General features: G+C 41.9%; 4 protein-coding genes across 4 annotated transcripts in view; all 4 read left to right on the top strand.

The window, feature by feature from the left end:
- LOC148502844 (cytochrome P450 2F2-like) overlaps positions 1 to 38,634 on the top strand; it is a 47,843-nt gene extending 9,209 nt beyond the window's left edge. The window contains exons 2-9 of the mRNA XM_088449325.1: positions 2,397 to 2,559; positions 10,397 to 10,546; positions 15,741 to 15,901; positions 17,562 to 17,738; positions 25,393 to 25,531; positions 27,887 to 28,074; positions 34,779 to 34,920; positions 38,450 to 38,634. Coding sequence (XP_088305451.1) covers positions 2,397 to 2,559; positions 10,397 to 10,546; positions 15,741 to 15,901; positions 17,562 to 17,738; positions 25,393 to 25,531; positions 27,887 to 28,074; positions 34,779 to 34,920; positions 38,450 to 38,634 — 1,305 coding nt within the window. The remainder of the gene's footprint in view (positions 1 to 2,396; positions 2,560 to 10,396; positions 10,547 to 15,740; positions 15,902 to 17,561; positions 17,739 to 25,392; positions 25,532 to 27,886; positions 28,075 to 34,778; positions 34,921 to 38,449) is intronic.
- A 9,309-nt stretch (positions 38,635 to 47,943) lies between these two features.
- Positions 47,944 to 103,660, top strand: LOC148502843 (cytochrome P450 2A4-like). Its single transcript, XM_088449283.1, has 9 exons — positions 47,944 to 48,181; positions 54,959 to 55,121; positions 60,422 to 60,571; positions 62,428 to 62,588; positions 91,895 to 92,068; positions 93,282 to 93,423; positions 97,006 to 97,193; positions 100,815 to 100,956; positions 103,457 to 103,660. Exons 1-9 carry the CDS (start codon positions 48,002 to 48,004, stop codon positions 103,639 to 103,641), a joined length of 1,485 nt encoding a protein of 494 aa, XP_088305409.1. The 5' UTR covers positions 47,944 to 48,001; the 3' UTR covers positions 103,642 to 103,660.
- A 14,817-nt stretch (positions 103,661 to 118,477) lies between these two features.
- On the top strand, positions 118,478 to 156,554 carry LOC148502842 (cytochrome P450 2C23-like). Its single transcript, XM_088449281.1, has 9 exons — positions 118,478 to 118,741; positions 120,487 to 120,649; positions 121,979 to 122,128; positions 122,628 to 122,788; positions 129,404 to 129,580; positions 134,254 to 134,395; positions 153,587 to 153,774; positions 155,496 to 155,637; positions 155,761 to 156,554. The coding sequence occupies exons 1-9, from the start codon at positions 118,562 to 118,564 to the stop codon at positions 155,943 to 155,945; spliced, it is 1,488 nt and encodes a 495-aa protein (XP_088305407.1). The 5' UTR covers positions 118,478 to 118,561; the 3' UTR covers positions 155,946 to 156,554.
- Positions 156,555 to 168,651: 12,097 nt separating this feature from the next.
- LOC148502841 (cytochrome P450 2A13-like) lies at positions 168,652 to 240,472 on the top strand. The gene is made up of 10 exons (XM_088449296.1): positions 168,652 to 168,730; positions 178,389 to 178,598; positions 181,157 to 181,319; positions 194,873 to 195,022; positions 197,279 to 197,439; positions 210,684 to 210,860; positions 215,442 to 215,583; positions 221,718 to 221,905; positions 233,267 to 233,408; positions 237,031 to 240,472. The coding sequence occupies exons 2-10, from the start codon at positions 178,428 to 178,430 to the stop codon at positions 237,210 to 237,212; spliced, it is 1,476 nt and encodes a 491-aa protein (XP_088305422.1). The 5' UTR covers positions 168,652 to 168,730; positions 178,389 to 178,427; the 3' UTR covers positions 237,213 to 240,472.
- Positions 240,473 to 288,358: the final 47,886 nt, after the last annotated feature.

The raw sequence follows: 288,358 nt of genomic DNA, 5'->3' as shown, positions 1-288,358 counted from the left end.
CTCATCTACTACACTAGGTAATATACCCACCTTATTCACAATGAGAAGTACCATGTACACTTCTAAGTGTTATAAATACATAAGAATCTCACCTTGGTCTTGAAGGGTTCAAGCTTTGAATTATTCTTTATAAGTGTCTTAAGCATTATTTTGCATCAATACTTAAATGGCCTCCATAGCTGGCCTCTTCAAGATTTCTACTGTTGTTTACTGAGGAGTCAAGACATTTCTATTTTACAGAAATCTTAACTGCAGTGACTTCCCAGCTTCATAAGTCATGTCTCTAGTGGGAACAGGCCAAGTTCCTGAAGAAAACTTTAATATACTATAATCCTCTTCATAATGAGTTCTTCCAAATTGTTCTACCATTTTTTAAACAGTGGTCACAAATAATGTACTTAGACTTTCGTGCTTCATAGTTTCAACTTTGGTGGAGAATCTGTTTGGGTAGTGGAATTTTCTGGAAGACCTACTTTGGATACACCATCAGATTTAAGACTTTCTTCATTATTATGCCAAATGATTATCTACATCTTATCAGGAATTCCCAGGGCCAGAAGTATCAAATGATTGAATTCACAATATAATTGGACTTCCATTTATATTAATACTGTACACAAATTTCCAAATTCTCCAGTCTATTTGTCAATTGTTTGAGTTCCAATAACTATATGTTATTTCCAGATGTCACTGGGAATATTTTTATTGGTTGCCTCACTTAGATTCCCACTTAGAGAAAATTAAAAATTAAATGTAAGCCCTTTCTGTTTGCACCACTCATAAATATTGACAGAAGTTAACCATGTCATTATGACAGATACTGTCTGGTAAATAGCTCTGAGTGTTGCTTCTCAATCTCAGCAATGCCTCCCACTACAGATCTGTCTTCATACACCTAGCATTGCGCAAGATGCCTGGTGCAAGTGAGCTCTCAGGTCTCCTGTGACTTTTTTGACCAAATACATGTTATGTATGGTACACACGGTCAGATTTTCTGAAAGCTATGAATGATAATGATTGTAAAAATCATTACATCATTCATATCATTGACATGTTTGGCATGCATCGACCAACGATGCACATGCCCACATGTCAGATAACGATTTCTGAAATCGACTGTGTTTGCAGTCAGATTTTGATGATTTCATTCATTTAAACACTGTCAGAAATCATTCATCGATTATGAAATTGTTGGTAAAATTGTCCAAATTGTTCATCGTTCAAATAATTTATCTAGCAAGTCTGATCGTGTTTATGCACCATAAGTCACAATCAGACATAACAAACCACTGTACTAGATTGCACTGAATAATTTGATATGCAACACTTATATATATGTGTCACATACAGTCTTCCAGTTAAAGGAGGTTCGAGTTTAGACATAGATGTAGAAAAATATATAATGGTGGGGCATTCTTATAAAAAATAGGAATATGGAATTGACTGAAATTTAGTACTAATGACGTTGAAGATTTAACTTCTTATTTTAAAATATCAAATTTTGAATTTCACTTGAATCAATTTCGGGATTAAAAAAATATATGAATCAACCCCACATTCCCCTCAAAAACTCCCTACTATATTAACACTTATCAACACTACCCTTTATTCTGTTTAACAATACCATCTATCTCTTCTATAATATCCAAACTACTGATTAATGCTCACTCTACTACTCAATACCACTTTATGTCCCTAATCCCAACTTCCTTTACTTAAACCATGAACAAACTCTTCAATACTTTTACCAAAATCTCAATTCCAGTCACCCTATCCCATTCACTCAATCACACACACTCCAATTACAGAATAAAAATGTACTAATTCACTAAATATCATACATTTTTAAGTCCACACTATCATTGGCACACTTGCTGGAACAGTTAGACCTGGGTCTTTATATAATGATTATTAGATAGTACCATTCTACAACTGTTTATTTTCAGGTGCCCTAAAGTCTCTCTGGTAAGATTCTTGTGTCGCTTAACCAATGATGTAGTTTCTCCAGCATCTGGGGTAGCAACCAGAAGTTCCTGTCTTGAAGGCACCATGTAGCTTTTCAGAAGCAGCCTGATGTTGCATAAAAATATAGTATTGGTTTGCATTTCTCTGGTAGAACCACTATGGTAGATCAAATAAGTTTGTTACATTATTAGCAATAACTGAATTAATATAGTATGTAGTTTCTTTCTCTGACCACTACAGATCATGATTTTCTAAATTTCCTTTAAAACATTATCTCCTAACTTATTTTGTGCCCCTAATCTGTATATCAAGTGTCAGAAGTATAATTCCTTTACTAGCCATTGACAACCAAGCATTAATTTTGAAAGGTATTTTGAAATGTTTTCAGCTTGTGAAGCTCTAATATAAAGATGTATCTGATACTTTCACAGATGTCTGAAAAGTTTGGCCCCATTTACACTATTTACATGGGCTCTAGGCCCACTGTAGTTCTGACTGGTTACCAGGTCATAAAGGAGGCACTTGTTGACTTGGGAGATGTCTTTATAAACCGAGGAGAAATGCCAGTACTTGATCATATCTTCGATTATGGAGGTGAGTACTTAACATTGATTACACTTAAAAACAACATAATCAGTTGTAAGTCAGCCAAATCAGCATCAAGCATATATGTGATATTCATGATATTTATTAGATTGTTGTTCTTTCCATGTGGTCCATGGAGGTCTTCCATTCTGCTTTTCTTGAAGCACTAATGATACCCTGTAATAAATTATATTAGTCTTCAGGAGAAACTGGTGATGACATTCCTTTATTGTGCCTTTTGTTATTTTTTATTATATTCACCCCTATAATGAAAGTGCTTAATTTAACAAATCTTTATAATAAATCCATGGGTAAAAAAATAACTAAAGTCTAGTTGGATTACATTTTGATTTAGTAATTTGCAGAGGGCAAACATTACATTTAATTTCTTTGGCTCCGGGTTTCATATATTTTTAAAATAAACATACACTGTATGTAATCTTCATTCAGGGCCTTATATAGAGATGGACACTAATGCATGTGTGGTTGCAATTTATTTTGGATACACAGCTATGCTAATGCAAATACTAGTTTCAGCAATCCCGTTATGTATTTACAAACCAGACATTGCAAGCCCTGAGACGCCCACTTCCAATGTTTGTGAACAGTGCAAACCGGCTGGTGGATTCAAACACTCTGCCATTTCCGCACCATCGCAATCACCATCGACACTGAAGATTACCTATGGCTGGTGCAGCATCTTCTTATTTCTAAATATGGCCTCTGTGGCTGCGGCTCTGCTTTTCAGAGCGCAGCTGTGTTCATTGAATCGCCCATGACACTCCCATGAAACACCTATGATATAGCCTTTATTTGCCATCGCTTCAGGCAGCAGCCCAGTCCCCTCCAAGGAATGCCTATGGTTTTATGCTGCCATCTGAAATGGGAGCAATCTCATATGCAGCAGTGATCTCTGCAAACACTCAGTGATACGCATACACCGTAAGGTAGGGGTGTGCACCGGCCACTTTTCGTGTTTTGTGTTTTGGTTTTGGATCTGGATCTTTCTTCGTGTTTTGGATCTGGATTGGTTTTGCCAAAACCACCCTTCCGTGTTTTGGGTTCTGGGTTTTGTGTTTTGGATCTGTATTTTTTTTTAAAAAAGCATAAAAACAGCTAAAATCACAGAATTTGTAGGTTTTTCTGCCCCTATGCTATTATTAACCTCAATAACCTTAATTTCCACTCATTTCCAGTCTATTCTGAACACCTCACACCTCACAATAGTGTTTTTATGTCCAAAAGGTTGCACCGAGGTAGCTGGATGACTATGCTAAGCGACACGAGTGGGCGGCACAAACACGTGACCCATCTAGGCGTGATACTGCAGTGGCAGACAGGATGGCAGTTTGAAAAACTAGGCCCCAAACTGTACATAATGCAAAGAAAATAAAGAGGTGCAAGATGGAATTGTCCTTGGACCCTCCCACCCACCCTTATGTTGTATAAACAGGACATGCACACTTTAACAAACCAATCATTTCAGCGCCAGGGTCTGCCACACAACTGTGGCTGAAATGATTGGTTCGTTTGGGCCCCCACAAAACAAGCTGGCAATTAATCTGTCCCTGCACAAACTGGCTCTACGGAGGCAAGATGTCATCCTCATCCTCCTCATCCACCGATTCCTCACCCTCTTCAGTGTTGTGTACATCCTCATCCTCACAGAGTATTAATTCGTCCCCACTGGAATCCACCACCACAGGTCCCTCTGTATGTTCTGGAGGCTGGACTCCCTGGAAGAGCTGATAATTCATTTTGATGAACATCATCTTCTCCACATTCTGTGGAAGCAACCTCCTACGCCTTTCACTGACAAGGTTCCCGGCTGCACTAAACACTCTTACGGAGTACACACTGGAGGGCGGGCAACTCAGGTAAAATAGAGCCAGTTTGTACAGGGGCCTCCAAATTGCCTCTTTTTCCTGCCAGTACAGGTATGGACTGTCTGACATGCCTACTTGGATGCTGTCACCGATGTAATCCTCCACTATTCTGTCAATGGTGACAGTATCATATGCAGTGACAGTAGACATGTCAGAAATTGTTGCCAGGTCCTTCAGTCCGGACCAGATGTCCAAACTTGGTCCTGCCTGCCCTGCATCACCGCCAGCGGGTTGCTTAGGATACCTAAGTTTTTTCCTGGCAGCCCCAGTTGCGGGAGAAAATGAAGAAGGAGCCGTTGACGTGTCACGTTCCGCTTCAGCTGACAGTGTGTTCACCAGCAGGTCTTTGCACCTCTGCTGGCTTGTGTCGGCCGGAAAGAGAGACACCACATAGGCTTTAAACCTAGGATCGAGCACGGTGGCCAAAATGTAGTGGTCTGATTTCAACAGATTGACCACCCTGGAATCCTGGCAAAGCGAATGAAGGGCTTCATCCACAAGTCCCACATGCCGAGCGGAATCGCTCCGTCTTAGCTCCTCCTTCACTTTCTCCAGCTGCTTCTGCAAAAGCCTGATGAGGGGAATGACCTGACTCAAGCTGGCAGTGTCTGAACTGACTTCACGTGTGGCAAGTTCGAAGGGCTGAAGAACCTTGCACAACACGGAAATCATTCTCCACTGCGCTTGAGTCAGGTGCATACCCCCTCCTTTGCCTATGTCATAGGTGGATGTATAGGCTTGTATGGCCTTTTGCTGCTCCTCCATCCTCTGAAGCATATAGAGGGTTGAGTTCCACCGCGTCACAACCTCTTGCTTCAGGTGATGGCGGGGCAGGTTCAAGAGTGTTTGCTGGCGCTCCAGTCTACGGCACGCAGTCGCTGAATGGCGAAAGTGGCCAGAAATTTTTCGGGCCACCCAAAGCGTCTCCTGCACGCCCCTGTCGCTTTTCAGAAAATTCTGCACCACCAAGTTTATTGTGTGAGCAAAACATGGGACGTGCTGGAATTTGCCCAGATGTAATGCCCGCACAATATTGGTGGCGTTGTCAGATATCACAAATCCCCAGGAGAGTCTAAGTGGGGTAAGCCACTGGGCGATGATTTCCCTCAGTTTCTCTAAGAGGTTGTCGGCGGTGTGCCTCTTACTGAAACCGGTGATACACAGCGTAGCCTGCCTTGTAACGAGCTGGCGTTTCTGAGATGCTGCTACTGGTGACGCTGCTGCTGTTGCTGCGTAAGGTGATACATCTACCCAGTGGGCTGTCACAGTCATATAGTCCTTAGTCTGCCCTGTTCCACTTGTCCACATGTCCGTGGTTAAGTGGACATTGTGTACAACGGCATTTTTCAGGACACTGAGGACACTTTTTCTGACGTTTCTGTACAGTCTCGGTATCGCCTGCCTAGTGAAGTGGAATCTAGACGGGATTTGGAACCGGGGACACACTACCTCCATCAATTGTCTAAATCCCACTGCACTAATGGCGGATACCGGACGCACGTCTAACACCAACATAGCAGTCAAGGCCTCAGTTATACGTTTTGCTTCAGGATGACTGCTGTCGTACTTCATCCTCCTCGCTAAGGACTGTTGGAGGGTCAATTGTTTAGTAAAAGTAGTGGTGTTCCTACTTCCTCTCTGGGATGATGAACGACTCCCAGCAGCAGCAGCAACAGCAGCAGCGGCAGCAGTAGGCGTAGCAATGCAGGATCCTCCGGAGGAATCCCGGATAGGAGAGTCAGTCATGCCAGTGATATGGCCTGCAGGACTACTTCCGATCCTGACTAAGGAGGAAATTGACGAGGAGGGAGTTGACGGTGTGGTTTGCAGGCGCTTGGATACAACAGGACAACGGGATTTAGGTGTCCCTGGACTGCTTACGGTCTGAGCCAAAGTTTCTGAACTTGACAGTAACTTTTTATGAACGCGCTGCAGGTGCCGTATAAGGGAGGATGTTCCTAGGTGGTTGACGTCCCTACCCCTACTTATTTCACCTTTACATATGGTACATATGGCAAGACAGTTGTTGTCCGGATTTGGATAGAAATATTGCCAGACCAAAGAGGTGGAATGTTTGGTCTTCTGCCCAGGCATGACCGTGATGGGCTTTTTCATCCCACGGACAACAACTGTCTCCCCCGGAGCCTGATTTAAACAAACCACATCACCATCAGAATCCTCCTCGCCAACTTCCTCCTCAGCGCCAGCTACACCAGTATCCTCATCCTGTTGTACTTCAACAGTGACATCTTCAATTTGCATATCAGCAAGTGGACTGTAGGTGCTCCTTTCAGCACTTGCAGGGGGCGTGCAAATTGTGGAAAGAGCCACCTCTTCCCGTCCAGTGCTGGGAAGGTCAGGCATCGCAACCACCACCACACTTGGACTCTCCTTGGGGATTTGTGATATCTTCTTAGAAAGCACAGTTCTTCGCTGTGCTTTTGCCAGCTTAACTCTTTTGATTTTTTTAGTGGGAGGAGTGCTTCCATCATCATGTGAAGCTGAACCACTAGTCATGAACATACTAGGGATCGACCTTAGCCGTTCCTTGCCACTCCGTGTCGTAAATGGCATATTGGCAAGTTTACGTTTCTCTTCAGCTGATTTAAATGTCTTTTTCAAGGTCATTTTCCTGAACTTTGCCATTTGGGATTGTATGTGCCCTCTACTATGACATTGGGCATCGGCCTTGGCAGACGACGTTGATGGCATGTTATCGTCTATGTCATGACTAGTGGCAGCAGCTTCAGCACTAGGAGGAAGTGGTTCTTGATCTTTCTCTATTTTATTTTTATCGGAGAAAGTTTGGTCCTCCATTTATGTTATATCGATTTGATATATACGTGCGGCTAAACACAGAAAATAATTTTTTTTTTGGTTTGGACTGGAGTCTACTTTGTGGGTTACAGCACCCTTTAACGGTCAAGCCAGCCGGCCCTTTACTTATGACACAGGCGCACTCTTGGCACTACTTTGTTGATGCACGTGCGGCTACTGCGCACACAATTCACAAACACAGAAAATAATTTTTTTTTGGTTTGGACTGGAGTGTACTTTGGGGGTTACAGCACCCTTTAACGGTCAAGCCAGCCGGCCCTTTACTTATGACACAGGTGCACGCTTGGCACTACTTTGTTGATGCACGTGCGGCTACTGCGCACACAATTCACAAACACAGAAAATATTTTTTTTTTGGTTTGGACTGGAGTGTACTTTCGGGGGTTACAGCACCCTTTAACGGTCAAGCCAGCCGGCCCTTTACTTATGACACAGGCGCACGCTTGGCACTACTTTGTTGATGCACGTGCGGCTACTGCGCACACAATTCACAAACACAGAAAATAATTTTTTTTTTGGTTTGGACTGGAGTGTACTTTCGGGGGTTACAGCACCCTTAACGGTCAAGCCAGCCGGCCCTTTACTTATGACACAGGCGCACGCTTGGCACTACTTTGTTGATGCACGTGCGGCTACTGCGCACACAATTCACAAACACAGAAAATATTTTTTTTTTGGTTTGGACTGGAGTGTACTTTCAGGGGTTACAGCACCCTTTAACGGTCAAGCCAGCCGGCCCTTTACTTATGACACAGGCGCACGCTTGGCACTACTTTGTTGATGCACGTGCGGCTACTGCGCACACAATTCACAAACACAGAAAATAATTTTTTTTTGGTTTGGACTGGAGTGTACTTTCGGGGGTTACAGCACCCTTTAACGGTCAAGCCAGCCGGCCCTTTACTTATGACACAGGCGCACTCTTGGCACTACTTTGTTGATGCACGTGCGGCTACTGCGCACACAATTCACAAACACAGAAAATAATTTTTTTTTAGGTTTGGACTGGAGTGTACTTTCGGGGGTTACAGCACCCTTAACGGTCAAGCCAGCCGGCCCTTTACTTATGACACAGGCGCACGCTTGGCACTACTTTGTTGATGCACGTGGTGCTACTGCGCACACAATTCACAAACACAGAAAATAATTTTTTTTTGGTTTGGACTGGAGTGTACTTTCGGGGGTTACAGCAACCTTTAACGGTCAAGCCAGCCGGCCCTTTACTTATGACACAGGCGCACGCTTGGCACTACTTTGTTGATGCACGTGCGGCTACTGCGCACACAATTCACAAACACAGAAAATAATTTTTTTTTAGGTTTGGACTGGAGTGTACTTTCGGGGGTTACAGCACCCTTAACGGTCAAGCCAGCCGGCCCTTTACTTATGACACAGGCGCACGCTTGGCACTAGTTTGTTGATGCACGTGCGGCTACTGCGCACACAATTCACAAACACAGAAAATAATTTTTTTTTTGGTTTGGACTGGAGTGTACTTTCGGGGGTTACAGCACCCTTAACGGTCAAGCCAGCCGGCCCTTTACTTATGACACAGGCGCACGCTTGGCACTACTTTGTTGATGCACGTGCGGCTACTGCGCACACAATTCACAAACACAGAAAATAATTTTTTTTTGGTTTGGACTGGAGTGTACTTTCGGGGGTTACAGCACCCTTTAACGGTCAAGCCAGCCGGCCCTTTACTTATGACACAGGCGCACGCTTGGCACTACTTTGTTGATGCACGTGCGGCTACTGCGCACACAATTCACAAACACAGAAAATATATTATTTTTTTAGCACTTGGGGGGAGCACCCCTGATGGACAGAGCACCCCCTGGACAACACTACAGCACCCCTTTAGGACTGGGACACTGCACAGGACTTTGGAGTGGACACAGCCCCTATGGAGAACTGACTGCACAACACAGTCCAGCCAGCCCCTATGGACTTTGAAGTAGTGGACACAGCCCCTATTAACAACAGCAGCACAGCACAACACAGCCAGCCCCTATGGACTTTGAAGTAGTGGACAACAGCAGCACTACACTACACTACACTACACAGCACTAACTCCCACCCTCCCTCTTCACTGTCCACAGCCGAGTGAGAAAATGGCGCCGACGCGGGTACCTTATATAGGATCCAAAACCCGCGAGACTCGGAAGGCGGGATGATGACGTTTTGCCTCGATGTCAGATCCGAGTCAGGCGGGAAAAGTCGAGCCTGACTCGGATCGGACTCGGATCGGGGGGGCTCGGGGGGGTTCGGATTTCAGAAATCCGAACCCGCTCACCCCTACCGTAAGGGTTCAAATCACTCAACTGTGCAAACATCGACAATGTGTCTACCTCTGAATTAGCCCCAAGGTGGACTAATCCAATATCCTTGGTTTAATTGTGTCTTCAGACAAGTTTTAGCTTCTCTATATTAAGAATTTATTGAATAAGTTGCAATATAGCTTAATATAGTAGATTACAGCTCTAGAGGACATCATTCTTTTACTTTGTTTTATATTTGCACATTAGGCCTTAGATAAAGTTGGATGCATTTGGATCCAGAACATAGCTATAATATGTGAGTTATGTTGAATTACAATGAAGTTCATTCAGACCCAACATGATGTCTAACTAAAATAAAATAATCAGACTGACTTTCTCATGTTATGACCAATCAGAATGAAGCTGTTCTGGATTACCTAGCTGTGGACAGGCATCCAATTGTGCTGCAATCATGTGATTATGCCCTTACTGTACTTGATCTTGTCTTGTCTACTCCTTCCCTCCCATGAGCCACCTATTTAGATGTAAGAAGTCATAAGGGGAAGATGTGTTCAAATCTGCATATAAACATATGTAGATCTAGATTTGGATCTAAATAGGGTTGTTCCTATCTTATCTAGGGAGCTGAAGATGCAGTAAAGGGACCCAAACCCAACCAAAAACCAGCCATACAATACAAGTGCAAAGACAGGTGCAATTACATAACAACTGGCATTGTTGGTTAATACTTTGGGCTGCAACTTGAAAGATACCATCACTGCCCTAAGGTACCTGGAAAATGATGTGCATTTATGAGCTTCCAAAAACATACTTTAATTTCACATATTTCTATTGTTTTAGGATTAACTATAATGGACGGAGAGCCCTGGAAGCAGTTAAGACAGTTTTCACTCATGACTTTTAAGGATTTTGGAATGGGCAAGAAGAGTTTGGAGGAACCCATACTGGAGGAGGCACAGCATCTGGTGGAATATTTCATAAACTTAAATGGTGGGTATACATTCAAAAAGGCCATTGTTAACATGGAAGTTTAGCCATACCTCCCAACTGTTTGGATTTATGTGGGACAATCCTAATTTTTAAAGTGAATGTAACACCTTCCTGCTGTCCAGAAGATTATTCCAGATTACATTAGAGTTGCGAGATATGTTTTGCAAATTGGTGCTGTGTATTATTGCTTTTGGTGCATGTGCATTTGTTTCTAAGGGTATAGGAAGTGGGTGGAGGTAATTAATCTGCTATTAGGAGCTCATTCAGACCCGATCGCTAAGCAGCGGCTGCTCACTTGCAAAAGGGGCCGGGTATGCAAATCAAGCAATCACACTTTGCGGTGTAAGGATGCCCTCTATGTCCTAGAGAGCGATGGCAGTGAGCATACGCAGAACTATAAAACCTCCCATCTGTCACTCCCTGCACAAGTCATCTCCAGGAAGTGTGTATTTAATCGGGAACATCGAGGGCCATCAGTGCTGCTCACAGCGCTTGTGAAAGACCCTACCCTCCCGTAAGCACTGCAAGCAGTTCTGGCAAAAAAACAACCAAATGACATGTTCAGTGACACTACTTTGCTAAGTATGCACACCCATTAAACTCCATTTTGATGGCCAGACACACCTACGTTCGCACATCCACACCCCCGTCACAAGCACCTTCCCATGTTACCACCCACAAATGGCGCAGTTACTCAAAGTAGCGGCCAGGCTGTGTGCAATGAGCGCTCAATTCCCGATCGCTAGGACTGGCTTGCGCACGTGCATTGCGAACCATATGCACGTGCAGATGTGCGAGCGGCCGCTGCTTAGCGATCGGGTCTGAATGAGGTCCTTAATGTGATATGACCAAACACCATTCTCATGTCCTGATTTTAAAATTCAAAGAGATGAGAGGTACAGTTTGGTTTCACCCTTGCAACTCAATATTTACATAACTTTTTGAATTAGTAGGTACTGTACAATTAAATATTGTAGATTATGCAAGTGATAAGATGCAGGTGTCACTATACCATGTGATTGGTAAGTATCAGAGGGCTGACAGGAATTCAGAACTTTGAATCTAGGCTGGGTGGGTTCCAGTCAAGATGTCCACATGCAGAATGTCAACATCAGAATGTTGACATGTTCTGAATGTCAACATTCAGGATGTCGAATATGTTTTGAATGTTGTCAGATATGTTGAAATCCATAATGTAAACATCAACTTAATGTCAACATTTCAAAATGTCAACATTGTGAATGTCAACACATGCAATTAAGGTTAGGGTTAGGCTACAGTTAAGACGTAATTAAATTTAGTGCTATTTTCAGGCCAAAATAGTACTGTGAACAGTGCTGCCAGTCTGAAAATGTTGATATCATGTCAGTGTAGACAATGTGGTTGTCAACATGTAATCTGTCAATATTCTGAACATGTTAATATGTTGGTGTCAACATTCTACATGGCAATGTATCATTTCTAACCCAGTTGGGTTTTTTACACTAAATAAGCAATTTAGTAATATTCAGGGACAGGCTTGGTACACTTTATAATTAGATGCATTGTCCCGGTCTGGTTATTTGGTAGTTCCAACTCAGGACTCTTGGATATGGTAGGCATAGAAAACAAGGTGGCTTGATAATACTTTAGCTCATGGGTATGAACAGGAGCTTAGATACACTAGTCACATTGTAGGAACCACCGACTTGTCATATGCAAGGATACTGGACTGTAACCAGAGTGAACAAACCAGGTCCACTGGGCAACCCTTTGCCTAGTGACCTGTGAAGGCCAGTAAGAAAAGTAATGTACTCCAGGAACAAGAATGATTCCTGGAACTCAGAACAGCATAGTACTGGTAGATAGTAACTCAGGGCATGAATCAGAGTCTTATGTAAGCAGAGTACAACTTGTGGAAGCTGCAACTCTGGTAATGCTCTGACACAAGGAACTGGAAGACTGAGGAAGTGAGGAACTCAAAGACTGAGAGTCAGGATAAGAAATACAGCTTACTGAACACCTCAGGGTATAGGCCATACTCTACACTTTGAACCCTAACACTGGAACCAGCACCCTTCTCTGAACCAGCCCAAGGCATTAACGCACAGTGCAGGGAACCATTACAAATCAGCACAATAGTATAACCTGTAAACCTGGGCAACCACTAAGCATAAAGCATAACAGGAAAAGTAACGTGCATGCACTGTCCCAGCGGTATGATGGAATGAAGACGGTGGCAGTACTCTCTGGCCATGTAAGGAGAAATAACAAGTTGGTAAGCAGCGTCGAAGCTGTAGAGCAGTTAGGTAATAGTACACAGTGGCAGATGTAAGGCAGTATACTTGCTGACTGAAGTCAAGTGGTTGGAGCAGGTCTGTGTGCAGCGTGAGAGCTGCAGCGCTGATGGTTAACGAAACACATCTGCAAATGGGAGACCGTTCTGTGTGCAGCGTGGGAACTGCGGTGCTGACAGGTGATGTTACACAGCAGCAAATAAAGAGCTGATGGTAGTAGCTCACTAACTGACTGGAGTGAAATTAACAAGTCAGTATTTAGCATGGAAACTGTGATGCCAGTGACAATACTCAGCACAGATGGTAATAGCAAAATCCACTTGTAGTAAATAGAGTCTCAAAAAACACGATCACAGGATACAGGAGTAAGCCTGGAGCCTCGAACTATCCAGAGAAGGTAACACGTTGTTTAGGCAATGGGTTGCTCACAGGAACTGGTTTAAACAGCAGGTGGTCAGCAGCCATTGGTCTAGCTGACCAGGTGAGCACACAGGTGCATTCATTTAATCTCAGGGAGGCATCACTGGGATGTCTTGGAAACAGAAATTAATGAATGTCTTAAGGCCCCCATACATCAGCAATCTGAAAACCACAATTGAACAATTTGAAGATTTATTGCCCGATCTTAGGATTTCCCAATCGAGCAATCTGCGCCCATACACTGCAGATCTTTTTCAGTGATTTGCAGATCGATTGCAGCAAACACAGATCTGGCAATCTTGAAAGGCCCATCATTTTGCTAGAAACGGTCTGAAAATCTGCTGATCATGTCCATACACTAGCAATCTACAGCCCCAATCGATCTGTGAAATCCAACATGTTGGACAATCTGATTAAACAATTCCAATCACTTTTTGGTTACAATCTGCGATCTGTGAAGCCCATACATTGCAGATTTTTATACACAATCGATTGCAAATTGCACGATTGCTGCAATCCATCTCTGATGTATGGGGGCCTTTAGTTTAAAGGTATGCTAAGATCTTTATTTGTGACATGCACAGGATCAGCAGGAATAAATGCAGCAAATTAAACACAATTTCCAAGCAAATTTCTAACAGGAAGCGGTTATTTACAGGACAGTGGAGTAAATTTATCAAATCTTGGAGAGAGATAAAATGTAAACTTTACTCATAGCAACCAATCTGCTTTTAACTGTGATATTTCTAGCACAACCTGTAAAATAATAGTTAGAAGCTGTTTGGTTGGTACTTTATCTCTCAACAAGATTTATAAATCTCCCCGAAATAAAAAGCAGGAACCAAGTAGGATTATTAAAGGTAAGTAAAGGCTACCATACATCAGAGATGGATTGCAGCAATCGTGCAATTTGTGTATAAAAATCTGCAATGTATGGGCTTCACAGATCGCAGATTGCATCCAAAAAGTGATTGGAATTGTTTAATCAGATTGTCCAACATGTTGGATTTCACAGATCGATTGGGGCTGTAGATTGCTAGTGTATGGACATGATCAGCAGATTTGCAGACCGTTTCTAGCAAAATGATGGGCCTTTCAAGATTGCCAGATCTGTGTTTGCTGCAATCGATCTGCAAATCACTGAAAAAGATCTGTAATGTATGGGCGCAGATTGCTCGATTGGGAAATCCTAAGATCGGGCAATAAATCTTCAAATTGTTCAATTGTGGTTTTCAGATTGCTGATGTATGGGGGCCTTTATATTCAGTTATGATACCTGGGATAGGACAAAGCTGTGCAGGTGATTTAGCTCCCCAAATATTTGTTCCACTAACCATATTTATTTGCTTCATTTTTATTCCTGTTGGTTTGCAATGGAATTGTTATAGACAACTATATGGCAAATTATGTAATTATGCTCCAGGAATGCATTGCATTCTCTAAATTATAGAGTATAGATGTTTTCTTTCTTACAATTAATTCAGTCGCGCCAAATTGCCTTTCTCGGTGTGACAGGTCCCGTGCGACTCCACTGTGCCAAGTGTCTTCTTTGCTCAGAATGTGCAGATTATTCACATAGTAAAAGCAAATAGGAGCAACAAAACGACATTGCTAGCATATACTGATCAATTTGATGTGTGACTATGTGCTACTGAGTCTGAATCTGTGTAAATAGGGCTCCGATGTGAGTGGTTACAGCTTTTCCTCAAGTCAAGTTATGATTCACCTGTGACTTTGTATGTGTGTTAAACCAATTCCTATGTGATTAAAGTCACAGCCTAGTGTATCTGATATACTATGACCGGCTTTACGCTGCAACTTCAATGCGGCTAAGATGAAAAATTTTAAGAAAAATATGGTGTGCTTCTCATCAAGGAGCAACTCAGTTCTACTGGGCATCTTACACCATATGGCATGCAGAGTGACTGTTATTGAATCTGTGAGAGAAGAATATTACTATTTTGTTCTCTACTGAAGTGTATAATTTTAAAACCACAACTTGCCTTTGTCACATTTGCTGAACAAACTCATTCAGAATTGGTCAAGAAAGTTTTTCCCGCCTCAGTGAGGTAACTGGTTCCCAGCGTATTGATTGTCTGCATTCTCATGAATAGTGAGCACACTCTAATGGTGAAGCCTTAAGCTGGCCACACATCTAAAGAATATCTGTCCAACCAGCCAACTAGTTGATTGGTTGGAATGAAAATCTGGGAAGGTATGAAAGCAAAAATCACAATCAGCAATTTGCTCTCAAATGCCGGAAAATGGACAAAAAATGTTGTTTGAACAAATGGTTTAGATCAAACATTTAACAAACTTGTCTGAACGACCATTTTCATCTGTTTTCTGGCATTTAGGAGCAAATTGCTGATCATCATTTACTCCCATACGTTATCAGATTTTAATTCCAACCAATCAACTAGTTGGCTGGTTGGACAGATAATATTTAGATGTGTGGCCAGGTTCACAACCCAATCTTTATTACTACATTTCTGTAGGTCAGCCGTATGACCCATGCACCACTCTGACCTGTGCTTCCTCTAATCTTGTGTCAAACATACTGATGGGAAAACGCCATGACTACACCGACAAGAAGTGGAAGAAAATTCTCCAAGATTCACGAAATGCTTTCCATATTGTCTCATCAACCTGGGGTCAGGTGAGGAGGACATTTAGCAATTTACATTGTAATATATTGTATATTCCATTATTGACTTCAAAGAAAATTTCTAACCCCCTCAAAGATCAGAGTAATTGGCAATAATAAAACATTTATTTACATTTTGTGCTACAAACATACATTGGAATAGATCCTCATTCGGCTTCTTTATGGTTTGTCTGCACTGTGCAGTATGATGCAAAATGTCACCAGGAACAGGATAGTAGTTGCCAGGTGCATCTATGCCTTGTCCTTTGAATCTAGCTTATTGCCTCCCCAGGCACCACACAAGCTGGAAAATGGTTCTGTAGGTGCAACAAACATGCCAGTCCCAAACCCTTTATGCCTTGGCTGGTTGCACCAATCACACACCCCTTGTTAAGGACTTTGGGGCAGTTCAAGAACAGTATCTTCTACCATTTTCTGTCTATAATTTGCTATACTGAGTGAATCTTTGTTTTGTTTTTCAAAACACTTCTGCCTCTTCAAATGACGTAGAGCAATTGATTTCATCAATGTTAATAGACAGCTCTTATCTCTTGTGATTTCTAATATACAAATTATTATAAATATATAACAATAATTATCTCTTGGTAAAAAAGTCCATGGTCAGTAATAGTGTAATATCATTATTATTTAATAATCCTTTTTCAAAAACAGCTTAACTCTCTTATTTACTCTTACTCCTACATAGAGCACTCAGGGCCTGATTCAGACCCGCTCTCTAGATGCATTCGCACGCAGCCGTCAGCTGCCAAAGTATGCAAACCTCGCAATCGCATGGCAAGGCATTAGAACACCCACTATGTCTTGGCATGCGATCGCGTTGTGTATTTAGATGCCCACCATCCTGTCTGAAGTCGCCTACTTTCCCTTAGTGGTACACATCATGTCCAGGAAGTGTATGCAACAATCGGTAACATCGAGTACCATTGGAACCGTACGCAGCACTTGTGGCTGACCATACCTTACCACAAGCACTGCGAGTGCTTCAGTGTGTAATTCAACCATGTGACATGTACTATGATGCTGCGTCTTAATTATGCACACCTCTGAAATGGCATTAAGACGCTCAGACGTGCATGCGTTTGCACCACCACTCCCCCGTTTCCATCGACCAAACACTGTCACCACCCACAAACGGCTCGTCCTGTCACTCAAGCTAGCGAGGGGCAATCGCTTCGCATGGACTGGTTCGCACACGCGCACTGCGTTGCATAAGCATGCACACTTTGCAAACATCGGCAGCCTACGTGCGAAAGCAGCCTAGTGAACGGGTCTGAATCAGTTCAATAAATGGCTTGTGAATAATGTACTCTGAAGTAACTGCTGTCCACATTTCTTTTCAATATTACCCTTAAAACTTACTCTAGAGTACTCTAAATAGAGGCACTTTCATTTAAACATCCCTGCATATATGTTGCCCATGGTGAAACTTTGAAATGCATCCAGACTTCAGAATCATGCACATCGATTTGGCTATTCCTATATTTAGTTTCTTCCCTTAATCAGATTCAATCTTCAGTACAAGCACAGACAATTTTTATAAAAAAAAATTGTGAAAGGAAAGCACAGTAATGATGGGTATTTGTACACAATATTATACAAAAACAAATTGCTTAATTCGCTCACATTCTAATAATTTTAATTCCTTCTGCAGCTATATGATATGTTTCCTAAGATCATGCAATATTTACCTGGACCCCACAAAAAAATATTTAGTCTTCTCCAATCGCTTGAAAATGATATAAAGGAGAGCATCAGGACTCACCAGGAGATGCTGGACCCAGCTTGTCCTCGAGATTTTATAGACTGTTTCCTCATCAGAATGAAACAGGTCAGACAATACCTAAATAAGACAAAATAATCTTAGAATTATATTTCAGCCTGTTTTGATAATTAGTATTAGTTTAAAATCTGACTGAGGAGACTAAAGTAACATTAACTCTTGCTCATCTTCATGGACAATTTCAATTGTTATTTACAAAAACAATTTGTCCAGATGGGAGAGATTTATTGAATCTTGGAGAGAGATAATGTGGAGAAATTGTTCATGGCAACCAATGAATGTCTAACTGCTTTTTTTCTAATGATACTGGTAAAATTAGAAGGTGATTGGTTGGGGATGTAGTTAATAGACCAGCGGACGTGATGCCGCCGATCTAAATTCCGACTATACATGCCCGATACGGGACTTAAGATAGGCATCAAAATACTGACAGCTATCTTAATCCTGACGCCGGAAGCCTGACCCCTACCATCCCAATCATCAAGAGCCGGGTATAAATACTACTTAGCCCGGGGATGGGGGTGTTAGATTTAGGGACCACTGAGGGGGTCTTAGGGTTAGGCACCCCCCAGGAGGGTTAGGATTAGGGTGCAGGAAGGGGGGTTAGGTTTAGGCACCCCAAGGGGGACTTAGGGTTAGGCACCCTCCTTGAAGGTTTAGGGTTGGGCACCACTAAGGGAGGGTTAGGGGTGGAGAAAGGAGGGTTAGAGTACTTACCAGCCAGTTTCGGGATGTCCTCTTGTTGGGCTGCCATAGTCGGGATTTGAACCGGCGGCTAAACTGCCGTCGGTATATCAATCCCATTCTGATTGGTTGGTATAGGCAACTCCTGTTTTATCTCTCTCCAAGATTTGATAAACCCTCTCCTACAACTCTGAAAGGTGACAACTGGCCCATTATTTTCTGAGTAGATAATATTTGATATAATTCAAAATCATTGGAATTTCACCAGTTTGATGGCCACTATATGTTAATGTCATAATCACCAATGAACTCTTATTCTAATCTTTGTTTCAAAATGTGCTGCCTGTGTTCTCTGTTCAAGTTCCATATTTATGTTATCTAATACAAAAACCAGCTAATGGTTCCTTCCAGAAACAACCTTTTGCTGCCTTATATCATAAGATAATAATAGCACAACTTACCTTGAAGGTGTATTTATTACTGTATGAAAAGAAATAAGCCCGCGCTTGGATTTACCCATATCATACATGGTACCAGCAGTGTGGCAATATTAATGCCATTTATTAATGGCATTAATATACAAAACAGAAAAACTTTTGCTATCGGCGCTAACAATAATATACTATAAATCTATGTATGTGCAGCAAATATATCATAAGAGAATAATAGCACAACTTGCCTTGAAGGTGTATTTACTACTGTATGTATTATTATTATTATTATTATGTATTAGAGATGAGCAGTTCGGAGTTGGCTTGGACAAAATGTAATTTATCACAGACATCTTGGCACAGATGTCCGTGGAAGATGATGTCTTGCCTCATTCTGAGATCCGAACTCGGGGGAAAGAGCCAAAACCGAACAGCTCATTTCTAGTACAGTATGTACAGTATATGTACTTGAAGGTGGTAATGAAATTTCTAATAAAACTTATTGTACAGTACTAGCTGTATTGTGATACTTAAGAGACTAATCCAGTTGGTATCCAGCCCATTTTATAGTGTTTCAGGTATAAAATTATATCATTAAAACTCTCAGCAGTGAGTGCTCTGTTTACATGGTACCTGTTAATCAAAATTATGTAAATATCACACTATGAGGCAGTAGACATTGGGTCTCATTCAGACCCGGTCGCAATCGCCGATGCACTCACAACCGGGTCGATGGTTAGTCCTGCGCACGCGCAGCGGCTACACTGTGCGTGTGCAAGCCCAGGAGCGAGAGAGGAACTCTCTCGCTCCGGAACTCTCTAAAAAAGGGGCGGCTGTCAATGTTGATCGACAGCTCGCCCCATTTTGTAGGCGGGCTGGGGGGGTGGTTTCCAAAATGGAGGCTTACCTTAAGGAACGCCTACCGTTTTGTGGGCAGCCGCACTGACATCATCAGTGATGTCAGTGGGGATTTTCCTGCTCGATCAGAGCAGGAAGCTCCCTGGGGCTTATGGTTGCCGAGACCCAACCTTAGGGTCTCGTTGCAAGCCCCGATGGTCGCGATGGTGTTCACCATCGCGACCAACAACCTGGTCGGTCGCTAAGCTGCTAAGCTGTGGGTGGTAACCCACAGCTTAGCTAGCGACCAGGAGGCCACACTAAAAAAAAGGAAGCAGCTGCCCTCATTCAGAGAGAGCGATCGCTTCTTGTGACCGCCTCTGAATGAGGGCCATTGTCTCTTATTATTAGTAGTGAGAATTTTACACTATTTTGACAATCACTGCAGGACACCACAAAGGATGGTTATTTGTTTTACATTAGGGTTATACACTGCTGAGACTGTTGAAGATAGCTTTTTTTCAATATTTAAAAATGTGACAAAATATAGTATTTTTGTTTGGATTTTTTACCATATCACCATCTGCTTCATACATACAGTATCCAAGAGGGGAAAAGGGGAATAGGGGAAAACAATTGCACAGGAGAAGAACAACCAAAAATGTATGGTATAAGGGTAATGGATATCTGGTACAGAGGTGCTCACTCAGAGTATTATCAATGTATAAAGGAAAAAAGAAAATAGAAAGAACTCCTACAATATACTGTGCATGCATAAACATAAAGTGCAAGACAAACAATTGGATAATGAAAACATTCAAATGACAGTAATTAAACTGGATCATATATATATATATATATATATATATATATGTGTGTATCATACCCCCCTCTGGAACACTAGAATTAAGTATTTCTATAAATATATCAAGAAACAATCCATACAGAAAATAAATTAATGGTAACAATATTAAATTATCATATCGTCTTTATGTCTATAATTCTATATTGTGTAATTTCTCCTGAGTACAGAATATAGGGGTACCCAAGTAGGATATAATAATAATAATAAAAATAATAATAATACTAATAATTTTATTTATATAGCGCTTTTCTCCCATAGGACTCAAAGACATCAGAAAACATGGTACATTGTACAAGGATTTGGTGTTGCAAAAAAAAAATAAAAAACAGTAGAAATCCACACCGAGATAATTGAAATCAACTGAAATCTAGAGAGCACAATAAGCAAATTGCAGGGTTGGTGCACACATTTTGGGAATTAACTTCTATGGGTTAAATATTCCACCCACAAAACTACCAAATGAGGAAGCCGTTTTGGGCGCACTACGTAGGATGACCCTGTGTGGAATAAGTTACGCCCAGAAGACACAAAATGGGTGGTTGCAGCGCCCTGATGCTAGGAGTACGGTCCCACCATAATAGTCAGGTCCATGTATTTTTCATCCCATCCACGAGTGTACCAGGTGAGGCAGCCATGGTGGGTGCACTGCGAAGGTTGCACAATGGGAGATAAGCCATACAAGAATCCAAGGCATATATGGGAAAACTGATGAGTATGGCAAAATATATGAAACATAGATATAACATAAATAGTGACAAAATTCATAAAAAACTATTAAAAAAGCTAAGCACCATGTTATGCTTGATAAACTTAATCACACTGGATAAATATATGGAGGCATCCCTCCCTTCTACCTGGGAGAATAAAGGTCATATAAACTGGATAGAATATAAATGCAAGAGATAAGTGCACTTATAATTCAGATTCTGCTTTCCCATGTCATACAAATATCAGATGTGGGATGAGTATCACTGACACTTGGCACATTGGACACAGTGCAGATCATAACTATAGAATATTAGGAGAAAAAAACAGGCGTACTTCTCTTTCTCTTGGGTCAGCCCAATCCTACTCCTCAAATCCTGCCCAAATCAAATAACAATAAACAAATAAATGAAGGAGAAGATCTAAGGCGATAAAAGCAAATAATGGATAAAGATAAAAATCAAACCACAAAATGCACAGACAGAACCGAATGTCCATAAATTTTCAAGATATTCTTTTCTTCTTATCAACAAAGGCTCCCAGTAGTAGAATATGTAGAAATAAAAACAAAAATAAAGGAATTTTTGAGAAATAATATCTTCTAGGAAAAAACACTTATCCCCCTGGTGATTTAAGGAAAAAGAGATCTGGTGATGATATTAATCCTGTCCATATGATGAAAGGCGAGACATAAAGAAAAGAACCTCACCACCACTATTTCTTAAAAGTGGGCATACCTATAGACTCACTTAGAGATAGTGTGGGAAATACACATCAAGGTTTCTTGCAACACTGCACCCAGTGATAATGACATAATAAACAATCAGGAGCGTACCCCAACTCACATAGAAAGTGGCTGGGATCCCCACATAAAGATATCTTTTATTTATGCACTGTATATGAAGCTTTAATCACAGAACGACATCCAAAAAATATAGTAAATCCTTTATTCTTAAATTAGTCATAAAATACTGAATGAAAGAGCAGTGGCAGAAAACATACACAAGCAGATTCCAAGGTCAGTATATCGATGGATAACAGGAGGGGTCTAAGTGCAAAAAACCCACTTGCAAGGTGAAAGGTCGGGACTTAAACCAGCATAAGAAAATTTGCATAACTCCAAGATAAAAAGTCTCAGTCTCTGCGGTTGTCTTATAAAATACCCACAAGTCCAGACCCCAACGCCGTTTCAGTCCAATAGGATCTTTATCAAGGTGTGACTAAAGTGGGCTACAGTCTTTATTTATACATTTGGACCGGAAGTGATGTCAGTGCAGCATCCACACTATGTATTCTGGGTAAAAACAATAAAACTTTTTAAAACATTTATATTATTAAACTGAAAAACACAATATCATCTCAAGTGGTGGAATAGAGACTCCCTACTCAGCATCTATCTTGAGACCTGTGACTAAATGTTACAGGAGTTGAAAAGATGTCCAAAATCTGGTAACGCAAACCGGACGTGATGCGTTCCAGTTGCGTTCCATCTCCCGGAAGAGTGCATCATGTGAAGTCCTGTTAAGTGTAAGGACTAGGTTATTAGGTCCGCTTATTAAAGGGAAGGTTTAACAGAAACCACCTCATTAGCATCCACCTAGGGACCTATGGCGCCTTAAAGCGGAAGTTCCGCGTTCCAATTGCGTTCAACATACCGGAAGTGTGGGTCTTCTAGTATCCTACTGAGTATATTGACATAGGATTAAAGGTTCCACTTATTTTATATTTATATATTAAAAAATGCTCTGATTATGTATGTGTCAAGAGACCTTTTTTAATGTCTCTTGACACATACATTATCAGAGCATTTTTTAAAGTTACATGACTGTTCTCTATTAAATATTGTAAAATGTATGGGTATAAAACAGATTAAATCAAATTGGAGAGATCGTGACATAGAGGGGAATCTGGCAAGATGTGAAATGCCTCCATGATTAAGGCACAGCCGAAACGCGTTGGAGACACACACCTACCATCATGTCTTGGAAACCTTCTTTCCTGCTGAAGAACCCCCCTGCTGTCCCAGCGACCGCTGATCACAAGGAGCCGCCAGCACCTCCGGCGAGCGGCACCCCCGCCTTGTGACCGTGACACGCCCGGCTCTCAGCCTCCCCGCCCCCGCCCCACATTGGGTGCCAACAGCCGCAGGAACCACGAGGAGCCGGCGTTCACTGCACACACACGGCATCCCTCATCCGAACAGCCTCACCCGGCCGTCCCACTGCACGACGTGGCACACACGCAGGTACCGGCCCGCATCCCAAACACGGAGACGCCGACCTGCCGCAGCCTGCGCATCCAGCCAGGCTCCATCCACCATGCTGACCCACCCTGCCAGCGCAAACAAGACCAACGGTGCCACCATCACGGGGCACAGCCGCACCAGTAGCTGCAGCACAACAAGAACGGCCATCTAACCTGCCGCTGTATACCATCAGAGACTGCCGACCACCACCCCCAAATCGCAACGCCTACACAGGCACCGACTGGTAGGTAAGTTGTACAAATTGCGGGACGCAGCCACATCATCTATCTGTACCAGACTTCCACCTACACTGTGCCGGGCGTTAAGACTGTCGACCAAAGGTCCAGCAGGGACAACGTGCTGATCCAGAACTGCACGGAAAAGGAGCCCCCTAAAAGGGTCTACCCACCTTCCCCCCCGTGCACCCATCCTGCTCTTCCCCCCACTGCTCCTGGGTCAATTACCCTCTAGTAGCATTGTGCCTACCTACCTTAAACCAATAAAATTACCTTGACCCAACACCACCGTCTACGTCTCTCTGTCATACAGATCACTCTCACCCAAGCACTTTACACACTGCCCCACCATATAGAGAGCGCGCCTTACCCAGCTTTTACAAGATGTGAAATGCAATGGATTTTTTAATTGAAAAGTTTAATACCAGAAGGGCTCAACTCTGATTTCGAGCTAAATGGTTTTTAGATTAATTATTCTTATTCTTAGCTTTATAAATACTCTATCTCCTAAGTTTTATGTAACATTTTTTCCATGATTTAAATTATTTATTTTATACATGTAACATGCACATTGAACATAGGTATGACCAGGTTCCAGAGATGAGTGCAATTTTATTTCCCTTTATTGGAATGCAGGACATTTAGTTTGCTTCACCTTTTTTGAATATAAAATAAGTGGACCCTTTAATCCTATGCCAATATACTCAGTAGGATACTAGAAAACCCACACTTCCGGGATGTGGAACACAGTTGGAACGCGGAACTTCCGGTCCGCTGCATCAGATACCGGACAGCAGTATACTTTTCCCCTTTAAGGCGCCCAGCCATAGGTCCCTAGGTGGACGCTAATGAGGCGATCACGTCATCATGACCCTGCCCTCTCTTCACAATGCTGTTATTTTTGGCACTGTAAAGCAGGGGGCGGAGCCACAATGATGCGATTCAGTACAAATCACGTCACCAATCCCCCCGCTGTGGGGATTTCTACTGTATCCTGGGGGGAAGTCGGGAGGGTTGTGGAATGTTGGGAGGCTTGCCAACCTTTCCAGGGGGCCGGGAGCGGCTCCCGATATTCGGGAGGCTCCCGACCAAATCGGGAGGGTAGGCAAGCCTGGTGCAGATTGCTTCTGCTGTTAGTGTCCATGTGTCCCAGAGTCCCTGTTGCCATAAGGCAGCGCAGGGAGTCAGGGTTAGGGCAACTAATGAGAGAGCAATGAAAAAGATTAAGGCAAGATACCTGTCCCTGTTTCTCCCCAGGTAGGATCGTGGGGCGGAGGTCCAAAGTGTGCACTAATTTTCCCCCCAACTGTAAGATACATATATACATACAGTATCTATTGCTTCGAATCTGCGTCTACAGCTTCTTAATAGGGAAACACAATATTTTCTGTGAGTCAAGATATGACTTTATATTGAGTAGTATTGTGTATTTACATATCCAAAAAATGCTGTAGCGACTCGTGGAAATAATCTTAAATAGGACAGTATGATGCACTGCTATGACAGAAATGCTGAAGTTCTTATACATATTACGCTTGTGTACTTACCCTGGCAGTTATATCAATGAATCTGTAGTGTCCAATAAATATCAAAAAAATCTCCAAAAAATTACAAAGAACGCTGGAAACAAATGTCTTATTTTCCTTAACGAGCTTATTAACCAAAAAATTAATATGTTGGTCTTTATTTTTCTTCACAGGAAGAGAAAAATCATAATGTTTTTAATATTAAAAACCTCCTACCAACAGTATATGACATGTTTTTAGGTGGATCAGAGACCAGTACAGTTACAGTAAACTTTGGTTTCTTGATACTTGCAAAGTATCCGGAGCTACAAGGTAAGTCATTAAGTTGAATTATCTCATAGTTAGATATACAGATATGTCATCTTGCATCTTTGCTGCATATGCAGCAAACCATGCCACACATGGCGCAAGGTGTGCGCCCTCGAGCATATACACACTCTGCATTTACACCTGCTATTCCATAGGATTGCATGGTGCGTTCACAGTACGTGACATAGCATACCATAGCATATGCTGTTGCAGGTAGTCGCATTGAAACACACAAAAAATAAATGGGGGCACTGGCCTATTGCCTGTAATTATTTGAGGCCTAATGCCAAGTATAACAACACTGTGGGTCTAGCGCCAAAAGTAATCTGAGGCATAGCTTAATGCCGAGCAATACAACAACCAATGGTTTAGAGCTTGACATTATCTGAGGCAAGGCCTAATGCCAAATTTTACTGTGCCCAAGGGCCAAACACTCAAACTCCTGGGTAGTCTAAGGGTTTATAAGTAAGTGAAGAGGGCCCAAGAGCATCTCAGTCTGGAGGAAGTTTATACCATGGATAACTTTGTATAGTTCTTTTGATTCAAACTACTGGCTTGCCACAATTGCTCTGGATTGGCTGCTGCCCAGCAAGCCATGATTGGCTCATTGTGTGTGCCAATTTCAAATAGTCGAACGCTGATAGGCTAAACTTGAATCCCATTGGATTCAATATTGCTAGAGCAGGAATCTACAGGACTGGCGCAACCACTATACAATACCACAACAATTGTCTCTGGATCCCAAGCCTGCTGCAATGGTGTCACACTTGATTTTGCCTTTTGATTTATTTTTATTCCTCACATCCAGAATCTTCTACTCCAGTCACCTACCTTTTTGACATATTGCCAGACTCTGCCGGTCTACTCTGCAAATCCCTACATTGGCTCCATATATATTCAAGAATCCCATTAACATTTTACATCCATGCCTACAAATCAATCAACAACACCATGCCCTCATACTGTGGCCCCAATTTACTAACAAGTTTTATCACCAAAAGGAGTGATACATTTCACTGTGTATGATAAATGGTGCCAATCACCTCCCAACAGTTTACAGTTGGGAGGTGATTGGCTGGAGCACGATTTATCATACACAGTGAAATTTATCACTTGTTTTGGTGATAAAACTCATAGTAAATGAGGCCCTTTATATGAAATATCTTATAGATCTACGTCTGACCTGCTTCTTGTCTTGCATATGGTAACCACCTCTCACCCCTGCCTACAAGACTTTTCCCATGCCACAAAACACTTATGAAGTTCAATACCAATCATATTCTCCTACAACCTTCACATCTTTAAAGTTTCTCTGAAATACTATCTTATCATTTTATATTAAACACTCCTGTCTTCCAATAGTATTATAAACTCCCTCATGAAAAATCCCCCCCCTGCACTTTGATTTCATGTCTGCATTATTTTATTAACATTGTATGTATCTATTGTATGTATGTCTTGTAGTCCTCACTGTCCAGTGCTGTGCAACACTCTGGCAACTTTAAAAATAATAATAATAATAATAATAATAATAATAATAATAATAATAATAATAATAATAATAATAATAACTATAATGCGTGATGCATGTATGCATTACAATTAGTGTTGGTTCCTGTGGTGGGAATGCAGCACAGTCCAAAATTCAAATAGGGGAGCCATGCTAACTGCCAGTGAGTCCTGGCGGGTGATGTTGGGCAGCGTTTGGGGTAGCAGTTGGTGTGGCCTCCCCTATTTGAATTTTGGACTGCGCTGCAACTCCACCTCTGGAGCCGCCACTGATTACAATAATTAAAGGCCTATATACAACTTTTATTTGACTGATCACATGACCACTACTTCCTCCCTCATATAAAAGATCCAAAGTTGATAATAAACCATGACCTCTTTGTATAACCCTCGCAATTATCCCTCTACAAACTGATCATATATCTTCAGTCCTACATCTCCAGCCATAAAAATTTGCATACTGTACCTCCTCTCTGTAATTCTGTCTCTCAATTATATTATAATTAGAGATAAGAGGTTCGGTTTTGGCTCTGATCTTCTGTAAAGTTTGGATTCCAGAATAAGGTAAAACATCATCTTTTATGGACATCTTGGCAGAGAACTGTGAAAGATGTAATTTTGCCTCGTTCTGAGATCTGAACTTGGTGGGAAGATCTGAGCCAAAACTGAACTGCTCTTCTCTAATTATAAGACCTCCATTTAACTGTTTATTCAAAGATAATTCTTTATAGATCACATATTTGTTGTAGATTAGGTTAATTAAAAATAAGCATAATTTTTATAATTACGATAAAAAACACAAAATTAACAAAATGTTAATTTTTTTTGTCTAATGTGAATGAAACCAAGATAAACTGCATGAGGAGATTGATCGGGTGATTGGCCAAATGCGCCAACCTAGGGTGGAAGACAGGAACCAGATGCCATATACGAATGCACTTTTACATGAGATTCAAAGATTTAGTGATGTTTTGCCAATGGGTGTTACTCGATCCACCACCAGAGACATAACCTTTCGTGGGTACTTCATTCCCAAGGTAAGTTCCAGCAACTATTAAACTTTAGAATTTCAAAAATTAATGTTACCGAAAATTCAATTGTGGCTGCGCCTCGAATTACACTGGTTACACTGGTTCTGTAAGATATTTTCAACAATTTTATGCATTGTTATGTATCCACTTAACAGCATTTAAACTCATGGCATACTAAAGCAGTCAGCATTATCAGACACTTTATGCAGTCCAGCCCAAACAAGGATGTTGTATGTTAGGTCAACAGTTATCATGTCAGTATGAATCTGGTTGACATAATTAGCATTCGACAGTGTCCATGTCAACATTTATCATGTCTACCAGGTGACACACTGTCATGATAGTCACTGTACGTCCCTGGTGGCCCAGTATTCACTTACATGGTTAAGTGAGACATCTGGGTCCTGGCGGTCATGTGGGCATCACTTCTGGCACAGACACTTTTTCTAATGCTAATCCCTATCCATAAACCTAACCCTCCTCCTAGTGCCTGACTCTAACCTCCCCCAAAGGCCTAACACTAACCCTCCCAAAAGTGCCTAGCCCTAACCTTTGGCATTTTGAGAATGTAAAAATTTCACATGTAGACAATTCAGATGTCGACATCATGAACATGTTGACATTCTGATTATGTCAACATATTGAATCATGTCGACTTTCTAAAGTCAACAATGGTCATGTAGACATCACTTCTGGTACAGACCTTTTTCGTAATGCTAATCCCTACCCATAAACCTAACCCTGAACCTAGTGCCTAACCGAAAATTCTCACATGCAGCCTACCACTAACCCTCCCAAAAGCGCCTACCCTAACCTTTGGAATTCTGAGACTGTCAAAATGTCACATGTCGACAATTCAGATATCGACATTATTAACATGTTGACATTCTGTTTGTGTCAACATGGTGCCTGTCGACATGTTGGACCATGTCAACATTACATTATAAATGTCCATACGGTTACTATTGTCCATGTCACCAGACAATACCACTTACACAGAATCAGCACACATGATTCAGGTAAAGAAAAACAGGAAAAATCCCTTTGAAACTTACTTAGATATGTAATCTGTGATGAACAGGAAACCCAGGGTCAAGATAAATGTACTGTAGTAGTGGGGCCTGTCAACTCTCTAGCTTTCTACAAAAAAAAGGCTTCCCATAGGAATGACCCTGCAAGCAAAATTACGCAAGCATTTTTCACAGTGAATCCCTCTGGGAGATACTTAAAAAAGAAACAAGACCCCTCAATCTAATCACTTTGTATGGGACAAACATCAACAACATTCTACAGTTTTAATTCAGTACCAAATTACGTCATCCTTTTGGTGTGACTTTGTCCTGTGAAATCGAAAACACATCAACTTAATCCTTCACGGGGCATCAACTGGGTTCACCATTAAAAAATCATCAAGATAATGGATCATGCTGCATTTCCTCTTCCGTGTCATGATGAACAAATGCAGGAAAGCTACTGACACACTCAATGATCACACAGGATGCTAACATACCATGGGGAGGCATCTATGAACATAAAGCATCATCAAGTTTGAATGCCATGAGTTAACAGGAATCGCGATGTAGAGGCTCAAAGAAAAAGGCCAATTGTATTACTATTTTCCACAAAAAAGTCCCCACCCAGCAAATGTTGAATTAACCACTTGCCTGGCATGGAAGAATTTTTCCAACCACACCAAGCAGTGCTCTATCTGATCTGGGCAGCACAGACGGTGTAATGGTTAGCGTTACTGCCTCACAGCACTGAGGTCATGGGTTCAATTCCCACCATGGCCCTAACTGTGTGGAGTTTGTATATTCTCCCTGTGCTTGCGTGGGTTTCCTCCGGGTACTCCGGTTTCCTCCCACACTCCAAAAATATACTGGTAGGTTAATTGGCTCCCAGCAAAAAATTAACCCTAGTGCATATGTGTGTGAGCGATTGTTAGGGAATATAGATTGTAAGCTCCACTGGGGCAGGGACTGATGTGAATGGCCAAATATTCACTGTAAAGCGCTGCGGAATATGTGTGCGCTATATAAATAACTGGTAATAAATAAAATAAATAAATAAATCTGGTCACAATATTTCTACCAGTCAGATAAACAGTCTGGGCAGCTGCAGGAAAAGAATCTTCCTGCAGCTGCTGCTCTCAGAGGGACCTTCCAGTCCCTCTGCTTGTCTGAGAATTTTACTGGAGAAGGGGCGGAACACAGGGGAGAAGGTAAGTATGTGTGAGTGTGTTTAGTATATAATAAAACTTTACTATCTACGGTGTGAGTACTGTCATTATTTTACTATTATTTTTTTCAGTGGGCGTAAAGGTTTAGTTCCACAAGTGCCAAAGGACAGGCACACTGACACCTATAGTCCCACTGTAAAAAACATTAGTATACATTAAATATCCCTCTATTACCCCAGCTCCCACCAGCCAGGGGTGCAAGGAGGAGCCCTAGGCTTCAGCCTAAGCCTGGGGTGCTCAGGAGAGGGGGAATCCTTTATTGGTGGAGTCCCCATTTCTCCAGAGATCCCTGGCGCGGGCTAACTAGCTTGGGTTGCTGATGCTTTTCGCCCGGGTGACCCATTGAAAGGGTTCCCTGGCTGTGGCATTACACCTCAGCTTGTTTGAGTCTGTGCTGGTTTTAAAAATATGGGGACCCCTACACCAATTTTCCCTGTATTTTTAAAATCAGTGAACAAACAAGATAGGTAAAGATAGGTATAGATTCACCCAGGGAGAGCAATTAATACATTTATTAAAATATACAAATTAACATATAACACAGGTCTGCGATGAAAACCTTTTTTAACAAATGTATGTGATGTTTATAGATTTTTGGCTTCTGAACAAGATAATGACTGCCAATTCTGCATATCACATCATGTTTTTTCTGCAAAATGTGTATTTATGAATAAGTCATTTTTTTCATATTCTTTAAAGTAATAAATGTATTCTGCCTACATTTATTATAAAACATTGTCTTAAATGAATTCAGTCGGTAGTATAGAACGTTGTAATTCAGTTCTCATCATAAAACTTCCCCCCGCCCAGTGCCAGATTAAGGTCCACATGGGCCTGGAGCTGAAATTTACCCAGGGCCTAAACCCTATACTGTCTAAAGGAACATTGCACATATACAACAATATGAGCTGGCGAAGGTGGAACCAAATACAACAGATGCAACACAGTTTTGCCCTGTGCCAGCTCATTTTAATCCCTGCCTACCACCACATACACACATACAGTACACACTACACTACACTACAGTGAAGAACAGGATTAACGGTTCAATCACAATGTTAAAAATGTAGAAAGAAGATTCCAGGGTCGTTGGGACATCAGCATGATGTCTGACTACTGCTGGATGATGCTCAGAGATGACACAGAAAAAGCTTATAAGCAAAAAGCGACAAAACAAATTTAATGCTTTGTTGCAAATCCTTTGCAGGCAATTACAGCCTGAAGTCTAGAATGCATAGACATCACCAGACGCTGGGTTTCATCCCTGGTGATGCTCTGCCAGGCCTCTACTGCAAATGTCTTCAGTTCCTGCTTGTTCTTGGGGCATTTTCCCTTCGGTTTTGTCCTCATCAAGTGAAATGCATGCTCAATTGGATTCAGGTCAGGGGATTGACTTGGCCATTGCATAACATTCCACTTTTAAGCCTTAAAAAACTCTTTGGTTGCTTTTGCAGTATGCTTCGGGTCATTGTCCATCTGCACTGTGAAGCGCCGTCCAATGAGTTCTGAAGCATTTGACTGAATATGAGCATATAATATTGCCCGAAACACTTCAGAATTCATTCTGCTGCTTTTGTCAGCAGTCACATCATCAATAAATACAAGGGAACCCGTTCCATTGGCAGCCATACTTGCCCACGCCATGAAACTACCACCACCAAGCTTCACTGATGAGGTGGTATGTTTTGGATCATGAGCAGTTCCTTTCCTTCTCCATACTCTTCTCTTCCAATCACTCTGGTACAAGTTGATCTTTGTCTCATCTGTCCATAGGATGTTGTTCCAGAACTGTAATGGCTTTTTTAGTTGTTGTTTGGCAAACTCTAATCTGGTCATCCTGTTTTTGTGGCTCACCAATGGTTTACATCTTGTGGTGAACCCACTATATTCACTATTGTGAAGTCTTCTCTTGATTGTTGACTTTGACACATATACACTTACCTTCTGGAGAGTGTTCTTGATTTGGTCAACTGTTGTGAAGGGGTTTTTCTTCACCAGGGAAATAATTCTTCTGTCATCCACCACAGTTGTTTTCCATGGTCTTCCGGGTCTTTTGGTGTTGCTGAGCTCTCCGGTGCATTCTTTCTTTTTAAGAATGTTCAAAACAGTTGATTTGGCCACACCTAATGTTTTTGCTATCTCTGATGGGTTTGATTTGATTTTACAGCCTAATGATGGCTTGCTTCACTGATAGTGATAGCTCTTTGGATCTCATATTGAGAGTCGACAGCAACTGATTCCAAATGCAAATGTCACACCTAGAATCAACTCCAGACCTTTTACCTACTTAATTGATAATGAAATATCGAGGGAATAACCCACACCTGTCCATGAAATAGCTTTTGAGTTGATAGTCCCATTACTTTTGGCCCCTTAAAAAGTGGGAGGCACATATAGAAACCATTGTAATTCCTTCACCGTTCACCTGATTTGGATGTAATTACCATCAAATTAAATCTAAAAGTCTGCAGTTAAAGCACATCTTGTTTGTTTCATTTCAAAGTCATTGTGGTGGTGAATAGAGGCCAAAATATGAAAATTATGTCAATGTCCCAATATTTATGCACCTGACTGTATATATATATTATATATATAAAAAACATAAGTCCATAAAGTGAACATTGAGTAAAGCAACTATATCCTTAATTACACTCCGCTGTCGGGAACAAGAAATTTGTCATACTGCCAACGAAAGTTCAAACTCACCAGTGCAAGGTGCAAAGTGCTGTATTGTAAACAAACTTGTTAATATGTCCTGTAGCACTTGTCGGAAAGTAGGGGAGGGAGCTTGACTTAACTGTAATTATTAGTATCTATGCTATGCTCGACGTCCAAATTATAGGCTGTCAGTACGGGGAGGGAGAGTGGCGAACCACATACATAATGGACCCAGCACTATTCTCAACCTCAAGCAGTCTTGTATAATGCAATCAGCCGGAAAGAGGGGAGGGGTGATGAATTGGTCTATGAAATGGATCTCCCGCAAGGATGATGAGATAAGCGGTAAAAAAAATAGTCAAATAATCCAGAATGCGCACACAGTACATGATATTATGACATTATGGCCTCCATAAATCAGAAATTTTGAGCGATTGGATAATCGGAGCTGAGTATTTCTAGCCTATTTACTCTGTTTCTGCAAATCAATCATGACTACACACAACACAAAAATCAGATCGATTTCCCGATAATTGGGTGATCGGCCCAATAATTGTATAGTGTGTACCTAGCTTTTCTAGTAAGAATCGTACAAGTTGTAATCCAAAAATGATTACATAGTTATGGTTGTATCAAACACAGTCAAGGATACAGATGTGCAAATAGTAAATGATGACACACTGTCCCAAGAGCAGCTGGTATAGGGGTTAATCAATTGCAATGGTACAGGCAAAAAACCATGAAAATAAAGAAACCAGCGCTAATGAATGATTAAATTAAATATAAATAAATACTGATGGATGGTTGATATAAAAAGTACCAATCAATGATATATTTAATTGATTAAATTGGCAATAGAGTGCATGCAAACATGACTTTTTTTAAAAAACATGCAAAAATAGACAATGCATAGACAAACATTTAAAACACAATGTACACAACTGAGTTAATGTAAATATACACGTTTTTTTTAAAAAAAGTAATGTTTGCATGCACTCTATTGCCAATTTAATCAATTAAATATATCATTGATTGGTACTTTTTATATCAACCATCCATCAGTATTTATTTATATTTAATTTAATCATTCATTAGCGCTGGTTTCTTTATTTTCAAGTCATGGATACAGGTCAACCAAAATGTCCTACATAAAACTTGAAGAGACACAGCAGCTTTTAATGGGAAATAATACAAGAAAATAGAAAATAAAGGAGTGATGATAAAATAATTGACTACATCAGATATTAAAAAGAAAATGTATTTGCTTAATCCAATAGACATAACAATTTTGACATTAATACATAAGAAAACTGTATATATATAAAATTGCATACGATTATTGCAAAACCACAATATTGAATACAGTATTAGCAATTTTCAGCCTGATAGTATACGTCAAAATCATTAACTTTTATACTTTCATGTTATATCCTATGTATCTATTTAAAATATTGAAGAACTGCACAACAAATTATACTTGCAGCATATTCAATGAGGATCCATCTCAGCTTGATTTTAAATGGCCGGATAATTAGTGGTCATCTGCTCATTTCCTTTTTTCCTTGTTTACCCTGGTCATTGCATTAGACAGTATTGTACACAGTGATACCTTGCTGAAAGCTATATATAAGTCCACAATTTATACACAGGAGTGTGTTATTTGAGCCATATATCAAAGTAATCAAGCAATTGCTGTCTTTTCTGTTGGGGCTGACAATCAATAATGTATTAAGAATATCACATGGCACTCCTATATTTTCTATTTTCCAGTTACAGTTGTGCATTAATTCACAGTTGGTTGTTATATTTTCAGGGTACAGATGTGATTACCATGCTGACCACTGTATTAAGAGACCCAACACAGTTTGAAACCCCTGGAGAATTCAATATCAAACATTTCCTGGATGAGAGTGGAAGGTTTAAAAAAAACAATGGATTTATGCCGTTTTCTGCAGGTTTGATAAATCTCTAGTATATATTTATGTGACCAGAACCACAATGTAACTCTAGTCACAGGCAAATTGCCCCTCTCAGCAAGACAGGTCCCTGGCATCTTTATCGCTCATAATGTGTGTTCTATTCAGAGCAGTAACTAGACATTTTGGTGGGATCTGGTCTATAGATCTACAGTAACAAGATCAACAATGCCTAAATAGACACCAGATGTTAGACAGTCAACAGATACACAGGGACAAAAGGTTGACATGCTACGACGGTTGAAAGGTACAAATGGTTGCCAGGGTCGAAATGTCCACAAAAAAAATGGTAGACACTTTGTTTTACGGTAAAGGTTAGGTACTTACCGAATGGTTAGGGTTAGGCACTTACCCTTACAGTTAGGGTTAGGCAGCAGGAGGGAGGGTTAGAGACTTAACGGAGGGTTAGGTTTAGGCACTAAGAAGGGACAGCGAAGGTTAGACACCTACCCCAATAATTAGGGTTAGGCACCAGGAGGGAGGGGTAAGGGTTTGGCACCAAGTGGAGGTTTAGGGTGAAGATCAGGGTTAGAAAACAAAAATATATGTTGATCGTTTATGTATCGACATTTTGACCCTGTAGACCATTTGTACCTGTCGGCCTTCTTACACGTCGACCTTTTGTCCCTGTCGACCTTTTGTCCCTGTTGACCTATTGAATGTCTGGTATCTATCTAGTCATTGTCGACCTTTTTACTGTAGATCTTTCAATCCACATCCCATTTTGGTGTCCTGTGCAAGAAAGAGCATCGGAACCCCACTCTCCCACAGAATGCATTGGGGTTATGCTCTATACTCCGGGCATAGGCATAGGCACTCTATGGCTCTATGCCTTGTAGGTCTCTATACACACCATTGCAGTGTCTGTATGCGTTGATAGTGGTGCAGTCTCTGATATTCACCTCTGGCAGGCACCAAGTGTGATAGAAAGATACTATAGATTAGATATATGGATAGAAAGATAGATAAATAGATAGAAAGATAGCCAAATAAATTAGGAACAAACATCTGGGTTAATAAATATAACCATATGAGTTCCATCAACCATCATTCTAAGTCATTATGGCCTATCATAACCACAGTTAAAGATTTAAAACCTTTACAAAACTCTTCATTGATGTCCTACTATCGCAGAGACAAAAATTTGAGAGATTACCTTATCCATAATTACATTTCCCTGATGGGCAAAAGCAAAAATACCTCATTCATAGATACACCTAAATTGGGTTGTTTTAAGTCCCCTAACTGCACTACGTGCAGATTTCAACAAACTGGCTCTGTTTTCTTTCACCCTTATTCAGGAGTTTCATATAATATACAGCATAATTTGACATGTACCAGTAAATTCATCGTATACTCCATTGCCTGCCCATGTTCAAAGGTATACATAGGCAAAACTGAATGTACCCTGTGGGAACGCATGGCCCAACACAGCTCAGCCATCTGGGTGGCCCTAGCTACTGGCAATAGTGAACAGCCATTAGCTAGGCATTTTGCTATGGCCATACATAACATTTTGTCCCTTAGGTATAGAATCATTGACCATATACCCCCCCTAGCAAGGGGAGGCAGTAGAGCACATAAATTGTTACAATGTGAGACCAACTGGATTATTAAGCTTGACACATTGTCTCCCCATGGCCTTAATGAGACATTAGGGCTTCAATGTTTTATTTAGTTACCAAGGTATTATAACTTCAGTCCCTGGTTTGCAGTGTCGTGTGCCAATTTAATATTTCCAGTATGTTTTTCTTATCATTTAAGACGTGTTTTGTAACAGGGTGTGTTTTGGGGCTCAGGAGTTCCATACCAACTGGTTATGACCATATATGTCTCTATTCACATAATGATTGTGATTGTGGGTATCATGCGTCTCCGGCGATGTTCGTCATTGGCTAGCACAAAGATTTTTCTGGTTTGATGTATTTCTTTGACTATGTATTGTATGTTTGATGTAATAGTGTCATACAGTATATGTATTGTAAGTATTGTTGTCTTTGTATTGTGGACATTCAATATCTATGGTAACTGGGTGTTTGACATCTCACCATGGTAACGGTAGGGGGGGGGTGACATCATTTCCGTTGAGACAGCCTTTGGGCGCCGGGCAGGGGGAGGGCATCCATCATGAATGAGGGGTTTTGCGATTTAATTTGCTAAGGTATGTATGTTTATTCTGGCTTGATAAAAGCGCTAATAATGCCGCTGAAACGTTGCACTATATAGCTATGTGATTGTGCATTCATTATTCATCTGGAGTACTGCCTGTGGATTGTTTGATATAAAAACATGCCCCCTTAGAGTCTATATGTTCAGAAGTCGCTAGGAGAGCTGCATCTCTTTGTCTAGTATTATTGAAATCTTAGTGTGGGCACCCGGCACAGCAAAGAATAAATTCAGTGCCTAACAATGCCTAAATAATAATAGAAAAACGAAGATAAAATGTATATATCCAAATGTTGTCTGTATTTTTTGTTTCTCAAGATGGATTTTAAGGAAACTCATCTCACAAGTCCAGTATGCAACGCATACTTGCCGACAGTTTGGCTGTCTCCTCCACATAGATGCAGCCAGATCGGCACAGCAACAGGGCATGATGTGAATTTGGGGACGGGGCGGGCTGTGTAACTTTGCAATCACATCATCACAGCCACACCCCTGCCACACAATGCTGAGATTACCATCATTGTGCAGCTGGGCTGGGGCCATGATGACACGATTCAGCGCAAATCGCGTCATCAGCTCCCCCGAACCACCCACTTACAAGAGGGAGCGGACGCTGGCTGGGGGAAAAGCAGCAATTGACTGAGGGTGTGGTCGGCTGGCACTGGCTGGGAGACTTGCCCACTTTTCCGGGGTGCCAAAAGTACCACCCAATTTTTAGGAGGCTCCCGGACGTCCCAGGACAGTTGGCAAGTATGATGCAACAACAAAAAGAAAATAAAGCAACTTAGTGTGCACTGTTAAAAAACATAAATTGTATATAAATAAACTGTGTTGGTGGTGATTTGATCTAACTTGGCTATAGTAGGAACCATTCATACCAACATTGTACCGAATATATATAATGTTTTATTAAATACAAAAAAAAAATAAGTAGCATGAAATATATGAGTGCTTATCTCTCCTTTAAGGAGTCCAGAGATCCCAATGAGGTGGCCTGAACAATGAAATGTGTTGGAATGTGACATTACACATGGACAGCCCCTCTGTCTACTGCAGCAGTACAAGCCTCAGAATATTTTAAGTGTGTTCACCTGCCAATTGCACAGGAGTATACTGTTGCAATGCACTTATCTGTGTACTGCAGAAGAGTATGACTTACTTTGCATTGTAGTTGAGAGTATCTACAGTATGTGTTGTAGAAGTGCATATTCATCAGAATGTCTAACTTATCTACTGTATCCGGGAGAGATTCATGTAATATATAATTATTTTATTTTGTCATTTGATTCATTATCCTCTTTTATTATTATACTGACTTTTTTATGCAATCTCATTATCACAGGAAAAAGATCATGTGTTGCTGAAAGTCTGGTGCGTCTGCAACTCTTCATTTTCTTCACCGTGATCCTGCAAAAATTCACTCTGAAAGCTACAGTGAACCCCAAGGATCTTGATATCTCTCCTTCAGAAAGAGGCTTGTTAAACCTTGCTCCAGCCCACAAAATTATTTTTATTTCTCGTGCTTAAGAAAGGCATTTGAACAGTAGCAATTTGGAGATAATAATGCAATTCAGTATGCACAACTGTAGTAATAATGTCAGGTGCATGAATAGAAATAGGCCACAGCTATTGCAGTTTTGTATCTAGAATTTTGAAGAATTTGCTTCACATGGAATATTTTGAGAATCGGTTCCAAGATACTCCAATGTCTAAGTGCTGCCCGTTAACTTGACAAGTTCAGCACTCAGAAGAATCTATGTGTCGTTGGTCTTCCAAAGAGTTAATAAAAAAAAACAACTACCTGATTTGTTTATAGAAATTATTACACTACCCAGTATCTCTCCCACTCACTTTTGATTTGTCTGCCACCACTTAAAGTTACTCATTACAATAGGAAGCATTTACCCAAAAAATAAACTATAGTATAAATATGTATCATGAATATGCCGAATTGACAGTCAAAATGGATCTGATAAGAATCACAGAGACCAATCTTACTAAATTAAGTTTAATATGAGAAAAATACAATGCTTAAAGTTTATACAAAAACAATAAGAATGACATTCAAAGATAGTCTTAGATAAAACACTCTATTATATACAAAAATAAAAAAAATAACATTTTCACTTACAATAATCTGTTTGTAGCAAGAAACAAGATGTTTGAGCAAATCCCAATGTCAAACTGGCTCCAAAGAATTGTGGAAAGTTGTGCATGTGGTATATTGTATTTATCCCTATATCAGTGTTTTGACCACACACACACTGACATACACACACACACACACACATTTTCCTTGACTTTTCTATATCAGTGTAAATTAGCAAAGATCCTGCTTGTCAACAAAACATTCTTTATGGCAGTGGTGGTGGTGATGGTGGTAGGGGTGAAACTTTGCAGGCCATCCTCAGGTTGGTGAGATGGGCAAACACACACCTTGCATGGGGTTTGTGCAAGTTTCAATGGTGCATATGTTGGTTACATCTAAAGATGCACCAAGCTGGATTGTAATGTCTAAAGATGCACAAAGCGGGTTTCCCATTCCTTTAACATTCAGATGCACTGATTTTTTTCATAAGGGAAGGGCTTATACTAGTATTAGCATAATTTTGCAGATGCAACTGGGGCAAAAAAGACGCAAACATGGATGTCTCCAAATCAAGCCCATTCTGTGCTGAACTTTTCATTCAATATCTGCAATTCGCAGAATATCCAACGTGTTACAGAGTTTTTAGCATTGTGGCATTAATTCAGTTAGAGATTTAGCTATTTGAAGCAAACACTTTGCTGGACGGCATCAATGTACAAATTGTTAGTTGTAGAAACAATTTATACAAGTAGTAAAGCCCTTCTTAAAGTTCAAGGTGCTGTAAAAATAACAACCGAGATCTTTTATGATGAGCAAAACTTCTGCTTCAAAACATCACTAATAACCACCAGGACAATTTTCCTTGATTATGCCAAAGTGTATTTAAAGTTCCACCAAATCACATTGTGGAGGTGCAGAATTTTGCAAAGCACAGGGGATCAGGGGATCCCCACAAAGTAAGGAGCAGAAGGTGCATCAGTACTGTGATGCAGTGAAGAAACTATATAGTTATTTGTAACCAGATAATGAGATTAATGAGGGGAATTTATTTGGGTGATCCTGAGAGGTGCTCATTTTTTTCCACACTTCAAAAGGACTTCACTTTTTTACCATCTAAATATATAATTAAGATACAGCTAGTCCAGAAATTTTTAAAATTACCCAGTTTATGCCACCATGTTACATTTCAGCCAAGAAGCACAACTATAGGTGCACACAAAATAATGCAATAAAGAGCTTTATACACACTCCATATTACCATGTGTATTCAACAGCTCCAATGTCCCATGATTCAATTCATAAAACAGGCTAAACTGAGCAGTATTCAAGGATAGAAATGAAAATGTTTTAGGTGGTTCTAAAATGGTACGAGGTTGGATTGTTAATGTGATGTTTACATTTTGTACAGTGTGCCTCCTCGCATTGTTCTGCCTCCTGTATAACTGTGGGCAGTTCTAGTTCAGAGAGAAAACTACTGAGAGAGGAGGGTACAGGGGGAGATTTACCAGTCTTCTAAAGAGGACAAGTGAAGAAGTGGAGAGTGGAGAAGTTACCAATAGCAAACAAAGTGTAGCTATTATGTGTCTAGTACATTCTTTAAACTGATAGCTAGAATCTGACCATTTTCCCTCTGTGGAAGGTTTGCTAAATATCAACCTAGGAGTCCACCTCAATATGTGCAGATGAACCATCTAGATGCGTAATTGTTAATCTTACTATGAAGTTCACATCATAAATAAGATCTGTTGTGTCATAATTGTATAAAATAAATGAAACACATTATTGGGTCAATCCTATATTGTGCGAAGGGTTGCAAGTTGCTGTTGCAACGGCATTAAAATGCCGGCAATGGACCGGCACCTCGCACCCTTCGTGGCCCGCTCCAAACCCGAATTAGCTAAATTTTACTCTGAGCCTTAGGGGGCTGTGAGCAATATTCAGAGAATCCAAGGCCATTGCCACAATAACTCGCATCGGCGAGATCATCGCAGCTAATAGGATTGACGCCTTAAACTGTTACATAAACAGTTTAGGAAACATGGGGCAATTTTAAACATATCAATGGCAAAAACAAAATCAATACAAGAGTATATAAATAAATTAACATTCTTATTTTTTGTTTAAATGTTATATATGTGTCAGAACTGAGCATTTGTAGAAACCAAGTCCTGATGTATGGAAGGTATGGCTTAATACTATAGCTACAATATATATTTGTTTCACCACTCCGTTTAGGAGTTGCATCTATATTACCCAGTAGCCTGTCACCATCTACGGAATCAGGTCATAGATCCAAAACTTGATTTAGTTACAATTGTGTAGTCTCTGTGATGTATCGATAACTCAATTAACCAGTCTCATAATAACTGTATAGTTTTATAGTAGCCTAAGTGGTTATTAACAGCTACTTCAAAGAATAATATAAACACTTTTTTTGCAAACATGTACAATGCTTAGTTATAAAAATGATGTTAATCAAAAGGTTACAATAAAATAGACAGTACATGTATAACTAAAAAAAAAAGGAAAACTCATGGGAAATATAACACAAATGGTTGTGTCTGTTGGCTGAAGGAACAGCAAGAGAATCGGTGCAGCCTCTCAAGTTCAATTGATATACAAAGTATGACATTGGACAAAAGGCTTCAAGTGCTTTAAAATCCCCCACCACACCTCCACAGATGTCATTTCTATCTCTCCTGTGATTCGTTGTCTGATTTCTGACCCTGTATTATGATGCCTGGGACAGCCAATCTGGTTTCTGTCGTAAACCTTGAGGAGATAATTGGAAAATGTATGATCAAGTTATTTCTCATGAATCCATCACAGAAGGATACCAACATTACAGCATAAAGACAGGCAAGTGTCCAGAAACAGAATTCCTCATGTCTCTTAATAATATGGTCCTCTAGCTTATGGCAGTTATACTTCCATAGCATTTTTCATGATTTTAGACATTTTTAGCTACATGAGAAGTAGTATTTTATTGAAATACAGATTACATATTGAGCTGTCTTTGATCCCTCCATATAGTTTGTCACATAGTTTCGCACAGACACCTGCCTGTGGGTGTCATGGTGTGTCCTGAAGACAAACGCAACCATAAGATGCGTATCCACTAGCCAATAGAGGAACAACAGTATGATTACAACATTGTAATCGTACAGTCATTCCTCATAAAGTGGAGTGCCTACCAGGGCCGTAGCTAGGGTAGTGCGGCTGGTGCCAACGCACAGGGCACCTCAGGTCAAGGGGCGCTGTTTGGGCCTGTCAAATTTCTGTTTATTATCATTCTTGCTTGTAGCTTCCTCTTATTTCATCCCCAGCAGCTCCTGGCCTCTCCTATCTCTTCCCTGGCCCTTCCCTATGAGGCCATGGCCCTTTTTGGGTGCATTATGTCCCTTTGAAAAATGAGTGGGGCACCAATGCTCTTTCTGGCACAGGGCACCCAAAAAATCTCTAGTTACGGCTCTGGTGCCTACACTGAAGGATATGTCGTTCAGTGTAGGAACATGCCCAATCTGTGGTTATTGGCAGATTGACCGGCATGTTCAGGCGATGATTGATGTCGAAAACAACCAGTGGGAGCGCGCATCGCTGGTCATTTCCGACATTGTAGTGCATGATTAATGAACAATTATGATGTCATAATTGTTCATTTGCTCATTTAAATCACCTAGTGAATACATGGTATTAGGTGTTCAAATGTATCTATATGCAAACCCGTGGCAGATGGCTCCAGGAAGAGCATATTTGTTGTGGTATTAAGCATGTTTACAATGTATTTATATTTCCTTTACCTTGTGTAAGAGACTGCATATCTTAATTACTCCCCTATTTCCTGTAACACAGGATACCACAATTCATTTACATTCAAATCCAATAAATGTCTTCCCTGTTTGAACTCAAGGTTCCAGCCTCTGCAATTTCTGCTGATAGCAGAATACTAATCACTGCAACCCCCTGTCCTTGTTCTATATACATCTAAAGGTACGTACACACTGGGCGTTCAGGAATCATAATCGTACCATCGTTCCTGATCACCTGTAGTGTCTGCACTGAACGATCAGTCATTCAATGCAGGCACAGTCCATCATTCCTGAACATGCCAATCTGTCATTATCGGCAGATTGGCCTGCATGTTCAGGGAGCGTGCATTGCTGGTCGTTTCTGACATAAAAGTGCACGATTTGTGTATGATTACTGAGCAATTGCACAATTACTGAGCGTTTGCTTGATTACGATGTCGCAATCATGCAATCGCTCAGTAATATCGCCCAGTGTGTACGCACCTTAAGAGTCCTCTTGTAAATAAAATTTTCTTTCCAGCACAAGGTTACTGGATTTTACACAACACTTATTATTCAAGACCTCATACTCAACATACAGTGAATGAGTGAATCCAGGGGGTAGATTTACTAAAGAGCAGGTTGTCAAAGCTGCCGATCAATGGCATGTCTGGCCTATTTGATTTAAAATTGCAATAGAAATAAATGCTACCTCAGGATTGTTTAGTATTTATCTCTATTGGTATTTAAAAATTACAGAATCTGACTCATGTGTTTTATAATTTCATTCTAAAACTTGTCAACATGTTGCTTTTTAACTGGTTTTAATGGGGACTGAAAGGTATTTTTAGCTAAAATGCCATCATATCCCCAACTAGCAGGGGCGTTTCTAGAGAGGAGGGGGCCCGTGTACAGTCTCCGATACAGGCACCCTCCTCTCCGCCTGGCGGGCCAGCAGCGCACTGGGCTGTGCGCAGCCAGTGCCGGAGTTAAGTTTTAGACTCTGGGCACTAGAGTGTGCCCAGAGTCTATAATGAATGCACAGGTCACCGGGAAAATGGCCGTGGTGGTCATTTTCCCTGTACTGCGCATGCGCAAATGATGGGAAAATGGCCGCTGTGGGACTCCGGAGAGGTAAGTAATATTATGGGTGCAAGGTGTGTGGTGCAGGGCCCCCCTGGACTCAGGGGCCCATGTTCCCTGCACACTCTGTACACATTATAGATACGCCCCTGCCAACTAGTTATATTATGGGACTTCCACTGTTCTGTTATTTGAAGGAGTGGAGGCTAATAGCTACTTATAGACAGAAATATACATAAATTGTAAGAAAAATAAACAATTCCTTCTGCTATCCTGCTGAGCACAGTGCTTCCTATATTACTGGGGTGTATTTTTAAGTATTTTCTTCACTACCCTTGAAAGAACAATTTCTATTTTCTTTAAACCTGTTATGCACAAAAATACATATTTACAACATCGTATCTCGGAGACCTGGTTTAGAAGCTACATCAATGCCTGACCTAATGTGGATTAATATAATTTACACTAACAGAAATTGCTATGCAGCCTTTAGACTGTCTGTCCTTCCTCCTCCCACTTCACAATCTATTTTGTGATATCTTCTATGAAACATGATCCAGTCTATAATTTCTCCAGTTATGGTTGCAGGCAGTTTGGAGATAATGGGCCTGTTTCTGAGTATTATGCAGCTCCGTATGCGGCTGCATCTAATGAGCAATGTATGCCCTAGGCAAGATTTTGGATGGTGCCCCCTAGCAGATAATCTCACCACACTACACTCTGCAGACTCTCTCCACCACCTCTTCATGCCTACTCTTCCTTCCTTTAGGAGTCTGGCAGAGGACATAAAATTGTGATTAATTTGCCCCCATTTTATGTATCCATTACATCTCTCTCTCTCTCTCCCTCCATATATAGCTACATATACACACATACAGCACACACACTGATCCAGTTGCTGCCCATCTCACAGCACCCCTGGCCTCATCTAGTACCACTTTCTAAGCACAGCACCCCTGGCCTTATTATGCACCCATTATCCAGCTGTCGGCACCCCTCATTCATTATGCACCCCTTTCCCAGCACAGCACCCTTCATCCATATAATGCAGAGTGCATCACAGTGAGGGCCATATAATGTAGAGTGCATCACAGTTAGGGCCATATAATGCAGAGCGCGTCACAGTGAGGACATATAATGCAGAGTGCGTCACAGTGAGCGCCATATAATGCAGAGAGCGCAGCAGTGAGGACATATAATGCAGAGTGCGTAGCAGTGAGGACATATAATGCAGAGTGCGTCACAGTGAAGGCCATATAATGCAGAGCACGTCACAGTGAAGGCCATATAATGCAGAGTGTGTCACAGTGAGGGCCATATAATGTGAGAGAGCGCAGCAGTGGGCCATATAATGCAGAGTGTGTCACAGTGAGGGCCATATAATGCAGAGTGCATCAAAGTGAGGGCCATATAATGTAGAGTGCATCACAGTGAGGGCCATATAATGCAGAGCGCGTCACAGTGAGGACATATAATGCAGAGTGCGTCACAATGAGCGCCATATAATGCAGAGAGCGCAGCAGTGAGGACATATAATGCAGAGTGCGTCACAGTGAAGGCCATATAATGCAGAGCGCGTCACAGTGAGGGCCATATAATGCAGAGTGTGTCACAGTGAGGGCCATATAATGTGAGAGAGCGCAGCAGTGGGCCATATAATGCAGAGTGTGTCACAGTGAGGGCCATATAATGCAGAGTGCATCAAAGTGAGGGCCATATAATGCAGAGTGCATCACAGTGAAGGCCATACAATGCAGAGAGTGCAACAGTGAGGACATATAATGCAGAGTGTGTCACAGTGAGGGCCATATAATGCAGAGTGCATCACAGTGAAGGCCATATAGTGCAGAGAGCGCAGCAGTGAGGGCCATATAATGCAGAGTGTGTCACAGTGAGGGCCATATAATGCAGAGAGCGCAGCAGTGAGGATATATAATGCAGAGTGCATCACAGTGAAGGCCATTTAATGCAGAGAGCGCAACAGTGAGGACATATAATGCAGAGTGCGTCACAGTGAGGGCCATATAATGCAGAGAGCGCAGCAGTGAGAGCCATATAAGCAGAGTGCATCACAGTGAGAGCCATATAATGCAGAGTGCATCACAGTGAAGGCCATATAATGCAGAATGCGTTACAATGAGGGCCATATAATGCAGAATGCGTTGCAGTGAGAGACATATAGTGCAGAGTGCATCAAGTGAGGGACATATAATGCAGAGAGTGTCACAGTGAGGGCTATATAATGCAGAGTGTGTCGCAATGAGGACCATATAGTGCAGAGAGTGCAGCAGTGAGGGCCATAAAACACAGAACAGTGATCAGTGACCCACATATAACTTATAACACAGATAATATAAACACACCCCTTACACACATACACATAACATGAAAACACTCCCCCCCACACACACACACACACACACTACATTAATACACCATGACCACCCCACCACAGAAAGCAAAACACACTCCAACTCCCCCCTTCCCAGAAAAAAAAACAAATACACCCCTTCCCATTGCATACCTGATACCACCCCCCCTAGATGACACTGGCACTTACCTGTCCTAGAAGAGGATGAGTGGTCCCTGCTGGGGCTGGGCTCCATGGCACAGGATAGGAGAGGAAGAGCCTGTGAGATGTTGGTAGAGAAGAGTCTGGAGAGGAAGGGGCGGGGACCCGGGGTTAGGAGGCAGGGTCTCCGGCAGGGAAAGCAAAGTGCATGTAGAATAGACAGGGGGCGGAGACCCGAGATTAGGGGCGTGGTCTCAGGCAGGGAAACGGGTGGGCATGTAGTAAAGACAGGAAAGGATGGGGACTCGGGGGGAGGGGATGGTCTCAGGGATAGTGACAGCCTGGTCAGAGCCCCCTCCTCCTCCTCCAGCCACAGTCAGACTGCCCGAGGCCAGCCGCAGCACACAGTAATATGTATCTTTTTGTGATTCTTAGTTGGACAGATTCCTGGGGTGTGGGATGAAAATTAAACATTCTGAATGTCCATAGTCAGAATGTTGAATATAGTTAAAAGCAATATGTTGATATACTTAAAATGTCGACATGTCCATACTGTTAACATTTAACATGTCAGCAACAAAATGTCGATATACAGTTGTTTTGCATGTTGTAGCCTAACTCTAAACCTAACCCCAACTCTAAACATAACCCCAAATCTATATCTTACACTAACCCTAACCTTAAACCTACCCCTAAACCTCATCCTAACCATAAACATAACCCTAAACCTAACTCTTACCCTAACTAACCATAAATCTGACAATAAACCTTACCCTAACCATAAAATTAACCCAAACCTAACTCTTACCCTAACCATAAACCTTAACCTAACCATAAACCTTTGCAGTGGGTGAGGGTATAGTTTCATGTCGAAAAGCAATGTACTATGCATAGATTCAATACCATTATTTAGATATAAAGGCTGAGTCCACCTTTATTAGCTAACATTTTTTTCAACAAGAAAGAGTTTGGGACTGTAGATGGCTTAGATAGTATCCCTTGGCTGCTATTGAAGTGTACAACTTTTACATTCAACTGGTTCTATGTGACGTTTGTGAATTTCAAAAAATAAACAGTGTAGACACATGGATTACAGATGTCAGTTAGGTACTGAATGCATTTTTTTAAACACAATGCAAACAACCACAGTACATTGCTAAATAAATTATAAAGAAGTAATAACATTCTATGTTTTCAAAACTGCTTTTAGTGTTAACAGGGCATATGTTCATGTAAGTTCTTTTATTTTTTACTCAATCTCAGTCATATGACATACAAGGACAATGCCAACACATCCATGGCAACAACAGCTGTCCGGACAGATCCAGTTACACCCTGCTAACGCCCACATTCGAATCCAGCAAGAGAAGGGAAACACATTACAGATTATCCTCAGATGCAGCTCCATTGAATTGCATCAACATGATTGATATTCAGAGTGTCACAGTTGTATTGGTGGCTTTTGTAAGTTCTATGTTAGTTCTCTCCTATGGGAAATATGTGTGGCAAAGAAGGAAGATGCCTCCTGGCCCATTACCCTTGCCCATTTTTGGGAACTATCTACAGATTCAGTCTGAGGGACTCGTGTCAGGCTTAATAAAGGTGAGTGTTGGGTTAATGGACCTTTATTGTCTATATTGAGTTGTGTTTACTGTAGTTATGTTTTCTCTGAATGGGCTTGATAGTTTGCTTGGTTTGTCCCTCCTAAATAGAAGAAGGTATAAATCAATTACATAACAGAGAAAGTATAAAATATTGAAATTAGATGTGTAATATATTAATGGTTACAAGTAAATTTATAATAGTTGTTACCAAAGTAGATTTTAATTTCATTTTAGTATCAGAAAAAAATCACAATAACTGGATCTCTACCAACCACTATTTTTTTTATGAATCTCTTTTATTGTGCACTCCATTGCGCACATTCTGCATTTCTACTGACCATCACTTAACCTCTGCTCTAGCCATCAAGTCACTACCTCACTCTTTCAGACTTTCTAACAATTTCCACACCTTTAAACAAGCCTGTAAGACTCACTTCTTCATAAAGCCTATCAGTCCTCATAATTCTCTATTCAGCTTCTCTGATCAACCACTGACCTTCTATCCCACTTCACCCTCCTTGTTTCACCCCACTCTTTAAGACTGTTGACCTTCATGGGCAGGACCATATTACTTCATTATCTCTTCCTAGCATGCTCACCAGTGTGTATTTGTTTCCCTGTCTCCATTTTTAACATAGGTGACTTTAATCCAGTCAGTCCATCCAGGCTCATTGAGTGCTGGTTGTTCCCTCCTCCCCCCCCCCCCCCCGTACAACCCATCATTAGTCTCATAGTTAGTATCACTATCCTACTCTCTACTCCTCCTACCTTTTCTCTGTCTTTGGATTTCTCATTTGAGTTTATGTTGATTTTATGTGTTTATATAATGTTTACGCAATTGTGCTCTTTTCACTGTATGGCACTGTGGACAAACTTTGTGACTATCTATAAATTGAAGCAGTGGAGGAGGGGGGAAAGGAGTGAGGGAGGAAGGGCCATCATCAATATACATTTTCAAGAATATACAAAGGACATGATTCATAACTGTATGCTAATGTGATCTGTTACATAGTGGATGTGCAAAAATAGGCAAATGTAGCAGATGCCAGGATATACATAGAGACGGCCACCGATGTCATCGCAAATCCAAGCCACTGCATACAAATACGCAGCCGCCATCGCAGATCATTTTATAGTTGGCTATGTGAGTAGCCCTATGGTGGCGCAGAATGGCCAGCTGAACAGAGACATGATACCCTCTTTATCTATGTATGGGATCACAGCTGCAGGCTGACACAGTTAGGAAATGTCTGTGTTTTTTTGCAGCCACTCCCAGTTACCTCCCCCACATGGACCCTGTCATTCTCTTTCCCAATGGAAAGTTACTGCAAGTGACTACGGGAATGTACCTTGATACATGCGCAGTGATACTCAGACGCATGCGCAGATGGCCTACAATTGCTCAACTAAGCAAACATCGGAAGAGCGTACATCTCTGCATCAGGCCCAAAGAGCCCACCGCATTACAGTATACCAACGTTGTCTCAATATGAACCATTCAGTGGATTTAACACCTTCATTATGGTATATATGGTGATGTCTAGTAAGTGGTGGGTTTCCAAAGCTGCCAATTTTTGGCTATTTTTCAGCAATAACTAATATTAAATGGATTTTTGGAATCCCACTGCTTAGTTGAAATACCAGAGATTAAATTTAAGTACCCATTTGGCATAAACAGTTTAACTAATTTCCCAATATAGGGGAAGTCTGCACATTTGTCAAAATAAATTGGGGCCAGATTCTGAGTACGATGAATTATGATGTTCAAGGAGTTGAGCGATTTTTTCCTATTGTGCATGTGTGAAAGTCCCTAAAAACTCCTTTGGCGCCTGCGTTATACAGTGTGTATGCACAGAGGCACAGTTGCGATTGAGACGAACATTATCAGAAATGTCTTGGGTGCTCCTGAGTGTTGACTGCAAGGTGGATAAACAGACAGACGGAGATGGTTTCTCTTTGGAGCAAGATATGGATGGGTTGGAGGTGTATCACTAATGTTTATGCATACACAGACGCTCTCTCCATCCTTTACTTTGGAGGCGATACTTGAATAGAAAAGCTGCACCGGCCATAGGGTTGGTAAAAAATTTGATTGTAACATCTAAAGATGCACCAGGCAATATTACAGCATCGACAGATGTTCAAAGTGGGTGTCTCGGTCCTTAAACATTCATATGAAGGGAGGGGCATTGTAGCGCATTTGTACAGTATAAAGTCTCAGATGGACATTCGCCAAAAGATGCATCTGAATCAGGACAATTATATCTCAGCTATGACTGCTCCCAGGGAAGGAGGGTAAGAGGAAGTCCAATAATTTTCTTTTGCGCACAGACATATGGGTCTGTGTTTCTCATTGCTTTTGCATGGCACAAGCTGTCCTTAACATCTTAGTAATAAGTACGTAATGACAGTATCTGTGCAGCCATGTCTACATTTTGATGTATATGATCTTATATATACACAGGTATCTAAACATGTTAATACATTTATTTCTAAATTATGATATAATTTGATTTATTCTACATCCAGGGCTGGCTCCAGGGCTAATATCATCCTGTGCCGGCCGAGTGCACAGCGCTCCATATCGCGCATGGCGCAGCGGTGCGTGACCGAAATTGGGGGCGTGGCCTAATTATCATAGGCCACACCTCCTTCTGGGATGTTATCTGAGGGGTGTGCCCACATGGCATGCCTCAAATAACATCAGGCTGGGGGGAGCCTCACTAGCTGGGCTTCCCCCAGCCCTCTCACGACACTGAATGGATGCGCGCAGTATCCATTCAGACTCTGGGGTCCTAGCACTGCTGCACAGCTGATTTGACCACCCACAGACCACCTCGGCCCACGGATGGACCAGTGGGACACTACTGTCCCGCTGAAATTGGGATGCTGGAGAAGGGAGTGCCCTCTACGGGAGGCACCCCTGTTCGACAGCTCAGGTCGAACACCCCTAGAGCCGGCCCTGTCTACATCGAAGAGATGTACAGTTCAGTTTTCCTGAAATATGACCACACCCAAAATTAGGGGTTCTGAGTCAAATCGAGTCCAAGTCTGGAATCACTTTGGGGTTCCATGTTGAACTGAATCCCGGCTCGAGTCTGCTGTCAGTTCAGAACTTGGGCCCTCATTCAGAGCCGCTCGTTAGCGGCAGTACGCTCGTTCCGAGCGATGTTTGCACATCTGCGCATGCGTACGCTTTTTAGTACGCATGCGCGAACCAGTCAGTGCGGCCGAAAATCGTTTGTACGCTATATAGCGAGTGCCTGCTATTTTGAGTGACAGAATGAGGCGTATGTGGGTGGTAACAGGGGAAGGTGCTTGAAAATGGGGAGTGGAGATCCGAACGCAGGCGTGCTTAAAGGTCAAAACGGGCGTTTTATGGGTGTGTATATTTAAAACAGCAGCGTCATTGACCACGTCACTGGGTTATTTTAGAGCCAGAACTGCTCGCAAATTTGTGGTAGCAAACACCAACCACAAGAATAGCGAGCAGTTCATACGCTGGTCGATGTACTCGATTAATCTAATAAATAGCGGACATGACGTATGGTGCGAGCGGCCAGGGGGCGTTTTTAACAAATAAACGAGCGTATGTTTTGCTCGTTCGTTCAGACTTAGAGGTGTGAACAGACTGCAATGTGCGTACGGATCATTTGAATAGCCACCCCTTGTTTTTAAACGAACGACCGCAAATAGCGAACGGCTCTGAATGAGGGCCTTGGACTTAAAAACCGAACTCTGGTGTTGGATCGCTGTAAACAGGTCCAAAGTACAAGATTTTAGCTGGTTTTTTTTTTATAATTTTCTTCAAAAATCCAGATACAATATCAAAACAAAACACTTTAGGCAAAACAATATCCAAAACGCAAAGATTAATTAGAACACAAAATCAAAATATAGGGGTTTGTGTGGAATGGGATTGAAATGCCGGTGGCTGGTTCAAATCCGAACAAGGTGAGCCCAAAAGGATGAAATACTGACAGCGGAAGTAAAGCTAACCCTCCCCCCTCCCCTCTCCCCCCTAACCCTCCCTTAGGGATGTCTAACCCTAACTTCCCCCCTAGTGCCTAACCCTAACCTCCCCCCAGGGGTGCCTAAACCTAGACCCCCTCCCCGCTCCCTAAACCTAACACTGCCAGCGGGTGCCTACCCCTAACCTCCCCCTGGGGGTGCCTAACGCCCCCTTCCCCTAGCCTAATGCAACCCTCTCGGGGGGGTGCCTAACCCTAAGTCCCCCCGGGAGCCCCTTAACCTAACCCTCCCCCACATGGCTAAGAAGATGCGCACCCCGGACTTACGTAGTTTCAGCCTGCAGCCCTCTGGATTCTGGGGTCGGGTTTACGATATCTCAATGCCTATCATACATCCCTAGCCAGCATTCTGCTCTTAACTACATCCTGTTTGCATACATCTCTACTACAAAGTTTAAAGCACATTTATTAGCAACTACTAATGTTATGGATGTATGGGCTGGAAATTATTTCTGTTGCACATACTGCAGGCAATATAAAATAAACCAGCACTCCCTATTTCTCAAAAAGACTATTTCATTAATATATATATTGTTGCAAGCTTAGGTTAGGGGTGTTGTCTCCTGGGGTAAATGGCAGCAATTCTCATGCAACAGCCAATCAATAGGTCACCATTCCAGTGCTTCAGTACAAGTAGCCACAGCTAGTTTTAGTTAGCAGCATAAAATAAGCAACAAATAAAAATAAATCCTAGCCTGTCCGGCTCTAATTCCAACGTTTTTTCTCTCTGGGTGTAATGGTTTTTAGAAGTGAAGATGTTGCCCATAGCACCCAATGAGTTTCACCTGTAGCTATTATCTTCTAGAAGGTGTTAGATAAATGATAAGTAGAATCTGATTGGTTAATATGGGCAACACCACCACTTTTAAAAACCTGCACTTTAGAGAATATACCTGATAGTGTCCAACTCACAACAAAAGAGCAATTTTAGTACAGCACTTATAATCACAAGCAATGCTCTCTCTCTGCAGGCCTCAACCCACTCCCCAGTCAGTTAGAGACAGACTAGATAAACTGCTCCACATTTTGTTAGCCTCTCACAGGTGGTCTGGCAATCAAGGTTGCTAATCAGCTAACTGTCTACCAGACATTAGCTAGGAACCTGGGGCCTGATTCATCAGAGGATGCAGCTGTTAACATGGTATTAGCTGTGATAGCTCTATTATGGTAATTCAGCAGGAGGCATCATACCTCCTGAATGCATTACTGATCAGAGCTGCATCCTTGGACACAGCATCAAATCATCTGCGTGTCCATCTGTCGGCTGAGTGACCCATGGAGTAATGCAAGCTGACTACTGCAGATGAGTCCTGCCCTCTCCACTCTCCCCCAATGTCAGTGGCAAGCCTCCATTTTTGGAAACAAAGCCCGTTGTCGCCCCCTCCCCATCCCAAAATTGCAGCAGACTGTTAATTACTGACAGTCTGCTGTCAAACTCCATTTGACATTGCAGACCCATCCTGTACATGTGCAAGTAGCGGTCCGGCGCATACACAGATTACGAACTTCGGGTATCTGTGTGAATTATTCTCCTGCACCCCCTGCTGAATCAGGCCCCCAGGTCATATGCATATCCCCTTCACAACTTCCCCAGTGTATTTTTTATGTTGACATAAACAAGTCAAATCATTTGCTAAGTTTGCTGTCAGCCCTGGAGTCAGCAAGCCAAACTAGTTTTGTGCCTCAATCTTCCTGACAATTTTTAGCAGTATAATTTCTTTAAAATACTTAGCAGCTGATGTCAGCTACACTTCCCAGACAGTTAACAAACATAAACTCATCTAAAATAATGACACAGAGGCAAGTATTGTCAGCGAAAAAAGGGTCAACTTTATTTATTTAAATACTACTGGGGCAGTATTATGGAGATGAAAGAATGGTCCTACTATGTGCAATAACCAAACCCATCCATCAAAATACATCAGGCCTAGATGGAGGGGACCCTCTGCCCATGGATCATACTCAGCTTGAGGTATTTAAATCCCCTACCAATAACACAAATTGCAAAGGCCCACCAGGACAGTGGTGCCATTGACCCAAGTAGGGTAGAATCAGCATAACCAGTGCATTGGAGGAATAGCACCTCAAGATCTAATGATGAGACAGTCACTGCAGCCGTTCTCTCCAGCAGACTTCAAAAAGTCAACAACTAGAGAGGGCGAGATGCCAAACAATCAAAGTGGAACCTGAATGTTCCAGTGAGCATGAAGTAATAATAAAACACATTCCTAACTCCACCAACAATTAGACTAATCAATGAACTAACATGAGCTAATCAACTGACTTAAAATGAAATCCTATATTTCCAGTGTTAGCTGACTCAAGGGCCAAATGTAATTGGGTGAGAGTTTAGAAAATGTGAGAGAAAACTCGCACATTTTTAAACTCAGCCAATGTAATAAAGTCACAGAACATTCAAACTTTCAGACTCAAAAAACTCTCACGATTTAAACTCTCATCCAGGTGATTCCTGTTTTGAAAATACAAAATGTATTAGTGTGAGAGTTTTACTGCTAAACTCTTACATTTTCTAAACTCTCACCCTATTACATTTGGCCCCAAGAGTTTAAATGCCTGCCAAGCAATTAAATGCCCTCTGTCACTCTTCTAACCACGCACATGCAAGGGTATTGCCATACATTATGTAGTCTCTCTTCATGGAAATCCATTTTATTTTTTAAACTGATTGTTACATTTTTTCAGCTTGTGAAGCGCTCACAAACATTTATCTGATACTTTCACAGATGTCTGAAAAGTATGGGCACATTTTCACTTTTTACATGGGCTCCAGACCAACTGTAGTCCTGACTGGGTACCAAATCATAAAGGAGGCACTAGTCGACTTGGGAGATGTCTTTCTGGATCGAGGATATGCTCCTGTAATTGATCATATCTTCAATTATGGAGGTGAGTACTAAACATTGAGCAAATCAGTGTCATGAATATACATGCTACTCAGGGCTGTTATTAGACTGTTGCACATTCTTTTTCTCATGTAGCGTTGGACACAATTTACGCAAAAAAAATGTGTAAATGGCATCCATAAAAGTAATGCAATTTGCCTAATATGCAAAGTCACAGGTATCTTAGGATACATGTGACTGGGCGCATTACATAAAATGCATATTTTTCATAACTTATGCTAATAGCATAAGATACACTTACACTGTAAAATATGCCATTAATGTATCTTACACTAGTGGCGTATAACTTCACAGTATTGCAGTGGAGTTTTCCCATGATCTGATCATGGGAAACCACTGTATAATATAAACAGATGTGATCCAAAACGTATAAGTCATTGGCATTTAGACCATTAAAGAGCTACAGTAGTCCTCATTGTTATTGTTTGTAATATTGCCAAGCCATAGATGCCTTGATAAAATGAAAAGCATCCAATCAAACCAATAAATTGGAGAGCAAGGTTTCTGTGTGGGTGTGTGTTTATTTATATTAAAACAATTTTTAAATATGTATGTGTTATTTTTACTTAATTTGTCCTTGGTACACTAGATGTACCAATATGTTGCAGATGAGAGGGCATGCTGGCAGTTGTAGTTCCTCAATTACCATCATGCCCTGGCAGCCATGTTATGATTGAGTGCTAGTTACCAGAATACCAAACAACTTAACTGCAAATGACAAGTCAGACTCATCGTTCACATATATTTTAAAACTGTAGATAATGAGCCTCACTCATCAACCATAGCAAGGTGGTCATGGAATAACCAAAACAAAATGACCTTTTCACCACCTATCCAAACAACTGGTAGGGAATTCAATGCAGATGGATGATAAAAATATCTTTGTGAAAGACAAATCTAAAGAATGGGGGGATTCACTCCATATATCTACCCCTTAATTGTACCTTGAAAGATGGGTTTATTCTCATTTAAAGTCAATTCAAAATATAGGCATAGATTTTAAATCTGCAGCAAAATCATATAAGGGGATATGATTTTTCTACAGATTTAAAATCTATGCCTATATTTTCAAATGACTTTCCTCACTATCACCGTCATTTCTATGCAAACAACTAACGGAGTTATTGACATTAGACATATAGGCCCTCATTCAGAGCCGTTCGCTATTTGTGGTCGCTCGTTTAAAAACAAGGGGTGGCTATTCAAATGATCCGTACGCACATTGCAGTCTGTTCACACCTCTAAGTCTGAACGAGCGAGCAAAACATACGCTCGTTTATTTGTTAAAAACGCCCCCTGGCCGCTCGCATCCTACGTCATGTCCGCTATTTATTAGATTAATCGAGTACATCGACCAGCGTATGAACTGCTCGCTATTCTTGTGGTTGGTGTTTGCTACCACAAATTTGCGAGCAGTTCTGGCTATAAAATAACCCAGTGACGTGGTCACTGACGCTGCTGTTTTAAATATGCACACCCATAAAACGCCCGTTTTGACCTTTAAGCACGCCTGCGTTCGGATCTCCACTCCCCATTTTCAAGCACCTTCCCCTGTTACCACCCACATACGCCTCATTCTGTCACTCAAAATAGCAGGCACTCGCTATATTGCGTACCAACGATTTTCGGCCGCACTGACTGGTTCGCGCATGCGTACTAAAAACCGTACGCATGCGCAGATGTGCAAACATCGCTCGGAACGAGCGTACTGCCGCTAACGAGCGGCTCTGAATGAGGGCCATAGGGCCTTATTCACTGCGGATCGCAACTGCGATCGTGGCTGCGATTACACATGCAGTTCAATGCAGTCTTAGCAAAACATAAGGACACCCAATTCCCTTTACTCACATCCGTAATACTTAGCACGTCTGCGTGAGCATCGGTAACATTGAGTAACATCGGAGCCTCACGCACACTTGCACAAGGTCTGACCTTACTCAGAAATTGCTAAGCTGATTGCATGCTGTTGTAGCTCAAGCTGCATATGGCATCGTAGTGGCTAATTTATGTACGCCCCTGCAACGGCGTTCAAACGAACTGACACGCCTGCGTTTTGCCGACCACCCTCCATCACCACCCACAAATGGCACATCCTGTCAATCACTCTGCAATGGGTCTGCATAGTCTCTACGATCACAGTCCTGATCACAGTGGCTAGTTCACGCATGCGCATTGCAATGCATACGCATCAGCAGGATGCAACGATAAGCTGATTGCGTGAATCAAACAGACCTACACTAATCATAAAAAGATCATAAAAGATGATTTTAATAACAATGTACAAAAACATATATACACATAAAAATTATAGCACAGAGTTACAATTTCATCAAATATGGATCTATATCAACCAAAAGTGACCTTATGCCAGAGGTTCCCACACGCGGTCCTCAAGGATCCCCAACAGTTCAGGTTTTAGAGATTTCAGGTGAGCTAAATCAAACATAAAATCGAATGCAAAATCAATATACCCCCTACTGTGTATGCCTTGACCAATGGACTTCCTAAAAATTATTTTGATGCTTTGGTCAATGGGGCACATTGTCTGGAAAGTTATGCTTTCCAGAGTTTGCTGAATATGGCCACATCACATCCCCATACAGTTCTATAGGGACTGCTGTGATATCAGCTGCTGACTTTTTAATGTTGAATGAGGAGAACTCTTGCACTGCCTTCATCCTTAGCGCAACCTGGTAACTGAGCCGGTGGTCTCTAGAATCTGCCGGAGCTCAGCAGGGGGACTGACTTCTGATTTGCACTACTGCACATGCGTATCTTGATTGCATGTCTTTCCTCCTAGTGAATGGGCGCACCTCTGAGACACCTGAAGATATACCAGCCCTGTAGAACCCATAGAGTACCGCAAGTACACTATAATACCACTGATACATTAGAGGGGCATAGTTCTACTATCCTCCAGTGTTTTTACCACTCTGACAGCTGGCGCACTACAACACCAAGCAATACCTAATGCTCCAGGTTGCATCAATACTACTATTTATAAACTTGTTATATCCCTGTGTCTTATTCTACTTGTTTTTCCACCTGGTTCAATAAACCAACAGTATAACCACATGTAAACTAACCACCAACAGCTCCAAACAACTGTGTGATACTGTACATTTAGCACCATATACACTCTAACCCTGTGTTCTGGCTGTTATCTAGTGGGACTATTTACATTTTCATTTACACCTTAATTCCACCCAGTGTCATTCTACTGCAAATCTTTATTACCACTACTCTGCAAATGAGACCAGCAGCCTCAAGTAAATAGGTACTGGTGCCCACACACTGACAGTTGTGATAAATGGGTGTTTTTGAAGGTTGTACAGCATTTTTAGGAATGATGCAGAACATCCAGCCCACAGTATGATCAATAAAAGTGAAGCCACTCCTGATTGGTTAGTTGTGTACACGCCTTTTTCCTTGTGATTTACGTCTCAGCTCCACAAGGAGTAGTTCATCGTCGTTCATGTTTTTGTTTCTTTTCTTTGGTTTTTAAGGGCAAAAGAAAAAGATCCCTTTGGAATTAGGCAATTAAGAAAGAGGTCATTGAGAGTTTAGGGTTGTGCATTTTTTCTTTAACAGTCATTTATATGTAGCAGTCCCCCATGGGGGCCTTAATGCCAGTACCATCATAACAAAGCAACTTATGGCCACAAGGTTTGGCTGGGATCATTTAGTACCACATATAAAATTGGATTATAATTTTTACTTCTAGCCTTTATCATCTCAACACCAGAGGCCAGAGCCAGAGGTGATAGGACAAGCTCATGTGCTTTTAGTACTGACATATTTTTCTATGGGCTTTCCAGCTATTGTGAAACTACAAGTAGCAGCATGCCCTACCACATTTTTAGCATTCCGTAATAGCAAAACTGTGGCAGGGCATGCTGGGACTTGTAGCTTCACAATAACTGGAGAACCACAGGTTGGCCAGGCCTACCCTAGGGAATACAACCCTATTCTGAAGAATCTGGGGCTGTTTCTCAGTAATCATGGATTGCTTCCCTGTTATGGATCGGTATGTTTGACCGCCGGACCTAAGTCCAGGGGTGCAAATCCTGACAACGGAAGACCGGCATGACAAGGTCCCGACAGGTAAGTATTTTTTACTCTACAACCCCCCTAACCCTCCTTTAGGGGTGCCTAACCCTAACCTCCCCCCTAGTGCCTAACCTTAACCTTCCGTCCTAGTGCTTAACCCTAACCTCCACCCATAATTGCCTAACCCTAACCTCTCCCCCTAGTGCCTAACCTTAACCTTCCCCCCTAGTGTCTAACCTTAACCTTCCCCCCTAGTGCTTAACCCTAACCTCCACCCATAAGTGCCTAAACCTAACCCCTCCTCCCTGCACCCTTAACCTAACCCTTCCAGGGGGGTGCCTAACCCTAACCTCCCCCCGGGGGTGCCTAACCCTAACCCCTCCTTTCCCTAGCCTGTCTTTAACCCTCCCAAGTTGGTGCCTAACCCTAAGTCCCGCCGGGAGCCCCTAACCTATCCCTTCCCCTCACGGCTGTCCGCTCCCGCCGCCCGGCTTACCTTCCTTTGGTATGCCGGGTGTCGGGACCCCGTCATATGGATAATGAAAGCCGTCAGGATTTCGACGCCTATCATTAGTCCCCTGCTGGGATTTGACAGTTGGGAAGCCGGCGGTCAACATTTCAACTGCCAGCTTCCTGACTTCATCCCCTAGTTACAGTGTGACCAGACCAGCCTCATGCTATGTGTTACCTTTCTGACTAATAAGCCCAGGCTATGAGCTCAGGTGACTGGATCATTTTTTGTAAGTAGGGTTAGGCTTCTTTTAAATATTTTGTTTTTATTCTGAAATATGCTTGGTGATGATAATATGTACCAGAGATACACTTGTGATCAATCCACCTCTAATTGTGCCCAAAATGATGGGAACATGCCCTTCTACAGTATTATTGGTCTACACTTGCCCACCCCTTCCCTCCCCATTCCACATTGCAAATTTCTGCAAATACAAATACTTACAGTATTTCCACAACTACATACACTAAAGCTCATGATATTTATGAGAATCTACTGTATAGTATGATTTTGTGTGCCTTGTTTATGTGTTGAGCTGAAGGTACAATTTAGGGTAACTTAATCAGTCACATGAGTTAAAAGATAGGTGCATTTAGATTAAACACATTCAATGTTGGTTTATATACTGTGTTGTACCTTTTATGACAATTTTCATACACTTACATAAAATATATTGAAAAACAAAATGTACACTTTATTTTCACACATTTACGCTGTTTTAGGATTAGCTCTCCTCAATGGAGAGTCCTGGAAGCAGTTAAGGCAGTTTTCTCTCATGACGCTTAAGGATTTTGGAATGGGTAAGAAGAGCTTAGAAGAACCCATACTGGAGGAAGCACAGCATCTTGTGGAACATTTCATAAGCTTAAAAGGTGGGTATACATCCAAAGAGGCATTGTGCCACACTGAAGTATAACCATACCTCCCAAACATTTGGATATATTGTGGAACAATCCTAATTTTGATGGGAATATGTCATTGTCCTGTTGATCAAAACGTGTGTCCCTATTAGATCATTACATCAGAGTTGTGAGATTGATCCTGTGCACACCTGCTTTTGATGCATGTGTAATTGTTTTTAGGGGAGAGGAAGGGGTTGCATGTGACCCAGCTTTTCAGAATTAGGGGCATATTGAATTAGGTGTGAAAAGTCCCGTAATTTTCAAATGCCGGACTTTTCGCTGACTTCAAGTGTTTTAGCCAAGGAAACTAATCGTGCGCGCCCCCATTATTAGCCATATTCAATTCCAAAGGATGCAAAAAAGCGTCCCGGCGAAACTCAAACAGGCGAAAAGTGCTGTCAGTTTTGGGTAAATTAGCCTGACACCCCCCAAAAGATGCACTAACATTGGGAATCAGTATAGATGTTCCCGATTAGCCCCACTGGAGCTATTTGGGGTACTTAAGTGCTTTCAATTGCCTCTATATATCATCTTTGCACAAGTGGTGAAGAATAGCATTTAGCAGTTTTTTTTGGGAGAAAATAACTAGTCCCAGCAAATTTGGGTTACATGAAAATGGGTGTAAGCATGGTTAAAAATCGCAAAAGTGAAAACATAAAATACACACCTTCAGCAAGGACCTGCAATCAAAAAAACACCTCCCACATACTTGCAGACCCCCCAAAAGCTTATATCTCTAGTTTTTAAAGTTTGTACCCCAACTTTGTAGTTATTCACCTCCTTTTTCAAAGTCACTTTTTGCTGTGTTTTTTTTTTTGATGCAGCTAACCTTTGGGGGGCTGTCCCAAGGGTGCAGGGTGGTTTCTCCACCTTTGCACCCCAAAACTGCAATTCCGCACTTTTTTTTTACACCTATTCATAGGCGAATCTTTTTTACCTATTACATTGCATTGCGTTTTCGTGCACGCGAAAACTCTTTGGAATTGAATACGGAGGAAACTTTCAGACTGGCAAAAAGTCGCAATCGTCGATACTATTTCACAGATCTCGTTTTTTTGCTGCTAATTGAATATGGCCCTTAGATGGGTCAGTAGCAATTTTTAAGACATCCATTCTGGACTTTTGATTCCATCAGAGATGATAGATGTGTCCTACTTTTATGTTCTGTCTTTGTTATCAGCAATATGTAGTTGAAGTAGTTTTTGCTTTTGTTTACTGAGGTTGCTAGGCAATCATATTTCACTTTGCCTTCCATTACTGATAGAAATTCCTCTGCAGTTGATTCATTACAAAGAGGTGTTGTGCACAACTGCTGTTGATGCATTTGGCATTGTTTTCAGAAGGGAGTTGGTGGTGACATTGCTTTTGAAGCACTGGAATGCAACCAGTGAGCTGTTACATACCCCAAAGTGATGAGATCGTCCGTCACTCTTGTGTCTTGAATCAAAGGGTCAAAATATACAGAAGTAAGGTTTAAACCATTGCAAATTATTTATTTATTTTACAAAACTGTGTATATTACAACTATTTAAAGGGTGCAGATAATGCTGGTGTCAAGATGTGGTGTGTTTGCTTGAAGTCTGGAAACTGACAGGGCCTGATTCAGAGCTGGACTTAAGTTGAGGCAGAGCAACCAATCAGATTCTACTTAACATTTAACTAGCACCTTCTAGAAGATACTATCTAGAATCTGATTGGTTGCTACGGACAACATCACTTTTAAAACTCACTTCTAAAAACTCTCACTTTAGTAAATTTACCCCTAAGTCTTTTTAATGCTGAGAATTAATCACTCATTCTATGTGACACTTTTTTCATTTATTTAGAACAGCCTTATGACCCCAGCACCACTCTGACCTGTGCTTCCTCTAATATTATGTCAAACATACTGATGGGAAAACGCTATGACTACACTGACAAGAAGTGGATAAAAATTCTCGAAGACTCAAAATCTGCATTTCATATCCTCTCAGCAAAGCTGGGTGAGGTAAGGAGGACATTTTGAAGCTTCCGTTTTAATACAATATATGTAATTAACTTATAGAATATATACAACCAAAAAACAAATTTAAGATAATATATTATTGGGGATGTAGTCATTGTTGTCAACATTTCATCAGTGTTGACATGATGAATATCAATGTGTTCAATGTAGGGATGAGCGGGTTCGGTTCCCTAAGAACCGAACCCACCCGAACTTCGGGGATCCGGGGCGATCCGAGCCCAAGCTCGGATCTCCCTGTCAGCCCCGGATCCCTCTCCCGAGGCAAAACCTCGAGATCTGCTGTCGGATCTCGAGGTTTTGCCTCGAGCGGCCATTTTAAAAAAAATGCCTTTGCCTTTAATGGGCAAAGTGCTGATTGGCTGACAGAGCCGTCTGTCACGGCTCTCAGCCAATCAGCATTATGGTGCTCATTTGCATGTAGCACGGACTCGTGAGATCCGTACTACATGCATCTGTGTGACTGACAGTGACACAGAGCACAGATGGGTCAGTGAGACCCGTCTGTGCTGCTGTGTATTTCAATGACACAGATGCACGCACGGACCAGGAGATCCGTGCTACTTGCATCTGTGTCATTGACACAGAGCACTGACGGGTCCGTGAGACCCGTCTGTGCTGCTGTGGTAAAAAAAAAAAAAAAAAACCTGTGTAAAAAAAGAAAAATATGGCGTGCCCCCCCCCAAAAAAAGAGCAACCAGCCCCGGGCATTAGTGACCCAGTGCTGGGTGTGCTTAAATACAGGGGACAAACGACGTAGGGGTCCCCTGTACTTAAGCACAACCAGCACCGGGCTAGTCAGAACCAGCGCTGGTTGCCAAAATACGGGGGACAAACGACGTAGGGGTCCCCCGTATTCTGCGCAACCAGCTCTGGGCTCTGATCCGGTCCTGGTTCTGGAAATACAGGGGAAAAAAATTAGTAGGGTTCCCCTGTATGTTCCAGAACCAGCACTGGACTTTTTCTAGCGGGGGGCTGATGCCACAGCCAGGGGAGCCCTTTCACCGGGCCCCCCAGCCGCAGCATCAGCCATGACCGCTAGTCAGCCCAGGCCGGGGTTCCCTGGAGAGCTGGGGACCCCCCCAATAAAGGGGTCACCCTCTCCAGGGCACCCCAGGCCCAGGCTGATAGCCCGGGGCTATCCCCGCCACCCCTGGTGGCGGTGGGTGGCGGGTTGATTGTGTGGTGTGGTGTAAATAAAGAATATAAAACATTGTCTTTACAAGTAGAACTGCAAGTCCCAGCTAGCCTGCCCCGCATGCTGGTACTTGGAGAACCACAAGTACCAGCATGCAGGGCATTAAGGGCCCACTAGTACCTGTAGTTCACCTGTAAAAAAAATGTTTAAAAAAACACAGGACACACACACCGTGACAGTATAAGTTTATTAAACATACATACACACACACACACACACATGTACACATACTCACCTATGTAACATCGTCCACTTGTCCGGTAAAGTATCCATAGGGGACCTGTGAAAAAAAAACATACTCACCATCTCCTATGCGAGGTTCTGTCCTCTTCGTTCCAAAGTAGGCATCCCCGGACTTGGCAAAAAAACAAAACGAAAACGCGATCCACGAACTTAGTACCGTTCTATAGAATGGTACTTCCCGAATGAGAGCTTAGCGGCGGGGTATCACCATGGAAACCCCGCTGCTAAGCGTTCATTGGCTGAGAGAGGTCATCTCCTGTCTCTCAGCCAATGAACGGCTCCCTCCATTGTTGTCAATGGTGGGAACCGCAGGGTAAACTTTAATAACCTTGCGGCTCCCACCATTGACTACAATGGAGGGAGCCGTTCATTGGCTGAGAGACGGGAGATGACCTCTCTCAGCCAACGAACGCTTATCAGCGGGGTTTCCATGGTGATACCCCGCCGCTAAGCTCTCATTCGGGAAGTACCGTTCTATAGAACGGTACTAAGTTCGTGGATCGCGTTTTCGTTTTGTTTTTTTGCCAAGTCCGGGGATGCCTACTTTGGAACGAAGAGGACAGAACCTCGCATAGGAGATGGTGAGTATGTTTTTTTTCACAGGTCCCCTATGGATACTTTACCGGACATGTGGACGATGTTACATAGGTGAGTATGTGTACATGTGTGTGTGTGTGTGTATGTTTAATAAACTTATACTGTCACGGTGTGTGTGTCCTGTGTTTTTTTAAACATTTTTTTTACAGGTGAACTACAGGTACTAGTGGGCCCTTAATGCCCTGCATGCTGGTACTTGTGGTTCTCCAAGTACCAGCATGCGGGGCAGGCTAGCTGGGACTTGCAGTTCTACTTGTAAAGACATAGGCCCTCATTCAGAGCCGCACGTTAACAACAGTACGCTCGTTGCGTTCCGATGTTGACTAACCGCGCATGCGTCGGTGTTACACCGCGCATGTGCGTACGGCAGATTGCGAGCTTTTTTTCTCTCGTTCCTAAAATAGCGTACAGGAAGTGACATGTCAAATGTGATTGACAGAACAGGGCGTTTTTGGGTGTTGACGGGGGTGGAGATGAAAAAACGCAGGCGTGGCGAGGCGTTTTTGGGGCGTACATACATTAGCAGATGCGAACGTCAAATGTGTTCGGACCGTTTCATACGTCACTGAAACAACCGCTTTCCCTTCAAAATGCTCGCACAGCTTAGGGTCAGGATTACTCGACCACATTGGCGATGGCCTTCTCCTCCGTCCCGGGACTCCACGATGGTGCAGCGATTAATCGTGGCTGGTCAGTAAAGTAATTAGTGTTGGATTGAAATCCGGCTTGGTATGTGTTTGGAAAGCAGTTTATTGGGATAGCACAAAAGCGTACGCAGGTGGAAATCAGAGCTGCTAATGTCATGATTACATAATCAATTAGCGTACATTTTTGGGCTTTTATTTTGGCCACAATTTGGTGGTTATGGCCTATTGTAACAATAATGTCATCATCTTTTAATTAGCTCCCCTTTTTTTGGTTTACTGTGGAATTTGCATCGCTATGTGTTTTTTTAAACGTTCCTTAAAGAGGCCTTTTTTTTAAAAAAAGAGGGTCAGTTTTTGCGTTTAAGGCCAGGATTAAATGTAACCCATTTGTACAATAATGTCACAATACAATGTCAGTGTTTTGTTTTTAATTTATTGTTTACACACAAACAAATTGGCATAATATTGTATTGCCTTTTTTTGTGGCCAAGATATTTGATCAAAAAAAAAAAAAAACATAACTACTAACATAAGCGTAAATACAAAATTTAAAAACATTTCACAAGAAAGGAGAGGGAAGTTTTGACCAGAAAGGAATATGAGCCAAGCACAGAAGGAAAGTGGGAAAAGTCGCCATTGCTGTCACCGTTTTCTCGCCCGTTTGGCTGGGTGAGGGTGGGCGCCAGACCGGGTCCGGGATGCCATCGGGCTGGCCTGTCCAGAGGCAGATGTTGTGGCCTCTGGACTAGGCACAGGGCTAGGCACATTTGGAGGATTGCCTGATGTTGTGCCAGAGGTAGAGGATCTGGATGTTCCGGCAGGAAGGGAGGTCGGCTCCACCATGTGCTGGCGAACGAGCTGCTCCAGGGCATCGGCGATGCGGATGTTGGCCCTGGTATTTTCCGCCAGGGCCTGAGCAATGGTCACGTTGGCCGCAGCATTTTGCTCCAGGGCCTCAGCCACCCGTATCAGACTGGCATCCATCCTCTGCAGAATCTCCGTATGGCAATCCGATTTAAAATTGAGTTCTGTGAGGAGGCCCACTGCCTGCGAGGGGGCACGCCCTGGACTGGCTTCTGCAGGGTCCTCAGCCGGATGTACTGGTTCCTCCCCTGCAGAGTCAGCAGAAATTCTGCGGCCAAGGCTCCCCTCTGGAGCAGACTCATCCGCCTCTGTCTCTGTTAGGAAATTGGAGAAAAGACTCACATTAGAATCTACATATTGGCACAATAGCATTTCTGAGTTGGTGACATCACAAGACTTACCTTGGCCAACATGAGGAGCCGCAAAGTCTGGCATGTCCGTATCCATGTTGGACACGCCAAACACCTCCACAGCCTGCACACACCCCTGTGCCATCTCTTCTAAGTCTGTCAACTCCAATGACACAGGGGTGGGACCCCCACCTGTCCCCCTTGCATGCCTAGCCCTGTCGGCAAGTTTTTGTTTTAGACGATATTTGAAGTCTGCCCATCTGTGGAATGAATTTGGAACCATTATCCTTTTTTTTACAATGGGGTTTGTTTATAGGATGGGAAAGTGTTTACTTACCGCCGTTTGACATCCCGGGCTAGACGGACATAATCACCCACCCTATTGACAGCAACGGCGACCTCCTCCCACATTCTCCACTTCTGGCTTTGGCTCATATTCCTGGCTGCCTGGGGCAGGATGTCAACGCACTTCTGGATCAAAACCTCCATCTCCTTGCTTGTGAAATGTGGCTGCCTTTTTTTTTTTGCAGCTTTGGCGGGTTGACTGGGGCCAGCAGTCTCTTCCATGTCATCCTCCTCACCTATTTGGGTAAATATGCAGATTTAGCCACTTCACAACTTGCACAATATTATGTTTTAAAATACTCATTGACACAAAATGCATGAAGGCCTTACCGCCGCAATTTTGACCATTGTTTCCCTGGTTTGAAGCCATGTCTCTGCTTCCAGCATGAAATCATCCAGAAATTCTATGTGATTTCGTGACGTATTTATACATGCGTCGTTAGTTTGCGGCCGCATCATTGATTGTGCGTCTCTATGATTCATCCTTAATTTGTGCGGGAAAATAAACACTATTTATGGCTTGGTGTGTGTGGATTCGAGGTGGGGTTGTTGGAGTGTTGTCGGTTAAGTGGTTTGGATTTGGTTGGTTGGTTGCGTTTGGAGGATTTTGGAGAGTTGTTTTTTTGTTTGTTTTTGCTACATTTCTTTGGTTTTTCCGTTCGCATTTTTTTCATTTTTTCAACATCCTTTCCTGATTTGGTAAGTTTTGTGCATTCAAATTTGTGGCCAATTGGTGTATTCTTCTGTTTTGTGGTTAGTTAATTTGTTTAACACTCATTTCATCTTTTTTAGTTTTTTTTTGTTTTCGGACCCAAAGAAGTTTTTTGAGGACATCTTATATATTCGAGTTGGGTAAGTCCATTTTTTGTCTTGCATTTGCGAATGAATTACGGCATTTTTGACTGTTGGTGTAGCGCCTTGCATTTGCGAATGAATTACTGCATTTTTGACTGTTGGTGTAGTGACTTGCATTTGCGAATAATTTCCCGCATTTTTGACTGTTGGTGTAGTGACTTGCATTTGCGAATAATTTACCGCATTTTTGACTGTTGGTGTAGCGCCTTGCATTTGCGAATGAATTACTGCATTTTTGACTGTTGGTGTAGTGACTTGCATTTGCGAATAATTTACCGCATTTTTGACTGTTGGTGTAGTGACTTGCATTTGCGAATAATTTACCGCATTTTTGACTGTTGGTGTAGTGACTTGCATTTGCGAATAATTTCCCGCATTTTTGACTGTTGGTGTAGTGACTTGCATTTGCGAATAATTTACCGCATTTTTGACTGTTGGTGTAGTGACTTGCATTTGCGAATAATTTACCGCATTTTTGACTGTTGGTGTAGTGACTTGCATTTGCGAATAATTTACCGCATTTTTGACGGCTTATTCATCATATAATCCAGTTTTGCTTTTCCCTTTTCCATTTTTTGGGTCCATTTGAACCCTATTTGACGTACGGTGTGCAATGTAGTTTTCATCGATGGCCAAATGTGTTTTTCCGCTATTTTCTGTGTTGGCTTGCAACAATTTTTAAACAAAAAAAACACCCTCTAAATTTTTGAAGTCTCATTGTTGCCTTTTTTACAGTTTATACGTATCATGACAATACCCCGGCATGTAAGCAGCTATGGATGGTATCAGAAAGCTAAGTTGTTTTTTCTTACTTTTGGGGTGGGTCAAAAGCCTTACATTGTAAACTTTGAATTTCAGGTAGATCTGGGGCGAATTGTTCTGGCCCTGCTCCCGGAAGACGACCAACCTCAAACTCGTCCCAGGCGTAGGCATCGTAGGCATGCAAGGCCCCAGATATTTCGAACACGTGTCACCCTTTTTGGAATGCCCGATGATGAGGTTTTAAGACGCTACCGTCTACCTCCCAAAATCATCATAGACACTCTCTCATTAATAGAAAGTGATCTTGAGCGGCAAATTGACAGTCCAACAGCAATACCACCACTGACGCAATTTATGGCGGTGTTACATTTCTGTGCCTCAGGATCGTTTCAAACAACGGTGGGAATAGTGGCGGGCATCTCCCAATCCTCCTTTTCCCGGATCCTGAGGGCAGTGATGGAGGCACTTTTCAAGCACCTCCATCATTTTATTAAAATGCCTTTGGATATGGGTGCCCTTAGTGTGGCCAAGGCCAATTTTTACCAAATAGCTGGCTTCCCACACATCATAGGGGTTGTGGATGGTACTCACATACCACTTCAGCCTCCAGCACGGCTGGAGGCAATATTTAGAAACAGGAAACACTATCACTCCCTGAATGTAATGGTGGTATGTGATGCCTCCCTCCAGATCCTGTCCCTGAATGCTAAATTACCAGGAAGTGCACATGACTCCTTCGTCATCCGGCAATCAGGGATATGGCAGAAATTAACCAACCTACAAGCTGGTGATGCGTGGCTTCTGGGTAAGTGGAGACCTTTAGTACATAACAATGTTAAGCTTGATACACAGTGTTCCTGATGTGGTCTATTTTTGTTCACAGGAGACAGTGGATACCCTTGCATGTCCTGGCTGCTCACTCCTTATTTGGCTCCCACACCAGGGCCACAAAGTGCGTATAATTCCGCACTTACAGCCACCAGGCAAGTGGTGGAGCGCTGTATCGCCCTTTTAAAAGGCCGATTCAGATGCCTCCACCGCTCTGGTGGCGAGCTCATGTATGTGCCGGATATGGTGTCTAAAATTGTGGTCCTGTGTGGGATATTTCACAACATTGCCATAAGGAGTGGTGTCCCAATGCAGCCAGAGGATGCCTTACCTGAGGATGGCCCCCCCGAGGTTGGTCGAAGGTCAGTATGTGGGGGGGCCATACGCGATGATGTGGTGGCCAGATTTTTTAGGTAAGTTTGTTCAAAACTCCAGTGTTTATACCTAATGTGTTTGTTTTTTTTGGCAAACATCTAATTTATTTTTAATTTTCTCACCATCTTCTGTTTGTTCACATAATCTTTGGCACTCCAACGCTCACTACTTCCTGCTACCCTTACCAAACCTGGATCTGGTCCTTTTGGGCATATATTCTGGAACCCATATCGCAACGCCATGTTTGTGGAATCATGTTGGCATGGTCCTTCGTCAACCAGTTCTTGATTTTGTGTTTTTATTTTTTTTTTTCTTGGTATGTGTTGTATTTGAATTTATCACTGTGTATTTTTTTTGGGAGTGACCACTTTGTTTTCTCTGTTATGTGGTGAATAAATGTTTGAAGAGTGAAATGGTCTTCCTTTTTTGGGACGTTAACAGCAAGTGTAACCAGGTTAACACAAGTTACATTTGACTAAGGGGTAAACCAGTACTGACGCCAGTTGAGCAAAACTGAAATATGTTTTCAGCTTTCCAATCCACACCAAAAGGAAGCCTGGCCCAACCTTGGGATTTGTAAGATTGGCCTAAGCAGCTTGCGCACCAAGTAGGAACCTGGAAAATGTAGAAATCTGAAATTGACACTACACCCAAAAAGGGAAATTACATTGTTACTGTTATGTGTTTCTGGTGTCTGTTTGACATACAAAGACAAAACACAATCTAACTTTTAAAAAAGGGAAATCCTTGCAGGAACTTATGTCAGGCTAAACTATCTTGGTTTTGGTTTTTAAAAATGAGCCACAACGTATATTTGTCTTTAAAAATTTATTTGGCAAATACAACAAAAAAAAAAAAACTAATGCCGAAGGAGGCCAGACAGCCGGTCGAGGGCCACCAGAAGGCCGATTACATGGTGGCGCATCTGCCCCACAACATCCGCCACCTCTTGCCGACGCCTCTGTTCCTCTGTGGGTGAGAAAAGTGTGTGGGTTAATACAACAATAGGGACTCCACAGAAAAACATAAAAAAAAAAACAAATCACTCCTAAACCCAAAAACATAAATAAAAAGGGTGGGCTGGCAAAAATACAAGGCCTAGGTACAAATTCCCACAGGTATGATATGTGTATGCTTAAATCACCAGGAAGAGGTAAAGGCAAACCTTCACAATCAACAAAAGTCAAGCCACAAAAACACGAAGAAAGGCACGACACATGATTACATACAAACAGTTTGTGCTTTAAAAAAAAAAAAAAAAAAACATACCGGGAAACAAATCGGGAGCTCCGGCAAAACCTCCATGATCCTCCTCGGAGGATCCGTCATTCCCCAAAGAATGGGGCGGAGTTATGCTGGACTCCGGGGAGGGGGTAATTGGAAGAGGGGTGGGTGGAGGAGAGGGGGAAGTGGGACGGAGGGGAAGGAGGCCCGACATTTCCGGGAGAGGGTCTGGGAAGGATGGGGAGGAGTGGGGAATAGGCGAAAGATTTGGGGTGGAGTGTTGGCTGGGGGTTGGGGAGAGTGGGCGGGAACGCCGACGTTGACGGCGGAGTCTTGGCTGTCCCCCTAAAATATGTCAAATAAATTGCGTTTAGTTTATGGACAAATCCGGGCAAACAAACAAAAAAAAAAAAAGAAAAAAGAAATAAAACCAAAAAAAATAGCAGTAGAATTAAAAATTCATAAAAAGAGGGAAAACATGCACACGCAGATATGAGTACAAATAATAAATAGAACAGACAGGAAAACATGCACACGCAGATATGAGTACAAATAATAAATAGAACAGACAGGAAAACATGCACACGCAGTTTGCCCCACAAACACAAACATTAAAACCACAATACATAACACTTACTTGCCAGGATCTGCATGCGAAAGCATGCCAGCAAGCGGAGCGTTCGCCGTTGCAGGTCGGACCACCTGCGCTCCAGCTGCCCGATGTTGCGGCGTGATCCGAAGGACCGCAGGCGGGACCGTACCTCCGCATACGCGGAGCGCTTCTGCCGGTTGGTCATGGGTTCTGGCTGGCTGGTGATCCGGCGATCCATGACCTCCGTAAGCACCAGCAGCTCACGCCTGGTGAATGCGGAGGCTCTCATGATGGCAATGGTGTTTTTCTTAAAAATCAATTTTGATAAAGTGTGTAAAAATTTTCTGATTGGCTAATGTATTTTGGAAATTAACAGGAGCAATTTTATTGGTTAGTGTATGAGTCATGTGTTCGACAGGGCCAGAAATCTCTGGAGAGTTAGGATAGGCTTGATGCAGTGACATGCGTAAGCAAATTTAAATAAAGAAATGAACCCAGGGAAATATGCGGGGATACACAGCAATAGTACAATTGTTTAATTGTGGTTCACATGTTTTTTAAACAATAAAAGCGAATGTTTCATCCGTACGTATTCTGCGGGTAAACACAAACACAGACAAGAGTAAAGTTTCTTGCATTGTGTTGAAAAAAAACAAACAATTAAGCTAATTGATACATTGATTGGCATGATACGATTGATGGAGGTAGGCAGAATAAAGGAGCAGGTAATCGACATCTGACAAGGCCACTTCCTGTTTATACTTGTGCGTGCGTTCCTTTCAAGCCATTTCGGGGATGTACGCTCGCTATTTCGTACGCTCGTTAGTTAGAGGAGGGGTCGTCAGAGTTTAGGGAGGAATTTTAGATGCGAACGAAAATACGAGCGAGCCATTGAATTTAAATATTTTTGTACGTACGCCTAACGTACGTGCGCCCGCTTGCGTGCGGCTCTGAATGAGGGCCATAGTTTGATATTCTTTATTTACACCACACCACACAATCAACCCGCCACCCACCGCCACCAGGGGTGGCGGGGATAGCCCCGGGCTATCAGCCTGGGCCTGGGGTGCCCTGGAGAGGGTGACCCCTTTATTGGGGGGGTCCCCAGCTCTCCAGGGATCCCCGGCCTGGGCTGACTAGCGGTCATGGCTGATACTGCGGCTGGGGGGCCCGGTGATAGGGCTCCCCTGGCTGTGGCATCAGCCCCCCGCTAGAAAAAGTCCAGTGCTGGTTCTGGAACATACAGGGGAACCCTACAAATTTTTTCCCCTGTATTTCCAGAACCAGGCCCTGATCAGAGCCCAGAGCTGGTTGCGCAGAATACGGGGGACCCCTACGTCGTTTGTCCCCCGTATTATGGCAACCAGCGCTGGTTCTGACTAGCCCGGTGCTGGTTGTGCTTAAGTACAGGGGACCCCTACGTCATTTGTCCCCTGTATTTAAGCACACCCAGCACTGGGTTACTAATGCCCGGGCTGGTTGCTCTTTTTTGGGGGGGTGCACGCCATTTTTTTCTTTTTTTACACAGGTTTTTTTTTTTTTTTTACCACAGCAGCACAGACGGGTCTCACGGACCTGTCATTGCTCTGTGCCAATCACACAGATGCATGTAGCACGGATCTCCCGGGTTCGTACTACATGCAAATGGGCACCATAACGCTGATTGGCTTCCTGTCTGCCACTGCAGTGCCACTCCTAGATGGGCCACGTGTTTGTGCCGCCCACTTGTGTCGCTTAGCATAGTTATCCAGCTACCTCGGTGCAACCTTTTGGCCTAAAAACAATATTGTGAGGTGTGAGGTGTTCAGAATAGAGTGGAAATGAGTGGAAATTAATGTTATTGGGGTTATTAATATCGTAGGAACAAAAAAAGGCCAATTTTATGTGATTTTAGCGTTTTATTTAATTTTTTATGAAAAAATCCAGATCCAAAACACAAAACCCAGAACCCAAAACACGGAAGGGTGGTTTTGGCAAAACCAATCCAGATCCAAAACACGAAGAAAGATCCAGATCCAAAACCAAAACACAAAACACGAAAAGTGGCCGGTGCACACCCCTAGTTCAATGTCAATATGCTAAGCATGTTGACAAATTACCAAACCCATTTATTTGCATTTTGTGCTACATTTATTCATTGGTGCAAAGCAACATTTTTTTTATTGATGGTTTGAATAACCAGATGGTTTGGTGTAAAATATCACTTTCAGATTTGTACTGACTGTTTAGTACATTTTTGCTTTTAGAATACTGTTTTTAGACCTTCTTTTGTGTATTTATTAATCATGAGCATTACGAACATTGGCCCTCATTCAGAGCCGTACGCTCTGAGCAGAGCGCACGCTTTGAATGAGGGCCGGCCTCCATGAAAATGGAGCGTCCTTCTGGACGCTCATATAGCTGTGGGTCACCACCCACAGGCTATACGAGCGTGCATTTTGATGGCCGCGATGGTCGAGACCATCGCGACCATCGAAATTGCGAGCCGGAGCCTGCGGTTGAGGTTTTCAACCACAAGCTCCGGAGTGATTTTGGCTCTATCAGAGCCAAAATCACTCCCACTGACATCACTAGTGATGTCAGTGGGCCGGCTTCTGACGGGAGGCGTTCCCGTGGGAACGCCCCCGTCAGGGAGGCACGCCCCCGGCACGCCTACCAAAGGGGGCGTGCTGTCAATCAACATCGACAGCACGCCCCCTTTGATCAGACACAACGAGCGAAGGACTTTCCTTCACTCGTCTCGTCTGGCGCATGCGCACGACGGAGCTCCCTCTGTCGTGCGCATGCTCAGTCCATAACATCGACCCACTTGCGAGCGGACAGCCGCTCGCGAGTTTGTCTGAATCAGGCCCATAATTCGTTACATTTTCATTTTTTTAAATACGTGTTCATTTATTAAATAACTATCCTAACAGTGCACAACAATCATCCTTTGCAGTTCATACAGATAACTTGAACCATGAAATAAAATTTCCTATAGGCATTTGTGTGTAGGTTCAAGAGAATTACTAAGGATAGCCCTCTTTCTATATAGAAATGGAATACCCTGATAATGTATGGACAGCTGTGGCCATCATAATAAGAGAAATGTTTCTCTTAAAGCAATCAATTCCATATTTTCATGTGTATCTGTCAGTTTATAAATCAGATTCAATGGTCCGGAAAGCAATATCGTGACATCATAAAGACGGACTTTTAGCCTTAGCTATGGAACCACTGTCTGATAAAGCAGACCATATACTTTATTATTATTATTATTATTATTATTATTATTATTATTATTATTATTTATTTATATGGCACCACAAGTGTTCCGCAGTGCCTTACAAAGTACATAAACAAATTGTAGACAAGCGACTAACAGAACAATACAATACAGGACCAGGACATAAATAATATACATTGCTACATTAGCGACCATAACACCCAGATAGGCAATATAGCATAAGCAACCAAGTGTTAGGTGCCCTAGTGGTGAGTAAGAAGTAGATGAAACTAAAGTAGGGAGAAGCACAAGAGGGTAGAGGGCCCTGCTAGTAAAAGCTTACATTCTAAAATATAGGCCTTCACATTGGTACTGATTATCATAAAATCTGTGTATTTGCTGATGATGTTTTGTTGTTTGTTATCAACCCTATTTACCTATGCTTCATAGTATATTGCAAGACTACTTCATATTGGAAGCATTAGCATTTGATGTTGAACAGAATTTATTACTGTCTCTTCAATCTCGATATCGATATACTGTAGCTGGCAAACTTCCTGCTTGAAATATTTAGGAATTCAAATCCCGGCAAATCTGCAAGATACTATAACTTGTACCAATCAACCATTGCTTAATCCACTTGTTAACAATACTAAAACATGTGCAAGCTATGAGATCTCATGGTTGGGGAATTTGGTCACAGACCACAGTTAAAATGATGTTACTACTCATAATACTATACCATTCTGAACTATCCCCTATACAACACCTACAGTATGACTCTGTTAAACAAATGTTATTCTACCACCCCAGGTTTTGCTTCGAAAGGGAAAACTTTCTAGACTTTCCAGGGAGTGTTTGTTTAGATCTGAAAATAAGGGTGGACTGACTGCTCCTAAATGAAAAATATATCAACATGCCTACTTGTTAGATCAAATAAAAGATTGGTTTTCCCCTCCCCTGTCAAAACCCTGGGTTGAGACAGAAAGACATATGTGCAATCCTTATCTTTTAAAGGATATTTAATGGATCAACTCCAAGCCTAGAACTTACCCTATGTCTGGCCTCAAAAGTATATTAGATTCAATAATCATATGGGATGAAATGTTTACATTATGTGGTGTATTTCCGCTCCCTAAAAAATGTCCAAGAAATAGGGAAGATTTATCATTGGTAAGGTGGACCTCATCAGGGCATTACAGAATGTATGAGGGGGTGACAATATCTTCTTTGCACAACACACTGTACTGTAGAGTAAATCTAGAGATGGCAGAGTTGACCTCTTTATAGGCCTCATTGATAGTTGACCTACCTTGATAACTGCACCACTGCCAGGATGGACAATGGCAAAGCAGAATATTCTACAGTCTGGCCTTATCCTCATAAGGAGAACCAGGTCCCTTATTATGGCATTGCAAGTTAAGAAAATTCCTGCTTCTGAAGCAATTCCCTCCAGGATGGATTATGAGGACACTGGAAAGGCACAAGGTTTAGGTGGCCACCCAGAGATTGTCTCATAAACCATTCCAGGACAGGCCCCTAAAAGCCAACCATCTGACAGTATGGGCCACATGAAAAAAGGAATGTTTGAGACCAAAGGAAACTTAACTGCCCATTACACTTGGAAATGCTCAATTACCCAAATGGTCAGGGGATCCCATCTTCCTCCTATAAAATGGGACAGCTGAAAGGCAGTAAGTTATATATCAATAATAAATACATCCCTCTAAAACTAGCCAAGCCACTAAACCTCAAATAAACATCTCAGGAAGGGAGGGGAGTATGAAAACAGGCAACTTGGCTGGAGGTAAAAAATACTCTGAAAAAATCTCCTGAGATGCCAACAGCCAATTAATCAGATCTCATGTCAAACTAATAAGGTAAAGAAGGGCTCCCACTTTCTCTCATAAAAAGACAGCAAGCATTCAATGTCTCAAGATGTCTCACATAAAGAGCCAATGAATAAATGCCCTTGTCAGATATAGCATTTATATGTTTCAAACTGCCAGCAGCCCAGGGCCAAAAAGCTGGATGAGGCTGCATACATGGTCACCCCAAATAAATGTTTTTGGCAAGCAAACAGCAAGATATGACTCCATACTAATCGAAATACCTGTCAAATATAAGAAGGGTCGTATCACTCATCTGAAAAGCGTTAGGAGTCAGTTGCCAAAACTTAACCAAACTAAAGTGCATTCACAATTGAGTTATGCACCCCATGACCATATCTAGCATTTAAAAGTATATTACCCACCAAAAACATGGTACCTACTAACTGAATATGAGAATGATTGGTACCCACCGAAAACACAATTGTTTGGTACCCACCAAAAACCATATCATGCAAAGGCAACTGGACAATGCCCAAATGATTGTGCAAACATTTGCCTCAATGTTCATCTGAGACAACAAGTGGAAAGACCTTGAGAAATAGTAAGTTTTTTTATCAAGCCTTTCTGGACTCACTCAGCCGGCCACAGTGCAACACACCATGCACGCCAAAGTAAGTTCAAAAGCCTATGGAGCCAGTGGCATCTGTAAACAGCTGTATGTGGGTGCTGCTGGCCACAGGAGTTGACCAAAGACAGATATCCATAAATCTGTAGAGAAAAGCATCCCAGACTGCCAGATCATGTTTATCCTCAGCAGACAAACAGCTGAAATGGGGAGCCTGGGTTGCCACCACAACGCCGCATACTACTGTAGCTTCCTGCAAAAACACTTGACCAATGGGATTGATCCTTTACACAAATGTAAGCTGGAGCCCTAGCTAATGCTATAGCCAAGTGGAATTGACCCATTTTATTAATGAGGAGCTCGCAATAGCAGTTGAGGATATATGTAATACTGAACTTTAGTCTTACCCTGTGTGAAATAAATCCTGAAGGTATCTGAAAAGATTATACTGATAAAAAAATAGGTTATCACAATGGAGGGACACTACAGGCCCTATAAGAAGTTACAGTAGTTGTCAAGTTAGTGATCTACCTCAGCCTCCCCTGTCTTTCATGCTAGGCCTGGCAGTAGCAACATTGCCTCCAAAACTGGTATCCTTCAAGACACCACAGACAAAAGTAGTTGAATAGAAAAATTGACATTTACCATAGGTGAGTAGGGCTGAAAGAACTAATTGGGCAACAAAGACACACCAGAAAGGTAACCTCAACGTGTCTTGCAAATGAAGTATACAAAGCAGTCTATAACAAAGATTTATCCACAAACATTTAGTCCTGGACAATTCAGGATGAATTACTGTCCAAGGCACTCAGCAAAATTCCAGGAAGTTCCTGCTACAGTGTAAAGCTACAGAAACATTCATTTTGTCATGACCAGGGTTTCCTGGCATAGGGGACGACAGGTATTACCTGTGAGGGTGCTGTGGCGTGGTCCTTCCAGTGGAGGGGCTGGTGTCTGGTGGCAGGAGTTGGCTGTGTTCCACAGGCACTGTGTGATTCTGGCTGGGGAAAGGCTGGTGGTGTTTCCATTCTGTTCTGGTATGGGTGCCACCATCTTGCTTCTGGTCATGTGACTTAGTTGCTCCAATCCTGGTGTGTCACATGCTCTCTCCAACCATTGACAATCCTGCACTGAGTACTTAAGGGAGTTCAGAACTCCCCATAGTTGCCAGTGCAATGTGTTTCACAGCACATGCTGTGAGAGAGTTCCTGTGCTCCTGAGACCTGTATGTTCCGTGCTCGCCAGTGCTCTTGCTGAATCCCAACTTCCAAGCAGCCTGCATCACTCTGCCTGCTCCCAGTCTCCTGCAGGAACCACCCTGCACCTTCTATTAACCCTCTCCCTGCCAAAAATCCAGAGTGTGCAGTTAACCCTTTACCTACACTGCCTCCACTTACCTAGCTCTCTGCAGCTAATACAGTTACTTCACTGAGCCATCTCAGCACTACTCATCAGTTAACCAACTGCTCCTACTATTCAACTACTCCATTACCTCTGTGGATTTCATCTCACCAGTATCAATTTGTAACCTGATATCCTGTCTGCTGCCTCACAGTAACCATTTGGATTACAAATACTTTTTATTATTTCTGTCACTACCTGGACATTAACCACTCTTACTTCACTTCAGTTTCTAGTCATCACCTCCCCTTCTATACTCAGGACTTTATAGTATCCGTGTACATGTCTTCAAGTTCACCCATTAAAAAAAAACACTTTTCAGTTTGTCTGTTCAGGTGTCTGCTCCTGTTACTACCCCGGGTCCACAACAAACACAGGGCCTGATTCATACCCATTCACTATATGCGTGCGCTCGCAAGTGGCCCGATGTTCTGCATACACGCATGCACATGCCTCGTTCTATGCGCGCCCGAACTACTCACTGTCATCGCATACTGCTCGCCCGCCTTAAAAGACAGCCCAGTGTAATGAGTGACAGGAGAAGCCATTTGTGGGTGGTAACAGGAGTAGGCCAGTAAAAACGGGGGGGGGGGGTGTTGGGGATGCGAACACATGCGTGCCTGAGTGTTTAAATTCCATTGCAGAGGCATGCATAATTAACATGCAGCATCATAGTACACATCACTTTCCATTTTTTTACACTGAAATGCTCGCAGAGCTTGCGTTTGGGTAAGGCTACCACATGCACTGCGTTTGCATCCAATGGTCCTCAATGTACCAATGTTTCCAAACACTTCCTGGAGATGACGTGTGCCAGTGGGCTTCTCTACATATGCTAAGGGGTGTCTACATACACAGAACGATCGCTTGCACAGCCAAAGTGGGTGTGCTTATGCCTTGGTGAGCGATCGCATCCCATGACGTCAACTTGGAAAATTTGCATACGCTCAGTGCGTGCGTACGCTTCTAGCGACCGGGTCTGAATCAGGCCCTCAGATCCTAACAGTTTGCCCTGGCCCAATGGACTCAGCCATGGGACAGGAGTCCGGAACGGATTTAATTTGGTGCCTAGCAACCCGTTTGGAAAACCTGTAAGCTATGCAGCACCAAATGGCCCAGTTTTTACAAGAAATTACTAAATGTCAAGATATTCTGCAAACTACTTTGACTACTTCAAATGTAACAATGGTTACACCTGCTCCTCCTTCTGATAACACAGGTTACAGAGCATATCCTCAGTTGTACTTACCTACGCCAAGTAAATTTGATGGCAGTCCCAAGCTATGTCGCGGATTTCTTAATCAGTGTGATGTTCATTTTACCTTGAAGCCAGATAATTTCCCTTCTGCTAAAACTAAGGTGGCCTATATCATTTCCCTAATGACTTGCTCAGTTTTGGATTGGGCTTCTTCACTCTGGGAGCATTCAGACTCCCTTCTGTACAATTATTCTGTATTTCTAACGTCATTCAGGAGGATTTTTGATGAGCCAGGATGAACCGTTTTGGCCTCATCCAGTATTATGACTCTAAAACAAGGAACCCATCCTGTCAGCCAGTACGATATACAGTTTCAGATTTTGGTATCAGAGCTCAAATGGAATGAAGAAGCCCTTACCTCAGCTTTTTGGCATGGTCTTTATGATCGATTAAAGGATGATCTGGTCACCCGCAAATTTCCAACTAACTTTAATGATATGATTTATCTCTGCATTAAAGTAGACGTACGCTTTAGCGAACACTAAGCAGAGAAGCATAGAACTATCTGTGCCAAGCCACTCCCACTATCTACCCCTACCCATCTACCTCCTTCTCCTACAGATGAAGAGCCCATGCACGTGAATCATACCCGTCTCTCAAAAGAGGAATGACAGAAGAATATTAATAAATCTCTGCCTATATTGTGGGGATTTGGGACACCTGGTAGCCTCCTGTTCCTGTAAGTCAGGAAATGCCCATTCCTAACTGGTCCCGGGGACATCAAGTTAGGAGTAATAAGTCTGTCCCGAAAATTTAAAGATTCAGTCTTAACCATAGCTTTAAAAATTACGCCTAAACCTGTTTTCGTCGCTGCTCTGTTAGATTCTGGAGCAGCAGGGCACTTCATGACCTCTAGTTTTGTGGACAAGTTACAAATTCCTTGTACATCTCTATCTCTCTGACCTCTGTAGATGGGCAACCCCTCTTAAATGGAACCGTCTCTAAGGAAACCCAGTGTCACAGCGCGCCAGACACTGGCTGTCACTTACCAGGTCCGGCGGCGCTGGAGTGCGGGCAGCGGGTCCCTGGTGCCTGCTGTCCACTGCCATCTCTCCCCCAGCAACTCACTGCTGTCTCTCCCCTGGCGGCTCGCCACTGTCTCTCCCCCAGTGGCTCTGTGTGCAGGCAGATGTGGCTCCCATAGGGATGCGTGTGCTGTTCTGCTGTAGATTTATATGGACAGGCGCAGGAAGTAGGTGGTGCTGATTGAGGCTGGTTGGATCCTGACCTACTTAAGGAATTTCCTGGGATTGCTCCAGTGCCAGAGTATAGGCTCCATTACCTTACTCCAGCATTCCCGACCTTTTACTTACCTGTGACTCTGATTTTGCCTGATCATTGGTACTGTGTTTATATCTGGTTCTGACCATGGCTATTCCCTGTGACCTGCTTTTCATCTGCTCCCTGGTACTATATTGTCTGTTTGGTCCTGACCCGCCTCAGGTATAGGTCATGTCAATTCCCTAAATATGGGTTGCATCCATAATCAACCAGAGAGTTGTGACAGAATACTCTGGCCAAAACATGGATGCTGCTTGTAGTCCGTCACCACGAGACCTGCTCGAGTACCTTCTTGCTAGGGTCGAGAAACAAGAACAATACCAGGCTCAGATTATGCAGTGCCTGCAGACCCTAATGCAGCAAGTCAGAACTGCTCAGCTGCCTCCAGTGAAGTTAACCACCGCTCCTAAAGTGACTGTACAAGCTGTGGGTGCTACCGGCCCATTACGCATACCGAATCCTACGAAGTATGATGGGGACCCCAAAGGCTGTCAAGATTTTCTGAACCAATGCTCAATTCAATTTGAGGTCCAAGCAGCAATTTCTCTTCAGAGAGAATGAAGGTGACTTACATGATCTCACTACTGACCTGTCAGACATTAGCTTGGGCTTCAGCATTGTGGGAATGGAATGATCCCTTGGTCAATAACAGTGCTGAGTTTTTGAAAGTTTTTCGGAGGGTCTTTGATGAGCCTGGATGAGTATCCTCTGCAGGATCAGCTATCTTACAGCTGAAACAAGGCAGCCCATCTGCAGGACAGTATGCTGTGCACTTCCGCACACTTGCTTCAGAATTAGGGTGGAATAATGAAGCATAGATTGCTGCATTTATGCAAGGGCTGTCTGAACAGATCAAAGATGTACTCGCATCCAGGGAATTGCCAACCACATTGGATGATTTAATTTGATTATGCATCTGTGTAGTTCTTTGCCACAGGGAGAGAGCAAGAGAGAAGGAACAGTCCCGTCGCTTCACCTTCAAACTCGCTCCACATTTCACGGCACCAGTGGAATCTCCTGAGGAGCCCCATGCAGGTTATGAAGTCTCACCTTCCTGCCACAGAGAGGTAGAGGAGGTTCAAAAACAAACTCTTTCTGTACTGTGGTGAGCTGGGACACCTTCCTACTGGCTGCTCAAAACATTTGGGAAATGAGAAAGCCTAATGGATCGAGAGGTGGTCAGATTAGGTACGTTTGAAGACACCCCAAAAGACTGTACTCAGTCAACCATTGACGTAACTCTGGTCCATGGAAATTCCTCTGAAGTCACTAAAGCTTTTTTAGATTCAGGTGCAGATGGTAATTTTATATCGGCATAAAAGGTCAAGGAACTAGGAATTTCAAGTCTGCCTCTACAAACTTCCCTTTGTATCATTGGAGTGGTTGGAGATAAACTCCCCATAGCTACCATCCACTCTCGCATGACAGAGATTCTATGCAAGTAAGGGCACTCCATCGGGAACAGATTGCGTTTTATATACTCCCGTCAGCAGAGAATCCGGTCATCCTGGGTCTACCTTGGCTCCACAAGCATGCCCCCTGTTCTGGACTGGAAGGAACCTCAAATATTGTCATGAGGTTCTCAATGCCACCGATCCTGTCTGTTGTCTGTCAGACCTCCACACCGAGTTATGCGGAGTTCAGTCGTCTCTCTCTGGGAACAGCTTCTGGCCCCATATCTATCCTTCAGTGATGAATTTAGTAAAAAGGCTGCTGAGATGCTTCCTGCCCACAGAGAATGGGGTTGCGCAATAGATTTGTTACTTGAGAAAGTGCCTCCTCATGAAAAAAGTTTTCCTCTCTCGCTTCCCGAGTCCCAGGCAGTGACAGAATATATTAAGGAGAATCTGGAACGTGGTTTCATCAGGGAATCCAAATCCCCCACTGGGGCTGGCCTGTTTTTCATTAAAAAGAAGGATGGAGGTTTGCGACCTTGCATTAATTACCGGGGTCTCAATGTGATTACTATCAAAGAACGGTGTCCTTTACCTCTGATTTCTGAGCTGTTTGATCGGATAAAAGGAGCAAAGATTTTCACGAAGTTGGACCTTCGTGGGCTTATAATCTAATCAGGATCCGGTCAGGGGTCGAATGTAAAATGTCCTTTAATACTCCGGATGGCCACTACAAATACCTAGTTATGAAATTTGGTTTGAGCAACGCTCCCGCAGTCTTTCAAAAATATATGAATCATATATTTTGGGACCTGTTATACAAGTACGTGGTGGTATACCTGGATGACATCCTGATTTTCTCTGAAGAAATAGTGAGTTATCATCAGCATGTATGCAAAGTGTTATCACGACTTAGGGCTAACCAGCTTTTCTGCAAGCTTGAAAAATGATCCTTCGAACAGGAAGAATTGACGTTTCTGTGATACATCATTTCAGGGTCTTGCCTTTGGATGGACCCAGAGAAGCTTTCCGCCATCGTCAACTGGCCTCGTCCAGTTGGATTTAAAGCCATTCAATGTTTCCAGGGGTTTTGTAATTTCTATCATCAATTCATCAGGAACTACTCATCCATCGCAGCTCCCATCACAGTTCTTACCAAGAAGGGCCAGAATACTAGAGTATGGCCTTCTGAGGCAGAAGAAGCTTTCACTCTGCTAAAACACTGTTTCCTGTCAGCACCCATTCTAAGGCAACCAAATTGTGACCAGCCAATTTTCCTGGTGGTGGATGCCTCTACGGTCGGAGTGGGAGTGGTGCTATCCCAAAGAGATGAAGAAGGCAAGTGGTATTCTTGTGGATACTTCTCCCATAATTTCTCGGCTCCTGAGAACAATTATGCTGTCGGGGATAAATAACTACTAGCCATCAAGGTGGCTCTTCAGGAATGGTGGTATTTGTTGGAAGGAGCTAAGGGCCTGATTCAGAGCCGCTCGCTTGCGCTGAGCATTCGCAAGCGGCCCAATTTTCTGCATATGTGCATGCTTTGTTTGCGCATGCGTGAACTACACACTGCATTCACAACCCTCTCTCTCGCCCAGCAAAGGCAGCCCAGGGTAATGAGTGACAGGAGAGACTGTTTGTAGTTGGTAATAGGGGCAGTACACTAATAAATGGGAGTTGGAGATGTGAACGCAGGCATGCCTGGGTGTTTTAATGCCATTTTAGAGGCATGCATAATTAACAGGCAGCGTCATAGTACACGTCACTTGCCATCTTTTTACACTGATTTCCTCACAGTGCTTGCGGTAGGGTAAAGTTACCTCAAGCACTGCGTTCGCATCCAATGATGCTCAATGTACCAATGTTTTAATACACTTCCTGGAGATGATGTGTTGCTGGTGGGTGGCTTTGCCTGTGCGATCGGGCATACGCAAAGTGGCCGCTCGCTAAGACATGGTGGGCGTGCTTATGCCTTGGCGAGTGATCGCTTCCCGTGGCGTCACTTTGAAAAATTTGCATACGCATCTAGCGAGCATATACGCAGATAGCGAACAGGTCTGAATCTGACCCTAAGTTTCCAGTGACAGTCTATACTGATCATAAGAACTTAACGTACCTAAAGACAACGAATTGTTTGCATTATCATCAGTCCAGGTGGTCATTGTTTTTTGACCAATTTCATTTGGTGATTACCTATCGACCGGGTAATAAAAACATCAAAGCTGATGCTCTGTCCCGGGCATTTAGGACTGCTGAAATGGAGGAAGTAAAGGAAGATAAGCCCATTCTGAACCCTGCTTGCTTTGTAGCTGTCACCAGCAAGGTCAAGATTCTGCAGGGGAAAAACATTTATAGCTTCTGAATTTTGCTCCAAATTACTGCAGTGGGCATATTCATCACGTTTCAGTGGGCATGCAGGAGTCTAAAAAACCTTGGAGCTAATCCTCAGGAGATACTGGTGGCCAATGGTTTGGCAAGATGTTAGGGACTTCATGGCAGTTTGTCATACATGTGCGTAGCACAAAGTTCCATTGCACCCTCCAACTGGTCCTCTCATTCCAGTATCAGTACCTGATTGTCCCTGGACTCACATTTCTATGGACTTTGTGACAGATCTCCCTTTGTAAAAAGAGTACAACACTATCCTGGGGGTGGTGGATAGATTCTCCAAGACCGCACACTTTATTCCTCTAAAGGTTCTACCTTCAGCACTGAAGTTGGCAGAGGTGTTTATTAGAGAAACTTTTAGATTGCACGGATTTCCAAAAGACATTGGGCCTGATTCAGAGCCGTTCGCTATTTGTGGTCGTTCGTTCAAAAACAAGGGGTGGCTATTCAAATGATCCGTTCGCAAATTGCAGTCTGTTCCCACCTCTAAGTCTGAACGAGCGAGCAAAACATACGCTCATTTTTTTGATAAAAACGCCCCCTGGCCGCACGCACCATACGTCATGTCCGCTATTTATTAGATTAATCGAGTACATCGTACAGCGTATGAACTGCTCGCTATTCTTGTGGTTGGTGTTTTCAACCGCTATTTTGCGAGCAGTTCTGAGTTAAAAAAAACCAAGTGACGTGGTCAATGACGCTGCTGTATTAAATATGCACTCCCTTAAAACGCCCGTTTTGACCTTTAAGCACGCCTGCGTTCGGATCTCCACTCCCCGTTTTCAAGCACCTTCCCCTGTTACCACCCACATACGCCTCATTCTGTCACTCAAAATAGCAGGCCCTCGCTATATTGCGTACCAACGATTTTCGGCCGCATTGACTGGTTCGCGCATGCGTACTAAAAACCGTACGCATGCGCAGATGTGCGAACATCGCTCGGAACGAGCGTACTGCTGCTAGCGAGTGGCTCTGAATGAGGGCCATTGTTTCTGACCGAGAGGTACAATTTACTTCCAGATTCTGGAGAGCATTATGCAGATTCTTTGGCATTAAGTTGAGCTTCTCCTCAGCCTACCATCCCCAGAGTAATGACCAGACAGAGCGAATAAACCAGGATTTGGAGAAGTTCATTCGGATGTATGTTTCAGCCAATTAAGATGACTGGGTCTCTCTGTTACCATGGGATGAATTTGCCCACAATAATTTGTATAATGAAGCATTGGGGCACTCTCCATTTTTGTTATATATGGCTTGCATCCTATGTTACCAGAGCTACCAGGTCTTCTATCAGCATCATAACCAGCTGTGCATGGTACAGTAAGCCGCTTCCTTAAAGTCTGGAAGGAGGTAATGAAGAATCTGTGCAAGGCCTCTTCAAGGTATAAAATGTTTACAGATAGAAAAAGGAGGAAGGGTCCAGTGTTGAGGCCTGGTGATAAAGTCTGGCTGTCAACCAAACATCTGAGATTGAGAGTTCCTACGATGAAATACATTCCAGATTCTTTAGGTGATTATTCCAGTGGCATTCCACTTGAAACTTCCTAATACACTTAGGATTCCCAATGTATTTCATGTGTCCCTTCTAAAACCCCTGTTTCTTAATCATTTCTCAGCACCTGGCAGTCTTACTCCTGTGATTGCAGTGGACCAGCAGGAGGAGTATGAAGTGAAACAGATCCTGAATTCCAGGGTTTCTAGAGGAGCTGTTCAGTTCTTGGTGGACTGGAAGGGGTATGGACCTGAGGAGCGCTACTGTGTCAAGGCCTCAGATATCCATGCACCCCATCTTCTTCAGAAGTTCCACCAAAGCTTTCCCAACAAATCATTTCAAGTGTTCGGCACCCGCCCCTACAGGAGGGGTAATGTCACAGTACGCTGGACACCAACTGTCACTTACTGGGTCCGGCAGTGCTGGAGTGTGGGCAGTGGGCAGTGTGTCCCCAGCGCCTGCTGTCCGCTGCTATCTCTTCCCCAGTGACTCACTGCTGTCTCTCCCCTGGTGCCTCTCCACTGTCTCTCCCCTGGTGGTTCTGTGTGCAGGCAGATGCGGCTCCCATGTGGATGCGCATGCTGTTCTGCTGTAGATTTATATGGACAGGCTCAGGAAGTAGGTGGTGCTGCTTGAGGCTGGTTGGATCCTGACCTATTTAAGGAAGTTTCTGGGATTGCTCCAGTGCCAGAGTATAGGTTCCATTTTCTTTCTCCAGCATTCCAGTGTATATCCTCTAAACATTCCCGACCTTTGGCTTACCTGTGACTCCGATTTTGCCTGATCCTTGGTACTGATTTATATCTGGTACTGACCTCGGCTATTCCCTGTGACCTGCTTTTCGTCTGCTCCCTGGTACCATATTGTCTGTTTGGTCTTGACCCAGCTTGTCGACTGCACTGAATATTCTCTATTCTCCATCCAGAGTTTCCCAGCACCTGTATAGGGGAACCTATCCTGGGGGCTGTGACCTGTGTGTCGGATGCAGCCAAGTCCATACCTTCTTGCGAGGTTCCCTGGTGAAAACTGCTGGCACATTAGACTCTGCGCCTCAGGTATAGGACACGTCAATTCCCTAAATACGGGTTGCATCTATAATCTACCCGAGATTTGTGACACCCAGCCAGTCTTGGTTCATATTGGAGCACTCCATTCTGAGCTTCTTAAGATCCTAGTTATACCCAAGGCTTCCCATGAAGTTATTCTAGGATTTCCATGGTTACGACAGTACAACCCCATGATTGACTGGTGCACAATGCCTTCCCAAAGTACAACCTGTGAGGAAAATAGCATCGATAGTATCTCCAGCAATACCTAAAGAATATCAATCCTATGCTGAAGTATTTTCTGAAAAACAGGCTAATGTCTTACCGCCTCACAGAAAATGGGATTGTCTAGTCAATCTACTACCTGACAAGATGCCTCCTCATGGCCAAACTTATCCTTTGTCCCTGCCAGAGACCAAAGCCATGTCGGAGTATATGTGGGAGAATCTGGAGAAAGGTTTCATTTGACCTTCCACTTCTCCTGCTGGAGCAGGTTTCTTTTTTGTTGCTAAGAAGGATGGTGGGCTAAGACCGTGTATAGACCACAGAGGCCTTAATGATATTATGGTTAACAACAAATATCCACTCCCATTGATTACAGATTTATTTGATAGAGTCAAGGGATCTACCACATTCTCCAAGTTAGACCTACACTGGGCTTATAATCTTATTCGTATCCACACTGGAGATGAGTGGAAGACGACATTCAATACAAGGGATGGACATTTAGAATAGCTTGTCACGCCCTTTGGGTTGTGCAATGCACCTGCTGTTTTTAAAGGTTTTTATCAGTGAGATCTTCAGAGATCTGTTATATGTCTCCATTGTTGTCTGTCTAGATGACATTCTGATTTTTTCTTCATCCCTAGAGGACCATCACAAACATGTAAAAGAAGTCCTGCCTCGCCTGAGGGAGAGCCATCTCTACTGTAAATTGGAAAAATGTGTCTTCAGCATTTCAAGTGTACCATTCCTTGGATATATCATCTCCGGTTCCAGCTTGGAAATAGGTCCTAAAGAAGTTCAAGCGATTTTGGACTGGTTTCGACCTCAGACATTGAAGGCTGTTCAGAAACTGCTCAAATTCGGCAATTATTATAGACATTTCATCAAGGGATTCTCATCTTTAATGGTTCCCATTACAGCATTAACTCACAAAAATGCCAATTCTGCTCTGAGGCCTCCTGAGGCAGAAACCGCCTTCCAACATCTGAAGCAGGCTTTCATAACAGCTCCAGTCTTAAAACAACCTGACTTGGATAGACTCTTCCTATTAGAAGTGGATGCATCTTCAGAGGCAGTGGGAGCTATCCTCTCTCAATGATTTGAGGATAATCGAATCCATCCATGCAGGTTCTTTTCTAAGAAGTTCTCTCTAGCCAAGAGGAACTACACCATAGGTGAACAAGAACTGTTAGCCATTAAGTTGGCATTATAAGAATGATGATACCTTTTGGAAGGGGCTAAATTCCCCTTTACCATCTTCACTGATCATAAGAATCTTCTTTTCTTACAAAATATGAAGTGCGTGAGTCCTCATCTGACCCACTGGCCAATATTTTTTGCTCATTTTCAATTTGCTTTGTCTTTCCACTCAGGAGCTCTCAAACAAAAGGCTGATGCCTTGTCAAGGTCCCTATCCTGTGATAAAAATTCCAAGATTTTACGTAGTACCCCGGTGCTACAGTCAAAAGTATTTGCTACAATTCAACTACAACTTCCTGTAGGAAAAGCTATGTGGCCCTGGAATTAAAGAAGCAGTTACTTACATGGGCTCATTCTTCACAATTTGCAGGATACTCTGGCATTCAGAAAACTCTGGAGTTCCTAAAATGGTCTTACTGGTGGCCTTCAATGAAAATTGACATAATGGAGTTCGTTTCTTCCTGTACTTCATGTGCTCAGCACAAGTCTCCTCATCAATCTCCAGCTGGTGAACTATTACCTCTACCCATACCATCCCGCCCGTGGACACATAACTCCATGGATTTTGTAACAGATTTGCCAAATTCTAATTGCTATACCACCATCTGGGTTGTGTTAGACCAGTTTTCAAAAATGGTTCACTATGTTCCTCTGAAGAAATTACCTTCTGCATCGGATCTGGCTCATCTTTTTGTTTATCACATATTTTGTCGCCATGGACTTGCTGCCGAGATTGTCTTGGATTGTGGTGTTCAGTTTGTAGCGAAGTTTTGGAGAGCTCTCTGTTCTGTCTTAAAAGTGAAGTTGAATTTCTCTATGGCCTATCATGCGCAAAGTAATGGATCTACTGAGAGAGTAAATCAGGATCTCGAGACCTGTTTAAGAATTTTCATGTCCTCCTCTCAAGATAATTGGCCCAAATTTCTTCCCTGGGCTGAGTTTGCACACAATGCTTCTTATCATTCCTCCACAAATCAAACTCCATTTTTTATTGTGTATGGCCTCCATCCTCGAATCCCTGAATTTCAGAGTCTACCTGTCTTTGATGTACAAGCTGTGGATAACACTGTATGGAAGTTTGCCTCAATGTGGGCTCAAGTGCACACAGATTTGGAGAAGGTGTCCCTATGTTACAAAATTCAGGCAGACAGGAAGCAAAGGAAAGTGCCTCAAATGCAAGTCGGGAATCAAGTTTCGCTTTCCACCTATAATTTGCATCTCGGAGTTCCATCAATGAAGGTTTCCCCACAATTTATTGGACCCTTTTCCATTACTGAAATAATTAATCCAGTTTTTTACTATCTCCAACTTCCCTCCTACCTAAGAATCCCTAATTCTTTCCACATTTCCCTGCTCAAGCCGTTAATTGGATTCCCATGTACGACAAGGCCAGTTACAGTATCTTCTGGATTGGAGAGGTTATCGCCTGGAAGAATGCTGCTGGACTAATGCCCAAGACATCCATGCTCCTACGCTCATCAAGAAGTTTCACTCTGCCCATCCGGAGAAGCCTGGTAAGTGTCCTGAGGCCACTTGTAAGGAGGGGGGTACTGTCACCACCAGGGATTCCTGGCATAGGGGACGACAGGTATTACCTGTGAGGGCACTGTGGCATGGTCCTTCAGGCGGAGGGGCTGGTGTCTGGCAGCAGGCGTTGGCTGTCCGAGGTGTTCCGCAGGCACTGTGTCATTCTGGCTGGGGTAAGCCTGGTGGCAGGGCAGTAGCTAGGGTAGTGTGGCTGGTGCCATCGCACAGGGCACCACAGGTCAGGGGGCACTGTTTGGGAATGTCAAATTTCTGTTTATTATCATTCTTGCTTGTAGCTTCCTCTTATTTTATCCCCAGCATCTCCTGGCCTCTCCTATCTCTTCTCTGGCCCTTCCCCATAAAGCCATGGCCCTTTTTTGGGTGCATTATGTCCCTTTGAAAAATGAGGGGGATGCCAATGATCTTTCTGGCACAGGGCACCAAAAAGTCTAGTTATGGCTCTGCCTGGTGGTGTTTCTATTGCATTCTGGTATGGGTGCCGCCATCTTGCTTCTGGTCATGTGACTTAGTTGCTCCAATCCTGGTGTGTCACATACTCTCTCCAACCATTGACAATCCTGCACTGAGTACTTAAGGGAGTTCCGAGCTCCCCATAGTTGCCAGTGCAACATGTTTCACAGCACATGCTGTGAGAGAGTTCCTGTGCTCCTGAGACCTGTCTATTCCATGCTCGCCTGTGCTCTTGCTGGATCCCAGCTTCCAAGCAGCCTGCATCACTCTGCCTGCTCCCAGTCTCCTGCAGGAACCACCCTGCACCTTCTGTTAACCCTCTCCTTGCCAAAAGTCCTGAGTGTGCAGTTAACCCTGTACCTACACTGCCTCCACTTACCTAACTCTCTGCAGCTAATCCAGTTTCTTTACTGAGTCATCTCAGCACTACTCATCAGTTAACCAACTGCTTCTACTATTCAACTACTCCATTACCTCTCTGGATTTCATCTCACCAGTATTAATTTGTAACCTGATATCCTGTCTGCAGCCTCACAGTAACCATTTGGATTACAAATACTTTTTATTATTTCTGTCACTACCTGGACATTAACCACTCTTATTTCTCTTCAGTTTCTAGTCATCACCTCCCCATCTATATTCAGGACTTTATATTATCCATGTACATGTCTTCAAGTTCACCCATTAACCATTAAAAACCCCTCTTTTCAGTTTAAGTGTGTTCAGGTGTCTGCACCTGTTACTAGCCCGGGTCCACCACAAACTCAGATCCTAACATATTTATTATATTGAGTCGACAATGGTAAATCTTTAAAATGGGTTAAAAAATTCAGAATCAGTATGCCAATTTATCCATTTCTACTTTTAATGTCATAATTTAATCTCAACCATTTGATGTAATCTACAGTTCTAACAAAGCCATCTTGTATACAAACAGAGCAAATGGAAAACACAGTAATATTGTGTACTTGCATGAATACATGTACAAATAAATGTAATATATTTTTTGTATGTTTTTTCCTATTGCTTTATGGGCTCATATTAAAAATTGTAATTCCTTCTGTAGCTGTATATGTTTTCTGACATCATGCAATATTTACCGGGATCCCAAAAAAAAATGTATAAGCTTCTCATACCACTTGAAAATGTTGTGAAGGAGAACATCATGAGTCATCAGGAGACACTGGACCCAGCCTGTCCACGAGATTATACTGATTGTTTCCTAATCAGAATGAAACAGGTAAAAAGATACATAAAGCAAAGCAAATGAAGTTCATCATTCATATTCCAGGCTCCTCTTGTAGACATTTTAAAAACCAATAGAAGAGACAACTCTACAGAAAAAAATCAAATGTTATCTGCACAAAAATTTTATCCAGGCTATAATTCTGCAAGGGGGAGACTGGTAAATATTTGCTGAACAGAGATACTTAAAATATTTGAACCAGTTTTAAATTGAATTTTACTGGATTAATGGCCTCAAAAATCAGCAGTAGTCACCAATTAACTCTGATTCAAATTTGTGGTTCAAAATTAGCCTCTTACGTTGTCTGTTCATGTTCACCATTTTTGTTAAAATGCGTGTTTTTAAATAATTGAAACTATTTAAATACATTTTCAGATAATAAAGTACTTTCAAACATATTACATTTTAACTGTGAACACTACAGTATGCAAACAGTTACAAATGTAGCCAATTGTTGTTTTTTTGAGTTTTTTCTTTGGTAATCAATTTTTTTTAACAAATTATGATGAATTTTTGCATATTTGTACCAGCATGTCAGTTGATTCAAGCATATGCATTGCTGACAATTTAAGTAAACTGTATGGCGTTTTAATTGGGAAATACAGAAAAGCATTGAGAAATGTGAATTTAGAATTTTCAATATGGCATAATTTTCTGTGGGTCAAGATAGATGGGGCAAAATTTACAAAGTGGTTTGGTGGCAATTTGGCAGCGGTTTTGCTATCTGCTGATTTACTAAGGCCAAAAACGCTGCAAAACCGCCATCAAAACACATTTTAGAATAGAATAGAACAGAACTAGGGATAAAATTACTAAGCAGCGGTTTTGTTGTCATTTAGAAACCGCCATCAAACCGCTGGGGATTAGAACATGCTGCTTAGTAAATTTTGCACATAGTGTTATATTTACGTGTTCTGTATTGTTGGGATAAAAAAATGCAAGTGCAGATGCAAAAAAATGCTGTAGTTTGAATTGATAATAATTTGCATAAATGGGACTGTTTAACACAGTGTAGTTTTTATACAATTTACTTTTATAAACCCAATCATTTGTTATAATAACAAATTTTCACAGTTTCCAATAAAAATCCCAAATAAATATTTTCAAAAACTAAAATGGTTACTGGAACTAATTTCAGCTTTTACTTTAAGAGCTTGTTAGCCAAATAGTACTCAAGGAAAATTCATGTTGGTCTTTGTATTCACAGGAAGAGAAGATTCTCAATACTCCATTTAATATGACAAATCTCACTGGAACAGTATTTGACATGTTTTTAGGGGGATCAGAGAGCAGTTCACATACAGTGAACTTTGGTTTCTTGATACTGATAAAGTATCCTGAGATACAAGGTAAATAATTAATCTGTAAAGGCACAGTTAAAATATTATTGAAGAACATGTGTCCACACTGTTACTCTGTTTTCACTTCTCCATCTTAAAATTGCTGTTACTGTATTTATTGCCCATGAGGTTAAAATTCCCAGATCCTCCTGGATCAGTTATTTGCTGTCCTGACCAGTCTACTCTCATAATAAGTGATTTCAACATTCCCATTAACAACCCACTGGCTCTGCTGCCACAAAAAAATCTAAAACTTAGCAGGTTGCCTTAATCTACAACAAAACATATGTCACATACAATCTACAATGAGCCAAATTGAACCATGACAAACCAAACACTGATAAGAGTGTCTGAAGAAATGCTATCTCCAAAGCTGACTTCCTCTTTTTTTTGCGAGTCATTTCCTTTTACAATACTGATCTTTCATGTGCCTAGCAAACATACTTCACTTATTTAAACCCTGTTCATTTTTCTGACCCAGATACCCATTTGGTAACTATAATTTAATTTTCTGTCCACTTCCTCCCCTTTCTTCCCTTACGATCCATGATTTTCCTACCTACTTTACAGATAAAAAGTAAAGCATTTTACAAGATGTTTTGTAATTTCAAATATCCCCCCTACTCCACCTTCTCTTACACTCCCATATCCACTCTAACAGGTATATATACTAAAGTGCTGGTTTTTAGAAGTGAAGATGTTGCACCCAGTAACCACTCAGATTCTAGCTATTATCTTCTAGAAAGTGCTAGATAAGTGTTAAATAGAATCTGATTGGGTGCTATGGACAACATCTCTACTTCTAAAAATCCACACTTTAGTAAGTAAACCCCTAAATTTACTCTCTATAATCATTTCAAATGAAAGATGCAGATAACACCCATGTCTACCTCACTTGACCTTACTCCTGTTCTTTAAATTGTAACTGTCACTCTGCTACTTCACATGGATGTTTAAACACTACCTAATGTAAAAAGCAACATATCCAAAACATAGCTTATCATTTTCCCACCAGCCAGAGTCACCACTTTCCTTCATATCTCCATTGCCATCAATAACATCATGCTTTCCTCAGCGTCCCAAGCCTGCTGCCATGCTGTTACACTTGACTATGCCATGTCTTTCTTCCAATTCTATTGCATACTCTTTGCCAGAATATGCACTTCTATTTCCCAGGATGCTATCAAAGCTCTCATCCATTCTCTCATCATCTCTAACCTTGGCTAGTGCAACATCCTCCTGAGGTTAGCATCATCCATCTAACTGCACCTAAATCCTTATCTGCAGCAAGGCTAATCTTCCTCCGTCACTTCTTCACATTACCTACATCACTCTGCAGATCCATATTTTGGCTCCCCATGTTTTCCAGAATCCAGTTCAAGTTATTCACATATTGTACAGAGCTCTCAATGACATCACCACTAAATGGACATCTCAAGTCTCTTCTCAAAACTCTCTGCCTTGGACAATTAGAGCTACCAATCAGATCTGTATTAAAGTGATGGCCCACTGGCATTGCTAGTTTTACTTCTTCACATTACCTACATCACTCTGCAGATCCATATTTTGGCTCCCCATGTTTTCCAGAATCCGATTAAAGTTACTCACATACTGTACAGACCCCTCAATGACATCACCACTAAATGAACATCTCAAGTCTCATCTCAAAACTCTCTCTTTCTCTCTCTCTCTCTTACATGCTTAGTGCTACCACTCAGATCTGTATAAAAGTGATGGCCCACTGGCACTGTTTTAGTTTTACCTCGCACCCTATAGAAGTGCAAGAATAAACCTGTGATATTTTCACTAAATGGCAAGTATGTGTGCATCCAGGCATCACCATTATACTTGGTGGGATATCACTTTGAGGGAAAACTTGTGATGTCGGCACTACCATAAATGGCCAATATGTGCACAGCCGAGCATCACCATTATGCCTCGAGGAACATCACTTTGAACTGAATTCTCCCCATGGAGTGCCATTGTACTCTCCCATAGACTTCAAATCTATAAACACCCTCTGAAAACCCATCTCTTTATCATAGCCTACCTTACTCATATCTATACTACTCCCACTAATGCACCCAATGCACTGGGGCCCCTATGAACCCAATCACGAGAATACAAATGTAAACAGTCAATAAAATGAAACCTTTAGATTTATTGGTACTTTCAACAAAATCAATGTTTAAACATATAAAGAATGATGTAAAGTGAGGATTACAGATTCTACTCCCCTCTTCTCCAGCTTGCAGTGCAGTTCCATGTACATGATCCCCGGCCTGCACCTGTTCAAAGGCCTCTAGAATCATGGGGCCTTGGGTACCTGCCCAGTGTGCCTATACATTAAGATGGCCCTGTTCTAATACCTTCTCTTCATGTTTCAACTGTGCGCTATCCAAATTATGTTGTGTGATTACTCAAGCAGGGCCCTCACTACTCTTTGTTTTCATGTCTTCATTGATTTATTTACTTTCTATGTAACTGCTTATTTTTGTCCTTTTTTTACAAATTAAATAAAACTAAACTAATAATAATAATAATAGTAATAATAATGATGATGATAATAATGATGATGATAATAATAATAATAATAATAATAATAATAATAATAATAACAATAAAATGTCAATATATGATGTATGTATGCCAATTTTATTTAACACCTCCTCAATCTGATTACATGTCCACTACTTATATTTCCTCCCTCTTATAAAATTTTTCTATAAAATCTTCCCTATTGATGATATGACCTCTCCATAAAACCCTCCTTAATGTACCCACTTTCCTAACAGTTTACATAACCCCTCATTTAGCATAAGCGCTCTCTGTAAATTTGGGCCTGATTCAGAGATGGATACAATGCTGTATTTTAAGCAGTTTAGCAATTATCAGTAATCTGTGTATGCATCTAAGTTGCACGGCACCTGTATTAAGTTTCACTTAATACAGGTCACAGAAAGTATTTGCAGAAAGTATTTGCCCGCAGCATGATTGACAGATGTAATAAGCTCTGAATAGTGATAAACTGGAGAGTGATAAAGTCCCAACCAATCAGCTCCTAACTGTCAATTTTCAAACACAGCCTGTACCATGACAGTTAGGAGCTGAGTGGCTGGTTGTTTATCACTGTCCACTTTATCACTTTCCAAAGCTTAGTACATCTAAGGGAGGGAGGTAATGAGGGAGTACTGGCAAAAATGCAGGAGTGTCATATGACCCTTTTGGGGGCATGTCGCAGACTGGGATTGTGATACCGTATGTAGTAAAAAATGGCTCCGATATCCATTTTCCCACAGTCCATTCTGCAGGACCATAGGATTCCGTTTATCCACTGATCTGTGACCGATACAGCATCTTTGTACAGATAGGCTTGATTTGTGAAGCTGCCAGTGGGCATCTCCTGGTGGCTACATCACTCGCATATTTTCACACAGTCACTCTGTACAAACTTGCAGCATTAGCTTATAACTGTGAATTAGGCCCTCTGTCTCTAACATAAATTATAAGCCCTACCTTTAACATTTTATTCAAAGATAATTCTGTATAGATCATAGAATATAAACTTGGTAACATGTGAATGATATACAGATAAATTACATGAGGAAATTGATCGGGTGATTGGCCAAATGCGACAGCCTAACGTGGAAGACAGGAACCAGATGCCATACATGAATGCTGTTTTATATGAGATTCAGAGGATTAGCGATGTCTTTCCATTGGGTATTGCTCGATCTACCACCAGGGATATTAACTTTCATGGCTACTGCATTCCCAAGGTAAACTCCAGCAGCTGTTTGACTAATACTAAATCTTATTTTACATTTTGTGTCTATATCTACATTAGCACTGCTTCTGAAATATCATATTAACTAGAGATGAGCAGTGCAGTTTTGCTGAAAACCGAACACACCCTCACTTAAGGATTCTGAGTAGAACCGAGTCCCGGCAGGGGTCTCCTTGCCAAACTCGGAACTCTGATCTAAAAACCGGATCTTGCGTGATTTGGATTGCATTTAAGTCCCTCAGGTACTGTGAGGTGGTCAAAACTGACTGGAAATGACTGGAACTGCTAATATACTATAGCACCAAAATCAGGTCAAAGTTACATGATTTTAACTATTTTTATAATTTTTTAAATAGATTCAAAACCGAACCAAAACAGGACGATGATTTAGAACCAAAACACATGGGTCTGCACACATCTTTAATATCAACATGAATATGCAATGTTAAATATTTCACATACCTAATATAGAAATATACATATTACACGAGACAGCCAATTGCATATTGCATTGAAGCACTCTTTAAATACAATACACTCAAAACATAATCTACTGTATGCATACATCACAACTACATGATGTACTACATATAATGTAACGTGACCTGGGGATCAGACCCGGCTAGCTTGCAGGGTTGAGCAGGAGTCGTTTCCGTGTCACCCTGCAGTGTAAATGGCGCGAACCGGGTCACAATGACCCGGGTCACGCCACATGCTAGCGTCCATTGCAATGCCGGAAGACCCAGGTCACTACAGACCTGGGTACGGTGTGAATGGTGCTGACCCAGGCATAACCCAGGTTGCCACCGCAGTGGGAAAGGGCTCTGTCCCAGGTCTGATCCGGGTTGAAAATGAGATCCAAATCCTGGGTCAGACCCGGGATTTGTAGTATAAAAGGGGTATTACTGTTGCAAAGCTTGTGTTACCAAACGGGACTGAGAGCATGTATGAAAAGCACAAATGCAGTATGGGTTTTATGTTTCAGTACTGTATGTTTTACTGCTGTTGATATCTATGTTTAGTTACATGCTTAATGTGACAATGCTGCATCATCCCTGGCATCATCCCATATGATATCCAGCACATCATATGGAACGATACGACCACCATAATTCATCAAACGATGAATTGGGTAGATTTGGGGGTACACACTATACGATGGTCGGGCAATATAGTGTATAGTGTGTACTCACCTTTAGAAGCTGATTAGATGCTTTGGACATCTTTTCCATATTATCTCTCTTAAAGGGAGATATATCAAATCTTGGAGAGGGATAAGTGGAGAAGTAGCTCCTAGCAACTAATGAGCTTCTAACTGTCATTTTTCAAACACATGACTGGAGCTGATTGGTTGGAGCACCATTTAAGATTAGTAACAATTGATAACAAGAATATCACTTATTGATATATCTAGGCCTAAGGCTTGATACTTTTCCCCTACAGTCCCTGCCACATCCTACGGACTTTTTTATCATATTTCCTAGCATTTGCAATAGAAAAAAAAATGTACTGTTGGTTTGTTTCTCATCACACCCACATAAAAAAATCCTAGGGCTCGATTCAATTGAGCGCAATGTAAATAGCGCCGGGAGATAGTTCCCGGAGCTATTCAATCCATCGCGATGTTAGGTTGGGGAAGGCTCGTTCTCGCGCCTTAAACAGGGTTTTGAGGCGCGAGAACAGGCATTCCCCGACCTAACTTCCCGGCGCGATGCTGTTTTCCAGGCGCGAAGGGCAGAAAACAGCCTCGCGCCGGGACTTTTGTCGGATTTCTGGAGGGATGCGAAAAGAAATCCTTAGTCGGGGTTAGCTGCGCTGTGTATTGAATAGCTCCGGGAGATGATTCCCGGCACTATTCACATTGCGTAGAATAGAATCGTGCCCCTAGGGTATTCCAGTAATTCAGCAAAGCCGACCACAGAGAAACAGGCAGTGGCCTTAATCCTATTAGAGATACAAATAAATTTGTGATGAACATTAGGATAAATACTTTGCTTTTACCCTGCTTCCTGCTTCAGAGAGAAACATATAATCTGCAGTACATATGATCAATGTATCAGTGACATGTATGATCTTCGCTGAGCAGATGATACCGATACGTCTGTAATATGAATGAAAAATCACCAAAGGCTTGTCCTCCCTCTCTCCATTCATTTGAGAGTGTATTTCCACTGATGTAATCATAGATTTCATTCTGTGTTCTGGATCGCTCCTCCATCCATAATATAGTGACAAATGAGAAAATGAGCACAAAGGTTTTTGATGGCTCATTTGAACTGGGAGTGATGTCTAATTGCAACATTATAACTATATTGATATGTTCCTTGATGGTGCTAATTAGGAGATCCTTTTGGAGTGTCAGCATACAGTTGTGCTAGCTGTAAAAAGTATACAGGAGACTTAACTGCAGGGGAGGTAGTTGAAATGCCAGCTGTTGGAATACCTGCATTTAGAATGCTGTTGCCGGAATCCTGACACCAGTCGGAATCCCGGTGCCGGCATCCTGATGGTAAGTAGTGGGGTTAGGGGAAGGGTTAGGTTTAGGCACTAGGGGTGGAGGTTAGGTTTAGGGTGTGGGGAGGGAGGATTAGGTATAGGGGTAGGGAAAGGGGAGGGTTAGGGGTTACCGTTAGGCATTAGGAGGAAGATTAGGATTAGACATTAGGGAGGAAGGGTTAGGGTTAGGCACTATGGGGGAGGTAAGGTTTAGGGTGTGGGGAGGGAGGATTATTATATGGGGAGGGAGAGGGAGAGGGTTAGGGGTTATGGTTAGGCATTAGGAGGATGGCTATGGTTAGGCATTAGGGAGGAAGGGTTAGGGTTAGGCATTAGGGGGAGGGTTAGGTTTAGGCACTAGGGGGGAAGTAAGGTTTAGGGTGTAGTGAGTGTGGAATAGGGGTAGGGAGAGGGGGAGGGTTAGGATACCTACTGACATGTGTCAGTTTCCTAAGCCAGTCCGGATGCCGTTGTTGAGATTCTGACCACTGGGATCCTGAAAGCTGACATATCATACCCAATCCAACTTGAGGATATCACATTAGTAAGAGAGCTGGAATGGGAGGAATTGTAATAGTTGGGCATGCACAGCAGCTTAATTGTCCCCATTTTGGTATTCAGTGCAATAGGAAGTATTCACAGTGCTTCTCTCTGTGGTAGGGAAGAAAGGGACTGGGGTTATTTCAGGCTGCTAAGAATGTTTGTAAGACACTGGAGGAAGGTGTTATGGGCATTTGGAAACCCCACCAAAGTGCACCCCTGCATGGCTTCCTTCATTAAACTTTTGCTCAGGTATCACCACTGCCACCAATAGCATTCAGCATACTTATCCTAATCAGGTTAAAGTACTGTTATTATGCTTAATATATATTGAATTTTAGCATGTGACAAATAACTGGATACAATTGAATTAAAAATATGACACAATGCTGTAGAGTGCAGTTGGTTTCAAGTGATTAATTACAGATATACAAGAACAAACCGCATGAATAATCAAATTTATGACTGTGTAATTGGGCATGTATTGATGTAGCAACCGGGCATATAGTGGTTATGCCTGAGATGTATGCCAGATAGGTATAGTTGTAAATCACTGTTGTATGTTATTTTTTTTCAGGGTACAGATGTTCTTCCCTTGCTGACCACTGTTTTACAGGACCCATCACAGTTTGAAACTCCCAAAGAGTTCAATATTAAACATTTCTTGGATGAGAGTGGCAAAATTAAGAAAAATAATGGATTTCTACCATTTTCTGCAGGTCTGAAATTTTTTTTACATATATTTACTGTACATGTCATATGGTTTTAACATTTTTCTGAAACTACTACACTACAAGCTCCCTCTTAACCCTGCGTCAAGAGCATCTCTGGGACTCCCAGGTTCAGGCGGAGTGTGCCTGACAAGCGCCTGTTATAAAATCGTCATTAGCTCCAAATTAACTCAATTCTAACCTTCTTAAAGTGATCAGTGACCTTCATTAGGCTGTACAAAGAGAGAATATATGGAAATCTGATTCACAAAACCACATTTATTAACCTTAAAGCAAATAAAACTAAAAATACTAAATTTTAAGAGGTGCAGTGTTCCTAAGAGGCCACCCTGGACAAATCTACATATTTCCGCAAAATACCCACAACCTTTGTAATTTTCATTCATACAATGAGCAAAATACATAAAATTGTGAGAAAATAAAAAGAAATACGTACCTTCAAAAGTCAGACGAGTTCGGGCGCAATGAGCCTGAGAGGCCAGGAATGTCACTACTGCACTCCACACAGGTGGTGGGAAAACTGACTAGGGGGGTTACAAACAGCATCTAGAGATAGGAAGGTACTAGGAGGGGCAGGCCCCTGCGCCACCTTGCGTCGGAGAGGTGAGCGAGAACAGCTTTGTGGCACCTGTCAGACCAGCTGCGCCTAACGCAGGGTTAATGTATATTTTAAAATTATTTCCAAAGAATATGCAAATTATTTTCTTAACACCACAAAACAACTGTTTTGTACTTAGTTTTCCTATTATCTATTCTGTTTGTAAGTTTACAACAACTCGTGGCCACGAAGTTAAGAAGGGTAAGGCTTTATACTGATATAGGCTTACTTACTAAAAACATTAGACAAAAACTGTCCTGCTGCAAATAATAACCCATGCTCTGACTATTAAACAGTGGAACATGTATTTGACATAGAGGCCCATTTATCATTTTAGATTTGCAGCTATATTCCTGAACACACCCGTTTTCAGGCATTAACTACAAATATTAAGTTACACCCGGATGTATTAAGGAGAGGTCGCAGCAGGTATCTCCAATACCTGCTGTGATCCCTCCATTCCCACGGGCATCTACTTTCCCCATAGGTTTCTGTGGGGGATGTGTGATGCTGAAAATTTACCAACATCCGAAATGCCTACATAATTAGCTGGGAAAGGGCTCCTCCGGAACCCTCCCCCGGCAATGGCGGTCATGCATGTGCAGTCAGTGGGATTGCCCTTGCGCAGTAGCCCTGGCATCTCTCTGGGCACATTGCGGGGATGGACTCTTTTTGAAGTCCCTGTATCTATATGTGCTGAATGATACAGTCAGGCACTATGATTGCATCTTGCAATGCGATCATGGGTGGTGATGTCATGCCCAGATTGCTTTGCAAGTGCGATCATTAATAAATGGGGGCCTTTGTGACCAATCAGCACTCACTTGTGTGTGCTTGACATGGGTGTGACAAATGGTTAATTAAAAACAACTGCTTGGTCTGTCTAAAAATGATTAAAATCCCCAGATCTCATTCTAACTTGCTACTACATGCTCCTTACTCTCTGTCTTCCCTGTCTGTTTCACGCCTTTTTTTTCTGCCCCTCCTCATTAGAATGTAAGCTCTCATGACCAGGGCTCTCTACCCGCTTGTGCTTCTCCTTACTTATACTTTCATCTACTCCTTACCCACTAGGGAACCTAACACTTAGAGTATGCCCTGTTGCTTATTTAAGTGTTATGATCGCTAATACAGCAATGTATATAAACCATGTCTTACATTGTATTGTATTGTACTGTAAGTCACTGGTTTCTTGTTCACTTATTTGTTTATGTACTATGTAAGGCGCTGCGGAACACTTGTGGCTCCATAGAAATTAAGGATAATAATAATATCATGCGCTCACAATTATTTTCCATATTTCCAAAACTATCAATCCTACAGAGAGCCCTCTGTATTTCTCATCTCCCTTCCATAAAACATTTGCTCAACTCCACAAACATTAAGGCATTCAAGCGATGCGTGTAAATTCTTTCCGATAAACTTCTAAGCCTGAGATTCCTAATGAGAACATGTTATAGAATTGAATTTGTGGTGAATTAAAAGTCACTGTAAATCGAGATTGTTATACACAGCGATTTGGAGACAGAGACCCCAGGTGACAAGCCCCTGCTCCACCCACCCACCCCACCGCTAAAACGCTGCAGTATAACAACCATGCTGTAGATTGTCTGCAGGCGAAATCTGTTCTGCATATGTACAGACCACTCACCACGGGAGATGTACGCTAGCCATAAGGTTAGCGTACATCTTTGAATCGTATTGCTGCAGTGTTTATTTTTGCTTTGTAGCAGACAGGAAAAGAAGAAATTGATAGTTTGGTTGTTGGCACAATTTCAGATTACATTGCAGTGAATGACTCAGATCAAATATCACCTTTGCACTTTTGTACTTTGCTTCATGAGCTTCTGATTATTTTATTAACATTTTATGTAACCTCATTTCTTGCAGGGAAAAGATCATGTGTTGCTGAAAGTCTGGTGCGTCTGCAGCTTTTCATTTTCTTCACTGTGATCCTGCAAAAATTCACCCTGAAATCTATAAAGGACCCCAAAGACCTTGATATATCTCCTGCAGCAAGTGGCTTAGAAAGTCTTCCTCCTTGCCACAAAATCATTTTCATTTCTCGTGTGTAATAAAGGCACTTGAATCGTTGCAATTCGATAATATTGATATATCAAACAATGCAAATGGGTGTAGCATGGACAGCTGTAGCAATAATATCAGGTGCCCAGAAAGAAGTAGTTCTCAGCTATTCCAATTATAGTATACAATAAGAATATTAAGAATCACATAGAATATCTTGACCGCATGAGTCAGACCGAAAGCAGCTGCAAATACGTACAGATCGGGCAGATATATTGACTACATAACTTACACGAATGAAACTATCCACACGGCTCCATGCGTATAGTTGTACAGCCCAGTGTTTTTTGCATTCATTAACCATCATCATTAGTATTGACCCAAATATAGAAAAACAAGTAGAGCAAATCAATACCCAAAAAATAAAAGCTGTGTGGGAAAACATTAATAAAAAATGTTTATTAACACAAACAAATACAAACTGATGAAAAAACTGAAAAAAATCTATATCATATGTCACCATGAATAAGGTGATACTGAAGGTCAATTTTAATTGATTTTGATCAATTTAAAATCAATTAAAATTGATCAACATCAATGTTGCATTTCTGTGGCTAAATCACACATTTCCTAACAGATTTGGTTTATTAAGGATTAGTAAATTTTGCTTTAGTTCCAGAAACACAACAATGATATTGTTTGATTTTAAAGCTATTCAAATATATTAAAATTGACCTTTTGTAAATATACCCCAAGCGGTATATAAATATAAAAACATTTTGAGAAAGTTCAAAGAGCTGAGTAACTGTATATTAATCACAATATAAAATTCTTTAAAGTGACACTAGCGCTTAAGGTTAAAAAATATATTTAATGAATATAGAATAAATAAGACAAAATTTCCCAAATTGCTTAAGGGAAAATGAATAAAAAACAAATAGCAGCAGAGTATACAGTGAATGTACAGTGCATGTAGATAAAGCAGCAGATTAAGCAATGAATGTTAGGAACGAAGTAGTCCATAAACTTAAGTCCCATATGTGATACAATGCATACCATAAAGAGCTTCCAGCTCGAAACGCATCGGCGCTAGTCTGCAGAATCACATCCTTTAAGCCTGTGAGTGTCTGGACCAGGGTGCTATCCGGATCCCCTGTTTCCCCACCTAAATAGACACTCACCTACATCACATGGTATGCATTGTATATAAACATTTGAAGATGGTCAATTACCAATTCCATGTCTCTAGTCCATACAAATGGAGATTGTCAAATGCCGAAAGAATAGGCATCCCTGCAGCTATGAGCAATCCCATGTGGGTGTTGGAAAATTCCCAAATAGATTAGAGATAGAAATTACAATAATTCAAGCTATCAGGAGGGTGTCACATCCAGGGTAGAATGTACATCAACGCTTAGTGAAACACAAACTAACGCGTTTCACTGTACCAAACAGTTTCTTCAGAGGCACTTTTTAATCAATAGTATTGGCACTTACAAATGTGTCCTTACACAACTTCACTGCAATCGCACCGAAAAGTCCCTCTCGGCACATCAGGACATATTTTTTCATCTTTTTTGCCTAATATACAACTAAGTCGCAATGCGATGCAACTAGGACACATCAGAAGACTGTGCTGATTAATTTAATATGTGACACTTGTATATCTGTGTGCAAATGAGTCTCTGAATCTGTATATAATTGCTACAATTTAGCAGCCACAGCTTCCTCTACTCATTCCACGTTCCGTTGTGCTTCATATGCAGACTCAGGTGCACACAGATATACAAGTGTCACTTATCAAATTAATCAGCACAGTCTGCTGGTGCATGATAGTTGCAGCCCAACACTAGCAGAGTTACATGGGACCTGGTAGCTCACTCACACCAGGCAAGTCATGCTGCATGGCTGCAAAAGATCATTCAGAAAGAGGTTTCTATCAGACTCACATGTAGCATGGAAGTCTGACTACATGCCCATGACATGCCCATGAAATGGATTCTCAGTTGACACCCAGAAATACACTTTTTATGGCCACACATAGAGCCTACATCAAGGTGCATATGCTGGTTCAGCACATGCACAACATGCTAAAATGTGTTAGATGCATCTGCACTTGCATCTGGCTCAGTATCAGGCTCGCCTCTATATATTTATATTTAAAATACCTCACAGACCTTTGTGTCAGGATAAATGAAAATATGTATCAAGTCTATTCTATTGAATGAGTTTATTACTCCAACATATTAGTGTAGTGTATTTATAATAATATATTTGTACTTCCCAGAATATACAGTAATGATGAATATACAGTGCAATCAGATTCTCCATATTTGTTATATTAATTTAGTAAGATTGTTGAAATTCAGTTATATGAATTAAACATTTTGCTGGAGAGGAAACCTCAATAGATGTAAACTGTTAGTTGTGGATTAATTTGTAAACCTAGGTATTGCCATCTTAAAGCAGAAAATGCTATAAAATGAGCTTTTGAGGTCATTTACTGCAAACATCTGCTGCTTAGAGTAAAATCAGTTACATCAGCAAAAGCTAGTCTCAATAATTTACCAAAGTGCACCTACAGTAGTGCTCCACCAAACTGTATTGTGGAGGATCAGAAGTGCGTTAGTCTTGCAATACAAAAACTAGATTTCCATTTGTGAAACAAGATTAAGGTTAATGGGGTATCGAATTAGGCGCGATCAGCGAAAAACTGGGATTTTTTTCTCATCCCTGTTTTCTGCAGATGTTTTTTTTCACCCTATCTTTTTATTTCATCCAAAAAAATAGGATATTTCTCCCAAAAATACATAGGATCCGCCATGAGCTTGGGTACCTATGTGTTTTTGCCATTTCAGGGGTGAAAAACTGGAATTTATTGTGGATTAAAAAAGCCCTGATTAATGCTGGCGTCGGTGGGATTTGGGGCTAATTGGATAGCCCCAGGGGATCCATTAGCACCCAAACAATGTTGGGGGCTAATTGGATACCCCCTAAGAAGGTACATTTATTTAGGAATGCCTATTGCATGGGAATTGGTATGATTTACCGCCGGACCCTTGGCCGGCGGTTCAAATCCCGACAGCGGCAGCCCGACAAGGATGAAAATCCCGATTGTCCCCAGGTAAGTATTCATAACCTATTCTACACCATAACCCTCCCTTAGGGGTGCCTAACCCTAACCTTCCCCCCAGTGCCTAACCCTAATCCAACCTCTAAGTGCCTAAACATAACCCCCCCTTCCCCGCCGCCTAAACCGAAGTCCCCCAGGGGGGTGCCTAACCCTAAATTCCCCCCCGAGGGTGCGTAACAATAACCCTCCCTCCCCCTAGCCTAACTGTAACCTCCCAGGGGGTGCCTAACCCTAAGTCCCCTCCAGGAACTCCTAACCTAACCCTACCCCCCGCCGCTGTGCACGCTCGGCGCCCCAGCATCACTTCGATTGGGATGCCGGGCGCCGGTCTCCTGGCGTCAGTAAAATGACAGGCGTCTAGATTTAGATGTCTGTCATTTAACCCTCGTTGCGATTAAGCAGTCGGGAAGCCGGCAGTCGGGATTAGGTCCGCCGGCTTCCCGAATGCATACCGTTGTATGGGGAGGCACTCATCCTTTTCCAATGCAATTCAACTTGAATTATACACCATCTTAAGTGTTTGTGAAGACCCAACATGCCCTAAATTTAAAATATATGACCCTTTTTTCACTGCTGGCCAGAGCAGATCCAGGTTGCAAAAGTTCCAATTTAACTTTTTTAATACGTTTCTCTGGTACTTCCAGGTTTCATCAGAAATATGTGTTTGGAGGGTGTTTTAAATTCCCCTACTACACCTTATTTGAATTATCATGAATAATGAATGATCATTTGCATACCAGCTTTCCATATGAAATAAGGTTCAAGTTGCATATAAAAACTTCAGTATAACACATGAAATAGATAGTTTCAGTTTGGAATACATTATAACATATTCCTGTTGAAACTAATGTATGTAAGTAAATGCAATCGAAGTTGAATTTAATGTTTAATGTAGGAGATTGCTAGTCCTCATTTATTTATATACCGTATATACTCGAGTATAAGCCGAGTTTTTCAGCACATTTTTTTGTGCTGAAAAAGCCCCCCCTCGGCTTATACTCGAGTGATGCTCCAGGACCAGGGCCGGTTCTCCCATTACACAGCTGAGTAGGGCGCCACATATTGGAGGGTGCCTCACTCAGCTGCGTACCATGCGGGCCGCGGTGCAGACTGTGTCTCTGTGACACAGTTGCACCGCGTGTGTAGCGCTGACCAGACGGAATTCGGTCAGCACTACACAGTGCCAAACACACAGCCGCTGATGCTGGCAGCTGTGTGTTTGTTGTAATTAGCAACCTATGAGAGTCTGTCAGACTCTCATCGGCCGCTGCTCCGACTGCGGGAGCCATCTTCCGGCTCCCGCAGTGGGTAATGGGAGAGACGTCATGATGTCATGATGTCTCTCCCATAATGCAAAGAGGCCAGAGGAGCCGGTAGCAGCGTCGGGACCAGGAGCGGGGTTTCAGGTAAGTGGTTTTTTTTTTAATTATTATTATTACCGGTACGTCTCTCTCTACTGGGGGGGGTTCTACTGGGGGCACTGCCAGGGGGGGATTACTACTGGGGGCACTACCAGGGGGGGATTACTACTGGGGACACTACTAGGGGGGGATATTACTACTGGGGGCACTACCAGGGGGGGTTACTACTGGGGGCAGTACCAGGGGGGGATTACTACCAGTAGCTGCTGCATTTCCCACCCTAGGCTTATACTCGAGTCAATAACTTTTCCCAGTTTTATTGTGGTAAAATTAGGTACCTCGGCTTATATTCGGGTCGACTTATACTCGAGTATATATGGTATATAATTCTACAAGAAACATATACTAACTCCTTTCTTAATACATATATAAAAATATAATTTTTTTAACAAGAATACTGTTATAGAATCCAATGCACATGGTTTCCATATAAATAAAGAAAAAGTCAGGGATAGTACATAAAAATTAAAAACATTCACACACAAAGTATTTAGATAATCAGACAAAAAACTTTTATGGAAACATTAGGTTTCCTTTCTCATTTCCTACTTTTTGTGAACTGTTTTCATCTCACCTTTGTAAGAAGTTAGCCTAGTTGAATCAGAATCAGACTTTATTCACCAAGTATATAACCATATACATGGAATGTGACTCCGGTAACCACTGGCCAAGTACTCAGTTTACACAACAAATTACAAATCACCATACGTACTCAATGAGTCTAAACCTAAAAGTTATAATACAATAAAACTACATATAGGACTTATAAACAAGCAGTTGTTAATTAATGATTTAACTGCATAATTGCCTGCGGGAAGAAACAATTAGCATGTCTTGAGGTCCTAACCAGACAAGATCTATATCGTCTACCGGACGGCAGTAATTGGAACAGATCATGGCCAGGATGGGCCACATCTGCCACAATATTCTTGGACCGTTTCTCAACCCTAGCCAAATAAATGTCATGAATTGAAAGTAGGGCAACTCCGATAATCTTTTGCTGTGATGGCTCTAAAGAAAGTGGATTTCCTGTGTGGCTGAACGTATAAATCTTTGTTTTGTATTTAGCATTAATGCCACTTCCATTGGCTAAAACTACTGTAAAGACATTGGACCTCATTTAGACCCACTCGCAAGCGGGTCAATGGTGAGGGCCTGCACACGTGCAGCGCTCGCACTGCGCGTGCGCAAGTCCCGGAGCGAATGACAAATGCACTCGCTCCGGGGCTCACTACAAAAGGGGCGGCTGTCGATGTTGATCGACAGCTCGCCCTGTTTTGTAGGCGGGGTGGGGGGGTGGCCAGACAAACAGAGGCGTTCCTGAAGGAACGCCTGCCGTTTGTAGGCCGCCCTACTGACATCACCAGTGATGTCAGTAGGGTGCTTCCTACTCTGTTAGCCCCAGGAAGCAACCTGGGGCTTGCGGTAGATGAGACTCTACCGCAAGGGTCTCGTCGCAAGCCCCGATGGTCTCGACCATCGTGACCATCACCTAGTCACTCGATAAAGCTGTGGGTGACAACCCACAGCTTAGAGAGGGGCCAGGAGGCCGCCTTTCAAATGAAAAGCGGCCGCCCTCATTCTGAGCGAGTGCTCGCATTTTGCGAGCGGCGCTGAATGAGGTCCATTGTGCTTATGAAAAGTGCCACTTAGTAAATTCACTCTTAGGAATCTACTGTGATGTGCAAACTGCAAATCATTAATACACACCAGTATATATTTCACTATGTTAAGGGCCCAATACATCAGGAGGCTATTTCACTAATTCCTCAATCTGACCAGCATGCTCTACCACTCGGAAATCCCAACCGGTTGCCTTCATTGATGCATAAATATCATTGGTGGACAATAGATTACTTGTTGTAAAATCAATCAACTCAATTCTAAAAAGGCCTCTTAGCCATGGCCAGTATTCTCAACATGCTCTTGATGATGGTGCATTTTGGTCTGTTACAAGTAAAAACCTTTATATTATAAGATCCCAATTTGAAATAGAGGTAATTCATTACATCAGAAGATCACAACCTATTACATTTAGCCCTTCATCTTGATGCATTACATATAAATATTTTTTTTAATACTTAAACATTTAATTTTATTCGGTTTTATTTGTGACATGGAATTTTCTTTTTGAGTTGAATGCAGCACTCAGTACATGCATTTCCTATGGAGTGCACATGTTTTTTTTTTAAATATTAATAACATATTACCATCTGCTGTATATTATGTTTTATTCTATTTCCAGATCAATGTCAACAAAGTGTAAGCAATGAACAATCCACAGTGTCACATTGCAAGGACCTCCTATGCCATGCTGCGTTGTGAATGCAAAAATAATAGATATAAAGTCTATTAGATAAGGAATGTATTAAAAACCAAACAATTGAAGGAAGCTGATTAAATCAGCTTTGTGTTTCACAGTATACTCTTCCCATGTTGAGAATTGTATCACAGGATCCTCACAGTTTGAAACGTCTGGAGAATTCCATATGAAACATTTCTGGGATGGGAATTGCAAATGTAATAAGGGATTTCTGGTCTTTTCTATTGGCATCCAGTTACTTACTGCAAATATCATTACATTGTTGTTAACTTTTAAATGTAAACTTTCCTTCTAAGCACACTTCAGTCTGTATAACTGTAATAGTAATTTCTGTATCATATAGTTTTTTTATGTCTCTTTCACCCTACAGTAGAATAGCCCATACTAAATAAGCTTCCCTCAGAATATATCAACATGCAATGTGTCAGACAGAGTCCATGTCTCATGGCTTTCTTCTGTGTACAGTAGATCATGGCAGCACACTTGGTATAAAACAAATTTAATGCAAACTTCTGCCTATACCATCTTCAAGACCTTCTTTTCTCTCCAATTCTCCATGTACAGCGTCTTGTAATGACAATAAATAAATAAAAAAACAGGAGCCCTGCCCTCTCAAATATTTAACCAGCTCCAGCGTTCAACATCTTGAACTAGTTTTCACTATAGTAAGAGATCATGGCTATCATGAACACCTGTTCTAGACTGAACAGCATAGGAAAGTTTCCTGTCCCCTCCCTCACCTGTGTAGTAACACATCTCCCTCCCTCACCTCTATAGTAACACACTCTCCTCCCTCACCTGTGTAGTATGACATTAACTTCTCATACCTGTGTAAAAACACATTACCTTCCCTCACAAAACAGGGGAGCCACACCAACTGCCAATGATTTTCAGCTCCACTTTAAGTGAAATTTGGTGCTTAAATATTCAACTGTGCTGCAGCCACTATGAGTCACTGAATCAGGACATTGCCAGGTGGAGGAAACTTTCCAGCCCTTTTCATACCCTTACAAGTCAAATTTAGAAAAATCCCTGCTTATTGGGTACCTACGTCATTGAAGGCATATACTCCCTGATTTACTTGTTTCTAGGTCCAAGGGCATGGGCTGGGCATCAGTGAGTCAGTGAGTCAGTGAGTCAGGACAATTGATTTATATATATATATATATATATATATATATATAGATATATAAAACATAAATTAGTTGAAGGAAATTGTATGTAACCTAAAATAATTTTTACTGTTTGAAATAATTTTTTTTCTGGTGGTGTGGTGGTGGTTTACTGTACATTCCATATTAACCTAAAGGCTCCCATGGGGCAATATAGCAGCCGATCAGACGGATTGGAACGATATCGCTGCTATATCATGTGTGACTATGATATCGGCCAGTGAACGCTCCCGTGGGATCATACATCGTTCTTCCAGATCTTACATGCTGCACAAGAGATCTGAGATCTGATGCGATGTACGATCCCATGCAGCACTATGCAGGGGAGAGGACAGGGGGGCCGGCATACCAGGCGGCCAGCCAGGGGATCTATCCATGTGTGGGGACCACACCCATATGTCGGCCGTCGGATCGGCCATCACATCGCAAGTGCATATCGCACCGCCCTTATGAATGCTGCAAAATTATTGATTTTGAATAGATTTAACAGCAGTTTAAAAAAATACAGCTGGACACAGATTCCCCTTTTTGGGCCTCACAGCTTCTACATTTGAATACCGTTCAGTGGGAAACTGTGTATGGTTTGGATCACCGCCAATATAAACTGCAGTGAGATAGGGATAATATAGCTGCCTTGAATAAGGAATTGTTAGTAACTCAGGGCAGCTGATAACAAAGGACATTTATAACAACAATTCATAGATTGTGAACAACCCCTCTGCTAGCGAAACAAACAGCACTGAAATACAGTATAGTAGTTGATGAGCCACAAACAACTGTATTTTAAACTAGGGGTGTGCACCGGCCACTTTTCGTGTTTTGTGTTTTGGTTTTGGATCTGGATCTTTCTTCGTGTTTTGGATCTGGATTGGTTTTGCCAAAACCACCCTTCCGTGTTTTGGGTTCTGTGTTTTGTGTTTTGGATCTGTATTTTTTTTTTAAAAAGCATAAAAGCAGCTAAAATCACAGAATGTGTTGGTTTTTCTGCTCCTATGCTATTATTAACCTCAATAACCTTAATTTCCACTAATTTCCAGTCTATTCTGAACACCTCACGCCTCACAATAGTGTTTTTATGTCCAAAAGGTTGCACCAAGGTAGCTGGATGACTATGCTAAGCGACACGAGTGGGCGGCACAAACACGTGACCCATCTAGGAGTGACACTGCAGTGGAAGACAGGATGGCAGTTTGAAAACTAGGCCCCAAACTGTACATAATGCAAATAAAAAAAAGAGGTGCAAGATGGAATTGTCCTTGGGCCCTCCCACCCACCCTTATGTTGTATAAACAGGACATGCACACTTTAACAAAGCAATCATTTCAGCGCCAGGGTCTGCCACACAACTGTGGCTGAAATGATTGGTTCGTTTGTGCCCCCACAAAACAAGCTGGCAATTAATCTGTCCCTGCACAAACTGGCTCTACGGAGGCAAGATGTCGTCCTCATTTTCCTCATCCACCGATTCCTCACCCTCTTCAGTGTTGTGTACATCCTCATCCTCACAGAGTATTAACCCGTCCCCACTGGAATCCACCACCACAGGTCCCTCTGTACGTTCTGGAGGCTGGTCTCCCTGGAAGAGTTGATAATTAATTTTTATGAACATCATCTTCTCCACATTTTGTGGAAGCAACCTCCTATGCCTTTCGCTGACAAGGTTCCCGGCTGCACTAAACACTCTTTCAGAGTACACACTGGAGGGGGGGCAACTCAGGTAAAATAGAGCCAGTTTGTGCAGGGGCCTCCAAATTGCCTCTTTTTCCTGCCAGTACAGGTATGGACTGTCTGACATGCCTACTTGGATGCTGTCACCGATGTAATCCTCCACCATTCTGTAAATGTGACAGTATCATATGTAGTGACAGTAGACATGTCAGAAATTGTTGTCAGGTCCTTCAGTCCGGACCAGATGTCCAAACTTGGTCCTGCCTGCCCTGCATCACCGCCAGCGGGTTGCTTAGGATAGCTAAGTTTATTCCTAGCATCCCCAGTTGCGGGAGAAAATGAAGAAGGAGCTGTTGACGTGTCACATTCCGCTTCAGCTGACAGTGTGTTCACCAGCAGGTCTTTGCACCTCTGCAGGCTTGTGTCAGCCGGAAAGAGAGACACCACATAGGCTTTAAACCTAGGATCGAGCACGGTTCCCAAAATGTAGTGGTCTGATTTCAACAGATTGACCACCCTGGAATCCTGGCAAAGCGAATGAAGGGCTTCATCCACAAGTCCTACATGCCGAGCGGAATCGCTCCATCTTAGCTCCTCCTTCACTTTCTCCAGCTGCTTCTGCAAAAGCCTGATGAGGGGAATGACCTGACTCAAGCTGGCAGTGTCTGAACTGACTTCACGTGTGGCAAGTTCGAAGGGCTGGAGAACCTTGCACAACATGGAAATCATTCTCCACTGCGCTTGAGTCAGGTGCATACCCCCTCCTTTGCCTATGTCATAGGTGGATGTATAGGCTTGAATGGCCTTTTGCTGCTCCTCCATCCTCTGAAGCATATAGAGGGTTAAGTTCCACCGTGTCACAACCTCTTGCTTCAGGTGATGGCGGGGCAGGTTCAAGAGTGTTTGCTGGCGCTCCAGTCATCGTCACGCAGTCGCTGAATGGCGAAAGTGGCCAGAAATGTTTTGGGCCACCCAAAGCGTCTCCTGCACGCCACTGTCACTTTTCAGAAAATTCTGCACCACCAAGTTTATTGTGTGAGCAAAACATGGGACGTGCTGGAATTTGCCCAGATGTAATGCCCGCACAATATTGGTGGCGTTGTCAGATATCACAAATCCCCAGGAGAGTCTAAGTGGGGTAAGCCACTGGGCGATGATTTCCCTCAGTTTCTCTAAGAGGTTGTCGGCGGTGTGCCTCTTACTGAAACCAGTGATACACAGCGTAGCCTGCCTTGGAACGAGCTGGCGTTTCTGAGATGCTGCTACTGGTGACGCTGCTGCTGTTGCTGCGTAAGGTGATACATCTACCCAGTGGGCTGTCACAGTCATATAGTCCTTAGTCTGCCCTGTTCCACTTGTCCACATGTCCGTGGTTAAGTGGACATTGGGTACAACGGCATTTTTCAGGACACTGAGGACACTTTTTCTGACCTTTCTGTACAGTCTCGGTATTGCCTGCCTAGTGAAGTGGAATCTAGACGGGATTTGGAACCGGGGACACACTACCTCCATCAATTGTCTAAATCCCACTGCAGTAATGGCAGATACCGGACGCACGTCTAACACCAACATAGCAGTCAAGGCCTCAGTTATATATTTTGCTTCAGGATGACTGCTGTCGTACTTCATCCTCTTCGCTAAGGACTGTTGGAGGGTCAATTGTTTAGTAAAAGTAGTGGTGTTCCTACTTCCTCTCTGGGATGATGAACGACTCCCAGCAGCAGCAACAGCAGCAGCGGCAGCAGTCATGCCAGTGACATGGCCTGCAGGACTACTTCCAATCCTGACTAAGGAGGAAATTGACGAGGAGGGAGTTGACGGTGTGGTTTGCAGGTGCTTGGATTCAACAGGACAACAGGATTTAGGTGTCCCTGGACTGCTTACGGTCTTAGCCAAAGTTTCTGAACTTGACAGTAACTTATTATGAACGCACTGCAGGTGCCGTATAAGGGAGGATGTTCCTAGGTGGTTAACGTCCCTACCCCTACTTATTCCACCTTTACATATGGTACATATGGAAGACAGTTGTCCGGATTTGGATAGAAATATTGCCAGACCAAAGAGGTGGAATGTTTGGTCTTCTGCCCAGGCATGACCGTGATGGGCTTTTTCATCCCACGGACAACAACTGTCTCCCCCGGAGCCTGATTTAAACAAACCACATCACCATCAGAATCCTCCTCGCCAACTTCCTCCTCAGAGCCAGCTACACCAGTATCCTCATCCAGTTGTACTTCAACAGTGACATCTTCAATTTGCATATCAGCAAGTGGACTGTGGGTGCTCCTTTCAGCACTTGCAGGGGGCGTGCAAATGGTGGAAAGAGCCACCTCTTCCCGTCCAGTGCTGGGAAGGTCAGGCATCGCGACCGCCACCACACTTGGACTCTCCTGGACTCTCCTTGGGATTTGTGATATCTTCTTAGAACGCACAGTTCTTTTGCTGTGCTTTTGCCAGCTTAACTCGTTTGATATTTTTAGCGGGAGGAGGGCTTCCATCGTCATGTGAAGCTGAACCACTAGTCATGAACATACTAGTCATACTAGTATGACACACACTAGTCATAGGGAAAGACCTTAGCCGTTCCTAGCCACTCCGTGTCATAAATGGCATATTGGCAAGTTTACGTTTCTCTTCAGATGATTTAAATATTTTTTTTAAGGTCATTTTCCTGAACTTTGTCACTTGGGATTGTATGTGGCTTCAACTATGACATTGGGCATCAGCCTTGGCAGACGACGTTGATGGCATGTTATCGTCTATGTCATGACTAGTGGCAGCAGCTTCAGCACTAGGAGGAAGTGGTTCATGATCTTTCTCTATTTTATTTTTATTGGAGAAAGTTTGGTCCTCCATTTATGTTATATCGATTTGATATATACGTGCGTCTAAGGCGTACACAAACACAGAAAATATTTTTTTATTTTTGCTGGAGAGTAGTGCACTTTGTGGGTTACACCACCCTTTAAGAAATGAGCCAGCCGGCTCTTTACTTATGGGACACAGGTGCACGCTTGGCGCTGCTCCTTTGATGATGAACGTGCGGCTACTGCGCACACAATTCACAAACACAGAAAATATTTTTTTATTTTGTTTGGAGTGTATGTTGGGGGTTACAGCACCCTTTAATGGTCAAGCCAGCCGGCCCTTTACTTATGACACAGGCGCACGCTTGGCGCTGCTCCTTTGTTGATGCACGTGCGGCTACTGCGCACACAATTCACAAACACAGAAAATATTTTTTAATTTGGTTTGGAGTGTACTTTGGGGGTTACAGCACCCTTTAACGGTCAAGCCAGCTGGCCCTTTACTTATGACACAGGCGCACGTTGGCACTACTTTGTTGATGCACATGCGGCTACTGCGCACACTATTCACAAACACAGAAAAAAATTATTTTTTTTTAGCACTTGGGGGGAGCACCCCTGACGGACAGAGCACCCCCTGGACAACACTACAGCACCCCTTTAGGATTGGGACACTGCACAGGACTTTGGAGTGGACACAGCCCCTATGGACAACTGACTGCACAACACAGTCCAGCCAGCCCCTATGGACTTTGAAGTAGTGGACACAGCCCCTATGGACAGCAGCAGCACAGCACAGCACAACACAGCCAGCCCCTATGGACTTTGAAGTAGTGGACACAGCCCCTATGGACAACAGCAGCACAGCGCAGCACAGCACAGCACAACACTACTCTGCACTACACTACACTACACAGCCCAGCCAGCCCTAACTCCCACCCTCCCTCTTCACTGTCCACAGCCGAGTGAGAAAATGGCGCCGATGCGGGTACCTTATATAGGATCCAAAACCCGCGAGACCCGGAAGGCGGGATGATGACGTTTTGCCTCGATTTCAGATCCGAGTCAGTCGGGAAAAGTCGAGCCTGACTCGGATCGGCCTCGGATCGGGGGGCTCGGGGGGGTTCGGATTTCAGAAATCCGAACCCGCTCACCCCTATTTTAAACATGCAAAATGTTCTGACATTCGTAGCTTTTTTCATCTAGTAATGAAGCCGGTGCAATGTTCAGAACAGTTTATTCACTTTGGGGTTCATTTAGAGTTGCCGGTACATCATACATTTTACAGATCTACTAGTCGGAGCACAGGGTTATTCTTTACTGGCTGTCACATTTTAAAAGATCCACATGTGGAGCTAATTATTTCAATTATAATATTGAGGAGATCTGTAAAACATGAACTGCTGTATTAGTGTTTGCTGATAACTGGAGTTGGGAAACATTGCAATAAGATGTAAACACATCAGCCGGTAGGCCTTTTAGTAACTGTGGGGTCTACTGTATGTAATACACCTTGGGAAGAGATAACAAGGATGGAGATAAAGCCCAACTAATCAGCTCCTAAATGTCACTTTACAGGATTTGTTTGAAAAATCACAGGAGCTATCTTTCTCCAAGGCTTATGCCGGGTACACACTAGGTAATATGTCATCTGATCCGGCCGATTAGTCGACATATCATGCACATCGTCTAGTGTGTACCCGCTATATCACTGACGACGCTCGCTCCTGTGCGTCGCCAGCGACATCGCCCGTCAGGCTTGCATGCAGGTCCGACAAGGTCAGCGAGGGCCATGCTGCCAAATTGACCACAACAATTATGGGCCCTAAATATTTTTGACCTCTAACCCACAGATGAGTGTGAAAAATGTAATACAGTATCCCAACATCTAAGTGATAAAGTCACATTTCAAACGGTTTTAAACAATATTATGTTTCAGGGGGATAAAGTCAACAACAGGTGAGTTTGATTGTATTAAATTATTTAAATGTATTAAGTCAGAAATATCCACTGTGTTAATAAATATATACAAATGTAGGTAAACTGTTATCTTTGCAATTTTTATTTATATATTCTCTATGCAAATGTCTCTTTTAAATTGGCAGTAGTAAGTGCAACACAGTGGATAACAGAACGTTTTCTGTAGGTGCAACATGTAAAATCTAAATACTGTATAACAATATTTCTTCCAGACACTATAAGTAAATACTAGAATTTTAAACTTTATACATGCATTATCTGGCTCTTAGAAACCATGGGGAGAGCTGCAGGAATGTATAGAATTCTGTACAATAGAGCCGCTTTCAGTGCCAGATTTCCTCTTGAGAGATCAGACAGATCTAAAATAAAAAGGCACCAGCAATCATCCACTGTACAATTTAAGTTTTTATGGTTACTATACTTGCAGGGGAACCTGAGATCTAGAGTAGCTCCATTTGGCGGAGACATGGTTGAACTGACGTGTGTTACGGTTGGCTTGGTGGGTTTTGCCACCATAATCGTAGTGCTTTTTTATGTGAAATATGTGTGGAGGAGAAGGAAGATGCCCCCTGGCCCAATCCCTCTGCCAGTTTTGGGAAACGTTTTCCAGCTTCTGTCTGAGGGTCCGGTGCCAAGCTTAATTAAGGTGAGATAATATTATGTTACTATCAGTATTTATCTATTTAGATGTTGGGGAGGGGGGGGTAACATTAAAATTGTGGTGATGACAGTATACATGGAACATGTTCTTTAAATTGCAGTGATTTGCTTTAATTGTGCATATAAATGAACTAATGCATTTTTTAAGTGATGTGTGCACTCCACACAACTCCATTGCTACAGTGTATTCTTTTCTTTTCTGTTTATTATGCGTTCTTCATTTTAGCTCAATAAATTCATGAATATGTTATTGGTTTAGAGACAAATATGTTTAAAAATATACAATTATAAATGTCAATGATCATTTATCCAACTGCGTGCTAGTGTTTACCTTCATTAAAAAAATAGTTCAAAGTTTTCTCCAAATTTGGTAAACAAAAACTGTACCGGCCATTTTTGTAACCACAAAGCACTGAAACATATAGAAACTTAAAATTTACCCAAGAGTTTCACTTATCTCCTTGCGAAGAAGTAGGCAAGACCCATAAACATATGCATCATAAAATTCTCCTATATCGCATTCATTTTAAATATAATATTTAGTTTCCATTGTCTGTGTAAATTGTTTTGGTACTATTAATCATTGCGCACAGTTACAATCTTTGTGCATTGCATGTATATGGAGACCTCCAATCAGTTAGATTGTTGACGGGTAATCATAACAGGTCTAATGCAGAATGGGAGATATGCCAGTTTGCAGAGATAATCATAGTGGACATGCTCAGGAAGTTGGTGCACACACAGACGCCAATGCAGACTTGCACAATTTTAATTACTGTATGTACTCCTATGAAGGAGAAAAAAATAAGAGGGAGGGTAGAAGTGTTCTAATGTATGCAAAGTACTGTAAATACATGTTTATGTAAGTTCAGCTCATGCAGACCTGCAAAAACATACATACAGTATATGCCTGCTCAGAGGTGTTTTGTACCTGCTTTCCAACAGTTGGAAAAACATGCAGATAACAATTATGACTGGCAGTTGGAAAATATGCTGTTGACAGGATGATGACTGGTCACAAACAAGGTGCAAGAGCTGACAGTGTGGAGTTGTTGCATCTTCAGATGTTCGTGGATCTTCATATGTGTGCAGAAATTAACTTTGTCCATGTCTGCACATCCACCTCCTGTGAATGCATGCTCATTCTCTACCCCATCCCAGTGTCCTACTCATACATAGTCCCACGGCATGTTTATAACTGAAAAGACGCACATATGCACAAAAATAATAGTGGAAGTTGCTGCAGAATAAAGCCACAAATCAAGTTTATGACCAACTCTAAATAAAGCTCTTAGGCTGCATTTAGTAATGGATATTTTAATTTCCCAAGCTTATCTATAGGAGTAAATTATTTTTGTCCCCCACCATAATCGATACCATTTTGATATACTACTGTAGTTCAATGGATTTCCCATACAAATGGGTTCAATCACACAGTAACAAAATGGCAATTACTCTGCAGGGCTGTATTTTTGCAGGTTGAAAAATGACCCTGAATGCGTGCTGGTCACTAAGGGTCCAATGATGTTGCTATTTTTGACAATCATTTTTTAGTCTTGGCTTGTTCAAATACACCATGTACAGAAATGTACTTTTCTAAGAAATTTTGGATGCTTAAGTGACAGTTTCAGCCAACCATAATCTTTCTATCAGTTTTGAATCTAAGCTCTTGTGAATCAAAGAGTTAGTTAAACATTGGAACTTATGTACATGTGCCTGACATTCTAACAGATGGCGAAAACCTTTGGCCCTGTTTACACCATACACTTTGGCTCCAGACCCACTGTCATTATTGTTGGATACAAAGCAGTTAAAGAGGTGTTGGTGGACCTTGGAGATATTTTCCTAGGTCGAGGAACTATTCCAGTATTTGAACGTGTGTATAACAAGAGTGGTAAGTGAAAACACAATCTACTACTAGAGAATTCAAAATGGTAACAGACTTTTTGTTGCTGATGCCGTACTTCGAGCTGATGCTGCACAGGGCATTGTGGGTGACTGACCAATGTAATAATTTTATACTCCATGTGCTCAGAATCTCTCTCTTACTCCATTACTCTTACTGGGAAAAATAGGTTGTTAGCAAATAAAAGCAAATACCAATAACATAAAACCATTTGCTGTCTGTTGAATGTTGTCACCCTACTTGTGTGTCTAGTTGGTCTATATGTTAAGTATAGACTTTTTGCCGACTAACTGCTACAACACCATGGATAAGATCACCAGCGGCTCAGATGGTGTCTTCTGGGTCCTGTGTTCACATGATGGTAAATTCCATCTGTATTCCATAATCCTTAGCCCTAACCCTCACTCTAGTGCCTTAACCTAATCCTCCACTCCTGCACCCTAACCCTATTGTCAGCATTATTGTACAATTCACATGTCAACATTTCAGATGTTGACAGTGTGAACATTCTGCAGATGTTGACATGTTCCATGTCGCCATATCAACAATGTCTACATCATAACTGCTGACATTGTGGTGTCAACATTATGACTATGGACATTGTGATTGTTGACATTTTTACTCCATCTCTCCAGAACAAAATGATGGTCAATAATGAGCAAACTCTTTCTTGGAGGTCCATTCAAATCGTTGCAAGCAGTTGTATTGGATAGAAGATTCCAAGAGCAATTTGCCATTACTCCAGTGGAGAGACAGCTTATCTGAAGAATCTCCATTCATAATCCTGACACTTTAATGTCTTCACTTGTTTGGTATTTTACTTTATGGGTTTCTACCTTCCCATTTTTCTCCTGTACAGTCCACCCTCCCTTCAGTCATTACTTCATACATCTCACCACTTACATCTTTATATTTACTAGGAATCTCCTCAAAACACAGTTATTGTACCATTCACTCTCCCTGGTTCCTTACATCTGAAACTTTACTATATCATGTTTTACAACTCTAGTCATGTCCTTTGTGACACTCAGTTGTCTTCACAATAAAATCCTGTATCCTTGATTGTTACCACTGTTGTGAAGAACAATCATGACCTCACTTCTTGTACTGTTCCTCCACATGTTAGCAGTTCCTGTGCTTCTTAAAGTACCTAGCTATCTTCTTAAATCTTCAACTACCTCTTGTATTTTAATGACTGGACAAGCTGTAGAAGCCAATATGTGTGTCATGTATTCTGCAAGATGATAATTTTTTTTGTTTATGGTTTTTAAGTGTTTTGTTCACAAGAATCTATTTGCTTAAATGTTTTATTGGTAGGGTTGACACTAATCAATGGAGATGCCTGGAAGCAGCTGAGACAATTCTCGTTCCTGACCCTTAAGGGTTTTGGCATGGGCAAAAAGAGTATAGAGGAACCCCTCCAGGATGAAGCAAAACACCTTGTGGAGTACTTCACAAGCTCTAATAGTAAGTATACCCATAAGACTCCATAGGCTATTACTATAGAATACTGCATGTGGGTATAGAACTATTGAGTCTGACATTATAAAGGACTGTCGTTTAAGAAGAATGGCTAAATTATTGAACATAATGTAAATAAGCATAGTTACTTTAACAGTTCTCCATCATATATAAATAGTTATTTTTATTAAATAACTGGTGCCTTGCGGCACATGTAGATTCTAAGGAACAACTATGAGGTCTTAGGAATCCTTGTAGAGGTACAGTAACTTGCTTGGCCACTAAGAAAAAGGTAATTTATTAATAGTGCATTGAGGTGTACAATTTACTCTACACCCTACAATCAATCAATCAGATACTTACTTCCATTGCATAACCTGGAGTAGACAGATGGCAGTTAATTTCTGATTGATTTGTTTGGTTCAGTGCAATTTAAAAAGCTGAGTGCAATATGAATAACTAATGTTAAGTGTCCTAGTTCATAATTCTTATCCGAACTTCACAGGGCAGCCAACAGATCCAAGTACTACACTGAGCTGTGCGTCATCTAATATCATTGCTTCTGTGCTGGTGGGGAAACGCTTTGAATACACTGATGAGAAGTGGATGAAAATCCTCCAAGACTTGCGAGATTCATTTAAAATCTTGTCTTCAACCTGGGGCCAGGTGATTGCAAAATAATTAACTGTAAATACTGTAACTACAATTTTTTAGCAATGCCTCACAGTATTATAACTGCTTCATTTCTGATTTTTCTTATAACTGCCTATAAAACCTGTAGTATTTTATAATTTATTTTTTATAAATCCCTATAGCTCTACTGCTCATTACATAACACGACCTTGACATTTATGTTTTGCCTAGCTCCTCCTTTTATTTTCTATACATTCTTTATATAGCTTATTTTATTACGCAATATAACATATTCTATACACTACTGGTATTATCTTACATAACTCTTTGTATACGGTAACTCAGCATATTCTTCACTATGACCTCTCTAAATAGCCCTCCTAATTCTTTATAATAGCTCCTCCCTGCAAATGACCTTTTACATAGTATACCAAAGGCATGGACACATAATTAGTCTTGGATTCAGATTCATTACCCATAATGCTGTAATAATGTATTTTTTTAATTACTTTATTTAATTTAATTTTTTTCAAATATAATAAAAAAAATTACATGTAAGAAAAGAAGAGATGTGTTTTGTTTTCCGGTTTTGGTTTTGGATCTGGATTTTTTCTTAAAAAATCATAAAAACAGCAAAAATCAGATAAAATGGGCATTTTTTTGTTCCTACAGTATTATTAACCTCCATTACATTTATTTCCACTCGTTTCCAGTCAATTTTGACCACATCACAGCTCACAATATTGATTTTTTTCATCTAGCTAAAGGGTCAAAAGGTTGTATCCAGCTAGCTGGCTCAAAGCTGAGTGATAAATAGAGTTGAGGACTGTGCAAATATGATAGTTGGCACAGCCCCTAGCTGAAGTAAGAAGAGTTGATACTTGATAATTGGTGCAGCCCCTGGCTGAAGAATTGATAATTGGTGCAGCCCCTGGCCGAAGTAAGAAGAGTTTATACTTGATAAATTGGCACAGCCCCTGGCTGAACAATTGATAATTGGTACAGCCCCTGGCTGAAGAGCTGATAATTGGTGCAGCCACTGACCAAAGTAAGAAGAGTTTTACTTGATAAATTTGGCACAGTCCCTGGCTGAAAAATTGATAATTGGCGTAGCCCCTGGCTGAAGAATTGATAATTGGTGCAGCCACTGCCTGAAGTAAGAAGAGTTGATATTGATAATTGACGCAGCTCCTGGCTGAAGAATTGATAATTAGTGCAGCCCCTGGCTGAAGAATTCCTAATTGGTGTAGCCACTGGCTGAAGAATTAATAATTGGTGTAGCCACTGGCTGAAGAATTGATAGTTGATAGTTAATTGTTGATGCAGCCTCTGGGCTGAGTAGTAGTGCAATACAGAGCTATGATTAGTCCTGCAACAGCCTTGAGGCTTGAAACTGTTGGCAAGTTGCAGCCATTACAGCCTTGAGGGCTGGTGAGGAGTGACAATAGGTGGCCTTTGGGCTGTGAAGCAGGATGTGGCCTTTGGGCTGTTGAGCAGCCTTAAGGGCTGAGAACCCTTGGCTGAATGTCACTGATGTGCGACTTGTGCTGTCGGGTTGACACAACAAGCAGCAATTGGGGCCTGATTCAGACCCGCTTGCAAGTTGGTCGATGGTGTACCAGTGCGCACGGGCGGCGTGCACAACTCACATGCACTAGCCCCGTAGCGAGTGAGAAATCACTTGCTCCGGGGCTTGCAACAAAATGGGGTGGCTGTTGATGTTGATTGACAGCTCGCCCTATTTTGTAGGCAGGGAGGGGGGTGGCTGAACAAACGGAGGTATTCCCGAAGGAATGCCTGCTATTTGTGGGAACAGTAGTGCACTTCCTGCTCTATTACAGCAGGAAGTCCACTCGGGCTTGCAAGAGACCTGAGACCCTACCACAGGGTCTCCTCGCAAGCTTGATGGTCACGATAGTCAAAACCATCTCCTGCCCACTTGCACTAGCTGTGGGTGGGCACCCACAGCTTTGCAGGCAGACAGAAAAAAAAAAAATTCCTCCCCACCTTGATTCAGAGCGTGCACTTGCAATTAGCAGGTGCCTCTGAATCAAGCCCTTGGTTTGGAATTTTCTATAAAAAAAATGAGAGGGACATGCAGGAGATGCAGTCTGTGGCCATTACAATTTCTGGACATTCTTAAACCATAACATTAAAAAAGTCAGACAGCAATGCCCCAACCAGCACATAATGTTGTGTATATGAAACAGGACATTCACAGTTTAACAAACCAATCACTTCAGCGACAGGGACTGCCACTTGTGGCTGAAATTATTGATTTGTTTGGATCCCCCACAAAACAAGCTTCCAATGCACAATGGACATTATTGGCAATGATCCCATACACAAGCTGTCTTTACAATACAATTTTAGATGTCATCATCATCATCCCCATCAGTGTATGCATCCTTCTTTTCTTCACACAATATGAATTTGTCCCCATTGGAATCCACCATTACATAGGCTTCCTTAATTTTTGGACTTAAGTGCTGGTAAAGGTCTTCCTCGTGGAAATTGTAATTCATTTTGATGAACATCATATTTTCCACATTTTGAGGGAGTAACCTCGTATGATGATCACTGACAAGGTTCCCGGCTGCAGTGAAAACTCTTTCAGAGTACAGACTGGAGGGTGGGCAACTTAAGTACAGCAAAGCCAGTTTGTGTAATGGACTCCAAATTGCCTATTTTTTCTGCCAGTAGCGAAACAGACTGTCTGACATGCCTATTTGGATACTATCCCTAAAATAGCCATCCACCATTCTCTGAATGGTGACCATATCAGACAAAGTCACAGTAGACATGTCACTCATTGTAGGCAGTTTTTTCATACCCAACTAGATGTAATTAGATTTTGCTGACAGATCTGCATTACCAGCAGCAGTGGGTCATTTTGGAAAATTGATTTTTTTCCTGGCAGCTGTAGAAACTGAAGGAATAGATGCTGACGTGTCACGTTCCACTTGAGCTGACAATTTTTCCACAACCAGCTCTTTGCATCTTTCAGATTTATGTCCATCAGAAAGAAAGACACAAGGTGTGACTTAATCCTAGGATCAAGTATGGTCGCCAAAATATAGTGATCTGATTTCAAGATATTGAAGACCCTTGGATTCTGTCGAAGCGAATGAAGGTCTTCATCTACAAGTCCCACATACTTAGCAGAATCACTCTGTTTCAGCTCCTCCTTCAGTTTCTACAGCTGCTTTTGCAAAAGTCTGATTAGGGGAATGACCTGACTCAAGCTGACCGTGAATGAACTAACTTCACATGTGGCAAGTTCAAAGGGTTTGAGAACCTTGCACAACATGGAAATTATTCTCCACTGCACATGACTAAGGTGCATTCCTGCTCCTTTCCCTATGTCATAGGCCATAGTGTAGCCTTGGATGGCCTTTTTCTGCTCCTCCATCTGCTGAAGCATATAGAGGGTAGAATTCCACCTAGTTACTACCTCTTGCTTCAGCTGATGGCAGGGCAAATTCAACAGTTCTTGCTGGTGCTGCAATGTTTGACACTCAGTTGCCGAATGTTGAAAATGTCCAGAAATATTTCGGTCCACCAAGAGCATCTCCTGCACGCCCCTGTCATATTTTTTTTAAATGTTGCACCACCAAATTCATTGTGTGAGCAAAGCATGGGATGTGTTCAAATTCACCCACATGTAATGCTTGCACAATATTGCTGGCATTGTCAGAAATCACAAATCCCGAGGAGAGTCCAAGTGGGGTAATCCATTTTGCAATGATTTCCTGGAGTTTCTCTGAGAGGTTCTCAGTGGTATGCTTCTTACTGAAACTGGTGATACACAGAGTAGCCTGCCTCTGAATGAGCTGGCATTTGTCATCTGCTGCTGCTGCTGTTTGCACTGTTGGAGGCAATACACCTACCCTGTGGACTGTCACAGTCATGTAATGTTTAGTTTGCCCTGTCCCACTTGTCCACCCTATCTGTGGTTAAGTGGACAGTGGGCACAATGGCATTTCAGAGGACATTAATAAGATTTTTTTTAATGTCCTTGTTCAGATTGGGAATTGCTATTCTAGAGAAGTGGAATCAAGAAGGGACATTGTAGCGGGGACATGCGACCTCCATTAACTGTGTAAAACCCACTGCATTAATGGCGGATAATGGATGCACATCTAATACCAGCATAGCTGTTATGGCGTCATTCATTCGCTGTGCAACTAGGTGTTTGTCATCATACTTTTCACCAAATCAAAGAAATGTGTGATAGTCAATTGTTTGGTTGAACTTCTTGAACTACTAAAAGTAGTCTTCTTCCTGTTCCCCTTCTGGGATGAAGATCCACTCATAGCAACAGCAGCAGCAGGCATAAAATTCAAGGATCCTTCTGAGGAACAACGGAAAGAAGAGGAGTCAGTCCTTATGATATTGGATGCAGGACTACTTCTGATCATGAATGAGGATGTTGATGATGATGCAGGTGTTGGTGGTGGATATTGCAGGCACTTGGATCAAGATAAAAGGAAGCATCTTGGTGAAACTGGACTGATTGTTGTTTGCTTTTTTGTCCCCAAAGTTTCAATACTCTTTCCAAATTGATGAATGCGCTGCAAGTGACGTAACAGGAAAGAGGTTCAAAGATGGTTAAGGTCCTTACCTATACTCACTGCTACATGGCAACGGTTACAAATGGCTTGGCAAAGGTTGTCCGGATTTGGGTAGAAATGATTCCACACATGAGAAGTGGATTTTTTAGTCCTTTGCCCAGGCATGCCAACAATGGGATTTTTCCCACAATGGGCAAAAACTGTTGCCTGATTGTGATTTACAGTTTTTGCACAAACATTCTCGGCATCAACATGATCATCCTCATCAACATCCTCATCATCCTTGCTGTTGTTATTGGCAACTACATAAATATCCTCCTCATGCAATTCCAAAGAAGCATCCACGATTTCTATGTCAGCATGTTGACCTGTGCTACTCATCCCCACATTTGCAGAGGGCACACAAATGGTGAAAGTATGATCCCCTTCAAGTACAGTATTAGTAAGGTCAGGCTCAGACATGGCAACCGCGGACACACTTGGACTGTCCTCGGGGATCTGTAACTTTTCGGAGACAATGAAAACATTTTTGTACCTATTCTACAAGCAGAAGGGATTAAATCATTATGAGTCATAAATAAAGACCAAGGAGTTATCCTTTCCTTGCCACTTCATGTAGTGAATGGCATATTGCCAATTTTTTGTTTCTTTAAAGCTGACTTAGCTTTAGATTTTTTTTGCTGTAACAGGGTAAAAGTTGATTTTTTTTAGCCTGACTTTTTGGCCTGACTTAAGCCCTGGTACATCAGCCTTCATAGATGACGTTGACGGCCTTGCATCGTCATCATGATGACTGCTGCCGGCAGCTACAAGACTTGTATGTGGATCCTGCTCTCCGGTCATGTGACTGTCCTATATTCTCACTGCGGTCTTACAGCAGTGTCACCATGCAATTATAGTGCTGCTAAGTTGGGGCTAATGCACACTACCACACACATACATTTTTATTTATTTTTTCCACACTGGGGGTGAAGAGCATACCTGAAAGAGGCAGCAGCCCCTTGACAGACAGCAGCACAGCATACCTGCACACCTATGTTACTAACAAGTGTGGCTAACATGCACAGAAAAAAAACATTTTGTTTAGTTTTTTCACACTGGGGGTGGGTGAAGAGCACCCCTGAAAGAGACAGCAGTTCCCTGACAGACAGCAGCACAGCACCCTTGCGTACCTACATTGATGACAGGTGTGGATAACATGCACAGAAAAAAAATTAGTTTTTTTTCACACTGGGGGTGAAGAGCACACTGGGGGTGAAGGAGGCATCAGCCTCTTGACAGACAGCAACACAGCACTCCTATGCACCTACGTTGCTGACAAGTATGGCTAACACACACAGAATGTATTTATTTTTTCAAACTGGGGGTGAAGAGCACCCCTTATGGTCAGAGCACCCCCTGGACAACACAGCAGAACAGCCAGCCCCTTTGGACAACAGCCAGCCAGACCCTGTGGTCTAAAGCCAGCCAGCCCCTATGAACAGAACAACAGTCAGCCGGCCCCTATATATGAACAACAGACAGACAGCCCCTATGGATGGACATGACAACCTCAGTCACAGCAATAACCACCCTTATGCACAGCAGAACAGCCCAGCTCCCTCCCTCTTCACTCTACACAGCTGGAATGAAAAATGTCGGCTATCGCGGGACCTTTATAGAATCCAAAACCCAGGAGAATCCAACAGCGGAATTATGACATTTTGCCTCGTTTTCAGATGCAAGTCAGGCAGCAAAACCCGTGCCGACTTGGATCTGACTCGGATCCCCAAAGTTTGGGTGGGTTCGGTTCTCAGGGAACCGAACCTGCTCATCCTAAAGAAAATTAACATTTATGGCAGGAGTTGAGTTTGTTTTTTTCATTAGTTTGTTTGTGTGTAGCATGTGATCATTTTAGATAAAGAGGACACTGGTCACTTGCTCTAAACAGGCTGGTGGACCTTTTTTAGCACTGATATAATCCCTCAATTTAATGCCTAACACTTGGTACTTTGTATAACCCTTTTACTTTCCTTTAGATAGACATATCCCTTTTTTGATGTGAAGAAATATTCTACATTTCTGTCTTGAGCAGATCTATGACATGTTTCCAAAAATCATGATATATTTACCTGGACCACATCAAAGAATTTTTCAACTTTTGCAAGGACTAAAGGAAGTTGTGAAGGAGAGTGTCAGAAGTCACCAGGAGACTCTGGATCCTGCTAATCCTCGAGATTTCATTGACTGTTTCCTCATCAGGATGAAACAGGTACATAGTTTTACTTATATGTTATATTGACTGAACTTCCCTTGATGCTATCTGCTTATAAAACCTGCTGACACAGTGACATAACCACCATGGTCTTTTAGGTCCCGAGAACATCATGATCCTTCATAAATATTTTGATGGGAACATCATGATCCTTCATAAATATTTTTGGTTCAACATAGATGGTGGTCGCATTGCATGCTTGAAAATAGCTGAAGAATTCAACCTTTATTAATATATATAATTTTATTTACTTTTTTTACACCTTTTCTCATATTGCACCACAATATGTCTGCAGTGCCTTTCAAAATACATACAGTAAACAGGAACGATATGAACAAAATATTGCAGAACATGGACAAGGTTTATAAATAATGTTGCATCAGCAGTCATAAGACATAAATAAACAGTGGGACAGTGAACCCAAAGGTTTTATGCCACTGTTGGAAGTGGAAAGATGATGGTATAAGTGAGGGAAGGAAAAACTCTAGAAGGAAGAGGGTCCTGCTTGTGAAATCTTGCAATCTAAAGGGGAGTGGCAGGCAGACATGGGTGACACAGAGAGGAGAGACAATAAGCAAGGAACATGGAGATTTGCATTAGGATCAGATGTCATCATTATTAGTGTGGATTTACACCAGCCCTATCCAGAAATTGCTGGAACTGTGCATTTTTGTTTGTGGGCTATTCAGGTGCAACAGCGCAAAATTGAGGTAATTTGTGGTGCACATCAAGGAAGCTTTGTAAGTGAGTAAGCAGTGAATGTAAGGCATTCTTAGAATTAAATAAGTTTTAAAATCACATAATCACTTGTTTCCTTATATTAAAAGTGGTATAGTTTCCATTTCATATGGAAAACATCATTAAGGAATAACTAATCCGAATATACTATGTAATACTGAAATGTTATCAGTTTCAGTAGTAACTAATACTATAGATGTGCGTTTCAGTTTTCCTGAAATGCGAACACACCCGAATTTAGGAGTGAGTTGAATCAAGTCCTAGTTCGGAATCACTTTGGGGTTCTGAGTTGAATCAAGTCCTAGTTCGGAATCACTTTGGGGTTCCGAGTCGAACCGAGTCCCGGTTCCGTTCTGTAGTCAGTTCGAAACTCAGATTTCAAGAACTGAACTTTGGTTTTGGATTGCATGCAAACAAGTCCAAATGACATGATTTATTAATTGTTTTAATACATTTTCATTGATTTTTATGTAATTCAAAAGTGAACCAGAACTAAATCAGAACCAAAACACATGAGGTAGGCTTGCCAAAACCAAAACACAGGGCTTCACACACATCTCTAGTAAATACACTTTATTTCATAGAAAGGATCAACAAAACATTTTCATTCAATAATCTCTCCTAATCCCCGTAATATGCATGATACAGTTTTTGCTATATTTAGTCCAAAACTTTTTATGATATCTTGAAACCTTCAAAATTTGTAAAACAGAAAAGCCAAGGTAATACAATTTGTGTTACAATAACAATAGTGGGGTGTTGCGCTGGGAAGGAGCAGCTCAGGATTCTATCCAGTGTTTTCAAGCCTGGACTGGTATAATGCACAAAAAAATAAGTAATAGAAACCTAGTGCTCCACAAATTTTGTGCTAGTGTATTACCCAAATCTTTTTCCGCCAATTAGCCTTTACTCTCTTAATACCTATCACCAACGAGATGGAATTTATAGAGCATTGATGTTTATCTTTGAAATGGGCACCAAATTTGCACCAGCGTACACAAATATTTTTCATGGTTTTATGGGAAGATAACCATGTTTGGCAAGACAATACCTATGTGTCTAAAGTCAAGCTATGGAAAAGATACATAGACGATATTATTTTTATCTGGCATGGTGATGAGGACGAATTGAATTCATTTTGTAATATTTTAAACGAGAATACTTTTAATATCACCCTTACTTTTAATATCAGTAAAGTGGAAGTTCAATTTTTAGATTTAAGTATATATATGAAAGATAGATCCATTGAAACAAAAAAAATTATTAAACCGATGGATAATAATACCTATATCCCCATAACAAGCAATCATCACCCAACATGCCTGAAAAGTATTCCACGCAGTCAAATTCAAAGAATTAGGAGAAAGTGCTCTGAGTTACAGATTTTTGACAAACAAGTGGGGAATATGAAACAACATTTTTTGGAGAAAGGCTATAATAAAAAAGAAATTGATGAAACAGTGGAGCAAATAAGAAATATAGATAGAAATAGTCTTTTGAAATACAAGGAAAAAAAAATGGAGACAAACACAAGATACCATTCATCTCAACATTTAATAGTCAATTTAAAGAGGTTGAGAAAACCATTAAAAAATATTGGCATATTCTAACCAAAGACCCCATTTTGAAAGAGATTATTCTGAATAGACCTTCTTTTGTATATAGAAGAGCAAGGAACTTAAAAAATCATTTAGTTAAAAGTGCCATCCCAGAAAAACGTATTGGACGCATTAAAAAAGTGGGCTTTCACAGATGTGGGGATTGTATTATGTGTAGAACACATAAAGGGACTCCTAGTAAGGTCTTGGAATTCTTTTCCACTATAAAATAAATGTTGTTTTAAAATTGAGGAATTCATCACATGCAATAGCAATAACTGCATATATTTGACTCAATGTGAATGCGGTTTGCAATATATTGGGAGAACTTCCCGAACATTAGGAGTTCGATGGAATGAGCATGTTAGAAATATTAAAAAAGGCTTTGACAAACATAACCTATCTAATAATTTCAAAGATGAACATCAATACTCTATAAATTCCATCTCGTTGGTGATAGGTATTAAGAGAGTAAAGGCTAATTGGCGGAAAAAGATTTGGGTAATACACTAGCACAAAATGAGATGAAATACATTTATGATGTGAATACGCTAGTCCCTTCAGGCCTTAACGCAGAATTCAAAATCAAATGGTTCTTGTGAATTTTAGTTGTTCATTTTTTATTATTATCATCATGTATTTTAAGATTACATTTTATGTTTATATTATGCACATTTTTTGGGATGTTTTTTAAGATATGAAAATGAATAAGGACTGTGTATTTAGTTCCTATAATATAGTTCACCTCCTATAATGAGATGTTATTCCTACCCAAAATGGTGGCCAATTAAAATAAAAAAGAATGAGATGTAATTCTGTCCAAAATGGTGGCTGACTGAAATGTAGAGGCCGCATTGTAGCGGCCTGGTGGTGTATTAAATGTGGGCGGGTGCTTTTGTTCTCCTGGACACGTGGACTCTGCATCGGCAGTTCGGGAGAGCCTGCATCCGTACACATGAGGTTCGCGTTTTTGATAGGTGGGGGAATGTTTGGCAGTGTGGCGCTTCCGATTTCCACTTTGTGCGGACTGGAGGCGCGTCGCCGCGATAAACCCACAGGGTGGGAGGTAATTGATCTTAGCGCACTTCCGGTGGGTATGTGCATACAACCAGAAGTGCATTGTTATGTTCACTAGAGACCAAATAAAAGACGCCCTAGTGTTAAGAAAATGGGCTAATATGATTGGCTGCTTAATTTGGTAACCATGGTTACAGCTGTAACTAATCCTTTGTTTTAAGGTTTAACTATGAATTTACGAGTTGTTTATTATATATGCAGTAAGCATTTTAATTATACATGATTATTTATTGGGTATCCATTGTTTCTAACTATTTTATATTGAGTTTGAAGAATATTAGATGTCGCCCTATCAACACTCAGTTCCCAAGTGAGGCGGGATTTCATAAGGTATATATACCATATCAGAACACAGTAGCATCATCACCTTGAAAAAGACGGTTTATGTTGAAACGCGTTGGTGGTATGGTGCTACAGGGATAGATCTATCATCTACCAGTATACTTCCTCCCATGGTAGGAACCAGATTGGGGCCCCTTTGTTGGTTTCATACTGATTTGGAGCAAGTATTTGTTTAACAGCATCCTGGTACAGAGAGATGATCCTTTTTTCATTTTTGTATATTTGTTTTTTTACGTTTAAATAAACATTCTTACACACAATTGTGAAGTGAGAGTGGCATCAGTGATTGGAAGAATTCCGTAAAGAAACCTCTATATGAACATACAGTGTTTTCTATATGTAAGCTTCTGTTTTACACACAAAAATGGATACATGATAATTGTGATACTTATATCGTGAAGGAAAAAAGATACCTTTCTAGGATTGCAATATACCTTTTGATGTAAGCTTTGGATGTAAGCAGTGTTCATTGTGAAACTTCACCCCGGGTGTTCTTTCCATCTTTGTATTTTGACACGTGGTTGTGAAATTGGTTCCGGGAATTTCGTCTGGGACTTTTTGCCCTGTTTTCTCCTTAAAGTGAAGAATATTTGTTTTGAAAAACAGGGAACACTATTGTGTATTTTCTTTCTTTTATATACGGATCATTGGCTGAAGAGAAATTTTTGGACTACAGGACAATCTAAAGATTTGGAGAAACATAAGTACCCCATTTTTGTTCTGTAATATTTCCTGTACATGATCATGATGTTATTTTGAGCTGTACCCTACAGTGGAGCGCTAGGTTTCTATTACTTATTTTTTTGTGCAATATAATTTGTGTTGCTGCATGCACTGCTAATTTCGAGTGAGTGTGTATGCTGAATAGAAAAATGCTCCATTATGTTGAATCTGATTTCACTTGTGTCTTGGCAGGAAAAGATGGTTTCTGAAAATCCTTTTGATATGATAAACTTGACAACGACAGTATTTGACATGTTTATCGCAGGAGCAGAGAGCACCTCAGTTACACTTCATTTTGGTGTTTTGCATCTTATAAAGTATCCTGAGATCCAAGGTAATAATAACCCATGTTTTTACTGCTTTGGTAATATTGGCTACTGAGCAGGGCTTACACGATGCAGTAAGATGGCCCTGTGCAACTGGGGGATCCCAGGCTGGAGAGGTGCTGCCGTAGCCTTCTCCATTTGCCAGACAGCCAGCGGTTCATCTGCTGGAGCCAGAGGCTTCCATCTCCCGCAGTGTGCGTAGGGAGAGACGTCATCATATCTCTACAATAATGCAATGTGAGAGGAGCTATCAGGCAGTGGTGTGTGCAGTAGGGCTTCAGGTACGTACAGTGCTGAGTCTCATTATGTGTAAGGGGCATGACTACTGTGGGCATTATGTGTATACTGTAAGGGTCACTATTACTAAGGGCATTATGTGTATGAGGCGCACTACTACTGTGTATCGTACACTTAATTTTGGTGTTTTGCATCTTATAAAGTTTCCTGAGATCCAAGGTAATAACCCAAGTTTTTACTGCTATTGCTAATATTGGCTACTGAACAGGGCTTACACGATGCAGTAAGATGGCCCTGTTCAACTGGGAGGTGCCAGGCTGGAGAGGTGCTGCCATACCCTTCTCCATTTTCCAGGCACCCAGAGGTTCTTTCCAGGGTTGTCTTAACAGCAGTGTGGGGCCTGGGCAAATTAATGCACTGGGGCCCCTACCCACCCATTCATGGGAAAAAAATGTAAATGGTCAATAAAATTAAACCCTCCTGCATGCCCATCAGACCTCCCACACATGCAGAGAGACTCTGTCTGACTGGTCTGAAGCCGGCAGATGAAGTGAAACTGGGACTGAGGTGAGTAGGCCCTACCCATCCCCATTCACGGGACAAAAATGTAAATGGTCAATTAAATGAAACCCTCCTGCATGCCCATCAGACCTCCCACACATGCAGAGAGACTCTGTCTGACTGGTCTGAAGCCAGCAGATGAAGTGAAACTGAGGTGAGTACTCGCGGCTGTAAGGGGGCAGGTTGGTGGGCCCCTACAAGCTTTGGGCCCTTGGGCAACTGCCCAACAAGCCCAATGGAAGAGATGGCACTGGTTCCTTCCCTGCAGCCGGAGACTGCCAGCTCCCGCATTGTGTGTAAGGAGAGATGTCATCATGTCTCTTCCATAATGCCATGCAAGAGGAGCTATCAGGCAGTGGTCGGTGCAGTAGGCCTTCAGGTAAGTACAGTGCTGTTTGTCATTATGTGTAAGAGGCATGATTACTATGGGCATTCTGTGTAAGGGGCACTACTACTGTGGGTATTATGTGTATAAGAGGCACTATTATTTTGGGCATTATGTGTAAGGAGCACTACTGCTGTGGGCATTAGGTGTATAAGGGCCACTATTACTATGGGCATTATGTGTATAAGGGGCACTACTACTGTGTGTCATAACATGAATAAAGGGCACTACTGTGTGATGTAAAGTGAATAAGTTGCACTACTGTGTGTCATAGCATGAACAAGTGATGCTAGTATGTGTTGTACTGTGAATCTTGGGCACTACATGTGGTGTAATGTGAATAAGATTGTGCTAATGTGATGTGTAATTTGAATTGAGGGTATTATCGTGTGACCACGCTCCTTCCTTGTGAGACTACAGTATACCCCCTTTTGCGCACTGTCCCTATAGAAAAAATAGGAGGGTGCAAATTTATAGTTTGTAGGGTGCTGCTGAATACCCTTACACTGACCCTGCTACTGTGTCTTGTTAGTATTTGAGGAAAGTTTTGGTAATTAACCAAATACTTTTATTTTGCTGGCTAAAGTGTGTGCACGCATTCTGATTTTGGGAACTGCTCCTGTAAAAAATGTGCTTATTTTGATGTGTTGCTTATATTATTCACTGCTAATATTTGTTTTCATGAATTGTATGCCAGGAATCTGTTCTTGGATATTCTTTTGTCTATAGTTTTAACTTTCTCATATACTTTCTGATAAACTTGTGAGTAGCTTGTAAAGCTTGCCTTCTAGTGGTGTTCCGAATTCATTACAGGTTGTTACATTATTTTCTGCTATATTTCACCTAACCTGTATTTGATTTGATATGATGTTGCTGTGACATTACTATTTATCTGTCCAGAGGTGGTACTGAGTTCCTAGCCAAATACTTCTCCATATTATGGAAACAATCTTAGATAAAACACACACAAACACCATGGACAAATCCAAACAATAACCACGAAGCCCTCATTGGTTAGGGAAACAAGGATTTCTACTCAATCCTCACAGTTGCCCTTATCAGAGTCTCCAAAGTTGTCTTGATTCCCCTTGTCACCTTTGAATCTTCATTGAATAAAGAAATTGACTGCAATCCAATCACCTATTAATGATATTCTCACTCATTTACAATCCCAAAGGAACCGTTTTGTTGATGTGGAACAGTGCACCAGTGATAACGAAGATAATATCTTGACTTTAAAAAATAGTGTTAAATCTGAGGCCCAACAAATTCCGTTTGTAACTTCAAAAATAGACAATCTTAAGAATAGGGATAAATGTTGTAATCTTAGGTTTATTGGAATACCTGAGAGTACTCGTGAATGAATCTTCTTGATCTAATCAGCATATACCTTGTTTAAACTGTTAACGTTCCCACCACCTAGGAGGTAGTTTTGATTGAACCAGCATACTGAATACAGTAGGTCCTGATCACAGTCCTCATACTATCCAATCTCACCCACATTTAGTGATTGCTACATTTCTTAACTTCCATTAAAACATGCTAATGGCATATAGAAAACAAAGGGCCTGATTCAGACCCACTCGCGAGCGGCTGTCCACTCGCAAGTGGGTCGATGTTATGGACTGAGCATGCGCCCGACAGAGGGAGCTCCGTCGTGCGCATGCGCCAGACGCGACGAGCGAAGGAAAGTCCTTCGCTTGTTGTGTCCGATCAAAGGGGGCATGCTGTCAATGTTGATTGACAGCACGCCCCCTTTGGTGGGCGTGCCTCCCTGACGGGGGCGTTCCCACGGGAACGCCTCCCGTCAGAAGCCGGCCCACTGACATCACTAGTGATGTCAGTGGGAGTGATTTTGGCTCTGATAGAGCCAAAATCACTCCGGAGCTTGCGGTTGAAAACCTCAACCGCAGGCTCCGGCTCGCAATTTCGATGGTCGCGATGGTCTCGACCATCGCGGCCATCACAAAGCACGCTCGTATAGCCTGTGGGTGGTGACCCACAGCTATACGAGCATCCAGGAGGACGCTCCATGAAAATGGAGCCCAGCCCTCATTCAGAGCGTGCGCTCTGCTCAGAGCGTACGGCTCTGAATGAGGGCCAAAGTACTCTTGAAAATATAAACATAACGGTAATGCTCTCCTGCGCCAATCTTGTCCAACTGTGATGTAGAAGTTTTCTTGTACTTATGCCTTCTTTCCAACAGGGAAATTTCTCAATAGTATGGAACAAGGAAACAAAAATAAAGGTGGTATAAGTATGATGATCAAAACTATAAACACAACCAAATGGGGCCATGTATATGTCTCCAGTGTCTTAAATGGGGACACCGTGAAACCACTGCCAGTGTTCTCATGCAAAAGGAGACAAAATTCTGCTCACATTATATTCTTACATATGTGAGTAGGATAATCTTCATATAAAGGTATCTTTAACTCATAAGGATGATTTGGGAAGACTCTTTATTAAGTACTGAATTTAAATCTAGGTGCTTACATAATATTTTATATCTGTAAGTATAGTTTTCCTCATATAAAGGTATCTTTAAACTCTCAAATACGTGGAAATAAATATAATGAGCTGTAGAATGGATGCTCACACTGATTCTTACATCAACAGAACTATTCACACTCTCATCAGGGTTTCTTTTGGGACTTAGGATTTATCCAAGTCCACAGATGAATCATGAAAATAAAAATAAGACACTCCTCATGGTGCAGTAAAATCACAAAAGAAGTTTAATTATAACAAAAAGATATAAAATGAAGGGTTTACTTCATATCAGATAGATATTTTTTGCAGATCAAACAGAAACAGCAGCAGCTAACAGAGCCCGGGTACTTCCAAAGCTGCAGAGGTCCTGGATCAAGGTTCTGGATGAAATAAAGATCCCCTTAACATTCCTCCAACATGTTTCAACACAAATGTGTCTTTTTCAAGGTGGAGTGTAACTGAAAGGAGCAGGGGTTTAAATGCCTCCCAACTGGAAGTGAAAAACCAGAAGTTAGCCGGTGCTATGTGGGACAATAAACTATAACAATCCTTGTGTATAAAGCAAGGCTGAACATCCTCACCACAAGAATACTTGTGCTGGGAGACATGCAATAAGACAGGGAGCCAGTCACTTTCAGCGCATCCTCCGTGAGATGTAAACAAATGGGTACCACCTTGTCAGCTTGTTCACATCTGGATAAAGTTATTCAGATCACATGATCAACTCCTGTTTGTATACAGAAGTGATCAGCGCCGAGTGTTTAACAAATGGTGGTCTCCATGGTAACTAAACGGAACCTCTGTTCGTCCATACCCAGCTTCTGTTTTAAACAATGCATGGACATAGTGCATAAATAATGAACTCAAACATTAATTTCACATATACAATGAAGAAAAGTAAGTAGCTTTCATGGGTGCACTGGGACCCATGTTGGTAATTTAAAATGTAATATTTTTTATAGGTATGCATTAAAATCTCACTATATTAAATTTGCTAAGATGGTGAAATATAAAAAGATAGTATTGTGCAAAAGAGATGAAAATTAATGTGTACAATAAAATATGCAAAACAAAACCATTGTCAATTTGTCATTATTTCAATATAATCAGTGTTTAGTAGCACAGTGGTTCTCACTTATTATAGTTTATTCTGTTATTTATGTTGCAAATAATTATTTCTTAAGGTTAAATGCCTTCATCATCTCCTAGAAGGAAGTAGTAAATTGTATCAAACAATGCAGTGACTAATATTGTATATAGGCAGTATTCCAAACTGATACAATGTCTTCTCTTCCTATACTTAGATGCCTTATCCTTATGTATTGCCATACAATGCTTATAGTGAATCTTTGTTAGCTATGCAGTATACACAAATATATGTTATAGTTCTGAGTCGCTTAGCTGTAAGGTTAAATCCCACACAGCAGGTATATGTTAGTATGTAACTGGTCAACACACTTAGTATTAATGGGTCTCCACTACATATGATATATAATAGTAGTAGTTCCCATTATATCATGTGTGTGTGAATCACATACCATAAAAAATAGGTTTTATAGGTAAAAATGTTAACCTTTGCAGCTCATATAATACATTTATCATTTTATACATCAGTAGCTGGAGCATAGGCCTCATATATTTAGCATAGCTTTCACTAATTGTAGACAATAACAATTAGTCTCAGCACTATGTATAGTGCATATATCATTTTACTTTGACATCACTGGCTGGGATTTATATCCATTTAGCAACATATTTAACATTGAATTTTAGTAACATGACATTGACAATCGGTCACATATAGCCTACGGCCGTTTCACCAGTCTGGCTTTCTCAAGGCATCACCTGTCATGTCATTTCCTTTTCCTTAAATCCCCTTCCCTAATTCTGATTGGTTGTCAGCAAATCAATCATGTTTAACATTATAATGGTAGTATAGTCTTAATAGTAATCCACCAACATCCACTTCTTAAAACATAAATATGGACAATGTGTTTCATTATATTAAGTATAATGTTAAAACGCATCCTCTGATGTTTTTATTTATGATTTCCTATACAGATATACTTTGATTTTGAGTTTATCCATTAAATTATTCCTTATGTCAGATCTTCTATATCTTTCCATTTGATGTCTAATTAAATTTTTATATATCTCTCTCATAGGGGGTGATGATATTTCTATCATGATGGAAAGAAAATAACCAATTTGCTGCCTTTCTCTGATCCCTTTAAATAAATGGATTATCCCCACAATGATACAAACTTGAGGACAGAGGGCCTAATTCAGACCCGCTCGCGAGCGCTGAGTGCTCACAAGTGGGTCGATGTTGCCCAAGTCCGCATGAGCACGACGGAGGCTGCTCCATCATGCGCATGCACGAGACCCGGTTTGCAATGGGGAAGCCGTCACTCTGGGTCTCGCACCAAAGGTCAGTCACCATCGACAGCACGCCCCGTTTGGTGGGCGTGCCGGGGGCGTGGCTGCCCAGATGGAGGCATTCCCATGGGAACGCCTACCGTCTGGGTCTGGCCCCACTGACATCACTAGTGAAGTTAGTGGGAGTGTTTTTGGCTCTGATAGAGCCAAAAGCACTCCGGGCTTGCGGCCAACGAGACCGCAAGGGTCGCGATCACAAGCCTGATGGTCCCGACCATCTTTTTGGCCACTTGCATAAGCTGTGGGTGGTCACCCACAGCTATACGAGCGGCCAGGTGGCCGCTCCAATTTTAGTTAGGATGGCCCTGATTCAGAGCGAGCACTCTTGTCAGAGCGTCCGGCTCTGAATCATGCCCAGAGTCCGTGTAAACTGATATCAAATAACTGGAGAGTATAGAGAATATACAAATCCCCTAAAAATAAGGGGGAAACAACACATCAATAAGGACCATTATTAGATCTAAGATAGGATATGATTAAGGGATTAGAGGAAGAGAGTGATATAGACAATACATCATCTGTCACACCTTGTACTTACCAAATATTACAGTATGATCACTTACATACTTATAGGAGATTATAAAAGTGACAACTGTATTCACTCAATCACTTCACTTTCATAAGAGAATTATTAAATATTCACATTAATATACTTATTATATATTTTAGTACATATGTGTATTAGAACTGCACAAACATGTTGCATTAGAATTTTTTGAGATAGTAACACATTTGCAGTGCACGGTATTTAATAGAAATGATCACTATCACTTTTATCAATAGTAGGGTTCATTTGGTGGTTTAAGCACATTGTTTAATCCTTTTATATGAGAACAAAATAACAGGCTAAGATACCCCCTATTAGAAAACTTTATTAGAACCATTTTGAATTAGTTAGGACTATACAACCATTCAAACCATGTTAAACATGATTAAGATGATCACATCACCTGAAATGGTAATAATACTGAAATGAAACGATCTAAAATCTGATTATAATTAATCTAAATCACTGTTACTATATCTACTATGATAATTGGTAACATTAGATGGATAAAGATGGATTGTGATACACCTTATACCAGTGGTAGCCAACCCTGGTCCTCCAGAGCTACCAACGGTGCATGTTTTGTAGGTCTCCTCACAGAATTACAAGTGATATAATTAGCTCCACCTGTGGATCTTTTCAAATGTGTTAGTTAGTAATGAATACACCTGTGCACCTGCTAGGTGGTCTGGAAAACGTGAACTGTTGGTAGCTCACGAGGACCGAGGTTGGCTACCCCTGCCTTATACACATGTGAAATGTATGTCACATATGCTATTACTTTTTCTCATAAGATATATCACCACTCCCTGTGATATTAATTAATAAAAGATAAATGATTGGATATTATATTAGACATCAAATGGAAAAGATATAGAAGATCTGGTAAAAAGCATTTATTCTTATAGATATAATGGATAACTTAAAAACAAATTTTATAAAGGACATCGGGCCATTAAACAACAAATAAAAACATCAAAGGATGTGTTTTAATGTTACTTCCAATTTTATTAAGTAAATTTACTATATTTATGTTTTAGGAAGTAGATGTTAGTGGATTGCTATTAAGTTTATACCACCATTCTAATAATGTGATCACTACCTAAAAGATAATAATACTGAAATGAAGTGATCTAAAAGTTGAACACAATGAATGTTGAACATTGTTATAAAATGGACCATGATAATGCTAGATGGATGGAGATGGATTGTGATATACCTTGGATATATATTGGTATATGTGTCTTATATATCACTGTCCCTATGTATATTTCTTTTCATCATGATAGAAATATCATTACCCCTATGAGAGATATGTATAAATATAAAAATAATGTCTGATTAAATTGGACATTAAATGGAAAGATACAGAAGATCTGAAATAAAGGAATAATTTATATCTTTATAATGGATAAACTCAAAATCAAATTTTATATAGGATATCTGTCTGAGATATCATAAATAAAAACATCAGAGGATGTGTTTTAACATTATCCTTAATATTATGAAGTAAATTGTTCATATTTATGTTTTAAGAAGTGGATGTTGATGGATTACTATCAAGATTATACTACCATTCAAATAATATTAAACATGATTGATTTGTTGACAACCAATCAGCATTTAGAGAACATAAATCACTGCCACTATGCATACTTCTTTCCATCATGATAGAAGTATCATCACCCCCTATGAGAGAGATATATAAAAGTATCTAATTAAATTGGACATCAAATGGAAAGATAAAGAAGATCTGACATAAAGGAATAATTTAATGGATAAATTCAAAATCAAATTTTATATAGTATATCTGTATAGGAAATCACAAATAAAAACATCAGAGGATGTGTTTTAACATTATACATAATATAATGAAACACATTGTTCATATTTATGTTCTAAGAAGTGGATGTTGTTGGATTACTATTAAGACTATACTATCATTCTAATAATGTTAAACATGATTGATTTGCTGACAACCAATCAGAACTTAGGGAAGGGGATTTAAGGAAAAGGAAATGACATGACAGGTGATGCCTTGAGAAAGCCTGACTGGTGAAACGGCCATAGGCTATCTGTGGCCGATTGTCAATGTCATGTTACTAAAATCCAATGTTAAATATGTTGTTAAATGGATATAAATCCCAGCCATTGATGTCAAAGTAAAATGATATATGCACTATACCTAGTGCTGAGACTAATTGCTATTGCCTACAATTAGTGAAAGCTATGCTAAATATGAGGCCTATGCTCCAGCTACTGATGTATAAAGTGATACATGTATTATACACAGTGCTGGCAATGATTGCAATTGCCTAAAGGTTCAGTTGCACTATTGTATACATGAATACCCAGAGCTGCAAAGGTTAACATTTTTACCTATAAAATCTTTTTTTTTATGATATGTGATTCACGCACACATGATATAATGGGAACTACTACCATTATATATCATACAGTATTTAGTGGAGACCCATTAATACTAAGTGTGTTGACCAATTACATACTAACATATACCTGCTGTGTGGGATTTGACCTTACAGCTAAGAGACTCAGAACTACAACATATATTTGTGTATACTGCATAGCTAACAAAGATTCACTATAAGCATTGTATGGCAATACATAATGGTAAGGCATCTAAGTATAGGAAGAGAAGACATTGTATCAGTTTGGAAAACTGACTATATACAATAGTAGTCACTGCATTGTTTGATACAATTTGCTACTTCCTTCTAGAAGATGATGAAGGCATTTAACCTTAAGAAATAATTATTTGCAACATAAATAACAGAATAAACTATAATAAGTAATGAACCACTGTGCTACTAAACACTGATTATATTGAAATAATGACAAATTGACAATGGTTTTGTTTTGCATATTTTATTGTACAAATTAATTTTCATCTCTTTTGCACAATTCTATCATTTATATTTCACCATCTTAGCAAATTTAATATAGTGAGATTTTAATGCATACCTATTAAAAATATTACATTTTAAATTACCAACGTGGGTCCCAGTGCACCCATTAAAGTTACTTACTTTTCTTCTTTGTATATGTGATTTGTATAATGTTTAAGTAGTGGGTAGCACCTCAGCAAGCTTTACTTATTCTATTGATACATATTACTTGATTAACAGCTAATTGGAGAGAGGACAAACAAAACTGTAAACTATTAATTACAAAATAAATGGCTGGTGCAGGATTGGTGCTCTATTTGAAACATCAATTTCAGCCTGGATGGCTACATAAATACCACATATAAAATATATATACAATACAATGATATATACAAATCGTATATAATATATAACATAGATGGTTATATGAACAATGAAAATAAGAAAAACACATTTGTATATATAAAACAAGATACAAAAAATTAAATAACATATAAAAAATGGAAAAAGGAGAGAGAGCAATGAATATATTTTTCAGAGGTTCCACTTCAGCCTTCCAGGCTGAAATTAATGTTTGATTTAATTATTTATGCACTATGTCCGTGCATTGTTTAAAACAGAAGCTGAGTATGGACAAACAGAGGTTCAATTTAGTTACCATGGAGACCACCATTTGTTAAACACTTGGTGCTGATCACTTCTGTATACAAACAGGTGTTGATCATGTGATCTGAATAACTTTATTCAGATGTGAACAAGCGGACAAGATGGCGCCCGTTTGTTTACATCTCACGGAGGATGCGCCAGCAGTGACTGGTTCCCTGTCTTATTGCATGTCTCCCATCACAAGTATTCTTGTGGTGAGGATTTTCAGCCTTGCTTTATACACAAGGATTGTTATAGTTTATTGTCCCACGTAGCGCCGGCTAACTTCTGGTCTTTCACTTCCGGTTGGGAGGTATTTAAACCCCTGCTCCTTTCAGTTACACTCCACCTTGAAAAAGACACATTTGTGTTGAAACATGTTGGAGGAATGTTAAGGGGATCTTTATTTCATCCAGAACCTTGATCCAGGACCTCTGCAGCTTTGGAAGTACCCGGGCTCTGTTAGCTGCTGCTGTTTCTGTTTGATCTGCAAAAAATTTCTATCTGGTATGAAGTAAAACCCTTCATTTTATATCTTTTTGTTATAATTAAACTTCTTTTGTGATTTTACTGCACCATGAGGAGTGTCTTATTTTTATTTTCATGATTCATCTGTGGACTTGGATAAATCCTAAGTCCCAAAAGAAACCCTGATGAGAGTGTGAATAGTTCTGTTGATGTAAGAATCAGTGTGAGCATCCATTCTACAGCTCATTATATTTATTTCCACGTATTTGAGAGTATAAAGATACCTTTATATGAGGAGAACTATACTTACTGATGTAAGATATTATGTAAGCACCTAGATTTAAACTCAGTACTTAATAAAGAGTCTTGCCAAATCATCCTTATGAGTTATAGATACCTTTTGTATGAAGATTATCCTACTCACATATGTAAGAATATAATGTGAGCAGAATTTGTCTCCTTTTGCATGAGAACACTGGGAGTGGTTTCACGGTGTCCCCATTTAAGACACTGGTGACATATACATGGCCCCATTTAGTTGTGTTTATAGTTTTGATCATCATACTTATACCACCTTTATTTGTGTTTCCTTGTTCCATACTATTGAGAAATTTCCCTGTTGGAAAGAAGGCGTAAGGACAAGAAAACTTCTACATCACAGTTGGACAAGATTGGCACAGGAGAGCATTACCTTTATGTTTATATTTATGCTGTTGCGAGATTAGATGACTTGTTTATAAGGTATTTCTTATGCTGAAAATTGGTAGCGCCTGAAACTGGTCTTATCTTGTATCTTTAAAGTACTCTTGAAGTACACAATTTTAAAATTCTCATATTTTGAGACTTTTCCACTTCTTTGGCTCAGAAATCGAAATAATTGATTTGTCAATACTTATTTGCACAAAATTTGCCCTTCTTTATCCAGCAAAATTAAGAGCATTCATTGATGGTAAACCATCTATTTTTGAGAATTCTGACCTGGCTAGATCTTACTTATATTCCTGCTTCAAATCCCTCTGCTAATCCACCTCCAAATTGATGAGTTGTCATACAATAATTGGTTCTCCTTTTCCCTTCTATAAGGGGGCTAACTGTCTTCACTACTCCTCCATTCGAGGTTTAGACAGCCCCTAGTTCTTCTAAAATTGTGTTTTGTAAGTTTCTTCATGATATACTGTAGTTGTCTTACTCGATAGGATGAGAAAAGAAACTGCTTGACATGCATACTATAAGTGTTGTTGTTTTTCTAGATTGGGATTAGGATGATGATTCCTTCTTCTTTTCCAACCTAAGCCTGCCAACTGATATCTTCCGCCCTTAGGCATCTATCCTTGAATGTGGAACAGATTAACTCTGCTATTAAGAGACATTGAGTTTTGCCAGACCTTTTTGCCCCTATTAGAGGAAACAGAGGTTACAGGACCCTCAAGCCACCATTAGAAGCCCCTGGATTCAGTAGTACATTACTGCCTCCTTTGATAAAAAGAAGAAGGATTTTACCATTCTCTTTTATTAAAATCTCCAATATACAAATACTGATGTGGTGTCAGACAACCTGTAAGTGCAGCTTCTATTCAATGGTGAGAAATGTATGCCCTTAATACAATACATTTTGCCTTTTAAAAATATGTCTAATTTACTTGTGAAATATGATACCCCTAACTTAATTGTGGGAGGTGAGTTTATTTCACTTAGTGACCCTAACTTAGACCATTCAGCACAGTCTATATCTTGTCTCATAGTTTCGCAGAAACGGTATAACCTTCTTGTGCTATAATCATGACATTGCTGACCACTGGAAGCTGCACAATTATCATTATCCTTAATTTATATGGCACCACAAGTGTTCCGCAGCGCCTTACAGGGTACAAAAACTAATACGTGAACAAGAAATGAGTAACTTACAGTACATAACAGTGCAAAACAACAACATGGTTTATGTACTTTACTGCAATAGCAATTTAACACACTCACAATAAGCAGCAGGGAGTTAGCAGTCACGTGTTAGGTGCCCTTGTGGGGAGTAAGGAGAAGAAGAAAGTGTAAATACTAGCACTGAGGACCGATTGTAGTGGAGAGAGGTGGGAGACTGGGAGGCTAGCTAGGAGAAGGTTACAGTAGTGCAATATGGAGATGACCAGAGAGTGGATGAGTGTTTTAGTAGCATCCAGGGTGAGGAAGGGTGTAATCCTGGAAATATTTTTGCAATGGAAACTGCAAGACTGCAAGAGGTGCTGCATGGGAGGTTTGAAGGAGAGGGAGGTGTCTAGGATAACCCCAAGACAGCACACTTTGGGACTAGAGGAAATAGTTGTGCCATCAATAGATAATTAAATTGTGGGAAGTGAGGTAATGGAAGAGGGTGGGAAGATGATCAGCTCAGCCTTAGGCATGTTAAGTTTAAGAAAGCGCTGGGACATCCAGGAAGAGAGCAGGGAGACAGTTGGAGATACTGGTGAGGAGAGAGGGGGAGATGTCAGGGGTGGAAAGGTAGATTTAAGCATCATAAGCATAGAGATTAGATTCAAGGTCAAAAGAGTTGATGAGTTCACCTAAAGAGGACGTATATAGGGAGAATAGGAGAAGTCCAAGAACAGAACCTTGGGCAATGCCTGGTGTAAGTGGAGTGGAAGAGGAGTCATGAGAGGAGATAGAGAAGAAGCAATCAGAGAGGTAGGAGGACAGCCAGGAGAGGGACCAAAAGAGTGAAGGATTTGGAGGAGGAGAGGGTTGTCTACAGTGTGTAATTCAGCAGAGAGTTCAAGGAGAATGAGCAGAGAGTAGATCTCTGGCAGTAGACTTGGATCTGGCAGCAAGGAGGACATTGCAAACTTTCATGAGGGCAATTTCAGTGGAGTGGAGAGAGAGGAAGCCAGATTGTACTGAGTCAAGGACGGAGTGGGAGGAAAGAAAGGTGGTAAGGCGGTTGTAAACAATATGCTCAAGGTGTTTGGAAGCAAAAGAAATGAGATAAATGGGTCGGTAGTTGGAGAGTATGTTAGGATCAAGGGTAGGTTTTTTAATAATTGGGGAGACAAGGGCATGTTTGAATGAAAAAGGGACAGTTCCAGATGACAGGGAGAGATTGAGGGATTGAGGAGGTGGGCAAGATGGAAACAGGCAGAAGGAGACAGGTAACAGAGCAGATGGGAAGGGATGGGGTCAAGGGGTGAGGTGGAAGGAGAGGAGGACCAGATGAGGGCCATGACTACCTCTCCAGAAATGGGAGAGAAGGATGGCAAAGTTGGTGAGACAGATGGGGAATGGTGGTCAGGGAGAGGAGGGGCAGGAGTGCTGAGGGTCTGATGGGATATGATGTCCTCATATATGAAGTCAATTTTAGATGAAATGTAACATAGGTGGCAAAATCAAGGGTAGAAAGTGAGGATGGGAGGTGAGGATGAGGAGGGCAGAGGAAGGAGATGAAAGTGACAAAGAGATGCTGGGGCTTTGAGGACTGGAAGGAGATGAGGTTCTTGGAATATGATTGTTTGGAGAGGGACAGGGCAGCACTGTAGGATGAGAAAATACATTTGAAATGGAGGAAGTCAACCTTAGAGCGTGATTACCTCCACTGACACTCGGCAATTCATGTACACTTTTGCAGATATCTGGTGCATTTGGAATGCCAGGGTTGTGGTGTGGATCTGCAAGGGCGAGTAGTCATTCCTGGTGCAGCACAGACAAGAGTAGAAGTAAGGGAGGCATTGTACAGGGAAGTGGCTTGTTCAGGGCAGGAGAGAGAAAGGAAAAGGGAAAGAAGCGAGTCCAGCAGGGAGGAAAAAGAAAAAGTGTCAATAGCATCCATTTTATGCTTAGTAATGGTAGCCTTAGGAGGTAGAGGAGGGAGATAAGTTGAGAGGAGGCGATGGTCAGAGAGGGGAAGTGGGGAATCGGAGTAATCAGAAATATCACAACGGTGAGTAAAGACCAGGTCAAGTGAGTGCCCATTCACATGAGAGGGTGAGGAGGTCCATTGGGAGAGACCAAATGAAGAGGTGAGGGTAAGGAGCTAAAAGACAGAGGATTCTGTGGGAATGTCAATTGGAAAATTAAAATCACCTAGGATAATGGAGGGAAGATCAGAGGAGAGAAAGTGAGGGAGACAGGAAGCAAAGTTGTCAAGGAATTTTGAGGGAGGGCAAGGGGGATGGTAGATGACAGCTACTCTGAGGTGTAATGGTTGGAAGAGGCATATAGCATGAACCTCAATTGTGGAGAATGCAAGGGATGGCTCAGATTGTATTAGCTGGTAGGAATAACTGGCAGAAAGAAGAACCCCAAAACCACCACCATGGCGACCCCCAGGATGAGGGGTATGAGAGAAGGTGAGGCCCCCAGAAGAGGGAGCAGCAGGAGAAGTGTTGTCAGAGGGTGAAATCAAGGTTTCATTAATGGCTAGGAGATGTAGTGAGTTGGAGATGAAAAGGTCATGGGTGGGGACCAGTTTATTACAAACTGACCATAGGGCACAGGATAGAGGGACAGCATTTGTGGGGGAGATGTGAATAAGATTATCAGGGTTGCTGTAGCATGGAGGTGAGATTAATTTGGGGGACCAATATGAGTAGAGTGTAGCAATGGTGCGGGCACCTGAGCTAGAAAGGGAACCTATAGGAGGTGAGCAGCTAGTGAGATGTGGATCGCAGTGAGGTGAAGTAACAAAGAGAGGAGTGTAGGAGGAGGGATTAGCGGTGGGGTAGTAGGAGAAAGGGGGGATAGAACAGGATAAAAGGGGAGTAATGGTAGAGGAGGGGGGAGAAGGAGAAGAGACAAGGGGGAAAGGATAAAGGTGGGAGCAGGGGGCAGAACAGAGGATTAGGTAGAGACTGAGTGAAGGGGTTAAGAAAACATTGTCATGGTGTGGATAAGTACAATAGAGGGACGAAAATTGGAAATATACATGAAATATGAATGCAGGAAAAAGTGCAAAAGATTTGCAGAAATGCAAGTGAAAGAACAGTGTTGGTAAATATGTATGCACATTAACACAAATTTATTATTGAGTGCAATAAAAGTGGGGATATAATGCATGAAGAAACAGAAAATTAAAATAGACTGTAAGCAGATAAAGGATGTGAGGCTAGGCAGGAGAGCTATGATAAGAGACAGTATTTACTAGTGATAAAGAGGCAAAGTGACATTGGCACAAGTACAGTATGCGACGCATTTTGCTCCTCTCAGTTTTTCAAGCTCCCAGAGAGGAGCGAAAAATGTGTCGAAGGGGTTTTATCTGCAGTGACTGAGCGCTATCACCATCTGGAATTGACCTTTTTCCCACCGCCAATTCCACCCATTGTGCAGAGAGGCATTGTCTCACCCAGAGCTCAATCAGCTGGGAGCCAGGACGGTAAAGAGAGCAGCAGCAATCACATCATCAGCAGGACCACGAGACCGTTACCAGACTGCACCATCGGTCAGGTGCATGCCCTGCTCACAGCCGCTACCCTGCCCTGCTATTACACAAGCCAAATCAGCTATTACTCTGGTCGTGAGTACAAGCAGTATCATCGGCATCTCCAGTGAGGTCACAAGACCACTGCCAGACCACAGTGACGGTCAGGTACGTGCCCTACACACAGCCGCCACTCTGCCTTGCTATCTAGAGGTGAGCATTACCAAACAAGTTGTCACTACGTGGACACCATTTCAGTGATTGTCTATCAAATCAAGTGCTACATATCTACTCATTCAATAACAGCACTGGCGCACTACAGATCCCAGCCAGACACAGATATACATGTGTAACCGGACATTCCAAAGAAGGGAGATTGGTATTGTATATTCCATTGCGGGAAGAGTCGCCTCAGTGGATTTTTGGTGACACTATTCAAAAGTTTTTATTCAATAAAAAGAGCTTTTTATTATTGCAAATATCAGCCTACATGCTGTTCTTTCAATGAACTCATTGGATACTCAACACAGTTGAAACACTGAGCGGTGAGCAATTGAATTAAACTGTATCCTAACATTGATACATACATTCCAGTTATATTAAGCTGTCACAGTATTTGCAACTAATTTGTTGGAATATATTCTCTACAGAGATATTATATTTGTCAATACAGGTTGAGTCTCCCATATCCAAAATGCTTGGGACCAGGGGTATTTTGGATATCGGAATATTCAGTATTTTGGAATATTTGCATATTATCATGAAATGTCTTGGGAATGGGACCCAAAAATACACACAGAATGTATTTATGTGTTATATACACCTTATACACACAGCCTGCAGGTAATTTTATACAATATTTTTTATAATTTTGTGCATCAAAAGAAGATTGTGTACATACATGAAATTCATTTATGTTTCATATACACCTTATACACACAGCCTGAATGTTATTTTATACAATATTTTTAATAATTTGTGCCTTAGACAAAGTTTATGTACGTTAAACCATCAAAAATCAAAGGTTTCATTATCTCAGTCATGCTGAAAATATTCCGTATTTCCGAATTTTTGGATATGGGAGGCTCAACCTGTATGTCTATTTTGTTATGCGTAATAAATGTTTTGTGATTCAGAGAAGTTTGTCACGTGGATCAATCAAGCAAATTATCTAGCAGCAGCAGCGCAACCTATTCTTCTATTTTTAGAAGAATCAATTTATCACAAAATAATTCAGTTTTAGTTTGGTTTTGGATTCTTTAAAAATCAATAAAAATAGCTAAAATCGTGTAATTTGGACCTGTTTACATGCAATCCAAAACTCAAGCTTGGTTTTTAAATCCGTGTTCTGAAGTGACAGCAGACCCAAGCCAGGACTCTGTTCTACTCGTAACCCCAAAGTTCAGGGGTGTTTGAATTTCAGGAAAACCAAACTGCACATCTCTAATTATTAGAAAATACTACAGGATGATTTAATTACCCCTCTCATATATATTTTTCAACAAATCCATTAAGGCAACCTTGCTCATACCTCTTTCAATGATGCTTATACCATTCTGCCTTTAAAACCTAATAAGGACTCAGAATCCCATACTCGCCCTAGGTACTCACCTAACCCAGCCCTGTTCCTCCAGAACTAGATGGCACTAGCTATTGTTATTGGATTAGAGTCATACATATCATCATACTTTTCCTTCTGCAATCACAGTATGAGGAGTCTTATAACTGATTATGGGAATAAAGAATATCATTTGGATTGAGAACACTTAATCATTCTCCCACACAGATATAAAATGGAGAAGTTGCAAATAGCAACCAATCAGCTCCTAACCGTCATTTTATAGACTGTGTAATATAAATTATAGCTACAAGCTGATTGGTTGCTTAGTCTGCCTATCACAATAATGAATTAAAACTACCATAGTTTTAGATGGCGGTGGTGCTGATACTATACTTTTTTGTGGCTGATTATTCAGCGATTCAATAACTGTTATTTTACTTTAGAAAAATTTTATTTGATAACTTTATAACACACAATTATTCCACCACCCAAAGTGTTTAATATCTGCAACAAACCAATTAATTTCATCTTCTTTTGACCTCAACACATTTTTTATAAAGGACATGCTTGATACACTGAAGTTAAATTGGAAAAGACGCTTCCATTTTACAGATATGGGACCACAGCTACTATCAAACAGGCCCCTGTTGAAAGGTTGAGAAATAATAGAGGTACAGAAGCAGGAAAAGAGCAAAAAGAGAGCTATAAGGAGTTTGATAGAGAACACAAATACTACTGCTGACTATAATTACTTTACAAAGCCTAAACATTATGACCACCTGCTTAATATACTATTGCTCTTCCATATACCACCTAAACATCTCTGAGCCATGGAGGTGTGATATCCACAAGACCTCTGAAGATGTGTTTTGTTTTTTGGGTACCAGAACATTACCAGCAGATTTCTTAACTCCTGTAAGTTAAGAGGACCGGATTTGTTCTTCCTGCACAAACCTTCTGCCTTCAGGTTGATTATGAATACTTAATGTTGACTTACCTGGCCTTGACATACTCTGTTGTTAAGAGATAGTTAATGTTATTAGCTTTATATGGACGTGGTCATAAAGTTTTGGCTTATATGTGTATGAGCCTCCTGATAAAACACAGAGGAGGTGGCCATTCTGGGTTTAAGTCATAAGATAGCCCAATTAGGTAGAAAAATCTGACAGTTTATGTTTGCAGACATTTTGTGAGCTGAAGAGAGATGAATAAAAATGAAGTGCTAAAGTGATGCTACATGCCTTGAAATGGCTGTCTTCAATGTTTGTGAGCAACAGCTGGACATTAACATGAGTAATCTTCCATACTAATGCCATGCTTAAGTAAAAAAAGGGTCATCCATAGAATCCAATGGAATTAGAGCAAAGTATCTTATCATATTCAGTGGTGTACTTATTGTGTATCAATTTCTAATGTGATTAAACCAAATAACATATTTTAAAAATAATTACATACTGTCTGTCCATCAATCCTTAATAAAAAAAAGCATACAGAAAAGATTTTATTGGTACCTCAGCTGTCTCACACCAAATATGTACAGTATCTATTTTTTTAAAATATAGGTAAACTGCATGAGGAGATTGATCAGGTGATTGGCCGGGAACGAGAACCCAGTGTGGATAACAGGAACCAGATGCCATATATGAATGCAGTTATACATGAAATCCAGAGAATAAGTGATATCCTTCCCATGGGGTGTATCCGTTGTACCACCAAAGACGTGAACCTCCATGGATACAGCATTCCTAAAGTAATGGTTTCTGGTGTACTACTAACATTATCTTAGCAGTTAACAAGATTACAATACAATTAATTGTTTCACTTATTTTGAGGAAAGCTATCTACATGTTGCAATCATGGTTTATTCAAATTTATATATATTTTTGTTAAATGGAAATAAGAAGGATGAGGATGCATCAGAACTATTTTCTTTACTTCATTACCACTAGTAATAACATTGCTTCTTTATTGTGTAATATAATTATCAATGGGGTTTATGTAAGCACATTTGCAATATTTTGCCTATACCAAATGTAGGAACCAATTTAAAAATATGCACATTTTTCCCCTGATACTTTTCATTTCTTATTGCTGCACATTGTGGCAATAAGATATATTTTATCAGGGCAATTTATCAAATAGCCTTGAAGCATCTGTTTCAAAAAGGGCCTATTCTAGTGAAGGCCAAAAGGTTAATCACAGCAGTGCCCCAACTAGGGCTGTGTGAGTGGTGCCAATGCCCAGGACTCAATGTCGAGGGGTTGCTTGCATCACTGCCCCCTATCACTTATATTTGGCTTGAAGGGTGTCTGCACCCTGGAAAGCTGCACTTAGGATGTGCCAGATGCTCAGGTTCATGGTCCCAACCCTCTCTGTGACATTACATATGCTGGTGGGCAAGCCTCCTTTTTCTGCACTGTTTAGTGTTCTCTTCGACAACAACCAATTTTGACTTAGGAGACAGAGACAATGTGAAGAGATCGACAAAGGGAATGTAGAAAAGAAACTGAAAGACAGGAAAAGGTTATAGGCAAAGATGCCCAAGGCGAGACCTTTATCCAGGGCCCATAGAGCCAGGATAACTAAATGAACTGTGGTGATATGTTTATTATTATTTATTACCAGTTATTTATATAGTGGAATTAGGGTCCATTTTTTTGGGGGGACCCAATTAATCTACCTGTGTATTTTTGGAGTGTGGGAGGAAATCGGAGCACCCGGAGGAAACCCACACAAGCATAGGGAGAATACACAAACTCCACACAGTTAGGGCCAAAGTGGGAATTGATCCCATGACATCAGTGCTCCCATGATATCAGTGCTTTGAGACAGTAATGCTAACAATTACACTGTCTGTGCTGCTCTATGTTCAATAATTGTAGTTGAAACAATCCACATTTCCCACCTTGTTATACCCTGGTCAAAGAACTTTTCAGGCTTATAAATTGCATTTGTTAAATTTGGGACATTTCAACTATACATTATATTTTCGAAGAGTACTGAATTCAGATTTGTTAACAGCCATATTATAGCAGATTGCAGTGTAATAATTGTGAGCTACAGAGATAGCAGTGAACATTTTTATTTTCCATGGTAGGCTAAATGAAATAGTATTGCTAGGAAAAATATGATAAATGCTCGTAAAATAATAGAACATTAAAAAAGTATAGGTATTCGATTAGAGTTTATGATACAAGATGTCAGTTGATCAACAAAGTACCTAAAGGCATTTTTGGGACTTTGTGAAATTAATAGATAATTCATTTGTTTATTATGTGTTATGGATGTTTAACAAATTTCACATGTTTGTAGCATATGAAATTATAAAAAAAAAATCACAAAACACACAATTATTTATTTTTATATACATTTACAGTGCATTTCCATTGTGCTTTACAAATGGGAACAAAAAAGTGTAAAACAAGACTGAGTACATTAGATTAGAAGTTGACTAACTTTTCTATTTTTCAGGGTACAGATGTTTTGCCTGTGTTGACCACTGTCTTACGAGACCCCTCACTGTTCGAGACTCCTGATGAATTCAATTTCAAACACTTTTTGGATGAAAATGGAAAGTTTAAGAAAAATAATGGCTTTATGCCATTTGCTGCAGGTATATAAAAGTTTGCCTACTGCAATCCATGACTTACACATTTAGAAATATATCTTGTGTTCCATTTTGTATCCACTTTCTGGTCTTTTAACTGATAGACTTTAATTTGTTCAATTATTCCAGGAAAGAGAGCATGTATTGGTGAAAGCTTGGTCCGCATGCAACTATTCATTTTTTTCACCACAATTCTACAAAAATTCACCCTGAAGTCACTTGTGGACCCCAAGGATCTTGATATCTCTCCAGCTGAACGTGGTTTAGAAAATGTCCCACAAGCCCAAAAAATGATCTTCATCCCTAGAGAATAAAATAAGGGGATGAAAGATAAAGAATGTACAACAACATCTCCCCTTTCAGTTGGCCTCACTGGTATGTTTGTTTTAACGAAACATAGGAAACATTTTAAATGCACCTCATGTTTTCAGTACTGCTACCTAGTGCTATGCTTCTACAGTATTTAATTTTCTATTATTTTTTTAGATTATTAAGTACAGTATGTGCTACTCTAAAATAGAAAAAAAATAGGTAAAATGTAATCTCATGATATACAGGACCCTACTAAAGTAATTTTAAACTGTGTGAATGTATATGTATTTAAGATACAAAGGTAAAAGTACATCTGCACACATTGTATATTGTTTAACCCAGTGTCCCCATATTTAATATCAGGGAAATTGATATGTCCAGAATGGGGGTGCTGCCATCAGACAAAAAGTACTGCAATATTCGTAGGAAGATAGAAAGAAAAGTTTGTCTTTCTATATGGCGTACATAATAAAAAAAAATATGTATTTCTTTATTGGGTATACATTAAAAGGTTCCAAAAGGAACACAATCCAGCGAAATAGAGGTTAAAAATTAAAGCAACAAAATGATAATTGTGTGACTATTTGTAATAAACAAAGTGAAATTAAATAAAAAAGAAACCCTGCCGTGTGTGTTTTTTATTTCTTATTTATAATATTAATAGATATCCATGCTCAGTAATTGAAAATGTGATTATTGCAAATCCCTGTAATTAACACTTGGGAGAGATATTAATTATATTAAAGATAAACAGTTCAATTATTGAATAAATCCATACATCTCCATTCCTCACATGTGATCAATACTAATAGGATAGATGCAGTTGTTATATTCGATACGGTGGGAGAATTAATTTCTCATACGTAAGATGTGCTAGTATAACTGATGTACTCATTATAAAATAGTCCACGAGTACACAAACGATAAGTGCCAGTAACGGTACACGGCCTTATCAACCTATCTTTTAATAATTATATATTGTTAGTATTTTGCTGTATATTAGTGTCTGTTAGTGAATAAGGAGATATCTTTATAATCCAGTGTGCTTATGTCTTTATTTATTTGGCATATTCCGGTGGCTCCTTAATAATATATTACTATCATGATATTGGCCACAGATCTCATGATGTGAATATATGGTTTTAATATTCACAATTAATTAACAGGTAGGAATTTCTCTGTATGTATTTTGTTCTCACCGTAGTAAGAGTGTTGCAAACATAAATGCTGAAACACTGTTACCAGTTGTTGCTGGTTCAGTGAGATATGATACATAGGGGCCTAATTACTAAGCAGTGTTAAGGCCCCCATACACCTAAGCGATTTCTGGACAATTACACGATTTTCACACAATCATAAGATGGAACTACGATATTGATTATTATATGTTTGTTTTATATAATCCTATATACATTAGATTTCACCAACTCCCCATGTGCTGGCAGTATTTCGTTAAGACACCCCAGCTCACTCCTGAAGCCACAGGGTTTTAGCGCTCGTTTTCCAACACAAAATTTATATACACACTGGGTTTAACCTATACATATTATTAGGTGCTTATAACGTGTATGGCATTCAATTGTGCCTCTGACCGGCGGCAGCGTTGATCCATGCTGCCGCCGGTCAGAGGCACAATATCGTAGTACCTAAAACTGAGATTGGTAAATGAATACTGACTAGGTAGAAACTTTACCACTTAATAACAGAGTATCTGCAATGTATCTTTATTGAGGGATGTTACAGGTTTGTTGCAATTACAAAAATAAGCAACACATGCCAGCAGTATAAGATTACTACTATTTGGAATCCACATTACATGTATATACATATAACAATTATCAACTGCTGGAGGAAAGCTAATTAATACTGGGACTATTCATAATATCGATATTACATCGCAGAACCTGTGAGAAAAATTTACCAACAGCAATATACGAACTACTTCTCCTGTATACTCCCCATTTAACAAAAACCTAATTAACATATGCTGATGTTACTATCTTTCTTACACATTACCTATCTTATAATTTTTATGTAGGTACTAATATATGTTATATAAATGTTCTGCAGCAATATTAAAATCGCAAGTATTTTCTGACGAACCACACATTAAAAATACTGGGTATCACATTGAATACGTGTGAATGACCGACGACAGGTGGGATTTTAAACCACTTAATATTTTTCTTACATATGTTTACAAATCTTCTTTATACCTCTTCATTTTAATTATATTTCGCCTTTATTTTTGGACACAGCTATTATTTTAATAAATCCTAATAAAAGTTATATTTTATATGTATTCTGAGTTACGATAAAATATCAGGATAATTTGTATCCCATCAGTGCACCAGACAAAATCTTATCTTTTCTTGTGTTGTTTCTAATCGTTTCAATGACTGTTTCCCTGATGAGCCTGTGAGACAAAGGATCGATCTTACGACTGATCCTATGCTAGAAAAACAACAAACATGCTGCAGGGACTGCCAGGGAGCTCTGGGAGAATCGTAGGGAAAACGTAAGATTGATCTGATCTTATACTGGCCGTATAGGTGTATGGGCCCTATTAGGAGACAGAGTGAAAAGTGATAAGGTGCCAGACAATCAGCTCCTAACTGCCATCTCACAAGCTGTGTTTGAAAAATGACAGTTGGGAGCTGATTGGCTGGCACCTTATCACTTTTCACTCTGTCTCCTAACACTGCTTAGTAAATAGACCCCATAGACTTGTACACATTGGAACATTCTTAAAACGCTCTGTCACTCGAGAAATACCATGGTGAGAATCATATGTTGTTATTTAAACTTGATATATGATAAATTTGTCTCTGTGTTTTATAACCAGACCAAAATGTGAGTGTCCCAGACGCTTGACATTGAATACTATTACCAGTTTGATGACTGGTTAACTATATAGTGAATATGCAGACTCAAACACAATATAACGTCCTGTAACTGGACGAATATTACAGTCACATTCTATTATATCTAGTTATTACTGAGTGTAAATTACACCCAGTGAACAAACTGCCCGTACTGTGTGGCCAGATCACTATATAAATGTCACACACACTGAATATAAAACACTGTTGCCAGTTTAACGACTGGTTAAATAGACACTGAATAAGTAAACTCTCATGAACTATCTAGCGTCCTGTAACTGGACAAATACTATTGTCAGAATTAATTGTATCTGATTATTATTGAGCATGGTTTTGCACATGACGGGCATACTGCCTCATATATTGTTATTTAAACTTAATATATGACAAATTTATTCTGTTTTATAACCAGGCCACAATGTGAGTGCGTTGCTGTTACTAGTTTGGTGACTAATTAACTATATAGTGGGTATGTAGACTCAAATGTCTACATACTCACTATTGGGTAAGCGCTCAGGGGGAGGGAAGGGGTTTGGCTGTGCAGCACAGGACAACGCTGGGCGCAGAGAAGCCTAGAGCCGGTCCTGAATAAATGTGTGGCGCTGACCGCACTCACTGCGGTTTGCACTACACTGGCTAACTAGGACAGGCCGTACCGTGGCCGGCAACTACCCCTGCACCACCGATCCCATGGCACCCAGGGCCAGTAGTGTAACTAGGGTATTTGGAGAACAGGGCAAATTTGAAAACGGAGCCCCCCCCTAACACGCCGAAATGCGCGCGGGGGGGAAATGGGCGTGGTCACTTAAAAATGGGGCGTGTCAACATGACACACCCCTTTATTTTCACGCTGAACATTCCTATCCATATGCACCTTAACCCCAGTAGTACCCCTTATACAGTACCCCCAGTATGCAGTTGAGGTCCCTCTTATGCAGGCCCATAGTAGTGCCCCTTATACAGTACCCCCAGTAGAGGCCCCCCCAAATGCAGTGCCCCACATAGTGTTCCCCTTATGCAGTGCCCCCAATAGCAGTCCCCACAATGCAGTGCGCCCAGTAGCAGTATCCCCTTATGCAGTGCCCTTTATATGGCACCCCCAGTAGTAGTCCCCCAACTATGCAGTGCCCTTTATATAGTGCCCCCAGCAGTAGTCCCCCCCATGCAGTTTTCCCAGTAGTGGTCCCCTTATGCAGGCACCCTGTAGTGATCCCCCCTATCCAGTGCCCCCTGTAGTGGCCCTTCCTATTATTGCCCCCAGTAGTGGTCCCCCGAGTGCAGTGCCTCTAGTAGGTCCCTTTCATAATGCCCCCAGTGGTAGTTCCCCCCCAAGTAGTAGTCCCCAGTAGAGTAGGTGCTCCCAATGGTGCCCCCAGTAGTAGCCACCCCTCCCCCAGTAGTAGTCACCCCTCCCCCAGTAGAGGTCCCCCCGGTAGTAGCCACCCCCCTCCCCCATTGTGCAGATAGGTTACAAAAAAAAATATATATATATCTATAAAAATATACTTACCTGAATCTCTGCTCCTGTTCGGATCGTGACGCCGCTCCCGCCCGGGCGGGCACGCTCAGCATTATGGGACAGACGTCATGATGTCAGTACCATTACCCACTGCAGGAGCCAGACGGAAGTCCGGCTCTTGCAGTGGGTGCTGCAGCAGTCAATGAGAGTCTATCTGACTCTCTTTGGCTGCTGTTTAACACACGCATCGCCGCCAGCACTGGCGGTGATGCATGTGTTATGCACAGCCTGATCCCGCCTCCTGGGGGAGGGAACGGGCTCAGGCGTGCAGCACAGGACCGGCGGTGGAAGCCTAGCGCCGGTCCTGTGTAAATGTGTAGCGCTGACCGCACTCATTGCGGTCGGCGCTACACTGGCTAACTAGGGCGGGCGGGCCGGTACCGTGGCCAGCGGCGCCCCCCGCGCCGCCGGTCCAACGGCGCCCAGGGCACGAACCCCGCCCTGCCCTAGTTACGCCACTGCCCAGGGCATGAGCCCCCGCGGCCCTAACCTAGTTACACCACTAATATTGCTATTTACATCATCTAGAATACTTGAAATATCATTGCACAGTACTGGTTACTATAACATCACCCTTTAGTCTTAACTTTCATTTTTTATCCTAAAATACTACTTGTTTCACCTTATTAAACCCATGAAAGTAAGTGGTAATGGATTTTTTATTTTATGTGGCAAATACATAAACATTAAATACTGGAAAGCATTAGTATAATTATTAGTGATGTGCACATATCCCCGTGTTTTGGTTTTGGATCTGGATCTCCCCTGGTTTTGGATCTGAATCTGGTTTTGGATTTTTTTCCTTGGTGTTTTGTGTTTCGGTTTTGGTTTTGGATCTGGATTTTTTTTCAAAAAATTATAAAACAGCTAAAATCACACAATTTGGGCCTTTTTTGTCCCTACAGTATTATTAACCTCAATAACATTTGTTTCCAGTCATTTCCAGTCAATTTTGACCACCTCACACAATATTATTTACCAACATAGACATAGGCCACACCAACTCACAAGTACGTTCAATAGAAAGTAACAATGCAACACAGAAATTTACTAAAAATCGACATTGTGAATGGAATGAATATCCTTGCTCAAAACAATTAGTTGCCCCCAGCACATGCCTATTCTCACTGCCCAATCTATATTTTCCTCATGGGGTGCTGACCCTTGTAAAGCACCGATCAATCAGACTTTTTCTTGAACAGTTCCCCAAAATCTCCCTGAAGATTCAAAACAGTGCTCCGTACCTTCCGTACCTGTGAGTCAGAAACAGTGCATGTCAGATACAGTGTGGATTACAGTGCAGGTCTAATATATTACGGGATACGGTGTGAGTTGGAGACAGTGCGGGTCTGAAATAGTGCGGGATACAGTGTGAGTTGGATACAGTGGATTCTGTCTGCAGTGTGGGTTGAATACAGTGCGGGATTCATAGTGGGTTGGATGCAATGCAGGTTGGAAACAGTGTGGGTTAGATACACCAAAAGCACACTAACTGTGACATCATTGTCGGCAGTGTGGGGTTGCTGACAGTGTTCTCAGTACATGGTATGGCAGTGCTGCGGAGCTGGCAGTGTCCTCAGTGAAGGGCACTGGCAGTGTCGGCAATATGGGGGTACCAAAGGTGTCTTCAGTGCAGGTTTGCTGGCTGTGTTGGCAGTGCATGGGTTGCTGACTGTGTCCTCAGGACATGGAATGGAAGTGCTGTGGTGCTGGCAGTGTCCTCAGTGAAGGGTACCAGTGGTGTCTGCAATGTGAGGGTGCCAGCGGTGTCTTCAGAGCAGGTTTGCTGGCTGTGTCGGCAGTGTGGGGGTTGCTGACAACCTCCTCAGTACATTGAATGGCAGTGCTGCGGTGCTGGCAGTGTCCTCAGTGAAGGCTACCAGCAGTGTCGGCAGTGCGGGGGTGCCAGCACTGTCGGCAGTGCAGGTTTGCTGCCTGTGTTGGCAATGCAGGGTTTGCTGATGGTGCAATCTATGGAGGGACCCTAGATTGCACACCCTGAGCACAATATGAGGTGCTACCTGCTGAGACTTGTAGTGCTGCAAGCAGAAAAAGAGACAGATGCAAGTGCACACTCTAACCATGCTGAACCTAATAATAATATTGCTAAATAGCATCCAAGAGCTTCTTAGAATAATAATGGCCATAATTATAGGCCTGCCCACCGCATCCAGGTGACCTCTATCAGGCAGGTCCCTAACACTCCTATTGACCAAAACAGGGCAGGGACCCCCCAGGCCAACCCAGCAGAACCACCCCATGGCATCACACTAGTGTGAGATTTAAAGTGAGGGTTAAAGAATAATAAAGAAGAAAGCCTATGTGTTAAGTCCTACATAAGTAGGAGATTATAATAAACAGTATATAAAGTGCTACATATATAAAAAACAGATTTTGAGACTCTCACGGGAAATTCTCAAACTCACTCCAAAATAGACTCTTCAAATAGACGACCTCCTGAGGTGAGTGTTTGCGTGAGTTTGGATGTGTTTCCAACTGTTCACATGTGTTTCAGCTTGCAATCACTGGCCACACATTGATGATGCATATAAAAAACTCCAAAATTGCTGACTTTCTTTGTGTGCAGCAGAAATGGCAGAGTATAGTTCCACTGCTTGCAACTTCATGTGGCTGGGATTTCAGAGGCTCTACCAGCAGGCTGAAAACAACCAGGAGCAAGAAACTGAGCAGGCTCAGGAGGTAATACAGGTACCAGAAAGGCTGCGCAGGTCACGTTTTTTAGGAGGCGTTTGAACCTGAACGCATTGGCCGATGTCGAGGTCATACAGATGTTCCGGCTGAATCGTAACAACATATTCCATCTGTATGACTGAGTCAAACAGGACCTAGACCCTGACACAGCACATTCACACTCTGTCTCAGGCCAGCATAAGCTTCTGGCTGTGCTGCACTTTTTAGCTACTGGGAATTTTCAGTCTGTCACTGGTAGAGTTCTCGGTATAGCCCAGTCCACATTTTCAAGATTCCTTAAACAGGTACTGGTGGCATTTCAACCACTAATTGATTCCTGAATCTGTTTCCGTAGCCACGAGGCACAGTGGCATGCAGTCAGGGTAGCTATTTATAACATGGCAGGCATGCCAAATGTCTTGGGTGCTATTGACTGCACACATATTGAGCTGAGGGCCTGATTCAGACCCGCTCGCGAGCGCTGAGCGCTCGCAAGCGGGTCGATGGTGCCCTAGTGCGCATGCGCAAGACGGAGGGAGCTCCATCGTGCGCATGCGTGAGACCCGAATAACAATGGGGTAGCCGTCGTTATGGGTCTCGCACCAAAGGGGGCGTGCTGTCGATGTTGATTCACAGCACGCCCCCTTTGGTGGGCGTGCTGGGGGCGTGGCTGCCAGAGGGAGGTGTTCCCATCTGGATCCGGCCCCACTGACATCACAAGTGATGTCAGTGGGAGTGATTTTGACTCTGATAGAGCCAAAATCACTCCAGGGCTTGCGGTCGCCGAGACCCTACCGCAGGGTCTCGTCGCAAGCCCGATGGTCGCGATGGTCTTGACCATCTCGACCATCTTTTTGGCCGCTCGCATATGCTGTGGGTGGTCACCCACAGCTATGCGAGCGGCCAGGAGGCCGCTCCAAGTTTAGGTAGGAGGACCCTGATTCAGAGCCAGCGCTCTGGTCAGAGCGTCTGGCTCTGAATCAAGGCCTGAGACCACCTAGAGGGCGTGCACACATTTATATCATTAGGCTTCACGCACAATCCACAAATGTGCAGGTGGTTTGTGAGCAAAAATGAAAATCATGAGTGTTGTAGTCGGCTACCCTGGCTCATGTCATGATGCCTTCATCCTTAGGCAATCATCCCTTCATGCATGTTTTGAAGCCGGACAAATGCCGGAGGGATAGTTGCTGGGTCAGTACCTTTGTCAGTGTCACTTTTCTGTTGATGTCTGTTTTTTTTTTGTTTGTTTGTTTTTTTTCACTCTGTTTTACTTTGAGGTGATGCTGGGTGTGGGTGTTTTAGTTGGTTTCTGACTCCATTAGCAATTCTGGATTCTCCTGCTGAGCATAATTATAATTTTGCACATAAGTCCACTCGATCTGTGATAGAGCGTACATTTGGGCTGCTAAAATGTCCTTTCAGATGTCTTGATAAATTGGGTGGCCTTTTGTTATGTTCTTTTTTAAAAGTGTCAGATATTGTGCTCAGCTGATGTCTTCTGCATAATTTGTGTTTGCAGCAGCCGCTTCCTGCTGATTATGGTTTAGACAGTGAGCAAGCATGGGACTATGGGCCTGATTCAGAGTTGGGAATAGAGAGAGAGATAGCACTTAACTGTGTACCTGGCCAAACCATGTTGCAATTCAAGGGGTGTAAATACAAAATTATTTTTTGCATGTAGAGTAAATACTGGCTGCTTTTACATGTAGCCAACAAATACTGCACAGCTTTATTATTACACTGCACTTTAGATGTCAGTTTGGACACCTTCCTCCCAAATCTAAATCTCTCTGCACATTTTAAATCTGCCCCACCTGCAGTGCAGCATGGTTTCACCAAGATGATCAGTTGAGAGAGAGATCTCTCTCTGGGCCTGATTCAGAGCCAGACGCTCTGAACGAGTGCCTGCTCTGAATCAGGGCGTTTTTTGTTTTTTTTATTGTTGCAGCGTCTTGGGCACTCGCATAGCTTTGGGTTACCACCCACAGCTTATGCGAGCGGCCATGATGAAGGTCGCGATAGTCAAAACCATCGCGACCATCGGGCTTGCGACGAGACCCTTGTGGTAGGGTCTTGTTGCCGCAAGCCCAAGAGAGCTGAAAGCATGAGAGCCTAAAGCACTCCCACTGACATCACTTGTGATGTCAGTGGGGCCGTCCCCAGACGGTAGGTGTTCCCATGGGAACACCTCCGTCTGGGCAGCCATGCCCCCGGCCCACCCACCAAAGGGGGCGTGCTGTCACTCAGCATCGACAGCAAGCCCCCTTTGGTACGAGACCCGGAGCGATGGCTTGTGCGTCGCTATCCGGGTTTCGCGCATGCGCACGATGGAGCCGGCTCTGTCATGCGCATGCATACTGGGCCACCATCGACCCGCTTGCGAGCGCATAGTGCTCGCGAGCGGGTCTGAATCAGGCCCTCTATTCCCAAGTCTGAATCAGGCCCTGTGTTGTATCTGGTGACAATTTGAGCACAGAGAGTGGGAGGCAGGTCAGTCTCCAGCTCATCAATCAGCATTTCCAGGGTAAGCTTTACACTTTAATTGTGTGTAGTTACCTACCCCTGTTTTAGCCTTGAAAAGATCAGATCACCTTTGTAATTTGCCAGTAGTGTATACATGTTTTTAAGGTAAAGTTCAACATCTCAAATGTTATGTATAAACCAGGTAATGTGTTACCATAATTTGTTTGTGGCTTGCTTAGTTGTGTAGGACTTCTCCATTTCAAGCAACTTCATTTGATCTATCAGCATTGTAATATCCTTCTGCTAATGTGCAATAGGTTTGCTACCAACATTTTTAGAGGTAATGTTAATTTTAGGGTGGTCATTTGAAACTAACCTAGACCAATTTATAAGTATTACGCTACAAATATTTTATGTTAAAATAAATTAAGGAAAACACAAGCAACACTTTGTTCATTTCTCTTTATTGGAAATGTTTTTTGGTTATGTATTATCCATTGTTAAAATGCTCACATTCAATACAATCAAGTTTATTATTAGTCAAGTGGTGGCAATTTTTTATTTATATTAACCCTTCATTTGTTTTCTTCTAATCCTCAGCAATCTGATTGTGCCAAAAAGGTAAGTTGTTATGAGTTGTTTCCTTTTTTTTTTTGGTCCCAAAATTTTTTTGTGGGAGAAAAGTTAACTCCAAAAATATAAAACAGTGTGTATTGATTTCCAAGGCAACATGCACAATCCCCTTTGTGGCAGAAATGCGTTTACCAAACAACATTGTGTATAATCACTATAATGTTTTGCACATGTACACATAAGTATATTTGTTGTTTGGTCTAAAAAAGTGTAAATTCTTCAAAACATACATGACAAAAACACTTGCTTGCTCCATTAAGGTATGTGAAACACATACATATACCCACACAAACTTTACTTTCCATAATGTTTTAAAAATTTGTATATTTAAAGTGAAATGGTGGTCTATAAAAGTATAAAGCATATAAAAAATTGCACAACACAATTTACACGGTATTCATATGTTTGGTTTTGAACAAAAATTGGTGTAAACTTGTAAGACCACCACAACTGTACATTTACATATTTGTTTATTTTTTAACTTTGAAAGCATCATGCCAAACTTTCACATACGATGAATGCTTTGTGTTTGTGCCTAACATTTTTAATTTAAAACCTACCCCTAGGTGGGACTTTACCACCCCATGCTACTTGCATTCCACCTCTAGTGCATAGTGTCCATCTTGGTGGTGTGCTTGCAGGTGTATTTGTCGGGTAAGCGCCCTAAGATTTGTGTGCCAAAATTAACCATTGTGGCATTTATGTCACGTAGAGTAGTTTCTGGTTCTCAAGTAGATGCAAGAAAGTTGCATGAAAGCAGTTATTAGCTTCCTGATATCTTTCTTGATTTTCCTGCATCAATAAAAGTGTGTTTTCGAACCTACTATTGCCCTCTCTAATTTGCTGAATGCAGTTGGCCAATCGAGTGTGTTGTACTGTTTGACCCGACATGGGTTTGGAACACACATATTTTGATAATATACAGAAGGCTTTTAGACATCAGATCCCAACATAATTACATGTTTCAAGTCATGTAAACCATCAATATGCTACAAATGTTCTGATCTACCTTGCTTTAATGCTATATTTCCACATCCACCAAAATGTACGGGGTGTGCATTAATTAGTCAAACACAGTCAATGATATAACACAAGTTTAAAACTGTTTCCACACTTTGGGGTTTAGGTGTAAAAGTGTATGTGCTTTCTGAACTTTGAAAAAGGCTAGTAATATTTTTGTCCTTGTTTGTCATACTTATACAAAGTAAGAGCAACATCTCCACTTCAGAGGCCATGGACAAACATCTCGTTGTTTCTGCTATTTGTTTTGGTAAATGTATCAAGCAAGTTTAAACAAGTGCATCTAAATGTATTTATCAATCTTGCGTGTTCCTAATGCTTTAAACAATTAATACCCCCTCATTATGTCATCTGAACATTTACAAATGGCCTTCAGAGTAGGAGGTTTTGGGGTAATGTAACCAGGCCAGATGTTGTTTTTTAATGATAATTTGCATTAGTGTTTCTGAAGGATATTATACTAACATCTAAGTTACCTTTGTTTCTTTTATAGGGTCAACAGCTGTGTCTATTGTCATTTCCTAAATTTACATTTGAGTCTGAAATGGGATTTGCAACTTGGAACTTGGAAACTTAATCTACTTTGAAATGGTAATCCTAACCCTAATGTATTATATGTGGTATGTTAACTTGATACCTGAGGAAAATAATGAATATGGAGATTTAAATGTATGTTGCTTAGTTTTGAAATGTATCATGCACTTTTAAGGTAATCAAATTAATGTATGTTTAATGTCTGAAATTCTCAAAACAAGATGGTGTGTACCCATGCTGGTGTGTGTCCCCTCACCTATAAACAGTACCTTATTTGGCCATAACAGTACCCCTAAAAAAAAACCCAATACATTATAAAAATGCTAACTTTCTGATCCCTGGAAGCACTCAATTACAACACATTTCAAGATAAATATAAGTATGGGTAGACATAACTTTGGGGGACAACTACAAATGTTGGAGTGTGCAGTGTAATTGTTTCTTTACTGTAATCACAGACTCACCTTCCAGAAGTGGGGATTCTGGGCCAGAAGTCAGTTTCAGTGAGGACATTGTTGGACCGGTGCCTTGCTGTAGGTGTGTTGAGAAGGGTCATTTGTGCTTGAGGTATGGATTACAATAATTTACAAAGGCATGATTTCTCAAAGGCAGCTTAATATGTTGATGTGACAGTACAGTATTCTAATCTGGCAGATAATAATATAGTCACTTAATGTAGATTGTTACAATAGAATATATCACATTTGTTAATAAGCAGCTTAGCTGCAGATATGTTAATAAAAGCTTGAAAAAAATTCTACTTCATATCCAAAATATTTTTTTACAATGTGAATGTTTAAAAGATGGTTGTGGTTGTAAACATCTGCCATTAGTTACATTGTAGATTGCCTAACCCTCTAGTTTGGTCCGATGCCAGACTTTGAGCTCAGACCTGTTACTGGTGCATGCTGGGAGGTCTCAACAAGGGTAAACAAACACATAGCTTTAATTATGCCTGTACTTCAGATACCCGCAGCCTTGAGACAAAGAAGCTGAGTCGTCCTGAACTGTTGACTTCATAGGGACTAGCAGGCAGAGAGATGTAAGTTCTGCATGGGAATACTATTTTGATATTATTGCACTTGACACATTGCTTTTGTGCATGCATTTGGAATCTTTAAGATGTTCAACCTTACCTTGTTGTGACTTTCAATGCTGGAACAATGTTTTCATGATTTGATGTGATACCATCTTTAAAACTGGCTACTATGAAAATAGTACTACTCTGTTTCACTGTATTTCTGCAAGCAACTTGGAATGTCATTATACAGGTACGTATTGTTTGTGTGCCGAGATCCATGCACACGCAGTGAACAGAGGGCCGGGGAACGACCAAGCCATGGCTCTGCTTCAGAAGTCAGTGCATGCAGTGGCCCATGCTGTGCCCGAGAGTTCACAAGTGCAGCGGCAGCAGGTGGGAGTGATAGAGACATGAATGGGCAGTGACATATGTATGGAAGGAACAAAGAGAGCTATGAAAGTGGATTGAGGGATACAGGGCCCCATTTATTAATGATCGCTTTTGCATTGCGATCAGGACATGTCAGTACCGCTCATGATCACATTGCAAAATGCGATCATAACGGCCGGATGTATTAACTGGCAGATGCAGGGAGACGGGCTCCAAAAGGATCCCGTCCCAGCAATGTCTCCGGATTGCTCTCTGATCTGCTGCGCATGCGCAGTCCCATGGATTACACATGAGCAGCGCCCATTACTGGGGGAGGGTTCCAGAGGATCCCTCCGCCGGCTAGTTATGCGGTGTGTAGCCATAGGCTAGAGCAGCTAACGCCATCTTCAGATGGCATTAGCTGCTGGGGCCAATATCAGGAATGCATCACATTCCGGATATTTGTACATCTGGCAGCAACGCTTCCCCCATAGAAATCTATGGGGGAGGCGGCTGCCAGCAGGACTGGAGGGATCACAGCAGGTATCGGAGATATCTGCTGTGGTCCCTCCTTAATACTTCTGGGGAATACTTAATATTTGAGGTACTGTAAACCCCCGAAAATGTGTGTTTTCGGAAAATTTACCTCAAATATTCAATGATAAATGGGCCTCACAGTATGAAGGGGGCAATAACAACGTTATAGAGAGGTCAATTACAGACATTGATGGGCGGTGAGAGAGAAATAGAGGGGCAATGAGATATTAAGGGATTATGAAGTGTCACAGTATTATTACATGTCTATTAGGGTATGTTCAGCTTCAGTTGTTGACTTATTCAAAAACCATATAACTAGAGATGTGCAGTATAGTTTTACTGAAAATCAAACATATCCAAACTTAGGGGTTCCGAGTCGAATTGAGTTCCGGCCCGGATCACTTTTGTGGTTCTCAGTAGAACCTTTTTCTAGCTCAGGCCAGCTGTAAGTGCGGAACTCGGTTTTAAATACCAAATCTCGGTTTTGGATTGCATGTGAACAAATCCAAATTACATGATTTAGCAGATTTAATAGATTTTTTAAATAGATTTTAAAGAAATCAAAGACCAATCCAAATCCAACTCAAAATGCTTGAGGGTACATTTGCCAAAACTAGAACACTGGGGTCTATGCCAGTGCTCAAAGTGGGAATTTAGAGGTGGGGTTATGGAGATTGAATTCCCCCCCCTTGGGCCCCTGCTTCCATATCAACCCATTGTACATCTCACCCCACCCCCACACTTCTCCCTGCCTGCTCCCCTCTATCACACCCTGCCCTTCTCACTGATTCCCTATCTTCCCTCACCCCCTACAATACTAACTGCCTGCCTCCTTCTGTCTGCCCCTCTCTATATTCCCTCTCCCATCCTCCCCTTTCTCTACTTCCCTCTTACCTGCGTTGCTGGAATGGGGCTGCCAGGAGCCAGGAGTCTTTGTTTCTTCTGCAGTAGTGCGAGCCAATGAGAAGCTGCCACTGGGCAGCTTCTCATTGGCTGGCGGATGAGGAGCCCCGTGATTGGCTGGTGGCCACGAGCCCTGCGATTGGCTGGCGGCCGTAAGCCCCATGATTGGCTGGCAGCCAGTGTGCGCTGCTTACAATGCACCCGGGATCGGATGGCTGCTTTGTTCCAGCTACATGCCAGCCGCCGCTCGAGATGTGTCCCCTGCGGGACACATCTCTACACATTGCTGCCGCTGTTCCAGTGCTGGGATGCCATACTGCATCCCAGCGCTGGTGCATTCTCTTCTGCGGGTAAAATGAAGTGGGGCCGGGAAGTGGCGGTATGTCATACCGCCGTATTACGCCCCACTTCGACCATTGGTCTATACACATTTCTAAATATGACAAATATTTTGTAGATGTCAAAAGTTATTCAAAGCTACCAGTATCAGTAACTCTGGTATCTAACTGGAGCCTGATTTCCAACTTTTTCAGACTTTTTTTGTCTAAAAATTAAAAGAATATATATATATATATATATATATATATATATACACACACTTACTTCTCAGAAGCTGGTGGCAGTTTAAAGTCACAGGATAATGCAAGAGACAAGCCTAGGTAAACAGAGCAAAATTGATTCACTAATAATTAACAAATGGAAGTACACAGATTAATCAAAGTTTAAACCAGCAGACAGAGGGTTAGACAAAGCAGGAGCCAATAATCAGCATAGATCAAGTAAGCAAGGTTTACATTGTTCCCAGGAATGGAATGCAATCACCTAGTACTTACTGGCAGGTAAATTTCCAAATTATTGGAAGAGGCTTTAATTACTTGTACATGCATGTATTGGCAATCATAATGTAAGAAACTGCTTCTCTATCTATAGCCTCAGGCATGGATATCAAATGCCCAAAACTAGTGACTTAACCAGAGCCAAAACGTTATCGAAAGACTTGTATTTGACACAACACAATTCCTTTTTTTTTCACCCAGACTCACATTGTTAATGTAAGAACCAGCAGGATAAGAAAGATGTTGAATCAGCCTAATCTTATCTGATGCCTTCTTACTGGGGTGGCATTGATTGGGGAAAGCACTAGGTCCAACAGAAAAGGAAAGGCGAAGGGCCAAATTATGCTTCCCAGTCTTTTTTATTTCATCAATTTCTCCTTCACTCTATGGGACAACTGAAAAGCTGAGTGCCATGGTCCTCACGTGCACAGGTGATGGCACCTCACTTAGTACTGCCATTCAAAGCTATACGGCAGGCATGTGCACCACAAGCACCACGAGTGCACATGTTTGAGGGGCAAAGTCCTCAGTCAGTAATACAAGTAGACGTGTCAAAAATTACATAGTGCCCTGCTAGGGCACTGTCCACTCTTTAAGGCATAACACCAGCCCTGGGGTGAGCGGAGAGAGGCAATTTGTGCAAGCCTCAGAAAACTGCACTGTGTAGGTACTGTACATCTGGCAGCACACTAGCAGGATGTGTGACAGTAAGTCACACCATGACATCCTTACAACCAAAGGTAATAATGTGCCTTCTTATTTCTACCTAAAATCAATACAAAAAGAGTGTATCCGAACAGAGGGCCTGATTCAGAGCCAGACGCTCTGACCAGAGCGCTCGCTCTGAATCAGGGCCCTCCTACCTAAACTTGGAGCGGCCTCCTGGCCGCTCGCATAGCTGTGGGTGATGACCCACAGCATATGCGAGCGGCCAAAATGATGGTCAAGACCAATGCGACCATCGGGCTTGCGACGAGACCCTGCGGTAGGGTCTCGGTGACCACCCCCGGGGTTTAGTACAAAATAGAGCCCGCCGTCAAACCGCCACCAAACCACCGGGGTTTAGAACAGAATAGAACCCACCACCAAACCACCGGGGTTTAGAACAGAATAGAGCCCGCTGTCAAACCGCCACCAAACCACCGGTGTTTAGAACAGAATAGAACCCTCCATCAAACCGCCGGGGTTTAGAACCAGCCGCTTAGTAAATTTTGCCCTTGGAGTCTTAACCAGTGGTTGAAGTGGGAATTTTGAAGTGGTGGTATGGAAACGTACTGGCATGAGCAAAAAAATGGGCATGGCTATGTGTCATGAGGGAGTGGCTACTAAAAATGGGGGGGTCATGCATAGATCTCTCATTCCTTCCTTTCTTCTCTCACCCTTTTCCACTCTCAATCCTCTTAAACACATACTGTAGGCATCCTCTGCAGAAAATAAATAGGAGGCTGCAGCTGTCCTGCAAGTTACTGTGGCCCATGGGGGGTTGCATCTGTTACTGGCCAGCGGCCGGGGGTCATGGCTGTTACCGGCCACAATTCATGCTACAGGGGCCCGGGGAACGTGTTGGCTGATACTGGCTAGCAGCTGGGGATCGTGGCTGTTACCAGCTGCAGCAGCAGTGCACTTTTCGTGAGCCGGGAGAGGTGGCAGCTCTTACTGGCAGCACCAGCAAGCCACCTTCAAGCCTATACAAACTGACGGCACCGGCGGGAGAATGGGCACTGGTAGGAGAACAGGCACTGGTGGGTGCGTGGGTGGGTGGCAGTACACTGCCAGTTCCAAACTCCTGTGGCTGGCTTTAGGTTTAGGGGCTGTCCTCCTGTAACAGCCTGTGAGCACTAGTGATGGGTAGTACACGAATGATCAGTTCAAAATGAACTAGTTAACTCCATTCACAGCTCTGGCAAAGATCAGTTCATCAAGAGCTAAAACAAGTGGGAGAAGTTAGCCACAGTGACAGCTCCATTAGGCATGAGCCAGTACTGCTTAATGACCAGAGATGGCACTGCTATGCTCAGACTTTGTGAGGGCTATGTGTGTGCAGCTCAGTGAACTAGATTGTCATGACAGATGAGTCATTCTTCTGGCAACTAGTTCGATTAGATCAGTGACTCATGTGGAGCTGATTGAAATAGATTGTCATGATGACTCATTAAGTCATTCTCCTGGCATATAGGTCAGTAGTTCAAAAGTCACATGATACATTCCCCTTCAGCTCTCTCACATGCAGTCATTATGAATCAGTACTGCTAAACTAACACAGGGGGCACTGCTGTGATCAGACATATGCATTGTTTGGATCTGAAGTATATTGTCAGGATTAATTCTCCTAGTATATTAATTCACAATATACACTCCTAATCTTCATAAGACACAGTGCTGAGTGCTGCATGCTATATAGTGTAGTTCTTTTTACTCCACAAGACATAGGGGGAGATATATCAAACCTTCAAGAGAGATAAAGTGGAACCTGTCAGCTTCTGTCATTTTATAGACTATGCTTGAGACCATCCCCATATTTTTATGTGGAGGCTGTAATCCCTCCTGCCCTATTGTTAATCTACAGTAGCTCTGGTGTGCATTAAGTGACATTAATGAGTGCAATTAAAAAATGAGTCAGAGGTGTTTTCCTTCTAATTACTGTATTTTAAAAGAAAAAAAAGTGACACATTACAATACTCTGAATTTGGGTCTCTCTCACTTGTATATTATGGAAATAAAAATGATAACAACAATGAAATTAACATTGCAGAGATAAACATGTCACTACTACTAGTAGTTTGTTATATATTGCTTTTTTAAAATATTAAAAGTTCAGACATATTAAACACAGCTAATCACTTGAACAAGACTATGAGGGGTATTCAATATGAAACGTTAACTTCACTGCCGAAGTTAATGTTTCATATAGGAGTTTTTACCTGCGTTAAAGTATCGGGCCCGCTCCCGCTTATCCCCGTATTCAATATAAAATTAACGAAAACGGGAACCTCCGAAGTTGGATTTGCGTAAAGTTACGAATTTTTCCTTAAAAAAAATGTAAGACCCCCTAAAGTTGTAAAAACATGGGGATCACTATGGGTACCCCCGTTTTAGCCTTTAATTGAAAGTCGGGGATTTAAATAGCCGCAGCAGGCGTTTTTTTCCCGACATTGAAGAAGTGTTGCAGAAGAGCACTTAGGTTATTTTTTTCGTTGTTTTAAGTGGTCCCATCAAATTTGGGGTACATGAAAATGGGTACTAGCATATTTTTAAGTCCCTAAAGTAAGTTTTTAAAAATTCTGCATTTGTGCACCTGCCGCTATAAATCTATTCTTCAAAACACCTGCTGCATACATGCAGAATAGCCATGAACCTATTTCCCTATTGTTAATCAATTTTTTCCCATTTTTTTTTTCACCCCAATTTTAAAATTAATTTTTTGGGGTGTCCCTATTTTTTTTTTTTTACTTTTTTTGACACAGTTCTTTTTTAAATGTCATTCCCAGGGGTGCAGGCTATTTTTTTTAAGCCTGCACCCCTAAACCCCAATTCTGCACTTTTTTTCGACACCTATTAAAAAACGGGGATAACTTTTCACCATTTATCAAAGACTTTTCAAAACTGCGAAAAGTCTTTGAAATTGAATATGGTGTAAAAGTAAAACCTCCGATAATGACGTCATACCTCCGATATTAACGCAAAAATGGACTTATCGCTCCCATATTGAATACCCCTGCAAGACTCACCTAATGAGCTAATAGTTGAAATCCCTACTGTTTGTGTAATACACTAGTTCTATGTTCCCAAACACTTCTCTCACCAGTGTTTCAGAGCCAGTGAAAAAATTACCTAAATGTACTACATGAACTGATCATTTGAACTATTCTTTTCTGTGAACTAGATCATAATGAACTGATCACTAATATGAACTAGATTCCCATCTCTAGTGAGCACTGTAGTGTATCAGTCACTGACAGATGGGCAGAGGTATGTAGCTTCCCCGCACAGCACTGAAGCCACACCTCCGCCCTCTGTCCCTGCATCATGGCATACCGGCACACTTCAAGCACTGGTCTTAACCCTATGTATGAATTTGCAGTCACAGACACGCCCCCAAATGGTAATGAGATGCCTACATTTAACTCGCTACCCCCCGGATGCTGCCCACAAATGCTCCTTGTCTGTCAATAACACTGTGCAGTCGTTAATTAAACTTGGTGCATCCGCTCTGTGACTCATACAGGTTCGGTAGGGGATGCCAGCACTCGGGATCCCAGCTGTCAGAATCCCTATGCTGGCATCCCAACAGGGCTAGCATACCGACACTTGTTGTTTGGTATGCTAACCCTCCCTCTCTCCCGACCCTAACCCTAATACAGATTCAAATGCAAAATCAAAACATGAAGATGAATCTGACCCAAAACCAATACACGGGGGTCGGCACATATCTCTATTTATAGTAGGAATGAGCAGGTTCGGAATTCTGAAATCCGAACCCCCCCAAGCCCCCCGATCCTAGCCAGGAATCGAGTCTGGCTCAGGTTTTCCCACCAGACTTGGTTCCCGAAATGAGGCAAAACGTCATCATCCCGCTGTCGGATTCTTGTGGGTTTTGGATTCTATAAAGGTCTTGTGATTGCCGCCATTTTTCATTCCGGCTGTGGAGTGTGCAGAGTTACAGAGCTGGGAGCTCAGTGTTGTGTCTGTGTTAGTTATAAAAATAAAAAATAATAAAGTACTGCTGGTTACTGTGCAGAGGGAGGGAGGGAGCTGACGCTGACCATAGGGGCTGGCTGGCTACTGTTGTCCATATACAATACTGTACATAGGGGCTGGCTACTGTTGTCATTGTCCATATAGGGGATGGCTGTTGTCTTGACCATAGAGGCTGGCTGGCTGTAGTGCTCTGTTGTCCAGGGGGTGTTCTGTCCTTCGGGGGTGCTCTCTTCACCCACCCCAGTGTGAAAAGGTGGGCTGGCTGGCTACTGTTGTCCACATACATAGGGGCTGGTTGGCTACTGTTGTCCTTGTCCATATATTGGCTGGCTGTTGTCCTGTCCATAGGGGTTGGCTGGCTGTAGTGCTGTGTTGTCCAGGGGGTGCCCTGTCTGCTGTAGGGGTGCGCTCATACAAATAATTTTTACAGTGGCTGCCTTGTCTGCAGTAGGGGGTACACTCATACAAATAATTTTTACAGGGGCTGTCCTGTGGGTTGTATGCTGCCCTTCATCAAAATACTTTTTACAGGGGCTGTCCTCGACAAAAGTCCAAGAAAGATGACAGTTTGCCTCTTTCTGAGACCTGGTTTTTGGCGGGAAAAATCTGAACTTGGTGGGAAAATCCGAACTAATCCGAGCCTGCACATTCCTAGTCTCTGCTACTGTGGTATCTCTCCTTTTGATAAGGATGAGGGCTATGGCTTATACTGGATCGGTGGCTGGAAGAGGAATCATATCTGTGTGGGGGAGAATGATTGGATCCGTCACTGTACCAACTTTGGTGAGGCGGATAATGTGAAGGCGAGAAACTGTGTTGGGCCATCATTGCTGTGCTGGATCCATGAGGGGTTTCCGACCTATAGAAGTTATTCGTCATTGCTTCTTTTTGAAGATTGTCTGGAGAAGAGTAAGATATCTGATAGTTTGGAACAGGAGGTGAAGTTCAGAGTATTTCGTGAACTTCCCATTGCCATCATGCCCGCGGTCATGTGTTGATGGACTGATTCCAGTAAAACTGCTATTTCCTTGTGGTGAGTAGGCTGTGCCATTTGCTTCTGCGGAGCCATGGCTGCTTCCTGATCTAAATTGAATTTTCAGCGGCCTCCCAAAGAGTTTGATTCCATTTAACAAACTCATTCCATAGGGAACAGACTCATGTTTGAAATTGACAAATGCAAATTGTTTCGACTTTCCATCCTTGTCATTTGGAATTTTAATCTTAATTGCAGGACCAGCCTGCCGAAACAGCTCGAAAAGTATCTCCTTGGTGGCCCTGGGATCTAAGTTCCCCACGAACAGCGTCTTATCAGCCTTGGCAGTGCCCATCTCTCTCCTGAGTCCTGTCCTGTGTGCCCAGCAGCAGCAGTCGATGGGTGACGTAATAAGTCGCCACGCAGTGCCTTTTGGGGACAAGTTTTTCAAACTGCCATCCTGTCTGCTACTGCAGTGACACTCCTAGATGGGCCACGTGTTTGTGCCACCCACTTGTGTCGTTTGGCATAGTCATCCAGCTACGTCGGTGCAAACTTTCGGCCTAAAAAAATATTGTGAGGTATTCAGAATGGACTGGAAATGAGTGGAAATTAATGTTATTGAGGTTAATAATAGCGTAGGAGGAAAAAAAAAATTCTGTGATTTTAGCTGTTTTTAAGCTTTTTTCCAAAAAAATACAGATCCAAAACACAAAACCCGGAAGGGTGATTTTGGCAAAACCAATCCAGATCTAAAACCCGAAGAAAGATCCAGATCCAAAACCAAAACACAAAATACAAAAAGTGGCTGGTGCACACCCATAATTTATAGTACAATTGCTATATTTCTGCTGCTAGTCTTTTCAATTAATAATTAATCCAGTTGGCTGCGCTCAGTGAACTTGGCTTCCAAAATTTAGTGCTGGACAACAGTGACTGACAGCAGTTCTGATATGCTGCAAACCCAATAATTCATTTTATGGTTCTCCTGATCCTAAAGAAGGCCTGAAGATTTTGTGAAAAGTAAAGAGGTAAGGTGCAGACTTTAATGTTTTTAAACCTAACAACTTAGAGCTTACAGTAAGTTTCCTAAAAAGGTGTGTCAATCAAAAACTTTGACTGTGCTTGTTTGTTCATGCTTGGGTGTATATTACTAATCTGTGCAGCAATACTATAAAAGCAAAACACCTGAACATCCCTGGAAATCCTTCTGTTTTTCATATGGTCCATTTTAAATAAGCTTCGCTGCCAGTCAGGAATTTCATTATCATTTCATATTAACACTTTCTCTGAAAAATGTTAGCAGGAAAATGAATATCTACTAAAGGTCTAATAACAAAAACTCCAAACATTTCCATTCCAGTAAAGAAATCACAATACTGTACCCCGGCATTAGATCAGCATGGAGCCCCTGACTCTGGTCCTGGTATTTCTGCTCTCCTGTGTCCTCTGTCTCTACACCTGGGGCCACATAAACAAAAAACAGAACCTGCCTCCTGGGCCGACCCCACTGCCTATTATCGGCAATCTTCACCAGCTGAAGTCAGGGCAAATGTTGGAGTCTTTAAAAAAGGTTAGTATTACGTTTTAGTAACCATATTTTGTAGGTACAAGATATAATGTTACATTTACATTTTGGGTTCAAACTAATTATAATTTAGCAAAACTAATTTTGTAATTTGATTTTTCTGACAATGTACAGATGTATTTTACAATTACTACTGTATGTGTGAATAAAACTGACACTGAAATGAATAGCCTGTACGGTAGGAGAATGGAGCTTGTATTGAATACTGTGATGGAAATTAGTACTTGCTTTATACATTGTGGGGTAGGGGTCAAAGACCTAGGGGTAAATTTACTAAGAATCAAGTCTGGCAGAGTTTGCTTTTTTTCAACTCGATTAGCTACGCAGAAACTCGGGTAATTTGAGGCTCCTGAGACTCTCACATTTACCAAGAAGTGAGCTTAGCTGAGAGGGAAATGTCCACTGGTGAAGCAGAACAAGATTTCTCCCCCGAGTAGCAGTTTTTGCAGTGTCTTCTCTCTGCAAAACTCTCCCGGGCATGCTGCTTGCACATATAAGTGAGATATGTGAAGGCTGCTTGTGTTCTAGCCTGAAAAAAAACGGTTAAAAGTTTTTAAAAAAAATTCATAGGGCCCCCCTAAAAGCTTAACCAGCCCGGACTTGACAGGCAGTCCTGGTTTCTAAAATTACAGGGAACAAAATGTGTAGGGTTTCACCATAATTTTGAAATCAATACCAGGGCCTGTCCTGGTTTTAAATATAGTGGGAAAAAATTAATAGGGTACCCCCTATATTTAAAACCAGCACCTGACCCAAAACAGCCAGGCTGTAATGTTACAGCCCGGAGACCCTTTCCCTGGGGCTCTGGGACCAAAGCATTATCAGCCCAAGCTGGTCAGTTCAAGCTGAGGATCTCAGGGGAGGTGGGGACCCCCCTAGAAGGGGTCCCCCCTGAAACCCCAGGCTTGGACTGAAGTCCAGGGCTCTTCCCCACACCCCTGGAACGTATGTGGGGAAAATGTATGTGTAAATTTGTGAGTGGGTAGGGGTATGCAATAAACTTTTACTAGTCACGGTGTGTGTGTTTTGTATTTATATAACTATTTATATTACAGTGGGGGTACAGGTGGCGGCTGCTTGCTGGCACTTGAAGTTCCACAAGTGCCAAAGGGCAGGCATGCTGGCACCTGTAGTCCCACTGTAAAATACAATAGTTTATTTCTATTGTTTACATTATTACCCCAGTACCCAATGCTCCAGGGGTGCAGGGAAGAGCCCCGGGCTTCAGTCCAAGCCTGGGGTTTCAGGGAGGGACCCCTTCTTGGGGGGGTCCCCACCTCCCCTGAGATCCCCAGCTTGGCCTGGCATGGGCTGATAAAGCTTTGGCCCCAGAGCCCCAGTGAATGGGTCTCTGAGCAGTGGCATTACAGCCCGGCCATTTTGGGTCCAGTGCTGGTTTTAAATATGGGGGGTACCCAACGCATTTTTTCCCCCCCTATATTTAAAAACAGGACCGGCCATGCAGCCTGGTGTTGGTTTCTAAATTACAGTGGAACCCTACACATTTTGTTCCCCATAATTTTAGAAACCAGGACTGGCTGGCAAGTCCGGTGCTGGTTAAGCTTTTGGGGGCGGGGGGCCCTATGCCATTTTTTTTTTACTTTTTAACCTTTTCTTTCTTATTTATGTGTATGTTTCTGCAAAACTTAAAGATCACAGGCAGGTGTATTTATTTCACAAGTTTTTACAGGAGAGTTTTCCCATTTCATGAGAGTTTAGAAAGTCTCTGCTTGGCAAATTCCTGAATCCTATCTTCACTAGTGAAAAGGTTCTCGAGTTTTTCCAATGGTGAATTGAAGAGAGTTTGCTAACTCTCCAGTACTTTCCCATAGCAAAGGAGATCTCTCTCCCAAGTCTGACATTAGTAAATTTGAAAGTGGGAAAAAAATGGCCAAACTCTCCAGAGTTTGCAAACTCTATTCTTAGTAAATTTGCCCCCTAGTATTGTACAGTTGCGGGAGGCAGGGTGAGAGGAGAGCAGGCTCTGTATTATACAACAGGTGGAAGGAGGAGGACATTCCATGGGGACAGTGCTGTTTTGATTGATGTGTGACAGGTGCCACCATACAGGACACAAAACAGAGGTAGTGGAAGGTCACTGCCCTGATGATACCCTTTCCAAACTTTTAGCGTGCCAAGAGAGAGAACTTGCTTCATAGAAGGGTGCAGGGTACATCCTTAGGACACACCCAGCACCCCTCTTCCTGCTTCATTTCTCACCCAGACTTGTGCTGTGATGTCATGACATTATGTAAACCAGGGATGGGGGCTTGCTGGCCCTGGTTGTATTGGCTATGGCACTGTGAGGTGGAGAATTCAGGTTTGTATTGTTTAGTGTGGGGGAGGATATGCCATGTATTATACAGTAGATAAAGATCTGCATAGGAGAGTATGGGGGAGATTCAGGCTTTGCACTTTAATTGATAGGGCATGCGCTTAGGATATTATTTTCAGTCTATATAATACATTAATATTTGTATATTAAACAAGTTCATGCATCACTGTATAACATGTACTGCAATATAATTGCCTCCCATATATAGATGAGAGAGATATATGGAGATGTGTACACACTATATCTAGGACTGAGGCGAGTGGTTGTTCTCTGTGGATATGATCTTGTTAAGGAAGCTCTGGTGGATCATGGAGAGGTTTTTGGAATGAGAGGTCTACTACCATCTGTGCAATCATATTTTAAAGGGAAAGGTAGGTAAACCCCATCTGCCTTGTTCTGAGCAATGCCTGATTCTACTACACCAGTGATTCCCAACCTCGGTCCTCAAGGCACACCAATAGTCCTAGTTTTAGTGATATCCATGCTTAAGCACAGATTGTTAAATCAAAGTAACTGAGGCACTAATTAAGTCACCTGTGCTCCACTATGGCTATCCTTAAAACCTGGACTGTTAATGTGCCTTGAGGACCGTGGTTGGGAACCCCTGTACTACACAATGCTGACAGACCATATCAGCAATATGGTATCCTATGTGATCTCCCTGAAAATGCCAGTTGGTAGACAGCAACAAACAGTACTATAGTATCTAAACGGTTACAGTTCCCTACTTAGATAGCTCCAGTCTATATGCAAAAAAATGAAGTCTTCCTTGGAAACCCAATACGTAGATTCATAATTTTGAAAAAGTAAGTAGGGGGAGATGTACTAAGCTCTAGAAACTGATAAATTGGAGAGGGATAAATAGCCAGACACTCAGCTCCTAACTGGCATGTTACAGGCTGAGTTTTAAAAATTACAGGAGCTGATTGGTTGTTAGGTTATCACTTTCCAATTTGTCACTTTCCACGGCTTAGTACATCTGCTCCTAGTATGATGATTCAGTTATGGAAAAACAATGATGTATATAGTACTTCCTGGAAAATGGCTGTAACTATGGAGTCTGAAATAGATGATAAATGAGTTCAGTGGCATAGGTAGTAAGAGTATGTACGTATACATACAAATATTTTGTTATATTTATTACTATTATTAGTTGCCTGCTAGCAAAATAGTTTGAGTTCCTTTAGTGTGGATACGTATCTTTTTAAACAGCAATTTTGCAATCACTGTCAAAGGAACTTAGGGCCTGATTCAGCTTCAGACAGAATAGCTAAGCTGCTCGCAAGCTATGCTAATGCAGCAGGAGACATCACTCCTGCTGCATTACATATCCAAGCTGCATTGTCCAATGCAGCATCAGATACTCTGCGGACCATCGTCCGGCTAAGTTGACCCATAGGGTCAAAACAGCTGGCCATTGTAGCTGCGAGGAAGAGGCCAGGAAATCTCCGTCAGCTGACTGAGATCCTGGCTTCTTCCCTCCACCCCAACAGGGGTGCCTAGCCTCCGTTTCGGGTAACAGAGGCTGTCACCACCCCCTTCCTGCTCCCAAACAGCAGCAGACTGTCAATCACTGACAGTCTGATGCCAGGTAACATGCAGGCTCGCAGACCCGTTCTGCTCATGTGCAGAATGGGTCTGGTGCCTACGCAGATTCCCAGTCATTGGGAATCAACATTAACAGTGCAAGTGTCTTACCTTATAAACCACAACCATGCTGCAACTCTCCTCCCCGCAGTGCTGTCACCGGAGAGGAAGGCTGGACATCCGTCAGCCCGGACACCGGAAATGACGGGAAGGATGACTTGGGAGGTTGCCTAGCAACCTCTGAAGCCAAGTGCCTCTCCAACAGGCAGCATGGCGCTGAAGGGAGAAGTGATACAAAGATTAAGAATTGCATATCAGATCATGGGACTTGCCCATGGATATATTACAATGAAAAAACATACATATACAAAGTGCTAGTGCATAAAATATTCACTTAAAAAAGGGAAAAAGTAATTGGTTTGTAATACTCATAGATTCAGACAACTAAACTATGCATTAGAAATAACATTACTTATCATAGCCATAATTTGCAACAATATACGGTAGCTTACCAGAAATCAGAAGCACTGACCTGGCCTCAACACACATAAAAGTCATTAACATATATAAAAAACAGGGACATCCAAATACTCCACAGCAGACAAAGGACAAGGAATACATAAACATTCTAATCCTAATGCCCTATAGATCTTATTCACCCCCAATGTTAGCTTTAAGCCATAGCTCACTCATATTGCACTTAAATAGGGACCATACCCTGTAAGGATCAAATGAGCAAATCAACTGACCATTATAGAAAAACATAGAGTGCTATCATTTCATTGAGTCCTCTAGGTGCAATGGTGTCAAGTTTGTGTATCCAACGTGACATTGGCTCAGTTTTTTACAACGATCACCCCCCCCCAATATCTTTAGGGATGTGATCGATAATCTTATATTTTAAGGATGCCAAAGGATGCTGATGGCAGAACGATGGAACGCCATCCATTCTCTAAAAGTACATATTGTCTGACCCACATAATACAACCCACACGGGCACATGATGATATACTGTAGATGACAGATTGCATTTGACAATTGTAAAACATGCCTAATGTAAAATTTGTGACCCATATGGGGATGTTTAAAATAATTCCCGGGTTCAAGGTATCTACAAGTAGTGCAAGATGCACACTTATAGCATCCAAGTTTTTTCTTTTGGACCAAAAAATGAGGAGTTGGTTCTTTGGGCATTGATGTTATTTTAGATTTTTCAAGAATATCTCGAAGCTTACGCCCTCTTTTATAACACGGATTAATCTCTTTATCTTTAAAGATTGGTAGGTCCCAGTCTCCTGACACAATTTGCCACAAAGCTCGGGAGGCTCAAGGTAATACCTGGCTAGTCAAAGTGTATTCAGATACTAAAGGTATTTTATTATTTTTAGACTCCACCTTTTTCTGACTGAGTAAATCAGTGTGTGGGATCTGTAAAACTTGTTCCTTAGCATTTTTCTAAATATTCTTAGGGTAACCCCGTTCCAAGAACGATAAGGTAACTTGATTTAAAGCAGCTGGAACTTTCAATGGGTCCGAAGTTATCCTTGCTGATCTATACATCTGAGACTTTGGTAAGGCTTTTTTTAAAGATGGAGGATGGCAACTAATATAATGTAACAAAGTGTTGTGATCTGTTTTTTTAATGAAAAACCTCTGTACAGATCTTTTTATCAAAAATTTTGACCTTAACATCGAGATAATTAATTTTGTACGTATATAGGAAAATTTTACTGGATGATCACGGACGTTGATGGCATCTATGATCTCAATTAGCTCACTCTCGGAAACCATCCAAAGAAGAAAAAAAATAATCTACAGTATGTACCTGGTATATAGCATTATGTTCCTGGAGATGTTGGAATCAGAAAAGAAAAACTGGTGTTCCTGTTCAAACATAAAAACATTAGCGTACGGTGGGGTCACATTGGACCCCATTGCACATCCAGTACACTGTAGAAAAAATTGGTTATTATGAAGAAAAAAATTTTTTGTTAAAGTAAATTCCAACAACTCCAGGAACAAAGCTACATCCAGGTCAACAAAATCATTACGCTGCAAAAACCTATGCATGGAATTTAAACCCAGGTCATGGGGAATGATGGTGTATAACATTTTTTCCATTGAAAGTGCACAGGATGGCACCCAAAGGAATGTTAACCAAACTATTCAATTTTAACAAAAACTGAGATGTGTCCTTCAGAAAGGCGGGCTGTCTCATAACAAATGGCTATAACAAAAAATTAAAAATTTGTGGAATGGGTTGCAATAGGGATCCCTGGGCAGAGATAATGGGTCTGTCAGGAGGGTCCCGAGCATCCTTTTGCACCTTCAGTATAATACATAACAGGTACTAAAGGGTAAGCTATAGTAAGGATATCAAACAATTTTTTGTTAATTAGTTTATTCTGTAATGCCATGGTCAGAATGGAGTCCAAGGCATTCTTGTACTCCAAAGAAGGAAACTGCGACAAATGCTTGTAAGTGCTTGCATCTGCAAGCTGTCTATCTATATCTGTGAGATATTTATTAGTGTTCATGATGATAATGCCACCACCCTTGTCCGCAGGGCGGATTACTATTTCCTCACACTTCGCAAGATTAAATAAAGCTGATCTTTGTTCCCGAGTTAGATTAAAATAATGCTTCATTGGAGCCTTGTTGAATTTAGTAATGGATTCATCAAGTAGACGCGTAAATATTCTTAAAGAGGTGTTGGATGATGGAGGGTCAAAGGAAGAATGTGGATGTATTCTGAAAAAGTAATCAAAAGGGTCAGGTTATACTGCAGGTTTGTGCAGATAAAACTCTTTGATTCTCAAACAATGGCTACATTTATGTAAGTCCATCCTCCAGGGTAGATCTTGATGGGGATTGCTCGGCATAAAGGATAGACCCCAATCCAACACGGAAATTTCTGTATTGCTTAACTTTCAAGAAGAAAGTATGAATATTAATTATTTTCCCGATTCCCCCCCCTTCCCCCGTCTAGTGGGCTTGGTCCGGGATTGTCATTTTTTGACCTCGTGATGTGGGACGTACGGATATTAGGTGTAGGATTAGATTCATCTGAATCATTAATTACAAAGTCACTGTCACTATTAGACTTGTGTAATTCTCATCGTTGTTGTTGTTTATTGTGCCAAGATGGACGCATACGTTCCTGGGCATCGTGCCCGAAAGCCATCGGTATACTCTTTGGTCTTCATAGTCGGCTTGAACTTTACGAGGTTTGTTCTTTTTAAATTTATTCATTTCGAGCCTGTACTGTTTGCAATGAGCTTCCAACTTAATGCTTTGTTTCCTCTCCTCCAGGAGGGTTTTATGCTGTACATGCAAATTAGTTATTTTCAATTTAGAGGTTTGCAACTCCTTGCCCGCTTTCTGGATTTCTAGTAGCATCAAATCAAAGCTGCATTTATTTAAAATGCTAATCCACTGGCGGCAAAATTCTGCAATATTATGGCCAATCATTGGAGTATTACGAATGCGGAAGCCGCGAGGTTTGAGCTTGGCACGAAAGTAGTCCAACAATGAAGTACCATGTTGGAGGAAATCCTTCTCCTTTTTCTTCCATTTGAGCAATTGCTGATATCTGGTCTGCCGTACAAGTCACACTCTCACTCTATGTGGATGCTTGAAACAGGATGGCAGAAGCCTGTTCTTTTGTAAAGCTAAGGGTTTCACCTATGTGTTGCTGAATTCCAATGAAGGAAATAGGGTCAGGCAGTGCTCCTGGTAATTCCATGCTGCATATATAGATAAATGGTCCTGGCAGACGATAGTAGTACCAAAAACAAGTCCCCCCATATGGGTAGGCAGACAAGCTGCGTGGTTAAATTGATATAAAACAGTCAATAGATAAATAGAGCAGATGATTCCGGTGCCCTGGCATACGTGGGGTTAACAACTCACCACATACATATACGCCAATAGGTCTGGCACTCCTGACAATACAGACATCTGAGGGGTGCCTTCCTGCCAGTGGCGCTTCATTTCAGGGGTGCTCAGCACCCTTTGGTATCCTTAAAATATAAGATCATCGATCACATCCCTAAATACATTAGGGGGGTGATCATTGTAAAAAACTGAGCCAATGTGAGTCACGTTGGATACACCATTGCGCCTAGAGGACTCAATGAAATAATAGCCCTCAATGTTTTTCTATAAAGGTCAGTTGATTTGCTCATTTGATCCTTACAGGGTATGGTCCCTATTTAACTGCAATAGGAGTGAGCTATGGCTTAAAGCTAACATTGGGGTTGAATAAGACAGTCAACATTGAGGGTTGTTAGGCAACCTCCCGAGTCATCATTCCTGTCATTTCCGGTGTCCAGGCTGACGGATGTCTCGCCTTCCTCTCCGGAGACAGCGCTGCGGGGAGGGAGTTGCAGCATGGTTGGGGTTTATAAGGTAAGACCAGGGTCGGACTGGCCCACAGGGGTACAGGGGAAACCCCTGGTGGGCCCCACTGCCTGAGGGCCCACCCCCTCCCCTAGGGATCAGGTTACAGACTGTGCACTTGAATTATACATTATACATATGTTACATTTTACTGCACAGGACTATGGTGTATTTTCTACAATGCATTGCTGTTATTAATCTGGCACATTATCATGCATGCACCAGCAGTATTTACTATATATATATATATATATATATATATAAATCCGAATAAGGCAGCACTCAGAGTCCATATGCTGATATAAATAGGTGGTGTTTATTCACACATTCATCGATGTTTTTGGGCCATCTGCCACTTCTTCAGGATGACAAAAAGAATATGACATACATATCGATTTAAGTAACTTACCCCACTGGACATGTAACACCTCCTCCGCGCCGTTCTGGATCCCGGAACTCCAGTACTCCCCCGTGATGAAAGACGCACGTGACTGGTGCTTCTGTGACGCTGTCCGGTGCATCGGATGATGCACCTAGCACGTATGCTAGCATGTTGCCGTGGTAACATCATCTAGTGTGTAAACAAAAAATCACAGGTGAAGACAAAACAAACAACATTGGCTAAATGTGGTATGCATATACAGCGACATACTAAAAATAATTAAAGAACCACTGTTATAAAACTTGTATACTTTCATTAAGAAACCTAATAATATTAAAAAATGCAGGGCTAAACACTCCGATCAAACTACATGTTCCCAAAAAGAAAAACCCACTGTGTGAAAACGTACCTGTGAGCATCATTTAAAAAAGTATCAATATGATACAAACCTAATATCTCTATCGATATGATAAAAAATGTGACAATAAACAACTTGCCACATGTGTGAGTACTGGAGTTCCGGGATCCAGAGCGGCGCGGAGGAGGTGTTACATGTCCGGTGGGGTAAGTTACTTAAATCGATATGTATGTCATATTCTTTTTGCCATCCTGAAGAAGGGGCAGATGGCCCTGAAACGTCGATGAATGTGTGAATAAACACCAAATATTTATATCAGCATATGGACTCTGGGTCTCATTCAGACCTGCTCGCGAGCGCAGGACGCTCGCAAGCGGGTCGATGGTACCCAAATGCACATGCGCACGACGGAGGGAGCTCTGTCGTGCGCATGCGTGAGATCTGGCGAGCAACAGGGTAGCCGTCGCTCGGGGTCTCGCACCAAAGGGGGCGTGCTGTCGATGGTGAGTGACAGCACGCCCCCTTTGGTGGGCATGCCGAGGGCGTGGCTGCCAGATGGAGGCATTCCCATGGGAACGCCTACTGTCTGGGTCCAGCCCCACTGACATCACTAGTGATGTCAGTGGGAGTGATTTTGGCTCTGATAAAGCCAAAATCACCCCAGGGCTTGCGGCAGCGAGACCCTACCGCAGGGTCTCGTCGCAAGCCCGATGGTCGTGATGGTCTTGACCATCGCGACCATCATCATGGATGCTCGCATAAGCTGTGGGTGGTAACCCACAGCTATGCGAGCGTCCAAGAGGCCGCTCCAAGTTTAGGTAGGAGGGCCCTGATTCAGAGCGAGCGCTCTGGTCAGAGCGTCCGGCTCTGAATCAGGCCCACTGAGTGCCGCCTTATTCGGATTTGTATTGTGGGGACGCTGTTCCCTATAAAGGAGGGCACATGAGCAAGTTTTCTGGATTACAGTCATGTGAGTGCTGGAGCACCAATGGCTTCTATATACAGTCAGGTCCATAAATATTGGGACATTGACAGAATTTTCATATTTTGACCTCTATTCACCACCACAATGGCTTTGAAATGAAACAAACAAGATGTGATTTAACTGCAGACTTTCACATTTAATTTGAGGCTAATTACATTCAAAGCAGGTGAACGGTGTAGGAATTACAATGGTTTCTATATGTGTCTCCCACTTTTTAAGGGGCCAAAAGTAATGGGACAAACTAAACAATCCTAAATCTAACTTTCACTTTTTAATACTTTGTTGCAAATCCTTTGCAGGCAATTACAGCCTGAAGTATGGAACGCATAGACATCACCAGACGCTGGGTTTCATCCCTGGTGATGCTCTGCCAGGCCTCTACTGCAAATGTCTTCAGTTCCTGCTTGTTCTTGGGGCATTTTCCCTACAGTTTTGTCTTCATCAAGTGAAATGCATGCTCAATCGGATTCAGGTCAGGGGATTGACTTGGCCATTGCATAACATTCCACTTTTTAGCCTTAAAAAACTCTTTGGTTGCTTTTGCAGTATGCTTCGGGTCATTGTCCATCTGCACTGTGAAGCGCCGTCCAATGAGTTCTGAAGCATTTCACTGATTATGAGCATATAATATTGCCCGAAACACTTCAGAATTCATTCTGCTGCTTTTGTCAGCAGTCACATCATCAATAAATACAAGGCAACCAGTTCCATTGGCAGCCATACATGCCCACGCCATGACACTACCACCACCATGCTTCACTGATGAGGTGGTATGTTTTGGATCATGAGCAGTTCCTTTCCTTCTCTTCTCTTCCCATCACTCTGGTACAAGTTGATCTTTGTCTCAGCTGTCAATATAATGTTGTTCCAGAACTGTAATGACTTTTTTAGATGTTGTTTGGCAAACTCTAATCTGGTCTTCCTGTTTTTGAGGCTCACCAATGGTTTGCATCTTGTGGTGAACCCTCTATATTCACTCTTGTGAAGTCTTCTCTTGATTGTTGACTTTGACACATATACATCTACCTCCTGGAGAGTGTTCTTGATTTGGCCAACTGTTGTGAAGGGGTTTTTCTTCACCAGGGAAATAATTCTTTTGTCATCCACCACAGTTGTTTTCCGTGGTCTTCCGGGTCTTTTGGTGTTGCTGAGCTCTCCGGTGCGTTCTTTCTTTTTAAGAATGTTCCAAACAGTTGATTTGGCCACACCTAATGTTTTTGCTATCTCTCTGATGGGTTTGTTTTGATTTTTCAGCCTAATGATGGCTTGCTTCACTGATAGTGACAGCTCTTTGGATCTCATATTGAGAGTTGACAGCAACTGATTCCAAATGCAAATGTCACTCCAGACCTTTTACCTGCTTAATTGATAATGAAATAATGAGGGAATAGCCCACACCTGTCCATGAAATAGCTTTTGAGTTGATAGTCCCATTACTTTTGGCCCCTTAAAAAGTGGGAGGCACATATTGAAACTGTTGTAATTCCTACACCGTTCACCCAATTTGGATGTAATTACCCTCAAATTAAATCTGAAAGTCTGCAGTTAAAGCACATCTTGTTTGTTTCATTTCAAAACCATTGTGGTGGTGAATAGAGGCCAAAATCTGAAAATTCTGTCAATGTCCCAATACTTATGGACCTGACTGTGTATGTATATATATATATATATATATATATATATATATATATATTTTAAAGGGGCCCAGAGCATGAACTCTCTAATGGTTAGCCAAGCCTTTGTGGAGGTAGCCACACCCCCTCTGATGGCTGGCCACTCCCCTAAGTATGGGCCCCTATAACTGCATTTCCCCGGTAGGTACCTCATTCACCAGTCCAACACTGGGTAAGACACTTGCACTGTTAATGTTGATTGCTTTGCTTCACTTCTTGTGACTCATCCTGATGAAAAAGCCTAAGGGCTTTGAAACGTCGATGCTACAGATGTCACATTAATGATTTTAATACAGTTTGATTTCACAAACGAATGGTAGTGCCACCTTGTTCTATAGGGAACTCTGGGTATTGTATTTTTTTGAGGAAGGCACCCCTCAGATGTCGGTATTGTCCAGAGTGCCAAACCTATTGGAGAATAATATATATGTCCTGTGCAGTTGGTTATACACACACTTGTAACTGGACCACTCTAGAACTCTTTTGTGGTGAATCACTCCAATGTGGCTTTTGCCGTATGCTTTGGATCATTGGCCTGCTGGAATAGATATATTTTCAAAGTCCTAGATCCTAGAGTGCATTAAGGTTTAATCCAAGATTTGTCTATATTTTGCTTCATAAATTTTGGGTTGGGTATGAAATACTGGCAGTCGGGATGCCTGCTGTCAAAATGCAAACAGCAACATCCAGAAGCTCGGTAACCCGACAGGGGTCGAGTAAGTATACTAACCCTCCCCCCCTTCTGCCCCTAACCCTCCCTTCTTGCACCCTAACCCTCTCCACTCCGCACCTTAACCCTAACCCTCCCTGTTAGTGCCTAAACCTAACCATGCCCCCTTGGTACCTAAACATAACCATCCCACCTAGTGCCTAACCCTAACCCCCCCAGTGGTACCTAACCCTAACCCCATCTGTGGAGCCTAACCCTATCCAGCCCCCCAAATCCTAACCCTAACACCACCGCGGTTCCTAAACCTAAGCGGCTAACAGCTAAGACGCCCCAATGTACCTTCTTCAGGATGGAGGCTGTCAAGATTCCAGTGTCGGGATCTAGAATGGCATTAGGATTTCAATGCCTAATTTTATCCCAGTTTGGGCTTACAATGCCGGGATTTCAATAGCCGGCATCCTAACTACATCCCCAAATGTTACCCTTGAAATTACAACTTTGTGGGATTATATTGCTATGGAAATATGTTTATGTTTCAAGGGACTAGCAGAACAATTAAACAGCTTTAGGCAGCTGCCTAAGAGCGCCGACACCTGGAGGGTGCCAGTGAGTCTGCCAATAAAGAGAGTGCCATTTGCTAGATGACACTAGCGGCAGCCATGGTGGGTCTTATCAGCTACAGCTCTCCCCACTATGACCTATGGCGGGCATAGGCAAAACTGTGGGGTAAGCCAGTTATGAACAGGACCACCCCTTTCCAGTGCATACGCAAACTACAACAAAGTTCACACACAGGGAGCGCCACTACCAGACTCTGAGCACATCATTTGGTCAGGACATTATGGTGACAGGATGGAGTTGCCCTCCCCTTCCCAATGGCCCCCGAGATCTACCAGAACACAATATGCCTCCACATGTGACAGGCCACAAGGGGCCATGGCAGAGAGGGTGGCTGCGGCATAAGTCAGTGACCAAAGTCATGCTGACAACCTGATCCAGAGGCCTTCATTGGTGGAAAAATTGCAGTTTGGGACATAGTGCTTCAGTCCCAGAGCTCTGCAAGAAAATGTAAGCAGTCTGTGGGTTCCAAGGGTAACTAGAAAGTTGTCTGTGCCTATTCAGATATGGTGGAACTACAAGTCCCAGCACACCTTGCTACTCTGTCAACTCTCATGACATGGTAATTATATCTATCTATTATATATGGGGGGGTATGGTTAAAATCCCGACAGTTCAGATGCAGGTGATGGAATCCTGACACCTGTCAGAATCTATATATATACTGTATATATATTGTAAAGCCTGTGGAGTGGTACCTCATCCTTGTTTATACAGGGATACTACCGAAGAGCAAATTACTCCAGGAAGGCATCCCGGCAATGTCTAACATTATTGTGAGTGCTCATCACCGCTTGTGAGTAATGTCCAGATATAATATAATGGTGCCGGGCCATGGGAGTTTGATGGATTTTCTGTATAGCAGAGCCTACAAGTCTGCAAGTCCATAATTGTAGAATAAACCAGAAGGAGCAAACAAATCCACAATCCCAAGAAATACTTATAATCCATTAGCTACAATACTCCGAGCCACAATCCTTAGTACACTTGCAGAAGCCGACTCCAAGACAAGTAGCTTTAAGAAGCAAACACACACGTACACGTATACGTAAACACACACACACACCTGGAACTCTCTTGCATCCTCTTTTTTAAAAAGGGTTCCAATTTCCACCACTAAAATCTATCCAGCAAAGGGTATTCTTAGGAATAAGTCTCCCCTTATTGGTAGAGTTCAATGAGGGGCTGTAAAATAAATTTGTTGTGATGAATTCCCACTTGCTGTTTTCATGCCCCAGTGTTTTACTCAGTCCTAGGGGAGAACAATGGAATCTTGATGTAATTAATCCCTTTTTAATGATGGATGATAGCCAGTCACTCCCTGTTCTAACCCTTTGTAGTAATTTGAGACATCAGAGGGGCTCTAGCTGCTCCCATCTTCCTGTCTTTAATGTATTTACAGGAAGTGACTTGCTCAGCATAAAGCATGACACCTGCCCTTGTTTAAGAAAAATAGCTGACTGTTCAATTCTGTACTAAAACATTGTCAGAATAGGCCTGTGACAGTCAATTATGTCACTTGTCTGATAATAAATGTTATTGAAAATTAAATGCACTATAAATTCTCCTTCCTGTCACCATGGGGTTTGATAAAAAATATAGACAGGAATTAGATAGACAATGTCTAGATAACAGATGTTTCCAACCCCATCACGACCAGGGTTTCTCGGCATGGTGGTCAGTGGGTGATACCTGTGAGGACGCTATGGCGAGGGGCGTCTGGCGGTGGTGATGGTGTCTGGGGGAGAATTGGCTGTGCATGGTCCTGTGCGGGCATGTTGTCATTCTGGGCTGGTTAGGCCTGTCTGTGTTCCCGTTCCGCTCCGGAATGGGTGCTGCCATCTTGCCTCTGACCATGTGACCTAGTCGCCCTATCCTGGTGTGTCACATGCTCTCTCTCTGGCCTGTCACGGCAGAGCACTGGGTATTTAAGGGAGTTCAGAGCTCCCTTTCATTGCCAGTGCAACGTGTTTCTCAGCGGAAGCTGAGAGAGAGTTCCTGTGCTCGTACACCAGTCGTTGGAATCCCTGTCTAGCCTGCTTCACCTTGCCTGCTCCAACTCCGCTGGATTCCCCTGCCTCCTCCATTTACCTCTCCCTTGCCTGAGTACCTGAGTCTCCTGTACCCTGCACCTTGCCTCCACTTGCATGCTACTGGATCTTGTTTTCTTCAGCCTGCACTTCAGTTCAGCCTCACAAAACCTGGAATACTGGACTGTCTCCTGTCTGTCACTACCTGGACTTTTTCCCATTGCCTCACTACAGTTCCAAGTGCACCTTACTACTACACGGACTTTTATGTTGCCATATTCATGTCTACTAAACCACTCCTTAAAAGTACCACATTCTCTTAAGTCTGCTTCAGTGTCTGCTCCTAATACCACTCAGGGTTCACAACAAAACCAGAACCACACAAACCCTCCCTTTGGTGCCTAACCCTTCCTCATACTGCCTAACCCTAACCAGTGTGGTAAGTGCCTAACCCTAATGGTCCCTTATAGTGCCTAACCTTAACCCTCTGGTAAGTGCCAAACACTATTCCTAGGAAAATCAAAAAGCATGTGTCAACCGTTTTTTGTGTCTTTTTTTTGACCACGTCAACCTTTTGTCCCTGTCAGCCTGTAGTCCATGTCAACCTATTGCCTGTCTAACATCTGTTGTCTATCTACACATTGTTTATCTCTTTACTGTCTATCTTTTTTAACTGAAACCTGTCACCATACCCTGTTATTAATCATCTATTTGGAGTGTTTTCTCACTTGGACTTGCTTTTCGCTTTAATGTAACTACCTAATTCTGTGTGGAGAAACCAATTAGGCAATCAGAAAAACTATTTTAATTATCTGAAATTATTACCTGTTTTTTAGAAGAATATCCTGTACTACACTATGTTTTTGCTTTAATTCTATGGGCATACTCGCCAGAATCATGCCTATAACATAGGTGTTACTTACAATGCTTTTTCATCAGAATTTGCTCGTTTTTATGTGAATAATTTTAATACAACATTATAACTTAAGATCATGAGTGCTTTTCTTCTTTAGGATATACAGTACATACATATTGAATATATAAAAGAAAAACCAGAGGACACATCTTTGTTCAATATTTGCTCAAACCCCCGCCTCTACCTAGAAAAGCCACATGCAGTAGCTGCTGTACTCTCAGCTTATACATGATGATCTCACCAAGGGTTGGTGTTTACAATGGATTTTTGTTACTGTAAAAATGTTGTGTGTTATCTTCCTCAGGAGTGATACTTGGCAATGGAGAAAACTGGAAACAGATGCGTCGTTTCTCTGTTTTCAATCTCAAAACTTTTGGAATGGGAAAAAGGAGCATAGAAGAAAAAATACAAGAGGAGGCACATTTTTTGGTGGAGGCATTAAGGGAAACCAATGGTAGGTTGCACCTAATTATTGATAACTACACAAAGATTATGGGAATGTCAGTATAGGTAAGGGCTATACTTGAGACTGTGTATAACATATGATCACATATATTGTATTTGCGAATAGGCTCTTAGGGGGAGATTTACAAAGTGGCCGTTATTGTTGATGTTTAGAAACCAAGACATGTCAGATGCTGTTTTCAGAACCAAACCACAGAATTTACTATCCTGCAGGTTGGGGTAGAAAATGAAAACCTCATCCAATGTGAAAGGCATGGCAAAATCGAATAGGCATAGGCCCTCATTCAGAGCCGTACGCTCTGAGCAGAGCACACGCTCTGAATGAGGGCCGCCCTCCATAATTATGGAGCGTCCTCCTGGACACTCGTATAGCTGTGGGTCACCACCCACAGCCTATACGAGCGTGCAGTTTGATGGCTGCGATGGTCTTGACCATCGCGACCATCGCCACTGCGAGCCGGAGTCTGCGGTTGAGGTTTTCAACTGCAAGGCCCGGAGTGATTTTGGCTCTATCAGAGCCAAAATCACTCCCACTGACATCACTAGTGATGTCAGTGGGCCGGCTTCTGATGGTAGGCGTTCCCTTGGGAACGCCTCCGTCAGGGAGGCACGCCCCCGGTACGCCCACCAAAGGGGGCGTGCTGTCAATCAACATCGACAGCACGCCCCCTTTGATCAGACACAACGAGCGAAGGAAAGTCCTTCGCTCGTCACGTCTGGCGCATGCGCACGACGGAGCTCCCGTCGTCGTGCGCATGCGCAGTGCACAACATCGACCCACTTGCGAGCGGACAGCCGCTTGCGAGTGGGTCTGAATCAGGCCCATAGTTCCAAGTGTATCAAGCTCCAAAACGTTATCTTTTCAGAGCTTGACTCCCATTAGCTAACACCATCTTTTGATGGTATTAGCTTTTATAGCCTACAGGCTATAAGAAGAAACATTTTCATCTGGCTGCTTCCCAGACATGGATGTGATTCTGGGGTCCGCTTTTCAGAAAACAAACAACAATCAAACTTAGAAGTTCCGAGTCAAGCCAAGTCTCATGTCAAAGCACTTTTGGAGATCCAAGTTGAACCATGACTCATTTCCACGGTCAGCTTAGAACTCTGTTTTGAAAAGCGGATGCGGGTTTTGTATTATTATTATTTTGGAGAATTATTTTAAGATGTGTATTGTACAACACAAAGTTATGTAATGCAGCAATATGAGTAACTACATTGACAAAACGATGTCGTTCAATTCCATAAACAGCGGCATATCGTACAACTCTGAATCGGGCATATTGTCTTGCTAAGGCTTGAAATTACTGTTCGAATAATTCAAATAATTGTGGCAGTCAACTGCTTTCATGTAGGTGGATGTGAGGATCTTATCACCATGTCTTGATAGCGAAACATTTATAAAGGCTAAGCTAAAAGTGCTAATAAAGTGTAACCCAAAACAGTTGTGAGTAAGGTGATCAATGAATCAAGTGATAGAGCGATCGTCCCCATCACAAAGGGAAAACATCACAAAGGGAAAACAAATTATCTATCTGTCATGCCCCAAAACCAACCCTCATGCATACAAAGTGTCAATGTAGAGGTTGGTAAAACTCTAGATAAATCTGCTCCCATGGCAACCGTAATGAAAATTAAAAAGGAAGTAAAAGAAAAATAATTGTGCTCAAGAATGCACTTTATACTATTAAGCCTAATGTCATGTGTCATCCCTTCTACATGAGGATCATTCCTCAAGACATTATCACAGTAAGCAGCCCTTGTTCATGTGGTATGTTTGTATAAAGTTATTAAACATCACATGTCTGAAAAGGTAGCATATACGCCTGCTTTACTCCTGGAGACTACTTACTGCAGGAGGTGTGACCTCACAGTGATAAACTAAATGCTCAAAGTATGCCTATGAAGAGCCTAAGCACAATTCAGATGCAATAGAGTACATGGCTGGACAGTGTTATTAATAACTAATAAAGTCACATTCATCATGTAAAAATAGGTTGTAAAGATACAAATGAAGATTTTATTACAATCAAATCAATACACACATCAGTGGCTTCTCCTGTAATAGAGTAAATAAAATATACTTTAATGCTATATTTTTAGATTTTAATTTTGCTTTATTTTGGTACAGTTTGTGTACAGAACATGTTTTGGGAGGACCAAAACTATTACATCTCAAATTCTAGGTAACTTGACAAGAAATCTTGGCAGGCAACATCTACAAGTTCTTTTCTTTTCCATTTAGGGACTCCCTTCAACACCAATTGTCTCCTCAGGCAGGTGAGTGGCAACATCATCAGCTCCATCATATTTGGGAACAGGTACGCCTATGAAGATCCTGTGTTCCTGAGGCTCATGTACATCATGGATGAATTATATCTATCTGTTAATTCTTTCTGGGGCCAGGTATTTAAGAAACCTTTTCACATATTTTCACATAATGTAAATTCTAGCCAATCTTAAAATTGTTTTCTTTTTATTGGTAATGGAGCATATTTATCAATGGCTTTTTATGGTACAAAATATGCTTAAAGAATGTTTTTAAAATTTATAGACTTAGGGCCTGATTCAGCACAGATCGCATTGCTGCATTCGCACGCACCTGCTAGCTGCAAAAATATGCTAATAAATTCAATCGTATGGCAACCACAGGGCTATAACAAGACGCCCATCAATGTATAAAGCCGCCCACTTCCCATGACATGCATCCGCAAGTCAGCAAAAACATCGGTAACATCAATTAACATCGGAACCATTCACACAGTTGTGGTTGACCTGACCCTAACTCACAATCTGCTAAACTTCCTGTCGCCATCTAGACCTCTGCCAGCGTATAGAACCGCAGGGGCTTAATTATGCACGCCCCTGTAACTGCGTTCAAACGCACAGGCATGCCTCCTTTCCGCCGACCAATACCCTCTCCACCCCTAAACGGTCACTTCATGTCAATCATTATGAAATGGGACTGCGTGCTTGCTGCAATCTCTTCCCAACCGCAGTGGCCTGTTCGCGCATTCGCACTGCGATGCATATGCATGCACAGAGTGCAGACATCGACCGTCTGTGTGCGAACGCAGCCTTGCGAACAAACCTGAATTAGACCCTTAGGGCCTTATTTAGCAGTGCACGCTAATGCACTGCTGAACACAGATTCCCGATCGTTAGGAATCTGTGCAGGTGCTGGACCCGTACTGTGCGGTAGTTGCAGGAAGACATTGACTCTATATACAGTATACATAATATATTTGTTTTGTGAAAAATAACTTTTTTTCCCTGAGCACTCTACTTCCCCCTTCCTTTTATTGTTTTTAATTTATTTTGTGTCATTTCCATTTTCCAGCCTCCCCTAAATCTCTGAACACACCAACTGACAAAAGTACAAACATAACAAAAGCTATGTAATAAACCAGTGATTCCCAACCACAGTCCTCAAGGCACTCTAACAGTCCTGGTTCTAGTGAAATCCATGCTTAAGCACAGATAGTTAAATCAAAATAACTGAGGTACTAATTAAGTCACCTGTGCCCAGCTATGGCTAGCCTTAAAACCTGGACTGTTAGTGTGCCTTGAGGACCGTGGTTGGGAACCCCTGTAATAAACAATCGGGCAAACTGCACTCTCTAACTTGTAAAGGATTTACTCAGTGGTTGCATACCCTAACAGAGAGGTCGAGCTTTAAGGATTAGTTACTGTAGAGGACTTTGGGGTGGGGATGTGCTCAACTGGGTGATTGAATAATGTATGGAGTGTGAGAGAAATTAATGTACTGGATGCAATTGTATAATGAACGGGTATTAATTATTATTATTTAAAATTGCATATAGATTCAATATACTGTAACAATTGTAAATGTCCAGTTATATTGTATATAGGAGTACTGGTGTATGTTGTGTATACCAATTACCTTCTCAATGTGGTAGATAAGACTCTCTTTGAGAGATTGTCATTCTGTAAGATATTGATGTGGTCATTAACTATTCATTACCCTACTAACTCGTATGTTATGCACACCTACAGTGAGGAATATGTACTTGGGGGTGAGTAGTATGTTTTGAGTGGCATCCTGCATGTATATTCACCATTTTCTGGGGTAATGGGTGATGCTCTGATAGTGCAGGTCAGTGCAACAAATGTGCTCTGTTATACATGGGAAGACATCACCAAATGACAAGTAAACAACATTGCAGATAGTAGGCCTGATTCAGACCCCATTGCTAGATGCGTACTCTCGAACAGAGCATATGCAAATATGACCTAGCGATGGCATGGGAAGCACTGCAAGGATTTCAGTGTAAAAAAAAGGCTGGTGACCTGTTCTTTGACGCTGCCTGTTAATTATGTATGCCTCTGAAACGGCGTTGAAATACTCAGTCACACCTGCGTTCGCATGTCTACTCCCCCGTTTTTACTGCACTGCCCCTGTTACCACCCACAAACGGCCTCTCCTGTCACTCATTATACTGGGCTGTCTTTGCAGGGCGAGTGAACGCATACCAATCACTATGAGTAGTTTGCGCATGCTCACTGTGATGCATACGCATGCGCAGATTAGCAAACATCGGCAATAGCGAGAGGACGGCTGCTAGCGACCAGAGTACCAAGATGGAGGTCTAATGAGAATTATTTAAAAATATGTATTGTACAATACAAAGTTACATAATGCAGAAATATGAGTGACTACATTGACAAAATGATGTCAGTTTCTCAGCAGTTAATGTTGTTGGAGTGCAAGCAGACAATGAAGAGATTGCTACAGTAATGTTACAGAATTTAACACCTGAGTTTGACTTCCTGGTTGTGGTGTTGGAAACAAACAGAGCATAGTAAACTAAAGACACAAAGTTATTACAGTTTCAAGAACATGTCCACTACAGTGACGAGCGGTGAGGACAATGGCTGGGGAGGCACTGGCTGATGAACCCCCTTGTATATATTAAAAAACAACATAGTGTCCCCCTTATTTAACAGTAACCAGCACGAGGCTGAACCAGCCAGGAGGATAATTCCATAGCAGTGGGGTACATTCAGTGTGGGCACATTACCCACCCCCAAGGTAGTCTTCTCAGTGCTTGAATTCCTCAGTAAGTGGGAATCTCAAAAAGATTAATATTGGGTTCCCACCTTCCAAGCAACATCCAGCACTAGGATTGAAAGCCCAGTGCTATGCCCCGTACCCCTGAGTGTGGGGTTCATGGCATAATAATATTATTCTTTACAAGTGGCCTATAGGTCCCTGCAAGCCTACTCCAGCATGCTGGTACTTGGAAACTTGATTGTTTAATAAAAGTTTAACCTGATACAGTCACTGTTAGTGCTGGATCTGATGCTGCTCTGTGCCCAATCACATCTGCTTCAGTGACAGCGGAATGCTTTGATGTGGGCTGAAAGCACATCCCTGTCACTGAGGCATTTCTATAGGTGTGCAGCATCTCCTGCTATTTTTCAATGGTCTCTTACTGCCCGCGGCTTGGCCCCACCCCCTGCTTCCTATCTTTTACTATACTCAGCAGGAGGCATTGCTCTCTGTGCCTCCTAAACACATTTTACACTGTAGAATGATTAGAATAATATAAAGCAGATACTTACAGAATATGTGTCATAAGTATCTTTTTTGTATTATATTAATCATTAATGACAGGGGAGGCTCTGCCTCCCCTGACTGCACATCCCTGGTCCACTATGATTCAAATGCTGCGACCACTGCATTACACACAAAAAGTGAATATATTAGAAAGTTCATGTGCTAAGATTGTTATAAGATAGGTCACAAAGCATTTGAAAGTTGAGACAAGACTTAAAGTTGCAGTAATCTAAGACATGCTTTATGTACCAGAAATCTGAACAAATCTGTCCTTGAACAGGTCACACAGTTCACTTTGATTAAGGAAAATTCTTTGTGTGAAACAAAAGAGGGACAGTAATAGTTACAGACACAATGTGACATCAATTGCATGTCCTTAAATCACAGTCACTACAAGTTGTAAAAGAGCTGAATGTTGACATGCAGAACATGAGCAGTCTGTGTCACTGTCAGCAGCTGGATATGTATCTGAACTAGAGATGTGTACCGACCCCCGTGTTTTGATTTTGGATCTGGATCTCCCCTGGTTTTGGATCTGGATTGGTTTTGCCAAAACCTCACCTCCGTGTTTTGTTTTTCGGTTTTGGTTTTCGATCTGGATTTTATCTTTAAAAAAAATCATAAAAACAGCTAAAATCACATAAAATGGGCCTGTTTTTGTTCCTACAGTATTTTTAACCTCAACAACATTTATTTCCACTCGTTTACAGTCAATTTTGATCACCTCACAGCTCACAATATTGATTTTTTCATCTAGTTAAGGGCCAAAAGGTTGCATCCAGCTAGCTGGCTCAAAACTGAGTGATAAATAGATTTGAGGACTGTGCAAAGATGATGGTTGAGGTACCCCTTGAGGATTGAAGAATTAATAGTTGATAGTTGGCACAGCCACTGGCTGAAGTAAGAGTTGATACTTGATAATTGGTGCAGCCACTGGCTGAAGAATTGATATTTGGCGCAGCCACTGGCTGAAGTAAGAAGAGTTGATACTTGATAATTGGTGCAGCCACTCACCGGCTGAAGTAAGAATTGATAGTTGATAGTTGGCGCAGCCACTGGCTGAAGTAAGAAGAGTTGATACTTGATAATTGGTGCAGCCACTCACTGGCTGAAGTAAGAATTGATAGTTGATAGTTGGCGCAGCCACTGGCTGAAGTAAGAAGAGTTGATACTTGATAATTGGTGCAGCCACTGGCTGAACAATTGATAGTTGGCGCAGCCACTGGCTGAAGTAAGAAGAGTTGATACTTGATAATTGGTGCAGCCACTGGCTGAGGTAAGAAGAGTTGATACTTGTGGAAGCTTAGTTTATAAGAAACATTACATTTGACATAATTCCATATTTATATATGCTTTATAGTGAATACAGCTCATGCAAATCAATATGGCCTTTGTACAGCATTGCTGTTTAGTAAAACTTAGCAATACTAAGTAAAATGAGTTGAGATGTCTTTAAGGCTGCTCCCAAGGGAAGTTGTTTATCTGAAAAAATGTACAAGAACTTGACCATTTACGTATACTTCTGGGCTAGAGACAGATATAAACCAAATACAGTGATATAGAGCACAATGAGCATCTCATGAAGGTATCTATTTCTATTGCCAGAGAGGCTAACAAGAATAAACTATGTCTAACCTGATGAATGTTATATTTGAATATGCCAAATGTTGTTATATGCTTGCATAATGTGGAATAATGTAGGATGTTCTAGAAGTATGATGTAAGGGGGCATATTACCTGAATAGAGTTAATAGAAAGATATAAAAACCTCTGTACTGAAATCAATCATTGTTATTGTTGCATTAATCCTGGGGGATATGAACTCCCAGTTAAGGGCTAGATCTATTAATTTAATTAATTAATAAATTACATTCTTAAGTGTATTGTATTGGAGTCTATTACTTTATGCAACAATGGAATACCTGATAAAAATTAGGATTAGACAATCTTGATAATAAGAAGAGTTGATACTTGACAATTGGTGCAGCTACTGGCTGAAAACTTGGTAGCTGGCGCAGCCACTGGCTGAAGTATGAAGAGTTGATACTTGACAATTGGTGCAGCTACTGGCTGAAAACTTGGTAGGTGGCGCAGCCACTGGCTGAAGTAAGAAGAATTGGTACTCAATAATTGGTGCAGCCACTGGCTGAAGTAAGAATTGATAGTTGATAGTTGGCGCAGCCACTGGCTGAAGTAAGAAGCATTGATACTTGATAATTGGTGCAGCCACTGGCTGAAGTAAGAATTGATAGTTGGCGCAGCCACTGGCTGAAGTAAGAAGAGTTGATACTTGATAATTGGTGCAGCCACTGGCTGAAGTAAGAAGAGTTGATATTTGATAATTTGTGCAGCCACTAGCTGAAATAAGAAGAGTTGATACTTGATAATTGCTGCAGCCAGTGGCTGAAGTAAGAAGATTTGATACTTGATAATTGGTGCAGCAACTGGTTAAATAATTGATAGTTGATAGTTAATTGTTGTTGCAGCCTCCGGGCTGAGTAGTACTGGAATACAGAGCTATGATTAGGAAGGAACCAGTCCTGCAACAGCCTTGAGTGCTGGAACTCTTGGCAAGTTGTGGCCATTACAGCCTTGAGGGATGGTTAGGAGTGGACGACAGGTGGCCTTGGGCCGTGAAGCAGGATGCAGCCTCTGGGCCATTTAGCAGCCTTGATGACTGAGAACCATTGGCTGAATGTCACTGTTTTGCGACTTGTGTCATCGGGTTGATACAACAAGCAGCAGTTGGTTCAAAACTTTCCTTAAAAAAAATGATGGCGGCATGCAGGAGATGCTGTCTGTGGCCAATACAATTTCTGGACATTCACAAACAATAACATTAAAAATGTCAGGCAACAATGCCCCAAACAGCACATAATGGAAAGGAAAAGAGTGCAAGATGGAATTGTCCTTGGGCCCTCCAACCCAACCTTATGTTGTATATATGAAACAGGACATTCACAGTTTAACAAACCAATCACTTCAGCGACAGGGACTGTTACTTGTGGCTGAAATGATTGGTTTGTTTGAACCAAACACAAAACTAATGCCAATGCGCAGTGAACATTGGTGGCAATGATCCCATACACAAACTGGCTTTACAATAAATTAGATTAGATGTCATCATCATCCCCATCAGTGTGTGCATCCTCCTCTTCTTCACACAATATTAGTTCATCACCGCTATCCTTAAAATAATCATCCACCATTCTCTGAATGGTGACCAATGAGTGACAAAGTCTCAGTAGACATATCACTCATTGTAGCCAGTTTTTTCAGGCTCAACCAGATGTCATTAGGTTTTGCTGACTGATCTGCATTACCACCATTAGTGGGTCTCAAAGGAAAATTTAGTTTTTTCCTGGCAGCTGTAGAAAATGAAGGAGGAGATGCTGCCGTGTTATGTTCCACTTGAGCTGACAATTTTTTCATCACCAGCTCTTTGCATCTCTTCAGATTTATGTCCATCAGAAAGAAAAACACAAGGTATGACTTAAACCTAGGATCAAGTATGGTCGCCAAAATATAGTAATCTGATTTCAAGAGATTGATGACCCTTGGATCCAGTAGAAGCAAATGAAAGGCTTGATCTATAAGTCTGACATACTTAGTGGAATCACTCTGTTTCAGCTCCTCCTTTAGTTTCTCCAGCTGCTTTTGCAAAAGTCTGATTAGGGGAATGACCTGACTCAAGCTGGAAGTGTCTAAAGTAACTTCATATTTGGCAAGTTCTAAGGGTTTGAAAACCTTGCAAAGCATGCAAATTATTCTCCACTGCGCTTGGCTAAAGTGCATTCCCGCTCCTCTCCATATGATATAGGCCATAGTGTAGCCTTAGATGGCCTTTTTCTGCTCCTCCATCCACTGAAGCATATAGAGGGTAGAATTCCAGCTAGTTACTACCTCTTGCTTCAGCTTATGGCAGAACAAATGTAACAGTTCTTGCTGGTGCTGCAATCTTCGACACGCAGTTGCTGAAAAAAATGTTGCACCACCAAATTAATTGTGTGAGCAAAACATGGGATGTGTTCAAATTCGCCCAGATGTAATGCTCACACAATATTGCTGGCATTGTCAGAAATCCCAAATCCCGAGGAAAGTCCATGTTGGGTAAACCATTTTACAATGATTTCCCTGAGTTTTTCTAAGAGGTTCTCAGTGGTATGCCTCTTAGTGAAACCGGTGATGCACAGAGTAGCCTGCCTCTTAATGAGCTGGCATTTGTTAGATGCTGCTGCTGCTGTTTGCACTGTTGGAGGCAATACACCTACCCAGTGGGCTGTCACAGTCATGTAATCTTTAGTTTGCCTTGTCCCACTTGTCCACATATCTGTGGTTAAGTGGACAGTGGGCACAACAGCATTTTGGATGACATTAAAAAGGTTTTTTTTTTAATGGCCTTGTACAATTTGGGAATTGCTATTCTAGAGAAGTGGAATCTAGAAAAGACATGGTAGCAGGGACACAGGACCTCCATTAATGGTCTAAAACCCACTGCATTAATGGTGAATACTGGACGCACATCTAATACCAGCATAGCTATTATGGCATCAGTAATATGCTGTGCAACTGGGTGTTTGCTGTCATACTTGTTCGCCAATGCAAAGGATTGTGTGACAGTCAATTGTTTGATTGAACTTGAACTACTAAAAGTAGTCTTCTTCCTGGTCTCCTTCTGGGTTAAAGATCCACTCATACAGTAGCAGCAGCAGACGTAACACTCAAGGATCCTTCTAAGGAACAAAAGATAGGAGAGGAGTCAGTCCTTATGGTATTGGATGCAGGACTACTTCCAATCACGAATGAGGATATTGATGATTATGCAGGTGTTGGTGGTGGATATTACAGGCACTTGGATCCAGATAGAAGGGAGCAGCTAGGTGACACTGGACTGATTGTTGTTTGGTTTTTTGTCCCCAAAGTTTTTATACCCTTTCCAATTTGATGAATGCGCTGCAAGTGATGTAACAGGGAGGAGGTTCCAAGATGGTTAAGTTCCTTACCTCTTCTCACTGTTACATGGCAATGGTTACAAATGGCTTGGCAAAGGTTGTCCGGATTTGGGAGGAAATGTGGATTTTTTGGTCCTTTGCCCAGGCATGGCAACAATGGGATTTTTCCCTCCATGAGCATCAACTGTTGCCTGATTTACAGTTTTTACACAAACATCCTCATCAACAACATCCTAATCATCCTTTTTGGTAACGCCAACTACATATCCTCCTCATCTTCCTCATGCAATTCCACAGAAGCATCCTCGATTTCTACATCAGCATGTTGACTTGTGCTGCTCATCCCCACATTTGCAGAGGGCACACAAATGGTGGAAGGAGGATCCTCTACAAGTACAGTATTAGAAAGGTCAGGCTCACACATGGCAACTGCAGACACACTTTTGACTCTCCACAGGGATTCGTGATTTTTTTGGAGCACACAGTTGGTTCCGATGTCTTTAATTTTTTTTACCTCTCCTACAAGCAGAGGGGATTAAATCATCACTAGAACCACCAGTCATAAATAAAGGCCAAGGCCTTATTCTTTCCTTGCCATTTCGTGTAGTGAATGGCATATTGCCAATTTTTGTTTCTCTAAAGCTGACTTAGCTATAGATTTTTTTTTGCTTTAACAGGGTAAAAGTTGATTTTTTTAGCCTGACGTTGGCCCTGGTACATCAGCCTTCATAAATGACGTTGACGGCCTTGCATCGTCATCATTACTGCTACCGGCAGCTACTGTACAAGACTGGTATGTGGATCCTGCTCTCCTGTAATGTCCTCCATACTCACTGCTGTCTTACAGCAGTGTCACCAAGCAATTATAGCACAGTTGACTAGTGGCTAACGCACACAACCAACCACACGCACAAAAAATTTGTTTTTATTTTTACACATGGCAGGTGTGGCTAAGACGCATCCATACAAAAAGTTGGTTTTATTTTTACATACAGCAGATGTGGCTAGCAGCCCCTTGATAAATGAAACACAGGCAGAACAATACATTGCTGCTAATAATAAGTGTGGCTAACGCACACACAGAAATAAAAAAAATACATTTTAATTTTATTCACACTGGGGGTGAAGAGCATCCCTGATGGACAGAGCACCCCCTGGACAACACAACAGAACAGCAAGCAAGGCCAACCCCTATAGAGAACAACAGCTAGCCAGCCCCTATGGACTGGACAACAGCCAACCAGCCACTATGGACTACACCCAGCCAGCCCCTATGGACAGGACAACAGACAGCCCCTATATGGACTATGTTATGGACAACAGCCAGCCCCTATGGACAGGACAACCTCACACAACAGCCAGTCAGCCCCTATGGACAGGACAACCTCACACAACAGCCAGCCAGCCCCTATATGGACAAAAGCCAGCCCCTATGGACACTAAGCAGCCAGCCCCTGAGTGAATGACAATGACAAGTTCAACACAACTGTAGCCAGCCTCCCTATGCACAGCAGTGCAAAACTGCTGCCAGCCCTCCCTTTTCACTCTCAATAGCCAAAATGAAAAATGGCGGTGATCGCTGGAACTTTAATACAATCCAAAACCTGCGAGAATCCAACAGCGGGATGATGACATTTTGCCTTGTTTGAGATCTGAGTCAGGTGGGAAAACCCAAGCCGACTCGGATCCTCTAAGTTCGGGTGGGTTCGGATCTCTGAAATCCGAACCAACTCATCTCTAATCTGAACCACACGCTACCAGCATGGAAGTTCACTCACAGAAAAGATGCAATATCTGCAGACCACCTAAGAGATATTATGATGAATTTGCAAATATTGCTTTTTAGTAAGCCTCATGATATCCTGAAGCCACAGTTAAGATCTAATTGGTGTAAGTGGAAATCCAATATCGCAAAAGAGACTTTGCAATATCTAGTAGTCACAGAATAAAGGGATTTTCACTCCAGCACACTGTAGCAAATTCAAAAATACTTAAATCCTACATGATAATAGAGTTCAGAGGTATTAGTTACATACATTTGCAAATATATGAATAAGCGCCAGGCCAATCATCAAGGCTCCTCTATACTGGCATCCCTAACATTAAGGGGTTCATGTCCGAGAGGCAAGGCACCCCAAAAGATTCCAGCCAAGGACCATCCCCAGGGCATCACACGAAAAGGGGAAAAAAGGTGATAGTGAAGTGTAAAGTATAGATGTGTAAAGATAAATCAATAAATGTTAATGAAATGTAAAAGAATTAAAATGACATAAATAATATATAAACGATTAAAGAAGTGATAAAAATATTCTATGTGAATTAAGTGGTGATGCCATGAGAAAGGTCCAGCCTGAACAAACTCGGGGGCCCCACTCCCAAACACTCACCCCAAAATAATTATTGCTACATAATAGTAGCACCCACTCTGGGTCATATAATTACAAATTGGTGTACTGCATGATAACAGCACATGTATGAGCTGAGAGATAACTTACCTTGGAGGTACCCCAAAAAACCTCCACATGGCACTATAAGGATCAGCACCTCCTCCTGATGCTGACTCCCTTCATGCCTCCAGACTGCAAACAAAAATTATGGTAGTTGCTCAAATCAGCTTAATGACATACCAGAGGTACTTGTAAAGGGCGGGATTTACACTAAACACAGAAAAAAGGGATTTTCCCTCCAGCACACTGTAGCAAATTCAAAATTACTTAAATCCTGCATGATAATAGAGATTCAGAGGTATTAGTTACATACATTTGCAAATATATGAATAAGCGCCAGGCCAATCGTCAAGGTTCCTCTATACTATCATTTTAATATTTTTACATTTCATTAACATTTATTGATTTATCTTTACACATCTATCTTTTACACTTCACTATCACCTTTTTTCCCCTTTTTGTGTGATGCACTGGGGATGGTCCTTGGCTGGAATCTTTTGGGGTGCCTTGCTTCTCGGACGTGAACCCCTTAATGTTAGGGATGCCAGTATAGAGGAGCCTTGATGATTGGCCTGGCACTTATTCATATATTTGCAAATGTATGTAACTAATACCTCTGAATCTCTATAATCATTTAGGATTTAAGTATTTTTGAATTTGCTACAGTGTGCTGGAGGGAAAATCCCTTTTTCTGTGTTTAGTGTAAACCCCACCCTTTACAAGCACCTCTGGTGTGTCATTAAGTTTATTTGAGCAACTACCATATTTTTTGTTTGCAATCTGGAGGCATGAAGGGAGTCAGCATTAGGAGGAGGTGCTGACCCTTTTAGTGCCATGTGGAGGTTTTTTGGGGTACCTCCAAGGTAAATTAGCTCTCAGCTCATACATGTGCTGTTATCATGCAGTACACCAATTTGTAATTATATGACCCAGAGTGGGTGCTACTATTATGTAGCAATAATAATTTTGGGGTGAGCGTTTGGGAGTGGGGCCCCTGGGGTTGTTCAGGCTTGGACCTTTCTCATGGCATCACCACTTATTTCACATAGAATATTTTTATCACTTCTCTAATTGTTTGTATATTATTTATGTCATTTTAATTATTTTACATTTCATTAACACTTATTGATTTATCTTTACACATCTATCCTTTACACTTCACTATCACCTTTTTTCCCCTTTTCGTGTGATGCCCTGGGGATGGTCCTTGGCTGGAATCTTTTGGGATGCCTTGCTTCTCGGACGTGAACCCCTTAATGTTAGGGATGCCAGTATAGAGGAGCCTTGATGATTAGCCTTTTGCTTATTCATATATTTGCAAATGTATGTAACTAATACCTCTGAATCTCTATTATCATGTAGGATTGAAGTATTTTTGAATTTGCTACAGTGTGCTGGAGGGAAAATCCCTTTTTTCTGTGTTTAGTGTAAACCCCGCCCTTTACAAGCACCTGTGGTATGTCATTAAGCTGATTTGAGCAACTACCATATTTTTTGTTTAATATCTAGTAGTCACAAGAGCTGTCAGTGTGGGGACTCTTGCTGATAAATTTATGAAGAAGGCCAAACTAAAAAATGTGATGAGATTTTTTTTATGTATTTAACCCAGTTTATTTTTAAGGTTGCTACAGAAAAGCTGAAAGTGAATGTTTGTTTAACACTGAGAAGCTTATAGAGAGGAAGGTGTTGATAAGAGAGCACATTACTGTGCAGACTCCATGCTAAAAGTGGCTATAGGGAGGCTTGATTCCTTGATCAAAGATAACTGCCGAGGGCAGTACTGTGCATGCATGGTGCCATCTTGTTATTGTGAGAGCGTGTCACAGTGGGTTCAGTTGTCTCCTACTCAGGCCCTGCAACAGGGGGGACAAAGGGAACACATGTACCGGTTCCAAGATTGCAAGAGGCAATGGCCCCTCAGGAATCTCAGGAGTCCAGTTCATGTGTCCCCCTTGACCCTGCTGTATTCAGCAGGAGACAAAGGAGAGGGAGGCCGGCTGCCTGCAGTCTGCAACAATAAGGTTCAGTTTTGAACCGGCACAGCTTGCGTGACATCATAATGTTATACCGCTGGGTCAGAGAGGAGCAAGTCCCGAGCCGCAAGAGCAGGCTGCAGGTAAGTCATAGTTGTCTACCTTTCAGTAGCTCTTCCAGGGAGAAGCCCAGGTAAGAGAAGCAGCAGGGGGGTTACAGGGGGCGGGGCCTGATGATTTGCATCATTAAGCCCCGCCCCCTCACTGTAAAATTGCCACGATTAGTTAGAATTTACATAGGGGGCGGAGCCAAACAACGTAAATCATGTAGAATCACGTCTTAAGCCCCGCCCCCTACACGGAGACCCACGATCGCCACCAGAATTCTCCTCATTCTGCCCACTTCACTAGGAAGTGGGCAGAATGCGGGAGAAATGCCTACCCTTCCGGGGGTGCGGGGGGTTACCCGAAAAATCAGGAGCCTCCCACGAAAACCGGGAGAGTAGGCATGTATGAGGTAAGTATAGTTGTCTCTTATGAATAATTTTGTGTATTCATATCTTACTATTTACACTTGGTGATAATAATTATCTTCTTCTTTATTTAATTATTATTATTATTATTATTATTATTATTATTATTATTATTATTATCTTAGTTTTCATCATGTTAATAATTTTTGTTTCCTGCCATGTAGCTGTATGATATGTTTGACTTGCTGTTGAGATATATACCAGGGCCTCATCACAGAACATCTAAGTATCTTTTACAACTAGATGAGTTTATTAAGGAGAGGATGGATATCGGTAAAGAGACATTGGATCCAAAAAGACCACGGCACATTATTGACAGTTTCCTTATCAGGATGGAAGAGGTACGGTATGTCCATTTTTCTGCAACACACTAATTGAACATGTTTCAACAATCTGCCATGTTATACTGTATAAATAGTATTTATTTATGTAATACTTGTTAAAACATATAAATACTTTTTTTTAACCTTTTATAGTTGTATTTTTGCTCCACAAGTATCAGCTCAGTATTCCCATGTCTTACAGTGTGCATCAATTTCAGAGACAACCATTAGTAAATGAGATGAGCCTTATTATTATAGTATACTGGAATAATTGATTTCTGTGTGAGGCGTTAATAGATAAAAGTACAGATAAAGGGGCTGATAAAAAGTTGCTCCCAATATGTGAATAATTATAAAAAAATGCACTGAAAAATAGGGTACAGTATTTGCACTCTTATGTTGATATGAGATGAGATATCTTGAGATGTGTACTACTCAAAAACAGCAGTGCATGCATGCATACATACATACTATAAAATAAATACATACTATACATAATACTCAAGTTTAAATTAAACCATCTGTTTTGCTTGTGAATAGAGATGTGCGTGTCCGGTTCCCAGAAAGCAGACAACAACTGAATTTAAGGGTTTTGAGTCGAACCGCATTCGAGTTCGGAATCACTTTGGGGTACTGAGTCAAATTGAGCCCAGGTTCGGTTTTGCAGTCAGTTCAGAACTCGGATTGAAAAACCGAACCTGGGTTTGGAAGGCATGTAAACCTGTCCAAACATGTCCAATTTGCATGAATTTAGCTGTATTTAAAAAAAAAAAAATGTTTTAAAATATACAGATCAAAAACCAAAACATGGGGGTCTGAGCACATCTCAACTCATCAAATATTCATTCTCTATTAGGCATCAATAAAACCTAAAATACCTATATGATACAACAGAATCGGTATGTAATGCTGGCGGCTGAATAGAGCTGAATCATATATCGACACCAGAAGACAGAAGGAGACAAATCCTTACTGGGGCTGGTAAGAACACTTACCCTACCCTACCCTAACCCTACACAGGGCGGAAGACCTGTGTAACTCATTTCCACTGAGCCTTAGCAGGGTTTTCCCAAGTCCACGGAAGAAATGCCGGGTCAATCAACACAGGATTTTTTCCTAGGACCCTTTTCTACTAAGCCGCTACCTGGGTTAATACGGCAATAACCTGGCCAATGGAAAAGGGGTATTAGTGTGCATATCAGAACTGCAATCCTGTTATAATTACATTTCTATTTAGTTTTGTACAGTATGAAAAGGACACAACCAGCAACATACAAATGATGTAAGGAAACAGTAACTTAAAAGTTTACAGTGCAGGGAGAGATTCAACAAAGCTTTAATAGGTTCAATTAATCAGCAAGTATTAATGACAGGGAGATGAGGCAGTCTAAAGGAATCCAGTTACTATGCAGACATTTGTATTAAGGAGCCAGGCAAACAGTAGCACTGGCTGTGGTGAGTGATATTTTACAATGATATCATGTAAAATGTTAACAGACAGAAGATCTGGTAAACATATAATGCCTGTGGTTGTAGAGGAGAGAACTTGTTTTCACTTGTAGAGATGAATAGTAGCTGAAGGGAGATCTGGTAAACATGCAGTGGTCTGTGGTTGTAGATGAGAGAGACTGTATTCACTTGCAGAAATGAATGGTAGCATTCAGGAGATCCAGTAAATATGCAATGGTCTGTAAATAACTGAAGCCAATGAAATCCAAATGGCAGACTAGGTAAAATAGAAGACTGATGACTAAGACACAGCATAAGTCCTGGAGTTGCAGATGTATGACAAGTAGGGTCAGACTATCACCAGCACAGAGGAGTCAGTGAGAACAGGCTATAAAGGGTCTTGATTGACTCACCTGGCTCACTACCATGACTCTCTCCACAAAATTAAATGCACAGAGGGTTGCACAGCATGTAAACATGAAGACTATCTTTGGGCCACAGTGTACTTATTACTGTGGCCCCTCCCAATATGCAGGAAGATACACAAGAGTGGAATTGCAGTTGTATATTTTCAGGGAGAAACTAGCATTGCAGTTGCTGTTTTGCCAGGTACATCGAGGTTCTGTGGTATATTTGCTTACTAAAATGAAAGTTCACCGTAGACTCGGTGGACTCTGTGTATGTACCACTTGGATGGGGATCCGGGTCTCTACCACTAGGTTAGAGGATAGGGCCATCTTAGCAGAATTGTGGGCCTTGAACACAGCATTGCTATGGTGTCCCTACCAACCCATTCAAGGGAATTAATATGTACTGTAATTGGTCAATAAAATGAAACCTTTAGATTTAGTGAACCTTTCAATACAATCAATATTTAAACATAAATAATTATGTAAATTGAGAATTACAGACTTCACCTTAATCTTTTCTTTTCCAGCTCACAGTGCATTTGCTGCTCTGCACTGCAGCTGTGACTAAAGTATGAGGGTCCCGGGGGGATGTGCTCCCCCCTTAATACAGCTCCTTGGCTGCAGGATGTGTAGCAAGTAGTACATGCTTCCCGGCCACTCTGGTGTGTGTAATTCATGATCAAAATAACCAGGGAGCATTTTCTCTCTCAGCACAGAGCGAGCAGCCACATACTCAATGTAAATGCCCCCTGACCCAGCCCTCCCCTGAATTGTGGGGCCATAGGCACCTGCCCAGTGTGCCTATATGTTAAGATGACTCTTTTAAAAAACAAGCAGACTAATGAGCAGCAATTGAGCCACTCCAAGAGGAATAGCCTACAATTTTTCTTTTATTTTTGCTTATTTGCATTGCAGATGCAACAAAACATTACTCAATGTATAGTAGAGAAGCTAGGCTGTGACTTTAAGCAAAAATACATTTGTTTTATACACATACAAAGCTGCACATGAAGCACAACAGAATTTGCCATAAGAGAAAGTTGCGGCCACTCCATCTAGCACTATGTACACAGATTCAGTGTATGAGGACATATCTGTATAGTGTGTATATATTGTATTTAGGTGCTGTTTCTACATTGTGCATTGTGTGCTTTGTAAAATAAAGGTATCATTGAGACTTTGCAATTCTGTCTTTCCTGTGGGACCTGGTACTGACAGAGTACTGGGGAATAGTCCTAGCTATAACCAGCCACTTGCAGACCCTCCCTTGGCCACAGCATAAGAGACATATTGCAGCACTTGGAGGGAAGAGGGGTGTGGTGGTGACTGACACCATTCTCTAAAATGGAGGCATGATGCCCCTGTTTTGGAGGTATGTTGAGCCCAGGGTCTGCATCATCTCAGCTTAAGCAGCCTGGCAAATGTCACAATGGTTGCAATGGCAAACAGAGGCAGCGCATTCAGATCACAGATGCATGCACCTTCTGATGCATTTGCATTTATTTGGATGATGCTACACCATAGTTGCCGACATTCAGCTCACTCCTTCCGGGAGGGAGCTGAATGTCTGCACAAAGCGGGGGCGTGGCCGGGCACTGACTATGCATGGGGGCCAGGGGCGTGTCCGCATGATTGTGTCATCGTGGCCCCGCCCCCTCTTCACAATGCCTAAAATAAAGGTATAGTGAAGCAGGGGGCGGAGCCACGATGACCCCACTGCGGGGGGTTTCTAGCTGTTGCCGGGGGCGTCAGGCGGGAGCCGGGAGGCTTACCTACCTTTCTGGGGGGTCGAGAGCGGCACCAGATATTCGGGAGGCTCCCGACCAGGGTAGGCAAGCCTGTATTACACAGTCCCTTCCCTATGGCTATACAATAACACCCATCTCTAACTGAGGCCCATTATGTGTGCAATAAAACCCACCCCTCCTTACACCTGATAGGTGAGCATACAGCCTTACAACCTGTCAATCTTAAGAATATCATAACATTACTCATATTGCCTTAAAGCTGTACCCCTGCCCCAAAATACATGTACAGTACTTATGTGCTTTTGACCACAATTTAAAAGTGGGCAACTAGGAACTAAGGCCCTGATTCAGACCCACTCGCAAGCGGCTGTCCGCTCGCAAGTGGGTCGATGTTGTGCTCTGCGCATGCGCACGACGGCGGGAGCTCTGTCGTGCACATGCGCGACGAGCGAAGGACTTTCCTTCGCTCGTTGTGTCTGATCAAAGGGGGCATGCTGTCGATGTTGATTGACAGCACGCCCCCTTTGGTGGGCGTGCCGGGGGCGTGCCTCCCTGATGGGGGCGTTCCCACGGGAACGCCTCCCGTCAGAAGCCGGCCCACTGACATCACTAGTGATGTCAGTGGGAGTGATTTTGGCTCTGATAGAGCCAAAATCACTCCGGGGCTTGCGGTTGAAAACCTCAACCGCAGGCTCCGGCTCGCAGTTTCGATGGTCGCAATGGTCAAGACCATCGCGGCCATCAAACTGCACGCTCGTATAGGCTGTGGGTGGTGACCCACAGCTATATGAGCGTCCAGGAGGACGCTCCATTTTTATGGAGGGCGGCCCTCATTCAGAACGTGCGCTCTGCTCAGAGCGTACGGCTCTGAATGAGGGCCTAACTGTGCTATGCAACTATTGGTCATATTATACCTTATCTTCTATATATTGGCTGTACAATAGATTGTGACAGGCACTGATCTCTCTGTTTCTCATTTTATGTTCTTGCAGGAAAAGAATAATCCAGCCTCACAGTTTGATATGGAGAACTTTTATATAAACACTACATCCTTATTTGTTGCTGGGACAGAAACAGTGAGCACAACACTGAGACATGCATTTCTGCTGCTAGTGAAACACCCCAACGTCACACGTAAGAAACAAAGTCTGTGCATATCAGGTTTGATAGACAATGACAATTTCAATATATTGCTTTGAGAGTAAGTAAAGATATTCCTACATGTCTATATCTTAGTGCTATAAAGAAGATGTATTATTATTATTATTATTATTATTATTATTATCCTTTATTTATATAGCACCAAAAGTGTTCCTTACAAAGTACATCACCTTACAAAGTACATCACCAAAAAAGTGACGAACAGTACAGTACAATACAATGCAGGACAAGGACATGGATAATAATCATTGATACATTGATAGCCATAACACCCAATTAAGCAACAGATCATAAGCAACTAAGGGCTCTATTTACTACAATCCGCATTTGTAATGCAGATTGTAGTGTGATATTAACGACTGAATTCGCATTGCGAATTCAGGCAATATCACAGGGATTTACTACCAATCCCTTGCAGGGACAGAGCTTGCGATAAAGCTCTGTCCCTGCAAATCCCCTACGGAGCCTTATCACGGTATTTTCGCAAAAAATACCGTGATTAAGTGCCCGCGCATGCGCTGACCGGTCACCGCTGCTACCCCACCTCCGGCGCTTAGCACCTCCTCCCCGCGACCCTCCTCTCCCTTACTTACACTTACCTGCATGCTCCAGGCCTCCGGTGATGTTCTCCATGCCTCCGGTCAGGTGATCTCCCATACTGCACTGGGACCCGATCACCTGATGACCGAGCAGCTGTGCACTATGGGAGACCAGCTGACCAGAGGGGAGTCATTACCAGAGGCCCGATCACCGGTCCCTGGAGTCAGGTAAGTATTTTTTTTTTACTATTTTGTTTTTCTTTTTTTTACAGTAATCAGCTTGCGGTCTGTTTAGACCACACAGCTGATTACAGGAACTGACTCCCGGCTCTGCTCTCCCCGTTAGAGCAGGCCAGGAGTCCGGTAACCGGGGGAGACCCTGGATAACGCCACCTCCAGGTGGCGTTATTATCACAGGACTTTCCCCGGTATTTTTTTCACATTTATTTTTAGTAACTATGGTCGGATCATATTTCCCATTACAGTTATGGGAAATGTGATCTGCTTTACTAAAAATAAGTGATACTTAGGGGTTGGAGTAGAATTTTACGAATTCTACTCCAATTGCCCTGTAATAACTATAGGTGACACTAAAATAATGTGAAAAGGGTGTGAAAATCCCTGAGCGATATCGTCTAGTGTGTCCCCGGCAGGCTGTGCTCAATGTCGTTCATGACATTGAGCACAGCCGCTGAACGATATCATTAACAATATCGTTCAGCACCGGGCTCTCTCCCCCATTCCCCAACATGCAGCAACCTGACAAGATCGGCAGGTTGGCCTGCATGTTAACCCGATAAACGATGACGACAAATGACCCGCGGGAACACGCGTCGTCGTTATCGTTCATCTTTTTTTGTAAAAAATGGACGATAAAGTGGACGACTGAACGATAACGATATCATTATCGTTCAGTCGTCCACTTTAATCGCCCAGTGTGTCCGCACCTTAAGTGTGTAATAGTGTCTGCAGATCACTGCTGAAGATGCTTACCAAATAGAAATAAACTATAGATAATCAGATATGTGTGTGTTCGGTTTTCTTGAAAACGAAACACACACGAACTTAGGGGTTCCAAGTTGAATTGAGGCCCAGTTTGGAATCACTTTGAGGTTCTGAGTAGAGCCGTGTCCCAATAGGGAGAAACGTGGGGACCAGATGCTGCGCACAACCTATTTCCTGAACTCTGTATATTCTAAATATATTCTAAAGTAGTAGAACCCAAAATGATGAGAGGGTACCAACTAAGAAACAAATGTTGCTTTTACTGATAAAAGTTTCACAATAATAGTCACTACAATTGTAATGCAATATAATATGGTGCCTGTAAACCATTGGTTATACACCAACAGATTAAACAAACAAATAAACACAATGGACAATGCTGCAATATGTCAAAATTGTCAGAAGGAAAAGTAAACAAATATAAACAAAAATAAACAAAATATAGACAAATGTAGACAAAATATAAATAGCAAATGTGCCGATCTATTTGTGAATAGGCACTGGTACTGGTCTCAACCTTAGATTAATAACAACTCGAACAATCTAAGCTTTACAGCCAACTACAGTAAGACTGACGTCGTTTTCCTGGATCTCAATATATTCATACAGGATGGACAGATACACACCAATACTCACAAAAAGCTTGTAGATGTCAATAGCTTTATTCTTTCAACAAGCTGGCACCATCCAAACTGGCTTAAAGCCATACCCAAAGGACAGTTCCTACGTCTAAAAAGAAACTGCTCCAGACAAGTAAATGGAAAATGGAATGGCAACCAAACTGCAGCGGCTGCAGGTCCAATTGTCTTATGACCAGACCAGATTTGAAATAACGGTGGCACTGTTTTTTCATGGATGCAGCTACATGTTGGTTCACTGGCAGCCTGTCACTATATTCACCTGCTGCAGCTGATAGCACACAAGGAGAGGACAGTAGTTGCTGGATGGACACAGGGCAAGTGGATGTAAGAGGCTGCTGGAGGGACACTGGTAGGGTGGCATAATGTGTAAGTGTAATGTGTATAAGGGGCATTACTGTGTAAAATAATAAGGGGCATTACTCTGTGTGGCATAATGTGTTATAAAGGGCATTACTGCATGGCATAATGTGTTATAAAGAGCATTACAGTGTGCAGCATAATGTCTTATAAGGAGCATTACTGTATTACATAATGTGTTATAAGGGGTATTACAGTATGGGCATAATGTCTTATAAGGTGCATTACTGTGTGTACATTGTGTAAGGGGCATTACTGTATAGCACAATATGTTATAAGGGGCATTACTGTGTGTGCCATAATGTGTATGGGGCATTACTGTTGTCATAATGTCTTATAAGGGTCATTACTATGTGTGACATAATGTGTAAGGGGCATTACTGTGTGGTGTAATGTATAAGAAGCACTAAGACTGTGTAGCATAATGTTTCTAAGTAGTACTGTGTGGCATAATGTGAATAGGCTCTGTGTATCATAATGTGAATGAGCTCTGTGTGGCATAACATAAATGTGAGATACTACTCTGTGGTGTAATGTAACAAAGGGACACTACTGTAGGAGCACTATAATATGGTGTAATGTGATGAAGGGGCACTACTGTGTGGCATAATTTGAATTGGGGGTACTATTGTGTGGTTACACCCCTTCCCAAAAAGACAACAGCTGTTTTTTTGGAATGCAGTCTCCCTGCTTCAGTTGTGGTATGGCGGCACCAATGCTCTTTATGTACACAGGGCACCAAAATGTGTAGTTACAGCTCTGCTTTGGTGTGCACAGATGTGTTGCCCTCTATGTTTAGAACACAGGCCCTAAAAAATGTAGACGGTGTATAATCTAATGCTCTACAACTGCTAAGCTAAGGCTTGTTCAATTGGGAAAATGCCTTCCCTTTTCTTTGTGCGTGGCCTACACCAATGAAGTGCCAGCTTTACCTAAAAGAACTAACCAAATACCAAACGTCTGACTATGACACATTTAAATCCCCTGCAGGATGTTCACTGTTGTGTGTATTTTAATACAGAGAATGATGTACACTTGTTTGTTTGTTCTAATAATTATTATATTTGTAAGAACATAGACTAAGAAGTGGGAGGAGTCAGAAATAGTAAGGGGGGAGGAGTCTATGCCAGGAGCCAGATTCTGATGAGAAGTGGGCCTGTGTTCTTTAAATGCCAGGACCTATTTTTAGTCCCACTCCAGCCCTGCTAAAGGAACAAAAACTATGTCCAAATGAAATGATTTTAGCTGTTTATATATTTTTTTAAAGATATCCAAAATCCAAACCAAATCCGTACTAAAACATTTGAGGGTGACTTTGCCAAAACATGATGATGAATTAGAAGCAAAACCAAAACACTGGGGTGTGCTTATACTTTTGTATGTCGCCAAACCACCGCTTTTTAATTAGGGGTTATTCAAACAGTACACCAAGATCTGCATGAGTCAACTGCAACAGTAACCTATTCAACCCCAGTCGCAAATAACCCATCAGTGTGTGCATCCGGTAACATGAGTGCTTGTACTTTTCCATCTAGTCTTCTCCACCAAACAAGCAATAACCCCCCTCAATATGAGATTCCTCCCTCCTCCTTCAAGGCAAACAGGCTGTCAGACTAGCCTCCAAAGCATCATTACCCTATCTGGCTGCAGGATATATTGTTAGGATATGCGTGTTTTGAAGAAAACTGACATTTGAAACATTGGCAGCATTTGGACAGTTGTGTTTATAATCTGTATAAATACTATCTATCAAATGTGTAACCTCGCCTTCTCCAGCCATTTCTTCTTGTGCTCATCCCAACCTTTTATTTATTTGTTTCCCCTTTGATATTTTTTAATAATTATTCAAGCATCCAAAAAAATCCTAATCTGAAAAATAAATCATTCTCTCCCAACATTTCATCTCTCGCCTTCAATGTCCATCAAAGCTTCTCTAGAGCCTTACCTTCACTAACCCCATGACTACTTTCCTCACAGATTAATTTATTGTGCCCATTTCAGTACTGTAGTCTTTCATTCCCAACACTCAACAGAGACTACACTGAAAAAAGGTGATCAGTAATTTGGTAATTTCTAAATCTAAAGGTAGTTTTATCATTTCTAATTCTTTTAAACTCTCTGTTGCATTTGTCACAGTTGACCACTCTCTTATCATACAAACACTGGATTTTATAGGTATTCAAGAAACTGTCCTTTCCCGGTTATTAACCTACAGTATATCTTAAACCACTGGTCAGGTATAAATCTACTAAGATATGTTTTTGCTTGTTTTGGAAAATTTTCTGCAATTTGGATGAGATTTTCCAGATCGGAGATGCACTAAATGCCAACTCATCAACTCGCAGGAAAAACAAGACTTAAAACACCAGTTCGGCACAATACTCCATCGGAGCAAATATTGAATCATAAACATGGACTCAAATACAAATGACAGATTTACTAAGAATTGTGTTTGTCAAATTGATCAAATTTGCTACAAAAACAGGAATCAATGCACAAATCAAAAGTCGACCAAAACAGTGGCGTGTTTGAATGTAAAAAGCTTTTCTATTCACCCAGGCTAAATTGCGATGCCTATAAATGAAGCCCAAAGCAGTTGTAGCACTGTGGGAGGCCTTCATATCCTCTGCAGATATTCTACCTACTGTTGAATCTGTTCTGTTTCTTGCTCCTGGGCCCTTTCAGCCAGATGGTAGAATGCAAAAGACAGCATACTTTGGGATAACACAGCATCAAAGCTGGTTTCACCCATGTTGAAATCTCCAACAGTCACACATCTGCATTAGGCTCCTTTTATAAGCTTCTACTTGGTCCTAACACTTGCTGGCCCTGCACACAACCTTACATTTACTCTCCTTTTATACACAAAAATATTCTGATGGCTGACTGAATCACATAACCCAAAAAAGCACTCTTCATTATTGTGACCTGGGTGCAACTAATGGGTGCTTAATCTAACTGTATGTTCCTAACTCGCTATAGAATGTAAGCTTGCACACAGGGCCCTTTTTATGGCTTTGTCTGTCTGTTTTAATATATTGTTGTGTTTATCACATATTGTAAATGTGAATAACACTATCACTTAGTAAATAATAATAATAATAATAATAATAATAAAAAGCCTAGGCAAATTCTCAATTAGAGATGTGCACAAACCCCCGTGTTTTGGTTCTACTTCATCATGTTTTGGTGGGTTTTGGAAAACCAATCTTAAGTGTTTTGGTTTAGATTGAGTTTTGGTTTCCTTTAAAACTGATAAAAATGGATTTTAAAAAAATGATAAAATAGTGTAATATTGACCTGTTCAAATGCAAGCCAAAACCAGAGTTCAGTTTTTAAATCCGAGTTCTAAACTGAAAGCAGAGTAGTGCCAGGACTCTGTTACACTCAGAACCCCATAGTTATTCCCTACTGGGACTCAATTTGACTCAGAACCAGTAAATTCAGGTGTGTTCATTTTTCAGGAAAACTGAACCGCACATTTCTATTCTCAATCAAGATTCTTGTTATATTATTTGAAAGATAAAATATTCAAAATATTGATGACCATGATTCTTCATGACAGATAAAGTACAAAATGAAATTGACCGAGTGATTGGCAGGCAGCGTGCCCCTGAGCCAGAAGATCGAGACTATATGCCATACACAGATGCCGTCATTCATGAGATCCACCGGTTTGCCAATGCAATTCCCATGAATGTTCCACATGCAGTTTCTAAGGACACAGTGTTCCATGGATTTATGATTCCTAAGGTACTACACTTACATCAGTGCTAAGCATATCATTAATCTTATTTTAACAATGTAATGATTCTATAAAAATAGTAAGCAATATACATGAGTTTACAAATGTAATCAGAAGTACTTTAATATACTCTTATATTTGGGTTTTGCAAGGTGTGGTGTCTTGAATTAGAAGTAGAAAAAACATTTAACTTGAATTTGTTTGTTTTATTATTTTACATTTTATCTTTAAAACCCATAATCACAGATAATGACTGTGAGATATCAATAAGACTCCAATACTCTTAAGCATATTATACAGAAGCAGGCTGGACCTTTTGCATTTGAAATTCAGGCCTGATCTTGACATTGCCTTGCGCCTGCATCTCACTAGCCAGTTAGTATTAATTGCTGTCTAAATGGCTGTATCATTCACTGTTGCAGCATTGGTCAAAGAATTTATTAGGACAAGACCACATACAGTAGGCTGCAATCAATATTAATTGGCTTGTCAGATACTGACCAAATGTCATATATGCAGCAGGTCACTGTGTGCACTTAATGGGAAACCCTCACCATCGCTCAAATCTGTACAGTGTAGCATGGCAATGGTAGCTGCCTCATTGTCTAAGACAAGGGTCTTCAACCTTTAAGACAGTGAGGGCCACATTAAAAAATTCAACGAAGCCCAAGGGCCACAAAGCTATACTACGGTATTTAGACTCTGCCACCTCCTCACACAATTATGTCCCATAACTGCTCCCTCCTACAATTTTAATTAGGTCCCAGAACGGCCCCCTACTCCCACAATTATAATTATGCCCCATAACTGTGTCTCCTCCTCCATTATTTATGTCAGATAGTTGCCCCCATCCTCAACCAATTATGTCCCATAACTGTCCCCCTCTGCAGTGCCCCCAGTAGTGCCCCTTATACAGTGCCCCCAGTAATTGTCCCCTCTATGAAGTGGTCCCCATTTGGCAGTGCCCACAGTAGTGTTCCCTCTTTGCAGTGCCCCTTATATCATGCCCCCAGTAGTGGTCCACCCATGTAGTGCCCCTAGTAGTAGTCCCTCTATGCAGTGCCCCATATGCAGTGTCCCTTACATATATAGGACAAAGACACACCAAAAAAAAACACCAGCACCTGCCGCTGTCCGCTCCTCCGTCCTCTTGGCCTGTTCTGCGCTATGGGAAGAGCAGGCCCGAGCCAAACTAGTGCCCTAGGCAAGATTTTGGGTGGTGCCTTCCTCCCCGTGGGATCCGGAAAAGGGGTGTGGCTTCAAAGAAGGGGCCCTCACCCAGCACAGCACCCCCCTATCCCAGCACAGCACGGTCTCAGCACCCACCACCCCTCTCCCAGCAGTGAGCACCACAGCACCCCAGCCCTCTCCCAGTTACAAATTTACTTTACTTGAGCGCAGCCTGCAGAACTGTCCGACTCAATGTACAGCAAGCAGCGGGTGGCGGACTCACTTTTCCCGTCTCAGGCTGGCAGGCTGCAGCTGTGTGTGATGGTTCTTGGAGGCGGAGCTCAGAGCCATGAGGTGTGACTCACTACTCCTAGCACCACAAAGGTCCATGATGCAGCAGCCCTCCCGCAAACATTATTTACTGCAAATCCCATGCGCAGAAGCTCATTCTGACAGTGGGACACCTCTGAGCCAGGAAGGCATTTACCACTAGAGAAATATGCTTAATGGTTATTTTTGAGGCCAGTTATCTTCAAGATATTAAAAATGTAAAAGAAAAATCCTATGAGACGGATTTAAACTATTTTTTTCTGGGATATCCAAAATAGTGGGCTAAATGAGTGTGCAATTTCTGGGTTGCACTATATTATAAAAAGTGTAGCCCAGAGGGAAAAGCCACCTGGAGGAGTACTAGCAGTAATCTACATAAACTAATTATATTAACAGCTAATGACAATTCAATGTTCATCACAACAAATCACCACACACCATGTAGTTTACTAATAAAGCAACTCTCATTGACAGCAGTGACCATATGTTAGCAAACATGGGGTCTATTTACTAAGCAGTGTTAGCAGACAAAGCAAAATGAGATAAGGTACCAGCCAATCAGCTCCTAACTGCCATCTCACAGGCTGTGTTTGAAAAATGACAGTTGGGAGCTGATTGGCTGGTACTTTATCTCCTTTCACTTTGTCTCCTAAATAGACCTACAGTAATGATGACAGAAGGCCAGCTGCCCCAGTCTGTGTGTACCATGCTGCATCATCAAACTCAGAGAATACCCTTTGCTCCTTCTGCAAACATTAAACTTGTCAGTGCTTCACAGAAATAAAAATATATACTTTAACATGGTAGTGGGAATCTCTGTAGCAGTGTCATCCTCTGATCAGGGTTGGGTTCACTCCCCATGTACCAGAATCTGTAACCCTTCAATGTCAGGACAAGAAACAGAACAAGAGCACCTAGGAGTCCAAGTTGACACTGTGTCACAAACATGTTGATATGTAGTTAAATGGTTAATCGCTACATGCCGTCTCTTAACTGTGTCTCATCAGTCTAATTGACATCACAGGTCTGAGTAAGTATTACTCACAAAACCTAAAGTTTAGGCTGCCTAGGTGCAAGGCTCGCTTACTTGGCTCTATAAAAGTATCTGCATGCACACAAGACTACCACTGTGATTTTGGAGTGTCACAGTGCTTATCCTATTGACTACTGTTTTTCTTCTAACAAGTGTATCCTATTTATTTTCAATAAAACTGCTCTAATTTTGACTTTTGAATCAACGTGTGGACTAACCTCCTTTCTCACATTCGCTTTGTACCTACTTGTAGGCATCTGTCAATAAAATCAGTCAATTTTCCAACACATCGGGCCGTATTCAATTACAGGCAAAATCGTGCATTTTCGCCGTCGTTTGCGAATCAGCCATCTGATAGGCCGATATATCGGCTGCGATCAGCCGATCTGAAAATGATTTGCACACGATTTCGCCAACGATGGCAAAAACAGGCGTTTTTCGCCTAAAAACTGAAAAAAACTTTTCTCCAGTATAGGGCAGGTGAAAAATTTGCAAAATCCCTATTTTTGGGTAAAAATGTGGGGATTTCCTACATAACCTTTTGGACAGCCCCCCTAATGATAATTTAGTGAAAACATTTTTTCGGAAGTTGCATACTTTGGCAAAAAACGGGCGCTGAATTTTCGGTCTAAATTTTTTTTTACCGTAAAAAATTTGTTTAACATATTGGGTCTGATATTTCGGAGGGCCATAAGGCTGTGCCAAGTGTTTTAAACATCGTACGTGGCTGGCGCAGGTCGTTTTTTAAAACCGTTAAAAAAACGACTGCGCCAGCCAGGTACGATGCTTAAAACACTTGGCACATCTTTATGTCCCTTCAAAATAACAGCCCCAATACATTAAATGCATTTGTCACGAAAAAAATTAGCCAAAATATCATTAGGGGAGCTGTCCAAAGGGTTCTGTAAGAAATCCCCACATTTTTACACAAAAATAGGTATTTTGCACAATTTCCACCTTTTTAAAAATGGAGAAAAGTTTTCTCCATTTTTACCTGTAAAAACCGCCGATGGCGATGATATCGCTGAGAAATCGGTGATATTATTGCTGGTGCGATAATATTGCTGGTAATTGAATATGGCCCATCCACTCCAGTAGGCTCTCCTTACTTCACTTCTGAGTCCTGCTCCTTATCTGTCCACACTTCAGCCATCCTAGCAGGGCAAAGGATTGTCATGACTCCCCCTGAGTAAGTCCAAACATGTTCTCATGGCCATGTCCATGCAGACCACTACATTACTTATTGAATAGTACAAAACAGCTCAACTTTTACTCTCTATGCACAGAGTGAGGAAGAGAGCACAGTGCAATATATACTCACTGAAAGATAGAACACTGGCTCCACAGGATGCCTGTCATTTAACCCACGCCGGGATAAAGCAGTCGGGAAGCCGGCTGTCGGGATCACGTCAGACGGTTTCCCAATTGCATCCCTTCTATCAGGTGTGTGCAGAATGATACAGGTAGTGAAAAAATTCTGGGCTTTGTGGTAGATGATTGCAGACATGCCGATTTTTAATCTGCCCTCTCCAGGAGTAGTCTGGTGAGAGGCAGCAGTCGGGCATTGATGGGGGCCGGGCTGGACCATTCGCATCATTAGGCGACACCCCCTCGTGGCGAAACTCCTGCAAATTGATCATATTTTAATAGTGAGTGGGGCCAAATGACTTGATTATAACAGAATTGCGTCACCCCACCCCCTAACGACAGACCACGGACTTCAGGTAAGTTTCTCCCCATTCTACCCACTTCACTAGGAGGTGGGCGGGATTCGGGAGAAATGTCTACACTGCCGGGAGTGCGGGGAGTTACCCAAAACAACGGGGACCTCCTGCGACTTTTGGGAGTGTAGGCATGTATGGATGATTGTTGGATTATAATTCACAGAAACTGGGTGATACAGACACATCAAGCTCTGCTACACACACAGATTGATCTCTATAAGTAGAGAGGTTACTACTCAAATGTTGCAATCAGCATAGAAGCAGGTAATTCCAGTCCTGTGACACTTTTTATTCCTACCTCTGCCTGGTTTACTTTTCTCTTTTGCATTTCCTAGAGCCTAGAGCAGGGATTCCCAACCACGATCCTCAAGGCACACTTACAGTCCAGGTTTTGAGGATAGCCATACTGGAGCACAGGTGACTTAATTAGTACCTCAGTTATTTTTATTTAACCATCTGTGCTGGATATCACCAAAACCAGGACTGTTAGTGTGCCTTGAGGAGGTACTGCAACTGTGAAGTGGTGAATCAAACAGAGGCATGTCACAACTGTTTCGGAGAGGTGTCAGTGCCTGTGACTGTGAATATGTACACAGTGGTTAAGGCTTTGCCAGCCTACTTCTTGTTTGTGACTGTTCCTTTGGTCTAGGTCATTTATTATTTATTTATTTATTTATTACCAGTTATTTATATAGCACACACATATTCTGCAGCGATTTACAGAGAATATTTGGCCACTCACATCAGTCCCTGCCCCAGTGGAGCTTACACTCTATATTTCCGACCACATGTACACACACATACATACACACTAGCCAATTAACCTATGATACTAGTAAATTTTGGAGTGTTGGAGGAAACCGGAGTACCCGGAGTAAACACATGTAAGCACAGGAAGAATATACAAATTCCACATAGTTAGGGCCTTGGTGGGAATCGAACCCACATCCTCAGTGCTGTGAGGCAGTAATGCTGACCATAACACGGTCTGTGCTGCCCAATATCTGTGACTGGAGCACTTCACTTACCACCCGGTCACTGATTAGGCTTGATCCCACTGGATCTTGGGGTATCAAGGATTCCCACTTACCATCACTAACCGCCTGTTACTGACTCTACCCACTGTGCTGTGGGCGAGTAACATTGCTGCCACCACCAAACTTCTACCATCGGTGTTTGGAACTGCTTACGTACACCCAGGCTCCTAATGCTGGCACCTGGAATCGCTTCTGCTGCGTATGCGTTGACGAGCGGCAGTTACGCCTCCTGATTGGTGTCAGCTGATTCTCCATGATTCCTTGCAATAAACCAGGCTCTGCACGGTAGATGGCAGAGGCTTGAGCTTGGAGAAACTGGGCTCAATCCAGAACACCTTTGACGCAATTCTGTTGTCGCAGGATTTAGATGCAGTCATTGTAAAGGCAAGATGTTTATTTCTCAAGTAGTCTTAAAAAAAACTATTCCCCTCAGCTTTAAGGGGGTAAGCATACAGATGTTAAACAGCAGTACAATCCTTGATGTTCAAAAAAATAATAATAATATATATATATATATATATCCATGTGAAGAGAGAGGCAGCACTCAGAGTATTTCTAGTAAACAATGAACCCTATGCTGGGGCGATTTATTAGTCAACGTTTCGGGGACCGAATCCCCTTCCTCAGGACAACAACAATAACCAAGTAGTGTAAAAAAACAGTGTTATATAGACAATCTAACTGTCACTTACCCCTTTCTCCCAATGAAAATCGTTGCAGCCAGACCCTGTCGGCTGTCACCTGTCCTCCGTGTCCTCCGGCTGTGGCGCATACATCGCGCCGGAAGTTATGTAATCGGACCCAGCCCCGAGACCATGGCAACTGAAACAACACAATCTACAATAAAAATCATTGTGTACACCCCGCAAGATACCAGAAGGCATAATAAATTGCAAAAAAACATTGCTAGTTACATATTATTAAATGTATAAGTTAAACAAATACACCTAGTGATAAATCGTGTTAGGAAGGTCTATAAACCTTACTATACTTATTTAAAAAAAATAAAAAAACCCTTGTTACTATTAAAACATGTTATGACAAGCATAAAAAGAACTGGGGTAAAAAGTGATATTTATACATACTGTGCAAAACACCATATTCAGAATAAAATAATGAATATATAATCTATATATAATACTGTAGCACCATCTAATGTTGAAATAATGGAATAGCACCACTAATTGTAATCAATACAAAAAATAGCTCTGTCTCTGAAATAATTTAATTTTTATTTTTTTATAATTCAGTGTTATTGTGATTTAAAGTAAAAAAAAAATTCTTGGCAAAATAATTTCAGAGACAGAGCTATTTTTGTGTTGATTACATTTAGTGGTGCTATTCCATTATTTCAACATTAGATGGTGCTACAGTATTATATATACATTATATATGCATGATTTTATCCTGAATATGGTGTTTGGCACAGTATGTATAAATATCACTTTTTACCCCAGTCCTTTTTATGCTTGTCAAAACATGTTTTAAATAGTAATGAGGGTTTTTTAAAAAAAATTTTAATAAGTACAGTAAGGTATATAGACCTTGCTAACACGATTTATCACTAGGTGTATTTGTTTAACTTCTATTTAATATTATGTAACTAGCGATTTTTTTTAATTTTATTACGCCTTCTGGCATCTTGTGGGGTGTACACAATGATTTTTATTGTAGATTGTGTTGTTTCAGTTGCCAATGGTCCCGGGGCTGGGTCCAATGACATCACTTCCTGTGTGATGGAGATGCCGCAGTCGGAGGACACTGAGGACAGATGTCAGACGACAGGACTGCAGTGATTTTTATTGGGAGAAAGGGGTAAGTGACATATAGATTGTCTATTTAACACTGTTTTTTACACTGCTTGGTTATTGTTATTGTACAGATGAAGGGGATTCAGTCCCCGAAACATTGACTAATAAACCACCCTGGCATAGGGTTCATTGTTTACCAGAAAGACTCTGATTGCCGCCTCTCTCTTCACATGACTATACAATGAGGGTGCCGACCCTCTAGGAGGGCATCAGAGCAAGTTATTTTCATTTGGATCTAGTAGTGCCAAGGCTTGCAACCATATGATATATATATTTATATAGAGTATATACAGTGTGTGTGTATATATATATATATATATATATATACACACACACAAAGACATCAGCAAGTACAAGTGATGTCTAATACTTAGCTATCTTTCTGACCATACCTCTATTGGTGTATTGTCTTTTAGAACAACAGTGGGAGTACAGCTATTTAAATATACTGCAGTAGGTACTGATTCTGCCCAAAAACATTTGTTCAGGCCAGCATTTTTTTGGCATAGAACAAGCCTTCTCCATTATTGCATGATTTGCATGCTCACTTACACCATTCTGCTCTGGCATGTATGTAAATGTGAGTTGAAGCTCAATGCAATGCTTCTTTAGGAAGGTTTCAACATATTTGCTTAGATATTCTCCTCCATGCCAGATCTCAATATTTTTATTTTGTGATCAGTTTGAGTTCTTGCAGTCTCTTGTAGTCTGCAATTATGTTTGAAGTATCTGTATCCACTCATCAATTTTGCTTCCATTGGACCACACAAATCTGTATGATCAAGTTCTAGGGGTGCTCATGATCTAGTTCCTGATTTTGGGAAGGGGCAATGGCTTTGCATGCCTATTATGCAACTTTTACATATCAGTCTTTTTGTGTCAGTCCCGGATATACAATACCTGTATTTGTCACCTTTCCCATCTAGAAATTTCTGGATGCTGTCATATCCAAGATGACCTAACCCTCTGTGCTAGAATTTCATAATTTGTGAGTTAGAAGTTATAATTGCATAACACTCCTCTATGTCTAGGACATATAGTGGTTGGCAGTGGGTGCATGTTGCTATTACAGTCCCTCCATTGTTATGTGCAATGCACTTTTCCCCTGCAATCTGAACTTTAAATCTTTTCTGCTCCAGGGCACTTAAGACTACGAAGTTTGTTCCCACGTCTGGTGCATCTTGGATTTCGGTGACTTTGGTTTCACTTCCTTTTCTGAGGTGGTTGTGACTGTTCCAACTTTTGTAGCTGTAAGCACTTTATCTCATATTCCGATGACAGTGATAGGATCACACATGTTCAGTGTAGTGAACCACTCCTGATTGCTGCTAAAATGTCTAGTGGCACCTGAGTCAATTACCAGTAATCTCTTCTGTGACTGTCTGTGAAACTTAAAGCTGACTCATTTTTTGCTGTTACACTTCTATTTCTTTGTAGCATTCACATTTCTTAGTTTGCATTCAGGCATTTTGTGACCTGTCTTTTGACATACATAGCACTTGTGCTTGAATTTTATGGGCTTTGCATCTTTAGTGTGTTATGCTGAATTTTCAGCACTTAGTTGTTTTGTCCTAACAATGGGCCTGATTCAGACCCACTCGCGAGTGGCTGTCCGCTCGCAAGTTGGTCGATGTTATGGACTGAGCATGCGCACGACGGAGGGAGCTCCGTCGTGCGCATGCGCCAGACGCGATGAGCGAAGGAAAGTCCTTCGCTCGTTGTGTCCGATCAAAGGGGGCGTGCTGTCAAAGTTGATTGACAGCACGCCCCCTTTGATGGGCGTGCCGGGGGCGTGCCTCCCTGACGGGGGCGTTCCCACGGGAACGCTTCCCGTCAGAAGCCGGCCCACTGACATCACTAGTGATGTCAGTGGGAGTGATTTTGGCTCTGATAGAGCCAAAATCACTCCGGAGCTTGCGGTTGAAAACCTCAACCGCAGGCTCCGGCTCGCAATTTCGATGGTCGCGATGGTCTCGACCATCGCGGCCATCACAAAGCACGCTCGTATAGCCTGTGGGTGGTGACCCATAGCTATACGAGCGTCCAGGAGGACGCTCCATGAAAATGGAGCCCGGCCCTCATTCAGAGCGTGCGCTCTGCTCAGAGCGTACGGCTCTGAATGAGGGCCAATGTCTGTAGATAACTTTGCTTTATTGTCTTCTAGAGGTACCACTAGGAAATCAAATTCAGACTAAAACTTCTGTAGAATCGCCATGGGTTTGGACTGTCACCTGGGTTAATTGTAACTTTCCACAGCCTCTCATACTTAATTTGCATTTCCATTGTGAAATTCCAGGTGGCATAATTCTCTGACCCTTAAATATTATTACGGCCCATCATGGTTGCAGCTACTGAATGCATGTTTGTAATCTGAGAAACTCTGCAGCTTCACTGTGTAACTTCTCTGTCATGCAGCATTTTATGTCTCTAGATAGTAAATAGTGAGTAAGCTCTCACTCACTTGTAACCTGAAATGGCAGCAGGAGCTAAAGAGTAACCTTATCTCTTTTTTAAATAGAATTGCAATAGAAATAGCCCGCGCTCAATCACAGGTGGTGGTATTTTATAGTTGATAATGTCACAATAAATGCAATAAACAGTAAATTTAATTCACAAGGTGATTTACTTGTTGGGTGAAACTTAATGTTACATATGTATGGTACAGACTATGCCAATACATGTATACATATAGGACAGAGACAGGACAAACCAGGACACCAGTAAGGACAGGATCCTTACTAATTTTAAATACATTTTAAATAAATTAAATATGTGGGTCACTGATGCAATGGTAGTTGCTTGAAATTAAGTATGTCCCAATGGTGAGCAGGGCCTCGAGGTGCAGCATCCCGTAACCCCGGGTACCGTACTTACCCACAGTAGTCTACCATTGCATCAGTGACCCACATATTTAATTTATTTAAAATTAGTGGTGGCATTATCCAGGATTATACTATAAAATCCCACATCTATCAGTGCATTTGCTGGATGCATTTGAACAAACCCACAGTAATAAAGTTTTTTGTGGAACTCAAAGCACACTTTTTTCTTTTTCTTTTTTACCCTTTTTTCCTTTTTTTTTTTTTTCTTTTTCCTTTTTGTCTTCATACATTTTTCCCCTGTTTGCCCATCAAAGCACTCATAGGTTTTTACTTCTCTCTATATACATTATTGATTTTTGTGTGCATTTTCTTTTATTTAGATCCTGTCCTTACTGGTGTCCTGGTTTGTCCTGTCTCTGTTCTTTATGTATACATGTATTGGCATAGTCTGTACCATACATATGTAACATTAAGTTTCACCCAACAAGTAAATCACCTTGTGAATTAAATGTACTGTTTATTGCATATATTGTGACATTATCAACTATAAAATACCACCACCTATGATTGAGCGCGGGCTATTTCTATTGCAATGCAGCATTTTATGGCTTCTGGGGTGCCTGGGCCCATAACCTGTTCATACAGTATGTGTGTACTAGTTGTTAATAGTAGTCACCAGCAGAAAGTATAGCAGTAGACAAACCAGCCAGATGGATTTAACCAGTTATTTAGATTTATTAGGGTGCACAGCTTTAGTATATCTGTGCTCATAGTTATGTACATGAATAATGGAGATGGAGAGGAAAATACAGCGGACCAGCTGGTCATGTATGTGCACAGTGTTGCAGGATATATAGGGTTCTCACGTGGAGATAATTAGTACATATCCATGTACCATTGGGACACTCTAGCCCAGTGACAAAATGGCACCATGTATGCACAGATTACAGAATGGTGGCCATCTTGGTAAATGAGCTGATGCTTCAAGTATGGAGCATCATGGAGGAAGTGCAGTAGCGCACTCCATATACCAACTGTTTTAACAATATTAATAAACAAAACCTGCACAGATCATAGTGATCTGTGCAGTGGTTCAGATAAACTCGCCTGCCAGAGGAAAGTTTATTATTTGAGTGGGTTTACTGTCACCTTTGCAGCAGTTTAAATTAGAAATAGTAAATCTGGGTTTTCTATTTTGTAACTAAGAAAACATTGATAGTGAGCCAATGTTCTGTGTTCTAAAGTCAGTAAATTAGATGGTTTGTCATCAGTTTGGCCCTTAGTAAATGGACAGATTGCAAGACTGATGGATTAGTAAATATACTTTTCAGTCTCTTCAAATTTGTAGCTATAACTGACCAAACTATAGTATTAAATGCCTCAACTACAGTATGCATTCTGCTTTAATCATTAATGCTTCTTTTGTCCCTTCTGCCCCATAGGGTACAGATATATTTCCTATTCTCACATTTGTTCTTCAAGATCCAAAATACTTCCCGGATCCATTTACCTTTATTCCTGAACGGTTCTTAGATGAAACTGGAAGTTTTAAAAAGAACGATGCTTTCCTGGTATTTTCAACAGGTACAAACTGAAGATACATTTTAACAAATACAGCGACTTTTGCACTAATCACAGATACATGCAAAGTACAATGGCAGGGATAAGTCTGGAAGGGCCTATCCTTTAGCCGACTTTCTGCTCGATGCGACCAAAACCAGGAGATTTTGGTCGGATCTTGCAGAAAGTCTGCTAGTGGATTGCCGGCAAGGACCAGCGATGCACGTGCACGCTGAGTCCTTGCCGACCCCGACTATCTCTCCAACATGCTGGTCGTCAGGTTCGGCATGTTAGGAGATAGTAAGCCGGACGTGCAGCAGCTAGTTAACCAAGACGCTCAGCACCCGGCGACTTGAAGGTCTGAACGTCCAGAAGTTCAGACCTTCAAGTCTATAGATGGATAGGCCCCTTTAAGGAGCTAACCTACAATGCACAAAGACCTCCTGTTACCAGCTACCTGCGGCACCAGGAGGTCTTTTTGTATTGGATCTGTAGAGTCTGACCTTGAGATTTGGCAAGGCAGAGGTTTTGGAGCCTCTACCTTTAATACATCTAAATGTTCCTTATCACAACAATCTGGAAAAGCCTCCAATATTTTAACATTGTGACATAATTTACTTTTATGTTGTTTTTTAGTATCATTTTGTTAAGGAAAAAAATATTGGAACATATTACACCATGTTTGGATATCCTTTTGTTTTTTCCAAGTTTTTGAATACTGAATCTTTTGGTTATGTGAAAACTTCAACAAAAAGGGAAGTGATCTTTTTTCCCACTTATCACACTCACTATTTTGATTGCCACCACTGTGGTGGATGTTGCACATTGCAGGTTAGCGCCTTATGACTTATCCCTACCATTGTACTTCTATGCTATTTATTTGGTTATTGGGTATAATTAGGGTGTGTCAGAGGCTGCTATTTGCGTTCTGTAGAGGGGCTATAGCAGTGATTCCCAACCTTGGTTCTCAAGGCACACTAACAGTCCTGGTTTTAGTGATATCCATGCTTGAAAACAGATGGTTAACTCAAAATAACTGAGGTACTAATTAAATCGCCTGTGCTCAATCATGGATATCTTTAAAACCAGGGCTGTTATAGTGTTGTTTCTTCCCCTTTTTATTATCTGATATACTGTATGTAAAGGTTTAAGGGGCCTATGTATCAAAGCTGGCAGAGAGATAAATTGTAACAAATAAATTACCAACCAATCAGCTCCTAACTATAATTTTTTTTTTAAACACAGCCTGCAAAATGTAAATTAGAAGCTGATAGGTTAGTACTTTATCTCACACAATTTTATCTCTCTCCCAGCTTTGGTAAACAGGCCCCTAAGAACCTAGTGAACACTGAGCATATTAAATATTTAATTTGTCCTCTAAAGGAAGCAATACACCATTGACTTTCCATTATCTGATCTAATAGAGGAACTTAGTAGACAAGTAGTAGTAACCTCTATATTTACCTTCACAGTTTAAGCTAAATACTTGAACTATCTGTCCAGATCTGTTGCTATTTTCACTACACAGGGGAGGACAGCATATATTTTAGTATTTAGGCCACACATGCAGTTAGTATAGGAAAGTGAAAGAAGTAGGTGCACCTCAGTCAGTCTATAAAAAAACTATTTCAAACTGGCAGCTCCAAAAGCAGGGTCCGCTACCTGCTAAAAAGAGGAATTTGAACTAAGTTAATGGAGCGTTTGTTTGAAAAAGACACAGATGGTGATAACATATAGTTTTAATAACACAGTTATACAAAAGATAATATGATATACTGTAAAATATGTTTAAATTCAGTGCTTATAATTTGCATCCAAGCTCTATACATCATTTATGTCAGGAATTCATAATCACTTCTTCCTCACATAAAGAAAAATAAAATAGTACTGTCTATAAGAATATAGTCCAGGACCTCATAGGTCAGGATCCTATATTAAAGTCAGGCAATAAATAATAAGAGGAAGTTACTCACTCTCCAGGTACCTGTGTTTGTATGGATACAATATGCCAGTATAGTTCAAACGTCCTTTTCACTACTCAATGGGATATTGGGGATTTGTAAATATATCTTCTACTGTTATGGTTTTTTATTTTGTACCAGTTGTAGATTTTTATCCCCCTGCAGAACGCTGTAGATCATGTATACATGGCAATTGCTGGATTTATATGGCTACACTGAGCACTCACTCCTGTGCAGTCCGTAGGGTACGAGTCTCTACCACCCGATAGCGGGAGCTTAAGCTCTCAGTGTAGTAGCTTCTCCGTGGTGTGTCTCAGCCTGGTTGTAAATTAGGACAATGTAATACAAATTAGTCATATGGTAATCCATATCCTTGATGCGTTTCTACAGGTATTTCTGAAGAAACCGGGACCTAAATACCCAGAGAAATGTGTCAAGGATTGCTTTGATTGTTCGGTTAGCTTGTCTATACATCGGATACACATCCACCTACTGCCTAAAGCCGCAGTATCTACTGCATGATATAATGAACAATTTAACGATAACTACTTCGTTATCTTTCAATCATCCACAATATCATGCAGTGGAGCAGCTACTACGCTGAGAGCTTGTGCTCCCGCTATCGGGCGGTAGAGTCTCATGCACTACGGACTGCACAGGAGTGAGTGCTCAGTATAGCCATATAATTCCGGTAATCGCCGTGTATAAATGATCTTACGGCGTTCTGCATGGGGATAAAAATCTATTACTGGTACAAAATAAAACAACATAACAGTAGAAGATATATTACCAGATCCCCAATATGCCATCAGGTAGTGAAAAGGACGTTTGAACTATACTGGCATATTGTATCCATACAAACACGGGTACCTGGTAAGTGAGTAACTTCCTCCTTATTATTTATTGCCTGAATTAGCCAGCTTTGTCAGATTTTAAAATAGGATCCTGGCCTATGAGGCCCTGGACTATATTCTTATAGACAGTACTATTTTATTTTTCTTTATGTGAGGAAGAAGTGATGATGAAATCCTGACAAAACTGATGTATAGAGCTTGGAAGCAAATTATAAGCACTGAATTTAAACATATTTGATATCGTATTATATTTTGTATAACTGTGTTTTCAAAACAATTTTTTATCTCCATCTGTCTTTTTTCAAACAAGCGCTGCATCAACTTTGGTCAGTTAGTATAGGATCCCATGAATTACAGTTGGATGATGATATCTGGATCATGTCAATTGCATAACCAGATTTTCCAGCCTGCTCAACTAATATTTGTTTAGGTAAAACCAATATTTGGGGACAAACTCCATATTATGTTGATCCACTTTAGTTGAAAATGCCCAACTGACTGGGATTGTGGCAAATGTACAGTATCTTTACATTTAGTCAATAATGTTATGTACAGTAGGAAGGAACAAAGGAATAAGGATAAACGATGAATGAGAATAAAGGGGCCTATTCATAGAGCACTGGAGAGAGATACTATGGAGAAAGATAAATACCAATCAATTAGCTCCTAACTGTCATGTTATAGGCTGTGTTTGAAAAATGACAGTTAGGAGCTGATTGGTTAATACTTATCTTTCTCAACGTTAACTCTCTTCAAGGCTTAGTGAATAGACCCCAAAGTTCTCAATTAAATGATAGAATCTGACTATTTTGCTTTTGCTCTTCTCCCCAGGATTGCGTTCCTGCGTTGGAGAAGGTTTGGCCCGCCTTGAAATGTTCATCTTCATTACCAGAATCCTGCAGAATTTTGATCTCACTTCCCCAATAGATCCCAAAGACTTGGACATCTCACCAGAAATGGTTGGGCTCACCAATGTGCCACGTCCTCACAAGATTGGCTTCATCCCACGTTGAATAAAGCAAAGGGAAACAATGGGGCTCATTCTGAGTAGCATTGAATTTGTGTCTGCATTTAATAATAGTATTATTATTAATAATAATCTTCATTTCATATTATCATCTATTTATATCGTGTTTATTGTACACAATATGTGATAAACCCAATAATAAAACAAAACTAGGTTTTTTTCACATTTTGCACCAGGGGTTGAGCACTACTACTAATAGGTGCATAGGCATGATTCTTGTAATCACCATGGGCAGCAGTGTACTTGCACATAACTGTACGGTACTTATACACCCCTCCAACTCCCTTTCCACCAAAAGTGCAAACGGTGGGGACCAGTGTACTTGCAGTTTTGGCTCCCTCACTGTGACAGAAGCTGAGTGCTGCACATAATTCTACAGTGCAGCACCCGGCTCCTGTCACTGAGGGGGAGTCTGCACTTTGGTGTCAACCCTCGGCGGGTTACACCAGGGTGCGGCCTGCACACCCTGCAGCCCTCTTGTGACTCAACTGGCTGGAACTTCATTTGTAACTGAGTTTAAATGTTTATTTCACATTAATAGTTATTTTATTTAGACACATTTTATCAAGTTTAATTATTGGACATCATTCCCTTGCTTATTTACTCACCTGTCCTCAACCTCGAACACTTACTGCACCATATCTGTACCCACCAATATCAAACTGCAATAGAAATACATTTTTTATTATTCCTTTAAAATAATCAAAACCCGTTTAAAGGAGTAAAAAAGAAGAATGTAAAGGTGTTGACTTAAATAATAATTGCACACTTTCCCTATGCTTTTGTATTTACAACCTGCAAAATAAAATTCATATTATTCTGTATATCTTACCAACTTTTCTTATTCTCTAGGTCCTAATATTTGAAATATATTTTAGAGGAATGTATTGAAAAAATATATGTATACAGTATATGTGCATAGTACTCAAGATTAGTAAAAATTATATGATGGGAATTATAGTTCTTCAAGACAACATCGCTTTTGAGTTTCTTCCCCGGCTGTGGATTTCTTCAGTGGGGTGTGTCCAGCAGGTAATACTAGTTCCTCTTTTATACTGAACATGATTGTCTCATAATCAGCACCTGGTTTGTTTCTGCATAAAAATACTAAATACTTTAAAATTACTTAATTTAAATCACACATATTGCAAAGTTACTAAATTGATAAAATCTGTTCAGTATTTATTTTAGCAACTTGCTAAAACCTTTTGCAAATAACATAAATGTTTCAAAAATAATTTATTATAAGGGGTAAGTAAATAAATAATGAAAATAAAATGAAATTATAAAGGACAATATAGAAAATGTTGTAGTGTACAATTGTTATGTTAACAAAAAACTTAAAATATATCTAAAACAAATAAAACTAAGAAGGCTGCTGTTGTCCATAGGGGCTGTGTCCACTCCTTCAAAGTCCATAGGGGCTTGCTGGGTTGTGTTGTGCTGCTGTTGTCCAAAGGGGCTGGCTGGGCAGTGTTGTGCTTGTGCTGCTGTTGTCCATAGGTGCTGGCTGGGCTGTGTTGTGCAGTCAGTTGTCCAAAGGGGCTGTGTCCAATCCAAAAGTCTATAGAGGCTGGCTGTGTTGTGCAAGTGCTGCTGTTGTCCATAGGCACTGGCTGGACTGTGTTGTGCAGTCAGTTGTCCATAAGGGCTGTGTCCACTCCAAAAGTCTATAGGGGCTGGCTGGGCTGTGTTGTGCATAAAGGCTGTAGTCCTAAAGGGGTGCTGTAGTGTTGTCCAGGGAGTGATCTATCCATCAGGGGTGCTCCCCCAAGTGCAAAAAAAACAATATTTTTTTCCGTGTGTAACACTATGTATAAAATATCAGGACTGCTATAAGTTAACTCAATGTAAGTTCAATACATAAATGTACACTAATAATTTAAATATATATATCTAGTAAAATTCTATCTACGGTATCTTAAAGAAAATAAATAAAAAGATTAAGACAAATATATATCTATGTTTAATATGTTATTTAATGTATTTACAGTGTTCATTGCACATGTATATTGTTGTAATAATGTGACTGGAATAGCCTGGGAGGGGGAGATGTGCTGCAGGAGTAGAGGAACACATGGCCTGGGACAGCTGTGTGGGGGAGAAAGGTTCTAGTAGCCCTCGAACCTTCTTAACTGTCAATTAACACTGTAGGGCTCGTGCTGTAGGCGGGAAATGAGGGACATGAGCCCCTACCTTGGCAGTCTCATGCCTCTGTGATAGCGTTATAAAAGGGAGAGCTGCCACAGCACCAGGAGCTTTAGCAGTTCACTCCCTCAGTGCTGGCGCTGCAGCTATAATCACAGAGCTATAATCAGCAGCAGTCGTGCACAGGGAGTGTGTGACTGGAGTGGGAATCCGGGTCTCGCCTTATTAGGTGGCCAGTGTGTGTGACAGCAGCATCGGGTGGTCAGCTTTGCAGGATCCTGGCAGCCTCGGAGGAGCACTGCTGTAGGAAGCCAGCAGTGATAGGCTAAGCTCCGCCCTGTTTCCCACTGACCACCAATCAAAGCATCACAGTGATTAGTCGGAGGAGTGTACTAACTCAGCAGCAGCAGGAGGGAGTGTCCCCAACAGTCAATCACAAAGCTGCCTCATCGAGTGGTGAGAGTGAATATTAATTACACCAGCACCACATATACAGAACACAGGAGACAGGGGCTGAGATAGTGCAGGAGAGAACAGTAGGGCTTATAGCTACTTAATAGCTACCATATAACTGCCTGCTTGTGCTAGTTATCCAGAGCTTGGTGACTATACCAGACGTTACTGTTACACTGCCCCTCTGTATAGCCCTGGAGAATGCTGTATCAGATAGCCAGACTGTAAAATTCATATCTGGACTAAGAGCGCCATCAAGTAACCAAAAGTGGTATAACATCTAACTAACTTTTAATGAACATACCTTACAAAGGAATATAGCTAATGAACTGCAGAAAGGCTACAGGAAGGATACAAAGTTTCACTAAGTCCATGACTTTAATGTTCAGGCTCGGCTCATGAAATAAACTGAAATATTACCTGCACAGAAGCTTCATTTAACTCAATAGATATATATGCATATATATACACCCAGTATAAAATATATATGTACAGCATATGAACACTGATGAAAGACTATTCATTATTTAGTTAAATGAGCTCGTATACAATATACACGTTTGTTACCATTGTAGATGGAAAGATTGTTATTGTTGTATTTTCTTTAACTCTTTGTATGAATTGCTATATGAATTATACTGAAGATCGAAGAAGGAAATAAACTAGTATCATATAAGATACATTCAGAGGTTTGTGTAAGTGTACAATACGTTTAAATCATATATGTTCACCGTACATTTGGAGGTAGGAAGATATTACTGATATTGGTGGGTTTTCCCAAGTAGGCCCATACCTACTACCAATACTTGGGTGGAGGCACTGATATAAGTGTACACCACCAGTATAAAAATTAAAGGTGGATACATATTATGCACCAAGGTAATTAGTAACCTATAGTCCCTTTATCGAGGTAGAGGGGGTTACATGTGTCTGTGAATTGTGTGCGCAGTAGCCGCACGTGCATAAACAAAGTAGCAGCGCCAAGCGTGCGCCTGTGTCATAAGTAAAGGGCCAGCTGGCTCATCTGTTAAAGGGTGATGTAACCCCCAAAGTGCGCTCCAAAATAAAAAAATTCTTCTTTTCTGTGTTGTGAACGGTGTGCGCAGTAGCCACACATGCATCATCAAAGTAGCAGCAATAAGCGTGTGCTTGTGTCATACATCTGTTAAAGGGTGGTGTAACGACCAAAGTGTACTCCAAAAAAATAAATATATATTTTTCTGTGTTTGTGTGTGCAGTAGCCACACGTATATATCAATATAACATAAATGGAGGACAAAAATTTGTCCGATAAAAATAAAATAGGGAAAGATCAAGAACCACTTCATCCAAGTGCTGAAGCTGCTGCCACTAGTCCATGACATAGAGGATAAAATGCCATCAACATCATCTGCCAAGGTCGATGCCCAATGTCATATTAGAGGGCATATAAATTCCCAAATGACAAAGGTCAGGAAAATGACCTTAAAAAAAACATTTAAATCATCTGAGGAGAAACGTAAACTTGCCAATATGCCATTTACGACACGGAGTGGCAAGGAACGGCTAAGGTCTTTCCCTATGTTCATGACTAGTGGTTCAGCTTCACATGATGATGGAAGCCCTCCTCCCGTTACAAAAATCAAACTAGTTTAGCTGGCAAAAGCACAGCAAAGAACTGTGCGTTCTTAGAAGATATTACAAATCCCCAAGGAGAGTCCAAGTGTGGCAGCGGTTGCAATGCCTGACCTTCCCAACACTGGACGGGAAGAGGTGGCTCTTTCCACCATTTGCATGCCCTCTGCAAGTGCTGGAAGGAGCACCCACAGTCCACTTGCTGATATTCAAATTGAAGATGTCACTGTTGAAGTACAAAAGGATGAAGATATTGGTGTAGCTGGCGCTGAGGATGAAGTTGACGAAAAGGATTCTCATGCTGATGATGTCGTTTGTTTAAATCAGGATCCAGGGGAGACAGTTGTTGTCCGTGGGATGAAAAAGCCCCTTATGGTCATGCCTGGGCAGAAGACCAAAAATTCCACCTCTTTGGTCTGGCAATAATTCTATCTAAATCTGGACAACAACTGTCTTGCCATATCTACCATATGTAAAGGTGAAATAAGTAGGGGTAGGGACGTTAACCACCTAGGAACATCCTCCCTTATAAGTCACCTGCAGCACGTTCATAAAAAGTTACTGTCAAGTTCAGAAACATTGGCTAAGACCGTAAGCAGTCCAGGGACACCTATATCGAATTGTCCTGTTGTATCCAAGCGCCTGCAAACCACACCGTCAACTCCCCCCTCATCAATTTCCTCCTCAATGAGGATCGGAAGTAGTCCTGCAAGCCATATCACTGGCATGACTGATTCTCCTATCCGGGATTCCTCCGGAGGATCCTGCAGTGCTACGCCTACTGCTGCCACTGCTCCTGTTGCTGCTGGGAGTCATTCTTTATCCCAGAGAGGAAGTAGGAACACCAATACTTCTTTTACTAAACTATTGACCCTCAAACAGTCCTTAGAGAGGAAGATGAAGTACAACAGCAATCATCCTCAAGCAAAGCGGATAACTGAGGCCTTGACTGCTATGTTGGTGTTAGACATGCATCTGGTACCCACCATTAGTGCAGTGGGATTTAGACAATTGACGGACATAGTGTGTCCCTGGTTCCAAATCCCGTCTAGATTCCACTTCACTAGGCAGGCGATACCGAGTACAGAGACGTCAGAAAAAATTTCCTCAGTGTCCTAAAAAATGCGGTTGTACCCAATGTCCACTTAACCATGGACATGTGGACAAGTGGAACAGGGCAGACTAAGGACTACATGACTGTGACAGCCCACTGGGTAGATGTTTCACCTTACGCAGCAACAACAGCAGCATCACCATTAGCAGCAGCTCAGAAACGCCAGCTCGTTCCAAGGCAGGCTATGCTGTGTATCACTGGTTTCAGTAAGAGGCACACTGCCGACAACTTCTTAGAGAAACTGAGGGAAATTATCGCCCAGTGGCTTACCCCACTTAGACTTTCCTGGGGATTTGTGATATCTGACAATGCCACCAATATTGTGCGGGCATTACATCTGGGCAAATTCCAGCACGTCCCATGTTTTGCTCACACAATAAACTTGGTGGGGCAGAATTTTCTGAAAAGCGACAAGGGCGTGCAGGAGATGCTTTGGGTGGCCCAAAAAATTTCTGGCCACTTTCGCCATTCAGCGACTGCGTGCCGAAGACTGGAGCATGAGCAAACACACTTGAACCTGCCCTGCCATCACCTGGAGCAAGAGGTTGTGGTGCAGTGGAACTCAACACTCTATATGCTTCAGAGGATGGAGGAGCAGCAAAAGGCCATTCAAGCCTATACATACACCTATGACATAGGCAAAGGAGGGGGTATGCACCTGACTCAAGCACAGTGGAGAATGATTTCCGTGTTGTACAAGGTTCTCCAGCCCTTCGAACTTGCCACACGTGAAGTCAGTTCAGACACAGCCATCTTGAGTCAGGTCATTCCCTTCATCAGGCTTTTGCAGAAGCAGCTGGAGAAAGTGAAGGAGGAGCTAAGATGGAGCGATTCTGCTCTGCATGTGGGACTTGTGGATGAAGCCCTTCATTCGCTTTGCCAGGATTCCAGGGTGGTCAATCTGTTGAAATCAGACCACGACATTTTGGCCACCGTGCTTGATCCTAGGTTTAAAGCCTATGTGGTGTCTTTATCTCTGGCCAACACAAGCCTGCAGAGGTGCAAAGACCTGCTGGTGAAAACACTGTCAGCTGAAGCGGAACGTGACACATCAACAGCTCCTTCTTCATTTTCTCCCGCAACTGGGGCTGCCAGGAAACAACTTAGGTATCCTAAGCAACCAGCTGGTGGTGATGCAGGCAGACAGGACCAAGTTTGGACATCTGGTCTGGACTGAAGGACCTGGCAACAATTTCTGACATGTCTACTGTCACTGCATATGATACTGTCACCATTGACAGAATGGTGGAGGATTACATCAGTGACAGCATCCAAGTAGGCATGTCAGACAGTCTGTACCTGCACTGGCAGGAAAAAGAGGCAATTTGGAGGCCCCTGTACAAACTGGCTCTATTTTCCTAAGTTGCACCCCCTCCATTGTGTACTCCGAAAGAGTGTTTTGTGCAGCTGGGAACCTTGTCAGCAAAAGGCGTAGGAGGTTGCTTCCACAAAATGTGGAGAAGATGTTGTTCATCAAAATGAATTATCAACTCTTCCAGGGAGACCAGCCTCCAGAACGTACAGAGGGACTTGTGGTGGTGGATTCCAGTGGGGATGAATTAATACTCTGTGAGGATGAGGATGTACACAACACTGAAGAGGTTGAGGAATCGGTGGATAATGAGGATGAGGACGACATCTTGCCTCCGTAGAGCCAGTTTGTGCAGGGGCAGATTAATTGCCAGCTTGTTTTGTGGGGGCCCAAACAAACCAATCATTTCAGCCACAGTCGTGTGGCAGACCCTGGTGCTAAAATGATTGGTTTGTTAAAGTGTGCATGTCCTGTTTATACAACATAAGGGTGGGTCAGAGGGCCCAAGGACAATTCCATCTTGCACCTCTTATTTTCTTTGGATTATGTACTCTTTGGCGCCTACTTTTTCAAACTGCCATCCTGTCTGCCACTGCAGTGTCACTCCTAGATGGTCCACGTGTTTGTGCCGCCCACTTGTGTCACTTAGCATAGTCATCCAGCTACCTCTGTGCAACCTTTTGGCCTAAAAACAATATTGTGAGGTGTGAGGTGCTCAGAATAGATTGGAAATGAGTGGAAATTAATGTGATTGAGGTTAGTAATAGCATAGGAAAAGAAAAACCCACAAATTCTGTGATTTTTGCTGTTATTATGCTATTTTCCAAAAAAATACAGAACCAAAACACAAAACCCAGAACCCAAAACACAGAAGGGTGGTTTTGGAAAAACCAATCCAGATCCAAAACACGAAGAAAGATCCAGATCCAAAACCAAAACACAAAACACGAAAAGTGGTCGGTGCACACCCCTAGAAGAAATATTCTAAATTTCTGTCTTGAGCAGATCTATGACATGGTTCCAAAAATCATGATATATTTACCTGGACCACATAAAATAATTTTTCAACTTTTGCAAGGACTAAAGGAAGTTGTAAAGGAGAGTGTCAGAAGTCACCAGGAGACTCTGGATCCTGCTAATTCTCGAGATTTCATTGACTTTTTCCTCATCAGGATGAAACAGGTACATATTTTTGCTTATATGTTATATTTACTGAACTTCCCTTGATGCTATCTGCTTAAAAAACCTACTAACACTGCTGACACATTGATGTAACCACCATGGTCTTTTAGGTCCCGAGAACATCATGATCCTTCATAAAGATTTTTGGTTCATCATAGATGGTGGTCGCATTGCATGCTTCAAAATAGCTGAAGAGTTCAACCTTTATTAATATATATAATTGTAATTACTTTTTTTACACCATTACTTATATCGCACTACAAGATGTCCGCAGCGCCTTACAAAATACATACAGTAACCAGGAACAATATAAACAAAATATTGCAGAACATGGACAAGGTTTATAAATAATTTTGCATCAGCAGTCATAAGACTCAAATAAAAAGTGGGATGGTGAACCCAAAGGTTTTATGCCATTGTTGGAAGTGGAAAGATGATGGTATAAGCAAGGTAAGGAAAAACACTAGAAGGAAGAGGGTCCTGCTTGTGAAATCTTACAATCTAAAGGGGAGTGACAGACAGACATGGGTTAAACAGAGGGGAGAGACAATGAGCAAGAAAAATGGACCATTGCATTAGGATCAGATGTCTTCATTATTAGTGTGGATTTACAACACCAGCCCTATCCTGAAATTGCTGGAACTGTGCATTTTTGCTGTGGGCTATTCAGGTGCACCAGTGCAAATTGAGGTATTTTGTGGTGCACATCAAGGAAGCTTTGTAAGTGAGTAAGCAGTGAATGCAAGGCATTCTTAAAATGAAATATGTTTGAAAATCACCTAATCACTTGTTTTCTTATATTACAAGTGGTATAGTTCCCATTGCATATGAAAAACATCATTAAGGAATAACTAATCCGAATATATTATGTTATACTGAAATGTTATCAGTTTCAGTAGTAACTACTATAGATGTGCATTTCGGTTTTCCTTAAAAGTGAACACACCCAAATTTAGGAGTTCTAATTTGAATCAAGTCCTAGTTCGGAATCACTTTGGGGTTTCCGAGTCGTACCGAGTCCCGGTTCCATTCTGTAGTCAGTTCGGAACTCAGAATTCAAGAACTGAACTTTGGTTTTGGATTGCATGCAAACAAATCCAAATTACATGATTTATTAATTTTTTTAATCAATTTTCATTGATTTTTAGGTAATTCAAAAGTGAACCAGAACCAAATCAGAACCAAAACACATGAGATGGGTTGCCAAAACCAAAACTCAGTGTTTCACACACATCTCTAGTAACTACACTTTATTTCATAGAAAGGATCAACAAAACATTTTCTTTCAATAATCTCTCCTAATCCCTGTGTTATGTATGATACAGTTTTTGCTATATTTAGTCCAAAACTTTTTATATCTTGAAACCTTCAAAAGTTGTAAACAGAAAAGCCAAGGCAATACAATTTGTGTTGCTGTATGACACTGCTAATTTCGAGTGAGTGTGTATGCTGAATAGAAAAATGCTCCAACATGTTGAATCTGATTTCACTTGTGTCTTGGCAGGAAAAGATGGTTTCTGAAAATCCTTTCGATATGATAAACTTGACAACGACAGTATTTGACATGTTTATCGCAGGAGCAGAGAGCACCTCAGTTACACTTCATTTTGGTGTTTTGCATCTTATAAAGTATCCTGAGATCCAAGGTAATAATAACCCATGTTTTTACTGCTGATGGTAATATTTGCTACTGAGCAGATCTTACACGATGCAGTAAGATGGCCCTGTGCAACTGGGAGATCCCAGGCTGGAGAGGTGCTGCCGTAGCCTTCTCCATTTGCCAGACAGCCAGTGGTTCATCTGCTCGAGCCAGAGGATTCCATCTCCCACAGCGTGTGTAGGGAGAAACGTCATCATTTCTCTCCCATAATGCAATGCGAGAGGAGCTATCAGGCGGTTGTGGGTGCAGTAGGACTCCAGGTATGTACAGTGCTGAGTCTCATTATGTGTGACCTTAATGACTACTGTGGCATTATGTGTATACTGTAAGGGTCACTATTACTATGGGCATTATGTGTATGAGGCACACTACTACTGTGTATCATAACATGAATAAAGGGCACTACTGTGTGATGCAACGTGAATAAGGTGCACTACTGTGTGTCATAGTGTGAACAAGTGACGCTACTATGTGGTGTACTGTGAATCTTGGGCACTACATGTGGTGTAATTTGAATAAGATTGTCCTACTGTGAGGTGTAATTAAATTGAGGGTAGTATACCCCTTTTTGCATACTGTTCCTATAGAACTATAGAAAAAATAGGAGGGTGCAAACTTATATTTTGTAGGGTGGTGCTGAACACCCTTGCATCGGCCCTGCTACTGTGTCATGTTAGTATTTGAGGAAATGTTTTGGTAATTAACTAAATACTTTTATTTTGCTACCTACAGTATAACAAGATTTGTGCACAGATTCTGATTTTGGGAACTTCTCCTGTAAAAAAAGAATGTGCCTATTTTGATGTGTTGCTTGTATTATTCATTGCTAATATTTAATTTCATGAATTGTAAGCCCAGAATCTGTTCTTGGAAATTATTTTGTTTACAGTTTTAACTTTCTCATATACTTTCCGATAAACTTGTGAGTGACTTGTAAAGCTTGCCATCTAGTGGTGTTCCGAATTCATTACAGGTTGTTACATTATTTTCTGCTATATTTCCCCTAACCTGTATTTGATTTGATATGATATTGCTGTGACATTACTATTTGTTTGTCCAAAGGTAGAATTGAGGGCCTGATTCAGATCCGGTCGCTAAGCTGTGCTCGCTCGCTAGGGGCGATTATCGCACATCTGCGCATGCGTATGCATCAAAGTACACATGCGCGAACCAATCACTGTGGCCAGAATCGTGTGCTCATAGTACACAGACTGGATGCTACTTTGAGTGACAGTTCCATTTGTGGGTGGTGACAGTGGAAGGTGCTTGTGAACGGGGGAGTGGATTTGCGAACGCAGGCGTGTCTGAGCATCAAAACAGAGTTTAATGGGTGTGCATAATTAGCAAAGTAGCATCATTGAACATGTCACTTGGTTGTATTTTAGCCTGAACTCATCGCAGTGCTTTGGAGGGGTAGAGTCTACCTCAAGGGCTGCGAGCAGCTCCGATGGCTCTCGATGTTACTGATTATTCATACACTTCCTGGAGATAACGTGTGTTAAGAAAGAAAAGTGGGCATCTTTATACACTAGCGTGCGCTCACTGCCATCACTCTCTAAGACATAGAGGACATACATGGAATTATGGAAACAATGTTATATAAAACACACTCAAACACAATGGACAAATCCAAACAATTACCACAAAGCCCTCATTGGTCAGGGAAACAAGGATTTCTACTCAATCATCATAGTTGCCCTTATTGGAGTTTCCAAATTTGGCCCTCATTCAGAGCCACTCGCTAGCGGCAGTACGCTCGTTCCGAGCGATGTTCGCACATCTGCGCATGCGTAAGGTTTTTAGTACGCATGCGCGAACCAGTCAGTGCGGCTGAAAATCGTTTGTACGCAATATAGCGAGTGCCTGCTATTTTGAGTGACAGAATGAGGCGTATGTGGGTGGTAACAGGGGAAGGTGCTTGAAAACGGGGAGTGGAGATCAGAACGCAGGCGTGCTTAAAGGTCAAAACGGGCGTTTTATGGGTGTGCATAATTAATATAGCAGCGTCATTGACCATCTCACTTGGTTTTTTTTAACTCAGAACTGCTCGCAAAATAGCGGTTGAAAAAACCAACCCCAAGAATAGCGAGCAGTTCATATCCTGTTCGATGTACTTGATTAATCTAATAAATAGCGGACATGACGTATGGTGCGAGCGGCCAGGGGGCGTTTTTAACAAATAAACGAGCGTATGTTTTGCTCGCTCATTCAGACTTAGAGGTGGGAACAGACTGCAATGTGCGAACGGATCATTTGAATAGCCACCCCTTGTTTTTGAACGAACGAACGCAAATAGCGAACGGCTCTGAATGAGGGCCTTTGTCTTGATTGCTAATATTAACATCTTATTTCCCTTGTCACCTCTGAATCTTCATTGAAGAAAGAAATCGAATGCAATCCAATCACCTACTAATAATAATCTCACTCATTTAGAATCCCAAAGGAAATGTTTTGTTGACGTGGAACAGTGCACAAGTGATAATGAAGATATTTTGACTTTAAAAAACAGTATTGAATCTGAGGCCCAACAAATTCCATTTGTAACTTCAAAAATAGACAATCTTAAGAATAGGGATAGATGTTGTAATATTAGGTTTATTGGAATACCTGAAAGTATTCGTGAATGAATCTTCTTGATCTTATCAGCATAAACCTTGTTTAAACTCTTAATGTTCCCACCACCTAGGAGGTAGTTTTGATTGAACCAGCACACTGAATAGGTCCTGACCACAGTCATCATACTATCCAATCTCGCCCACATTTAGTGTTTGCTACATTTCTTAACTTCCATTAAAACATGCTAATGGCCTATAGAAAACAAAGTACTCTTGAAGTACACAATTTTAAAATTCTCATATTTTCAGATTTCTCTACTTCTTTGGTTCAGAAATGGAAAGAATTTGTGATGATTTGTAACTACTTATTTGCATAAAATGTACCCTTCTTTATCCTGCAGAATTAGGAGTATTCATTGATGGTAAACCATCTATGTTTGAGAATCCTGACCTGGCTAGATCTTACTTTCATATTCTTTCTTCAAATCCCTCTGCTAATCCACCTCCAGATGGATGAGTTGTCACACAATAATTGTTTCTCCTATTCCCTTCTATATGGTGGCTAGCTGTCTTCACTACTCCTCCTTTCAAGGTTTAGACAGCCCCCAGTTATTGTAAAATTGTGTTTTGTAAGTTTCTTCATGCTATACTGTAGTTGTCTCACTCGATAGGATGAGAAAAGTAACTGCTTGACATGCATACTGTAAGTATTGCTGTTTTTCCTATATTTTAATTAGGATAATGATTCCATCTTCTTTTCCAGCCTAAACCTGCCAACAGACATCTTCCACCCTTAGGCTTTTATCCTGGAATGTGGAATGGATTAACTCTGCTATTAAGTGACATTGAGTTTTGTCAGACCTTTTCACCCCTATTAGAGGAAACAGAGGTTACATGGACCTCAATCCACCATTAGAAGCCCCTGGATTCAGGAGTACATTTCTGCCTCCTTTGATAAAAAGAAGAGGGATTTGACCATTCTCTTTCATAAAAATCTCTAATATACAAATACTGATGTGGTATCAGACAATTTGTTGGTGCATCTTCTATTCAATGGTGAGAAATTTGTGACCTTAATACAATAAATTTTGCCTTTTAAAAAAATGTCTAATTTTACTTATGAAACATGATACCCCTAACTTAATTGTGGGAGGTGACTTTAGTTCACTTAGTGAACCTCACTTAGACTATTCAGCTCAGTCTACCTCTTGTCTCATAGTTTCGCAGAAACGGTATAACCTTCTTGTGCTCTGATCATGACATTGTTGACCCCTGGAAGCTGCACAATTATTATTATTCATTTATATGGTGCCAAAAGTGTTCTGCAGCGCCTTACAGAGTAAATAAACTAATAAGTAGACAAGAAACGAGTAACTTACAGTACATTACAGTGCAGAACAAGGACATGGTTTATGTACATTGCTGCAATAGCAATTAAAACACTCACAATAAGCAGCAGGGAGTTAGCAGTCACATGTTAGGTGTCCTTGTGGGGAGTAAGGAGTAGAAGAAAGTGCAAGGAGAAGCACCTGCTCAGAGTTTACATTCTAAAGGGGATGGGCAGACATATAGGTGTGACACAGAAAGGGTAGATAGGGAGGAAAGAGCATTAAGTGGGTTAGGATGAGAGCTGGAAGGCCTTGATGAAGTAGTGGGTCATGAGAGCCCATTTGAAGATTTGTAGAGAGGTAGAGAGTCTGATAGGGGGAGAGAGTTGCAAAGGTAGGAAGCAGCATGGGTAAAATCTTGGAGGTGTGAGTGTGAGGAAGTCATCATTTGACAGGAGAGACAGCATGTGAAGTGGATGGGTGGAAGTGAGAAGGGAGATAAGGTCAGAGATGCAAGTGGGAGAGGATTGGGTGAGGGCTTTGTAGGTGAGTGTAAGAACCTTGAATTGGCATCTGAAGGGGAGGCAGTGTAAGGCTCGAAGGAGAGGGGAGGCAGATATAGAATGTTAAGAGTGTAAGATGAGCCGAGCAGCAGCATTGAGGATTGATTGTAGTGGAGAAAAGTGAGGGACTGAGAGGCCAGCTAGGAGAATGTTACAGTAGTCTAATCTGGAGATGACCAGTGACTGTATAATGGTTTTAGTAGCATCCAGGGTGAGGAAGGGTGTAATCCTGGAAATATTTCTGCAATGGAAATGGCAGGACTGCGATAGGTGCTGAATGTGAGGTGTGAAGGAGAGGGAGGCATCTAGGATATCTCCAAGTCAGCACAATTTGGGGCTAGAGGAGATAGTTGTGTCATCAATAGATAATGACATTGTGGGAAGTGAGGTGATGGAAGAGGGTGGGAAAATGAACAGCTCAGTCTTAGACATGTTAAGTTTAAAAAAGCGCTGGGACATCCAGGAAGAGGTAGCAGTTAGACAGTTAGAGATATGGATGAGGAGAGAGGGGTAGAGTTTAGGGATTTGAGTATCATCAGCATAGAGGTGATATTGGAGGTCAAAAGAGTTGATGAGTTCATACAGGACAAATATAGGGAAGATAGGAGAGGGCCAAGAACAGAGGGAACGCCTACTGTTAGTGGAAGTAGGGAGGAAGAGGAGTCATGAGAGGAGACAGAGAAGAAACAATCGGAGAGGTAAGGGAACAACCAGGAGAGGGCAGTGCCACATAGACCAAGAAAGGGAAGGATTTGGAGGAGGAATGGGTTGTCTACAGTGTCAAATGCAGCAGAGAGGTTAAGGAGAATGAGCAGAGAGTAGTGGCCCATGGAATTGGCAGCAAGTAGGTCATTGCATACTTTCAAGAGGGCTGTTTCAGTGGAGTGGAGAGAAAGGAAGCCAAATTAAAGTGAGTCAAGGAGGGATTGGGAGGAAAGAAAGGTGGTAAGATGGTTGTAAACAATACACTCATAGGGGTACATTTACTAACAATCGAGATAGGTCAAGATGACCATCTCGGGTGCTTTATTGATTTTTTCCCTGCTTGCAAATTTACTAAAGGCAAAAGTTGGGTGAGTTAGAGGGAGATTTCTCTCATCTCACTTGTAAAACTCGGGTGAGATATCAATCTCGAATCAAATCACCATTGGGCCAAACCGGAAGTACTTTTCACCTAAAACATACATCTCTCAAATTTACCAAAAATCGGGATGACAAACTCGGGTGAGATAGGAGCAAACTCTCTGTCAAAATCACTTTTCAAAATCTCAACCCCCTGAGCTGCGAGATGTTCAGAAACATACACAAATCATTGTGATTTGTGTATGTTTCTTTCTGTAACTTGAAAAAAGAGGGATAATTTGTAAAACAAATAAGACATGAGGTGCCCACCCAAAACACTAACCAGCCTTGGGCTTGCCAGCCTGTCCAGGTTGTTAACATTACAGGGAAAAAAATGTGTAGGGATCCCCTGTAATGTAAGAACCAGCACAAGGCAGCAGAGACAGAGCTGGTTTTAAATATACGGAGAAAAAAAATGACATGAGTTCCACCATATATTTAAAACCAGCCCTGGACCCTTTCTAACGTGGAACTAATGTCACAGCCTGGGGTGCCCTTTCAGGTTGCAGCATCAGCCCTGACTGTTAGTCAGCCCAGGCCAGGGATCCCTGGGAAGTTGGTGACCCCCATTAAAGGGGTCACCCTCTCTAGGGCAACCCTGGCCTAGGCTGATAGCCCGTGGCTATCCCGCCACCCCTGGGTGGTGGATGGCGGGTTGATTGTGTTTGGTGTTGTGTAAAATATAGATTTGTCATCATTGTCTTTACAGTGGAACTACAGGTCCCAGCCAGCCTCTCCCACATGCTGGTACTTGGAGAACCACAAGTACCAGCATGTGGGGCCTTAATGGCATGGTTGATGTTGCGGCTGGGGTGCACAGTGAAAGGGCTCCCCTGGCTGTGGCATCAGTCCACCGTTAGAAAGGGTCCAGGGTTGATTTTAAATATATGGTGGAACCCACGTCATTTTTTTTTCCATATATTTAAAACCAGCTCTTTCCCTGCTGCCTTGTGCTGGTTCTTACATTACAGGGGATCCCTACACATTTTTTTCCCTGTAATGTTAAGAACCTGGACAGGCTGGCAAGCCCAAGGCTGATTAGTGTTTTTGGGGGGACCTCATGTCATATTTTTTTGTAAACATTTATCTATTTTTTACAAGGGTTAACAAACAAGCAGCAAGCACATATCTCACTGATATGTGCTGGCTGCTAGCTCGGCAGAGATTTGCAGAGAGAAAACACTGCAATCTCGGATGACTAATCTCCTGCAAAACGAGTTACTCTGGAGAGATATCTTGTTCTGCTTCACCATCGGCAAACTCGTTTAGCTTCAAATCGCCTGTTGGTAAATTTGGTAAAAGAAAAGGGATTAAATCACTTGAATTTGGGCAAATTCCAGCGAGTTAAATCACTTTGAAAATTGGAACCATCTTGAATCTTAATAAATTTACCCCATGGAGTTTGGAAGCAAAATAGAGGAGAGAATGGGTCGGTAGTTGGAGAGAATGTTAGGATCAAGGGTAGGTTTTTTAGGAATGGGGGAGACAAGGGCATGTTTGAATGCAGAAGGAACAGTGCCAGATGATAGGGAGAGATTGAGGGAGTGGGCAAGATGGGAACAGGCAGGAGACAGGTAAAATAAAAGATGGGAAGGGATGGGGTCAAGCGGTGAGATGGAAGGAGAGGATTGTCACGATCCTGGCTAGTTTTTACCTTTTGTGACTTACCTCTGCCAGCTGCTCCATGGATCTGTGTTTGTAATTCTCCTGGGACATCTGCTCTGGCTGAATCATGCTGGCTGTGTGTGCAGACTACTCTCCTCCCCACACTGATTAAACACCTGGACCCTGCTCTGTCTGTGAGCATTGCTAGTCTTAATTGGAATCACAGGTGTGGTCCTGATTCTCAAGGGCTGCAGAGATGATTACTCCCTCTGCATGTTGTGCCTTGCTCCACTCTGAATGCCACTGCCAGACCACCTGCCTGTATCCACCAATCGCTGCCAGGCTCTAGGTATATAGATCCTCCTCTAATAGCACTCAGTGCTTGAACATCTAGTTACGTTCCGTGGTGTACTACTTGTGCTATAGCTGTACCTCTGTGTACCAGCCTGTCCCAGGCTCCTGCTGGTTCCTAGACCAGTGCTATCTGTAAGCCTGCTGCACTCAGCTATCCATGCTACCATTTCTCACCCACGGCTCCCAGGCTGCACCAGGTAGCTTCCATGCTACCATCTCTCGCCTATGGCTCCCAGGCCGCTCCAAGTAGCTTCCACGCTACCAGCTTCTCCACACAGCTCCCAGGCCACACCAAGTAGCTTCCACGCTACCATCTCTTGCCTACGGCTCCCAGGCTGCTCCAAGTAGCTTCCATGCTACCAGCTTCTCCACACAGCTCCCAAGCCGCTCCACATAGCCACCCAGCTACCAACGTCTACCCACGGCCTCCCAAGCCACAACAAGTAGCTTCTACGCTACCTTCCATCTGCAAGCCCATCTAATACTACCTCGACAAGCTCAGTCTGCCTACCTGCCGGTCCCAGTCCGGTCCCTCCAAGTTCCTTCTGGTCTCATTCCAACATCCACAGTTTCCAATTCCAGTCACTCATCACCAAAGGCAGTTCTCACTGCTACCCACTTCTTATAATAAAAGAGCTATTCATGTTAACCATGGTTCCAGTCCAGCCGGCCTCCAGTGATTCCAGTTCATCACCTGATACAGGTAACTCTCTAGCACCAACTGTGACAAGGATGACAGGATAAGGGCCATGACTTCCTCTTCAGAAACAGGGGAGAAGGATGGCAAAGTTGGTGAGATATGTTGAGGAATCTTTTATCTATTATATTTATACTAGGGTGCCAATTATTGAAGACGGAGTCTTCAATAATAATATATGTATACTATATTTACAGTATATAATAATAAATATAGATAAAGTTCAATTAACCTATGTTTTAATATATATATATATATATATATATATATTTGCAAATATATGCATATGTATGAATTATGATTCCGAAAGTGAGTTCAAACGTGAACCTGATTATCGGATATTTATTTACAGTCAAATCAAATTATAAAGAATGTTATACACAGTAGTGAGATATATATATATATATATATATATATCTAATCATATTTATGCTTCCTTAAATGTGATACATACATAAAACACAAACACTATTACAATTAAGTCACATAGAATACACTTGCAAGAACATGTGGTGGTAATATGTATAGCTACCTTCTTTTAGATGTTATTGGATCCATGATCTCTCCCTCTTATTCTCTGGACTACACTGCACTCTCTCCGGCTCCTATATTTATTATTTATTTAATTATTACAAGTTATTTATATAGCGCACACATATTCCGTGGCGCTTTACAGAGAATGTTTGGCCATTCACGTCAGTCCCTGCCCCAGTGGAGCTTACAATCTATATTTCCTAGTATAAGGACGGGCTCTAGTCTGCGCACCCTAATAGTAATGAAAGGTGCCATCATGCTGAGATTTTAAAGTGACATATACAAAAAACAGAGTTGCAGATGCACTATGCGATCATTACTGTATACATTTAAATTTATTATATAGAATTTCAGAGGTAGTTTGCATATCAATGGCCACTGAGTCCTATATTGTTAAACTCTGTTTTTTTAATCTATATTTCCTACCACATGTACACGCACACACATACAAACTAGGGTTGTTTTTATTTTTTTATTTTTTTGGAAGCCAATTAACCTAACAGTATATTTTTGGAGTGTGGGAGGAAACCGGAGTACCAAGATGAAACCCACCACAGGGAGAATATACAAACTCTGCACAGTTAGGGTCGTGGTGGGAACCGAACCCATGACCTCAGTGCTGTGAGGCAATAATGCTAACCATTACACCGTCTGTGTACCTATTACACCATCTCACCATACCTATCTTTCTTACTGCAACTCATATTTATACCCCTAGCTTTATCTAACAGGGCTCTTCTCATGGCATATTTCAAAGTGACATAACCCGTGTGTATACTCTTTGATCTATATGCCTACATGACTCTCTTAAAAGGAATACCCTTATTCCATTCTATTGAGACACCACCTTGTTAAATAACCAAATTAGTATTCAATCTATTGCAACCTAGAATCCTAATTTAGGTCAATATTTGATGATAATTGCCTTCACTAAGTGGCATATTAAATTGCCATGAGGCCTTGCCAAAGACCTTCCACAAATGACTTGATCAAAGTGAACCTCTTGTAAGCAACAAATGGATCTATTATCTGACTTTCAAGGTAGATCAAAGGAAAACCAGTTCTTATTAACATATAGTAACTATTCTGACTTCAGTTTCTAATCTCAATATCCAGTCTAAGCAAAGACACCTTATTCTCCAAAGATACACAATGACTGTAGCTGGCTTTTTAAGCAGCAATTATGGGAATGACATTCCAACACAGTCCCCCTGTTGTTGTAAATCCAACACTACAAGTTGGAAATCTTAGTCTAAGTACACATCAGAATTATGTTCAAAAGATGCAATGGTCTCTAATCCTGATATTCTTTACTAAAGACTATTTTATTTTACAATTGATTACCAGCTGCGGCAACAGACAGATGGGGAAGGGTGGTCAGGGAGAGGAGGAGCATGAGTCCTGAGGGTCTGATGGGATATGATGTCCTCACATATAGAGGTAAATTTACTAAGATTCGATTTGGTCCCGATTTTTCCAGTTTATCAACTCGGATAGGATCAATCAAAAACAGATGTTTTTTTCACAAAAAAAAGCAGGAATTTACCAAGCTCCCGGTTTTGACAGGATCATTTTGAATGATGGTGTATTTGGTTGATCCTGTCCAATTTGAAGTCCCGATTTAAACGGACAAATTTGTCTCCTGAACAAGCAGCCTGCACATATCAGCAAAATATGTGCAAACTGTTTGTTCTTTTTTTCCTTTTTAGGGTTAAATTTGTTTAAAAAAATGTATGTGGGGTCCCCCCCCAAAATAACCCTGGACTTGCCAGCCTATCCTGGTACTTAAAATTACAGGGAACAAAACATGTAGGGTTCCACCGTAAATTAGGTACCAGCACAAGGCTGCAGTTCCAGTCCTGGTTTTAATTATAGGGGAAAAAAATTGCATAGGGGTCCCACCGTAATTAAAACCAGCACCGGACCCTTTCTAGCGGGGGACTGATGCCACAGCCAGGGGAACTCTTTCACCGGGCTCCCCAGCTGCAGCATCAATCCTGACTGCTAGTCAACCCAGGCAAGGGGTCCCTGGGGAGTTGGGGACCCCCCAATAAATGGGTCCCCCACACTAGGGCTCCCCTGTCCTAGGCTGATAGCCTGGGGCTATCCCCGCCACCCTAGGACAGTGGGTAGTGGGTTGATAGTGTATATAGTGTGTAAAAAACAGAATTACCAATGTTGTCTTTAATGTAGAACTACAGGTCCCAGTTAGCCTCCCTTGCATGCTGGTACTTGTAGAACTACAAGTACCAGCATGTGGGGAATTAAGGACCCACTGGTATCTACAGTGCACCTGTAAAGAAGTGTATAAAAAAACACACAACACACACTGTGAAAGTAAGGTATTATTTCATACAAACACACATACTCACCTCCATTACCAGGAGTGGTCCCCTTGTCCAAAGTACGCTTTCAAGGTCTTCAGAAAGGATATGTAGCAAAGGATATTACCACATATAACAATACAAGCAAATATAAACATTTAGTTGATACACTAAATGATGTTGTGAAACATTCCACAGAAATGTAATAGACCCAACTCTCAGGTTCAGTTTTAGTTGCAAGATGCTAAACTCAAACTGACAACCTATTTGGTAGTATGGTGTAACAATGCTGGTGTATATCACACTGCAAACCCATAACATTCATGCTGGGTCTGTTCCCGTAAGGTTAAAATATGGAGAAGTCTCTCTCCAGTAACAATACAAGCAAGTTTATTTGGTAGAATAGTGTAACAATGCTGGTGTATAGCACACTGCTAACCCATAACATTCATGCTGGGTCTGTTCCCGTAAGGTTAAAATATGGAGAAGTCTCTCTCCAGTAACAGTACAAGCAAGTTTATCAATAGAAACATTCAGTTGATGTACTTAATCATGTAATGAAACATTCCACGTAAAAATAATAAACCCACCTTCCAGGTTCAGTCATAGCTGCAATGTGCTAAACTAAAGCTGACAGCCTATTCAATAGTATGCTGTGACATGCTGTTATATAATGCACTGTACACTGTAAACATTTATATTGGGTCTGTTCCTACAAGGTTCAAGTTAATGAAAAGTCTCTCTCCAAGATATATACAGACTGTGTGCTGGGGTGTCTCGTGCTGTGCAGCCGCAAACACCCTTACCTCGACACGCGTTTCGCCATTCTGGCTTGCTCACGGAGGAATGATGTGTTCAATACATCAACTGAATGTTTCTATTGATAAACTTGTTTGTATTGTTACTGGAGAGAGACTTCTCCTTATTTGAACCTTATGGGAACAGACCCAGCATGAATGTTATGGGTTAACAGTGCGCTATACACCAGCATTGTTACACCATACTACCGAATAGGTTGTCAATTTGAGTTTAGCATCTTGCAACTAAAACTGAACCTGAGAGGTGGGTCTATTACATTTATGTGGAATGTTTCACAACATGATTCATTGTATCAACTAAATGTTTATATTTGCTTGTATTGTTATACATGTTGTAATATCTTTTGCTACATATCCTTTGTGAAAATAACTGTCAGTTTTGACAAATTCTAATATCGTTGGACAAGTTAAATATACATCCACTTTTCTTTCCCCACTTGATAGGCTTTTTACTTAATAAAATATATCCCTTTTCATATCCACAAGTAATCTAACATGTTATGGCCTAGTGATTAAAACAATTGGTATATAATTTAACTTTCCTTTTTCTACCACTCAGTCGATTAGTGACCTTATTATTATAAGCAATTTAGGACCATTTTTGAATACAAGTGGTAACCAGGGGCAACCAATTCTTGGACTGTCAATTTTTTTATGACCTATCAGAGGCTTTATGAGAAAAACAACACTATTCAATAGCGTTTTTTTACAGGTGTAACCCTGTATGTCAGTATTGTACAGAGAGATCAAGCTGTTATACAGTATGTTAGCAATATTGCTGTTTTTGAATTTACTGTGAATATTTCACCATGGATCATCTACTTACACTGTATATCATAAGATTTTAAACCCGGTTTAACATTGGGCTAAAATATATGTAGTGTTGAAAACTGTCACACCTGGTACTATCTGCTTTCCCTTAAATATAGTATTAAGTTTCTCTGTTCTCTCACCAGCTGTGATTGGCAATTATCCTGCAATGCTTGTCAACAGGGTATAGTTCACAGTCTAATGCAGGCAGCAGAAATGGGTCTGTCTGTCTTCACTGTGCCATTGCACGGGACTCTCATTTCCAGTTAGATGCTTAGCAAGATTGGAAAAATCAGATCCCAGTGCGTGTAAATACATGGTCTTACATTTTACTCTATTTATAACATTCTATCCTCAAACATCTGTCACTGTGGACAATTTAGGATATTGCTATTTGTGGGATGACTCACTGCATGTGGTCTGTAAAGATTGTTTCCACACTTCCTCACATTCATTATTATATTATTGGATTGAAATTCATCTAGTCAGGGATGATAAACATGAAAAGGTGTGATGTGTTGTTGAGTATGCAAATAAGCCAATGTGAAATGCAATTTGATGTTTAGAGGCAAAATTTTATTCATTTTGCATTAAAAATTATGTTTTAATATACAGGTTGAGTCTCCCATATCCAAAATGCTTGGGACCAGGGGTATTTTTTAAAACAGAATATTCCGTAGTTTGGAATAATTGCATACCATAATGAAATATCTTGGGAATAGGACCAAATATACACACAGATTGCATTTATGTGTTATATACACCTTATACACACAGCCTGCATGTAATTGTATACAATATTTTCAATATTTTTGTGGTTCAAACAAAGTTTGTGTACAGAAATGAAATTAATTTATGTTTCATATACACCTTAAACACACAGTCTGAAGCTAATTTTATACAATATTATTAATAATTTGTGCCTTAGAAAAAGTTTGTGTACATTGAACCATCAAAAATTAAAGGTTTCATTATCTGAGTCAAATCAAAAAAATTCCGTATTTCGGAATATTTGGATATGGGAGACTCAACCTGTATATCATTATTCAGTATTAAAGAGTGCTCACAAAACAGAGTTTCTTTTTCTCCTTTTTACATTTCCAGTAGCTTTTAACTCTAAGTGAGCAACACCACTACCACATAAAATTTTAGATTTGCACAATTTACCTCTAATTCAATACAATATACTAGGAATAGTGGTTTCTTTCTCATAAATGAGATTATATTAGATTGACATTTAAAAAAGGGCTGTTCAACAATTTGCCCACTGTTTCCCTTCCCTTATTTTCTGAGCTAACTAGTGGTCAGGACTGATGCTGTGACTGGGGGGCCCGGTGAAAGGGCTCCCCTGGCTGTGGCATCAGTCCCCCGCTAGAAAGGGTCCAGTGCTGGTTTTAATTATAGAGGGACCCCTATTCAATTTTTTCCCCCTATAATTAAAACCAGGACTGGCCCTGCAGCCTGTTGCTGGTACCTTATTTACGGTGGAACCCTACACATTTTGTTCCCCATAATTTTAGGTACCAGGACAGGCTGGCAAGTCCGGGGCTGGTTAGCCTTTTGGGGGGGGACCTCACGTAATTTTTTAAAAATTATCCCTTAGAACACACTTGACTTTCAGGAACATACACAAATCGCACTGATTTGTGTATGTTCAATGGTAACTCGCAGCTCAGGAGGTGGGGCATTGAAAACTTCCACAGCTATCACTACATTATACTGTGGTTGACCATGATGAAGGAATTAAAGCAACAGTTTGGCATTTACAACAAACAGATATAGATATATCACAAATCACTTTCATTGAAGAAGGTATGAAATTTATTCTTAATCACAAAAACTTCTTCTTCAAAGGAGAACACTATATACAGTGGTTTGGCACTGCCATGGGCACTATGTTCGCCCCCAGTTATGCCAACCTCTTCCTGGCAAAATAGGAGGAGGACTATATCTGGAGTAGCAATTACTGGGGGGCAAGCTTGGTGCTATGGTATAGGTACATAGATGATGTACTTTTCTTCTGGCAAGGTTCTGTGGAAAATCTCAACAAATTTTGTGAAGACCTTAACTCCAATCAGTTGAATTTAACGTTTATGTTCCACATTAACAAAAATACCTGCAATTTCCTGGACTTAAATTTATATGTAGAAAATAAGCTATTCCAGACAAAGTGCTATAAAAAACCGACAGATACAAACCGTTTCCTTGACAGAGACAGTGAGCATTTGAAAAGGTTGCTTGATGGAGTCCCTAAAAGTCAATTTATTAGCGTTAAAAGAAATTGTAGTGATCCAGTAGTATGTAATGAACAAATGGACATAATGGGAAATCATTTTCTAGCACGAGGATATGAAGAGAATCAAATCATCCAAATTAAAGCTGACATCCAGAAAATGGAAAGAGATCAATTCTTGAAGTCCAAAGAAGTCAAGGATTTAAAGAAAGGGAAATAATGGTATTTTATTACAAAATATGGGAGTCATTTTAAAGAGTTGGAACATATTTTTAAATGACATTGGTATATTTTAAAAAAGGACCCTGTTTTAAAAAGTGTTTTACCAGAGAAACCTCCTTTTATTTACCACAAGGTGGATAATCTAAAGAGAAAACTTGTGAGCAGTGCTTTAGATTTTAAAACCTTGAACCCAATTCACACAAAAGATTTCCACCACTGTGGTACATGTAATATGTGCATTAATGTTCCCAAATCCTGTTAGAAAATTAGGCAGTTTTTAAGAGGAGGTAAATCTTTTAAAATATTGGATTTTATTACTTGCCATACTACGAATGTAATTTACCTTATCGAGTCTTCTTGTGGATTCTTTTTACATTGGACGTGCGTCAAGAGCATTAAAAACTATAATATAATAATATAATATTAAATAAATGTTCATTCATCCAAGTTTTTAATGCTCTTGACATATGTCCAATGTAAAAGAATCCACAAGAACACTCGATAAGATAAATTACATTTGTAATGCATAAATATTAGAAAAGGGTTGGAGACCCATTCCTTATCAGAACATTTTAAAAAAGCACATAATTCTCCTCCAAGAAACATTTTTTTTATGGGCATACAACATGTGAAGTCTACCTGGAATGATAGGGCTGTAGAGACCAAACTGGCAAAATATGAAATTAAGTGAATCTACAATCTCAAGACTCTTATACCGGAAGGGTTGAATAAGGACTTTGAACTCAAATGGTTAATTTAATTATTTTTAAAAAAATGTAATCTTTCTATATAGCGCATTTTTTCAAATACATTATTATTAATATATACATTTTATACTTGTAATTGTTTACACCTATATAGAAATTTTTATGATTGTTTCATTCTTTATCCAGACTATTTTCTATCTCAGTCTTTTACTTATGTTATTATTTTTATATATGTATGTGGAACCTATTTGAAGAAAATCTGTTTCCTGTGACTGGGGAAGAAAAAAACGTGATCTCCTTGGCATTTCAACATCCACTTCCTGTTACATCTTGAATACTTCTGGTTTTTGTCATTGAAATTCAAACTGGCCAGATGAGTGGGAACTAAGGAGATGCTTCCCACCCAGGATTACATAGGAGGACACCTTAAGAATGAAATATACTATAGAGGGATTCACTGCTAATAGACCACAGAAAAGATTGTGAACCGGAAGTGATGGACAGCAAGACTTCCGGCCACATTTACTTCCAGTTAGGAGACACAGAACTGACTTCTTGTGACAGGGTATTTAAACCCACATTGGTGTGATAGACTGCATCCTTCTGACAAAGAACATATGGGCTCAAAATGCGTTAAGGACTGCAGGACTATAATTGCCATTGGGAACTTTTTGCTTGTGAGACACTGTATTGGTACTATCCAGATTGTCAGCGGTGCAAATACAACATCCACAAACTTCTTGAATCTGGTATGCAAGCACATGGTCACCCCATGATATTGGCCATTCTCTTTTTAATTTTATTGACATCATTGTATGTTTATCTGTTTATTTATGAAATAAATCTGTTTGAAATGTTTGACAATATCACGCTATGTTATGCGTTCTTTCATTTTATCTTTTATGTTGAAAAAACTTCATCAGAATATTCCATCTACAAGAGTAAAGTAATACGCTTTTTTTTTTCTATTATTGTGTGAGTTTTTAAGCGCCACCTGGAGGACACACATATATTGTTATTTGTTCATCTGTTTAAAGGGTTTGTAAGGTATCCCACGTGTGTTCCCCCTAGGGCTGCTTTTTTGCGCAAAGGGAGTAGTACTGTTATTTTATACATTGAAAACCTCTATTGAGTCCACGATTTGAGTGTAAAACACCCAACTTTAGCAAAACAAATAATGGTAAATTCCTGTATTAAAAAAGTGAAAAGTACTTCTGATTTGAGCCGATGGTGATATAATTTCTATTGTTCAAAATGGCCAAATTTGCGGCATTAAACCACCCGATTTCAATCTTTAAAAAAATGAAGAAATCACACGATTTTAATTATATAACTTTTTTGCAAATCGGGAAGTTACTATCACCCGATAAAGCAAATCGGGACCAACACAGATCTCAGTAAATTTTCCCCATGGAGTCAATTTTAGATGTAAAGTGGCAAAATCAAAGGCAGAGAGTGAGGAGGGCAGGAAAGGAGGAGGAGGACAGAGGAGGGAGTTGAACTTGGCAAAGAGATGCTGGGGGGTTGAGGGCTGGAAGGAGATGAGATTCTTGAAATATGATTGTTTGGAGAGGGACAAGGCAGCAATGTAGGATGAGAAAATAAATTTGAAATGGAGTAATCACACTCTGCCTTAGAGCCTGATTACCTCCACTGAAGCTCAGCAATTCATGTACACTTTTGCAGATATCTGGTGCATTTGGAATGCCAGGGTTGTGGTGTGGATCTGTGAGAGTGAGTAGTCATTGCCAGAGTAACACAGACAAGAGTAGAAATAATGGAGGCATTGCACAGGGAAGTGGCTTGTTCAGGGCAGGAGAGAGAAAGGATAGGGGAAAGAAGTGAGTCCAGCAGGAAGGAAAAAGCAACCGTGTCAATAGCCTCAATAATAAGCTTAGTAATGGTAGCCTTAGGAGGTAGAGGAAGGGAAGGAGAAAGCGATAAGTTAAAAGAGAGAAGGTGATGGTCAGAGAGGGGAATGGGGAATTGGAGTAATCAGAAATATCACAACGGTGAGTAAAGACCAGGTCAAGTGAGTGCCCACTCACATGGGTGGGTGAGGAGGTCCATTAGGAGAGACCAAATGAAGAGGTTAAGTTAAGGACTTTAGAGACAGAGGATTCTGTGGGAATGTGAATTGGAATATTAAAATCATCTAGAATAATGGAGTGAAGAAAATAAATAGAGAAAGTGAGGGAGCCAGGAAGCAAAGTTGTCAAGGAATATTGAGGGAGGGCCAGGTGGATGGTAGATGATGAGCTACTCAGAGGTGTGACTAGTTGGAAGAGGTGTATAGCATGAACCCCAAATGTGGAGAATGTAAGGGATGGCTCAGAGGGTATTAGCCGGTAGGAATAACTTGCGGAAAGAAGAAGCCCAACACCACCACCATGGCGACCCCCAGGATGAGGGGTATGATGGAAGATAAGGTCCCCAGAGGAAAGAGCAGCAGGAGAAGTGGTGTTAGAGGGTGAAATCCAGGTTACAGTTATGGCTAGGAGATGTAATGAGTTGTAGATGAAAAGGTCATGGGTGGGGACAGGCCCACTGAGAGCCACGGCGGGCCCGGGTAATAGGGGGCATGGCCTAACTGCGGGAGGCATGGCCACACCCCCTTCCCGAAAAAAATAAAATAAAGATTTGCAGCGCCGCATCGCGGTACTGTACGCTGGGGAGGGGGGTGCTCTGGGCCCCCTCAGCCCTGCTCAAAGCCAGGGGGGGCATGATCAGTGTGATCGCTCCCCCCCACAGGCATAGGAGACTGCTGTGGCTGCTGCTCAGTAGCCACGAGCAGTCTCCACTGCAGCTCAGCACACGCTGTGTGCTGGGCTGCTGTGAGGGAGGGGGAGTGGCGCCGGACACGGGCCCCCGCCGGGCCCTGGTAATCTGTACCCTCTCGGTGCCCCTGGGTGGGGACCAGTTTATTATAGACTGCCCTGGCATTCTAGATGGCACATGATAGAGAAATAGCATATGTGGGGAGATGTGAAAAAGATTATCAGGGTTGCTGTAGCGTGGAGGTGAAATTAATTTGGGGGACCATTATGAGTACAGTATAGCAATGGTGTGGGCACCTGAGCTAGAAAGCTAGAAAGGGAACCTGTAGGAGGTTGGCAGGGAGGGAGATATGGATGGCAGTAGGGTGGAGTGACAATGAGAGTAGTGCAGGAGGAGGGATTAGCAGTGGGGTAGTAGGACAAAAGGGGAGTAATGGAAAAGGAGGGGAAATAAGGAAGAGAGAGGAAGGGGGAGAAGGGAATGAGACAGTGGAGGAGACAAGGGGAAAGGATAAAGGTGGAAGCAGAGTGCAGAACAGAGGATTAGGTAGAGACTGAGTGAAGGGGGGAGTTGAAGAAAACATTATCATGGTGTGGATAAGAAAACAAGAGGGATGAAAATTGGAAATATAAATTAAATATGAATGCAAGAGAAAGTGCAAGAGATTTGCAGAAATGCAAGTGAAAGCACAGTGTTGGTAAATATGTATGCACATTAACACAAATTTATTATTGAGTGGAATAAAAGTGGGGATATAATGCATGCAGAAATTGAAAATTAAAAAAAGACTGCAAGCAGATAAAAAATGTGAGGCTAGGCAGGCCCACTGAGAGCTGCAGCCGGCGCGGGTAAAGGGGGCATGGCCTAATCACGGGAGGAGTGGCCACGCCCCCTTTGAGGAAAAAGAAAAGATTTGCAGCTCCGCGCGCTGGCGAGGGATGCTTTATGAGCCCCCTCAGCCCAGTGCATAACCAGTGGGGATGCTATCAGCTTGATCGCTCCCCCCACAGGCATAGGAAACTGCTGTGGCTGCTTTATAGCAGCCACGAGCAGTCTCACAGTGCATCCCAGCACACAGCAGCGTAAGCTGCGGTGCTGTGATGAAAGAGGAGGGGGAGCGGTACTGGAACCGGGCCGCCGCCAGGCCCCTCCAGCATGCCTGGGCCCAGGCAATTTGTACCTGCTCCCCCCATTCTCGGCGCCCCTGAGGCTAGGCAAAAGAGCTATGATAAGACAGTATTTACTAGTGGAAAGAGGCAAACTGACATAGGCACAAATACAGTATACATTGAGATGTATGTGAAAATCAGAAGGTCGGCATTATTAATAGCAATAGAACTGTTGAGTTCTCGCTGTGACCACACAGGGAGACTAGTTGTAACAGTCCTGGATGTGTAGACAACAGAGGTTTGTCGTGATGAGATTTTTTGATGCAAGTTTGTCCTTATATTGAGTGGATTGTTGAAAGATGGAGCATAGAGTATTCTCCTTCTGTTCCTTCTTGCAAAGATTTTTCATTTCATTCTTAGGTTCATGATGTTTTCACAAGGTTATTCTCTCATGTTCATAAATCAACTATTGACACTATTATAATTTCTGACCATGCCCCTATCATTTTCTAATTGTCCAGACATAATCCTTGGAATACGTCCTGTCTTTGGCTCATCCCTTCATTTATGAATCAAATTGATAATTTTCAGACACACCTAAAGCAAATGGTGCAAATATATGGATGACAATTTCAAACACTGGGATTAGCCATTTTCATTTATAGAGGCCTCAAAGGCAGTGATGAGAGATCGCATAAATTCATATTTAGCCAAGCGTAACAATAAACTCCCCATTGTCTGATATGTGCTCCCTCCTCCCAACTTGAGTAAAACATCTTAACACTTTAACCATATGAAATAAAGACACTGAGACTTATTTAAGGGGAAAGAAAGGTCAGCTTTATTGAATAACAAACTATTTAGCTATTTTTACCTACTATTTAGGTTTTCAACTAACTAAGTAAAGGTAGAAGAAGGAAAGAATAGATATAGCATGGTGGCGCATAAAGAACAGCCCCATTAAGCAATATCACTATCTGCACACTCATTCAGATCTTCCAAATGGGAGGCGAGCAACCAGCCCATTCACATCCTCAAGGTATCCACCTCCCACTCCAATGACACAACATAAGGCCCACCTGGTAAGGTGGTTGCTGCTGCCCCAGTAGGGTATAATCATGCATTGGCAGGGAGAGCACCTTAAGCTGCAAATGGCAGATAGCGACTGCAACCATTCTTTACTGCCTTAACAAAGCCGACACCTAGCATAACAAAAATCCAAGGGAGAGCAGGCGGGAACCGATTTCCAAACCAGAACACACTAAAATGGATTCTGAATCATTCCACAAAATGGCCCTGAAACCCTTCCCACAACATCATCCAATAGGCTGACCTCCTCTTAACTCCTCCCCCCATTTATCTCACTAAAAACCTTAACCCATGATTGTCCAGAGGCAGACTACAGACTCGGTGGTTTACTTTCCTATATGCATATAAAATGCATTCCGTCTCTCTAATTGCAAAAGCAAACGCCATACCCTCCATAATAGACTGAAGGATGCTTATCACCATTATCTCATTTACAATGGCTGGCAATTAAAAGATGCATCTTCAACCTAAACAGATTTTAGAGACCTTTCTTTTAAAGCAAGCCTAATTTAAGCTTGACTATACAAAAACACTTAACATTGTGCTGGCCAAGCGGGAAAGGTTTTTTCCTATATGGTTAGAAGACAATAGAAGAATCGGTTTATCACAAAATTATTCAGTTTTAGTTTGGTCTTGGATTCCTTAAAAATCAATAAAATAGCTAAAATCATGTAATTTGGACCTGTTTGCATGCAATCCAAAACTCAAGGTTGGTTCTTAAATCCGAGTTCTAAAGTAACAGCAGACCCAAGCCAGGACTCTGTTCTACTCGTAACCCCAAAGTGATTGCAAACTGGGACTCAATTTGACTCGAAACCCTTAAGTTCAGGGGTATTTGTATTTTAGGAATACCGAACCGCACATCTCTAATTATTAGAAAATACAGGATGATTTCATTCCCCCTCTCATTAATATTTTTCAACAAATCCATTAAGGCAACCTTCCTCATACCTCTTTCAATGATGCTTATATAATTCTGCCTTTAAAACCTAATAAGAACTCAGAATCCCTAACCTCGCATAGACCCAATACTCGCCCTAGGTACTCACCTAACCCAGCCCTTTTCCCCCAGAAATAGATGGCACTAGCTATTGTTATTAGATTAGAGTCATACATATCATCATACTTTTCCAACTGCAATCACAGTATGAGGAATATTAGAACTGAATATGCGAATAAAGAATATAATTTGGAATGAGAACACTTACTCATTCTCCCACACAGATATAAAATGGAGAAGTTGCAAATAGCAACCAATCACCTCCTGTCATTTTATAGAATATAAATGATAGCTACAAGCTGATTGGTTGCTTAGTCTGCCTATCACAATAATTAATTAAAACTACTATAGATTTGGGTGGCGGTGTTGCTGATACCACACTTTTTTGTGGCGGATTATTCAGCGATTCAATAACTTTGTTATTTTCCTTTAGAAAAATGTTATTTGATAACTTTATAACACACAATTAGTCCGCCACCCAAAGTGTTTAATACCTGCAACAAGCCTCATTCTCCATATATTTCATAGAACCGAATTTCATATTCTTTAATCATAACACAATTTTTTTCAAGGACATGCTTGATACACTGAGGTTAAATGGGAAAAGATGCTTCCCTTTTACATATATGGGTCCAGAGCTACTATCAAACAGGCCTCTGTTGAGAGGTTGAGAAATAATAGGAGGTACATAAGCAGGAAAATAGCAAAAAGAAAGCTAGACTGGGTTTGGTAGGGAACACAAATACTACTGCTTACCATAAATACTTTACAAAGCCTAAACATTATGACCACCTGCTTAATATAGTACTACTCCTCCATATACCACCTAAACAACTCTGACCCACTGAGACCTCTGAAGATGTGTTTTGTTTTTTTGGTACCAGAACATTACCAGCAGATTCTTTCACACCCACAACTTAAGAGGATCAGATTTGTAGTTCCTGCACATAACTTCTACCTTCAACATGTTGATTATGAATACTTAGGGGTCTAGTTACTAAGCAGTGTTATGAGACAAAGTGAAAAGTGATAAGTCTGTGATAAGGTGCCAGCCAATCAGCTCCCAACTGCCATCTCACAGGCTGTGTTTGAAAAATGACAGTTGGGAGCTCATTGGCTGGCACCTTATCACAGTCTTATCACTTTTCACTCTGGGCCTAATTCAGACCCGCTCGCGAGCGCTGAGCGCTCCCAAGCGGGTCGATGTTAGCCCAGTGCGCATGTGCACGACGGAGGCGGCTCCATCGTGCGCATGCGCGAGACCCGGATAGCGACGGGCAAGCCGTCACTATGGGTCTCGCTACAAAGGGGGCGTGCTGTTGATGGTGAGTGACAGCACGCCCCCTTTGGTGGGCGTGGCTGGCCCCCTGGGGCCGGCCCCACTGACATCACAAGTGATGTCAGTGGGAGTGCTTTCGGCTCTGATAAAGCCAAAAGCACTCCAGGGCAGGCGGCAACGAGACCCTACCACAACGAGACCCTACCACCATCGCAACCATCTTTTTGGCCACTCGCTATAGCTGTGGGCGGTCACCCATAGCTATGCGAGCGGCCAGGAGGCCGCTCTAAAATTCAGAGTGACGGCCCTGATTCTGAGCGAGCGCTCTGTCACATCGTCCGGCTCTGAATCAGGGCCTCTGTCTCATAACACTGCTTAGTAACTAGACCCCTTAATGTCAATTTGCCTGGCTTTGATATGCTCTGTTGTTATGAGATAGTAATGTAATTTGCTTTATATGGGAGTGGTCATAAAGGTTTGGCTTATATGTGTATGAGCCTCTTAATAAAACACAGAGAAGGTGGCCATTTTACTGTTAAGACATGAAAATCTGACATTATGTTTGCAGACATTTTGTGAGCTAAGGAAAGATTAACAAAAATGAAGAGCTGAAGTGATGCTCCATGCTTGAAATGGTTGTATTCAATGTTTGTATGTGAGCAACAGCCAGGCATTAACATGAGTAATATCTTCCGTACTAACACCCTGCTTAAGTAAAAAAGGGTCATCCATAGTATCCAATGGAAAAGAGCAAAGTACTGTATATTATCAAATTAAGTGGTGTACTTATTGTGTTTGTATTTCTAATGTGATTAAACCAAATAATACATTTTAAAAATAAATACATAATGTCTGTCCATAAATCCTTAATAAAAAACATACAGTAAGATGTTTTGTTGGTAACTCAGCTGCCTCATACCAAATAATTAGTATATTATCTATTTGTAACCCCCTAACTATTTACTAATGGGATATTAGGTTACAACTGGCTGGATATCGATAATGTATATGTGCCTCCACCCAAACTAATTAAGGTTAGTCTGGGAAACCCTACTGATTAATTGTATGGTGCACAATGGTCAATATGCAAAGTACTATACAGTAATATTTTACTTTCAATTTACCATCTGGATATTTTCTTCTTCCACAGGATGTTCTGTTCTGGAACTCCCCCAAATAGCTGCTTCAGGTAAACACTACTCAACAACAGTTATAAGTTTTTCTTTATAGAGTTAAATGGCAACAAACATACATACTATAGGTTGTTTAATCATGCATTACAATAAACGTAAAGATATAATACCAAAGGTTTACTTGTACATTGAATGACACTCTCAGTATCTTAATAGAATTGCAGTTCCTAGGTTGCCACTACTGTCTCTATTAGCTGTTTAAACATCTTCTCAAACTTGGTTCTGGAGTCCCTATATATATATATTAGGGGTGTGCATCGGCCACTTTTCGTGTTTTAGATCTGGATCTTTCTTTGTGTTTTGGATCTGGATCTTTCTTTGTGTTTTGGATCTGGATTGGTTTTGCCAAAACCACCCTTCCGTGTTTTGGGTTCTGGGTTTTGTGTTTTAGATCTGTATTTTTTTTATAAAAAGCATAAAAACAGCTAAAATCACAGAATTTGTGGGTTTTTCTGCTCCTATGCTATTATTAACCTCAATAACCTTAATTTCCACTCATTTCCAGTCTATTCTGAACACCTCACACCTCACAATAGTGTTTTTATCTCCAAAAGGTTGCACCGAGGTAGCTGGATGACTAAGCTAAGCGACACGAGTGGGCGGCACAAACACGTGACCCATCTAGGAGTGACACTGCAGTGGCAGACAGGATGGCAGTTTGAAAAACTAGGCCCCACACAGTACATACTGCAAAGAAAAAAAAGAGGTGCAAGATGGAATTGTCCTTGGGCCATCCCACCCACCCTTATGTTGTATAAACAGGACATGCACACTTTAACAAACCAATCATTTCAGCGCCAGGGTCTGCCACACGACTGTGGCTGAAATGATTGGTTCGTTTGGGCCCCCGCAAAACAGGCTGGCAATTAATCTGTCCCTGCACAAACTGGCTCTACGGAGGCAAGATGTCGTCCTCATCCTCCTCATCCACTGATTCCTCACCCTCTTCAGTGTTGCGTACATCCTCATCCTCACAGAGTATTAATTCGTCCCCACTGGAATCCACCACCACAAGTCCCTCTCTATGTTCTGGAGGCTGGTCTCCCTGGAAGAGTTGATAATTCATTTTATGAACATCATCTTCTCCACATTTTGTGGAAGCAACCTACCACGCCTTTCGCTGACAAGGTTCCCGGCTTCACTAAACACTCTTTCGGAGTACACACTGGAGGGGGGGGGCAACTCAGGTACAATAGAGCCAGTTTGTACAGGGGCCTCCAAATTGCCTCTTTTTCCTGCCAGTACAGGTACGGACTGTCTGACATGCCTACTTGGATGCTGTCACCGATGTAATCCTTTAACAGACAGACGCATGCTTGTTGCTGCTGCTTTGAGGATGCTGGTGCGGCTACAGCCCACACAATTCACAAAGACAGAAAATATGTTTTTATTTTGTTTGGAGTGCCCTTTGGGGGTTACAGCACCCTTTAACGGACAAGTCAGCCGGCCTTTTACTTATGGGACACAGGCGCACGCTTGGCGCTGCTCCTTTGTTGACGCACGTGCAGCCACAGTGCACACAATTCACAAACACAGAAAATCATTTTTTATTTTTGTTGGAGACTAGTGCACTTTGTGAGTTACACCACCCTTTAAGAAATGAGCCAGCCGGCCCTTTACTTATGGGACACAGGCGCACGCTTGGCGCTGCTCCTTTGTTGATGCACGTGCAACTACGGCCCACACAATTCACAAACACAGAAAATATTTTTTTATTTTGTTTGGAGTGCCCTTTGGGGGTTACAGCACCCTTTAACGGACAAGCCAGCCGGCCTTTTACTTATGGGACACAGGCGCACGCTTGGCGCTGCTCCTTTGTTGATGCACGTGCAGCCACAGTGCACACAATTCACAAACACAGAAAATTATTTTTTATTTTTGTTTGGAGTGTACTTTGGGGGTTACAGCACCCTTTAACGGACAAGCCAGCTGGCCCTTTACTAATGGGAAACAGGCGCACGCTTGGCGCTGCTCCTTTGTTGATGCACGTGCAGCCACAGTGCACACAATTCACAAACACAGAAAAAATATATATTTTTTTTGCACTTGGGGGGAGCACCCCTGATGGACAGAGCACCCCCTGGACAACACTACAGCACCCCTTTAGGACTGGGACACTGCACAGGACTTTGGAGTGGACACAGCCCCTATGGACAACTGACTGCACAACACAGTCCAGCCAGCCCCTATGGACAACAGCAGCACAGCGCAGCACAGCACAACACTGCACTGCACTACACTACACTACACAGCCCAGCCAGCCCTAACTCCCACCCTCCCTCTTCACTGTCCACAGCCGAGTGAGAAAATGGCGCCGACGCGGGTACGTTATATAGGATCCAAAACCCGCGAGACCCGGAAGGCGGGATGATGACGTTTTGCCTCGATTTCAGATCCGAGTCAGGCGGGAAAAGTCGAGCCTGACTCGGATCGGCATCGGATCGGGGGAGCTCGGGGGGGTTCGGATTTCAGAAGTCCGAACCCGCTCACCCCTAATATATATATATATATATATATATATATATATATATATTGTGTTTAAAACTACAGTTATACTCCAAGTTAATATAATTGTATTTTGGGTGTAATCACAGTTCAGAATCTCTGTTGAAACTTCTGCTGAATATTATGCCTCACCACTTCAATAGGCAATTTCCTGTTCTGTACTAATAATCCAAATTACATTAACTGCCAAAGATGTTTACTTAAGATTATATCCCTGCTGCCAAATATTGAATTATTTTCCCCTTCAGAGTTTCCACTAGTCACACTGAGGGGCCTATTCATCATACCTACAAAAAAAAAAATAAAAAAAAAATAAATCGATGGAGGTGATTAGGTTTAGAACTCGCATGGAATTCTACCTAATTACCGGAGGAATTCATCATTCCTCCTCTCCATAATTATCTTTTTTTACGATGACAGATTTTCAGGAAATATATAGTTTTCCCTATCTACACTAACTTGCTAACTGCAATCAATGCTGCACATGCGTTGTTCAGTGGCAAACGCAGGATTTTGAAAGGGGGTTTCCAAATAATTGGTTACAGAGCCAATGACAAAAAAAGTCTAAGGAGAATAAGCCTGCAAAATACACTTTATTGTTTCCTTCAAGTGTTTTAATGTAAATAATATAAGTCATCTGGGCATAAAACTTGCACATTGTGAATTTTAGCAACTGCGCATGTGCTAGAACTTCAGAAAGCCAGTACGGCAAATTTGTTACCTGAGTGTACACAGAATGATACTGGTGCGATCGGATTAGATGGTATTGAAATGAAGAGTGATGGGCGTTCCTGGGCGGTGACATGAAGTGAACGCAAAAAAAAAAGTGTGTCTCATGGGCATGTTATGGGAGTTTTGTGGAGTCATCAGTGAAAGCTGCTGTGTTCTCAGATTCAGAGCCGCAGCTACAGAGGTCACGTTTAGATGGAGAAACTGTGCACTTAACATTTTGCTCGCCACCTGCCAGCTTTTGGCGCCATCCCCCATGCCATTTTGCTAATACTTCTGCAGGGCCGTTTCTAGGCAATTTGGCTCCTAGTACAGACAGTTAAAAAATGCGTCTCCACCCCCCATACTCAGTTTACATTATAATTTTTCCTCCTTATAGTAATTCCCAGTACACATGATGCTACACACTGTAATGCCCATTACACATTATGCCACATACAGTAATGCCCCTAACACCATTTTATGCCCCATAGTAAGGCTTCAAATTACTTGTCAATTACCTGCTCGTTGCCAGGGGTGTCATGCTCATTGCCAGGGGTCTCATGCTTGTTGCCGGGGTTCTCATGCTCGTTGCCAAGGGTTTTATGCTCTGGGTTTACATGCTAGTTGCCAGGGGTCTCATGCTTGTTGCCAGGGGTCTCATGCTCGTTGTCAGGGGTTTATGCTATGGGTTTACATGCTCGTTGACAGGGGTCTCATGCTTGTTGCCAGGGGCTTCATGCTCATTGCCAGGGGTTTCATGCTCATAGCCAGGGGTTTCATGCTCATTGCCAGGGGTTATACAGGAGAAGATGCAGCTTTCTGCATCTTCTCCCAGCAGCTTCAGCATTCCAGGCGCTTCCGGGTAACACAGAGCAGTGTTCCCTGATGACAGACACTGGAGGTCAATTAGCACCTCTAGCGTATGGCTCCTCCTTGTCGGCGGCCATTTTTGGAGGGCATTTTCAGGATATTCCATGTGGATGGCTATTCCGCATGGAATCTACAGCCCAGGGTGGTTTCCTGTCAGAGTTAACAGCAGCTTGGCAATTGAGCAGCGCGGGGGCACAAGGCACCCTGCCCCCCGGCCAAGCCTGCCACTGAGCCAGGAGGGTTTCCAGGTACTCAGAAACCCCCCCTGCATGTGCGTCTGCTGTTACATCTGTAAAACCAGTGCATGTGCAGCACTGCTTATACCTGTGGTAATTTTGTGTTCCCCCCACCCCCTCATCCCCAGAGTGACGGAGCGAGACACTGGGGGACCTGACCACACTGACACAGGTAAGTTTTACCTGTTATTTGCCACCTCAGAGTGGCGAATAATAACTCCATCAGATTCCAAAAATACACAAATTTGGGAATTTGATGAATAGCATAATTTCCATATCCCCATACTAATGTATGGGGAGTGTGGAAATTGACGCAGGAGGACTTAACCAGGAGATACTGTATCAGTAATATCTCCTGTGTTAAATCTCTTCATGAATACTTAAATAACGTTAATTAAGGAAAATGTCCTTAAAAACATTATTTTAGTATTGATGAATAGGCCCCTCAATCTCTTCAATCAGCTGCTGTTATTCTTTGGAGCCGTACTCGATACTTATTTATACAGCAACCTTTTTCCTGGTCTCCCTAGATCACTCTATGCAGTCACTTTATAGGATGCCTGTAATTAGATGCCTACTTATAAGCATATAATTCCTCCAGATGGGAGTCTATTGCACTTATGTCATTGTCACTCCTAGTATTATGGCGATACATATATCTATATATATATATATATATATATATATATAGCGCCTTTCTAGATTGCTAGTTAAGTTAGTTCCCCAGAGTACATAAATCACTGTGAAGGCTTGTGTTGAAGAAACCTATTCTTAGGGAATATGCTTTTTTTAATCCTCACATAATCCCTGTGCTTGGGTTGCAAAGATCTGTGCGAGTGCCAGGTATGAGCTGCTCACTGTCACTTTACTGCTGCAGCTCGTGTCAGCACCTGCTCCTGCTGTTTGCCTGACACAGCTGTGACTCAGCGCTTCTCTAATGGTGCGTACAGACGGGACGATGCTCCCTGAATGAACATAGGGCCTGATTCAGAGCCGAATGCTCTGACCAGAGCCGAACGCTCTGACCAGAGCGCTCGCTCTGAATCAGGGCCCTCCTACCTGTTTTTGGAGCGGCCTCATGGACGCTCGCATAGCTGTGGGTTACCACCCACAGCTATAGCGAGCGTCCATGATGATGGTCGCGATGGTCAATACCATCGCGACCATCGGGCTTGCGACGAGACCCTGCGGTAGGGTCTCGGTGACCGCAAACCCTGGAGTGATTTTGGCTCTATCAGAGCCAAAATCACTCCCACTGACATCACTACTGATGTCAGTGGGGCCGGCCCCAGACGGTAGGCGTTCCCATGGGAACGCCTCCGTCTGGCAGCCACGCCCCCGGCACGCCCACCAAAGGGGGCGTGCTGTCAGTCACCATCGACAGCACGCCCCCTTTGGTGCGAGACCCCGAGCGACGTATTCCTCATCGCCTGCTGGGACTCGCGCATGCGCACGACGGAGCTCCCTCCATCGTGCGCATGCGCATTCGGGCACCATCGACCCGCTTGCGAGTGTCCTTCGCACGCGAGTGGGTCTGAATCAGGCCCATAGTCTCAAGTGTCCCCAGGAGTTTGTGCTCAGTATCGTTAATGACACTGAGCACAAAACACTGAATGATTTCATGAATGAAATCGTTCAGTGCCGGGCTCCCTCCCTCATCCCCGAACATGTCCAGCCTGACAATATCGTCAAGTTGGACGGGATGTTCGGACGATGAACGACAAGGCTCAATGACCAGCGGGAGCACGCTTGGTCATTCATCGTTTTGGGCTAAATTCTGAACGATTTTTTGGACAAGTGAATGATAACGATATCGTTATCGTTCCTTCATCCAAAAAATTGTCCCATATGTACGCACCTTTAGTATTAGAACTGTCTGTTGCCGTTTCCACAGGCACCCTGAATTAGCCCCGCCTCCTGGCTCTCAAGCTCCAATTGGTTGCTGGTCAGTCTCCTATGTACAGGCTGATACTCAATACAACAGCTGCCCTTATTTATAGAGGAGATACTGTAATAATAATTTGTTCTTAGAGGACAAGTCTTCTATACTATATAATCTGCCAGTCAGTCTGTTCACTAGCTGAATATCTTGTAATAGTGTGAGTGTACTGAGTGATCCGGTTACTCATAAACAAGGCTTAGCGCTACTGCTGCAGCCATCCCAGCATCAGGGTCCCCGCCCACTGACCACCTGCTCCAGCTGACGGTGGTGCTACTTTCAATCAGCATCTGGCAACTCCTGTGACGGAGATGCTGCTTTCGCTGGGCGTTCACTAAGGCCGGCTTTACTTTACCACAGCTGCCGGATAGCCTAGGAAATGGCCACCTCCTTTCCGGCACCGTCACTGACTGGCTCCTGCCCAGACTGTGAGCAGCACCCAATATGCCACGCTACCTCTTAGTAGCACCCCCACCCTGGCGCCACATTCGTAACTCCTGGCACTCCTATGTAGGGGGGACCAGCAGACTGCAGACTAGCGCAGCCCTTATATACCAGTCTAACCGCCGCGCAACCTACCCTGTCTGCAGCTCACAGCGCGAGCTCCTTACTATCCAAGGGCTCGTGGCACTAGAGGCCCCTTGTTGTTTTACCCACAGCACACATTACCTTAAATGATCTGCCTCTGCTGTGAGGGGGTGTCGTAACATAAATAAGAGACACTACTTTATGGTGTAATGTGAATCAGGGGCACTATGTGAATGCAATTGTGCACTGTAACTCCTTGGGCTGTAGTCCACTTTGCAAACAAGTACTGTGATTCTGCTGGCCGTATCCCACTTTCCAAGGTCAATTCCATCCTGCACTACCTCTCATTTCTGCCACTGCTGTGTGGCAATGTTTCATAGATGTGCTTTAAACTGTGGTGTCTGTGTTGCTTAGTAACCAGTCAGCTCACTGCAACCTTTGGCCAATAATGGTGAAAACAATATTATAAGCTGTGAGGTGGTCTAAATTAATTGTAAATAACTGGAAGTTAATGTTACCAAGGTTAATAATACTCTAAGAAGAAAAAAAAAGCAATTTATGTGATTTTAGTTTTTTTTTGTAAATTTTTGTAAAAAATCCAAATCCAAAGCCAGTCACTGCAGTTTGGCAAATCCAAATCCGGACGATGAATTAGAACCAAATCCAAATCCAGCAAAAATGCTCATCCCTAGTTAATATAGTTATCAATTTGGTTTTATGTAAGCACATTTGCCTATACCAAAAGTAGGAACCTATTTAAAAATATGCAAATTTTTGCCCTTATAATTTTAATTTCTTACTGCTGCACATTGTGGCAATAAGACATTTTATCAGGGCGATTTATCAAAATAGCCTTGAAACATTGGTTTCAAAAAGGGCCTATTCCTGTGAAGGCCAAAAGGTTAATCACAGTAGTGCCCCAACTAGGGCTGTGTGAGTGTTGTCAATGCCCAGGACTCAATGTTGAGGGGTTGTCTCCATCACTGCCCCTGTAACACCTGTATATTGCTTGTAGGGTGTCTGTACCCTGGAAAGCTGCACTTAGGATGTGCCAGATTCTCAGTTTCCTGGTCCCAACACCTCTTCATGACATTACATATGCCAGCCCGGGATGCAATACTGCCCTTTTCTGCACTGTTTCCTGGTTTAGTGCTCTCTTCGATAACAACCAATTTTGACTTAGGAGACACAGAGACAATGTGGAAAGATCAATAAAGGGCTGGTGGAAAAGAAACTGAAAGACAGGAAAAGGTTATAGGCAAAGATGCCCAAGGTGAAACCTATCACCAGGGCCCATAGAGCCAAGATAACTTATAGAATTGTGCTGATATGTTCAATAATTGTAGTTGAAACAATCCACATTTCATACCTTGTTATACCCTGATCAAAGAACTTTTCAGGCTAGTGTAGACTTATATAAACATAATTTTCTCTATAAATTACATTTGGTAAATTTGGGATGTTTCAACTATACATTATATTTTCCCAGAATACTGAATTCAGATATTTTAACAGCCATATTATAGCAGAGTACAGTGTAATACCTGTGAGCTACAGAGATGTCAGTGAAATTTTCATATCACTGCAAGCTGAAATTATATTTTTATTTTCCATGGCAGGCTAAATGAAATAATATGACTAGCAAAAGTATGATTAATGTTTGTAAAATAATAGAACATTAAAAAAATAGAGTTTTTGCATTAGAGGGCACAATTCAAGATGCCAGTTGATCGACAAAGTACCTAAAGGTATTTCTGGGATTTTGGGAAATAGACAATTTGTTTATTATGTGCTATGGATGTTCTATAAAATGTCATGTGTTTGGAGTATATGATATTATAAAAACAAATCACAAAACATGCAATTATTTATTTGTATCTACATTTCCAGTGCATTTCCGTTGCTCTTTACAATTGGGAACAAAATAATCTAAAACAAGACTGAGTAACTTATTGTAAGAAGTTGACTAACTTTTCTATTTTTCAGGGTACAGATGTTTTGCCTGTGTTGACCACTGTCTTACGAGACCCCTCACTGTTTGAGACTCCTGATAAATTCAATTTCAAACACTTTTTGGATGAAAATGGAAAATTAAGAAAAATAATGGCTTTATGCCATTTGCTGCAAGTATATAAGTGTTTGCCTACTGTGATCCATGACTTACACCTATAGAAACATATCTTGTGTTCCATTTTGTATCCACTTTCTGGTCTTTTAATTGATAGACTATAATTTGTTCAATTATTCCAGGAAAGAGAGCATGTATTGGTGAAAGTTTGGTCCGCATGCAACTATTCATTTTTTTCACCACAATTCCACAAAAATTCACCCTGAAGTAATTGGGCAGCACAGACGGTGTAATGGTAGCATTACTGCCTCACAGCACTTAGGTCATGGATTAGATTCCCACCATGGCCACAACTGTGTGAAGTTTGTATATTCTTCCTGTGCTTGCGTGGGTTTCCTCCGGGTACTCCGGTTTCCTCCCACATTCCAAAAATATACTGGTAGGCTAATTGGCTCTCCCAAAAAATTAACCCTAGTATGTATGTGGTAGGGAATATAAATTGTAAACTCCACTGGGGCAGGGACTGATGTGAATGGCCAAATATTCTCTGTAAAGCACTGCGGAATATGTGTGCGCTATATAAATAACTGGTAATAAATAAATACATTTGTGGACCCAAAGGATCTTGGTTTTAGTGGTTTATAAAATGTTCCACCAGCCCACAAAATGATCTTCATCCCTAGAGATTAAAATAAAATTGGGGATTAAAGTTACAGAAAGTACAACACCATATCCCCTTTCAGTTGGCCTCACTGGTATGTTTGTTTTAAAGAAAACATAGGAAACATTTTAAATGTTCCTCATGTTTCCAGTACTGCTACCTACTGTAGTACTGCACTTCTATTTAATTTTTTTAATTTGTTTATATTATGAAGTATGTGCTATTCTGGAATAGAAAATTCAGGTAAAATGGAATCTCATGATATACAGGGGGGGGGGGGGATAAGGAAGATAAATAGCAAATGTCTATAAGTGTTTGGCAATCACAGTGTCCCCAGGATTATCTAATTGAGAATCCCAAGGTGTGTCCCGTAGAAACTCCTGATGGAGAATTGAAACAAATGGCAAAGTTGTAAATTCCAAATGGTATTGATAAATAACTACTCGCCGTCAGTACTCCACAGTAGGGAAGGGCACTCCGTCAATGGATCCGTGGTGCCCGTTAAATACAGGGGACACAGTGTGCTGCACTCAGATGTGGATACTGGTGCATTAGCCGCTCACCATCAGCTCAAGCTGCCCGGGGGGTCCGTCTGCTCCAGCAGGTTCCTGACTCCCGATGGTGCAGCACGCTTGGGGTTTTATCAAAGGCTTCAGCCTTTTGATAAAACCCCTGTGAGAGGGCAGAAACGCATCAAGGGATCAATATAGTACTGCTTCTGTTCCTGTCTGCATTTGGAGACCGCATCAGTAATTATTTTCTAGCCGCCACCAGCTGCTAACAGCTACTGCCCACTGCACTATCATCAGGAGTTGGAAGCCTGTCGGAGCAGACGGACCCCCCTGGGATAATTGCGGCTAACGGTGAGCGGCCACTGTGTCAGCATGCACACCGCAGTGCAGCATCCAAGCGAGCTGCACCATTGGAAGTCAGGAACCTGCTGGAGCAGACGGACCCCCCCGGCAGCTTGAGCTGATGGTGAGTGGCTAATGCACCAGTATCCACATCTGAGTGCAGCACACTGTGTCCCCTGTATTTAACGGGCACCACGGATCCATTGACAGAGTCCCCTTCCCCACTGTGGAGTACTGACGGCGAGTAGTTATTTATCAATACCATTTGGTATTTACAACTTCGCCATTTGTTTCAATTCACCATCAGGAGTTTCCACGGGATACACCTTGGGATTCTCAATTAGATAATCCTGGGGACACTGTGATTGCCAAACACTTATAGACATTTGCTATCTATCTCCCTTCGGTCCCCCCCCCCCCCCCCCAAATGGTGGAGTATCAATCTGATATATTTATGTGTCAATTGTGTTTTACAGCAAATAATTGTCTATGGGACTAATTAATCCAGCATTGTTCTATGGTTAATAATTTAGAAACAGTCTGGGTAATCTATGCAATGAATTTGTCATATTGAATTCTGTTATTTATGCTAATAGGAACTGCAGTTCTATTTTTATGTGAAATAAATGGTATTTTTAAAACATATTTTTATCATTGTTTGTGTGAACACTAGCGCAGACATATTCTCTTTATTTATAAAATAAAGCATGTATAATACTGTGTAAATGCACTAGCCTGAGCCTGCCTCCCACCCTTCACCTGACACTAATGGGCAAGAGCTCAGGTGGAGGGAAGGGGTTTGGCTGTGCAGCAAAAAACGGCGCTGGGTGCAGGGAAGCCTAGCGCTGGTCCTGAGTAAATGTGTAGTGCTGACCACACTCACTGTGGTCGGCAATACACTGGCTAACTAGGCTAGGCCGGTACCGTGGCCCGGCGACTCCCCCCGCACCGCCGGTACCACAGTACCCAGGGCACGAGCCCCGGAGGCACTACCCTAGTTACACCACTAATATTGCTGTTTACATCATCTAGAATAGTTGAAATATCATTGCACAGTACTGGTTACTATAACATCACTCTTTAGTCTTCATTTTCCTATTTTATCCTAAAATACTACTTGTTTCACCTTATTAAACCCATGAAAGTAAGTGGTAATGGATTTTTTATTTTATGTGGCAAATACATAAACATTGAATAATGGAAAACATTGATATAATTATTAGTGATGTGCACTGACCCCCGTGTTTTGGGTTTGGATCTGGATCTCCCTGGTTTTGGATCTGAATTTGTTTTTGGATTTTTTCCTTGGTCTTTTGTTTTTCGGTTTTGGATCTGGATTTTTTTTCAAAAATTGATAAAAACAGCTAAAATCACATAATTGGGCCTTTTTTTGTCCCTACAGTATTATTAACTTCAATAACATTTATTTTCAGTAAATTTTGACCACCTCACACAATATTGTTCACCAACATAGTCATAGGCCAAACCAACTCACAAGTACGTTCAATAGAAAGTAACAATGTGTAAGAGGTGGGGGGGTCCTGGAGGGATTCAGACTGGTGCTCAGCTGCCGTGCCTGTGTACTCGGACACTTACCTCCTGACTCTCAGCCTCTAACCTTCAGGCCCCCGAGGGTGCTCCCGTCGACGGTCCTGGAACACAGGTCAGACACGGACAGTCACAAATGGAGTTTCCACTCCTGGCCTTGGAAGAGAGCAACGTGCTGAGGCGGGGTGACCTCCACTGGGATCAGTGGATGGTCATCATTGGCACTTTAGGCCTCAGACTGGCTACACCTACTTGCCAAACACAAGGGTGTAACCCAAACGAAAATGCCTGAAAGGAAAAAGGAAATGGGTAACACATGACACAAACATCACATAAAACACAGTTTATGCTCACCAAAAATAATTTTGTCCCCTTGCTGGACGAGTCCTGATCTCAGCATCTGTACACAAACACAACAGCAAGAGCCCAACACAGGACCCGATACAATAACCGATGCCTTAGCAACAGCCTACCTTTAATGGGGGCCTGGCTGTAGGGGAGAATGTCCTGGTCCTTGCACGGTCTACCTTTGATGGGGGCCTGACCACCTGATCAAATTCCATGAAGCTTCTAGGGACTTCTGCCCTTACATACCAGTGGCCTAGCCTGACTTACCCTCGTCCAAGGCCTAGCGCTGAACTACAAAGATCATGGCCCAACGCTGAATTAACATACCCCATGGCCTAATACCAAACCCTGGTGGTCTAGGGAGGTATGGGGGGCTTACCAGTCCTGGCGTCATCAGCTGAGCTGAGCCGGGCCCAGCCTTGGTGTGGTCTTCACCGGAGGTGGAACACCTTCCACCACCTCCGGGTTTCCTGAAGTCTTCACCTGTGCAGTAGTGGCTGGGGATAACTCTTTTTCAAGGACCACTGCTGTCCCAGGGCTTCCGGCGTCTTCTCCGGCTCCACTGCTGGCGGGCGTTGGTCGGCAACTCTTCACCCTGTGGGCAGCAGCCTGTGTAAGCTCTTTTTCAATGGTTGTCGCCCTGCGGGACATCCGGCATCTTCTTCCTTCTTCTATCTTTGGAAGCTCTTCACCGCTCCGTCCCGGCCATCGTACCCCTCTCTGCCCCCTCGCGCCAGCTAATTTAAGCCAGTGCCAGGGGGAGGGGTAATGATGCGGGGAGCCGTGATTGGCTCGTCGTGGCCATCCCCTGCTGGCTGCCGAACTGTGAGCCCTGATTGGTTCACAGTCGGCACCAAATTCAAATGGGCGCGTGCTGATTGGCTGAGTCTGTATACCCCAGGAATCAGACTTGTTGCCATCACACACGTGGAGAAGCAGTGGTAAACCACCACTACCTCCAGGCATGCTGCACCAGATGGGGGTCTGAATCACGCCTGATCCAGGACCGCTCCCCAGCCTGCTGCTGGACCCCGCCACACCTTCAGTCGGGGCTGGGATCCCTCTGGTTTCCACCCCACCTTGATGCCCAGGGCCCCCTCTGACCCAAGGCACCACCACCCTCCAGGTGTAGAAGGTGAGGATGCCTAGTAGCAGGGTTAGTAACCCCCACTGGTACCCTAGGCCCTGCTACAAATACAACACAGAAATTTACAAAAACTCGACATCGTGCATGGAATGAATATCCTTGCTCAAAACAAACAATTAGTCACCCTCATCACATGCCTATTCTCACTGAACAATCTGTATTTTCCTCCTGAGGGTACTAGGCCACTAATGATTGGCCCTTGTAAAGCCCCGATCGATCAGACTTTTTCTTAAACAGTTCCCCAAAATCTCCCTGACGATTAAAAACTGTGCTCCGTACCTTCCGTACCTGTGAATCAGAAACAGTGCAAGTCGGATACAGTGTGGGTTACAGTGCAGGTCTAATATATTGCGGGATACAGTGAGAGTTGGAGAAAGTGCGAGTCTGAAATAGTGCGGGATACAGTGTGGGTTACAGTGCAGGTCTAATATATTGCGGGATACAGTGAGAGTTGGAGAAAGTGCGAGTCTGAAATAGTGCGGGATACAGTGTGGGTTTGATACAGTGGAGGCTGGCTGCATTGTGGGTTGAATACAGTGTGGGTTTCATAGTTGGTTAGATGCAATGCATGTTGGAAACAGTGTGGGTTGGATACACCAAAAGTGCACTAAGGGCCTCATTCAAACCAACCCGCAAGCGGGTCGATGTTGGCCTCTGCAAGCCTCGGAAAGAGAGAGAAATTCTCTCACTCCGGAGCTCACTACAAAAGGGGCGGCTGTTGATGGTGATCGACAGCTCGCCCTGTTTGTAGGCATGGCAGGGGGGTGGCCTCACAAATGGAGGCATTCCCATGTGAACGCTTGCCGTTTGAGGGCTGCCCCACTGGTGATGTCAGTGGGAGAGCTTCCGGCTCTATTAGAGCCGGAAGCTCTCTGGGGCTTGCGGTAGAGGAGACCCTACCACAAGGGTCTCCTCGCAAGCCCCGATCATCGCGATGGTCACGACCATCACGACCATCAACCTGGTCGCTAGCTAGAACTGTTGGTGGTAACCCACTGCCTAGCGAGTGACCAGGAGGCCAACTTTAAAAAGCAAAGCGGCTGCCCTCATTCAGAGCGAGCTCTGAATGAGGTCCTAAGTGTGACAGCAGTGTCGGCAGTGCAGGAGTGCTGACGCTGTCCTCAGTACATGGTATGGCAGTGCTGCGGTGCTGGCAGTGTCCTCAGTAAACGGTACTGGCGGTGTTGGCAATATGGGGGTGCCAGCGGTGTCTTCAGTGCAGGTTTGCTGGCTGTGTCGGCAGTGCATGGGTTGCTGACGATGTCCTCAGTACATGGAATGGCAGTGCTGCGGTGTCGGCAGTGTCCTCAGTGAAGGGTACCGGTGGTGTCGGCAATATGGGCGTGCCAACAGTGTCTTCAGCGCAGGTTTGCTGACTGTGTCAGCAGTGTGGGGATTGCTGATGGTGCAATCTAGGGAGAGGCCCTAGATTGCACACCCTAAGCACAATGTGAGGTGCTACCTGCTGAGACTTGTAGTGCTGCAAGCAGAAAAAGAGACAGATGCAAGTGCACACTCTAACCATGCTGAACCTAATAATAATACTGCTAAATAACATCAAAGAGGTTCTTAGCATAATAATGGCCATAATTATGGGCCTGCCCACCGCGTCCCTAACACTCCTATGGACCAAATACAGGACACGGGACCCCCGACCAACCCCTTAGAACCGTCCCATGGCATGACACTAGTGTGAGATTTAAAGTGAGGGTTAAAGAATAATAAAGAAGAAAGCCTGTGTGTTAAGTCCTACATAAGTAGGAGGTTATAATAAAAAGTGTATAAAGTGCTACATATATAAAAAACAAACTAAAGAAGTCAAAAAGTGTACATTATGATACCATGAAACAGTCCAGCCACACTAGCCCAGAGAGTCCCGCACAATACCAGTCCCAAAACTGACACAGTATATATTTATATTTTCAGGGCTGTATAGAGTGCCGCCGGACCCCTTCATAGAGCGGGTGTGGCCTAATTGTGGGAGTCATGGCTATGCCCTCTTGAAAAAAATAAATATATTTTTGCAGCGCCGCGTAGCGGCACTGCGCGCCGGGGAGGGGGTGCTCTGAGCCCCTCAGCCCGGCACAAAGCTAGGGGGGGCACGATCAGTGTGATCGCTCTCCCCCTTAGGTATAGGCGATTGCTGTGGCTGCTGCTTAGCAACAGCGAGCAATCTCCCACTGCATCCCAGCACATGCTGTGTGCTGGGCTGCTGCAGAGGGAGGGAGGAGGGAGGAAGGGAGGGGGAGCAGCGCCGGACCCAGGCCCCGCCGGGCCCCCCCGGGTAAACTGTACCCCCCCCCCCTCGGCGCTCCTGTATATAATAGGTCTTACCCTCAAACGAAGCCCTGGGTGCATCCTGTTAATTTATAGTTTTTTTGCACTCTGACAAAGCCGTGTACCTGTTCTGTTTATTTACGCACAGCAATAAATGGGTTTAACATGACTGATTTAAGAAATGCATACATACAGCTAATGTGCACTGTTTAGAAAGTATTTCTTCTTGGCTTCTAAATTAAAGCAAGACACAGGGAGTTAACCCACATTAGCTGGTTTCTAGCAGTGTGTAATTGTATTGTTCTAGGCACTCTGACAAAGCCGTGTAAGCATTCTATTGATTTATAACTTTAACACTCCTAAAGAGCCATGTACGTATTTTATTTATTTATAGCACAGCAGTTAATGAGTTTTAACAAGGTCAGTTTGAGGAGTGTATACATATAACTATTGTTCACTGCTTAATTTGTAATATTGTATTCCTCGTAAGTAGAAGCTGCCTGATTTAATACAGTCAATCACCCGGGACATAGACGTGAAGTAAATGCATTCAAAAAAGTTATATCATAGCATCCCTTGTATAGAACTTCTAAAAATTAGTACAGTTGTTAGAAAAAACATATATATTCTCTCAAGTATGATATATATGGATTAATATCAAAACACTCCTGAATGAGGCACACTAATTAAGCCTTTGTAACCAATGGATAAATGTAGTAACATCTATTATACATAGAAGTTTAAGAGCACATACATTCAGCCACTCTTTGTATCTAGAAATAACAGTCGGAAGTTGATTTCATAAGGCTACTGATCGCTAACCATAGTAGATAATATACAAAGACAGCAGTGCATCATCACACAGCCAATGCACGTTTCTCAATTTGCTTTCTCAAGGCTATAGCCTTGAGAAACCAAATTGTAAAACGTGCGTTTGGCTGTGTGCTGATAGTAAGTAAATAGTAAGTATATTGGCCCTCATTCAGACCCACTCGCGAGCGGCTGTCCGCTCGCAAGTGGGTCGATGGTCTGCACTGCACATGCGCACGACGGAGGGAGCTCCGTTGTGCGCATGCGTGAGACGCGACGAGTGAAGGACTTTCCTTCGCTCGGAGTGTCTCATCAAAGGGGGCGTGCTGTCGATGTTGACTGACAGCACGCCCCCTTTGGTGGGTGTGCCGGGGGCGTGCCTGCCAGACGGAGGCGTTCCCAAGGGAACGCCTACCGTCTGAAGCCGGCCCCACTGACATCACTAGTGATGTCAGTGGGAGTGATTTTGACTCTGATAGAGCCAAAATCACTCCTGGCCTTGCGGTTGAAAAACTCAACCGCAGGCTTTTGCTCGCAGTTTCGATGGTCGCGATGGTCAAGACCATCGCGACCATCATCCTGCACGCTCGTATATGCTGTGGGTGGTGACCCACAGCTATACGAGCGTCCAGGAGGACGCTCCATATTAATGGAGGTGGGCCCTGATTCAGAGCGAGCGCTCTGGTCAGAGCGTCCGGCTCTGAATCAGGGCCATTGTAATTTAAAATTAATTGTAAATATCTGTGTTATACCTGCAGATCATAAAATGATGGAGGGATCACTGTTTTTTAAATTAGTAGTTGATGGTCCAGCCGCTATATAATACA

This window comes from Taudactylus pleione, unplaced genomic scaffold (assembly GCF_031769625.1).
Source record: "Taudactylus pleione unplaced genomic scaffold, aTauple2 ptg000481l, whole genome shotgun sequence".
Taxonomy (NCBI): domain Eukaryota; kingdom Metazoa; phylum Chordata; class Amphibia; order Anura; family Myobatrachidae; genus Taudactylus; species Taudactylus pleione.
The sequence above is the reverse complement of the archived record's forward strand: the minus strand, read 5'-3'. Positions and strand labels throughout refer to the sequence as shown.

Excerpts from the sequence above, each read along its gene's own strand:
- LOC148502841 (XM_088449296.1), top strand. The coding sequence starts at position 178,428 with ATGGAGCCCCTGACTCTGGTCCTGGTATTTCTGCTCTCCTGTGTCCTC. Across the intron at positions 181,320-194,872 it reads ATCATATTTTAAAGGGAAAG|GAGTGATACTTGGCAATGGA; the intron begins GTAGGTAAACCC and ends TATCTTCCTCAG. Across the intron at positions 195,023-197,278 it reads GGCATTAAGGGAAACCAATG|GGACTCCCTTCAACACCAAT; the intron begins GTAGGTTGCACC and ends TTTTCCATTTAG.
- LOC148502842 (XM_088449281.1), top strand. The coding sequence starts at position 118,562 with ATGGTTGAACTGACGTGTGTTACGGTTGGCTTGGTGGGTTTTGCCACC. Across the intron at positions 122,129-122,627 it reads GTACTTCACAAGCTCTAATA|GGCAGCCAACAGATCCAAGT; the intron begins GTAAGTATACCC and ends CGAACTTCACAG. Across the intron at positions 129,581-134,253 it reads TCCTCATCAGGATGAAACAG|GAAAAGATGGTTTCTGAAAA; the intron begins GTACATAGTTTT and ends GTGTCTTGGCAG.
- LOC148502843 (XM_088449283.1), top strand. The coding sequence starts at position 48,002 with ATGATTGATATTCAGAGTGTCACAGTTGTATTGGTGGCTTTTGTAAGT. Across the intron at positions 48,182-54,958 it reads TCGTGTCAGGCTTAATAAAG|ATGTCTGAAAAGTATGGGCA; the intron begins GTGAGTGTTGGG and ends ATACTTTCACAG. Across the intron at positions 93,424-97,005 it reads AAAGTATCCTGAGATACAAG|ATAAATTACATGAGGAAATT; the intron begins GTAAATAATTAA and ends AATGATATACAG.